Raw genomic sequence first — 288,358 nt, 5'->3', positions numbered from 1 at the left:
TGAGGCTGTGTGGTATACTTGCAAGCATTCAATAAACAAAAAAGTTGCAGGTAGTCATTACAGCTTGACTATTTGGATTAGTTAATGAGGTGCACTGTCATTACCAAATAACAAGGTGGGGCCCTGGGCCAGAGCCCACTTTAAAAGAATGTGTCCGGGTTCCAAAGTGAGGTACAGGGGGTGCTCTGGCATTGAGATGCACCAGCAGATCGATAAGAGGGTTGGAAACGGATGAACCAACAAACTAAGGCCAAGGTGCTGGCACGGATCTTAAAGCCCAAGCACTGAAAACGTGTACTATGTAAATCATAGAACATCACGCAAAATATAACAAAGCCTCATAGAAATTCCAAATAGTCTATTAAATCAAACATAGTAGGTTTTTCTCCAGCTGGTATTCTGAACTTACATCTTTTAAAGTGCTTTCATATGCAATAATGAAGCACACCAACTTTTGGTGAAATAAAATATTTGCCTAAAATCAATTTAAGCACGGACGCTGCACATTATCCGGGTGTTCTGGTTTCATTTTGTACAAATCAGTCCGTAAATAGCTATCTATTTGTCTTTCTTTATTAATGCTTTGTTTTCACATCTTTTTGCATTTTTCTGTAATTTCTATGTAGCCCAAAATTCACCCAAAGATGTTGGAGCAATTGTTACATAACACAAGGCCACATTAATTGTTTGTTTTATTATGTGTTGTTTAAGTGATTTACCCCGAATTACGGGATGTTGAGCCGACACCGGGGCTCGAACCTAGTTCTCCAGTTCCAAAGTCAACAGTTCTGGCCATAATGCCACATCCTGGGTAGAGGGAGGGAGGTTGGCCGAAGCCACAGCAAAGCTTGGCTCGTTGTGGGCTTGAGGTTCCAACATGACCTTGACAGAGCAAGGGTCAGGTTTCAGGCTTGAGCCTGTCTCAAGCTTTCAGTGGTTCGCTCACCTCTAAAGAGGGCAGGGCCGGACTGGCTACCGGGCAGTTAGGAAGGGAAACATCCTTTACAACGCAACTTTTACCACACAGTGCCTTTACGACGCAACTTTTACAACGCAAACCATTACAACGCATTGCGCTGGGGGGCGCTCTAGGATAGGGAATACGTTTAATTTACTATCCAACACCTTCCCTAGTGTCCACGGGGACTGGAGTTGGAATAGTAAGTTAAACTATTCACTATCCAGCACCCCAAAGCGCTATGCGTTGTAAAGGTTTGCGTTGTAAAAACCGCATTGTAAAGGCATGCGATGTAAAAGCATGCGTTGTAATGTCATACATCCGTTAGGAATGCTGCTGAGCTGGGGGCTGATTTCGTTAATGGGGACCTGCGTGAGCTAAACGAAATTTGTTTTGCTTTCCATATTTCGAAGCTCACGCAGGTCTCCATGGACGAAATAGGCCCCAAAGTGGTAAAATCAGGCAGCAGCTCGGTAGCATTCCTAACTGCCCGGTAGCCAGTCCGGCCCTGAAAGAGGGTCATAGTTTCAGGATAGCACGGAGAGCTCCACTACTGAGATTCATTGGTAGCACTATGTGAGGGTCTTACTCAGAGTACAAAGAGGGTGCTTTAGAGCAGCGGTGCAATACAAGAGCTGAATGAGTTTCTATGCATTGCATAACTGAGGGCTCTAGGACTGAAGTGCACTGATAGAGTTGTATGAGAGCTCACTGCGGTGGAAGCAATTGAGATGCTTCTGTGATGACTGAGTTACATCAGCGTAACTTGGCTTCTTTAAGGTTCACAGATTCCCTTTGGGTTAATCACTCATGCTGAGAGAGGGGCTCACAGGAGATGACTTATTTTTTAAGGAGCTGACTCACCAGGCACATAAATAGTTCCAATTAACTAGAGAAGCTGTGAGACATGCAGAAAAGGGTTTTAGCACAGATTGGCTTGTAGGGAGGGTGGAGAGGCTACAAAGGTGACTTCATCGCCTACAAAAACTGCATGACATCAATGGGTGGGGAGTCAGGAGTGTGAATCAGAATATGCTCATAATTTTGTTGTGCAATCAACATAAGGTTTAATGCAATTTCTGACTCCTAGAGATACTTAACTACCTCTTCCCAGAAAAGTCAGAATCATATTTTCGTTTCTTAACATTTACACCTTGCCCTGATGATCTTTGATAGATGCCCTGCAGTGAATGAACAAAGCAAGCAGGGCCTGACAGTCTCCTGTGAGGTTTGTGGTATATTTTCCCCAGAAAATCTGGGAAATATAGTGTCAAATAGCATTTTATACCGCACATTATTCACAGACAATAAGGCATAGTCTCTGACAAGACACTCATAGAATATCCCAAAACCTAAGCATGACCCTCTCAATGAGTAAGTAATAGTGGGCTGAAGTAATGTATGTAACCCTGCACATTCAATGCAAACTAAATGTGTGATAACATGGGAGATTTTAATTGTACCTATGAACCCCTGGATTGCGAGGATATGAATTTTAGTGTAGAGGAGAATGAACAGTGGGTGATCCCTCCATTGAATCTTCCTCCAATAAAAAAGTGAACTAGCGCAGCACTAAAACTAAAAGTACTTTGCCTGGAACACGGGTTGAGAGCAGCCAACGGTTGCACGAAATCAGATAAAATTGGGATGCCGACATATATTAGTGGGCAACGTACCAGTCGTATAGACTATTTTTTTATTAATTATAAGGAGTTTTGGCCCAACCTGTTAGACATGATGGTCTACGATCGACTAGAAAGCGACCATAACCCTTTGCTACTCTCTCTGCGGCATCTGAATCCAAACTATGCAGAAGGGCCGTCATTATGTGTAGATTTCGTAGAAGGACAACTGTCAAATGACACAAGACGCCTTAAATGGGTTAAGGTGGCCTTCAATGTAGAGAAGGTGAATCAAATGAGTAAATTGGTAGCTAATGCTATAGGTATTCTCCAGGCTGATGCTGCGTATGAGGCACATCTAGATAGAGTCGGCCAGGCACATGAGCACCTTTTTAATGAACGTAAAGTTTTGTTATTATTAAAAATAAAAAAGTGCCTAAACCCCCATGTCACAAAGCTGCAGTTTGGTACAATTCCTCCTGTCGTACGGCCTATAGAACCCTTGCGGCAGCAATTAGGACTAAAGAACGGGACACTATAAGAGAGAAGAGGTCGGCATACAAGGCAATGCAATCCCAGGCCAAAAGGGAATGGGACGAAGACTACTGGGCTGAACTACTTAATGCATGCTTGGGGAGAGATATGACTGCTTTTTGGCATCTGGTGAAGTGGGGGAGCGGGGACCCTAGTAAAGTTCCCATGAACTATGTGGAGTCAGACCAGTGGGTCCATCATTATAAAGGCCAGTTCTCTTGTGATTCAGACGTCCAAGATATTTTTGTAATGCCGTCATCTATCCCAGTTCTATGCATAACTAAGAAAGAAGTGGAAAATGCCCTTCTTCAGGTCCCCAAAGGTAGGGATCACAGGCTTGATTGCATCCCCGCAGACCTATTCTTCCAAGATCTGGATTCCTGGGCATCGTATATTCAGCTCCTAATGAACGCAATCGCTAAGGGTGCAGTGATGCCCCGTACCTAGGCAGGTGCAGTTATCCTTTCTATTTTTAAACAAGCATTTACAATGCAACGATCTCGCCTTTGCCAAAGTTAGAAATATTGGCAATGTAAATGACAAAATGTTTATGTGTTGGTTTTGAAAACAGATAAATAAATGGCATTGTCATTTACAATGTCAATAGCTTAATCTCTCGCAAACGCGAGACCGATTGCATTTGCACCCACAGAGAGCCCCACACACACACACACAGAGAGCCCCACACACACAGAGCCCCCCACACACACACACAGAGCCCCCCCCCACACACACACACAGAGCTCCACACACATACACAGAGAGCCACACACACACACAGAGCCCCACACACACAGAGAGCCCCCCCACACACACACAGACAGAGAGCCCCCCACACACACACAGAGAGCCCCACACACACCCACACAGAGAGCCACACACACACAGAGCCCCCCCACACACACACACAGAGCCCCCCACACACACACAATGCCCCCCCACACACACACAGAGCCACACACACAATGAGGAACTGGGGGGACAGAAAAGCTAGCACAACGAGGGAACGGGGGGGTCAGAAAAGCTAGCACAACGAGGCAACTGGGGGGTGGGTGGGCAGAAAAGCGAGCACAACGAGGAACAGGGGGTTGGGGGCAGAAAAGCGAGCTCAACGAGGCAACAGGGGGTGGGGAGGCAGAAAACCAAGCACGAGGCAACAGGGGGGTGGGGGGTGGCGTTGTGCATGGGGGGCTCAGCGGCAGCTCCGGAGCTTCCCTGCAGAAAATGGCGCCCGCCCAGGCGCCGAGCTGTTGGTGGTGGAGGAACACGGAGCGACAAAACAGTCACTAGCTCTATATTAGCGTTCCTGTTCGTACCAGAAGCCGAAATCTAATACACGAATGAGTAACAGTCTGATTGGGAACATAGGCAGCCACAAAAAGGGGAAACAACAAACATTCTCAACCTGCACAGTATGAATAGAATACCACGTGCACATAATAGCTTCCCAACTTAAGAAAGGGGCTTCAAACACATGCCTATCAGCCGACTAAGCTTCTTTTTCCCTATACTCCAACTGCACACCTCACTCCCACGACGCGTCAGCCCCAACTCGCCAAATGATCCCACGTTATTTGCATAGAGCCCATCCTTACGGCAACAAGCCCATCCTAAACTTCTTTCAAAGCACCCCCAGTACCTCTCCCGTCACTCCGACCCTAGCTTCCCAGCCACAGACCACCCCACTATCTCCACTCTCCTCAGCTTAAACCAAGCGACCCCAAACAACCAGCCTCAGCACCCAGAGCGCTTCTTCAACTATCTTGGCCTAACCCATACCTTCCTTATCCACCATGCCGCCCCCACCGTGCCTCGGTCTCTGGGGGGCGGGACTGCCTTCCTCCAGCTTCGGTCTGTGCGGGCGGCCTCGGGCAGGCGTGCTGCTGCCTCTGGTACCGGTGGGAAGTCCGCGCCGGGTGTACCTGCTACTGCAACACTCGTGTCTGGATGTGGAAGTACCGAGCCTCCCCAGTGCCCGAAAGCTGGATGTCCTACGGAAAACACGGACCTGTGTGCCCGGATGTCAGGTGTCTCCCGGGTGGCAGCACTCTATCCCTCTCCAGTTCTCTATTGTCCACAGCCCGCTCCCGCGCGTCGGTTAGTGCAGCTTCGCGCCAACCTAGAGCAATAGTGACCCACTGACCAATCGAAAACCAGGCAGTCACCCAACTTCACTCGGTCTAAGAGGGGTTGGGGTTAGCAGTGGCATGCGTAACCTGGATTCGGAGTATTCCCCGTTCCCAAAGCTTAACGTAGGTCCATGTCCGGAAGGAGACAGACCCGGAGCTTGGGGGTCTAGGAGATGACCTGGCCGTCTTGCAGCTGCCCCAGCAACACAGGTACTTCCTTGCAAGTTGATACAGTTAAGAATTCAATTACTTTGAATGCACTGTTTGCTACCTCATGTATTGTTTGCTCACAATTGTCACTTTTACCTCATGTAACAGCTCCGGAAACACCACCACGTTTCTCCGGGGCCCAGCAGAAATGCCTCGGAGAAACGCAGCGTCATTTTGAGATAGAGGGGCGTGTTTTCGTTCTCTCCTCTTCCCATTGGCTGGAATGTTAAATTCCAGCCAATGGGAAGAGGAGAGAAAGTAAACAGAAAGAAACGAAAAAACACACCCCCAATCCCAAAAAGACGGAGCTTGAACGGAGTGGCGTCCCTCTCCTCCAATGGCTGGCCAGCATTTACGAGACCAGCCAATGGAGAAGAGGGGCGGGTTTAAGCCCCCAACACTGTAAACATTAAATCTCGGCTACACGAACACTGCTGCGCAGTGGAACGATAGGCCGAGACCTACAAAGGGGATCGCTCAATACCGGGAAATTATAGGCCGATAAGCCTGATTGACTGCATTCAAAAGGTATCGGCAAGAGTGGTGCTTGGTAGAATGCAAGCCTGGATGGATGAATGCCATATCCTCTCTGACCTTCAGGCAGGTTTCCGGCAATGTGCTAGTACAGTGGACCAGGTCTTAAGGTTTATCCTTATTTACTGGCGCACTGTAACCCTGGTGAGAGGCACTATATATGCAGCCTTCGTGGACCTCAAGTCAGCTTTTGACTTGGGCCCACGACCCAAGATGTGGGACATTCCTTTAAAGTTGGGTATGCCGTTGGACATCCTGGCTTTCGTTGTCAAATTACATACGGACAACTATGCTCAAGTTAGATGGGATACGGCGGGTAGCATCACAGAAAAGTTCCCGGTTGAGAAGGGTGTGAGACGGGGTGCGTTTTAGCACCAACCCTCTTCTCAATATATATTAACGGGGTAGTGAATACTTTGAGGACTTCCCCACGGATGCCCCGACCCTAGCTGAGACAAAGATACCACTACTAATGTTGGCCGATGACACTCTTATTCTTTCTAAAACGAGACAGGGCCTCCAACGTGCCCTCTCAAGATTTGAGGAGTTCTGTGTGGACCATGATCTTGCTGTCAATGTTGACAAAACAAAGTACATGGTCCTACAAAACACCAACAAAGTCATCGGTGAAGTTAGAATGGTGGAAGGGGCCTTGGAACAAACGGCGACTTTTTCCTACTTGGGGGTAACTATAGACAGAAAACAAAGCTGGAAGCCACAAATAGACTGCCATCTGTTGTATGTATGCCCCAGTTCCACGGTAACTACTGCTCGGAAAAGATACCTCGCTCCCATTTATCGATCTTGCAGAATTACTCGAGTGAGTGAATTAATGGATCTGTGTAAACAGCCTCCAAATGAATTTGTTTGTTATCATTTTTATAAATTTTTCAAAACTTTTTTAAAATTATATTGATTGATATGTGAAGTAATGTTTATTTTCCTTTTGAATGTTGTAAATGTATATTTGTGGTCCTCTGATGAGTACCTCTACAAATAAAAACTTTTGACTTTTTTGACTGCCTTACCCTTAGACATGCTCAACTTTCAGGTGCCCTGCTCAAGGAGCATAGATGTTCTTATACTAAACCCATAGCTCCTGTGCTACAGATCTATAAAATTAAAATGGGTGCCTCAATCCTGTACGGGGTTGAGTTGTGGGGATATGCCAACTTGGATTCTCTAGTGGTGGGTCAGAACAAATGTGATCCCTAACTGGCCTTCCACAATCCACCCCATTGGCACCTCTTTTCTTGGACTTGGGATGCCTTTCAATTAGGGTGTGGCACATTATAGGTCAGTAACATATTGGAGGAGAGTTTGGGTGACTCCAGAGCTGGCACATTATGCCCTGACTCTGTTAGAAGTCAGGGATTTAGATGTAAACAGAAAAATTGTGTGGTTTAGCAATGTCAAAAATATTCTCTGTGAGTTGGGGATGAGCCAGTTGTCGACTTCCCCTGCCGGAAGTATATTTCCAAGTAAAACGGAGCTAAAGGCAGCTTATTGGAATATGATTAATATGAGGCGGTTGCAGTTTCTTCTAGCCTCACTCTGTCTAAAGTTTTTCTTGATATTAAACATGAACCCAAATATGAGAAGTATTGGGATTTAATTACATCACCAAGGGATAGGAAATTATTCCACCAGTTTAGGGTGGGAACATTACCTACTAATGCTTTCACCTTCAAGTGGTGTAATTCAAATACAAATACCAGTAATTGCCCCTTCTGTCCGGATAGGATTGAAACACTGGGACATATCTTTTTTGTTTGCCCAGCATATAGTAAACCTAGGCGACGCTGGTTGAAACCCATATGTTCTAGCCTGGGCACTAGGTCCAGTAGTGAGGCATTCAGAATCCTCAAAACAAAAGCGGAAGGTCCTACTGTGATCGCTACAGCAAAGTTCCTGGGCTGGGTGTGGGTGATCCGTTGGACTGAAAGGAGGCATAGGTAAATGTCTTTGTCTTGTTCGATACCCCTGTTTTTTTTCAAATGGCACTATGCACTTTATTGTATAGTTTGATGCTCCCCTTTTAAGATCGAATATTGAATGTTAGCCTAGGCCGCCTATCATGGGTGTGTTTTAGAGTCCTTTTAATTTATTTATTGTTTTAAGAAGAATATTTTTTAATTATGCTAATTAATAAGTTTCTTGTTATAGAAACATGATGTATTGTTCTTGGCCTCCAACTTTATTTTGTTATAACTTTTGTGATTTTTATAAATCGAAATAAAGTAAACCGTGATAAAATGGCCCTTTTTAAAAAAAATATATGATTAAGGAAATGTTGAGAATGCACTCGTTATTATAGAGACAATCCACGGTATTGTAGACACACTTGTTCTGTATTCGCATGGGCAAACCTGTTCAAAATACCTTGAGAGTTGTCTTTAATTAGACGATTGAAACACGTTTCGATGTTTCACTTCAACTCTCCATCAGGGCCATAGCTCCATGCTATTATTTTCCAAGATAGATAAGGCACTTAAGATTTACCAAAAATAAGAAACTGGAAAAATGAAATATATATACACCATAACATACAATTCAGCATATATCCATGGAACAGAATATGTAACTTATGGGTGCATTATTTGCACAGTTAAAAAATGATAGTGTTATATATTGGTTACATTCACCAATGGCAAACGATCTTAATCTCTCTAGTCAATAGACCATTCTTACATCTGTTCAAAGTACAATTAAATAGTTTCATTATTAGATTTGGTACTGTATACACAAACAATATATAATGTATTAGTGATTCTATTTCTAAACACTTTTGCACATCTTCATAACGCATACTTATATACTGTGTGGTATTCACATTAAGTTGACCCTAGTTAATGTAGACCTCAATTTAAAATGTCTCACGTTAAATGTGCTTCTCTTTGCCTGCCCTGTATTTTCCCTCTTTCTCGTTTCAGGAGTCAAGCTGTACCAGCCAATGTTAATTTAAATGTATTTTCTTGTTTAATTGTGGAGTGAATGTTCATCTGTGACGTTCCTAATTGGGTGAAATAATGAGCCCCGCTCCAGCAAGAGGCCTGAGTGAATTATTTCATCCAGCTGCAGATATCCAGCTGTAGGTCATGCAGCATAGAATCCATTGTGTGGTAGCTGGAAAAAAAAGATTGAAACCTTTATCACTGCAACATGTTTGATCCTGATTAGTTCTTTTCATGTGAATCATAGGTAGTTGAGTCTCTCGTAGAAAACAATGTTTAACTATGCATTGCAACGTTAGTTAGTAAGGTTAGCGGCCCTTTCCACTCCCCTTATAGGAGATGTTTCCATTATCTTGCCTGAGAGAGTTAGACTCCTTTTGAGTCACTGTTGAAAATAGCAATGTGTATGTACATAAGCGGCGTTCATTTGTGTTCACTGTACCTCTTGTCGTAAGCAGAATGGATATTGCAAAACCCTGACTGTGTTATCCTGCCGGCATAGACCCATACACACATATATACAGCAGCCATTTTAGGTACCATAGTCTCTCTGTTTTCGATCGATCATCAGCCCCTTCCCTGACCCTGCAAGCATCCCCCATGCTCTCTGACCGCCCCCGCTCTCACATGCACAAGTCATTAGCCCTCCCCTCCCGCATGACTCTGTCTCTAGGAATCACACCCCACCTGACCAACACCTCCTTTCCGTCCATGAATACCCCTCTTCTGATAAACCCTTTTCTCTACGCTCGATTTTCCACACTGACCCTTCCTTTCATAAATATCTCTCCTTTGATGACCTCTTCCTCTGAACCTAATTGTCCACATGGACCGCTGGTCATCCCTTAGCCTGAGGATACAGTTTATTGCCCACTACTGTATGCACTCGTCTCTCTTGAAAGAGGCCACTATTGATCATGACCGCCCCACCCCCTGAGATTCGATCAGGCACACACATTCCAATGGAATCAGCAGAACACTCAGCTGCGTGACAGCCCCCTCCTATTGCATGGAGGATAAGGGCCCCTACTGTAGCCACGTGTTGGAATATCCTCATACTTCACAATGTCTTGATTGTAATAAAGGATGCCTGTGTGCCACAAACCTGTGTATAAAAGGCGAAGCCTCAGAGAAACTTGTTAGAGCACCTCCCGAAGACACTATGCGAGTGTCCCAAATGACAGGCTCTCCTCATGAGAAATAAACCTTTTTCCTTGTCTTCCTGCTTCCAGTGCCCGTCTCTTCATTTGGTAATTATTTATGATGGGAACTAAGAGGCGCCTTGCGCCAGCAGCCTGGGCATCCGGTGCGTTATGGGCTGACTTTTCCACAATTGGCGCCCAACGTGAGGCCCATCAGCGACATAAGGTCCGGTAAGAGAGGTCCAGACGATGGGGTGAACATCTAAATGATTGGAGTATACCTGCCTTGAGAGGGCCCTCGTCCGGCTGCCGATTGAATGAACTTCACCGATTCCGAACGGACCTCTCTCAAGTGACCTATTGTCCTGACTGGAATCCCACAGGAATGCTGCGGTAAAAACATGGAGAAAGAGAACGATCGGGCGCTGGAAAAAGGAAGGCGAAGAACTGTCCACATGGTCCGGTCCGGGTAAGGTCGTGACACACGACAAATTGCAAAATTGATTGATTGATTGTTTGAAAATACTAGTATTACTCCCTTTATTGTCTCTGAGAGATTCTCTATTTGCAAACAAGCACAGAGTCGCCATACTCTGTTTAGTCTTTGCAGATAGTGAAGGATAGGTAACGCAGGCTTTTGCCCCCAATTGTAACCCGTCGTGCCTATTTCGTTCCTCATTGATTGATTGTTTGTCCGAACATTGACTGTTTGGAAATTGGTTCTTTTCTTGGAGGTATTCCCTGTTTGCAAATAACGTAGGAAAATCTTTGCAAGTAGTGAAGGGTAGGTAATGCGGACCTTTGTCCCCCGTTGTAATCTGTCATGCCTATCTACTCCCCACTGATTGATACGCCAGTTTCACCCGGACCATTTACTAGAGGTAGGTCATCTGGCCCGACCAGAGAGCGCCCCTAGTGAAAAGGACATATACAATAATAACGAAGTGATCACTGTAACCTGTTAACAGAAACTTTAGCATGAAACAACCTGGAAAGAAAGGAATAGGAAAACGAAATCAGTAGGCCACTGATGAACTTTTTTATTAAATAACGAACAAGGAAACGATAACAATACTTAATGATAAACCCTATTATTGTCCTAGAAACAAGAAACGTTAGAAATAAGCCCGTAATAAGAAACCTGAAAACAGTAGGAGAAACCAAGCATGACATTGCAACGGCCACAAGGCAACGAGGCTTCATCGCCCCTCACTGCCCCAAACATGTCTGTCCCACCGCCTGCCACGCCCAATAACGGCAACCTGAGAAAGATACAAAGCAACAGACATCCGCCCCCATTCTGGAAACTTCCAAAGTGCAACAGGTTTACGGCTACGCCCAGTAACACATGTAGGGCGGGTCCTGCTGCCAACCGTCGGCCAGAGATCATCACATGGAGGGCCTGAAGAGAGGTCGAGGCCGACGGGATCCGGCCGCAGCGGCTGCTACGACAACCCTGGAGAGTTGCAGGGGGGGAATATCCATGTCCTCGACCCTCCCCTCTCTCTCCCAGTCTGGACCAACATCCATGGAGGGCCTGGGAGTGGAGAGGCCACTACACGAAAGGCCCAGGAGAGGCGCCACGCGCCAAGGTCTGTCCCAAGGATGGACTAAGGGACCCGTTCCTGGGGCCGTGGCAAGGAGCGTCCGGCCACCATCAACCAGAGGCCCGGCCCAAAAACGGACGGGACGTTTCTTTTTTCTTCCATAATGGCAGCGACAACACTGGGGGGGATGTCTTGCACATGCCTCCGACCCCCCCCCTCGTCCTCATCGCCTGGTCCGACCATAACAAATGTCAAGCGAGACGCCGTGGGGTGCAATGGGAGGGAGAGACGGTGCGAACAAGCCTCTCCCGCCTCCCCAGGTGGAGGCTCCCCAGCTGCACCCTAAGCGCTCCACGCGCCCGGAAAAAGGGTTCATCCACTGTGGCGATGCTGCAACGCCTCGCCCGGCAGGGTGGAGCCCGTCCGCTCATTTGACCCCGCGATCGCCGGTAGCTGCCGAACTCTCAAAATGGCGGTCTACTTTACAAGAGCGGGCCCAGCATGAAGGAATGGCCCGGTCACTTGTTGACTCCACCATCATAGTTCTCCACGACCTTGAAGATTCTAGAGGAGCCGCGGGAGTCCCCGACCCCCGCAGATACCCCCGATGGGGAATGACTGCCATGATTGCCCACGGAACGATGGAAATGTAGCCGCGGGACGTTGGCGCTCCCATGCTGGCGCCAGCCTCAGTTTGAATGACTAGAATCCTGCAGACTACAGTTCGGATCAGTTCCGGCGAAAGCACAGTATGACCCGGTAGGAACATTGTTGCCTCCTTCCCCTTTTTGACTGATGGTTCGGACCACCGATCCTTTCTTTTGCCCTTTAACGGAACTTTTGGACTGCCAAAAGAAGCTCTGGGCCAACCACGAGTTAGTAGACATTTAGACTATGCCTGGTTCTGCCTGACTGCACCCAAAATGGCGCCGATGCAAATGAAACTTTCAACTCCTTGTTGTACCCCGATTGTTCAGCCCTGGTGTCATGAGATATGTATGAAGGTTTTTTTAACCACATGAATTGATATATGATGTGTACTGATTATATGTTTGGACAATTAATTGATTCAGGATGTGTACTGTCAGTTCGGGAAATGAATTGATATGGGATGGGTACTGGTTATATGTTCGGACAATGAATTGATATTGGATGGGTACTGATTATGTGTTCAGACAGTAAATTGACATCAGATGGGTACTGATTGAACATTCGGACAATGAATTGTTGTTAAGTTTGACGCATCATGATTATTGAAAGTTCGAAGCCCAACACTTATGACACTCGCTCACACTGAAGTCTCGACATGATTTTATTGCGCTTTTCGCACTTTTTATTATGAAATAAACGACCACCGACTCCACTAAAGTTTTTTACTAATAAAGTATCCCCACATCCACAGTTCCAGCCTGCTCCGTGGCCGGCCCACGGGGTTGTAGGCCCATATTTATGCACCGACATTCTTATTAAAGATTTTGGGAAAAAGCAAACGTAGTTGTCACGTGAGAATTGGTAATTTTCGAATAAATGACCACTGTTTAAAGGATTAAAAAGTATAGTACGTAGAAATATTGCAAAAATGAAGGGTCCAAGTTTTCGTTGTGTGCGTTTTTTCCTTTTTGTACAGCCAAAAAGCAACCGCTAAAGATCCTGGTGTTTAGCCTATACTTTATATGCTACCTGTATAAGAAGAGTCACACTAACGGTCCACCTAGGCTTGAACGCCCAGTTGGCAGGGACTGCATCCCGTGGAGATAGGCCGAGTATGCAGTAAGTAAAAGCCTTTCTGGGTTTATGCACGCTAATGTGTCTATCAATGTAGCCCCTGCCCCCTTCTTTTTCCCTCTCTCTGCAGGTCACATCGGAATATCGATCAATGTATGAAAACGGTGATCTAGCGGACGAAGAGACGGGAAAAAGGGTTTGATTATGGTACCTAACCGCAACAAGCAAACCATGACTATTTTCTCTCTCTGAACTTAGCGCCTGGGAGGGCAGCCTGAAGGGGAAACCACAAAATATAACTTCGCTTGGCACCCCGAATAGTACAACTAAAATGACGTGCGCTAATGAATAAGCATCCTACAATTAATTAAATAGGGAAAGTTTAAGGAATATTTTGAGGTGAGGTACATTTAAAATCTACTGCATCCTTCTTCGTACCCTCCTAGACATGTAACTCCAAGCTGCCCCATTGTTCTCCAACTGACACCAACCGTTGTCTCAGCCTGGAAACACATTTGCTAAAAATGACTCGAAAAAACCACCGTGAGCATTAGCCCGACCAGGTTAGTTCATGACCAATTGCCAAAGGCGTAAGTGTGTACAATCAAAGCCACCAGTAAGGGCAGCCGACGGTTAAAAGAGAAGAAAAAGGTGAAAAGAGCTTAGGATGCTAAGAATGCACAGCATACAGAAAGGGATAATTTTGGCCAATAACTGTTTTATGTTTTGTCTGGGATTTTTGTACATAATACATGTACTGTCTTCCCCGTCTGAGTTTGTGTATACGTGATGCATGGATCTACGTCACCCCTCTGTCTGTATTTCCGTAGTACTTAATCCCTGTTGTTCTGTGTGCACTGAATGGCCCATTATTGTACACGTCTCTCTCTCTCTCTCGCTCCATGCCATGCGTGTACGGAATGGACCATTTAGAGTGCGACCTCTCTCTCTCTCTCTCTCTCTCTCTCTCTCTCTCTCTCTCTCCCTCTCTCTCTCTCTCTCTCACTCTCTAAAGTTCCCCCTGTTCCCTCTTTCCTTGTATGGTAACATTGTGCCCCTCCCGGCACAACACCTAATTGGGTTTCCTCGAACACAAAGGTGTTTGGAAAAATTGACAGGAACTAAAACGACTGTGACTTGCCATATTACTGCCTCTCCTTTCTGCAAGACAATAGAACCCGAGTTGGTCATGAAAGAAAGGACGGGTCAGACGACTAACGTCCCCTAATCTGGCCTTTATAGGGGGACTATAACGTCAATGGCCTTCTGTTTCTCAGTTCGCTAAAAATGCAATTCCCAATGCACAGGTTACTTCGCTCCTCTGCACTTAAGTGTGGATGTCCAGAGTACCCCCACTTCTCCCGATCGACCCCAGCTCCCTGCCCAAAGCGTCCCCGTTTCCCCCGATTAACCCCAGCTTCATGTCATCTACCCTCGAAAGCGAAATTGATGACCTTGATTAACGTTCACTCCCCAAGAAGAGCATGTTTTACGTGCAACCCCTCCCCCTTCTTCATGACGATAACGCCCCGCTGACCAGAGTTAGCCGACCCCGAAGGGAAATGTAAGACTGTCGATACTTGGGTTAAAAGGAAAGGCGAGTCTCTACATAAGGACTCGACTTTGAGTTTGACATAATACACCATGTATAAAAGTCCAATTTCTCTCACCATACGTCGCAAATGAACACCAAACAGGGTTATGAATTCCATAGCAATGCACTCCTACAGACTCCATAAGTGACGACTTCTGACTGTGACCGATGAACTTATCCCCCACCTACATAGGATTGGGGACGTAATTGAGATGTATAAATGTCTTCTCCTACCAGTTTTCTAAAAACTTGTTTTTGTACTCATTTAAAGATACAATCACCGGAGGAGAGGAGTTGGACGTGACGCACAGCCTGGCCACAGATCATGAAGCACATGTGACCGCAACCAAAGGTGGAGCCGCAGAGCAACGAGACGCGGGACGAGGCACAACTTTCAAACTCGGCAGATGAAGGAATGAAGGGCTGCCTTGAAGCCCTCGACTTGCTGACCCACTCGTGCCTGAAGTCCCCGTCCCCTTTTGAGTCCGACTGATGGGCCTGCCTGCTCGTTGTCCTTTGCTCCCTTGGTCCCTTGGTGTGTTCAAAGATCTGGCCCCACTCCGCCCTCTCTTCCCTCGATTATTCAACAAACTCTTTCATATAAGTTTTTGACTATAGAATTAGGGTTTGCCACGGAAAAAGAAAGACACGCAGGTGCCCAGCATGAGGCACCCCTAAGAAAATGAGTTAGGAAACAGGACTGTGATCTAACAGCAGAGGACTGATCGCACCCTGCAACGCGTAAGGATGATTCCGAGCTGGACTTATAGCTCCACCGCCGGTGCTCAAAAGCGCCAACGAAAAGAAAACGGATTACCAGAGTCTACCAGTGGTGGCTCGTCGTTGAAAAAGACATTTTCACTAAGACCCCCCCCCTTCCTGAACTTTCTACCCACCCCTTGACTAGTTGCTTACATCGAATTGCATTCCTCCCTCATTTTTATTGCTTTCAAAAATGTTTCATCGGTCACTCAAGTCCAAAAGTCTCATATAGCACTTTTTACTGTATGTTGATGTCATCAGAGAAAAAGTCTGAACTTGATTCTGTAATGTTTCGGAAACCTCTTTTCTTGACTCCGACTAAATATTATGCCGATCTCTAGGCTTGTATGAAGAACCCAACAAATGTAAATTAACATGTAGTGCATTCTGCCTATCGCATCGACTATGTAGAAATTGAACTTGCTTATGTAAAAAAGCGGCGACTGTTGAAAATAGCAATGTGTATGTACATAAGCGGCGTTCATTTGTGTTCACTGTACCTCTTGTCGTAAGCAGAATGGATATTGCAAAACCCTGACTGTGTTATCCTGCCAGCATAGACCCATACACACATATATACAGCAGCCATTTTAGGTACCATATTCTCTCTGTTTTCGATCGATCATCAGCCCCTTCCCTGACCCTGCAAGCATCCCCCATGCTCTCTGACCGCCCCCGCTCTCACATGCACAAGTCATGAGCCCTCCCCACCCGCATGACTCTGTCTCTAGGAATCACACCCCACCTGACCAACACCTCCTTTCCGTCCATGAATACCCCTCTTCTGATAAACCCTTTTCTCTACGCTCGATTTTCCACACTGACCCTTCCTTTCATAAATATCTCTCCTTTGATGACCTCTTCCTCTGAACCTAATTGTCCACATGGACCGCTGGTCATCCCTTAGCCTGAGGATACAGTTTATTGCCCACTACTGTATGCACTCGCCTCTCTTGAAAGAGGCCACTATTGATCATGACCGCCCCACCCCCTGAGATTCGATCAGGCACACACATTCCAATGGAATCAGCAGAACACTCAGCTGCGTGACAGCCCCCTCCTATTGCATGGAGGATAAGGACCCCTACTGTAGCCACGTGTTGGAATATCCTCATACTTCACAATGTCTTGATTGTAATAAAGGATGCCTGTGTGCCACAAACCTGTGTATAAAAGGCGAAGCCTCAGAGAAACTTGTTAGAGCACCTCCCGAAGACACTATGCGAGTGTCCCAAATGACAGGCTCTCCTCATGAGAAATAAACCTTTTTCCTTGTCTTCCTGCTTCCAGTGCCCGTCTCTTCATTTGGTAATTATTTATGATGGGAACTAAGAGGCGCCTTGCGCCAGCAGCCTGGGCATCCGGTGCGTTATGGGCTGACTTTTCCACATCACCAGATTTTGCTTTTAGAGGCGTCTCATGCTGCCACCTTCTGCCTGACTTTACCCCAATTTACCCGACTTATCTAGTTCAGCAAATTATAGAACTTCTCTTCATAAAGAAATGGTGCCTGCTTTGATTTATTATTGACCTCTTTAAACAGTCTATCTTTGTAGTTGTGATTTTAAATTGCTTTAAACTATATTGACTAAAGCAATATTGTATTGATTACTGATTTACCACTAATTTGAATGATTTCAGTTTATAAATTGCTAATATGTTAAAAAAACCTTCATGGTTTGCAAATCTGCCACTCACTGTCATTTTTTAGGAGAAAAATGTGCTTCACATTATTTAAATGTCATTGATTTGTGTCATCCCTCGGTTCAGTACTGAAGGTCAATCCACTTGAGTGCAGCTGGTACTTGAATTAGCATTAGAAATCTGCACGGTGAAAATCAGCTGCATCAATGAGAAACAAGAAAATTAGAAAGTGGGAAACATAAAATACCCAGTGTGGTAATTATATATCATATACAATCAGACCCCTCAGGAAATTGCGACATGGATTCGTAAATTTTGTGGCACAAAATTGGAAATTCTACAGCACACAGGGGTGTGTTTTGCAGCATTTTTGCACAGCTTTATTTTGATCACATTTATTTGGTTTTCATATTTCCCAGTCCAAAAAGATGCAAGCTGTTCCATTAGAATAATGCACATTCAATGAAGCATTAGTAAAGTAACTTGGAAGGATTTAGCTATCTGTCCCTTCAATAAAGGTTGATCTGTAGCTACTCTTATTTGGTTACCAAGGGGCACATGCATCAAAGGATTTTGTGATCGCAAATGGTGCGAATCGCAAAAATCGGCCGTTTGCGATCGCAAAATCTGCTTTTGGAATGCATGATGGGTGAAGCCCCTCGCAATTTGAGAATTCGCAAATATTTGCGAATTCTCAAATTGCAATTGCATTTAAGGAATCGCATTTTGCGATTCCTTAAATGCAATGCATGAAACTTTAAAAAATTGCGATTTCGCAATTAGGGGGAACAAATTACCATGAGGTTGAACCTCATGGTAATTTGCGAAAACTTTGAAAAATGCACTTTTGTGCATTTTTCAAAGTTTCATGTTGTGCACACACATGCCCTTATGGCATGTGTGTGCACAACATATGTGCACAGATTGATTTCAGGGGTGCAACAGGGTGTCATTTGGACACCCCTGCACCCTTGAAATCGCATTCTGAATTTGCGATTCGCTAATTGCTAATCGCATATTGAGAATGTCTTCCCATTCATTCCTATGGGCCTCTAGGCCCAAAGGAATGAATGGGGAGGTATTCCTTAATTGCTACTCGCAATTTGCGAGTCGCAATTAAGGAATATTAAGAAATCGCAATTTTTTCAGCGATTTCTTGATGCATTGCATTTTATGAATCCTTAATTGCGATTCGTTATTTTTCGCAATTAAGGAATCGCATAAAGCAATATTGATGCATGCGCCTGCAAGGCTTGGCACCAAGGAATCCATGTTTCCCATTGCTACGGATTCGATATTGAAGTTCCTGGTATTTATTCCATCTGCATAAATCTAAGAAACACCCTGCGGCAGGGTGTCATCTGCACATTTGCCACATTCGGGCGCTATCAAACAGGTATTCACAACACTGGGCAAAGGAGAGCCCCAGAAAGCTTCTCCCTCAGAAAAGTGACCGGGAAGGAAGTCAGGTAGATGAAATGGACTGCCAGTGCTAGCTGAAGTGATTTGCAAAAACAACAAGATCATGGATGGAATGCTTGAATTATTCTCAGCGACTGGCAATCGCTCAGGCCGCATACCAGTACATCCTTTTTCACCCAGCCATATGCAGCTCAGTCTTGATACCACTGGCTGAGATTAATTTAATCATTCCATCCTTCACCTTGTTGTTTTTGCATTTGCTGCCTTATGTGCCCTGGGTATGCCCAGACCTGGGTCCCAGGCTCACTGTGCCACTGAAACCAAGTCATACCTTGCTTAAGAGCCCTAACTAGCGTGCACTTGGTTCTGGGTTACATGGGTTCCGCTTCAGGGAGGACTTGGCCTGGCAGTTCGGGCTGGACTGTTCACACGAGGAACAGGGTCAGGGCTGATTTGCATATCGCTAGGTCCAAACTGATGTGGCATGGTGGGCAATAAATTATGGAAGGAGATACGGCCCGACCGATTGCGAGTGGCTAAAATTAATTCAACCATTCCATACATCACATTTTTATTTTTGCATTGGCTGAAGTGGTTCAGTGCATGAGGCAAACTCCCAAAGTAAAAGCAATGGGGCCAAAGTCTTCGATCAGCTGGGGAGGACAATGGATACAGGAATGCTGACAGCCAGGAGAGACATGCCAAGATGGAATTACAGGCCATGCAGATGCAGCACCAAAGATATCTAAGGGAGAGGAGAGAAACTGCATTAGGCAAAAGCCATCCTAAACAATATCATGAAAGGATCCAGCCACGAGGGAGAGATGGTGCTATAATTGTAATTGGGGCTCTAGTCTTTAGCTTTGTTTATGTTAACATAGTGTGTACTCATATCTGTTCAACATATTATGTATATATTTTTACTCAATGACCTGCTGGAAGCACCTTCAGTGCATGTTAGACCTGGCACCCTTGGCGTGGTTTCCCCTGTCTTTTGCCTCTACCTCCTATATTTTGTATGTTATGCTGGGCTTCATTTTTGCTGGTTTATCTACTTTGAGCACTTCACCACTGCTGATCAGTATTAAAGTGCAACTGCTCCCTGTGTAAGTTGTAATGCTTCTTTGTTCTCCATGATTGGTATTTTTGTTTTAGTGGTAAATCCCTGGTAAAGTGCACTATTTGTGCCCAGGGCCTGTAAATCAATATTACTAGTGGCCCTGCAATACTAGTTGTTCTACCCACATGAGTAACCCCGTAAACTTGTCTCAGGTTGCCATTGCAGTGTCTGTGAGTGCAGTTTTAAACTGCCATGTCAACCTGGCAAGTGCACATACTTGCCAGGCCCTAACCCTCCCTTTTACTATATGTAAGGCACCCCTAAGGTAGGCACAAGGTACCCCCATGGACAAGGTGCAGTGTATGTGAAAGGTAGAGCATGTACTGGTGTGTTTTGCATGACCTGATATAGTTCTAATTTCGTTTCTTCATTATGTCAAGAATAGGCCGTCATTGGAGCTGCCTTGTAACATTTTACAACTGTAACCTTCAATTGGCAACAGCCAAAGATTGGAGTTTGATCTCTTTGAGCTCAGAATTTAAAAACACACATTTTAGTAAAGGTGTTTTTAAATTGTGTGTTTAAAATGCCACTTTTGGAAAGTTGGCATTTTTTTCTTTTACCATCACATGCCTCTGCCTGTATGTGGAGTCAACGTCTGGTTTAGACTGACAGGGACAGGTTTGTGCATTTACTCTAGCCAGTCACACACAGGGAGCTGAGGAGTGCCTTACATAACCCGCTGGCCCATTACCAGGCTGATGGGGCTTCCTGAGCTAGAGTGGTGGGAGGAGGTGTCACTGACACCTGAAAAGGGATGTGCCTGGCCTCCCACAATGCTGGATCCACCGCTATGGAGTGTGTATGGAGCCAATACCAGGCAGACAAGAACTTGTGCACTACAAAGACAATCCTTTGAAGAATTCTTGCTTCTAAGGTACCAAAAGGGGTATAAGTATTGGACCTAAAACCCCAGACTTTTAGAATGCTTCTAGATCAAGAGGAGACTCTGCCAAGGAGAAGAGCTGACGAGCTGTAAGGAGGAGTACTGCCCCTTTGATGTGTGTTGCTTTGTAGGGGTAGCCTGCATTTGCAGCTTCTGCTTTGGAGGGGAAAAGGACTAGACTTTACTGTGCATCCTGCTTGTAAAGTTTCTCCAAGGGATTGTGTGTGCTTGCCTCTTGTTAAGAAGTCCCAAGGCCATGAAAGAATCCCTGAACTCCATTACTGGAGATTCTGACCTGCCAAGTGATGCCAATTCCAGTTCTAGGCCATTGGAGGTTGTTCCTGATACACAAATCTGCAAAAGAGTTACAAATTGACGCTTTGCCCTTCCAGCGCCTGTTTTTCTTACTTAGCACCACTGTGCAGGAGAAGTTTCCGCGCACTTCTGCCGAGTGGCAGTAAAAAACGCTGCAGACCATGTCTCCGAAATCAGTGACTACCACATTGACTCCGACACAGTACCTGCTGTCCGGCTGAAAGAATCGACTCATCATTAGACCTCGGCAGCAGAAATCAACGCAGCGCCTGTTTGCCTCCGCCACTTCAATCTTCAGCACATCCGTATTTCCACACATCCCACCTGCACGCCAAGTTTTCCAGTTCATCACTCGCAGGCCAAAACCATTTTGGATTTCGAGGTATCGCTTCTCCTCATTGAATGGTTTGGATGCAACACTTCTCATGCATGCAGCTGAGAAGCCCCCAGGGGCTCAGAAATTGATCAGTTTGCTGTTTTTTAAAGCTTCCCTCCTCTGTGGCTAGTTTTCTTTGTGGGTTTTGACTCATCTAAGATACTTTGTATAAAATCACCGCATCTATAGAGTTCTATTAATAGAATTTCTTGAAACCTTTTAAAAGTCATATTTTGAGTTCTGTGTGTTGGGGTCTTGTAATTTTGCTCTTATTTGGTTTAGATAAATATAGTTTATCATTCTAAACTGGTGTAGTGTCCATTTGTAGTGTTTTCACTTTGTTATTGTGTATGTTATGTACGAATACTTTACAAATTGCCTCTGAGATAGGCCTTACTGCTCTTGCCAAGCTACCAACGGGGTGAGCAAGGGTTATCTTAGCTGTGTGATCCCCTTACCCTGACTAGAAGGAAGGGTCCCTAATTGGGCTGGGTGTATACAATTGCCAACTAGAGACCCCCATTTCTAACATTGGTGGCCAGCGGTGAGGATAGGACTTGTGATTGTACTTTGATATACAGTGATGGGTGTACACTACTACTAAGTGCAGCCCCCTGCGCAACCACATACTGCCTTTTGATTTTTCCTGTTTTTGTGATAACCCTTGAAGTATCCACATATATCTCAGCATGGTGAGCCAGCAAGTGAGGTTTCAGATTTGGTGTTTGAGATTGAGGAGTTGAAATCCTACACTGTGCCTCATCTTAAGCAGTTCTGCAAAGATGTTGGATGCCCAATTAGAAGCTCCGATAGGAAGGTGCTGAGGGCCTGGTGGACAGGCCAGAGACCAAGATAGAGAGCTTGAGATGCTCAGGTTGGAGTTTCAAAAGATTAAGAGGGTGAAGTCCCTTGCTCTGGAGGAAAAGAGATTGCTTTTAGCTCATGAGTTGAGTATGAGGAAGCTGGACATCAAGGCCAAGCAGGAGGAGCCCAGTTCAAATGGTGGTAGTGTGTAGCCAGTGCAGTCTGGGTAGAATGTACATATTCCTAAGGATTTGGTAAAAGATTACAGGAGGGAGGATGGCATACATGCTTGGTTCTTGGCATGTGATGCAGCACTCCACATGAATCAGGTCCCGGATACACAGGGGGGAGGGAGGGGGGTGTCTGTGGAAGTACTTTGAGATAGAGGGGGTGGACACTTTGACAGCACAGAATCTCACCTACTCTGTCATGAAGGATGCCTTGATCACCTGTTATGGTCTCACCCCAGAGCAGTGTGAAAAGTTTACATCTTTTAAGAAAACTGATCCTCATACTTGGTTGAAATGTGTTGATCATTTTTGCAGAGCCCTGAATGGTTGGATAAAGGGCAGACAGGTAACTGACTATCAGCGGTTGTATAGTTTGATTGCATGGGAGCACTTGTATAATCTTTGGTTTCCAGAGCTGTGTAAGCATCTGAATGACAGCAAGCAGACTGACCCTAGAACGTTTGCTCAGGAGACTGACCACTGGATGAGTACCAGGGTCCACAAGGGATATGTAGAGACTCCTTCAAGGGTGGGCAGGGTCTCAAGCAGAAGAGTGGGGGAAAAAGGGTAAACAGAGGGAGTTCTCTGAAGGGCCCCAATCTAATTCCTAGAATAAAGATTCCCATCCCCCAGGTGAGAAGAAGCCCTGGATCTCTACAGGGAAGCCTGTAGAGAGGGGTACCCACAAGTGTTATACGTGTGGTCAGGATGTTCACATGAGGACACCGGCACCCACTGGTGAAAAGTCATGAGGGTTGGCCAGTGTAGGGTAGGGAGGAGTTGATTTCAGGTGAAGGGTGAGAGTCAGCTGAGATTACCCTTGTCTCACAAGGGGACAGTGAGATGGCCCAGAGGACCCTTGTGCCTGAAAACACTAAGAAATACAAGCTGTAGGAGTCAATCAATGGACAGAGGGTAGAGGCTCTGAGAGTCACAGGTGCCTATGTGACTTCGGCATGGTGTCACCTGGTGCCATGAAGAGTAGGCAGTTCCCAATGTGCACCACCAAATACTTGCAGTGGACAACTCTGAGCGTAAGTACAAGGTGGCACAGGTTCCCTTTGAGTGGGAGGATCTCAGGTTCCTTGAGAGTGGCGGTGAGCCTATCATGCCTGTTGATTGTCTGCTAGGAAATGACCTGGAGGATTCCCCTCAGGATGAGGTAGAAAGCTGGTCTCACTTGGACATGGTGGGCATGCGTGACCACTCTGTCTATGGCAGCCAGTAGGGGGTGATCAGAAGGACCTACAGCATGAAAGAGTGGCCCAGGTCCCTGCCAGAAAGAGGTGGGGCAGGAGGCAGGGAGCAGGGTATGCACGAAACCAGCCCCAGAAGTTCCCATGGTCAGAGATGATGCCTACCCTGGGGAGGGGGATGCCACAGAACTTACATGGCAAGGGGTCAAACTGGGAGACTTGCCTGAGCTGGCCCATTAGCAGCAAGTAGGGGGACCCACCAGAGAGGAATTCTGCAGGGAGCATCAGGAATGCCCTTCTCTTGTGGGTCTGCGGCAGATGGCTGCAGACCAGGCAGCTGGCAAGTAGTCTGGTTCACACTGGATTTACTGGGAGAATGGTCTCCTGTATGGTAAGCCTCAGGTTGCTGAGCCTGTGGCAGCCCGTGTGCTGCTGGTATCCCAGTGCTTAAGAGCCTTTCTATGGGGGCTGGCTTAGGACATGCCTTTGGCAGGAAAATTGGAGTAGAACAAGACCGTTGAAAGCCTTGTCACCAACTTCTTTTGGCCCCAAATGCACAAGAGTTCTGATACTCATTGTAGGACTTGCCAGACCTACCAGGCAAGGGGCAAGAGTAGAGGGAGATGTAAGGCTCTCCTACAGCCTTTCCCTTTCGGGAGCACCCCTTTTGAGAGGGTGGGAATCAACACTGTGGGGCCTCTGGACACCAAGACAGCCATGGGCAACAGGTTTATCCTGGTCTTTGAAGACCATGCCACCCTGTACCTGATGCTTTTGCTCTCAGGACAGTGACAGCACATGTGGTAAGCCAGGCACTGATGGGGAATTTCTCCTGCATGGTTTTCCACAAGGAAGTAGTATCCGTGCGGGGAACCAATTTTATGTCCAAGTACATGACTGGGAAGTATGTGGAGTGAACTACAAATTTACCACAACTTACCACCACCAAGGTAATGGGTTGCTTGAAAGGTTCAACCAAACCCTGAAGGGCAGGATTGAAAGTCTGACAGACTCCCTGAGGTGTAAGTCGGATGTCCTCTTGCCATGTCTTCTCTTCGCTTACAGGGAGATCCGCAGAAGGGGGTTAGTTTAGCCCATTTGAGCTGCTGTATGGGCTCCCTGTGAGGGGACCTCTTAGTCTGGTGAAGAAATACTGGGAGAGAGCTCCTAGTAGGCCCCTCAGGATTTATTTAGCTACATTCTGGCCTTCAGAAACCAGACTGTGAGCTACAGGAACATGATCCCCCTCGCAGCCATCGCACGCCAACACAACCTCAACATCATCTCCTACGCCGACGACACCCAGCTGATCCTCTCCCTCACCAACGACCCCACCGCCGCCAGAGCCAACCTACACGAAGGGATGACAGACGTAGCCAAGTGGATGATGAACAGTCGCCTGAAACTGAACTCGGACAAGATGGAAGTCCTCATCCTGGGATCTTCACCCTCCGCCTGGGACGACTCCTGGTGGCCCCCCGCCCTGGGCAGCGCACCCAAACCAACAGACCACGCACGCAACCTGGGCTTCATCCTGGACTCCTCCCTCTCCATGACCAGACAAATCAACGCCGTCTCCTCGTCATGCTTCAACATCCTGCGCATGCTACGTAAGATCTTCCGGTGGATCCCCACCGAGACCAGGAAGGCGTTCACCCAGGCCCTAGTCACCAGCCGTCTGGACTACGGCAACTCCCTCTACGCCGGTACCACTGCCAAACTCCAGAAGAGACTCCAGCGGATCCAGAACGCCTCAGTACGACTCATCCTGGACATCCCCCGTCGCAGCCACATCTCCGGACACCTGAGAGACCTGCACTGGCTCCCGGTCAACAAGAGAATCACCTTCCGTCTCCTCACCCACGCACACAAAGCCCTACACAACCAAGGCCCCGGATACCTCAACAGCCGCCTCAACTTCTACGCTCCCACACGCCAGCTTCGATCGACCGGCCACGCCCTCGCCGCCGTCCCCCGCGTCCGAAGAGCCACCAGAGGGGGAAGGTCTTTCTCCTACCTGGCCGCCAAGACTTGGAACTCCCTCCCGACCCACCTCCGCCTGACCCAGGACCACCTCGCCTTCAGGAAGCAGCTCAAGACCTGGCTGTTCGAGCAGTAGCGGACCCCCCCCCCCTCCCCTAGCACCTTGAGACCCTCCGGGTGAGTAGTGCGCTATATAAATGCTGTGATTGATTGATTGATTGAGGAAACTCGCTCAGGCGAACCGAGAAGCCAGCCAGGAAGATATGAAATGGTGGTATGACTAGAATGCCATTCTGGTTGAGTTTCAGCCTGGCCGGAAAGTGCGGGGCATGGCCCCTGTGGAGCTGCTCCTCTCCAGGACAAGTGGACTGGGTCTTTTGAGATAGGGGAATGCAAGAGTGATGTCACCTATCTGTGAACTTGCAGGCTCCAAGGAACCCTTTGGGGGTCCTACAAGGGATCTGCCTCAAACCTCACTTTGAGAGAGGTCTGAAGTGATTATGCTCCTGGCTACAGATGATGGAATGTAGGAGGAGAGCAAGGGCCAGATGTAGCTAATCCCAGATTACCGATTCTTAAATACCGAATCATACCGATTCTGTATTTAAGAACAGGCAAATGGGATGTAGGTAATTTTTCTTTAAAAATTACAGAATCGGTAAGTTTCGGTAATTACCGAATCGGTATTTACCGATTCAGTAATTTGCCATTCATTCCTATGGGCCTGGAGGCCCATAGGAATGAATGTCAATTACCGAATCGTTAAATACCGATTCGGTAATTGGGGGAAACATTGAAGGGTGGCAGGGTGTCACTTTGACACCATGTTGCACCCCTCAATTGTGTATGGGTGCACATGTTGCAGACATACTTGCCCTAAGGGCATGTATGTCTGCAACATGACACTGTTGGAAAAGCAAAAAAAATGCTTTTTCAAAGGTTTTCATTATTTACCACCAACTTCTAGTTGGTGGTAAATAACGAATCCTAAAACGGGAAAAGCACTCATTTGAGTGCTCCCTACATTTCAGATTCAGTAATTTACCGAATTCTTAAATACCGATTCGGTAAATTACTGAATCTGAAATGTAGCCACCTACATTTGAAAAGCCTAATTCCGGTCGGTAACGGACGCAATTCGGTAATTTCAGAAGTTACCGACCGGAATTAGGCTTCCTACATCTGGCCCCAAGTCTCTTCCAGACCTCTTGTCTGCCAGGGAGTAATATGGGTCTGTGGAGGATGTGAACCTTCTCCCCAACACTGACCCAAGAACATCAGAGTGACTGTTGACAGTTACTGGGACAGTTTGCTGTCTGTTTTCCTTGACCCCAGGCGTCACCCACTGGTGTACCCACGATGTTGGTCCTGGGGATAGTCCAGCTGTATAGCACAACATTTACCTGTTGACTGACAAGGTCAAAGCCAGCATCAAGGAAGAGGTTTTCAAGTTGCTAGGGTTAGGGGTGATAGAGCCCTCTAACAGTCCTTGGCTCAACCCAGTGGTAGTGGTCCCAAAGTCTGTTGCACCCAGTGCCACAGTTGACCTACAGTTCTTTGTGGACTACCAGGGGCTCAATGCCCTCATTAAGACGGATGCGCACCCCATCCCCAGAGCTGATGAGCTCATAGATCGGCTAGGAGCTGCCAGGTACCTCAGTACATTTGACTTAACATCTGGGTACTGGCAGATTACCTTGACCAAAGAGAGGTCAGAGTTCTCAATGCCAGAGGGGCAATTCCAGTTCTGTGTGATGCCCTTTGGGTTGAAGAACGCCCCTGCCATCTTTCAGAGGTTGGTCAACCAGGTTTTGGCTGGGCTGGAGGATTTCAGCACCGCCTGCCTGGATGACATTGCAGTGTTCAGCTCCAGTTGGAAGGATCATTTTTTTTGTTTGCTTGATATAGCGCGAACTAGACCTGAAGGTATCAGAGCACTTTACATGATCACCAGTTGCATTACAGACAGACACATTGTATTTTGTTAGGCACGGAGAGATTAAGTGATTTGCTCATAATCACAGGATGTTGAGCGTCCCTGCTGAGACTCGAACCCGGTTCCCTAGCTTCGAGGTCGACGCCCCAGTCATTAGGTCACATCCTCTCCCCAAGCTTGCATCATCTCTGTGAAGTGTTGAAGGCTCTGTAAAGGGCAGGTCTCACTATCAAGGCCAGTAAGTGCCAGATAGGGCAGGGAACTGTGGAGTACTTGGGGCAGCAGATAGGAAGCAGCCAGGTGGTGCCCCTATAACCCAAGATTGACACCATTTTGGCTTGGAAGCCCCCCAAGACCCAGACTAAGGTGAGAGCCTTTTTAGGTCTCACCAGTTACTACAGCAGATTTGTCAAGGGTATGGCACCATTGTTGCTCCCTTTATTGAGCTGGCTTCTAGGAAACAGCCCAAAGTGATCTGAACTGAGGCTTGACAGACCGTTTTTGATGCCCTGAAGGCTGCCATGTGCATGGCACCCCTGCTTAAGGCGCCCAACATCTCCATGGAATTTGTTGTGCGGAAAGACACTGCGGAGCATGGTGTGGGAGTAGTCCTAGCACAGCTAAATGAAGTGGGCCTAGACCAACCTGTAGCATGAGGTTCCTCCCCATGGAACAGAGCTGGAGTACAATTGAGAGAGAAGCTTTTGCTGTGGTCCGTGCACTAACGAAGCTAAGACCCTACTTGTTGGGGACTCACTTCCAGGTTCAGACATATCACAAGACCCTCAGGTGGTTAATGCAGATGAGGGGTGAGATCCCAAAGCTGTTGAGGTGGGTCATCCCCCTACAGGGAATGAACTTTAAGGTGGAACATCGCACTGGTACAGAACACACCAATGCTGATGTCTGTCAAGATTCTTCTACCTTAGTGTTGAGAACTCCTTGTAGGATGGGTAGTTCTCCCTACTTTGAACTGGAGGGGACATGTGTTAGACCTGGCATCCTTGGCATGTTTTTGTCTGTCTTTTTGCCTCCACCTTCTGTATTTTTATGTCAGGCTGAGCTTTGTGTTTGCTGGTTTATGTACTCTGGGCACTTCACCACTGCTGATCAGTGCTAAAGTGCAAGTGCTCCCTGTGTAAATTGTAATTCTGATTGGTTCTCCGTGTTTGGCATATTTTATTTACTACTAAGTCCCTAGTAAAGTTCACTATGTGCACCCCGGGCCTGTAAATTAAATTCTACTTGTGAGCCTGCAGCACTGGTTGTATCACCCACATGAGTAGCCCTGTAAACTTGTCTCAGGTCTGCCATTCCAGTGTCTGTGAATGCAGTTTTAAACTGCCATGTCGACCTGGAAAATGCACCTACTTGTCTGGCCCTAACCTTCCCTTTTACTACAAGTAAGACACCCTTACGGTAGAACCATGGTACCCCCATGGGCAGGGTGCAGTGTATGTGAATGGTAGGAGATGTATTGGTGTGTTTTGCTTGACCTGATAGTAAAATACTGCCAATTGTTTTTAACTATTGCAAGGACTAGCTCTCCAATAGGCTATCATTGGCGCTGTCTATTAACATTTTACAAGTGTCATTTTATATTGGGGATAGATGTAGATCTGGAGTTTGGGCTGCCTGAGCTCAGAAATTAAAAACACACCTTTTAGTAAAGGTGTTTTTTAAATTGTGTGTTAGAAAATGCCACTTTTAGAATTTATATATCTTAGGGCGCTTTTACGCGCCCCAAGCGCCACATTGCGATATGGGAAACTTCCCCCTTTAATCAATATCTTTCAATTGTATCCAATATCATCTTAAGACACCAATCGTACTCAATGTTTTAGACACTTTTCAATGTTCATTAAAACACTGTGGAGACAGCATTTCACCTACCTTCTTTATCTTAGCATCTTCAAATATTTACTTAGTGCCCATCGAGGCTTTTTCACAGAAACACGGTAATCAAAGGTGAAGCAAAACAGAGTAGGCTCGTCACGTAATGTACCCAATGCATTTCAAGCCTCAAAGGCTCTTCTTCAGGGGTTTCTGTAAAAAATAAAAACAACTCAGCTAGTTGTTCCCTGCTGGCCTCCGCTCCTCCAACTTAATCCTAAGTAACTCACCATGAACCCAAAACTGCTACTAACTACTTAACCCCACTATTGCCGTAATGTCCTTAATGTTAAACCCAGCTAATCAAGCAGCAAACACTCCCCTTATCCCCCTCCCCTCTCCAACCCTTCATGCCCTCTCTCACTGAACTGCCTAAAACAAACAAGTGAATAAAACTGGTGTCACATTCCTAATCTTCTCAATTCAAAACCCCCTTTTTTTACAAATAAACAATAACTCTATTGTAACTCCAAACCAAACCCACATTTCCATGCCCTCTCACTCGAAATTATGATAAAATACCTTGCTGAAGCCGCAGCCGGCGACCTAACCTCCTCATTCATCTTCCCCATTGCCTCGGAAAATCATCTGTTTCTGCTGTCACTCAATCCGTTAGTTTTTAACAACCTCCTCACCGGCTCACACCCAATCCTTTCAAAAATGTTAACCCCGTGACCTACTCTCATCAGCTGCTCAAGTTACTCTAACACTGCTCTCAAACTACTAATCCCACAATGCCCCCTCCCCAGCTATTTTCCCAGAAGTAATACGTGAACCTAAATCAGAATGTAAACCCCCCCATCCCTACCCCACCCTTTTATCTCCTGTAAAATATAAACCCCAACATCTAAGTAACGCCGGAAATAATATGTGATAGTTCCTCATTTAAATAAATAAGTCTGTTTCTACGCAGTTACATCTGCAAAAAGCAATCATAACACAGAAATCAATCAACAGTTAACAGTACATAAACAAAGACCAACTGTCCATAAATATGCTGAAATTGTTTTCTTGTCAGCTGTTCAATGAATCTACTCCAGTCTTTCGCTGTCCCAACAGTGTGTCAACACTCCTTGTTTTGAATTTCTCTCACTTTAACTCATTTTTGGGGTACAAACTGCTTTTGGGACGATAAAATTGCAAAGCAAGAAAAATGCGTAGAGAATGCACTCCTTCACTTGTACAGATTTATTCTTCAGGTCTTATGTCGACCTTTATTGCGTGCGAAACAGTTGCTGTGCACTGCCCCAGCGCACAGCTTATATAACCAATATATCTTAGGGCCCTTTTACACGCCCCAACTGCCGCACTGCAATATGGGAAACTTCCCCCTTTAATCAATATCTTCCAATTTTATCCAATATCATCTTAAGACACCAATTGTACTCAATGTTTTAGACACTTTTCAATGTTCATTAAAACACTGTGGAGACAGCATCCTTTCACCTTCCTTTTTTATTTTAGCATCTTCAAATGTTTACTGAGTGCCCATCGTGGCTTTTTCACAGAAACATGGTAATCAAAGGTGAAGCAAAACAGAGGAGGCTCGTCACGTAATGTACCTAATGCATTTCAAGCCTAAAGTGCTCTTCATCAGGAGTTTCTGTAAAAAATAAAAACAACTTAGCTTTTAGAATGTAGGCATTTTCTTGTTTTACCATCCTGTACCTCTGCCTGCCTGTGGAATCAACATCTGGTTTAGACTTACAGGGGCCAGTTTGTGCATTCACTCTAGACAGTCAACCAAAGGGAGTTGAGGTGTGCCCTGCATATCATGATGATGGTCTCAAGGTGCTGAGCAGGGGTGGGGGTGCAGCTACTGCGCTAACAGCCAGGTCTTCGAGAAGTCTCCTGAAGGTCAGAAGGTCAGAAGGTCCTGGGTCTGTTGCAGCTGTGTGGGGAGGGTGTTCCATGTCTTGGCCGTGAGGTAGGAGAAAGATCTGCCACCGTTGGAGGTCCTGTGGATGCGTGGGATGGCATCGAGGGCGAGGTCGGTGGAGCACAGTTGGCAGTACGGGGTGTCGAAGGTGAGACACTTGTTGAGGTATGCTGGTCCGGTGTTGTGTAGTGCTTTGTGGGCGTGGGTGAGGAGTTTGAAGGTGATCCTCTTCTTGACTGGGAGCCAATGCAGGTCCTTCAGTTGGGCAGTGATGTGGTTGTGGCGGGGTAGGTCAAGGATGAGGCGTGCGGAAGCGTTCTCTATGCCATGGAGTCTCTTCTGGAGTTTGGCCATGGTTACTGTGTAGGGTCGTTGTCGTAGTCCAGCCTGCTGCTGGCGAGGGCCTGTGTGACCGTCCTTCTGGTTTCAGTGAGGATCCATCTGTAGATCTTGTGGAGCATGCAAAGGGTGTTGAAGCAGGAGGAGGAGAAGGCATTGACTTTCTGGGTCATTGTGAGCGATGAGTCCAGGATGACCCCCAGGTTGTGTGCGTGGTCGGTGGGTGTGGGTACCTCTCCCAGGGCGGCTTGCCACCAAGAGTCGTCCCAGGCTGAGGGGGTGGATCCGAGGATGAGGACTTCTGTCTTGTCCGAGTTAAGTTTCGGGCGGCTGGTCTGCATCCAGCTGGCGACAGTCTTCATTCCTTCGTGGAGGTTGGATTTAGCGGTGGCAGGGTTTTTGGTGAGTGAGAGGATCAGTTGAGTGTCGTCGGTGTAGGAGACGATGTTGAGGTTGTGCGATCGGACGATGTTGGCGAGCGGTGCCATGTAGATGTTAAAGAGGGTAGGGCTGAGGGATGATCCTTGGGGCACGCCGCAGATTATCTTGGTGGCTTCGGAACGGAAGGGCAAGAGGCGGACCCTCTGGGTTCTCTCGGTGAGGAAGGAGGTGATCCAGTCCAGGGTTTTGTCGTGTATTCCTGCGTTGTGTAGGCATGTGCGTAGGGTGTGGTGGCAGACGGTGTCGAAGGCGGCTGAGATTCCAGGAGGATGAGGGCCTGCCTAATTCAAAGAACAGAAGGGTTATAAGTATTGGACCTAAAATCCGAGACTTTAGAACAGTTTTGGATCAAGCAGAGACTCTACCAAGAAGAAGAGCTGAAGAGCTGAGAGGAGGAGTACTGCTCCTTTGCTGTGTGTTGCTTTGTTGGGTTGGCCTACAGTTGCTGCTTCTGCTTTGGAGAGGAAAGGGACTTGATTTTGCTGTGTATTCTGCTTATGAAGTTTCTCCAAATGCTTGTTTGTGCTTGCCACCTGTTAAGATGTCTCAGGGTCATCAAAGACTTCACCTGCAGCATCCCTGAACTCCATTGCTGGGAGTTCTGACCTGCGAAGTGGTGCCAAATCCAGTTCTGGGCCCTTGGAGGTTGTTCCATCTACAGAAATCAGCAGAAGACTTAAAAATCGATGCATAGTCCTTCCATCACCTGTTTTTCCAAAACAGCACCGCCGTGCAGGAGAATTTTCCACGCACTGCTACTGTGTGGCCGAAGAAATTGACGCAGCGCCTGCCCGCGGCTGAAGAAACCACGAAGCTCGAGATCAGTACACCATGTCTCCAAAGCCTGAGACCACCGCATTGACTCAGACGCAGGCACAGCTGTGCAGCTGAAACAAGTCAATGCATCGTTGGACCACGGCTAAAGAAATTGACACAGCGCCTGTTGGCTGCTGCTGCATCGACCTCTAGGGTGTTCGTATTTCCACGCATCGCACATGTACGCCAAGTTTTTCACCACATCACCTGCTGACCAGAACTTTCTTGGATTTCAACGCATCGAATCCCCTTATAGTCCAGATTCAATGCAACACTTCTCCTGGGTGCAGCCAAACTGATGCATTGCCTCCCCAGGGACTCAGGAATCGATGCATTGCTGTGTTTTCAACTCTTTTCTAACCACAACTAGGTCTCGTGGGATTATGTTGGTAGCCTTTTTAGGGGCTTTGTAGGGATTTCTGCATTATGAGTTTAACCACGTTTGATACAACACTACGAAGGCATGAGCAGCAGTGATAAGGTCAAGCCCTCAGCTTCCCGAACTGTCTTAAGTAACTACACTATGGAGGGTTAACCTGTCTTTCTAAAATCCCATTAAGTACAAGGCTAGTTGCATGGCCCTTAGGAAATCTCACCAGAGTTTGGGATCTACTCCCAGGCGAATCAGTGTGATCAGCACATCTCTAGGATTTTTTTGTTGGATCCCCACCCACAGGTCCTACCTGTGGCCTACATCATCTTCGGACCTACACCCATCATCTAATGTGAGTGGGCGGGCTCAACGTGTTTGTAAACAGAGCGCTTAAACATACAGCACATGGATTGAAAGTGAATTAAAATTGCCTGTCGGATCCTAATTTGTATTTACTCAAAAGGTCCTTTGTCAAGGTTAAAAGCAGTAGGATGTCACAAGGGTATGAAGACCTCATGAGAGGAACTGTAAGTCCTTTGAACACGTCACTAGTGGGTTTGTCATTCTTGGCGTTGTTTCCTCCTGGGTAGGGCTAGAGGAACTGGGGGTGGAAATAAGGACTGGCATCACACCGGAGTCAATGGGACCGAGAACACCTGCAGACAGCAACTAATCAGTCAATATCTGAGAGAGTTTGTAAGGGTTCAGCACGATTACTACTAGCAACTGGAACAATAACAGTGTGCTGGGTAATCTGACTAGGCATCAGCAGATAGTGGTTTGTATGTTCAATTAAAAGTGAAGAGTAAAAGATGCCTAGTTGACGGCCATGTATATCAGATTGATGTTGTGGGAAGTGGGCCAGACGGGACAACAGAAAATGAACATGGTCTCAATCTTTAAAGTTCAACACTACACAGTCCCCTCCTAAGCTTTTCTTAGTCTGACCCACCCATCTCACCCTTCGTGACATGATAATATTACTTACTAAATCAAGCCAACACCCTGCCCTTTATTTGCACCAGTGAGCTGCCTTATGAATGACACTTTGGATGTCTTAATGAATGTTTGCTTTCAATGGAAGGACTCCTCTAAAATAATCACGTAGGTCTGCATTCCAGTGGAAGGTGCAGGTTGGCCAATTAAGCCAATGTTATAGGATCTTGCTGGGCTTGTAGTCGGGGCACAGTTGTTACTGGGGGAGATACATGATCCACATTGCGCAGATGAGACATGGATGAAGAGATTCTCAAAGGTTGTTTTTCCATAGTAGAGGTTTGCCCTATGGGCTGATTGCCATTTGTGCAATGGGCAGATTTAGGGTATGCATTAACAGCACAGCTGATTTTACTAGCACTGTCTGAAATCTGATTAAGAGACCCAATCAGAGAATCAATCTGGTCCATCTGACCTTTAAATTGACCTACCAACACATGCTTAAAAATCTCCAGTAGATCCTTCACTCCTGCTACAAGAGGCTATCAAGATGCTTAAATGGTAGTGGGCACTTTGAATAAAGGTGCTAGGATCTCAGTAGTAGTCATAGTTTAACAGGGCTGGTCAGAAGTTTAGAATGTCCCATCTCTATCTAGATGAGGGCTAGGTAAGATAGGAAAAGCTATGGGCTGTGGCTGATAGTTTTCCCCCTCTACCGCTGTCTTTTGGGGGCGGTGTATTATTATCTTTTGTGGTATTAGCGCTCGGGTCCATGTCCTGAAAGGCTTGTCGTATTTGTATCATCAGGCAAAATACAGGGATTTTTAAGTTGCCCTGGTACTGCTTCTGTGCTATCACAGTTTTTTTTAGCTTTACTTGTATTAATATCCAGATTAACGATGCAGTCTGTAGGGGTTACCGTAGCTTGTAATTAAATCCTGGGTGAAGGGGTGGGTAATTAACTTCTGTACCGCCTGAATGCGATTTTCAACCATGTTAAGCTCAGAGGAGATTGCTCCCATTGCTGTTGTGAGATAGACCCAGAGGCCCGCACCCTTTATTAAGCGATAGGCTTTTCTTTCTCATTAGGCAGAATAAAGTGGGCACTTTCTTTTGCCGTGCTGCTTCAAACGACACAGTAGGCGAAGCAAAAATAGCTAAAACAAGTGAAGGATACACACAACTTGCAGTTCCTGAAAGTCCAGCTCCTGCTCCTAAGATCTACAGTGGAGATAAAAAAGCTTGCTGCAATCAAAAAAGCAGAGCCAAGAGCCGTGGCCCAGACCAGCCTCGTCCAGATGCAGACATGTCTGTCCTTGGCCCGGGCGTGGCCCGCACAGTGGGGAAAGTGTGTGGCCTTTAAGCTCCAGGAGGGGCGCTGGAAATGTGGGCTTGTGGCTCCTGACGCGAAGAGCGCTGGGGCCCATAGGCCTGGGTCAGAGTAAGGAGTCCCGTATAGCAGGGGAAGTGTGTGGCATTTAAGTGCAGGAAGGCATGCTGGAAATGTGGGATTGCGGCTCCTGCCACAAAGAGCAATAGGAGCCATAGTCCAGGCCCAGAGTAAGGCATCCTTACCTCCACTCACACTGAGCACATGAGGTAAGCAAACCCTCCCCTCCTTAGGAGAGTTTCTTTCCCCCTTAATCATCCATACATCCATATATTTATCCATCTTTTCACAGATCCACCCATCAATATATCCACATATCTATCTATCCATACTTTTATCCAGCCATCTATTCACTTGTTCCATCTTTCCATCACTCATTCTTCCACTCATTAACCATATTGATCCTTCTATTCTTTCATATATCCTCACCCATCCATCTATCAATCTTTTACTTCCTTACTTCATTTCATCCTTCCTTTTGTCTCCCATCCTTTCTTTCCTTCTTCTATTTCACCATCTTTCAATTTGCCCCTCTGTATTTTCCCCTATTTTCCTAATGTCATTATTTTTATTTCTGTCATTCCTTTGCTTTGCATGTCTGCACACCTCTCATACCCCTCGTCATTTATTGTTTGACATGGCCCTCTCTGCAGGGTCATCCCCAAAAATGTCGCCTTAACCCTCCTGTTTCTTGAACCTGTTATTGCTGTCCTATAGGACTTTGCACACTTTATCATTGCTAACCAGTGCTAACATGCTTGTGCACGCTCTTTTAAACATGGTACATTTTCCTTACCCCAATTGTCACATTTAATTTACTTGTAAGTCTCTACTAGAGTGATAGCACAGATAACCAAGGCTGATAAATTAAATGCTACCAGTGGGTCTGCAGCACTGATTCTGCCACCTACTAAGGTAGCCTTTTAAAACATGTCCAAGACCAGCCATTGCAGCCTGTGTGTTCAGTATTAAACTGCCATTTCAAACTCACAAAAAAACCTTTTGCAAGGCTTACAGATCCCTTTTTAATACATATGTCACCCAGCATAGACCCTAAAAAGCCCGTAGACCTAGGTGCTTTTTTTTTTTAAGTTGGACATATGCTTTTACGTTTTCCATGTCCTGAAAGTAAAAAACTCTCGAAATTTGTTTTTAACTACTGTAAAGCCTACTTCTCCCATAGGATAACATTGGGTTACCTTATTACACTTAATAAGTGAGAACTTTTGTATGGAACAGGTCGGAATATCATGTTTGGTGTCTGTGGATTTGTAATTTAAAACTCTCTTTAATGGTAAATGTTAGAAATTGAGGTTTCTGGTTACACGCTGTCCAAGCAGGATCCTTAATCTTATACAGGGTAAGCCAGATACACACCCTAAATTAACATGTGCTCTATCCTAGCTTGGCACAGAGCAGTCAGGCCTACATTAAGAGGCAATGAATAAAGTATTTGTGCAATACTTAAATTACAGTAACACAGTAAAAACACCATAAAAATACCCCACACCAGATTAGAAAACACACGGTCACTCGTAGTATTACACCCTGTACACGCATGGGAGTGCGGCACAGAACGCGCAGAGACCGAGGAGGAGGAGCCTACCCTGCCTGAGTTTGCTGCGGCTCCACACTGCTCTGCCCCGTGGAGAGTCTGTTTTCAACCGGAGCTAATTGGAGCCACGAACTCTGTCCTGGGGGGGAGTTAAGCTGAGTTGCACTGGTGTGGCTGGTGTGCGGGGTGGCGTGGTGCAGCTGTTTTCTGCCTTTTACCATGCCTGCCGTTTACCGCGGCATCCCGCTCCCCGCCCCCCTGCTCCTCCGCTCTCCCAACCCTTGACCTCCCGGTTTCTGGCTCCCACCTTCACTTTGCCGTCTGCCTGCCATTTTGGCGACAAGTGGAGGTGAAGTGGTGATTGAGTGTAGGGGTTGAGCTGAGTGGCGGCTCCCCAGCACTCCCGGCAGCGCTCACACTCCTCCCCAGAGGCAAACACAGGGGTACCAGGGCAGGCCCCCCAGGGCAAGGAGACCTTAGGGGTGGACACTCCAAGAAGGAGTGGAGCGGAGTGAGATGGAGAGGAGCGGAGGTCAGTGGTGACTAGAGGGGCTAGAAGGTTCTGAGGTGTGAGAGGTGAGAGTTGCTGGTGTTGGGGCACTGGGCTGTTCCGCTCTGCCCCCGCTCCCGCTCCGTCGCCACTACTTTCCCGCTTTCTGACTCCTGCCCCTCTGTCATCTGCCACCTGCCTCCTTCTTCTCTGCCCTTTCGTGTCTACCACATCCACCACATCCACAACGTCCACCAGGAGGAAACGTGCCACTGTAAGCAGTGAAAGTGACACTGACAGGAACAAAAAATTAGAAAATGCAAACAAAAAAGTCTCTACTCTTCAACTCCGAATTTTTTGGCCAAGGACCAAGGTCCGGGCATGAACGGAATAGAACGGTACAAAATTTAGACAAACTTAGATGATCCAGCCATTAGGGCCAACATAAGCCACAATACTAGGTAGAATATCAGCTTCGAGTCGACCACCAGAACCACCAGACCCGCCAGGATCATCTGTATTGCTAAATTTAGGGAGGGTCAGGGGAGGTCATCTGGACCCACTTGACATTGACCCACTTGACTTTCTAGGGACCCCAGACATTGGATTATGGACCTTAGAGCCTGGAGTACGGTGCGTAGAACAACCATGCGGACAAGGAATGCGGGTTTGACTCAGCTCTAGGTCAATTACCACCTTCATAAATCTGCGAGACGCCAAAAAGCTCAAATGTTGTATCCCCCTGGCAAAGACAGTGCAAGACACGGTCCGACCTAACAGGATGGGCAACAATTGGGAGAGGAGCAATCAAACTCTACTTCACCGTTAAGCATAGAGACCAGGAATACAAATATGAACATAACCCAAAACCTGAATGAGTACAATGCAATTGACAACAGCAACAGTATCAGTAACAGTCCTAAAGGCAACAATGACATTAGAAACTACTTCCAACAATTGACTAAACCAGGCAACTCTAGCAACTGTGGAAAAACAGCTGACACATCCTGCTACGTAACCAGCACCGAAATCAACAAAATCATTGCTAATACATCAGCATGTGCTGGAAAATATGACATTTTGAATCAAAGCTCTTTATTGACTACACCACTTTCACCAGAAATTCTCATAGTTAAGGGAAATAGCATACAAACAAAAGAAAATTCAATCGATCACAGCTTGCTTCGCCCCAACAATTCAGGAATCAGCACATCTGCGCCTACAAATTTAGACAGTGGTCCCACAGAAGTTCTCCACACCTCCACCCCAGAGGAAAGTGAGACAGGCAAGGAAGTTCCTCCTTTAACACGATACACCACGGACATTATGGATAATTGCATACCTCTGAAACCCCAGTTGGACCCCTTGGCATTTCCTTTTATGCCCATTGAGTCCAGGGCAGAGGACTTTCTATTAAAAGAGAGTTCTGACCCAGACCTAGACCACAGCCTACTAAGCGCAAATGAACCCTGGCCATCCGACTTGCCAAAAACGGAAATGGAAACTGGTTCGGTGCCACTTGCACTGATTAATGAAGCTTTGGTTTCTATGGCAAATGCAGCCATAATGCACGCTGACAAATTAGACACTTAAATAAACTGCAATCAGTTGCTAGCCTGATCTCTGGAGTGGACTTGAAATTGGAACATTTAAACTAGCTGATACGCAGAGCCCAGGCAAACACATATGGAAAGGTAAAACAAAATGACTGCGGGTGCTCCACAATACTGCAGACCTTGAAAAAACTCCCAGAAATAATGAGCACTTTAGTTACAGACCTTAAGTGTGAGGTCAACAGGTGGGCGAGAAATACATCACGCCTCCCCCACCACAATCCAACTCAGAGTCCAAATACGAAGACTACACAAAAAGACAAAAATACGATAAAAGCCACGTACGTCCCATCAGGACTAATGGGAGACCAAACTAACAAAACAAGAACAAGAGATCCGCAGTCCACACTGGACCCACTGCAATGGCCACAGGATAATCAGGATAGTTTAGAAAAAATGCAGGAAACCTTCAGGAAAGATAGTAACAACCTCAAATGTCTACCGAGTATTAATACCTTTATTGTAGGATAGAAGGAAACCTCCTCAGCAGAAGAAATAGACGGAATCCATGAATAAAGTAAGCTGAGTTTTATTTGCAAGTTCACTCCAGCAAGTTGCCAGTTAGAATACGCCCCAACTGCCAGTCATATCATTTATACGAAGCATACACCTTCAAAGGACAACACACACACACGAGACACAGATCCACATGGACACAGCACGCGAACAACAACACGCAACATTCACACATTTAAATCACAACAGCACGCGTATTGTTTGTGGATGACGCGCGTGCATTCACGCGCGTCATTCCAAACAATAACATTATACCACACACCTCCCTCCTTTTCTTTTTTTTTTTTTTTAAGTAAGAACAAAATCTCTGAACCGTACAGGAGCCCTGCAATTTCTTGAACCTCTCAACAATTCTTGTGTGTTAGAATCACAACTGACAGAGACAGCAGCCGAATCAGATGACCTTGAACTGTCTGCGGTTACATCCAAAAACACATTAAATGAGTCATCCTCATCCAAAAACACATTAGGTGAATCGTCTTCAGAAAGGTGCTTGCTATTATTAAACTTTGAAACTCTACTAAAATGCCAAACACTTAAATCCAGTACTCTTACAGCATTCTTGAATACTTCAATTACCTCAACAGGATCAGACCACTTTGCTAACCCTTTATGTACATAACCTCCCTTTTTTAATCTCACAAAATCTCCCACTTGAATAGACAAACAACTTTTTGTCTCCACTTTCGACAAATCCTTCTTCATTTTCTCCTTATAAGCATCAACTTTTTTGCGCATTTCTCCACAATCAACCTCTGCAAAATCAATGCGACCACAATCCTTGTTCTTTAACCACCAAGGAACCAGATTAGTACTGGGTTTACGCCCTCTCAGTAACTCAAAAGGAGATAACAAGGTAACAGCATTAGGAGCAGTTCTGTTAGATAACAGCATTGACTGTAACGCTTTATTCCAGCATAAACCACCTTTGACAGCCAGTTGAATAGCCTCCTTGACTACTCTGTTGAATCTTTCTATCTGACCATTGGCTTCTGGATGGAATACCGCTATTCTTCTGTGAAAAATACCACACCTATTAAAATATTTCTCCATTTGCTTACTAATAAACTGTGGACCGTTGTCTGTTATCACCTCTTGAGGAATACCCTCTCTACAGAAAATTTCATCCACAAACTGTATAATAGCATCACTAGTAACCTCCCTAACCATCTTTATTTCTGGCCATTTTGAAAAGTAATTTATCAACACTATGCCAAATGAATGCTGTGGGGGCAATACACCAAATGGTCCAGTAATGTCGATACCAAGTTTGTTCCAGGGTGATGCAGGTAAATCAACAGGTTGTGGTACACTGGGTAAAGCTTTAGCTGTTTTATCACTCCTAGCACACAATCCACACAATTTCACCTGTTGCTCCACAAAATAATCAATACCAGGCCTCCAGAAGTTGTTTTTCAAACTCCTTCTAGTAACAGATATACCAAAATGCCCTATATGAGCTAAATCCAAAAACTTCTTCCTGAGACCAAAAGGTGGGATAAATTTATCACCTCTTAATAAAATGCCATTTTCTATCGCCAGTTCATCTTTAATTTTATGGTAACTCATTAAACCACCAGTAAAATCTCTTCCTTCAGTCCAGCCCTTCAATACATATTCCATTACTTCTTTAAGTTCTGAATCTTTGTTCATTTCTTCATTCCATGTCTCTTCTTCTACTACCGAATTTTCTCCAAATACTAAATTGACATCACTGAAAACATGTGCTACTTCACATTCATCTTTATCAACCACATCAGATTGACTGCACGCCAATGGAAGCCTTGACATGCAATCAGCATGAACATTGGACTTCCCAGGGATGTATTCTAAAGAATACTGAAAATTCTGTAACCTAGATGAAAGTCTAGCTAATCTAGACGAAAGTGTACGTCCTCCACCCGGTGACGATATATGCACCAAGGGTTTGTGGTCTGATTTAATAACAAATTTTGTCCCCGATAAAAAGGGTCGAAAATGTTCCGCTCCCCAAACACATGCCAAAAGTTCTCTTTCAATTACAGAATAATGTCGCTCTGACTCCCTCAACGTCCTTGAAGCATAAGCCACAATCCATTCTTTACCCCATTCCTCTTGAATCAACACAGCACCCAATCCACAATTGCTTGCATCAACCGTCACAATACATTTCTTGCCAATCACAAATGGTTTGAGACAAGGTGCTCTAATGATCATTGACTTTACAGCATTGAATGTTGCTGTCATAGAGTCAGTCCACTCGAATTTGGCATTTTTCTTCAAAAGCATTCTGAAAGGTTCAATTACACTTGCATAGTTCTGGATACATTTTGCATAAAATTCCACAAGTCCCAAAAAGGCAACCAACTGTTCCTTGTTTTGGGGAACAGGCGCCTTGCTAATGTTTTCCAAATGTGAAGTTTTAGATCTAATGCCATTCCCACTAATGCAATGTCCAAGATATTCCACTTCTTCTTTTCTGAATTTACACTTGGAAGCACGAAGTGTTAGACCTTTCTCTGATAGAGCATTTAACACTTTAAATAAGTGTTTGTCATGTTCAATTCTATCTTTTCCAAAAACTAAAATATCATCTTGGAATGCAATTGCTCCAGTTAAACCGATTAAAGTCTCTTTCATCAACCTTTGAAATACAGCAGCCGCACTTGCTAGCCCAAAAGGCATCCTGCAAAATCTGTATAAGCCTTCAGGTGTAATAAATGCAGTTAAGTCTCTTGAGTCTTCATGAAGAACCACTTGATGATACGCACTTGCTAAGTCTAAACAAGAAAATACTTTGGCATTATCTAAAGTGGAAACCATTTCATGCAGATTAGGTAAAGGATGTGAATCTACACAAATAGCATTGTTCAAACTGCGTAAATCTATGCACACACGAAGATCTCCCCCTGATTTGATCGAAATCACAATGGGTGAAACCCAAGGAGATGATTCGATGGGTTCTATTATTTCCTTCTCACACATATCATTGAGAATTTCTTTTAATTTTTTCCTATAAGAAAGAGGAACATTCCTAACTTTATGGCGGACAGGTAAGGCATTGGCATGTACTTTTATCCGATGTTCAAATCCCTTATATCTTCCTAAATCATCGCAGAATAATTTTGGAAATTTTCCTTTAATTTCAGAAATCAAAACATCTTCTCCGCTTTTACTTGGCACAGAATTGCTTGGTTCAGAATCAATGGAGTAAACAGGAGGATCAGCGTTAGGATCAAGTTTCATTCCAAGTTGTTCTTGGTGTGGCCAACCCAACAATGAATCACCAGATTTTGTAATATACACTTTTCCATATGTAGAGCGAGTTTTAAATTTAAGTTCAGCTATGAAGTAACCAATGAGTTGCAATCTATGGCCTGTATATCCGCTTGGTGTAATATCAGGTTGTATTAGATTAGCATTAGGCCAATTAGACTTAAATAAAATGTCAGGAAGAATAGTGTACCATGAGCAGGAGTCTACAAATACTTTAGTGGATATCCCATCAATGATGATATCACATGAAGGAAATGTTTTTACTTTAGGTTCTTTAGATATGCACATTATAGTATTAACATCAAATTCACAATCACTTGAACCTTCATGCTCCTGGTCTTGTACTAAACTGACTTTCCTTGGTGCAGATCTACAGACCTTTGAAAAATGCCCCTTTTTTTCACATCTTGAGCATATTTTATCTAGGGCAGGGCATAATTTTGAGTTCCCTAAATGGTAACCACTACCACATCTGAAACAATACATATTGTATACCCTTGGGTCTGATCTTTGCCACATATTCATCCTTTGATCAGATCTTTGCCAAGTATTTGTTCTCTGATCAGGTTTTTGCCATCTATTTCTATTTTCACGTCTGTACTGGTTATCATTCCTTGAATTGAGAGTTTTCCTATATTTTTCTGAGTCCTTAAATTTGTCATTTTCTTTATTAAGGATTAAGACATCTGGTTTATTGTTGTTTTGTGATCGAATTTCATCTACAAATTTTTCAGAATGCTCTATTGACTTGGCAATCTCAATTGCAGCATTCAAAGTCATGTCAGAAGTTGTCCATAACCTTTGATGTATTTTTTTGTTGTTGGTACACATGAGAATTTGATCTCTTAGTACTTGATCATAATTAATATGTTCAAAGTCACATGTAACCGCTAATGCCCTTAATGCAGAAACAAAGTTATCAATAGATTCATCTGTTTGTTGTTTTCTTGAGTAAAACTTAAATCTCTCCATGACCATGTTAATTTTTTTCCATATCTAATAGCAAGTTGTTTAGTTGCAATCTGATATACATTCAAATTAGAGGTATCATTTAAAGGAGGTAAACTTTTGAATTCTTTAAGCGCGATTTCTCCAAGACAATGCTTTAATAAAGCTAATTTTCTTTCAGCTCCACAATCTTCTTCTTCTAGAACCTCAACATATGCTAAAAACATTGGTTCCCAAATATCCCATTCAATTGGAGGATCACCTTTAATGGCTAAAAATGATGGAGGAGGTTGAATCCCCGTCATAGTTGTATAGAAAAGTTAAATAAACAGGTTAATTTAAGTAATTAAATGTAAATAGATAAGTAATTTGCAGTCTCCCTTAAACGTTTGTGACTCACAACAGTGTGTGCGAATCACAGAAGTCACTTACTGTTTATTGTATTGTGGTATTGAAGATAATTCTTTATTTTTATTTTTTTCCTCTTGTAAATATGCTCAGTAGATGTTATTCACGATCTACAAGCCAACTGAAAAAAAAAAATTTAAACAGAAATCCAATGTTACCGATCAACATCCAATGAAAACGAGCGTTGAAAATCTGAAAAATAGAAAGAGCTAAAGCAAAAATCGTCGAAGAAAATGACCAATGAAAACGGATTGAAATTAAAAAAATAATTCTTTCCAAAATCTGTTCGTTGCACGCATAGAAACGTGTTCCCGATCATCGCCAGTATTGTAGGATAGAAGGAAACCTCCTCAGCAGAAGAAATAGACGGAATCCATGAATAAAGTAAGCTGAGTTTTATTTGCAAGTTCACTCCAGCAAGTTGCCAGTTAGAATACGCCCCAACCGCCAGTCATGTCATTTATATGAAGCATACACCTTCAAAGGACAACACACACACACGAGACACAGATCCACATGGACACAGCACGCGAACAACAACACGCAACATTCACACATTTAAATCACAACAGCACGCGTATTGTTTGTGGATGACGCGCGTGCATTCACGCGCGTCATTCCAAACAATAACATTATACCACAACCTTGGCTTTGAAACTAAACTTGCAGCCCAAACTACAATCTTGCCTCACTACTGATAATGGTTCTGGAAAATCAGATGATCTAACATAACCATCTTTAGAACTTCAACCTTTATCCAGGAAAAACAAGTACAAATTTAAAGAGTTAAACAAAACAAAAAATGACAAAAGCTATTCTAAAGGGACCATTAAGCATTGGCTTCTGCAGGAAAAACAGGAAAATAAATATCATAGCAAGGAGAATCAGAATAGCGGTGGCCCCACACAAAAAAAAGAATTAGTGCTGATCAAAACAGAGGCACACAAATCTATGGTACAATTATTACTGAAATACCTGCTCAGAGCCTTCTAGGTAATTCAAGTGGGAATTCGATTAAAATTCTGACTATAAAACCCCCTTCGCTCAGTGACCACTTGACCAACACACATGAGCCACAAATCCAAGAGCCATGCCAAGACAACACAAATGAACTTGCTGCCGCACAGCCAATAGCCCATAATGAGCCTCAATTTGTAAACACACTCAATGACCAACGGGAGAGGAAAATCGCCCAAGTAAGTCTTAATGAGTGTCCGTCCGCCCCGGATCGCATTTTCACCCTCAGGAGGGATTCGCAAATCTGCATCTCAAGTACAAATTGGACCGGGGGGGACCTGCTCTCCGTGAAAATCCAACTTGGAATTTTACAGAGCCCTTGGAAACTACCAAGGTTTTTTCCAACTTTTTTAAACCCCCCAGGCCCATGCCACAGACCGAGAAAATCCGAAAGTTTTTTTTTATCCCGAATACTCTTCGCAGGGGAACTGGGATTTCCTCAACAGAGGGAACCTTCTAAAGCTCTGCGAAAAAATTCCGGGTTTGGAAAACATCAAAACAACTGATATTGAGACGGTGGCCTTTTCCGGTCCAGGGCCAAGCTAATTAAACGAAACAACTGAGATAACTTTCTCCAACTTGATCATGGCGGACGTTTTTGAGAGGATGCAAAATGCAACTGGACAACTGGGGCATAAAAGTCAAGCTCCCACCTATCACTAAATATCCAGAGACTCTGAAAAATAAAGTGCCATGCGTTCAACAGGGAGAACAAGATCTGAACGGTCAGAAATGGATGAACAGTAAACACCCAACTTTACTACCTACCAGATCGATTCTACATGGCTCTATAGGTGGCATACAAGCAATACATCAATTTAAATCACCAAACATGTAGAAGGAAGCAATCACTCCTGCTCAACTAAGGGGAACAGTACAAAAGTTTGGTCCTGGTTTCCACTGGCTTTAAACTCTAGTTCCTAATGTTAGACTCTTATTGGGCAATCAATCGATACCATCAAAGACCACCCATGCCCCAAACATCAGCCATGTTCAGCACAGTATCCCCACTGAGAATAATCAAATGATCAACATAATGACCCGGAACGTTGCAGTGATACATAAAGTCTTGCAAAGTCCAGCAGCAATTACATTTCTTGCAGGAGCAGACATAATCTGCGCCCATAAAACAAGGGCTATTTCTTCAACACCAATAGGTTACTATACTGAATATTTCAAACCCGCAATAAAAGCCAACATTTTCGGGAGACCGTCAAGGGGCATTTCAATATACGTCAAGCATGCACTGAAAGTACATTTTTCACTAATAAAGAATCCATCAGACATGTTTCTGGCTGCCATTTTGAAAGGCTTGAACTCGACAGACAGCCCAATACCAATACTCTTAATCAATGTCTATTTTAACCAACATGGGCAGGGTTTGAAAGACAAACTTAATTGGTTATTAAACAAGATCGAAACTCTGTTATTACAGTATGCAGGCATGGGTTCCATCATTCTTGGTGATATGAATATGCATGACTTAGGGCTAAACGCACCTGAAAATAACTCCAATGGGAGCACCGGAAAATTCAACGCCCTGATGTGGGCATACAACCCGGTAACGACACACTCTCTAACTACAAAAGTCAACTCAACAGCATTGATAGCACCCACTTATAACAATCAGACTACAATAGATTACATTCTACTAAGTGAGAGTCTACAAAAACATATGTTAAATTATGCAATCCAACCCCGGAACGAAAGTGACCATGCCACTCTAACCTTACAGTAATCCATTACTGCGAACATTCATTATTCTCTTCACTATATTGGAACTACAAAGGGGCAAGAGTTATATAGACTCATTAGAAGAATCAAATGGGGGCCGCTACCAAGTGATAAGTTTGCCTCATGGAAATTAACATGGAAAGGCTGGCAGACAGGCCTTAATGACAAGGGCCGTATAGAGGAATGGGGCTCACTTGCCTACGATTTAGCAGTTCTGCTTCAGAGGAGCAACATACATAGAACCTATGTTAACTCTTCATATACATTGGTACATCAACCAGCAATTAAGAAATGCTCCAAACAACTCAATTCCAAATGCAGGGCCTATCGAGCAACTAGATCTGAGTCTGCAAAAAGGAACTAAAACTAGCGGCCAAGAGCCACTCAACACTGATCTGGCAGGTAAAACGCGAACTTACAGAGGCAAAATGGCTGAAGATATTCAAATCCCAGGAATTCTGGCAATATTTAAATAAGGTAATCCATGGGACCTCTAACATAGAGAACCCACTTGACGCAAGACTTGGACAGCCCATGTAAAAACCCTCTATACTGATGACTCGAAGACAAAACCAACAGAAAGAACAACAACTCTTCGGGAACAATCATGCAAAGTGATAACCGAACCTATGGATCTTTTGGCCATTCACACACGCTCAGAAAAACAGGCAATACGAATCATTTTGGAAAAAATACGCCATAATGGAGCTCCTGGACCTAATGGCCTGCCCGGCTCCCTCTTCAGGGAGGACATCGACTTCTGGGCTGAGAATTTGGCACAGTTGTATGCCGAGTGTAGGCTTTTGGAGGATGTACAAGATTCCTGGAGGGGATCACTACTACATCCAATTTACAAAAAAGGGTCAAGCACGGATCCTACGAACTACCGTATGATCGCCTCATTAGACATTGAAGGCAAGGCTTATGCAAGTACTCTTCTGATGGAACTAGCAGACTGGGTCAGCAAATAAGATCTTCTCCCTTTCTACCAGACCGGATTCCGATCAGGAGGTTCCACCTTAGATAACATCTTTACCCTATCATACTTAGTGCACCACACAATGGCTCACGGCAATCAGCCGCTTTTTGCTTGTTTCATTGACTACACAGCAGTATTCGATGGGGTGAATCGCAACATCCTATGGAAGAAATTGGCCTGTTGGAACATCTGCCCAAAACTGTTACAAGCCATTAGATCGATGTATTCGCAAACTTGGGTAAGAGTTAAACTCTCGTGTGAATCTGCTACAGCAAAAATCATCACAGATCACAGGTTAAAGCAGGGTTGTGTCCTTGCCCCGTTGCTCTTTAATGTATACACAGCAGATTTGGGTAGCGCTCTGCATGGAGCCACTTTAGCGACTCCTAGGATTGGGAGAATCAAGATCCAGCTAATACAATATGCTGACGAACTGGTCCTTTTGGACCACACCAAAGTCGGCCTTCAAAAAGCTTTAACAGCACTCTCAGAGTATAACGCTAAAAACAAGCTGGTTGCAAATCCAATGAAATCCAAGATAGTGAGCTTTGGACGCCACCCAAAAAAGAAATTGATGAAATGGAGTATGGGCCCACTAATGCTGAACAGTACACATTCGTACAACTATCTCGGAGTCTCATTTAGTGAAACTGGCCGTTCACAGGCCCACCGCCATAAGCTCCAGCAGAAAGGAAAAATGGTTACCTACGCCATCTGCAAACTCCAGGCCATTTTAGAAAATCCAACAACAATATCCATTCAACGAGTCCTGAGGGCAAAATTATTACCTTCCCTCAATTATGCGATACAGGCGTTTCCAGGCAAATTTGCGCATGACCTTGAAAAGATCCACTGTGCAGCTTACAAAAAGTTATTTTGTCTTCCAGCATGCACTAGGAATACTTTTATTCACCTGGAATTCAACCTTACTCGACAATCTTTGGAAGAACTGGTGACTCTTGCAAAATACTTTTATCTAACAACTGTGGCTCCAGAGAATTCAATGAAGACTGTTATAAACAACATTTTTCAACAACCTGGCAACCCGTGGTCAACTGGCCTTGCCTCAGCCAAAGGTCTTTTGAAACTAGCCATAGAGAATTGGGATCCCAATATAATTAGGTATACCACCATTAAAACATCAATAAAAAAGCAAGTATATTGGACATCGAAGCTCTGACAGCTAGAGACTTTCACGAGACCCAAAGCTCCCCTCATACATCATATGGCCTTAAACCACATCTTACACAGCCAGTGGGGAGGCAAGCCTTACACAGGATTCTTGCAGCCAGACTACATTCTCTCCCTCTAAAATATTTGATTCCTTCAGTGAAAGTAAGACCAGCCATTACGGAGTGCTGTCTCTGCTATTACAAGCGTGAATCGCTGGCTCTCATCTTGCTATGCTGTCCTGCCTTGTTGCCAGTCTGCCAAATCCATCTAAAGCCCATTCCCCTCTAAATTGGCACACAGACACAAATGAGGCCCTTCAACAGTTATATTTGCTGGACACAGATAAGCATTTGGCCAATTTTGCTAAGTTCATCTATCACGCCCGCACAGCTCTTATGGACAGGTCAAACTTGACTCCGCGTGGGAACTATCTGGATGAGGGTCCTATGCAGTCCGGCTCCCACTGAAAGTTTGCTTTGGCGCATCTAAAGGACTAACACTAGTCGCATTTTATAAAACAAAAACACCAAATGGTGGTTTTAGGAATAAGACGTGTATATATATATATATTATTCCATTTTATTTACCCTTTTTATATTTAATCGTCTTTTTGTATTGTTTTTTATTAATCACACAAATAAAGAATCATTGTCATTGTCAGATTAGAATAACAGAGAGTATTTAACTGAATAAAACAAGACCAAAACAACAAACATCCAATCAGTAGAAGTTGAGATATGAGTTTTTAGAGATTAAATCCAAAAACAGTGCTTAGAAGTCAATAGTGCCAGAAGGTTACTTGAGGTAACGCTAGACCAGGGTAAATCTAAAGTTCAGGCCAACCACAATGGAGGGCAGGCCGGCTACAGGGCCCGCTAAAAAGTGTATTTTTATGGAGAAAGAGTCGAAGTCGAAGATTTGATACATAAGTTCCGATTCACTCAATTGGGTCGATGCGTCGAAGTCGAGTCGAGTCTTGCAGTAGGTGTCTAAGGATCGGTACTGTGTCAAAGTAGAGCCTGACAGAGATATCTTGCGATCGGGGCAGCTTCGTCGTCAAACCTTGCAGTCAAGACCTGCGTCATTGTTGATTCAGCCCTGCGTTGGTGTTGGAGGGCACTGAGTCGGTTCTGATGAGCGCAAAGGAGTCACTGCGTAGATTTTTGTAGAGAACAGCAGCAGGACCCACTTCCGAGGCCCAGGACTTAAGGGGGCACCCCAGGCAAGGGTAGGACACACAGTTGGCAGAGTCCAGCAGAACCAGCAGAGTTGCAAGAAGTCTTTTGGGACCCTGAGACTTTAGAGAACAGGAGGCAAGCCAACAAGTCCTTGGAGAAGCTTGGGTTAAAAAATGTAGAGAACAGGTCTAGTCCTTCTGATTTCCCTGCAAGAAGCAGCAGTCAGCAGGCCAACCCAACAGGTATCAAGTGGCAGTCCCTTCTACAGCACAGCAATCAGCAGGCTGCAGGCCAACAAAGCAATGCAGGTAGCAAATTGGTTACATCCTACAGCACAGCAGCTCTTCTTCCAGGCAGAATGTTCTTGATATACTTAACATGAATGTTCTTGATTCCAGCGAAATACTGATTTGGTGGTGTCAGGGGTCCAATACTTATACTCAAATGTGCCTTAGAAATGGGAGAGACATCAAAGAGGCCTTTGAAGATCGCAAGATCCCTGCCTTTTTTTACTGGCTCCAGGACCATTACTGGACGGTATGCAGCTCTTTTGGTGGGGACAAGCAAAGCCCTATTTAAATGCATGTGGAAGCTCCTCCCTCCCAATCTACCTCAGGAAAGCCCATCAGCCTGGTGATGGGCCATCAGGATGCAACTCACTTTGTGTAACTATCTAGAGGGAATGCAAAAAGACCAGCTACCACCCAACCCATACATGTATTCAAAGACAGGCAGAGGCACAGAATGGTAAAAGTAAGAAAATGGCAACTTTATAAAAGTAAACACAAGGAGATGATGGACAGAGTGCTGAAACTTTTCAGACACTCACCCCCAATCACAGATCTGGGTTGAATCCATTATTGTTCTTTAGCTCACTTCGCCACCCCAGTTCAAAGCCATTAATATGCAAATCAGTCTCGGCCCTGTTCCTTATGGGAACAGTTCAGCCCGAACTGCCAAGACAGGTCTTCCCTGGAACGGAAACAAGCATTCTGGGACCGGTTTCAGGGTAACACTTACTAAAAGTGAAATTTTCAGACTTACAATTTAATATTTGACTTCACCATAAGTTGCAATTTTGAATTGTGAGACCAGAGATACCAAACTCCAAATCTCCATCTTTTCCCAATTGGAAATTACACGTAAAAGATGTTTTAAGGCAATCCCAGTGTTAATCTGTGAAAGATAGACCTTGCAGTAGTGAAAAACAAAATTAGCTGTTTTTCATAACCAGGACATGTAGAACTCAAAAGTACATGTCTTACCTTTTGAATACTCTACACCCTACCCATAGGGCCTACCTTAGGGGTGACTTATAGGTAAGAAAAGGGAAGGTTTGGGTGACTTATATGTAATAATGGGGAAGCTTTGGTCTGGCAAGTAGGTTAACTTTCCAGGTCAAAATGGCAGTTTAAACTGCTCCCGCAGGCTCTGCACAAGCATCTGAGCTATGTTTTAAAAGGCTGCTGAGTGGGTGGCACAATCCTTGCTGCAGGCCCACTAGTAGCATTTCATTCACATGCTCTGGGCACATATAGTTCACTCTACTAGGGACTTATAAGTAAATTAAATATGCCAATTGTGGAGAAGCCAAAGTTATAATGTTTTCTGTACAGAGCATATGCATTTTAGGACTGGTTAATAGTGGTAAAGTGGCCAGAATCCTAAAGTAAACAAAAACAAAGCCAGCAAAACAAGAGGTCAGAAGGCAAAAAAGTCTGGGAAAACTATGCCAAGGATACCAGGTCTATGAATAAAGTCAGGTGTTAAGCTACAATTCTGAAAATTCCATTTTAGACAGTTAGCATTTTCTACTAAACATTTGGTGCCTGCAGACTTTTCCTGAGTCAATCAATCAATCAATCAATAATCCTCTATTCGGTATTTAAAAAACACCATAAAAGTTCATATTTACACAATTAAAATGGACAATAAAAAATACAGTTCATAAACATCACATGCCCACTGCAGAATAAAATTTAGAAAATGATTAACAAGAAATTCAATCAGCACAACCCTCTTGTATTCCTGAGCCTTAAAGCAACCTTAATGAAATTCATAACACAAAACAACGTAAGGGGATCATTGGCCCTTTGCAAGAATAATAGGGCAACCTTAGCTTGTCGAAACTTGGCCTGTTTTAAAATACCTACTAAAAATCTACGCCTAGGTAATGCATAAAATGGACATAATAATACAAAATGAAGGGTGTCCTGCGGAGACCGATTGTCGCAGCCGCAGGCACCCTTCTGCTCAACGGTTAGAGTAAAACCTGGTGGGTCAGCCAGTAGGTGGTGTAAAAGGTTGAGCCTAAAGCGAGTGATTAAAAATCTATCCTGTGCATTAGGCATAAGAGCGAGATAAGGTTCCATGCCCTCCCCTGTTTTGACCAGACTATGCGCGCAGACTGTGGGTTTACCTCCTTCCAGTACTGCCCTGCATGAGGCTACCTGCTCCAAGAATATTCTCTTAACTCGGGATTTGTCTTGAGGGACAATTTCCGCTGGGTTTGTGAAGAGATCCTCACAGCCAATTCCTTCAAGGGATGTTTTTACATACATTAACCATGGGATTCTCATTCCCTTGTCCCTACCCAGACAGTCTCTAATGATTTGCCTGCTCAGGTCAACCTCAGCATTTGTCCAGATCTTTATCCAGGCCATAAGGGGTCTAACCTTAACCAGATCCTCAATATAGGGCCTGCCCAGTTCCTCATGGGCGATCAGGGCCGAGGTACTGTTTGGGGTTTTGAGCACCTTCCTCAAATATTTATTCTCCTCCAACTGTAGTGGCAGTGTATTTACAAAACCCCAAACTTCTGACCCATAAGTCACTTTTGAGCAACATACTGAACTGTACAGATTCATAATTTGCTCTGGTGACCATCTCCCCAGCCTACGCCCATAGTTCATTATGGCACCGGTCGAGGCCACTAATGTAGTACATCGCTCTACAATTAATGTTTTAAAATTTAAAAATCCATCAAATAACAGGCCAAGGTAGGTGAAGGTTTGAACCTGTCCTATTTTGTGTGCACCTATCTTGTAGGAAAACTTCTTGCATGGTTTGGTACCAGCCAACATGACAAAGGACTTAGAAAGGTTGGCCGATATATCTAGGGTGTCATAAAACGAACAAACCCGTCTATCAGACACTGGAGTCCCTTGGGGGTGCGAGCTAGTAGTACCGCATCCGCGTACAACAGCACCGGGACGGATCGAGTTCCTACTCTTGGGGAATCCACCTTTAGTTTACTTAACGCCTGGTCTAGGTTATTTATATATAGAGAGAACAAAAAGGGGGCCAGGATACATCCCTGTCTAACCCCACTATTGCAGGGGAAAGATTCTGTAGTGCCCCCTTAAAAATTAAACTGCACATTGGCCGAAGTGTGCCAGTGCAATGCTCTCCAAATATTTACCAAACCCTGGTCCACTCCTAGCCTAGTCATCAGGGTCCACAATTTCTCTCTGTTTACGTGGTCAAAGGCTGCGGTAAGTTCCATAAACCCTAGGTATACCACTTCGTTGCTGGCTATAGTGTACTTGGCCACCAACAGATAGAGGTTCAGACACTGATCCGTCGTAGATCTCCCTGATCTAAATCCATTCTGGACGTCAGTGATATTTCGGTTATCCTCAGCCCAGTCTGTGAGGCGCATTAGGACCACTCTACCCAGAATTTTAGCTGTCACATCCATCAATGAGATAGGTCGGTAACACTGAGGGTTGTCCCTGTTCCCCTTTTTAAAAATCTGAACTATTGTTGCTGACGACCATGAACGTGGTAGGCCAGTTGCAACAGCCGCGTTTATCATCCTTGTGAGGATAGGGGCCCATAACTCCACATTGCTTAAGAAAATGTCAGTTGGGATGCCATCTGGGCCCGGTGCTTTGTTTCGTGATAGACCCTGGATGGCCACTGCAATTTCCTCCAGAGAAAATTCTACAGAGGAAACCCACTGACCACACCCCCCCCTATATTAAAGTTATTCTCCTCTGAGTGGATGTACAGGCCTTTGAAATGGTCATACCACTGTTCGGGCAAGATTGTTGTGCCAATTTCTGGGGTGTTGTTGTCCTGAAAACACGGTTTATTTATTGTTTTCCAGAACGCGGTCATATCTCTTCTCTCTGCTGCATCCCTTAAGTCTTCCCAGGCCTGGAGTTGGAGAGAGGTCTTCCTGGTTTTAATCGCCTTTTTGTAAGCACTCCTACACTGCGCAATTCTAACCTTGTCGTGGGGAAGGCTTTTGAGACTGATTTTTTAATCCCTCTGCGCTCGGGAGCAGTCTTCATCGAACCATCTCGGGCAGTGTTTACCCTCCCAGGAGTGGTAGGCTTAAGTAGGCTGTCTATCAGGTGGACCACTGCCTCAAATGCCCTCACCACCGACTGCACCTCCACCGAAAGGTCTAAACAATCCCCGATAGGTTCTTTCCCAGTTTCAATTAGAGATTTATAAAAGGCCTCCCCATCAACTTTAGCCCAACTCAGACATCTTCCCTGGTCCATTACCTTCTCAGTACTGCCTGCCATCTCCCCCTCCTGTCTTTTCTGGGGGTCAAGTTCCTTATCACGAGGACTAGGGGGTTGTGGTCGCTGAATGTGTTCCATTCAATCTCTGCCCCTATTATCCAGTCCTTGAATAAACTAGATACCACGATGTAGTCTATATACGAGCTACATCCTCTACCTTTAAAGGTTGGGGTGACAGCGCCATCCCTTCCAGTAGAGACCAGGTCAATAGTATGTTCTAGGGTGTGGCTTTTTAATACATTGCCTAATTCAGAGCCCTCATTTGTATGCTCGAAATGCGGGCCTTCCTCAGTCGGGCAGCTAGACCACTCTTCATTGGGGGGTAATAAGTTGGGGCATAGATGGCAATTGAAATCGCCAGCTAATACTACAAACGGGGCCACCACCCCCTTCCTCCTGGCTGTCTCAACACTTAGCTTGTTATCTACTTCCTGTATTATTGAATCTTTCCCCTTATTTACGGCAGGGTTATACAGATTGATCAGTATCACATTCAACCCGTTTCTAGCGAACCCAATAGCCTGCATATTGTTAGAGGTCCAGTTTAAATTAGTCCACACTCCCTCCATATGTAAATCAACAAATATGGCAAGTCCGCCCATGGCTCTCCCTGACCCTGATTTCTGAGCGGGCACAGAGAAACGCTTATACCCCTCTAGATAAAAGGGACTGAAATCTACTGCTCAAGTCTCCTGCAAACAAATTATCTGGAACCTTGTAATGTACTGCCTCCATTCTTGGTTATCAAACTTCGCTGACAAACCAGCTATGTTCCAAGATACTAATTTGAGCCCCCCTTGCATGTAACTTTCTGTGGGCTGAGGTGTAATGGGGGTGTTGTCAATTGGTCTCTCACAATATAAATCATCAGTAGGTCTTACGAACCCTAGTTGGGTCATTGGTCTGTGACACGACAAAGAGGATTGATCTACTTCCAAAACATCCTCACTCCCTAATATCGTGGGCAGAGACCCATACGGGAGTCCTGAAGTAATAATGTGGTCAGAAGGGCTCCTGTTAGAATTCTTGGTTATTGGGGCCACTTCTACCATTATTAGTAAATTCCGGGGTTCATTCTTGTGAGACGACTGGGAGCCCCAACCCGATCGTCTACAACACTGGTGGACTCAGTCAGAGCAAGGTAGGGGATTAGGGGTACAGTCTGTTGCTTGATGGAGAAACCTCCCTCTTCCCCTAAAAGCTTCTTAGAGTGAACTCTATTGAGCATTAGTCAATCCAATTCCTCTAGTGACATCAAGGGGTGAAAGCTGTTCCTTAGACTCAATACACCCGGGTTACCTAGGGAGGCACCGGGCATTAAGTGGCATGGTCCCATCCCATCGTCGAGGCTATCCCTTCTTCCTGTATATGCAGGGACTTGTTTATAACTCAGGGATCCCCTCCAATAGAAGTAACCCAAGGGCAGGAGTCTTATAGTGCTTGAATGGGTTACCGGTCCCCCTCCTAGGATGTGATTGACTAATCTACAGTCTCTAAAATTAACCACCACACAGTTACCGATAATGTCCTTTTTCCTGTACCCCACCCAGCTCACTCTCCACACATGCAAGATTTCCCCTTGTTCATTCCCTGGCAGCGGCCTGTTCTTATTTAGCCAGAACATAGTCTTGTTCCTTAGTACTTCTTAAGATTCAGTGTTTTCAGGCTTCAATTCTGGCACCCCTGCAAGTATAACCCCATATGGGGCAGCCTCAGGGGGTAAATTTATACTGGGTGGTTGGTTACTGGTCACCTTAGGCGGGGACCCTCTTGAGTGACCCAAAAGTGAAGGTTCCGGGGAGGTTCGCTTGTGGCTTTGAACTTGTACGGTGGTAGTTGACGGGGCAGTGGGTGCCTTTCCTATACTCGGAGTGCTTCTAGTAGGGGCACCGCTAGTGAGAACTTGTGCAGTGGTAGTTGACGGGACAGTAGTTACTTTCCCTGTGCTCGGGGTGCTTCTATTAGGAGAACCACTAGTACTTGGCTGTTGACTGATTATGGGCATTGTTGAATCCATAGCGGAAATAGCTTGCCCAACGGAGGGTCTACCGGGCTTATTCCCTACAGTAGTCTCAAGGGCTATATGATTAGCTATAGTAGTAGGAGGCAGGGTATCACCCTGAGCCCCCCCTGGTTTTCACTAGTGTTACTATTTTATCCAATCTGCTCGTGATTAGTTTCATTTGGGTGTTAACCACTTGCTCAAGGTGGGACTGTAAATGTATAATAAGTTGGGACACCCAAATAGGGGGTACTTGTAATTGCGTAACACACCCAACCTCCTCCCCTGCCACATTTGTTATTTCATTCAGAGCATGGGTCGTTTTACACTTCTTAGGCCTAGGTGTTCTAAGGCCAACCCTCTTTTTCTTACTGGTGGGTGCCTTTCTCCCAGCTTTAGAATTCGCAGAATCAGCGTTATTCACCCTCTGGGCACATGGAATTGCCAAAAGTGGCGAGACTAATGAGCTATGTGGGGAATTGACCGTGATATCGTTTTCAGATTCTTGGGTCGTTGCAATCAGGTCCATTTCTGGGGTTAATGATAGGCGTCTTTCGGTTCGCTCTATTTCGCTGGATACCACCCCAATCGCCCTTTGCAACATTCGGTCAATTGCAGTGGGCTGTGCAGTTGTGGGTGGGAATGCTCTCTTTTGTTTGGTCGCCGAGCTGGGATTAGATGGAATATTATGACATCTTTTGGCTGATCTTGTTTGCACAGTGCTGGCCATTATGTTACCAGGCTAACACTTGGCTACAGATTTAGGTATCAAGTTCACAAGTACTGCCGTGAGGCGACTCCGGGTCCCCAAAATCGTTCTGTGACTTAGCTAAAATCAACCCTAGTAACCAAAGTCTCAGGCCTCCTGGCTCCCCCCCACTTTTGCACTTATTACAGAGGCTATATAATGGCAGCTCCACCAAGTCACTCACGGTCACTCACAGTCCAGGGCACCAACTCTTGTCTCAGCGCTCAGAGGGTCAGCACCAACAGGGTTCAACACTCCCTCGAAGATCCGTGCATGAAAGAGGGGGGCCCAGCCCAGCCTCTGCCAGCCCCTGACGGCCAAAGACGGCCCGCCCTTTGCCCGGGCTTTGCCCGGCGATGCCCGCGTGCGTCCTGCGATGCGGGAGTGCAGCCTCTCTTTTCTCCTGCACCGGGCGCGGAAGTGGGCGTGGGTGTGGTCCGCATCCGCCTGCAAGGAGACCTGGGAGCTGTAGTCTCCCCCCTCGGCGGCCACACGGATGGTACAGGTGGCGGAGTCAGGGGAGACCAACAGCAGGTAGCCCCAGCAGCAGGTCCGTAGCGATGCGGCGTAAGAATGCCCCCAACAGGTTGTGTGTCTGAGCTTCCCGCTCAGCCGAATCGCAGCCTCTCTTTTCTCCTGCACTGGGCACGGAAGTGGGCGTGGTTGTGGTCGGCGTCCGCCCGCAAGGAGACCTGGGAGCTGTAGTCTCCCCCCTCGGCGGCCGCACGGATGGTACAGGTGGCGGCGGCGGGGGAGACCAACAGCAGGTAGCCCCAACAGCAGGTCGGTAGCGATGCAGCGTAAGAATGCCCCCAACAGGTTGTGTGTCTGAGCTTTCCTGAGTCATATGACTAGTTGAAGTTGGCAGTTGGCCTTTGTTCATTTCGCCAGGCAGCATCACAATAGAGGGTCTCGATGCTGGCAGAAAGTACCATCCTGGCTTAATGGGGCGGTAGAGCTGTCACCTATCACACTTGCACTTCAAAGGCACTGGCCCTGATCACACACAAAGGACTTCACACTAGCCTCCAGACAGACTGAGAATGGGACAGGGAGGCAGGAAATTCCAGACACCTTTTCAGGGGGAAACTCCCTTTATTCCAGGCTGAGTAGGTCCATGGGTCAGCCGATTGACCTCCTCTTTGAGGTACAGTGACATAACAAGCTCCAGAGGCCTCCCTGCAACTGCCCAGCTGACATGCTGCACTTGACCTGCCTGGACCTGCAACTCGACCTGCCTGGGCCCAGCTGGCCTCTGCTGAAGTGTGTTCTTGATCTCCAAAAGGTGAATCCTCAGGTCCTGGGCCCTTGGCTGGTATCAGTGAGTGCTCATCCTGGCCTAACTGAATGTGCCACCAAATCCAGTGCAAAGCTCGGCAAAGCCCTGCAGAGCCTTGCTGCACAGCTGCAAGCCTAATCGGAACCGTAACTGATCAACGCGAAGCCCCGCACAGTCTGATCGTACAGCTGACAGCCTATTAGAATCTACACCGAGAGAGGCAAAGGCCTGCAAAGCCTTGCCACATAGCTGCCAGCTTCATCAGAACCGACGCAGCATGTCGAAACTCGACACAGGACATAGCATTGCAGCCCTCGCAGCTCCTCATCAGAACTGACACTGGACGATGAGCGATCACGGAAACCAACACCACACAGACCATGCATCAAGGACATAAGGTATAACCTTCAGCAGGCCAAACTTGGTCCTGTGCCTGGCCTGCACTTATAACAGTGTGACCAGTTACCCTCAGTTGGCGCTTTGCTCCTTTTTGCACTACCCTGATCTAAATTGTTAAAATTGCAAAGCTCCAGTTCTACTGTTTGGATTTTTTTCATTTTGGTGTGCAATATATTATTTAATTGTATTATATTGTTCTAACTTGGTGTGGTATTTGTCTTCTGTTGTGTTATCCAAATTAAATTTTTCTAAAAAATCAAGACGTCATTATCTGACCCAAAAACAAATTGAGGCTTTGCATAAAATTGCTCGGAATCCAAACATCATTTGCTTAAAGGCAGATAAAGGAGGTGCAATAGTTGTAATGAACACCTCACATTATGAGAGAGAAGTTGAACTACATATAGCGGATACAAGCGTGTACCTACCTTTGGATGGTAATCCAATAGAGCAATTTTCAAAACATCTTGAAACAATTATCATGAAAGCATACGACAATGGAGTCATTAATGAGAAAACTAAGAAATTTCTTATCACACGTCATCCAAAGAGTCCGATGATTCATATGTTACCTAAAATACACAAAGACCTCAAGAATCCGCCATTTCGGCCAATTGTGTCAACTATAGGAAGTATTCATCAACCAATAGGACAACTATTGGATAAACATCTACAACCTAGCGTGATGAGGATGAAGACATTTCTGAAGGACACGACCCACTTCTTGGAGACATTAGAGAAAATTCAAATAACCAGCGACGAACAGATTATTCTTTGTAGTATGGATGTTAAATCCTTATACACTTCAATACCCCACCACAAGGGAATAGAAGCAATAGAACATGCACTATTGAATACAGACCTAGACCTGGATTTCAAAGTCTTTCTAATGGAACTGTTACATTTCACTCTCTTTAACAGTTATTTCAAATGGAAGAATCATATTACTTACAACAAACAGGTACCGCAATGGGAAACTCGGCAGCTCCTGTGTATGCGAACCTTTACATGGAACGTTTTGAAGAACAATATATCCTAACTCAGGAACCATGGGTAACACAGGCTAAACTTATACTGAGATACATAGATGACATGTTTATAATATGGACTGGATCAGAGGATACACTTGTAAAAGCCATTGCAGAACTGAATACAAGAGATGAAAGAATCCAGTTCACATCTGAAATTGATGATAAGAGGATCACTTTCTAGGATGTAGTAATACATAGAATGGGCGCTTCATTCAGCACAGACATTTACCGGAAATCTACAGACCGAAATAACTTGCTTCACCATAACAGTTTTCATCAAGAATCCTTAAAGAAGCATCTCCCATATTCTCAGATGATACGTGTGAACAGAATAGTTTCATCACCAGAACAAGCAGAAATCAGAATAAGTGAAATGGAAAATAGATTTAAAGAAAGAGGTTATCCACCAGAGGTTTTAAAAGATGCCCGAACACGTTGTGCATTGAAAAGCAGAAGTGAATTATTAATGAAAACCGTGAAGAAGGATAACACAAGAGTAGTGGTGGTGTCTAAATATTCCACTAAAAGTAAAACGTTCAAAAACATCTTCAAGAGACATTGGATGATACTATCATAAGAAACGGAATTCAACAACCTATTCAGTGAAAAGCCGCTGTTTGCCTATCAAAGAGCTAAGAATTTGGAAAGCTTGCTGAAACCTAAGGAACATAATCCTATAGAAACATTCCATGGAACATTACCTTGTTTTAATTGCAGCCATTGCAATAGTATTATCAAAGGAAATTTTATAACACATCCAAGTAAAGGATATAAAATCAAGTTACGTGTATCAGCTACATGTGACACCATGAATGTCATTTATTTACTGAAAAGTCCCTGCGGTCAAGGCTACGTAGGGATAACTGAGAGAAAAATAAAAACAAGATTGAATGAACACAAATCTAACATTCGAAATAAACTGATGAAATCGACGGTTGCAGCACATTTCAATGAGGCATCCCATAACATAAGCCAATTAAGATACACCATCCTAGAAGTTGTAGCAAAAAGAGAAGGTTTAGACAACAACAAGAATTTGTTACAACGTGAAAATTTCTGGATTTACAAACTGGAAACATTGAAGCCAGTGGGAATGAATGACCGGACGGAATACAGCTGTTACCTATAGAGACTTTAAATATCTGTATGACATTTGACATTGCATGCTAATACTCTTTTTTTTTCACCCTGATCGTGTCTACACCGACCATATTATGTATACCACCGTAGTTTTCCATACACATATCCTTTATACACACTTTGGAGTGATTCATATACTTTGTTTTGGACTACTTAGGATCATATCTCAACAAGGTTTTTATATTATTTTTTCTTTTCATCACACACAGACACTTATTATCATCCATCTTTCGCATCTCAGTTGAATTACAGGTGTATCAATATAGGCTGTTAAATATTTATATGTTTTAGGGATATCATATCATAACCAAGGGAGATTACCTGTTCCAACATGGCCGCCGCAACTCGTTGTGTATCGTAATCACTTCGTTTTAAACTTGAACACTCCCGATATTTGTTAACATAATTTAGATAGTTGAATTTTTCCCTTGACACACATGTTTGTATGTTAACAACCCCAAGTCATCGATATTTGTAGATACTTCACTGTTACCCCACTAAAAGATGGCCGCTGGTAAACGGTTTGAGCCACCCAGTCCTTCTTTGAGGTTTAGTCATACTTTCATGTCAAAACCAGACGAGTCAACGCGGCTTTGCACGCTGCCGGTACCTTTTGGAATAACGGAGTACTTTAGAGAGGACCGAAGTTTTCTTGCATGTAAGTTATATTGTTTTTTCGTGACACGCGGGAGGGATAGACTGCTTTTAACTACCGTCTTTACGTGCACCGAGCGGGTGATGGAGATCATGTGTTCAATCTTACTATTGGCCAGGATACACAGTATCTTCCCTCCAGGATCTACTTGGTTTAATCTATTTCTGTGATCTCTTTTCTATTGTATTGTTTTATTCTCACCACGGACTTTGAATGAAATAGACACATGGGGACTCTATATCCCTCGTGCTCTCTACCTTCTACACCTTTATTTTGGTACTATCCGAACACCTTGATTTATTGGTTGTAGACACATAGATTTAACAAATTCATGATGATTATTACTTTGCTTTAACTATTGATTATATATATTTTCCTATGTACCCTCATGTATGATTCATTTATTTTGATTGTAGAATCCATGGCCCTGATGAAGGCTAGATTATAGCCGAAATGCATTGGATATGATAATGTTTTTGGATACATGGCTGGATGCCCATAACTTTACTTTGAAGAAGCAATATATAAACACATAAACTAAGAAGTTACATTGAAAAAAATTGATGAATAATAAAAAGTTTTGGAAACTTTGAACAAATTGAACTTTATTGTTTTTGAACTTTACAACCCCATGTGGGATTGAGAGCTGTGACTAGGGGAAGTCACCCATTTCACCATCCCATTGTACCCAGTGCCAACCCCCGCCTAAAGTGCTTACGTGGCAGATTCTCTATGCTCCTGATGAAGGATGTGAGCACAGATAAATGCTCCAATTACTGCATAATGCTACATTGACACAGGGTGTGGTTCAATGAAGTTGGAACAAAATTAAGAGGAGTATGAGAATAATCGACTCCTTTTCTGCCGAAAGACAAAATACCTCATTTAGGGCTTGACAAAGTGGGAGCTCAACCAACAATCAAAAGTACTTATGCCCCGCCAGTAGTTGTTCTCGTGACTCATTTAAAAATGGGTAACCCCTGACTGAATACCTCCACAGAGGGTGATCAATCATTGGCAACAAAGCATCCACCACAGAGCCGAAGCCATTACTACATTGAGAAGCCCATCCTATTTAAGACAGTAGTATAAATGTATATTTTACCTCCCCAGGCATGCTGTGTAATACATGGTAGAGTGCCCAATGTGTTGGGAAAAATCTGTCAGCATGTCAGGGTAATTAACTTTTTCCTTCTCAGAAACAAACCCCTATTTGGATCTTTGTTTCTGTGGAAGAAACAACATGCCTTGCAGCTTGCAACAGCATTGTAGCCCCCATTGCTAAGGGATGAACTTTGGAAAAGAGATCAATGCCAGGTAAGTTGGGGTCTCTAAATATAACAGGTGGTCCTTTGCTGGTGGGACAAAGTACGTGAGGGCCTCTATTGACCTGCCAGCTGGACAGCCACATGCTATGTTCATAATTTAATACAAAGCCTTCAAGAGCAGTCATCCTTTAGTAAGACTCATACTGCAGAATGGTACCCCCAACAACCCAGACAACAATGTTAATGAGGCATCATGGGTCGAGTATTTCAAACCCCAGTATGCAGAGAATAGGGACACAATGGCCATAGAACCTATCCCAGTGGTATTTTGCAAGGGAGATTTATTCTCAAATAAAGAAGCTGAACTTGTAATTTCAACACTGCAAGGGGGGAAAGCTCCGGGGTTAGATGGAATTCCCTCAGATATATTTAAACACGATAAGGTTCGGTGGGCAAGGTATGTGACCGTGCTGGGAAATGCCCTCGCTAAAGGGGCTAAAATCCCAGATATATGGAAGGGGGCAATAATAATACCGATCTTTAAGAAAGGCGATCGGTCACTCCCGGCAAATTATAGACCGATAAGTTTGCTGGCCACTATCCAAAAAGTGGTGGGGAAGATGGTGGTCGACAAACTTATGGCCTGGGTAGATGAGAATAATGCTCTATCCCCCTACCAGGCAGGATTTAGGCGGGCAACCAGCACGGTAGATCAAATATTTCGCTTCACCATGCTACGGTGGGGGACTGTACTCCTTGGCGAAGGCAGCCTTTATGTAGCATTTGTAGATTTGAGGGCTGCCTTCGACCTGGTGCCTAGGAGTAAGCTGTGGGTTGTTCTGAGTAAGATAGGGGTCCCACTTGAGTTGCTTACATTAATAATGCGTCTCCACGAAAGCAATTTTCCTAAAGTCCAGTGGGGGAGGAACGGGGAATCTACCATTAATTTCCCAGTTGACCATGGCACCCCTGCTGTTCTCCTTGTTCATTAACGGTATAGCGGATAGGATGTTGGATGCAAGGGTAGACGCACCTTCGCTAGCGGGCATCAGGGTTCCGATCCTGATGTTCGCTGACGACACCCTGATTGTGTCCAAAACCCCGGCAGGACTCCAGCGAGCCTTGAACATATTTGATATGTTCTGCAAAGAACAAGGTCTCAAAGTCAATGTAAGTAAAACAAAGCTGATGGTTTTCGGACAAAGGCGCCAATCCCAACCAAGGGTATCCCTGAACAACACCAAACTGGAGGTAGTAAATGTTTTTACATACCTAGGGGTGGAGATATCGAGTAAATTTGGTTGGTCGAGACATATTGAGAAGGCGGTACTGAAACACCAGCAGATTTCAGGAGCACTCCGGGTAGAACAAGTAAAATCCAAAACTAGGCCTATAAAACCGGTCCTCATGGTCTACGATGCAAAAGCCTTGGGTGCAGCCCTTTATGGGGCTGAAGTTTGGGGCTTTGAGAGACTTAATACCCTCCAAAGATCCGAGAACAGGTTTCTGAGAGGAATAACAAGTCTCCCCCAAAGCACCCCACTAATACCACTTGGTCTGGATCTAGGAAGGAGATTGGTTAGCGATCGTGCCCGACTAAGGCCTATCCTCTACTGGAGACGGCTATGGACGACCCCAGAAATTAGACACTATGCTGAGGGTTTTTTAGCCCTAGTTAAATCAGATGTCTTCCACAAAATTACATGGCTGAAGATGCTCAGGGATGTCCTCGCTGAGCTCGGTCTCTCCAAGCTCTGGGAAAATCCCCTCGGGGAAGTATTCCCTAGTAAAAATATTATAAAGGCCATATATTGGGATTACATAGAACAGAAGCTCTGGAGGAGCGTAAACTCAGAATCTATGGGGGGTAGATTTATGGAAATTAAAATGAGACCTGCCCTAGAACAGTATTGGGACACTATAACTGTTCCGTTAGATAGGAAATTATTTTTCCAGTTAAGGGCAGGTTCCCTCCCCCTGAGGTCATTGACGTCTAGTTGGAGAACTAGTAGTAGTTCGTGTTGCCCGACATGTGGTGCCACCAACAAAAGTATTGCACATTTCTTATTTTTGTGTGAGGCCTACGTAAACCCGAGAAAATCCTGGTTGGCACCTGTTTGTAGAAATCTTGGTGTACTAAGTGGTGTTGAGGGGTTGAGAATTATTTGTACCTCCACCGAAATGTCCATTGTAGTAGGAACAGCAAAATACCTGGGGTGGGCTTGGTCCATAAGGCGGAGGGCTTTATCTCCCAACATGCATTGAGTTTTATCACTTTTTGAGAAAGCTTGCATTAACTATTATTGTTAAGTATTTTATGTGTGTGAATTATGAATTTTAATTGAAATATGCTGCTAAATGTATGCTAAGAGTTTTGACTGTATAATTTGGGCATGGTCCACATGGCGGAGGGTTTTATCTTTCAACATGCATTGAGTCTTAGCACTTTTGGAGAAAGCTTGCACTAATTATTATTGCTAAATATTTTATGTGTGTGAATTATGAATTTTAATTGTAATATGCTGTTAAATGTATGTTAAGAGTTTTGAATGTATAAACTTACATGTGTGTGCTTTTATGAGTGTATAACTCGAATAAAGCTTTTTCAATCAATCAATCGAGCTACGCAAACAAATGATGGACTGGAATGCTGAATGAATCATACATTCGCCCACAGTCAAGAGATCTGGGTTAAATCCATTGTTCTTGTGCTCACCATGCCACCCCAGTTTAGACCGAGCCAAATGCAAATCAGTCTTGAACCTGTGCCTCATGGGAACAGTCCAGAACGAACTGCCAAGCCAGGTCCTCCCTGGACCCGAAACAAGCAGCCTGGGACCGGTTTCAGGATATGTCACCCTTCATCAGCCAGGCTAGCTTGAATCCAGTGGCACAGTGAGCAAGGGACGCACGTCTGGGCATACCCATCCCACTTAGAGCGAAAAGTGCTACGCAAACAAATGATGAACTGGCCTGGCAGTCGGGCTGGACGGTTCCCATTGGGCGCAGGGTCAAGATTGATTTGCATATGGCTGGGTCCAAACTGGAATGGCATGGTGAGCAAAAAAATGATGGATTTAGGCCCAGATCTTTGTACTGGGGTGAATGTATGACATTGTTCTGCATTCTGTCCATCAATTGTTTTTTTTGCATTCATACTGGAGATTTGCAAGATAGTGAGGCACAAGAATGCCATCGAGGGTCAGGGTCTACAAGAAAATATGTTGCTCTCCATTTATAGTTGGCTGAGACAGAAACCAGCGATGAATGTTCACAAAATAAGTTGCCTAATTCTGTGCCAGCTAATACCAATACGTGGAGTCAATACACTTCATAGTCCAGTCCTACTTTAAATATGAAAGCAAACTGTACAATTTCCTACAAAAAAGAGAAGACGTTTGTGAGAAAAAAAGGTGTTTTGGGGTGGAATTCCAAAAAGATGTCCTGAGGCAGAAATTTTTGATTCAGCCTAAAAATATGTACTGTTTTTCATCAAGCATTTTTGCCCGCAAATTGAACCATTACCCTGTAAAAATGAACCTGCCTTCAGAAATGGTGGGTGCACAAATCTGGCTAGAATCAACTAGAGCCCTAATAATGGCACAAACAAGCAGTGTTGTGTGTGCTCTGGCTTGTTCGTGTTTTAGAGAAGATTTAATCCAGATCCCTGGAATGACTGCATTCCTGTCGGTTTCTCTTCTGCTGCTCAAAGCCAATTTAAAGGCAGAATATATCTAATTTGAAGGATTGCAGGCAAGTCCACATCCCCTGCTATTTCTCACTCTCATTCACTCCACTCAATGCATAAGCACGCAGTGATACCAGGAGTGCCTTCTAGCACTCATTATGCAGGACAACAACAATAAAAAATACTAACGGGTTTTTCTCACTTTTTACACTTATTTGTTCACTAACACTAGGATTTTTAGGTCTTGACTAGACAACACATGCACACAGTATCTTTGCGTGGAGCATGGACCAATCACAGATTGGTTCATTTTATTTAGAGAGCGTCTGCCGCTGCCTGTTATTCAGGTGCTGTTACTTCTTTCCAGTCTCACCCAGCACTTTTCCATATTCCTGCCCCTATCCCTCCACCCAACTTCTCCAGCACACACTGGCTTAAACATTAGCACGTACTGGCCGTATGCCTCGTTTCTCCAACCGTTACCCTATTGAAAGAAACATACCTCAATGGCCCGTTTGACTTAACCCATTTACCGCGGGGGCAGTTCCGCTGCGGTGCGGCAGCTTTGAAGAGTGGGCGGGGCCGCGTTGGCTAACGGATGTGCGCAGCACTACGGAGGTAGTGCTCGCGACGGCCGTTGGCCGACAGAAGCACGCAACGGGTTAAATGCAACATATTATCCTATTTTAAAAACAATGTACTTTCATGGCTATTTACAATTCACATATTTTGAAAGCATAAACATATTTATATTCCTCTCTTCTTATTTGTAATAGCCAGGATACCTTTATTTAAACCCACGCCTTCTTTCATTTACTTAAAACACGCAAGCATTTTTAGGTTTTGCCTGCACAGTGCTTGTGCTGTGCTTGTGAAATCTTAAAAGGAGCTTATGTTCCACCTCCGTAAGATCCAGTCCTTTGAAGAGCGAAGTAAGACAGGAAGTCAAGTCTATTACTGCCACAGAGGATCTCATCCATACACCAACAGCGTCCTTAGGCAACTGCCCTCACTGCTTTGTATCCTAACATTCCTATCTCTGTCATGATGCATTCATCATTCCAGAGCCTACATTCTGTTGCTGCCAATGTGACCATATTGTCAACAACTCAGATACCACACACCTTCCTCCTATAAAATAAACACTAAAATCTATGTACAAGAAAATTACTATCATCACAATGACACAGATACATGTTCAAAAGATATAGACAAGTGCATTCCTATAACATAAACATTCTTTTAACATAAGGTCCTTACTAAGGCGGTAAACATGTGATGAGAAGAGTCCTTCATAAGTTATTAGACATAGTCTCTCAGAGCACACTTCTTGTGTTTAACTCCACATATCCTCAAAAACTCTTCCATCTCGCGTGAGGCTAGCTGAACACCATTGTCAGTCAATATTAGTTCTGGGTTATCTTCCCTTGAGAAAAGACTCTTTAAGAATGCAATTACATGCTTTGTCTCAACCCCCATCCTCAAACAGATTTCAGGCCAAAGTGAAAATAAATCCACGACCACCATCACGTATAATTGCTGCCCCTCTCCATGAATGGGACCAACAATGTCGAGGGCAATCTCTTTCCATGGTCCCGAAAGACGAGTCCTGACCACCATGTGTTGAACCCTCGTCATCTTAGATTTTTGACTCAGAGAGCACACCAATAAATCTTGCACAAGCCTCTCCATCTGCATATCCATCCCCGGCCACCAATTTAGTCTTGGACATGCCCAAATGTGAGATCTGTGCTAAGTCAATTAACTTCCCACAAAGACACCCGCCTTACGGGAGCTGGCCGCAGCGGGCATCTTTCGGTTGGGCGACTTATACAAGGGGGGACAATTTAAAACACGACAAGAGGCACATAATGGCACAGATCATAGCTTTATGTTTAACTTCACATACATCCGGGTTCGTCAAGCTGTCCGTGCGGCATATCCAGAATACCCTGCTGAGCTCACCACTCTATGAGCATTGCAGGTACTGCTGAAGGGAGAGGGTCGCAAAGGGCTAATCACAAAACTTTATAATACCTCTTTACGTGAACGGGATCAGGAGGAACATCCCTTACGCTGGCAAGCTGCGTTGGGCATTCCTATTGTGCCGGAAGTCTGGACGGCGTGCTGCCAACTCACAGGTCGCCTCACAGCCAACTGCAATCTTAGAATTATTCATTTCAAATTCCTGCATCAGGTATATTACTCCCCCTTACAGCTACACAAATATGGTCTGAGAGAGACTTCTAACTGTGTACGATGTGGAGCAGCGGATGCAGATTTTCTCCATGTAGCATGGATGTGTAGGGGTGTGTTTGCTTTTTGGACTACAGTGGTGACCATTCTCACTGATATTGTGTTGGAGCCTGTGTGCTGCACTCCTGAGCTATGTTTGTTGGGTTACGTCAAATGCCTTAAGCCTGGTATCAGGCGCATTGTTGCAGTTTCCACCCTCTTCGCCAAAAGGGCGGTAGCGCAATGCTGGGGAGCCATGACAACATCGACTATAAAAAAATGGCTCCGCGGCTTGATTTACTGGAGGGATCAGCTGCAGGTATACGAGGGGGAGCTGCCGGAGTCATCCCGCCCCAAAGATTTCTGGGTCCCCCTCACGGCATATTTGGTGTCCTATCCTGACCTACTGTAAATGCTATGCTCAGCAACTCCTAATTTTTTTTCTTCTATAGCATGAAGGCCTTGTGTAGGTGTTTGCCTGTCGCCAGGAAGTTTGTAGATTCTAAAAAAAATACCCTGGAATTGATATGTACTCATTCCCGGCCCGTGTTGGTGGACTATATGTGAGAACTTTCCTCATAATTGTCCTGCTTTTACCTTATGTTAGAGGGTGCATTGCTATGTCTGGAATGTGCTTCAATTATGATGTTGTTCTGCCTGGGAAGGAGGGAGATGAGGTTTGCGGGGTTTATATGACCTTCTCGCTTTTCATCATTCTGTATTATTAATTGTTCATCCCACTTTGAAATCAATAAATAAACTTTTTTTTTAAACTTACCACGAAGAATGGTGGGAGGAACTAGGCGAGTACCCCGAAATAATATATTACCACATGTGTTCTATTGCTCTTTCACTCCCCAAAACACTCTGCACCCATCAGAACCTTGTCTTTTGGTATGCCAACCATTCCTCACAAGGGACAACACTTCACAAAGCAAAAAATCTGCACTCAATTCTTCTCGCCACTATTCTTCCGAAATTGCCTCATTATCCACCACACACACAAATTCAAATTCCTTGTCGAATTGATCACCTCTAACTTGTTCATCACACTCACCTGGAACCAACCTGAATGAAGTGTCAGCAATGTGATTCTCCACACCTGGTATATATTTAATCTCAAAATCATACTCTTGCTGCGCAATTACCCATTTTGTTATTCTCCTAGACACCAAATCAACACCCATCTCCATAAATATCTCACATAGAGTCTTGTGATTACTTCTAACAATGAACTTCACACCCCACAGAAACTTCTTGAATTCCATAATAGACCAAAAAATGCAAGGGCTTCACGCTCTATTACAAAAGATCTGGCTTCTGCCTCTTTTAATCCCCGGGACGCAAACATTTTGGTGTTCAAGTCTTCTCTACCTTCCTGCTGCAGGACTGCACCTACCCCTTTAAGACTGGCATCCAGGGTGATTATGTTTTTTTTCTGGGATCAAAGGTCCTTAATTTGGGTGCAGTATTAAGCTTGTGTTTCAATTCTATTAATTCTTTTTCACAAGCTTCACTCCAACAAAATTCTACACCCTTCCTTAACAACAATCTCTTGTTGACACTGAGCTCCGCAAAATTGGCAACAAATGTATTATAATGCTCAATTTCATCAGCTCCTCACGTGAAGAGGGTGAAGTCATGTTAGAAATGGTATTAACTAAGTCTGCCTTGGGCATTACTCCATCTGCAGTTATGGTATGCCCTAGATAATCAATGGTGGCAGTCGCGAAGTGACATTTTTCTGGTTTGATGGTTAAATTTCAACGATTAAATTTTCTCAGGACATTTTTTAGACGAACATTGTGTTCCTCCACGTTCTTGCCAAATATGAGAATGTCGTCCTGGTACACACAGACACCCTCAACCCCTTCAAGCACCCTTTCCATGGCACGCTGGAAAACGGATGCCGCTGACACAAACCAAGGGGCATTATGACATATCTAAAAGTTCCAAAGGAAGTTATGAAAGCAGTATAGTCTCTAGAAGACTTCTTCAACTCCACCTGATGGTAAGCTGGGGTGAGATAATAGTGTTAAAACACCTTGCTCCTCCAAGTAACACTAACAATTCAGAGATATTGGGGAAGAGACACCTATCCACTATAACACCATTTTTGTTAAGATGTCTGAAATCTACACAAAGCCGCAAATGTCCATTGGACTTACGTGCAGCAACTACCGGAGTGAGCCATTCCATTTCTTTGAAGTTTTTCAATCTCCTTCTTCATTTTCTCTCTAGTGTTAGTGGGACATTCCTCACTTTGCAGCATACAGGTTGAGCCCCAGCCCTGAGGCAAATTTCAAGTTGAATACCCTTCAGACAATGTAGATCTTCTCGAAACACACTCGGAAACTCTTTCCTCATGGTGAGTACTAAGTTACTACTGGATAATGCACTATCATCAACTAGGTTTACTCTCTCCTTTAATACTATGGAAGATTTACCACTGGGATCCAACATAACACGCAAATCACCTTGGTGTAGCCAGCTTATAATGCTATCACCTTTCTCTGAGAGATACATTTTTCCTGACACATAGTGATCCTTATATTCTATAAGCCCGACAAAATAACCTTTTAGACGTATAGGCTCTCCACCATATGCACAGGGGTTTAAATTATGTTTCAGCAAGGATACCTTCTTCAATATTTCATTCATGAAAAACGTCTTTGAAAGAATCGTAATCTTAGCTCCTGAATAAAAAAAAAGGACTTTTGTTGTTCCTCCCTCCATGTAGATGGTGTCAACAGGGCTCAATTAAGATGCACTCTTTTCACTAGCAAGCTGTAACACAATTTGACCACATTCAAAATCTTCACCCTCATGTTCAAAGTCTATATTTACACTTTTGACCTTCACGGTAGAATTTTTAGATCTGCAGGTGACAACAAAGTGCGCTTTTTAAAGCAGGGCACCCCTTGTCATTGGCCAGATGACCCATTCTGTTACACCTAAAGCATTTACGTGGAGTTGGTTAATGCTTTGCACCACTCTCTTCATTTTTAATAATGGTTTTCTTATGTTTCTCCCTCACAACTTTTACACTCAATTCTTTTTCTTTCTTAATAGTTGCTACGCACTTCATCGAGTGTTCTATCCTCTTGGCAACATATACTACTTCATCTAAGGTAGGATCATCTCTCATCCATAATTCATCTCTCACGTATTCCAATTCACAATCCACCATTAATTGATCTTGATATGTTCATCAGGAAGTTCAGCAAATCAGCACTGTTAGAACCTGGATCCCTGGTTGGCTGAGGCAGGTACCTTAGGCCAAGTAGGGACCCTCGCTTCCACATCAGGGAAAGGAAGGAGATCTTCTCAGATAACCCCTACTCACCCCCTTGGTAGCGTGGCATGAGCAGCCAGGCTTATCTTCAAGGCAAATGTGTAAAGTATTTGCAACCACGCTCCCAGTGACCAATGGTGACACCACAAAAGGACTCCACACGAGTTTCATATAAAAACATGTATAAGTTTATATAAAATTATATACGATGAAACCACACGATAAAAATCCAACATATGAGTATTTGTAATATACCTCCTGGCCAGTTATTAGATCAGCCAGCTCTTGTAAGTTCTGCCTGTATTAATGAGCAATTCTAGGTGATCCTATGCAGTCCTAATGCCAGGCTTTGCAGTTCGTAATGCAAGAAACAGGCACTTTGCAATGTACCAATAATGCAGTTCGTGATGCAAGCTAATGCAATGCGTAACACAACCGTCAGGAAGTTCGTTATGCAGAAACAATGCAATGCGTAATGCAACAATCAGGTGGTTCCTTCTGCAAACTAATGCCGTGCGTAACACAACAATCAGGCAGTTCAATCTACATAAATAATGCATTGCACAATGCAACAATCAGGTGGTTCGTTCTTCAAACTAATGCAATGCATAATGCAACAATCAGGTAGTTCGTTCTGCAGAAATAAAGGAAATGTGTAGTACAAAAATCAAGTAGTTTCTAATGCAGAACTAATGCAATGCATAATACAACAACCAGGTAGTTCGTAATGCAGACTTAATGCAATGCGCAATACAACAATCAGGTAGTTCGTAATGCAGAATTAATGCAATGCCTAATACACTCCAGCACTGGTCACGGTGCTTCAGACGGTCTCTCCGCCCCTTGTACTGACTCGCGGTCAGTTCCCGTCACCATATGCCCCCAACACAGATCTGATGTAAACCACAGTGCAGCTCCATGCTCTGGTCCCGGTACTGCCACTCGCTGGGACTCACTTGGACTCCTGGTGCCCCCGATCACAGGGAAATTCTTCCGAGGGTCTCAGGCTGCAAAAAGCACATGCACACAGCGTCTCTGAGACACACTTGAACTTCTGGTGCCCACGATCACAGGGCAATTCTTCCGAGGGTGTCAGGCTGCAAAAAGCACACGCACAGAGCGTCGCTGAGACACACTTAAACTTCTGGTGCCCACGATCACAGGACAATACTCACGAAGGTTTTATGCTGCACGAAGCACACACACACACACACAGCGTAGCTGAGACTCACTTGGACACCAGGTGCACACAATCACAGGACAATCCTCACTAAGGGCTCAGGCTGCAAAAAGCACACGCAGACAGCTTCGCTGAGACTCGCTTGGACTACAGGTGCCCACGATCACAGGGCATGGCTTACGAAGGTCTCAGGCTGCAAAAAGCACACACAGTGTCTCTGAGACACTTCTGGAAACTTCTGTGTTCCTGAGTTTCCACAACTGGGAGCCAGCTCACCTTGGGCCCTTGGGGTTAAGTTACTTCAGGACACAGCACACAGCAAAGTCCCTGTACCCTATTCCTTGGGTAAAACAGCAAACTGCAGACCAGCCCCAGAACACACAGCAAGGGTCAATCCTTTGCTTTAGTCTCTTCAGTTGTTTCTTTCTTGGCAGAGGTTCCTCTTGACCACGAAGCAGTGTTTAATCCTTTTCAGTCTTGATCATTACAATTCCAACGTTCAGGGGTTTCAGCTTTCATAGTTATCCCCCTAAATGTCTTTGAAGTCTTTGTGTTCAGGGGGGCACTGACCCCTGTCCAAACCAGTTTTGGGTGCCTCCCTGCCAGTGACACCTTCTTCCTTTGATAGTACAGGTCTGGATCCTTAATCACTCAGCAGGGGATGGAGCCATTGTTTTATGGCTGCAGCCCGGGCCTCTTCACCTCTAGGGGCTACTCCACCCCCCCCTACACTCCAGATGCAGGTCAGCCTGTTGCTGTCTCACCTCCTCCCCTGGGTCAAGACATTCCCCAGATCCTATCACTTTCAGATCCAGACAGTCAATCCACAACCAGACAGAGACACACAGAAATGTTAGAGCACAAAAACCCAGCCGCTTTTAAAAGAGTGGTTTCTAAACGCACAATGTAAAAACCACCTTCACAAAAAGATGTATTATTGAATTGTGAGTTCAGGAATACTAAACTTCACCTCTCCATCTTAAGCCTTTCGGAAGATAGGCTGGAAACATAGTACACAGCCTCCCCCATTCTGTACTATGGGCAAGATAGCCTTTCAACAGTGAAAAACAAAACAGAGATTATTTCGCTGTCAGGACATGGTACACACCTCAGTACATGTCCTACCTTTCACATGCACTGCACCCTGCCCAGGGGGATACCTTGGACCTACCATAGGGGTGTCTGATGTGCATAGAAAGGGAAGTGTAAGGCCTGGCAAGTGGATGCACTTGTCAGGACAACAAGGCAGTTTAACAAACTGCGCGCAGGCACTGCAGTGGCAGGCCTGAGTTCTCTTTGTAAGTCTACTTATGTGGGTGGCACAATTAGTGCTGCAGGCCCACTAGTAGCATTTGCATTACCAGCCCAGGCCCACATAGTGCACTTTACTAGGGACTTTACTACTAATAAGGCAAATGGTGCACAGTCAAAATATTGATTCCTAATTATCGACCTACATTAATATCGAGTTGAAAATATCGAAGGTGAAGAATATCGAGGTCAAGAACATCGTTGGACAGAATATCGACCCTAAGGTAAGTAAAATCGATTTTTTTTATATCGATGTAAGTAATATCGAAGTTAGTAATATCGATATCAAGTATATCTATGTTACTAATTTCGATGTTACTAATATCGATATTTGTTTGTTGTTATGTATTTTTTTAATGTATTTTATATGTATGTGTTATATTTTTTTTAAAGTATTTTATTTTTTTTAAATTATATGTGTACTATTTTTTGTATATTAAAAATGCTATTTTTAATGTAATTTTATGTTTTAGTACTGGAGCGGGCTGTGGGTTTATAGGGGAATAGGGTGGGGAGGAATTTAATTATAGTAAATTAATTATTAATTTTCAGTAATTGTAAATTAATTTTAATTCATTTTTGCGTTTAAGTTCTGTAGCGGGTTGTGGGTTTATAGGGGAATTGGGTGGGAAGTAATTTAATTTTAATGAAGTAATTATTTATTTTTTATTGGTATTGATATTTTTTATTTCTAATTAATTATTAATTGGTAATTAATTATTTTAATTTCTAAATAATTGTTTTGATTGGTAATTAAGGTTTGTAATTGGTAATTACTTTTTGTAATTGGCAATTAATTTTTTTATTGGTAATTAAGGTTTGTAATTGGTAATTACATTTTTTAATTGGCAATTAATTTTTGTAATTGGTAATTAATTTTTTACAATTGGTAATTGATATTTTTAATTGTTAATTACGTTTTATTAATTGGAAATTTATTTTATTAATTGCTAATTCATTTTTCATAAAACATGTTTTTTATTTAAAAATACATTTATTGTTTACCAGTTTTCAATTTTTAATAAATTTTTAATTGTCAATATGTTTTGTGTTTTGAAAAATAGTTTAGTGTTCAATATTTATTATTTGGTCATTTATATTTATTAATTAATATTTATTGGTATTTATTGTTAATTTATTGTTAATTAATCATTTAAGTGTAATTATGTTTTTAGTAATTATTAATGGGTATTTGCAAGTGATGTACAGTTATTTAAAAATTCGATTTTTATTATTTTATTTACAACAATTATTTATAAGTATGTTATATTTAACTTCTACACTATCCAATGCTTTCCCTACTGTTGCACTCTCTGGAGTGGGAATAGTAATTTTTACCCCTACGCTATCCAATGTTTTCCCTACTGTTGCACTCTCTGGAGTTGGAATAGTAATTTTTACCCCTACGCTATCCAACGCTTTCCCTACTGTTGCACTCTCTGGAGTTGGAATAGTAATTTTTACCCCTACGCTATCCAACGCTTTTCCTACTGTTGCACTTTTTGGAGTTGGAATAGTAATTTTTACCCCTACGCTATCCAACGCTTTCCCTACTGTTGCACTTTTTGGAGTTGGAATAGAAATTTTTACCCCTACGCTATCCAATGTTTTCCCTACTGTTGCACTCTCTGGAGTTGGAATAGTAATTTTTACCTCTACGCTATACGACGGTTTCTCTACTGTTGCGCTCTCTGGAGTGGGAATGGGAATTTTAAGTTCTATGCTATCCAACATTTTTATTACTGTATTTTTTTTACTTATGGATTTTGAATAGTATTTTTATTTATTTAGCTATTTAGTTTTTTTGTATAAATTTAGATAATGTAGTATATAATAAATTTTAAAAATATATTTATTTTTTTGTATTTATTAAACGTAATTCTTTACTTTTTATTTATGTTTTTCTTTGATGTTTGTAAATGTATTTGTAGTTCATAATATTTTTTATTAATTTATAAATTATTAAAATAATTATTACAACTTAGGGGCCCATTATGATGTCGGGCGGATTGCCCCCGCCAGGCTGGTGGTAGCCACCGCCAGCCTGGCGGGGGCAATCCGCCCGACATCCGCATTTGTTTTCCCCCCGCCATATTAGTATGGCGGGGGGACCTCGGCGGACGGAAAGACCGTCCGGCGCTTTTCCGCCCCGGTCACCTTGCAGCCGGGGCGGTGTCTATCAGACACCGCCAGCCATATTATGATGGGCAATTGTGAATGCCTTTCTGTGGTGGCAAAGCCCAGGTATTAAGATTATTGTGTGGGTTACAGTTAGAAAGCAAGGCAGAGCAACGCCGCCTATTATCCTTCCAGGGTATACAGTCCTGGGTAATAATATGGTTTATAATGGTAATACTTGTTACCTTCAGTACTGGAAAACTACTAGGCCCAAACAGCAATCACACTGTAAGAATCACTTAGTTATCAGTCTGGGGAGAGCTCTTTGAAGTGGCTGTCAAGGTACACAATGACCCGTTATAAAAGTACTATAAGTACAATAAATGAATAAAAGGTGGAGATTTACCTGGGAGGAGAAGCCAAATGACGGAATTTGACTTAGAGACCTGAAAAGGAATTTACTATCATTGAGGGGTTGTCTCCAAAGTTCTCATAGATACACCCCTTTTTTCACAAAGCATAAACAAACTCATAAAAAAGTGGGTTACCAGTGAGATCACCACTGCTCACCGTCAAACCCAACTGCATTTCAATTTCAGTGCAGTTCTCAGCCTTTGCATAGGGTGACCAGGCGGCCTAGATTTGCTGGGACAGTCCCGAGTTTTCACCAGCTGACCAGGCAGATTTCGTCAATTTTGGCATGTATCCCAGTTTTTAGAGGGGGTCGACTGAAACCAGTGAGAAGCACTTTTTGGGCATTCTAAAGCAGTGCTATTAAGCAGCTGTTATAAGTAAGCAATTTAATGAACAGGAAGGATACTGGTTTTAGAATTTATATTTTATTTATTTTCGTAGTGCCTCTTCTGTGTTTTTATGTTAATAACAGCTGTTATTCTGCGCTGCTCAGTTGATGTAAAATTGTAGACCTTCTTCTATTTTTGCAAAATGTCCATGGTTTTAGGTTGTCAAGACCTGGTCACCCTACTTTTATGGGTTATAGTTGGCTCTGCTCCACAGGGCGGGAAAAGGAAAACCATTACATGCCTAAGAATACAGCCTCTTGTATTAGGAGGAGAAGGCCGCAGCAGGGCCTGTAATTATGGCTCAGGCCATTGAATGACTCAGTGCAAGCAGGTCTGTTCTGAGCCAGGATGCATCAGGTGTGCCTGCTACTGTGCTCACGCCCGACGCAGGGTGGCACTCCAAATCTGTTGTGACATACCGAGGCCTGCACGGATGCTCCTTTTATGGTGACTTTTGCGTGAACTCTAAATTAATCATTTCTGCTCACTGAAGCAATATAACCGTCTGGTACCCATGAGGCGGGGTCACCTGTGCAGTGTGTGACTGTACCACTTTCCTCTCTACGAGTAATTAGGAAGGTGTGCAATTTCCCTTCTCAAATGCCAACTTTTGATTGGTCCAGGTACCTAATAACTGAAATCAGATACTGAAGAAGTTTAATTGACAAGATGTGTCTTTCTTTATTCGGGTGCAAACGCATCCATAAAAGATACAGTCAAACATTCAAACAATAAAATGAAAATACTCCACATAATATCTAAAATAAACCATTGCCTGCAGCTAAAACTTAAACATTTTAAAACAGTACAAATTGATACTCACACCCTCGTGCTAGAAAACTTTACCAATGCAAGCCACACAAGTCCAGTCAACTCTAGAAAGCCTAGATCTGTAAACGGCCCTCAAAAAACTTGTCACTGCAGAGAGTGTAAAGGGGTTAGGAAACAACTGTAAGTGCAAGAGTGCTACTTTGGCCTGCCTAATCTTCAGACTTTTTAACAAGGGCTGGAGGAAGCGTCTTCTGGACAGGGAATTTTTTTTTACACAATAGTACAAAATGTAATGTGTCCTGAGGAGATCGAAAATCGCAGCCACAGGGACCTCTTTGGTTTGACATAAAAGAAGAAACTAGCCGGAGATGCTAAAAAATTATGAAGCTGATTGAATCTAAATTGTGTAATTAAAAATCTATCATGAGCACTAGTTAGGGCCAAAAGGTATGGGTCGATACCCGGGACCGATTTTAACATTACATAAGACCTCACTGAGGGTTTAATAAGCTCATTGTTTTCACGATTCGCAGTAAAAAATGTGTGGGTAGGTCTTTTATGATTTTAACATCCCCGAAACTTAAAGTGTGATGTGCAAGGAAAATGTCTGGCCATCCTATGGCCTAAAAAGACTCCTTTATGTATTGTATCTAAAGGATTTTATTGCAATGATCCAATACCAGACAATCCAATAGCATCATGCAGTTTAAACCCTTATGTTCACATGTCCATATATTTATCCAGCACACTAAAGGTTTGATTTCCCCTTGGTCCGCCAGATAACCAACCCCTAGCTCTTTATGCACAGACCAGGCTTGCGTGCCTTGGAGGATTCGGCGCAGAAACTTATTTTCCGCCAGCTGCAACCTGTGTGATGGCACATACCCCCAAATTTCACTGCTGTATAAACTCTAGAAATGCCTTTAGACTTATACAGTTTTAAGATGACCTCCAGGTCCCATGAACCCTATCTACTTGCAAATCTAGTGATGGCTCTGAGGGATTATTGAGGTCACTCATCTTCCCATCTAAGAGGGCTTCCCACTGTAATTTGTAATCAAATAGCACACTCAGATAGGGACAAGCCGGGACCTTACCAAGAGTATGATTTCCAGCTGTAAAACCTTTTGTCCGGAGCTCCTGGTAGGCAGCCACTAAAACATAGGACTTGGTAAAATTAACAGATACGTTGCCACAAAATCATCTATTAAAACCTGGAGGCCCCGGCCCGTACGGGCCAATGAGACTGCGTCCTCAGCAAAAAGTAGTCCGGGCAAAGCTATCCTAGCTACTCTAGGGGAGTCTGACTGGAGTGCCAAAAGGGCAGCCTCAAGGCCATTAATATAAACCGAGAATAAAAAAGGAGCTAAAATACAGCCTTGGCTCACTCCCTGTGTACAATTAAAATGATTAGAGAGTTCTCCCTTATGGAAAATCTCACTGCCGCCGTCATGTAGGCATGGAGGGATATAAGTAAATGGACAATCCAAGGATCCACTCCCAAAGAAGTTAATATGTCCCACAACTTAGATTGGTTTACCCGGTCAAAAGCGGACGTAAGATCCATAAAAGCTAAGTACAGAACAGAGTTGTGCCACTGTGTATTTAGATATCAGAAGATAAAGGTTGAGACATTGGTCCGTAGTTGACAAACCTTCCAGGGAGCTGTGTTGGACATCTGATAAAACTTGGTTATCTGTGGCCCACGAAGACAATCTGGATAAGAATACCCTACCCAAGACCTTGACTACGGCAGAGGGAGATTGGATGATAAGATTGAGGGTTATCCTTATCTCCTTTTTAAAAAATTGGCACTATAATGGCAGTGGACCAGGAGGGTAACATCCCCTTGGAGGCTGCCGCATTTAAGACTTGAGTCAATATAGGAGCCCAAACCTCTGTGTTATCACTGAGAAGGTCTGGGGGTATGCTGCCAGGGCCCGGGGCCTTGTTTAGTGCCAACAACTCAATACTTGAAGCTACCTCCCCTAGAGAAAAGAAAATGGGGGAAACCGCCAGGCAGGAAGGTATGTCGACGCATCGGTCACCCTGGCAGCCTACATTGTAAACTTTTGCATAATAGGACACCCACTGATCTGGCATGATGTGATGGCACACAGACGGTTTGAATAGGTCTGCAAAGCATGGGCTATTAATGATTTTCCAAAATAAGGATGAATTCCTCCATTCGCCCGCTTTGGTTAAGTCCTCCCAAGCCTGCTATTAAAGTTGGAGCCTGCACTCTTTCAGCGTCTCTTTATGAAGGCCTCAGCACAAGGACACTCTATCTTTCTCCCGGGGCACCTGTTTCAAGGCTGCTTTTAGCCTCCTTAAAGCATGCGAAAACTTGTGATCAAACCATGAGGGGGAAGCCGGGGCACGACCGCTGTCTGTGTAGTTAAAAGGCCAGAAACTAACTGAGTGATGGAAGAGAAGGAGCTTAAAATTTCCTCGCTCGGTGAATGATGATCCAGGCATGCGCCCATCTCTTCCTGACACATAGAAAAAAGGTTATGGTTAAAGGCCTATACATCTATACTCGCCCATCAAAGGTGCCTACCCGGATTAGTGGGGGTTAAAGATACCTGGAGCTTTCAGGGGCCTATGGGAGGGGTAGCCCAGCACTATCAGCACAAGTGTCAGTGGACTGTGGTCGCTAAAAGCATTGTGCTCTGTATTGAATGAACCGGGGATCACTCCCAACTGTGCTGTCACGAATATAAAGTCTATGATAGATGCTGCCTTCCTTCCTTTATAGGTCGGGTGCAATTGAGGGGTAGGCCCGGAATGCCTCTGGTCTAGGGTGTGTACCAGGTTATGAGTAAGTAAGAGGTTGTTTAACACCTTCCCTTTCATGGTGTGTTCCATGTGGAGGTCATCCAAAAGTGGACAAGGCTGGGCAATTGACTGATTCTTCACAAAGAATGGGCACAAATGACAGTTGAAATTTCCCACTAAAATGAAGTTCATGGGCCCACAACCCTCCTCCTTTATTGAGTCTAGGGCACAATTTAAGGCATTGAGGTTGGAAGACCCGCCCTTCCACCTCTTGGCATCATACAAGTTGATAATAGCAAGTGTAAGTGCTGTCCCCATGGGCAATTCCATACCATGGAATACCTGAGAGCCCCACTTTAAAATATTAAAATCTTTGCATAATTCTAGGTCCACAAATATAATGTGGCCCCCACTAGCTCGTCCCCTGATTCAGTCTGATGCTGGGCAAAAGATAGTCTTGTGCCTGTCCATAAAATAAATATTCTTAGTCTCCCAGGTTTCCTGTAAGGAATATGATTTTGTATGACCTAACATACAGTAGCCATCTGTCATCGGTGAACTTTGAAGACAGACCTGCCACGTTCCAGGAGATAAGACTAAATTCTCTATCAGGAGTGTGGTTGGTGTTACCAGGTGGGGGTAGTAAAGAAAGAGGTGCTTGAAGGCTCACCTGGGGAATTTGGTTAATCACAGGAAGCGTGTGAGGGAGGGAAGCTGATCAAATCACATTTGGGCTCGATATTAGTGGAGGGCTAGATTCCTGAACACTCTGACTCAAAGGGCCTTGTTTTTGGAGTGAACAGACAAGTGTCTCCTCAACCTCCTGAAGTCAATCCAACTCATTCAGATCTGAAAGGGGGGTACAAGAGTTTGAAAGCAACAACGGCTGCCCCATGCCTCCTCCGTTAAGCCTGGCCCTTGTGAGAGGTCCCTCCTCTGAGGTGCCCAGTGGAGGTCTATAGAAAAAGCCCAGCTGGAGTAGTTTAATGCATGGGGTTGGGGAAAATAATTTAGTTGGTCCAGAGAGGATTTTCCGTGCTATCTCTGGGTATCGTACCGAGATAATGATGCAGTCTCCCTCAAAGGTTTTCCTTGATGGGCCTATCCACGCCACTCTCTGCGCCATCAAGTTATCATTATGATCCCTGACAGAACTCCCAGAGTGCAGGGCCAACTAAAGGGAAGTTTTATTGATCAGTTGGACCTTAGATTCCTCTTTGTGAGCCGGTAGACCAGGCCTCCCTGACAGGACCACAGAGTAGGGGGCACATGCTGGGGGAAGGTCGATCAATGGGAGCTAGAAATCTTTGGGTATTTGCACCCCTAGGTGAGGGACGTCTGCCAGACCTAGGACCTGGTTAGACCGAGCAACATGGGGTGCGCTGTCTCCCACAGTGCAAGATCAACCAGCCCCTAACACTGTATGCTGGACCATAATTCCCCTGGGCTTTAGGGAAGCATTTGTGTGCAGGGTACCACTGCTACTCAAGGGATTAGCGAGGGGCGTGGTATCAGCTAATAAGGGACACTCTGGCAGTTGATAAGGTGGATGTTTAGCCACTGAAGTCAAAAGAATATACATTTTGTTAGCCAAATTCCTGAAAACAGCTTATTCAATCTATTCAGGAGCGGAGAAAAGAGGTCTGTAAGAGTCATCTTGAAATTATGTAGAGCTTGCACCAGGTGGGTAAGCAATTCCTCCGCAATAAGCCCGGTTGCAGCATTCACCTGTCCCTGGCTTGTGGTCACAGGAGCTTCCGTGGTCCCCTTGGCCTTCCGTTTCCGTTTAGGGACAGGCCAACTCGCCGCGTCAGAGGGCGGGGGGGAGGCTCGAGGCTGAAGGCTCAGTAGGAGTGATTCAACTAGTGCCAAATTTGAAGACAACAGAGATGGAGCTTGGGGGCGGCATTAACCTGGGCCTTGGGGATCGATGGTAAGGTAGGTGGAAAACTTAGTCCGAAACATCCTATGTCTACTGAAAGCCGCCTCTCCCCCCAATCTATCTCCTTGTTAATAGCTTTCACAGCCTTTGCCAGAAATGTGTCATTGGTAGGGCACGTTTGAACTGTAAGAGTCACTGGCTGAGCCTTCCTTTTTCCCATTACGCTGAGTCAAACAGGGCCCAATGGCAAAAAGGACCAATTATCCAATTGACCAAGAGGGGATATAATGGGTATGACAATACTCTGCTCAAGTTTGCTCAAATTCCTCACGGATGCCCAGGATAACTAAGCAAGTGGAAAGGGTACTCACAAGTGTTCCTGTTTCCTGGCGTCTTGAAGCAGCCCCTCCGGCAGCAGAGTGAAGGCGGCAACAGCCGCAGGGACTGCTGGGGCTTGATGTCCTGGCTACCCCCTCCTTCAGCAACAGGTAACAGCCCTGTAGGTTGTCAGCGCTCCCTGCACTGTGGCTCACACCGCAAACCACTGCTCCAATTCCTCCGATCAGCAGGGGGCCCGCTGTTGTATTTCTCCATGCACATATAATTACATTGTCTCAGTATCAGTGGGGCCGGGCATGGACTTACTTCTCCCGGTGGCCTGGCCTCCTCGTCTCCTTTCCCATCTGCAGCTGCCCTCCAGTGGCGTCACGAAACTTGAGGGGGGCCCCCCAGCAAAGGACATGAATGGGCCCCCCCATTCTACATGCCACTCAAGATCTCTCAGGCCAGCCACCTGCCATACTGCAAGGGCTATTGCTACTCCACTGGTACCAATAGAGCCGTTATCAGTAACCATGGATGGTGGAGTTAATAGGTGGGCTTAGTTTGCTTGCAGTCTATTTAGGTGGTGGTCTATCCACGACAGGGTCCCTGCCATCAGTACGCTGGGGAAGTTTGCCCTATTTTAGGTGGGTTTCCTGAGTCAGACTCCTGTCATGGCATACAACATCGGGCCCACTCATCATTTAGTTTTGCCAAAAGTGCATCCACTGCTCTTTCTCTTTCACACCTCCTTTCTCCCTCTTGCTTTCTGTCTCTTCCTTTCTATTATTTCTGAGCATCCTATCTTTTTTCATTCTCATACCTGCCATTTTCTTTCTATTCTCTATCACTTTTATCTCCAACTTTTTCTCTCCCATCCCATCAAAATCATTCCACTATGCTTTTCCTATCTCCTGTGCAGTATTTCTCCCCCTTTCTCTGCTCTGTTTATGCTATCTGCTTAGTATTCCCTTCATCCATTTTCTCGCCCTCTCCATTCTCTATCTCTCTTTTCTTCTTTTATACCCCAGATGACCTTGTCCCTATAGCACCTTGTGATTTCTTTCCTTCATGCTTTCTCGCTGGGTCCCTTGTTTAGCATTTCCAGTGCATTCTAATGCTCTTCATCAATCCTGTACAGACCTTGTTGCCCTTCTTCTTTCTCATATTCTCCCAGAACCCCTAGCCTCAAAAGTTGTATTTGTTTACTCCAGAGTCTTCACTGGTGTCTCTATTGAGGCCAGATGGTGCCTGTTTCCCAGTACTATTTGTCCTGGCTCCTGTAGTGCCCTCCACCACAGCTGATTAATGTATTGGGTGACGACACAGAAAAAACAGACACTGCACCTTGCCATTAAATTGTCCAACTATCTTTTGTGGCAAATCAGTGCTGCTTGATTACATTGTTTGAATCTCTCTCTCTCTCTCTCTCTCTCTCTCTCTCTCTCTCTCTCTCTCTCTCTCTCTCTTTCGCTCTCTCTCCAGCTACATACACACACATACAAAAAGGCCACTGATGGAGGAGAGAATTATGCTGGAGTGGGGGACACATTCTTACCTCTAACCCACCACAAGCACTTTTTGTTTTGGACATTGTATAATAGCCTTGTTCAAACCCCTTCACTTCCCTTATCACTCATACAGCATTCTCGTTGTATTCTGTACAGTGACATAGCAATGTTGTTGTGGACACTTATGCAAACAAGAAAAAGATCCCCCACCAGGTCCATACCTCAAACCCAGAGACATCCACATTGACACAGCTCCCAAACCCCCCCAGGCATATTCCATCATAGGAAAAGGTAATATATTGCATGAGGTGCATCTATTAGGTCAGCACATTGGCTTAAATGGGATGTACACTTTTCTTGTGGCCAGAGTTAGTTTATCAACATTTTCCATCACCTGTGACATTGTAACATTAGTAAACCTGGTCTTGCAATCTCTCCCTGGTGCCTTTTAATTTTGCTAACTCATTGGTGTTTAAACTCTGATAATAAATTGTAGAGACCAGGAAGGCTAAGGTTTTTAACACATGCAACTGTCTGTTACCATTCTTGGACAGATGTATTTAAACAGTACATTGTTGTGTTTCCTGGATGCTAACCACTCACTCTTCCTGCTTTTTCAACTTCCACCCCACTCACTCACAAAACAATTTACTGATAAGCACCACTATCAATCAAGGACAAAATCACCCCATAAAATAAGCTATGTTCCAACCCCACACCACCTTCCCAATAACTCACTTTAAAATACTCTGCAGAGGTCTGATCCATTTAATGTTTGACAACAGCCCTTGAAACAGACTTCCTGTAGAGCATCAAAAGTCATCCAACCTGCTACTGTTCAGGGAACAACTCTAGGATTTCCTGCCGACACCCAACCTACCAACTCAAGACTCAGAAGTTTCCCCAACTCCTGCCTTGTCCATCATCAGCCCAAAAGTAAGACCTACCTCTTTCTTCAACCTACGGTCCTGCAGAAACAATCCAAGGTGTCTTCCCCAAATTTCTCTAAATCGATAAAGACAAAGACAATCAGTCACAAACATAACCTTTCACACTGTGCAGCTTTCTCTTCCAGGGTGTCTGAGAGACTGGCAGACAGACACATGTTCACTGTAGAGTGCGTCCCAGTACTTCTCTTGTCAATTGACAGAGACCATGCATTTGATCAAGTGCACAGGCCTTTTTCTGTGTATATACTAGATAAGTTGGGTCTGGGTACACAGTTCAAAACATGGGAATTGTGCAACTATTCTTGCCCCACAGCTCGGAAGCTGAGCTGGACTTTCACTTCATCATAAAGAAATGGACTGACATCCTCCACAAAGTGCACACCTCCTTATTCTGTGCCTCAGGAACAGAAGCAATGCTTAAGGTGACACACTATTGGTACTACACCCCAGCCAGAAGGTGAAATGGAAACTCAACAGTCCTAATGACTGTTAATGCAACTTCGGTCGCCAGAACACACTGACTCGTGTCCTCTAGTTTTGTCCCAAACTCAAACGCTACTGGTAGGCCGTCTGAAAGATATCAATGAAATGTTTGCAACAGATATACTCTGTCTTTCTAGCTATGTCCTACTGAGCATCACCAATGCCCAAACACACCCTCTACACTCTAACAAAGGGAAAGCAATAATAATGGGTTTTGGCTTTGTGTGGGGCTAAACATGTCATCAAAACCAAATGGGGCACAGATACATTGTCGTCTCACTTTGACTGGCAGTATAAACTGTGGGACCTCACAGGGATGGACAAGCTTACTGCTTCCCTGCAGAACAAGTTGCTACACTTTGACAAAATGAGGGGGCCATGCATCCAATATCTAGCACAGGACTTTTGGGAACTTACTAGTCCTCTTTACTTATGAGTACACCAGCTTACAGGATGAGGGGGCGCACCTGATCAGCAAGACAAAGACTGACCACAGTGGGTATGATGCACTAAAATACCCAGCCTGCTGACACTGAATGCGTTGCAAAAGAGCTAATTCTGGCAAGAGCGGCTATGCTCTCCCACTGTTCTACCTCATCAGCCTTTGGATTTAGGTAAGAGTATCTGTTCCTAAAAAGATCTGAACCATAAAAGATCAATGGGTCGGAAACATATTTACATTTTAACATTATTAATATAATATTCCATCAACACAAGTAAAATTCAAAGTGGTGTACTAACTCGCAGCTGCTGTCACCTCCGTCTTTCAGAACTAGGTGCCTGCTGTTTTTGAGAACTACACCACAAGCTTTGATATTAGGGAGCAGTGGATAGAGCTGAACATGTAGAACACCTCATTTAAGAGAGCGTTGGCATCCTGTCATGGCGGTAGCCCCACAGTGTCATGGATAGCGTGTGCTTCAGCCAAGGCGACAATAACTACCGGTGTCTGCGTGCACCCAGAGCGACCCATAGGGGATGCCTGTCTGAAACAGTACTCCATTTATTATTCCACTAGCAGCCCGTCCCGACGTTGTCCGGGAGCAATCAGGCTTCTGGGCCCCCGCCCGCCCCGACGTTGTTTCAGGCTTCAGGGCACCCGCCCGCCCCGACGTTGTCCGTGGGTCCCCCGGAGCGCACACGCCACTTTCAAGGCCCCCAATGAGCCGCACACGGGCCGCTTCACCTACCTCAGCCGCCGCTCCTCCCCGCCTGTCCGCCGCTCCTCACCGCCTGTCCGCTGCTCCTCACCGCTCCTCCCCGCCTGTCCGCCGCTCCTCCCCGCTCTCATGTCCGCCGCACCTCCTCGCGCTCCTGTACGCCGCTCCTCCCCGCGCTCCTGATGTCAGCACGCACGTCGCGGCCGGCGCTACTTCCAACTGACTACTTTTTTTAATTGTAAATATTTTAAAGAACGTATATTTTATTTTTTTATATAGCCTATGTCCATCTGCAGACCCTGACAATTACAACGATGTATCGGGTGTTTGGATTGGTGCTGTGGTTCCTGAGTTTACCCGCCTCAAAGGTTCAAAGTTCTCTCTTTATAATAGTAGTATAGATATAGATATATATATTTATTTGAAAGACACAGGAGATTTCCTAACTCATATTAACAACATGCCATGGAATCCTGATTTACTGTTATTAACTCTTGACATTGAATCGCTTTATACAAGCATACAACATGATTGTGGAATGTTGGGGGTGGAACATTTTTTGAACACTCGTCCAATAGAATATGCTTTACACAACAAAATGCTTGTATCTTTAATCAGATGGTGCCTTGACAATAACTATTTTTCATTTGGAAAGAATTTATTCAGACAAAAGCAGGGCGTGGCCATGGGGGCCTGTTTTTCCCCGAGCTATGCGTGCTTGCACGTAGGCTTCTGGGAAAGACAGGTCCTCAGGGGGGAGCACAGTATACTTTACAATCAAAGAGTCGTTTCCTGGCTTAGATTTATTGATGATGTTTTCGTTATATGGAGGGGTGACATAGAAAGTGCTAATACATTTGTGGAAAAATTGAATAATAATGTGTTTAATTTGCACTTCACTTCACACTGCAGTACTACCACTATACAATTTCTGGATGTACAGGTACAGGTAGAAGGTAACAAACTAGTCACCACCGCATATAGGAAACCTACAGCAGGAAACGCGATACTTCATGCCTCCAGCGCGCACCCACGACATTTAATTGCAAGTATCCCCTATGGAGAAATCTTGCGTCTCAAGCATATATGCAGTACTGATAATGAATTTGAAAGATGAAAAATGAATGCATAGAACGCATGAGACTCAGAGGCTATACAGAAAACATCTTGTCTAAAGCAATCGAGAAAGCCAATGCGAGACCCAGAAGCACTTTACTACCGATTGACACTGAACCTGAAAGTTCAATTGTTGAAAAAAGAGAGGCACCGAGATTAATTGTGACTTACAGCAGGCAGGAACGTAAAGTTCGTTCAATCCTAAATAGGAATTGGCCCATTGTCTTGACAGATAGTGTATTGAAATGTGAATTGCCTGATAGGCCCAATGTGACGTTTAGAAAGGCGAAAAACATGGCCGCACTTCTCGCGAACAATACGGTGATTGGGGCTCCAGTCGGGAGTGCTTGGCTCCCAGTTAAAAATGGATTTTTTAAATGTACCACATGTAGAGCCTGCAAGTTTGGTGTTAATACCGCCAAATATAACACCCCCTTTAAAATCGAAGAACAGGTGATTAGAGGCAAATATGACTGCCGCACTGATTATGCAGTCTATGTCCTCACATGTACCTGTGGGCTTAGGTACGTTGGGAGCACCAAGAACCAGGTGCATGTGAGGATATTACAACACATTAGAGCCATCATAAATAGCGATCCAGCCTACCCAGTGGCCAGACATTTCAAGAACATACATAACAAGGATGTGAAATGTCTCTCTTACTTTGTCATTGACACAGTACCAGAACAAAAAAGAGGAGGAGACAGAGACAAACTTCTAAGACAAATGGAGACCAAATATATCCTTAACTTAAACAGTAAGTCTCCACATGGTCTTAATGACAGAGAGGACATGCATACGTTCCTGTAGTAACTCCTTTATTTTAGAACCTGATCCATTGTTGACTTGCTCAATATTAGTGTAAACTGTTAAATGAGACTTGAAAAGATTGAATAGGAGCCTCCTATTCTTAATGCTGATATTAACATTCATTCAATTTGTTTATTTTAATCACTACACATTTTTCCTAGTTTTTTATCACTTGGATTCACTAGCACTTTACACAGGGACCGGATTTCTCATAGAATTACTATACTAGTGGGCCAACATTCGGGACCGAATGTTGCCCAAATAACTTTGCACTAGTATTTACATATTTTTATAATCGACATGTCACAGAGATACAAACTCATTCATGAGGTTCTCTTCAGCTGAGTGTTACACAAGAAGTGTTTTTTTGGCATTCATGCTTAAAATTGACTTACACTGATTTGCACTGAAAACCTTGCAATTGGTTGCACACTTATGCATATATTTGCACATGTTATTTAATAGAATATATATTTTTGTATCATATTTATATATTTGATAGTAATAGGTCTTAAATTACAATGAAATTTTTAACATATTATTGTTATTGAATTGTAATGTGTATATATTAATTATGCTTATTTATTGCCAGAATTTGCACTTCGTTATTAGTATATATTTTTTATGCATTTATGCCTCAAATATTCAAAATAAGCACTTGCTGAATTTAAGAATACATTAAATTTCTGACATTGTCGTTACTTAGGTATGAAATAAGAAGATACGCGAAATATGTTTTGATCCCTGTGATTCATGCACTCATTGCACTTTTAAGTATGTCTTCACTTTTTATTACATCACGTGCTAATAATCACCAATGAAACTAGTATTTAATGTGAGGTGTAAAACTTTGTCGACATGTGATCAAGGGCATCCTGTGCCCGAAACGCGTCATGCCGAAATAAGACCTTTGGAGGATAATAAACCTACCTTCTAAATACTATCTACTGCGTGGTGGTCCGTGTATCTGTGGTGGTGGCGATATACCGGTGAAACAGAGACTGGAAATATATATATATATATATATATATATATATATATATATATATATATATATATATATATATGTATGTATATATATATATATATATATATATATATATATATATATATATATATATGTATATATATATATATTCCACTCCTTCCTGCTTCTCCAGGCACGGCACGCAAAACACAAAGACCACCACACAGCTCACCCAGTACAACAGGTCAGTTTATTATCGCCTTAGTTCTCCCTCTGGCCTGACGCGTTTCGGGTATGGACTACCCTTGATCACATATATATATATATATATATATATATATATATAAAGTCTAAACAGGAAGCCCCAAATTAAAGCAAAGCCACACGAAGTTCAGATCAGCACGTTTATTTGCATCCATTTCACTGCTCGCTCCTTGACAGCTTTCGGAGCAATCTTTGAACATGTAAAGCCTGACGCGTTTCAGGAAATAATCCTTTCTTCAGAGGCATTGTTCACGAAGGGCTGGAAGAGCAGTTTTTGGCCGCGTCTGCTCATATAATCACTGGCACCTGCCACAGTGGGCGTGGCTAAATTGCAAAGCCTTCTGTGCCTTGTAGTACGCTGGCCCTCTTCCCACAGTGGGGCCACTCAACAGTCCTTGCAATTTCAACCAAGTATTCACCAAGTGGAGTAAAGTAAAGCGCTGTAAGCCCTCAGATTGCACTTTGCAGCAGTGAATTCGTGCTCAAGGCAGCACCACCTGCATTGGAGCTGCTCTTGTCTTGGTTCCGTCTTTGCAAGCCCCTTCTCAGAGCCTGCACGAACCCTTCGTAAGGTGGGCCTCGCTTCTCGACTGGGCAAACAGCCGATATCCATATAGTCTAAACAGGAAGCCCCAAATTAAAGCAAAGCCACACGAAGTTCAGATCAGCACGTTTATTTGCATCCATTTCACTGCTCGCTCCTTGACAGCTTTCAGAGCAATCTGCGGCCGGAGCTACTTCCAAGGGACTACTTTTTTGTTAATCGTAAATATTTTAAAGAACGTATATTTTATTTTTTTATATATAGCCTATGTCCATCTGCAGACCCTGACAATTACAACGATGTATCGGGTGTTTGGATTGGTGCTGTGGTTTCTGAGTTTAGCCGCCTCAAAGGTTCAAAGTTCTCTCTTTATAATAGTAGTATAGATTATGACTGCCTGGGAGACACCCCCTTTTTAAAACTCTATTTTGTTTCCTTCCATTCCTCTCCAACCGTACACCACTAGGATTGAAGGGATTAAACAGAGTCTCTGATGTTAACATATCAATGCATTGAATATAACAGGAGGCTCCTGGTTTTACACAGAGTAGAAAGAAGCCTTCAAGCTGCCTATTTGCACATGCATGTGACTGGGACCCAGGAGGATGAACGCAGACACTGGAATGTAGAAAAACATCTGCCGTCATCCCTAGTTTAAACAGGTTCATCCGTGGCCCTGGGAGTTGTACTTAAAAGCAAAGAATGCGGAAGACATATGTACACGTGAACACGGGGCTCTGAGACTTGTACACATAGAACTGTTAAATAGGTCACATTCACCCCAAGACTACACATGCAGTTGTTAGCCTGCATGTTTAACACAAAGCTGGTACGGGGAAAGGGGCAACTATCCCTTGTTTGTACACATGCTTGTGGATATACAGATGTCAGCAGGAAAAGGACCTTTGGGGCCTATCTCAGCCTTCTCCCCACTCTCCTCCTCACATTTACCTGCATTAACAGGACGTGTTTTAGAGTGTGACATATGGGTGGTGTATCTCTTGTTCCCTGAAGCGATAGTAGGAAGCTATGGTCATAACAGCTATAAAGTGACCCCATTACAAAAGACCCCTTCAGGCATCCCTTTGGGCGTTGGGTCTTTAGGTCTGCACTCAGCTGAAAGCCTGTCCTGGCGGCCTGTGTCAAGCTTTACTGGTCCATCTTGGCATCTCCAATAACTCATGTTTGGCACCCAGCATCCACTGTGTACTCTGGGGGGCATAGGTTGTGCCCTCTCACCCTCTCCTCCCTTGGCCCTGCTATACTAGGTGCTCAGCTGTCAGCATATCACTGACTTTCAGCCTGCCCTGATTTTTAAACAGTGCCATGCATGCTGGATGAAAAGTCTGACTCTGAAACTTTAACCGGGTTTCCTAGACCCAAAGAAGCAGCACAGCTCTGCTTGTTAGGTCAAGCTTAGAACGCTTTCCACACGCTCTCTACTGTGCCAGTCAGAAATGCTGGCCCCCTTTTGGTGGACTGCTTTCCAAAGTCCCACCCCAGGCTGCTTGGTTGATGCCCAGGCGATTTTATTAAGAGAAAAATGTTGTTGGCCATGATAGTACTTTCATGGTTCCTCCTGTTACAGCGTGTAATACTCCCTCCTCTTATCTGCATTGCATCTTGCTAAAGCCCCACCTCCCCTGCTCCTCACGTTGCTTGTGCGATGGAATTCCGTCACCATAGTTTTGAAAAGGGTAATACGTTGCGCTATGTTTATGGCAGATTAATCAAAGATAAATACCAAAGCTATCTATTTAAAAACAAAGAGTGCTAGATATCATAAGGACAGTTTAAGATTTTTTATGTAGCTTGACACAATCCCACTCCAAATAATTCCAGGACACTTAATACCACCTAATTACTATCCACATAATTCCGCAGCACCCATGCCACATAATTCCAATACACAAATTCACTCCACACCACACAATTCCAAGCCACACAATTACACAACTAACTAATTCAATCCAACCCACATGATTCAACAACAAACCACATGCATACACTCTGTAACAAATAAGTAAAAAACATTGCCATTTACAATGCCAATAGCTCCAACACAAACAAATGCGAGGACTATTGCCTTTCCAGTGCCTGCTTACCTTCCAATGCGTCCCAGCAGAGTTCTATTCCTGGAGCTGCAAACCTTCTCCTGGCCAGAGATGTCTTAAGGCATGGCAAAGTGGGCTCTGGCCCAGGGACCTGGCCTTTCAGGGGGCCCCATCATAGAGCGAGCTCGTTTCTGTAGAGTCTTGTCCTGGTGACCTTGAGTAACGCTTAGACAGTTTGTTTAACGTGGGTGATGTGTGAAAGTCTATTACAGACATTTTCAGAGAAATTTTGTGTTTATGTGTCATGCAAAATCCACAAAAAAAGGTTCTTTTAGATCAAAAGGACCTGAAATATGAGAAACGGGAGGGTGACACAGAAGTTATTTGCAGTAACATTAGTGAGTTGCTGCTGTGTTACAATATTGAAAACACAAGTTACTATCCCTTAATATTAGATGTAAACACATTTAGAATGTGCAACAGTGTGCTTGTGCACTGTCAGTGACCTGGCCTAAGGGTGCATGAAAAAGCTGAAATAGGAACATAAATTCAAAGCTGTTCCAAACAGGAGCCTCCAAAATAATTTGGCCCAGGGCCCCCGAAATCTTTTAAATGTCCCTGCTACTGGCCCTGTCAGCTCTGTGCTGCCTCTTCTCAGAGGAGCAGTGCTCTGTGGGGAATGTTCTTTCTGGGGCCCAACCCCCATCCTTTTTCCCGCCTGGCTTCTGGCTCTGACTGAAGAGAAACAATGTAACTTATTACTTTGTTTCTCTTCAGTCAGCGCAAGGAGCTCAAAGCAGGCTGCAGACTGCACCTGCTTTAGAGGGAGAGGGTTTGCTTTAGCGCAAGCCTCTCTCTCACAGCTCTCACCCCCTTTTTTACTTTAGAGTGTGGGCCCCCCGCACCGCGGTGGCTGTAGGGATGTTTGTTACGCCCCTGCTGCCCTCGTACCCCTGACCGCCCGGTGATCTCAGTGCGCGGTCAAGGCACCTCCGTGCTGTCGCTCGTTACTTCAGCTCTCCACCGCTGTATCTCCCACAACACCGAGCCGGCCTCGTCTCCAGGCCTCCGCTGCAGGAGACAGGCATTCCGGCAACCAGCGCTACACCACTCAGTCCGTCAGCATCGGCCTCGGCTCAACGACCTCTGACATTGTGGGGACTCCACCGCTCAAAGAATGACCCTGTTGGGCGGTGATCCAGCGGGCTATAGAAAATATATCATAAACAACGCTACCCAACTTCATAACCTATAAACAAAATTCTATACTAAATATGGACCCATTTATGAACCTGATATATTTTGGGCCTACTGAATCAGGTGGTCAGAATAAACTATATACACTTTATCTATAAACTATATACATATTTATACATTTGCAGAAAGAATATTATCATTAGAATAAAACCCAACCATTTAAACGACCACCATAGGCGACGTGATCTAGCTAATAGTAACCTACACTTCTGAATAATCAAGACCAGCTTGTTTGTCAAAAGTAAGATTTTATTTACTAAATTATGGTATATAAGTTGAAGGTTTTATAAATGAATTTTATTAGCAATAAAGCAAGCATGATTGTAAAGAATTAAGAGAAAACACAATTTAAGCAAATGAATCAAAAATCAAAGTGAATATTTAAAGTTTAGCATTTCTAAAACCTAAGTCCCTAAATAAGCTAAATAGATAGAAATTAAAGTAAAGTTCTTTGAGGATTCTTACGTGCTCCACGCAAAGTCCAGCAGCACTTCGCCCTCATCGGAAAGTCAGAAAGCAGCAGCCAGCCCAACCCTAAGGGCATGACTTTTTATACCTTTCTACGCTAACTAAACTAGCAAAGGAAAGTTTTCAGAAATCCTCGACGTCCCATTGGCTGAGAGTGACAAGTGACATGTCACCCAATTCTCAAAAAGTTCCATTAAATCATGTCTCTTAAGGACCATTGTCTCTTCCACGTGAAGCCTGAAGCTTCCTGAGATTGCAACAAATGTATTAAGTCATTCTCGCAGCGTCCATAGACTTTCAATACAACTTCCGCGGATGCCAAGTTAAGGACTGACAAAATGTTCACTTTCGACCTTGGCCATGTCCGACAGAATGATGTCAGCTCATCAGTTTTTGCTTTGTGAATGCAGCTTCAATAAACGCTTTAATTCAGAATGGGCGTCTCGTGACTTTCTGCAGAATTATATGTCAGCTCTTTTTCTGCGGTTCAAATGACTAGGCCCAAAAGCAGGCAACTTATGATTTCTAATATAAAACAAACACAAGAAAAGTATTAATGTAAGAAATAATGTAGATTCTGTATCCACCCCATGTTTTACTAATTAATTAACCCACCCGATTAATCAAATGTTACCTAGCCATTGCAAACAAATAAAGCAGCGTTTATATCTACCAGTCTCCGTTTTTTCATGAGACCCATATGCACCTAGAATAGTAGAAATGACATCACACAGACAAGGAAAAGCAAAACAAGCACATGCTTCTTTTAAGTTTGCAGCAGTTAGTAATGACAAAAACGAAAACAATAAATTATTTTATTATTTTGCACGAACAAAAAGATGCAACAATTATGCACGTTTATGAGCACACATGTTAGTCCCCCCACGTGTAAAGTTTAATCTAAGTTGTATTAGTACAACATATCACAACTCATTAATATTATTATTCATGTTATGGAAATATGACTTTGCGAGTTTAAACAAAATTTTGTTTTCTATCTCGCTCCATCAACTCCCTCATCTGGTGATTAACAAATCACCACACCAGCACTCAAAATTTTGGTAAATTAAATTTATAAGAAATCGATTCAAATTCATTTGTATTAGTAAACCTAAAAGTCTGTTTCTGCATAATCTTTGCAATTATTATAACGCTCTCTATGTAACTCCTGTAATTCGATCTCCCTTTCTTCTTCTTTTCTGAGTTTATAGATTCTTTTCTTTTCTTTCAACTGTTTCTTTCTTTTATGTAACAAACAACCTAATTTGGTCAAAATAAAAATGAATACTATTACAATCAAAGGTGCCAGAATCTTGCCAAGAATTGAACTTCCGATATTATGAAACCAGTTTTTAATTGCTTGAAACCTTTTTGAAAGTTTTCCTGTAAAATCTTCTTCTTCTAAAGGAATTATCTCTGAATGCATTTGTGTAATATTCTTAATATACATTTCAATATTTTTACTTTCATCAGGTATATATGTACAGCAATGTTGAACATGTAAAATGCCACAGACTCCTCCCTCCTTTGCTAGGAGTATGTCTAAGGCAAGACGGTCTTGAATTACCATAGATCTTATTGCAATAACTTCAACATTCACTAATTGAAATCCATCAGCAGTGTCAGTTGATAATCTATCAACTATAGTGGACAATTTTCTGATTCTCCCTGCATTTAGGGTTATACCAACAAAAGGAATTACAGCTTGAAAAATATCTCCCAGAACTTCAGTAAAAGTTTCTCTTTTAGCTCTATTTACATAATTATGAATTTTAAACAATCCTTCTGAATCTCTGTCAACATGAAACACTTTAGGAAAAACAATTCCCACATAACAAGTTCCATACCAATGGTCTGGAAGGTTGTAGTAGGTCTTGTCACCACAAACAAAATAAATCCCAGGAAAGATAGGATCTTTTCCACCTTTAAATCCCCAACCTCCCATAATCTGATAAGTATCTTCACAGTTACTTGCACCTACAAAATAATTATCAAAAAGTGTGTTATCTCTTCTAATGCAAAGTTTTCCACTAACAGGTTTGTCTATGTGAATTGCAATATTTTCAAGCATTTTACCATTTAACTTCTCATCCTCTTTCTGCCAGAAAGCAGTTTTAGTCTGCTTGACTAATTCATTCCTTTTATAAATTGCTCTTCTCTCTTCAACCATATTCAAAAATTTCTTTCCTTCAGCACTTAATTTACATGTTAGATTATTCTTGTAAGCATATTCATATGTGAGTTCGTTAGTAACAAGGAAATATTCTCTCATTTGTTTTGCTTTCTTATGCTTATTTAAAGCATTATCAATCTTAACATTAGCAAAAATTTCATCATAATTTGAATAGTAATATTCTAAACGTCCAGTTTGATAAAATAAACTAGTTAATACACTACATGTTACAGCATAAGTGAGAGGAAGCATATTATATGTTACTCCCTCAGAAACAGAAGCAGGTAACTTAATACAGACATAACAGTCTTTTGCATCCATTACCTTGACATATTCACTCAAAAGCTTTGTGAATGTATTACTTGAAAAATCACCTATTGATTTATCTTGATGAATGTTAGGCTGATGATCAATAACTTTTGCAGATGCACTATGTTTAGTTTGGCTAACCAGAGCTTTGCTTGTTAAATTAACTTTGTGTAATTCTCTATTCATTTCTAAAGGGATAATCACAGCTAGAACCAACCAGAGCAGAACTAGAATGAGCAGACACACCAGAGTCATCTTACAGCATCTTTTAAAAACAGAACATTTTGAAGTGTTCTCCTTAACATAAGGCATTTTTGGTTAATTTTAGCCTCAGAAATAAAAATAAATTTTAAAATTTCTAAATTTATATTTACACCCCCCTTTTAAAATATATTTTTCTTTCTCTTAAAACCCTAAACAAGATTTCTTCGACCTTATGTCATACATAAGTTTCTTTCAACTAAAAACAGTTTTTCTTCGACTTTGTGTCAACTAACAAGATTTCTTCAGCCTTTTGCCAATTTAATATTTCTGTACTTCAATCATTGTCACTAATTTCTTGGATTTCGTTTTCTTCTTCACTACTATCATATATGTCAATAACAGGTGGAATTACTAAGTAAGTCCACTCAGGAGACTTGTATTTTTGATTTGGTCTTATTATCCTCTTCCCTTTTCTTGATATCACTTCAATTTTTCTTCCAACTCCAACTTCTTTTCCAGGACTCTTTTGACTACTGATTTCTTCAACTTGTTCTATTGGCTTTTTGATCAATCTGACTCTCAATCTTCCACCAGGCCAGTAGTCTGCTTTTCTCACGTACTTCTTCTTTGGTTCAGAATTATTTGATTCTGACTTCCAAGTCCTTTTCTTTCTCTTTTCACTTTCACCTTCCACGTCACTTTCTTCAGTTTCGTAGTCTGAAATTTCAATTGACTCAGGAACTTCTCTATTCGGCAATTTCACTCCTTCAGGAACTTCACTTTGTCTTCCATCACTGGTACTCGGTAATTCGTTCTCTTCCTCTTCTTCAATTACTTCTAACTTCCCAGATTTTTGATATTTGTTCCTTACTTCAGAGCTTGTTCTCTGCCTTTCGATACTCTCCTGGTCTGAAACTTCCTTTTGTTCAGCTTCTCTGTCTTCAATGGAGACAACCGAATCCTCAGTTATCTTTCCTTTTAACAGATTCTCTTCACCTTCAGAATCTATTTCAATGATTTCTAAGTCTTTTCTTGTCAGATTTCCATTCACAGGCACAGTTTCCAGATGTCGACTTTCTTGTCGATCTTCAGAATCTGGAATTACTTCACCTTCTGTTCTGTCTTCTGCCTCAGAATCAGAATCATCTGTGGTGTCACTTTCAACATCAGAACTCTCAGGAGTTGGTACTGGAATAGTATGACTAGGATGTATCCAACGTTTTAATCCTCTGCACTTTACAGCATTAGTAGTGATCAAGATTATCTGCCTAGGTTTCTGCCATCTAGGAGCTAGACAATTCCTCCTCCGATGTACTTTTGTTCTGACCCAATCGCCAGGTCTCAGATCATGTGTCAAAACCTTTTCATTTGATTGAGCTTCAGTTCCCACCTGATTAGACACAGAAGTTACCATATCAGATAACCTTTTACAGTAATCCAAAATTGCACTGTCATTTATGCTCAACAGTTTACCTACAGGTACAAAAGCTTGCCTCATAACTCTTCCCATTAAAATTTCATGAGGACTCAAACCTGTCTTTTTATCTGGTGTACTTCTTATTGACATCAAAACAAGTGGAAGTGCATCAGTCCACTTTATGCCTGTTTCAAGACACATTTTTCCAATTCTGTTTTTAATTGTCCCATTTATTTGTTCAACTACACCTGATGCCTCTGGTCTGTATGCACAGTGTATTTTCTGCTCAATGCTCAAAGCTTCGCAAATTAATTTCATCAGTTTGTTATCAAAATGGCTTCCTCCATCACTCTCAATAGTGACTGGAAAACCGTACCTTGGGATAATTTCTCTTAGCATTAGTTTTGCTACTGTAATTGAATCACAATGTCGTGTAGGGAAAGCCTCTACCCATCTTGAGAATAAGCAAACAATTACAAGTACATATTTCAAACAATTGTGTAAGGGCATTTCAATGAAATCCATTTGTAACCTGGTAAAGGGACCACCTTCTCGACCAATTATTCCTGTCCCCACCACTGATTTTCTGTTTGGATTCATTTGTTGGCATGACAAACACCTTTGACAAAAAGATTCAGCAATAGTTCTAAACTTGGTATTGAACCATGTTTCTCTGAAAAGTCTGACCATAGAATCTCTTCCTAGATGTGCTGGACCATGATATAATCTGGCCATATCAGCGATCAAACAATTTGGTAAAACTACTCTGCCATCTTTGTAAACCCACACTCCATCTTCTTCACGTGGTCTACAATCTGATCTAAACCACAAGTCTTTTTCATCATCTTCTGCTTCGTTTTGTAAATCTCTAATCTCATGCCATGTCTCTACAACAGTTGTTAGCATTAATGAATTTGAATCAGTTTCTTTACTCCTCTCCCGATTGTATGAATAATTTTTCCTTGCGCAGTACTTTGCTGTTTCATCTGCGAAGGCATTTCCCTTGGAAATATAATCAGTTCCTCTAGTGTGCGCTGCACATTTGACAATGGCGATTTCTTTTGGCAATTGTATTGCTTCAATTAATCTCCTAATGAAAACTGCATTTTTAATTGGAGATCCTGTTGATGTCATGTATCCTCTCTGTGACCAGAGTTGTCCATAATCATGCACAACTCCGTACCCATACTGACTATCAGTAATGATGGTAACTCTTATATCCTTTGATATTTCACATGCACGAATTAAAGCAATCAATTCAGCCACTTGTGCTGAACGAACTCCTTCAAGACATGATGCTTCTTCAACGTCTACAACTGTACAAACTGAGTATGAAGCTTTCAAGACACCTCCTTCGGATCTTAAACATGACCCATCTACAAAGTAGACAAAATCCGATTCAGACAAAGGTCTGTCTTTGATGTCTTTTCTTGGTTTAGTGCAGAATTCCATGACATCTAAACATTCATGTTCTGTCTCAATGTCATCAACAATTTCAGAATCAGGCAGTAATGTAGAAGGATTCATATTCAAACATCTTGAAATCGAAACATTATCTGCTCCCAATATGATTTTCTCATATTTTGTCAATCTGCTACTTGTTAGATGTTGAGTCTTACCTCTTGTCAATAATATTTCAACTGAATGAGGTACAAAAACTTTCACAGGAAATCCCATAATGATTCCTTCACTTTGTTCAAGGCTGATACTTGTAGCTGCAACTGCTTTTAAACAACCTGTTAATGCTTTTGCAATTGGATCAAGAACTGCAGAGAAGTATGCAATAGGTTTCTTTAAATTTCCATGTTTCTGAATTAACACAGATAATGCACATCCTTCTCTTTCACTGCAATACAGTTCAAAATCTTTCTCATAATTTGGCATGCCTAAAGCAGGAGCTTGGCATAAGCTCTTTTTCAGGTTCTCAAAAGATTCCATCTCAGCATCATTTAGAATAATTGGATCTTTTACATCTGATTTGGTCAGTCTTTGTAGTGGTTTTGCAATTACTGAAAATCCACTTATCCATTGTCGACAGTAACCTACCATTCCCAAGAACATTCTGACCTGTCTTTGTGTTCTTGGTGGTAACATTGCTTGAATCATTTTTATTCTCTCTATTGTTACTTGTCTTTTTCCCTTTGCAATTCTGTGACCAAGATATTTTACTTCTTGTTTGCAAAACTGTAGTTTTGCTGGGGACACTTTATGTCCTTCTTCTGCAAGGCGATTTAACAGAATTATTGTGTCTGTTACACAATTTTCTCTTGTCTTTGCAGCTATCAGCAAATCATCAATATACTGCACTAGCGTAGACCTACCTGGTAAATCTAGGTCTTCTAATGATCTTTTTAACAATTCATTAAAGATTGAAGGACTTTCTGTATAGCCCTGAGGGATTCTTGTCCATCCAAGGGTCTTACCTTGGAATCTGAAAGCAAATATTTCATAACTGTCTGGATGTAAGGGAACAGTAAAGAATGCATTGCAAAGGTCTATGACTGTATACCATTCAGCATCATGTGGAATCTGAAATAGAATTACTGCTGGATTTGGAACCACAGGACAACATGGAACGACAATTTGATTAACCTTTCTCAAATCCTGTACGATTCTAAATGTTCCATTAGACTTTTTAACTCCCATAATTGGTGAATTACAAGAGCTACTCTTCATTTCCTTTAATACACCTTGCTTGATTAATTTTTCAATTATAGGTGTAATACCTTCAATTGTTTCTGTTTTCATTTTATACTGTGGAGTGTTTGGAAATTCTATTCCCTGTTTCAATGTAATCTTTACTGGATCTACATTTTTCATCAGACCCATTTCATTTCCAGTAAAATCCCATATTTCAGATTTCACTGTTCCTTTGAGTTCTTCAGGTAGATCTTTTTCTTCAAATGCAGGAAACAATTTTGTTTCTTCTGCTTCTATCATCATCATCGTCATTCTGTATAAACCATCTTCCTCCATTGTTTGTAACTCAACTCCATCAGGAGAACAATATATTCTACAATTCATTTTACATAGGATGTCTCTGCCTAATAGATTTACTGGACTACTATTACAAACCACAAATCTGTGTTTATCTTTGTAGTTTCCAATTTCAACTGGTACTGGATCAGTTAAGTCTGTTTTAATTTGTTGATTACTTACTCCGACAACTTGGATGGTATCCCCAGAGAGAGAACAATATATTCTACAATTCATTTTACATAGGATGTCTCTGCCTAATAGATTTACTGGACTACTATTACAAACCACAAATCTGTGTTTATCTTTGTAGTTTCCAATTTCAACTGGTACTGGATCAGTTAAGTCTGTTTTAATTTGTTGATTACTTACTCCGACAACTTGGATGGTATCCCCAGAGAGAGGTAGGTTTTCAATTTCCACTGATCTAACAGTAGAACGGGTAGCACCAGTGTCCACTAGAAAAGTGATGTCTACATCATTAACTTTCCCGTTTACATAAGGACCAGACTGGTCAACCTCGAGAGTGGCTCCAACAACACACTCTTCCTCCTCTCTCGGGCACCGTCAGCAATAATCATCAGAATCGCTGTCTTGACTTTCTGTTAATAAGAATTGTTGTGAAGCATTTTGCATTTGAACCCTTTGCTGCTTTTGCTGTTTCTGTGGTTTTATTACCTGTTCACTTCCCTGAAATCCCACGTTTGGATTATATTTTTGAACTCCCCCACAATTCGGAAAAGGTGGTTGTGGTAATTGGTCTTGACGATTATTCACCTGTTGTTGTTGCTGTTGCTGTAACTGTCGCTGAATATTAAATTCGTTTAACCCCTGTTGCATCTGTAGCTGTCGCTGCAGGTCAACACCATTCTGCATCTGTGGATTCAATAAGGGATTCTTTAAGTTTTTAGGAGGATGAGGACACTCGTCCCTCCAATGTCCAATTTCGCCACAATTAAAACAAGGTAATCTTTGCTTTAACTCCTCAATCTTTGGGCTAAATTTCTTTGGGAAATTATTACTTTTAAACTTTCCTTGTATCTGGTTTGTATTTCCAGTTTGAACAAAATTAGTGTTCTTATTACCCATGCTGGCAATCTGTTGCTCAGCCACCTTTACCTGAGCCCACATGGCTTTCTCCTTCAGCTTCTTCTGTTTTACTTCTATTTCATCACTGCAATACTTTGCTTTTCTTAGAATATCATCTACAGATAGTGATTGCCATCCGACAATACTAGTTCTGATCATTTCTCCAATTTCAGGTTTTAATCCATAAACAAATCTATAGACAAAATGACTCATGTCTTTTTCATCTAATTTTTCATAACCACTGTATTGTTTAAAGATTAACAGTAGTCTTTCATAAAAAGAATGAACTGATTCTTTTGTTTCCTGCTCTGTTCTTTCTATTTTAACCCAATCAACTTCTTTGGGTGGAATTTTGTTTTTCATCCAAACAATTACTTTTTCATAGAAATCCATTACAATTGGATTTGGGGCACCTGTTTCTTTAATTCGCTCAGGTTCTGCTTTTGGCCAACTAATCGATATTTTGCATTCTGTCCAAAGATCAGATGGAACAACAATGTCAAAAAATCCATCTAAATCAATCCACAGAACTTTTGACACTTTGATAAATCTATCAACTTGTCTGTACCACTCAACTGGTTTTTCCCTCAATTTTGGAAAATCATTTGTAAATAACAGAATGTCTTGTCTCGACCACGGGATATGAACATATCCTCCACCTGCAACTTCTCTCATTGGAAATTGTTTTGACAATTTATCCAATCTTTCATCTTCCTTCTTTTTCGTCCATTTTACTCTCCATTTATTCAGTTCTCCTAGCTTTTTGATATAGACAATCAAATCTTTAATATGAACTATTCTTCCCATTGAGTTCAAACTCTCAATGTCACTTTCTGAAAAGTCTAATCTGTAATGTTTTGCAAAATTCTTTTGTTTACTCACATCGATTTCAAGTTCTGCTGCTAGATCCTCTAGTTGATCATATTTGTTTTTCGTTTTCCACTGAATGCTTTTGCAAATGAACAGTAGTTCATCATCTCGATAGTAATTTAAACTATCTGGACCAATTGTTCCAATTATTAATTCTTCGATATTCGCTTTTAATTTGGCCACATCAAGTTTTGGTGTGGTTACCCTGACTTCAGGACTCCCTATATCTGATACAGCACCCATTGGTGTTTTTGGAGATAAATCCTCATTAAAGGTTAAATCAGGCATTCTCGATTTAGAAGTGTTTATTTCAGATAAATCTGAATAAAATCTTTCAGCAGCCTTTTGAATTTCTGTATTTAAAGGAATAGTTAATCCAGTTTTGTTTGTTTCTCTTTGCTCAAATACGGGTTGAACAGGACCAATCGTTACTGGAACTGTGACAGCTTCCATGCCTTTTGTCATTCTTTTTATTAATTCTTCCTTTGATCTTATATATTCATTATAATCAACATCTTCAACATTTCTTGTCTCTCTTGTATAATCTTTTGGAGGTTCCCTTGCTCTTGGAGTCATTGTAAAATGTCTACCTTCATTTCGAACATTCTCAAATTCTGATCTTCTAGGAGTTTCAGTGATTTCACAATTATTTGGATAAAGTTTAGGAGCTTCACTAATTGGAGGTGCACTCGGTGAAGTTTCAGTAGAAACCACCGGAGTAGACCATGATCTAGGAGGTCTCAAAGGCTGATTAGGCTGATTCTTTCTAGCAGTTGTATATATTTCTTCCATAACTGCATCCTCAGATTCACTTTCCATAGATTTCCCTGTAGGAGTACCCATTACCATTTCATGAATTAAATACAATCCTTCACTCATATTTCCCTGTCTCCACATTCGCAATCTATCTTCATGAGTTTCTCTTTTCCAAGATGGATTTTTAGAAGGTCTTTTAATTCCACTAGCTTCTCTTTGTAACTGACACATCTCATCTTCCCACTCAACTAAAGCTTCAAATTGAGTTGGTCTCGGTTTAGGAACAAGAGCATTCATTTTCTCTCGTAAATTTCTTAAGACTCTTACATTAAATGAACCATCATCAGGCCAAGTTAAAACGCCGTCGTTTTTAGTATAACGTTTCCAATTATCGAACCATAAGACAGTATGATATCCGTATTCACCTTCCATATACGCTGCAGGTGTTTTATACTTATGAAGTAGTTTACCACCTCGCGTTTCGATTTTCTTGTCAGGTGAAAATAAATTCTTGAATTTCTGAAATAATGTTGACTTTTTCTCAACATGTTTAAAATGATAACTCATTTTTAAGAGTTAAATCTAATTCACAAAATCGTTCGTAAAATATTTCCGAGATGTTCCGTAAAACAACCAATCCGTGCGCGAAACACACCAACAAGCCAATGACAGTTGAACTACGTCACTTTTCTGCTCAACCAATAATTTTGGAGTTTTTCCGAACGACCAATCAGCTCACAGGCCGTCAGAGACTCAAGAGCCAATCAGAATACAGTTTGTGACGTAGGTCACCCAATCCCAGCGCGGCTCTGTGACGTACACAGCAGCTGCGGTTTCTCGTTTCTCACTCCTGGCGCTTACCCCTCCTTCACAAAATCTTTTCACAGCGCCATTTTAAGAACACTTTTCAGTGTAAATTAATTCTTAACGATGACTATAAAGACAACATCTGTTCGTTTCACTATTTAGGATAGTTTACATACATTCAAGTATCCACACTTCGGAATAGACGGCGCTATTCACACTAAGGATAATATTCAATTGTCAGTAGAGTAACCTTACCCCACCCTTCTAACACGTATAATTATGAACTCGCTTTGCTCTGAACCCACCGCGAAGTGAAAGTTCTAAGGGTTCCACTTGAACATAAAATACAATTCAAACTCGCACTTTCACACGGAAAATTCCCTAATTTCAAACACACATGAAATCCGTACAGGACTCTCACCTGTTTATAGAAATCATGCACCGTTAGCAAAATAACGACGTTATCCGTACAGGGCTCTCACCTGTTTATAGATATGAAACATGTACCCGTACAGGACTCTAACCTGTTTATAGATAATCATGTACCGACGCTAATTTACCCTTCACTCAAGCTCGAATATAACTAATACTCTCATCACAGTGAGTTTTATGGAAGGCGCTTTGTCCCTATTCTCATGCTGCTTTGATTTCTTAGAAAACCCTCACTATACAAGATTCAGACCTAGCCCTATAACTGTGCTGCTCGGCGACAACACTATGGTACACGGCGATACCTCTTGTGATATTCGGCGATATCACTACAAACAGAACAGATGGCTTGCGTGACTAATTTCTCGCCACACAATCTATACCGGTATAGCTTACAGATAGGCACGAAAAACGAACTTAACATGTGTTAAAACATCGATCCTATTTCCATACCATAACGCAACCCTTAGCAACCAACATATTACCTTGGTTACCTCTTAGCAACCATCAATTTCTGCTACCAGAGAATTGATCCAGCGGGCTATAGAAAATATATCATAAACAACGCTACCCAACTTCATAACCTATAAACAAAATTCTATACTAAATATGGACCCATTTATGAACCTGATATATTTTGGGCCTACTGAATCAGGTGGTCAGAATAAACTATATACACTTTATCTATAAACTATATACATATTTATACATTTGCAGAAAGAATATTATCATTAGAATAAAACCCAACCATTTAAACGACCACCATAGGCGACGTGATCTAGCTAATAGTAACCTACACTTCTGAATAATCAAGACCAGCTTGTTTGTCAAAAGTAAGATTTTATTTACTAAATTATGGTATATAAGTTGAAGGTTTTATAAATGAATTTTATTAGCAATAAAGCAAGCATGATTGTAAAGAATTAAGAGAAAACACAATTTAAGCAAATGAATCAAAAATCAAAGTGAATATTTAAAGTTTAGCATTTCTAAAACCTAAGTCCCTAAATAAGCTAAATAGATAGAAATTAAAGTAAAGTTCTTTGAGGATTCTTACGTGCTCCACGCAAAGTCCAGCAGCACTTCGCCCTCATCGGAAAGTCAGAAAGCAGCAGCCAGCCCAACCCTAAGGGCATGACTTTTTATACCTTTCTACGCTAACTAAACTAGCAAAGGAAAGTTTTCAGAAATCCTCGACGTCCCATTGGCTGAGAGTGACAAGTGACATGTCACCCAATTCTCAAAAAGTTCCATTAAATCATGTCTCTTAAGGACCATTGTCTCTTCCACGTGAAGCCTGAAGCTTCCTGAGATTGCAACAAATGTATTAAGTCATTCTCGCAGCGTCCATAGACTTTCAATACAACTTCCGCGGATGCCAAGTTAAGGACTGACAAAATGTTCACTTTCGACCTTGGCCATGTCCGACAGAATGATGTCAGCTCATCAGTTTTTGCTTTGTGAATGCAGCTTCAATAAACGCTTTAATTCAGAATGGGCGTCTCGTGACTTTCTGCAGAATTATATGTCAGCTCTTTTTCTGCGGTTCAAATGACTAGGCCCAAAAGCAGGCAACTTATGATTTCTAATATAAAACAAACACAAGAAAAGTATTAATGTAAGAAATAATGTAGATTCTGTATCCACCCCAAGTTTTACTAATTAATTAACCCACCCGATTAATCAAATGTTACCTAGCCATTGCAAACAAATAAAGCAGCGTTTATATCTACCAGTCTCCGTTTTTTCATGAGACCCATATGCACCTAGAATAGTAGAAATGACATCACACAGACAAGGAAAAGCAAAACAAGCACATGCTTCTTTTAAGTTTGCAGCAGTTAGTAATGACAAAAACGAAAACAATAAATTATTTTATTATTTTGCACGAACAAAAAGATGCAACAATTATGCACGTTTATGAGCACACATGTTAGTCCCCCCACGTGTAAAGTTTAATCTAAGTTGTATTAGTACAACATATCACAACTCATTAATATTATTATTCATGTTATGGAAATATGACTTTGCGAGTTTAAACAAAATTTTGTTTTCTATCTCGCTCCATCAGCGGCAGCTTGGATGTGTCGCCTCGGGCTCCCGCCTCAGCTGGCTGTGCTTCGCCATGACACTCCGGCAGCTGCTGCAGCAGCTCATCAGAACTTTAATTGTATGGAAAAAACACCCTGTGTCCTCTGAAGACCACCATCACATTTTCCACTGCTTAGCACCCAGGTTCTGGGATAGTTTTGGTGGAGAGGCGAGTGGGCACACAGTCATTACTCTAACAGCGTGTTTGCAACTGCTATTAAGTGCAAACTTTCATTGCTGTTGAACATATTTCACGTCCTTATTGTTCTTTCTTAGTGCACTAACCGTAATTGTCACAAAAATCTACAGAAATTACACATAGTTCACAAAGTCTCCCTGTCCAGTCAATGGCGAGGAAGAAGGTAGGTAATGTATGTACTTGAGTGCAAAACTCTCGTGAGTGGCTGAAGTAGACCTGCTAGGGAAAAAGACGCTGCATCCAGTTTCAGTATTCTTGTGAGACAATGCTCATAAAATATTCCAATTTACGGTTAGGAAACATGCACCATTTTAAATTCACTTGAGATTAGTTTCATTTCAAAATATGTTCACTAACATGTCCTGGCTTCCTGAATCCTCCCCCCCCCCCAACACACACACACAGGTTAAGTGTGCGCATAAGTGTGAAGAATGGGCCACATTGTTTTTAGAAACCCCGAGAAGGATACACCTAAATCGGTTTACACCCCATTTGTAAGGGATTTCACTTTCTCTTCCCAGATACTGGCACTGGGTTGCCCACGTGGAAACCTTGCTTTATAAATTACACGAACCCCAACATTACACACTCACACTTACTTCTCTTTCATGTGTAAATCTCATTATATTTCATTATTATCATGTACATGTTTCTTATCATAGTACTAACCCATTTCACTAATCTCCCCACTATAAAATAACACCATAAACAGCACAATATATTTCCTCTCATAACTCTTGGACAGACTTTTAGTAACCTATATTGTGCAACTATCCACCACGCTACAACTTACAACAAAAAACACCTTATTATATATCAAATAGGCAAAACCTAATGCATTTACAAATCCTTGTTTGTATAGCACGTGCCCCTGCCCATGTTTCCAGGATATCGATGCCACATTCCCATCATGGACACATTAACTTCAAATCATTCCTCCAGTCAGACCTCCTCAATTTTCACAAACATGTTTACATCGAGGGGTGCACCCAAGGGCTGGTGTGCACAATAAGGAATCTGAAATGTAATTAGGAAGGGGGAATATGAGTGCATGCCAGAAATTGGGGAAGTAAAGTCAATGTAAATATTAAAACCAGAAGAGGGCCATGTGATTTTAAACGACTAGTCTTTTGCGTCAGGTAATTATGGGCATATATAAAAGAGTAGAAGCATATGATATCCGAAACCAAATTAAATTTGTTTGAAACTCACTGTAGGAAAGGCAGTGTTGATCATCACTGGACTGGCAGTGGATGCCATATGAGGCAAGTGAATCACTGCAAGTAATTGAGGAAAAACGTACAGCTACAACCTGTAGAGACAGAGTGAATTAGTCTATTTGAACAGGTAATTGTAGGTGTTCATTCAAAATAAATAAATACATTACGTTCAAGGTCCATAAAACCCCAAAAACCCACAGAAATGATAAGTATGGCATGAGTCACTATCAGTCACTGCATATATAATACGGATTATATATACAGCCACTGATAGTGATTCACACCATGCTTATTATCCTGTTACACCTCCAAACCATTTCTGTGGGTTTTGTGTATCTTGATCGCAATTTATTTATTTAATTTTGAATGTACACCTATAATTACCTGTTCAAATAGACACATTTACTTTGTCTCTACAGTTCGCAGCTGTATGTTTTTACTCAATTACTTGCATTGATTCACTCTGCTCACATGGCATACACGGCCAGTCCAGTGATGATCGACACTGCCTCTCCTACAGTTAGTCCCAAAGTAATTAATTTGGTTTCAGATATCATGTGGTTCTTCTCATATATATATATTCACTGATAAAACCATAGGTTTCACACATGTTATAGTTAGCTGGACATTTCACTCATACAAAACCATTGAAATTCCCCCGTTATAGTTAGTTCAGCTAACTATAACTTGCGCGCCCGCAATACACTGCTGATGACGTCACATATTACATCACTCATGACATGGTCAGTGACATCACTCATGACATCACTGATGACATCTCAAATGACATCACTGATGACATCATCCAGTGAATGTGTGTTTTTCGGAAAATTTAATATTTTTATATATCTACATCTCAAGGTCGATGGAAGAATAAATGGGTATATAAGTGTCTACATTGATGTTTGTTTTTGTAAAATTGATTGTATAACGGACTGATTAAGTGTATCTTAGTGAATACATGGGTTAGTGAGTAATGTTTAAATATGTAAATATCTGTATAAGTCTCTCTCTAAGTCTCTCTCTTTGTGTTTAAGGGACTGCATGGGTTAGTGAGTAGCTACATGACTGTCTATATGGGTTATTACTTGCTTTCGAGTATCAGTATGAGTGTCTGAATGTCTGTATGGTTCGGTGGGGGATATTACTTAGCGCATAGATGCATGAATGAGTGACTCACTGTTTGTATGTGTTTTGAAGACAGCATGTGTGCAGGACTGTATGGGTGAATGAGTTTGTGTATGGGTGTATTAGTGAGTGAATAACTGTCTCAATAGTGTCTTTATGAGTAAGTACATATGTTTTAAACTAGTATATGTGAGTATTGATGTATATAAGTGAGTATATATGAGAGTGAGAGATTGGAAGAGTTCCTGTATAAATATTTGTTTCTATAAGGGGTTGTTTAAGAGAGTAAGTATGTGTGCGTTTCTGTAGAAGTAAGTGTAGTGGTGTATGTATAGCTGTATATGCAAGTAAATGGATGTTTGATAGTTTATTTGCATGTGTGAGTATGTGTGTGAGTAACTCTATGTATGAGTGTCGGTGTGTAACAGGATTTATAGGTGTATGAGTACATATGAGTGAGTACATGTATGAGTGACTGTATAGAACTGTTGGTGAATGAGTGGATGTGTATGTAGATGTTAGAATTACTGAATAGGTTGTTGTAGCTGGTATTGGTATCTCCATTTTTTTGAAAATTTTATTTTCTATTTTTGAATATGTGTATCAAAGGTTATATTAGGGTGAGAGGAGGTCTGCCACTCTTTCACAAGGATGATGTTATCAGTGATGTCATCAGTGATGTCATTTGAGATGTCATCAGTGATGTCATGAGTGATGTCACTGACCTTGTCATGAGTGATGTAATATGTGACGTCATCAGCAGTGCATTGCGGGCGCGTGAGTAATAGTTAGCTGAACTAGTGAAATGTCCAGCTAACTATAACATGAGGGAAACCTATAGTTTTTTCAGTGAATTTCTAAGGTTTTTTAAATGATAATTCCTAACAATAACGTGTGTGAAACCTATGTTTTTTTCAGTGAATTTCAAAGGTTTTGTAAATGATAATTTTAAAATGTATTAATTATTATATTTCTTTCTTTTTATAGTAATGTTCTACATTTTTATTATATTTTTTTATTTTTTTATTTTTAAGTTATATTTCATACTCTTAATGTAAAATAGTAACAAAACAAAATAATTTTTTTATTATTTTTTTTAATATATCAAAATTAAATTCTATATAATTCCTTTTTCATTGTTTTTGGTAATCGTACCATACGCGTACAGTTATCGCACCATACTTTGTACTGCTAATCGTACTCAGCACGTACCCTCGCATACGCTACGAATACGCTTTGATGTTACGCATCGCATCAACGCTTCCGTGTGACATCATGTACTGCGCCCCTGCGCGAAAGGCACAAAAGTTTTTAATTGTATAAAAACATATATTTATGTATTTAATGTATATACTAAGAGAAGACATTATCTGGGATAATTATGAAAATAGGTTTTTTTTACTTTCAATAAGCGTATATTACTTTTAAAGGCAATTACGCAAATCGCAGCGGGGCGTCGTATGTACTCGCATTGTAAGAGCACCGTAAGCACACCATAAGTGCACGCAAAGCCATGTGACTTTCAAAGAACAGATGTAATTGGTTCATAATACTTCGTATTCTAACTGTTGAAATACCCCACCCATTTTAATCATTCTTCTTTGACTTTCATTGAAGGAACACCTTTTTCTGAAGGAGCTGTGTTTTCATTGTTTTATCATGGCTGTCCAGCAAGAAGACACTTCACAACACTCTTCTGAGGAAGAATTTGTGGCAGAAGATCCACCCACAAAAAGAAAAGAGGCAGTGATATGGAATTTTTTTTATTTCTAGCAGGTGAAAAAAAGGTAAATGCTGCAAAAGTAACCTGCAAAATCTGCTCTGTTGTACTATCTAGAGGGAATCCGAACAAACATTATTCCTTCGGGACTGCAAGCATGGTGAGGCATGTCATGAAGCAACACCATGTAAATTTTCCTGTGCTGCATGCACCAGAGTCAGGGAGGACATTCACCAGCAGAACCAAGTACTTCAACAGGATCTGCAAGTCCACATCCAGACATCCGGCCGGATTTCGACGATTTAATAATTCAATGTAAGTTTTGTAAACAACTATTATGCTACGGCGAACAGTCGATTGATTTAATTTGCAGGAGGAAACAGCAGCACCAGTGCTGTCGGCGTTAATTTTTTTTTCATTTGTTCCTGTTAAAAGATTTTTTGTTTGCAGTTCCTTTTTTTCCTAACAAAAAAAACTGTTAAAAAAACACGAACAAACTACAAAACAACAAAACAAAAAAAAGTTATTTTCAGAACTACCTACTCTGGTTAAAACAAGCATTTACAATGCAATGGTTTCGCCTTTGGAAAAGTTAGAGCTATTGGCATTGTAAATGACAAAATTTGTATTTATGTGTTGGTTTTGAAAACAGATAAATAAATGGCATTGTCATTTACATTGCCATTAGCTTAATCTCTGCAGTCACTCTGCAGTCCCTAGCACTCCCTAGCACTCCCTAGTCACTCTGTACTCCCTAGCACTCCCTAGCCCTCCCTAGCCACTCTGCACTCCCTAGCACTCTGCACTCCCTAGAACTCTGCACTCCCTAGCACTCCCTAGTCACTCTGCACTCCCTAGCACTCCCTAGTTACTCTGCACTCCCTAGTCACTCTGCACTCCCTCGTACTCCCTCACACTCCCTTGCACTCTGCACTCCCTTGCACTCTGCACTCCCTAGCAGTCCCTAGTCACTCTGCACTCCCTAGCAGTCCCTAGTCACTCTGCACTCCCTAGCACTCCCTAGTCACTCTGCACTCCCTAGCACTCCCTAGCATTCTGCAGTCACTCTGCACTCCCTAGCACTCCCTAGCACTCTGCAGTCACTCTTCACTCCCTAGCACTCCCTAGCACTCTGCAGTCACTCTGCACTCCCTAGCACTCCCTAGCACTCCCTAGCAGTTGGGTACAGGTGCTTTCAGTCGGCTATGGTGAGGTGTCTGTCAGATTTCACTTGAGATTTTTGCATGCATACACAGACAAAAACACAAATTCTCATCTCAGTTTTGAAAGCCCTAAAACGATTTGGTTATTTTACAAAATATTATTTCCCCTTACTTAGTCCCCCTACCGACCCGCATCCATCTCTCTTTCCACTGCCCCTAATGCCCCTCTTTGAGTCCTGCCATCATGTAATATATTTTAACATTATATGCCAGCGTGATTATGGGGAAATCTGAAGCTCACCCACTCCCCCTAATCTTACTAATCAAGCAATACCTCTGTCAATGAAGGCTAACACGTGGTTCACACAAAAATAACCAAGCGGGAATTACTACTCTGAGGCAGAGCTAAAGTGCGTTCTATATACATTTTAGTGAATTTGTAACCAAAGGTCTGTAAAATAAAGAGATGTGTCTTTGACCAGACCAAAAACATGATACTCATGGCACCTTGTTGTTTTGTCCACTAGAAGATAAAGAGATTTTAAAAATGCCAATAAGGAGGGGGATTGCTTGTGTGGTAATGGAGCATAGATTGAGATGCAAAGTCGTACTAGCGGCCACTCTTTCCTCTAGCAGAGGCAGCAAGCGGTTCAGGTGGTGCATACTACAATATGGGACGTTGCTTTAGGTTGTGCAGCAGGTGAAGAGGGTGAGGCACGGGTCCCAGAGGTTCTCACCTAACTCTACCCTTTTGCATATTTCACCGGTCAGACATTTCCTTCCTTGCATAAAGGCCTCTTACTAGGTGCCGAGACGTGTCCCTATCGGGCTCTTAATTTTTGAGGCCTGCGGAATACAAGATGTAGAGCAGGGATTTAAGTGTGATGAAAAACTGGGGAGTATCTCAAAGGGGCGTGGCCTATGGAATTAAAGGCACGGCTTAAACACCCCTAAACTAAAAATCTGTGCTTAGCATAATGTGCCGCTGGATTGATATTTTGCTGTTTCGGTCATTGCATCCAGATATCAAGATACAACAAGTAACATTACACATAACAAACCAGGACTATTGGCGTTGCCACTGATTGTTAGCTTTATAAAACAAGCATCAACTATGGCTTCGTTGTAAACAGTACTGAGAACGCTTCCCTTCTGAAATGATGAGGCAGTGAAAGAACTAAAACAAGTCTCTTTGAAGTGACCTCAAAGGCAATGAAGGGTGGCACTGCTGCAGAGTTAATATTATTTTCACCCTCAGGGTGAGGGCAAAAATTAAGAGCCCGATAGGGACCCGTCTCGGCACCTGCTCTTTAAAACTGCCGTGCTGAGCCCCGGCAGGACCCGGCACACATAAAGCCCTGGTGTAGAGTAAATCCACAGCTTTGGTGTGGCGTCAATCGCTGAAAGACCACAGCACACCGTGTCTTTAATGCCGTGGCAATCCCCATATGGCCCCTTCATGGGCAGAGGACGACAGAAAACCACGAATGAGGGGGACGCAATGCGGGAGAAACTGGGGCTAGTACTCGCGAGGCGGGGCTCTCCAGCCAGACAAAAGGTATGATAGGGTTAAGTTAAACACAAGGACAGACGAGCCGTAGATGGGAATAGTCCTATTGCAAACAATACTCTTCACGCACATTTTCCCTCCTAACGAAACGCAGCTCTCTTTACTATGTTGGCGCGTGACAGCACCCATTACCACATGCACACACATGAACCCGATCTCGTCTCTCTTCACAGTCCCCCGAGATCCGCTGCCCCCGTCCGCCGTTACAGGCCTATGAACAAAAGAAAAATCAAACACATACCGCAAAGAGTGCAGCGGGAACGAAGAATAGAAGCCGGAAATTAGGGATTTCACTTCGGCGAGGGTGACTGAGGAACGAAACGCAGCTCTCTTTACTATGCTGGCACGTGACAGCACCCGTTACCACATGCACACACATGAACCCGAGCTCGTCTCTCTTCACAGTCCTCTGAGCTCCGCTGCCCCCGTCCGCCGTTTTCAGGCCTTTGAACAACAACAAAAACAAGCATTTACAATGTCGGAGACACGGACAGCGGGAGGGGGATGGGAACGGGCACACATGGACAGCGGGAGGGGGGGCGGGAACGGGCACACATGGACAGCGGGAGGGGGGCGGGGGAAGACAGGACAGCAAGCACTCACCAAGGACGACTTCTTCCGGTGGCGGTCGGCGGAATGACCAAAAAAAAACCTCCCCAAAAATAAAAAAAACACGCCCACAGCCGCATGAAGTGGGCAAAATGCGAAAAACTGTCAGGAACACCCACGAATCTGGTCCGGCCATGACGGACAGATCTCTGTTCCAATGGCTAGCCTCCATTTATGGAGCTAGCCAATGGAACAGAGAGGCGGCACAAACATCTGTAACTCATAAGATTTCGCTTGCGCGAAAGTCTGCTGCGCAGCTTTCAGCGAGGCGAAACCTAAAAAGAGCTAATCTTGTATGCTAGTGTGTGAAAGTTTAGATGTATGTATGTGTAGTGCATAATTGACTGAAAGAATACAATACTAGTGTATGGTGAATGTGAAAGTGCAGAACTATAAGGAAGTGCTACAGCTTAAATCTATAGGGTGTTTACTTATAGTATACTGTAGTACATCTGAAGCACTTGAATGTAACATATGTGCATAAATATGTTACAAGTCTATGCTACCCTTTGCACTGCTAGTGAAACTGCCTGGGTGAATTTGTAAGTGTTTGTTAGGGGCAGATTTACAACCCCCTTGTGCCTCTTTTGGTGGTGCAAAAGATGCGCCATGGTGTGTGGTATTTAGAATGTGACGTATCTGGGAGGTGCGTCACATAGTAAATCCTTATACCAGAAGGAGACATTCCTACATGGGGGTGGGGGGGGGGGTGTTCCGGCGCAGGAACACCTCCTAAAAGTGGCTGAGTGAAATCTACAAGATTTTTCCAATGAGACCAGTTTCGTTGGTGCACTATGTGTGATTAGGTCCTAGCAGCAACCAGCCATTTTGCCGCTTTTTGTATTTGTAATTCTAACGCTAGTTGGGATTCTTAACGCCTTTTCTGTGACCAACAGCAGAGTCTGTTTTCAGTTTGAATGCCCACAACCAAAATCAGAATAAAAAACTACAATTATTCTTGACATGACGTCATGCGGTAGTTCTGTCTTATTGGCTGAACAAGCGCTTCACAAAATTGAGTTTTATGCATATCCCCTGGGAAGCAAACTGTATTTAGGCCGAGTGACTCCCAGTCGGTCCTGAGTTTAGGCGGACCATGTGATACCGCCCTGGGAAATGCTATAAACAATAATCCGGAATTCCTTCCGCGTTGTAGAGAAGAACTACAAACATCAATGACGTGATGTCATTTTGTAGTTCTAGACCGGCCCGTTCTCGCGAGAGGACGCGCTCAGGGCCTCAGTCCGAATGTAAACACCGCGCGGGACAGATGTGATATCTTGTCCTGGAATCAAGGGCGGGCTTTAGTAATGAGGTACGCGGCAATTATATTATTATAACATTTATATGGAGTGATATACGAGGAGGTAGCGATTTGGCCAGCCCCTCCCTCACTGGTTCTGATTGGTCGAGTGTCCCCCGGCCAACCGGTGAAGAAGTCAGAGTGTTCTGGGGACGGTGCCTCCCCCTGACTCAGTCACGGCCCGGGACACCGACGGACAGGTATGACTACCTGTCTTAGCAGCTAGACGTCATGGGCATGCCATCTTGTTTAGCGTTATGCTAGATATTTATAACTATGTGAACCTTGTTCACTTCAGCCTGTAGCTTGCAGGGAGGTGGAGGGTAGGTGTGTTGTTAACCTATCGATGGGGCCAATTGACTCTACATACAGAATACCTTGGATTACGTAGACATATACACTACCAGAGTAGCTGCATGTCTGGTTGCCCGGTTTGTGTAGCTGACGTAGTCGGTTTTTGTTGTTGTAGAGCGGGGTCTCACATATCCTGAGCCAGGTCCAGGAAGAGGTGAGGTCCACTCCCCGGACACACTGGGTGAGTAAATAAGCTTGTATATACATTGTAGTTAAAGAATTTAGTATGCTGTATACAGACCAGGGTAATAGATTGTGTTTTTCCTGTACGTTTGTCCTCTCTAAATAGTACATATTCAACCAGGTGCCGAAAAGAGGATTTGAAACAGCTGAAGGAAAATTGTATCCTTTGCTGGTCTTTTCACTTGTGTGTTTTTTTCATATATTTTTTCACATCTTATTCACGACTGATGCAGTAGTATTGGTATAGAACAGAGACCCTGACGAAAGCCGAAGGACTAATCCCTGAGTGGCTGAAACATGTTGGTCTCCTCGCAGCTATTTGGTTGTACTGCGATGACGATATTTCACTGTTCTTGTTTTTAGCAAGGAAGGGGCAAACAATTATTAAAGTTTTTTGGGTTGAGCTCCCTATCCTTTTTTAAATCACCACTGATTATATTTTTACACTGCACTTCCCACCACATCAACAACATGTGGTAGTACCAAGTGATTGTGGGTCGCTACCCCCTATCTGGTTTTCGGGGTATGCCGGTCTCAATGATCTAGAGACACAATACCCGATTAGGACTACCAAATGATAATATTGATCATCACAAGACCGTTGATGGGAATCCTACACCAGGGGGGACTCACGTTACTGGTTCTTCACATCTGGTGATCTGGTTTGTTAGCACATTGCATTCATACCTCTGTACTAATGACAAGGTTTTGAAGAGTAGAGGACTACGGCTGAATCCTCAATTTAGACCCCTAAGTTTGTTGTTGTTTGGTGCAAAAGATGCGCCATGGTGTGTGGTATTTAGAATGTGACGTATCTGGGAGGTGCGTCACATAGTAAATCCTTATACCAGAAGGAGACATTCCTACATGGGGGTGGGGGGGGGGGGTGTTCCGGCGCAGGAACACCTCCTAAAAGTGGCTGAGTGAAATCTACAAGATTTCACTTTGTCACTTTTGGACTCATGCTGTGTCAAAACCCTGCACTAGCTTGAAGCAGATGTAAGGATTGACACATCATTGTGAGCATAGGGCCCCCAGAGCATTGCTGGAGATGCGTTTCACTTGAAACATAACTCAAACAATGCACCACCTTTACAGCACATATACATCACATATCTGTACCGTTTTTGTCCCATGGTGCACCGCATTGTAAATATGGCGCATCCATGGTGGTGGTGTCACGGTGCACAATAACTGGCATATTCCTGGGGATATGGCAGTTATTGTATATGTGCCCATTAGTGTTTTAATGTAGTGAATGGATTACTACATACCGATGAATGAGTCACTACAAAACTAAAACAGCAGTGACAGAGTGTTTGGTGGAAGTGTAAGGATACAAACTTTGGAATTGAAGGTATAAAAGACAAGTTTGCAAGTACATAGAAGACTGCATGCATAGTCTCCAGGGGTTGAAGCAGCCTATGGCCTAAGGCCTATTTTAATGCATGAGTACCTAGGTAGTGAGTGGATGATTACAGTTCTGCAAGGAGAGTGCCTGATTGAATTTAGAACAGCCTCAGTTTTACCACAGTATATAGATAAACTCATACTGCTGAATGGCTCACTACAATATTGAAACAGTAGTGTGAGAGTGTTTGGTAAAAGTGTAAAGATGCAGACTGGGGAATTGAAGGTATAAAAGACAAGTTTGCCGGTGCATAGAACACTGCATGCACAGTCTATAGGTGTTTGAAGCAGTTCATGCCTTAGGGACACTTTCCACCATGAGTACTTGGGTACTGGCTGAATGATTACAATTCTGCAAGGAGAGTGTGTGGCTGAATGTATAGCAGCTTTACTTTTACAACAGTGTATAGATAAGCATATACTGCTGTATGGTTCACTAAAATACTGAAACAGTAGTGTAAGAGTGTTTGGTGAAAGTGTAACGATACACACTGGGTAATTGCAGATATAAAAGGCAAGTTTGCTGCTGTATTCAACAGTGAATGCATAGTCTATAATGATTTGAAGCGGGGGATGGGGGCGTTCCGGCGCAGAAACTCCTCCTAAAAGTGGCTGAGTGAAATAAACAAGATTTCACTTTGTCACTTTTGAACTTATGCTGCGTCAAAACCCTGCACTTGCTCGAAACAGGTGAAAGGATTGACTCAGCATTGTGAGCATAGAGCCCCCGAGCATTGCTAGAGATGCGTTGCACTTGCAACGCAACTTAAGCAATGCGCCGCCTTCACGGCACAGATACATCACATATCTGTACCGTTTTTGCCCCATAGTGCACCACATTCTAAATACGGCACATCCATAGTGATGATGTCACAGTGCACAATAACTGGCATATCCCTGGGGATATGGCAGTTATTGTACATCTACCCATTAGTGTTTTAATATAGTGAATGGATTACTACACACTGATCAATGAGTCACTACAAAACTATAACAGGAGTGACAGAGTGTTTGCTGGAAGTGTAAGGATAGAGACTGGGGAATTGAACATATAAAAGGCAAGTTTGCAGGTGCATAGAAGACTGCAAGCATAGTCTATAAGAGTTTAAAACAGTCCATGGCCTAAGGCCTACTTTGCTCCCTGACTACTTGGATACTGACTGGATGATTACAGTTGTCCAAGGAGAGTGTCGAGCTGAATGTATAACTGCTTCACTTTTAAAACAGTGTATAGATAAACACATACTACTGTATGGCTCACTACAATACTAAAATAGCAGTAGCAGAATGTTTGGAGGAAGTGTAAAGATACAGACTGGGCAATTGAAAGTTTAAAAGCCAAGTTTGCAGGTGCATAGAAAAGGGCATTTATTATTTATTAATCTTCCCAACGCCCCAAGCGCCAGCACACCTTACCGAGGGTAGGTTTACGATTTACAAATGCTAGAATTTTTTTAATTAAGAAGCATAATAATAACAAATATTAATCTTTTTTTTCTTCTAATGATAACGATATTTTTTTATGTCTTCTATTTAGATGTTTTTAATCATGAAAATGCAAAGAACACAGTTTACCGAGTAACACGTTTTAAACTCTGCAACATATGTAGATAATAATGCCTTATACGCATTACGATCGAAATCGACACCTTTACAGCTTCACAGTTTGTAACTTTTCCGACCACATGCAGAAGAAAAACTGTTAAAACGTGAGCACGTGTAAACTGCAAAACGTGCCATCTAAATAGGCGGACCCACAGCTTCCTTCCGTAGACGACTAAACAACCAAAAACTATATAAACTACACCTACTGTGCATTTAGTTTCGTTTTTGCAAGTTATTTCAATTAGTCGCCAATCTATGTTGCAGGGTCCGTTTTCTAGCATCGGATTCTCTTTTTGCGTCAACAAACATATTCCGGAGTTGTAAGTTGTTTCAATATGGCATAGGCATAGTACTTGGTTATAATTTGTGGCTATTTGTCAATATTTAAACATTTATATCTAGAAAAAAAATGTATTGCATGTTTTTCGCTTTTTCTCTGTAACATCAGCAGCTTGTTTTTAGAAACAGATAGATTATAACAAACATTGCTCCTTTTCTGGCTCCTTTCACCTTATATATAGTGACTTTTTATATTATAATATTGACACTGTACTTAGCTTGAGAGGTGTTGGTGACCCGTCAACGCAAACCCTAAACATTTACAATCAACGTCACCATCTTCCACTTGCTATTGTATTTTCCCCTAGAGATCACATACTGTTATTATGTATATTATAACATTAACAGTCTTGGTGATCTTAGTGGAGTTCGCGATCCGTCGTCAGAAAGAGTAACTATAAGTAAGCAACGATACCGGCTTGCGGTTTTCAGTCTATTTCCCCCTTGTGATCATCTGCTGTGAGAATATATACATATTATTATTCTCACCGTCATGATCTCAGAGGAGTTTATGACCCGTCACCTCGAAGATCAAACTTTTTCACCTCCCAGAGAAAAGAAGTTCAGTATATAATTACAGCTCGAAAGTATTTTATTATGGATGTTCTGTTAAATACATAACTTTATTTTCCTTTTAATTTTACTGTAACAATGGTATCAATTGTTATATTATAATAGATTGTCCTATTGCTACAGAAGAGGAATGGGAGATTTTTCAGCGCCATCTATAATATAACTTTCAAATATTAAAAAGTACTTGATCAGATATTTTTTCAAGAAACATATTTTACAAAACAGCAGAACAAAAAAATATAGCTATCATGCATACTTTGTTACTTTAAATATTTAATAAACCCTACATTTCTGAATGTTATTTTCTAATTTCTATTCTTATTTGCGGTTCCTATTCACCTTCTCCCTAAAGCATATCTAGTCCTTTATACTACAAGAGTACCATCCTATATATTCTTTAGTGAGTATGTGATTTATTAGCGGAACAGTCTGCAACCTCTAAGCACTAAGACAGCACGTTCCTGAATTGTACAGAATACAAATTTGAAAAATAATAATGCATGCATTTCTATGTAATATGAAATCATTTGTATGTAACTGTTTTTTACTTGGTCTCTTGATCTGAGATATTGTAGTGCGGGAGTGTTTGTTGTAGCACTTCTATTCTACTTTATCTAAAAGTAACTGCTGCCCTCTTACATCATCAAGAATGTGGGGCAACACTTTTACAAACTGTAGCACAAAAAAGAAGTATATAGCCATGCTTAACTGATATTTTATGAAATTCCATTTTTAATTGTCACCCCTTTCATATATACAGCGACAGTTTCTGAAGAAAGTTTATTTGTATTTGCTTAATAAAAACTGTTTCAAACCTAGACTGATTTTTTTGCTGCGCAACCACACCTCCCCATCAGTAAAGTAAACACCACATTATAATTAAATAGTACTCCTAAGAAGTATGTCACCTACAAACTTGATTAAAAAAACAGCGCAAGACACGTGATTTATACACCACACAGCAATTATATAAATGGCCCTTGAAACATATTAAAAAAATTGTTTCCCTCATAATCCCTCTCCACCACCTTATGGGCACTGTACAGAGTTAATAGTGTTCCTAACCTGCCCTCTACTACTTTCTTTCCCCATACTCCTTTGGAAAATGCATCACAATATCACTGACAACAGTGAACCGTTCCCACCCAATAAGGAGCAAACATGTGCTCGGAACACTTTAGCCAATAAAATGTCCATGTTGTTCCACAGACGAGCAAGGAATGACTGCCAAACCTTCTACTTTTAATACTTCACAGCCAATGAACATTAAGCTTCGTAAAGTCCCGCTTGGAGCACGTTACCCTAATACTCCCCGAACAGGAAGGAATCCCTAACAAAACGTTTCCACTAACTTCTTGTACGACTAGCGGTTCCTATGAAAAAAAAAAATGTAAATCTCCAGCACAGTAGCTATTTCAATTAGCAACATATTGTGCTGAACTTCTAACCTCGGTGCTCACGCAAGTGATCCATGAACTGTTACTATGGTAACAGGCAGAAAGGTACTGGCTGTACAAAAAAATGTTATATTTACCCTGGATCCTCTACAAGACAAAAAGGAAAGCAAAATACCACATTTACAACCCCTTTGCACAGTTTTCTTTAATAAAAAGAGGCCCGGGGGGGGGGGGAGGAGGCCCCCGGAGGCTAATTAACAATAAAGCGGGCTTCGCGTTTTTTTTCTTTTTCGCCCAAAACGCGTACCCCGCGATTTAAAAAAAAATAATAATAATTCCGCGTGACGTCATGTACGGCACCCCATACACGTACGGCGTGAAAGTTTCTAATTGTTCAAAAACATATATTTATGTATTTAATATACATATTAAGGGAATACATTATCTGGGATAATCATGGAAATAGTTTTTTAAAACTTTAAATAAGCGTGTATTACTTTTAAAAGCAATTACGGAAATCGCGGCCGTACGTCGTAAGAGCAAAGATGGTTTGAAGAGTCATACATTTTATAAAACAATATAGTACTGCACGCTAAAGGAGTAAAGTCAGCACAAATATTGACCCCTCTCCCAACATTTAAAAGCCCCTGAGGGAGGTGGTAAATGAATCGAGACTGAATACGTTAGTACAGCCTACTGTGCTTACGCTACCAGGAAAACACAACTACAGTACATGGCCCAGATTTCCATTGTAGTGATTTCTTAGTTCCAGGTCTAGTTGTCAGATCGGCACACACACTCCCTCATGGCTCGTATACAACCACACCACACCCATCCAGCGCATTTGTCACTACACACGTGTTCCTATGTATAAAAAAGACGAAAAGCACGTGTTGTACGCCATTTTAGAGTTGTTCCCAATGTACCGAACAAGGGGCCCACTACTACATGCATGGCCTCTTTGGTCACTGAGTTAGTGGTGCCCGAAGCACTGAGCTGGTGAAGAATCTGCGATGATGATGATGGGAGCACGAGTTTGTCGTTAGCCATAGAGATATCAAGACTCAGCACCATATATGAGACTTCTTTGTTGGAGATCGGGACTACATCATGCAGAAGGTGTCTTTTCCATGAAAAGGTGAGCAGTGAGACTTGAGTTACCATCGGAGGGAGTCAGGGTTGTAGCAGACTAGATACAAAAATGCGATTTGGTATTTTAGACAAACGCACTCCTAAATAGTGTATTAATTTACATGTATACATTTTTTTCCCAATAGCAGGAATGTTTTTATAATCGCTGAAATGTCCGGAATATTACCAATACAAACAGTTTGTAGAAATGTGAGAAGGAACGTGTATAAAAGCGCGATGTTATCTAACTCCAAATTAATATAGTACCAATTACCAATCATAACATCTTTCTTTTATTATCTTTTAGATGTAGAGCTTCAGGATGCATTATGTCCGGCACGTGGTGAAAAACACCGGTGACAAAAAGGTGAGCAGCGAGTATTGTTTTCAATCATTCTCTTATTTCCTCTCTCGTTTCATAAAAATTACACACAATGTTAACTTCCTTTTTATCTTACAGGTTGTGTTTTACAAATTGACGACTCCAGACTCTGCGAGTCAATGGGGTGCAACAGTCTAGGTACACAATATTAAGAACTCACATTAAAATATATTACAAAAGTATAGCAGCGGATGAGGCACACGACCCGGCCGAAGAAAGCGGCAAATTTAATACCTGAAATGAGGAGAGGTTTGCTTGGCGAACTTGAAGAAAAACAAAGAAGCGTGGGCTTGGAAACGAGGCTGCGCATGCGTGCAGAGTACAACTGGTGCCGAAAAAAAAAAAAAGAAAAGTTTTACATACTATCATAGAAATATAGCTATTTTTTTGACCAGTAAAGTTGGTTCTGAAAAGAACTGTTTTTATGAGCCCCAAAGCCCCCACGGTCCCAGCCGGCTCCCCGCGTCCTTCGGGAGCCGGCATTGCTTTTTGCCGCCCCGGGCACTGCAGAAGGCGGGACTGTAGGCACCCCGGGACACTGCAGAAGCCGGTCCTGAAAGGTAGTGGTCCCCAGGGCCATCAAAGGCTCCAGGAAGGGGGCTGCGCGGCCCCGCTCCCAACATTCAAAAGCCCCGAGGGGTGGTAGTCCCCGGGGCTGGGTGGTCTGTCCCCCCTATTTTCTATATTAGAGCCCCGGGGAGGTGGCGGTCCCCGGGGCGTGTGTGGGGGGCTTGAAACCCCCCCACACAGTGTTTTTAAATAAAATGAGGCCCCGGGGACTGGTGGTCCCCGGGGCTCTGGGGGGACCATGAGCCCCCGCATACAAATAGTTAAAGCCCCGGGGATGGCGATCCCCAGGGCAGAGGGACCCCTCTGGGCCCCTCATTATGACAAAAAAATTGCCCCCGATATTTGACCCCCCCGGGGGCTAATTAACAATAAAGCGGTCTTTTTTTCCCAAAACGCGTACCATACGTGCGATTTTTTTATTGTTTTTATTTGGGGCCTAACGATCCATGTGGGACCACCTGAGCAGGCCTAGAGGGTCAGGATGTTTCTACCCTGCCCCCTTTCCTTATTTTTCAACTTTGTTTTACTGTTTTCTTGTGACTCGGTTCTACCGAGGCACAAGCTGGCTGCCAACACTTCCTGGTTTGGAGTGTTGACAGACAGTTGACATCCAATCAACATGCAGCTCGTGCTCGTAATTGTACGGATTTCCGTACGCGTACAGTACTTTGTCTCTAGATATCACCATGATTTTACTTTTGATTTTCTCAGGAACTACTGAACGGATTTACACCATTTAACAAAAAGCACAATCTGCGAACCAAACTCTACCTCTCTGCCAAATTTGGTGTAATTCCGTTCAGCCGTTCGGGCTGTAGTCCTAGCTAAAAGTCCCTCTGGAAAATTGCATGGGCAAAACACGTTTTGGGACCCCCCTTTTTTCTTGGCCCCCACTTGACGAATCACCCCCAAACTTTCAGGGAAGGAGTGGAGCGGAGCAGGCCATTTTCTTTGAGAAATTCGCGAAGATTCGTCCACCGGCGCCAACGTTATTTCAAATAGAATGTTGTGGATTTCCTATGGAAACTAGGTCCTAACTATAACTACCTACTGGTAATATATATATATATATATATATATATATATATATATATATATATATATATATATATATATATATATATATATATATATATATATATATATATATATATATATACCCACAATTAATTTACTTTGATGCTTCCATTTCATGCCTCTATTTTTGAAGACACTTGTAGTTTACAACACAAGTAGTTTAAAACTATGTACAGTTGTAACACGCGTGGGTTGGGCTCATTCACAAGCATTACCAATTTACCATGCCTTCTCCCCTGAATAAATTACCCGGGTAAACTAATGGGAGTCAGAAGGAATGCTGACTCCTGCCTGGTTTTCTAACCCACGTGTGACACAGTACTAATGCAAGGTGATACAAAGTTTGTGGTGTTACACTTTTTGTTTTGGTTTACATTTTCATTTTTAGTAGAAATGTTTCCCTAACATGTATTCTATTCCAACAAAGACCCTGTGGTTTGCACTCATTTTGATGCAATTTTAAATGTATTTAATATGTTTAAGTCTCGCCATTGGCTTTGCATTTAGTAACTTACATTTGCTTGTTTTCTATTTGCTGGCTTTATTTGTTTTAGGCAGTCAAGCATACCTTTCTCCCTCCTATGGCGCATAGCTTGTTTATTACCTCACTGACTGGCTCCTTGCACTCTTCCACAAGTGCTCGCTTTCTTGGAACTTTTTTTTTCTTTTTGCATGGCACTCCACAAGACTACATGTGTTTTTAGTTGTCTCACTTGTATTCTAGTTCATAGCAGTAAACGTGCTGTATTTGTTTGAAAAGGTTTCCTGCCTCCCATCTTTCTGTTTGACTGTTTCTACTTATCAGCTGTTCTTCCTGTGAGGAAGGACAATGGATGCCTTTGTCGTTTAGTCTTCTGATGAGGCTGGAGTGTGATTCAATAATGAATGCAGCTGAGAGGTCAAGCAGTATAAGGGCAGGGTTTTCTCCATGGTCCAGTATGGTACGGAGCTCATCTGAGGCAATGATGAGTGATGACTCAGTGCTATGGTTGTTATGAAAACCGAACAGAGTAGGTTACGGAGTTCAAGGTGGTTGATGAGTTGTTGGTTGATTGCCTTCTCTATCCCTTTGGCTGGGTATGGGAGGCGGGAGATAGGATGGAAGTTGCTGTGGACAGCCGAACATTTTTTTGAGTAGGGCGCTTGAACATGGGGGAAATAGACACAGGAAGAAGGAAGAAAACATAGGAGAGCAGGTAAGGAGCAGGGGAGGCAGGAGGGGAAATAAGCGTTGAAGGGGGCTGTGGTGCCTGAGGGGACAAGCGGGGTAAGAGAGGAGGAGAAAAGTGGCACAAGAGGAGATGGAGGCAGAAAAGAGAAAGGTGCACAAGGTGTTAGGAGGCCCAAAGAGAGGTACAAGTGTGAAAAACCAAGAAAAATAGAGCATGCCTCTGGGAAATCGTGCAGATAATGCGCAAGTTTGGAAAAACAAGAAAAGGAGAGCCCAAGTGTAGACAAGCATTTGCAAAAAAATAGGTCTCGCATTTACGCAAGTTTAAGCTATTGGCATTGTAATTGTCCATTGTTTTTATTTAAATTTTAAAAACCAAAACATAAATAAAAGGCATTGCCGTTTACAATGCCAACAGCTCAAACTTGCGTAAATGCGAGACCTATTGCATTGCAAATGCTTGTTTCAAGTTGGGTGAGCTGCGTGTCTCATTGCGCGCAGCAGCCATTATTTAGCATGTAAATAAAAAAAATTAAAAACGGCGACCCCTTCTGCTTTCTTAACATATTTCCAACATTAGGCAATGGGAACCGATTTTGTGGCTACGGACTGCCTCCTTGACATCTGTCCAATCCGGCAAAAATGTCCGTTCTGTGCTGAAAGACGCTGTTCAGATCTTCTGCAAGAGTGTGCAGGCATTGTCGTGTACTTTTGTACAGCAAAAAAAAAAGTCAGTATAAACTGACTTTTCTGTGGGTATTAACACAAAACGAATACAAAAATGGGGAAAATCCTAATGTGTCAATACCATCACCTTTTCAACATCTGAATATCACAACTGCACAACACAAGTTTTAATCCTGACTGGGTTAAGTCAGCCTTTCATCCTTTTGAGGTCGGTGATCCTTTCATGGCGGCAAACAAACAGCATAGGATAAACTGGAAGAGACACAATATTGTGACTGCCGGGAATGGATAGGGGGCGTCAACAAATACAGGAGATCACATTATTGCCAAAATACAGTGTCTCGGGGTGAGACACGCAGCGCATGGAGTCGGACGGGTTGGTCTGTGGTTCCAGCGCTGGGCCCTATTTTCCCTGCTCCGGTGCGGCTATTGATGACAGGTCATCGTCGCAGAAAGCAACCAGCAACTGTAGGCCCTGTGGAGTATTGGGAGCACGGAATTAACGACCAAAGAGGTGACCACATTACAAGATGAAGGCGTCCATCGGATTGTAGAGGTCCAGCTGTGGTAAATGCCCCCAGAATGGCCAAATTTGGGCGGCGGTGCATTTGCCTTCGGTGGGGTGCGGGGCACACTGTGCCAGGGGCTGCGACCTTTGGTGCCTACCTAAAATTAATTTGGCCATGTGTAACGTAACTCATGCTTATTTAAAGCACTCTAATATCTTCTGGTCGGATTAGCGCTATTATAAATCCACACAAAAAAAAGTCTGTATAAACAGACTTTTCTGTTGGCATTTACACGAAAACAAATTTTTAAAAATGGGGAAAAATCATAAGGTGTCAATACCATCACCTTTTCAACATCTGAATATCACAACTGCACACCTCGAGTTTTAATCCCGACTGGGTTAAGTCAGCCTTTCATCCTTCTGAGGTATGTGAGCTTTTCATGGCAGCAATCAAACAGCATAGGATTAACTGGAGGAGGCACAATATTGTGACTGCCGGGAATGGATAGAGGGGCGTCAACAAATACAGGAGATCACATTATTGCCAAAATAGAGGGTCTCAGGACGAGACAAACAGCGCATGGAGTCGGACGTGTGGGTCCTTTGCTCCGGCGCTGGGCCATATTTTCCCTGCTCCGGGGCGGATATTGATGACAGGTCATCCTCATGGAAAGCTGCCAGTGACTGTAGGCCCTGTGGAGTAATGGGAGCACGGATTTAAAGACCAAAGATTGCAAGATGAAGGCGCCCATCAGATTGTAGAGGTCCAGCTGTGGTGATTGCTTACAGAAAGGCCAAATTTGGGCAGCGGTGCATTTGCCTTCAGTGGGGGGTGGGGCACTCTGTGCCAGGGGCTGCCCCTTTGGTGCCTACAAAAAATGAATGTGTCCATGTGTAGCATAACTCGTGCTTATGTAAAGCACTCTAATACCTTCTGGTTGGGTTTGCGCTATATAAATCTACAAAAAAACAAAACAAACAAGAATAGCGGCGGTATAAAAAAACAAATGGAGGAGAGATTGGTACACGAAGCACGGTTGAGGGGGCAGTGACCTGCACGACAAAGACAGCTGGAATGCAAACGCACGGTACGTTGTGTTTAAATAGTAACATGATCCATGACGACACGAGGAATGCAGCTGCCACTCTGCGCGTCCCCAAGAGCAAAACGCCGTGGTAGTGACACATGGAAAGGAGGTGGGACATGCACCCGCCTTTGGCCATTTGCATGCTTTCATTATTGAAAGACAGACGCAAAGGCCAATCCAATATGTGGGAGGAGTCAACCCCACCCAGAGAAGTTTGGAGTGCTTACAATAAGCCTCCCATAGAGCAGCGCATGCGCGCTGCACTTGGCTCGACCTAAAAAACGATAGAAGAGGGCAGTGTGCAAAAACAAGAAAAATAGAGCAAGTGTGGAAAAGCGATAGAAGACTGCACAAGGGGAGAATAGATCGTGAGAAAGAGGGTGGGGGCCAGAAAAAGGTGAGTGAAAGGGAGAGACGAGGCTGCAGGAGGAGCAAGGTGGGGCCTTGTCAATTGTTTTGTTTAGCTCTGTTTTACAGCTGCGCGGCTGCTGTGCAGCATGACTACATTTTTCTTTTTTTAAGTGTTATGACTCAGCCAGCGCTGACTGTGTCATAGTGCTTTTTTTCTTTACATTCACTCATGTTGCACAACATGGTTAAAACACATTGTCAAAGCCAAAAGCTCCCACTTAGGTTCTGATTTACAAAGGCAACCTCACAGTTTGAGATAAGTTTACTATTTTTTGTTATTCACAAACTAGGAGTTAATAGAATGTTTACGACTTCAGAGACTCCGCAATCAGGACTGCAAAAAAAATTGTAAACTTACACAAAAGTGTACGTTTACCTTTGTGAATCAGTCCCATAGGAATCAAGAATATTGTCTCACAGCCATATCAGAGTAGAGCTCTATTTGCCAGAAGCGCTGGACCTAAAACAAGCATTGGTAAAGCTAATATGTCTCACATAGGCGAGCTAAATTGGCTTTCCCAATTTTTTTTAACATGTTGCACAGCAGTGCTAGCCGTTGTGCGACATTGCTTAAAGTATAAAAAAGCACTGTGACGCAGCCTCCACAGGCCACGTCATGGCAGGTTTTTTTTAAGCTAAGCTTCACAACAGCCCAAGCTGCTGTGCAACATGTTAAAATAAAGTGGAGGGAGCAACACAAGGGAGGCGAGGGGGAGGGAACAGCAATAATGGATGGGGTAAGGGGATAGAAAGCAAAACAAGGAAGGTGAAGAGTGGAGGGATGAAGCACCAGACAGGGGCATGCTTCACCTGAGGGCACCTCTAGTAGACCCTGTAAGCCGTTGGTACCCCCAATGGCCTGCGTGGCCCAACCACATTTCAACGACTGAGCAGCTTTCCTCACCCCATAATGCACTAGTTTGTGCACGAAAGCTCAATTCTGTAGATAGGTGAGACCACCCTGTCTCAGATCTACATTCCCAATACTAGGTCTGGTGTTGTTTTGCATCTTTTTGGTTACTAACTGTTTTGCATAAATGCACTCATGCATAGCTGTGAACTTAAAACGACCTGAATAAACACATTAAATCTGTTAAGTGAGAAAAATCTCCTTACACAATCATGTCTGGAAGCAAGTGAAGTATGTCTTGTTTTTGACGCCCAGAGAAGTGCCAGGAAAGTAGGCCCTTTAGTTGGAGAGCCTGCCAACTCCTCTGCATAAAGATGCTTTTGGCCTTGATGTGCTGTGAGGGGTGCCAGTTCAATAAACAAGTTTAGGAGGACATCCTGTCTGCTTCTGTAACTGGATCTTTCCCCGTGTTCGCTCATCTTGATTAGACTGAGGAGCAAACGATCCAGATGGCAAGTGAAACCACGCCATCCACATGGCGATAAGCCCTACTAAGTAGAATTATCACTGCACTGCAATTCGGGTCATGTTCAGACGATATTGACAACATCCAACATTACAATGTATGAGCTTCTCCGAGTGCAACGAGAACAAACGAAGCACTGCAATGCCAGCGATGCCACAAATGCCAAGGGTGCCACTGATGCTTGTATCACCATTTATCAGTGGCCAAACAAGAGGGATCTCCGGCACATCAGCGCCTTGTTTGTTTGCTATTGCGATTACGTTGTCACTGGGTAGATTTCACCATGAGCATTTTGATGTGCCTTTCTCGCTTCCAGTTGCTCACTAACGTGCAATCACACAGAGCAATGAGCCATGTCTCACCTGCTGCAGTGGACGGTAGGTTTTTTGGGTGATGTGATCTCAGAGGGGCTTATTTACATGCTCCTTGCGCTGCCGGGCGTCACTTTTAACATGGGAAAAAGCCACTCTGTGGCTTATTTACAAGCCCCTTGCGCCACCCCGAAGTCACTTTTCCCCATGTTAAAAGTGATGCACCAGCTGCGCAAGGGGCTTATAAATAAGCCCCAGAATCCTTAAGTTTAAGAATAAGGGGGCTGATTTACAAAGCACTTGCGCCCTTGGTGTGTCGATTTTTAACATGGAGAAAACACCACTCTGTGGCTTATTTAAAAGCCCCTTGTGCCACCCGTACGTGACTTTTACCCATGTTAAAAGTGACGCACCTGTGGCGCAAGGAGCTTATAAATAAGTCCCACAATCTTAAAGATTATAGAAGAGGGACTAATTTAAACAAAGTCCCTTGCTCCGTTGTTGTGTCACTTTTTTTTACGCATCAGTGGAGCAGTGTCCTGGCCCATATTTACAAAGCCACCCTGCGTGGCTTTTCAAGACCGTATACATACGGCCCCTTTTCACGCATCACTTTGTGTGAAAGGGACATGCCATGGGTTTTGCTGTGGGTGTTCCCTCACAACACCTATGGATTCTGCTGCATTCCCAGATTTACAACATTTTGTAAACATGGGAATGCGTCAGAATTCTACGCTTCCCCAGGGGAGGCGTAAGGAGGCCCCCCATTCCGCAGCACCCATAGAAAGAGGAAAACACCATCAATTATTGTTTTTGTGCACAAAGATGTCCCTTCCTGCACACTAACAATCATCCTCGCAATGCAGGCACCCTTACACCATCATGGTGCAAGGGTGCCGGCATTAGCGCATGGCAGCCAATTCTCTGCCAACGCAGGGAAAGCCCAGGGATGTGTCATATTGTTGTAAATATGACACATCCATGTGCTTTTAAAATGACGCAGCTTGGTGCAGCAAAATGGCTTGTGGCGCTGCGCTGCATCATTTTGTTGTCAATGAGACCTGAGGTACATATTTGGAGTGCTTTGCAACAGGCCATGATGGAATGACAAAACAACACACCAATGTCTTTTTAACATGTTGCACCGCAGCTTGAGCTTTTGTGCAACATTACATAATAAAACAAGCATTTGCAATGCAATAGGTCTCGCATTAGGAAAGTTTGAGCTATTGGTCTTGTAAATGACTATTTTTTTATTAATGTGTTGTTTTTGAAAATAGCTAAATTAATAGCTTTGTCATTTACAATGCCAATAGTTATAACTTTTGCAAATATGACACCTATAGCATTTGTAATGCAACATGTTTTGTATTTACGTGACTTGGATGTATTGATATTACAAATAACAATGGCTTTTAATTTTTTTTAATAATTAATACTAAAATAAAAGTGATTGTAATTTATAAATGGCAATAGCTTAAACTTTTGTAAATAACTTTTGTGAAGATTATGTTCAGTGTATTTTATTGACGAAAATCCAAGAACAGAAGTGAAATATTAACATCTTTTTGTGACATTTGTAATAAAGCTTGAAACATTGAGAGAACATATTTGAACCAGTGTCCTAGGTTGGTCGTGTTCCAATTAAGGGAGGACCTGGCCTGGCAGCTCGGGCTAATCAGTTCCTAGTGGAGCACGGTCAAGACAAATTTACATATGGCAGGGTCCAAAACAAAGTGGTGCAATGGGCAAAAAAACATGGACTGGTATTCGGCCCGAGTGATTGGCAGTGGCGGAGATTAAATTTAAGCATTCCATCCATAACCTTGTTGTTGTACTTGACTTTATTTTTAAGAATAGAGAAAATCAAGTTAATGGTGCGAGCAGAATAAACAGAGTCTATAATATGTAAATTAAGTTCAACACACTTGAGACACGCAAGATCATGCACAGCACGTCTGCTTACATTACACTATATGCAGGGCCAGTGGAATCATGCAGTTCACTTTATTTTCTGCATCATAATGGATTTGCCGCATTTACCACATAATCCAATATAATCAGCATAATTTGCAGATGTTAACCAAAACATGTTTCCGATTCAAAAAGATCAAAAGCGACTAAAATTGCTACTGCGCGTGATGCAGCACAGTGGCAGGCCACCTTCAGTTTCTGATGGCTGAATTTAGGCGTTCAGTGTGAGGCGTAACCTTTGCTCATACAGTGGTAACGTGTAAAAAAGGAAACGACAAAAGAGAAGTAATACTGCTTCAAAAGGTACAGAAAATAATGGTAACGGCTTTGAAGAGCGCACAGCACAAAGTCCAGGTATAAGTAATATAACAACAAATCAAATGGTGCTCAGGAAGAGGTGGGGGACTGGTTACCACAGTCTCCAAGACAAACCAATGGTCCAAACAATCACTGTGATCCTCCGAGCACTCAATCAAATATCAAAAGAGTCTTTATATAGTTTTCACTATATTTTTAATGTCCAGTCTTCTTCCAATTCAAATCCAATTTTCATCAAATGATAATTCGCAGCCAACGCACGTTTCGTCAAGTCCGTTTAGGACTAATGACTTCCTCAGGGCTGCAACCCAAATACACACAATCAGTCTTAATTTTACACTAAATAGAAGTAACAGAGCAGAATAATATATACATTTTCCAACATAAAATCGCTATAAATCATTTTAAATAGCTTCTCCAACCTTAACTTAGGTCCAATCGATGATTACAAGTATTAACCCACTAGTTACATAAAGAAGAGTCTAATATACCAAAAACGTGTTTGCCAGTCATTCAAATGTAAACCATTTACATTTCAAAGCATCATAAGCTGTGATTACACATGAGTCATATGAAAACATATATAGGGTAAAAGGTGATGGTCCCTGATAACACCCTTAGCTTTTCGGTTCTCCAATATGTCATAACCAATCACTTATCTAGAACTCACCTATTTCCATATAGGTATCTACATTCTATTCGTCCATGTGTAGTATACTTGATTGTTGTCAGGTATTGTCCTAATCATGAAGATTATCTCAACACCTATAAGTAAAGTTAACAAATGGTGCTGTCACGTACTAAATACACAATATTTGCCGGATCAAGTAGTAGCCAATACAGGTCTAATCTGAGCAGTTTAGTAATTAATGGACCGATAATCGCACTCACCCGGTCGTAATGAATTTATTATATCTTGAACTCCAACATCTATCGATCATTCCTTAGTCTTCAATTCCAAGTAAATTGTAATCCAAAAATCTGCGGATTGGCCAATTAAATCCCTAAAGTAAATTAACATCGCTATCAATGCTTTTTGTTCGCCATATGACGGTTTAAGCAGAATATCAACACACAGCTGTATGTATCAGCTCCGTATATCTCACCTTATACTTCTATATCTGTGCGTCCCCTTACTGTTAAGTCTTCTAGTCACTCCTATATTCTTTAGTAGCCTGCACACGTGTTCGTGTCTAGTAAAAACAAGAGGGTACACTCATAAGTTCCAAATCTACTCTAGTCAGTAACTACAAAGTTAACTCAATCAGCGTGCTCACCGTCCGTAAGTCCGAAGTATTCCGACTTTGGCGTTCAGCACGGGTGCCATCTTGGAGTGGCAATTTATAGTAACTCCAGCGAGCGCCATCTTGTAGTGTCCAACTTTGGCGTCTAGCACGGGGGCCATCTTAGAGTGGCAACATATAGTAATTTGTGCGAGCGCCATCATTTAATATATTTATTTTAATGTGAACCCAATAAAGTCACAGTCCCGTCATGATTATATCGGTACAATTGAGGACTGTGATTATAGAGTCATATTATCGTTATCCGTTGATACCATGTTACCGTCTTTTAATACTCAACTATCACCCTAGTGTGCATCCAGTTATTGCACACACTGTTACATCGTTATTTATCGGTCCATATTTCTGTGTTTTCCGTTGTTATTCATAATTCCCAAATAACGGGCTAATTGTAAACAGTGTTATAGCTTTTATAAATACTTTAAATAAAACGTTGTCTCAATGTATATAGGTTGTTATGATGTCTATTCCTTGTTAACACTCTCATAAACCTGCAAGCTTCAGGGGTCCTCTGGTATACCACCACCTTCTCCCTGTAATCATCATTGATTATTGTCTATCAAATTTAAGTGTTCATAGCATAAAACAATTTCGAAAGGTAGTAGGTTCAAAATTCATAATCCAATCAGTTACTAACCTCAGTAAACCAATACATCAGTATGTACTAACTTCACTAGTCACTATACTTTCTCATTATATAGGGTTTTCAGTGTTGGGAGACATTAGTATATACAAAATAAGGAACAAATGGCACCAACCATATAGCTTATAGTTCTTACTATACTGTTATCCCTACACTCTCAGTTTCCCAAATAGAACTCATACTCATGGTCAACATTAAGGCCACACTCAACCGCTTTAAGTCTAATCAACCAGAGTACCTCGCGCTTCCTCAAAGCTAACAATCTGTTACCCCCTCGCGGGTCTGGTTTGATGTGGTCGATTCCATGATAGCAAAAAACATGTTGGTCCTTATTCTCAAAGTTCTGAACTAAGTGTGACGCAATTGGGTATCGTGTATCTCCAGCTCTGGAAAGGTATTAGCACGCACGCGCGCTATGCTGCAGTAATTTGCGTGTAAGCGCAGCTTCGTTTTTAAAATTACCGCATTTAGTATTTTATTTCCTAAATTGCTTTTTTCCCTGCTTTTAACTCCTCTACGCTGTGCCCACACACTTGCATGTTAATTGTGCCCCCCACCGCGTTTTGAGCGGACCTGTTACCTTACATCTCTTGTGTCTGGCGCCCGGTCGCCATCTTGGGGGAGGCAAGGGTCGAGTGTGCCATTGGTTCAGCGCTCCAGCGCTGTTAATGACCACAGGTGAGCCCTACTTAAAGCTCGCTCGTGTCGCGCAGCGGTGACGCGTAGCGGTGGCGCCTGACTCGCGCCTGAGTCAAGCCAGAGTCCTGCCCGTCTGCGCCCGTCCGCGACAGGACGTGCTGGACGTGGCTGGCTCTGGCTCTCGTCTATTCAACTATTACTCCGCCGGGGTCCATCATGCGGGCGTACACACGGGACTGCCTGTTGGCCATTGGGCAGGTAAGTTGCTGTTGTACCCTTCCACCGGTACACCCATTGCGTGGCCCATACCATTGCCCTTGTAATGGGTGGGCTCTTGACTCTCCGCGTTCTCTCCCAGGGATTCTGCCTTCGGAGACCTGCCGTACTGCCGATATCCCTACTGCCCTGAAGATTTTGAACTTGAATGTGAGGTCGGTGTTGAAACACTACCAGAACATCTATGACCTCATTGAGGAGGAAGTTCCAGATATATTTGCCATGACTGAAACATGGCTACAGGATGCTGACACCGCTATCATTAATCTAGCTTGCCCACCCGGCTATTCGATGTACACCTTGAATAGGCGGGGTAGGGGTGGCGGTGTAGCCTTAGTGGTAAAATCTATCTATCCCTGTGTCTGGACTGCCCTAAGCATCTCTGGGTGTGAAAGTGCCCTGTTCAAGGTCTCCGTCAGCCCTGAGTTTACCCTGTCCGGTATGGTCGTTTATCGGCCACCCGGCAGTGATGTGGTGTTTAGGAATGCTTTCCCTGATATAGTTGGCCCTCTGGCTGCAGACTGTGCCAACTTTTCTATCATGGGAGATTTAAATCTGCATTTCGACACCCTCTCTGGCTTGACGGTACGTTCCATCTCCTCTGACTTGGAGGCCTTTCAACTCCCTCAGATGGTTTCCCAGCCTACCCATTCAGGGGGGCATATCTTGGATCCCTTGTTCACTAATCTGCCGGGGATTCAAATTACTTCTGTTTCACCGGTGGAGTGGACAGACCACTTCTTGGTATCCATCCTATGCCCTGTCTTTGCCACCCCTTCCATCTCTTCGGCTAGACGGGTTCAGAAGAGGGCTTGGAAAAAGCTTCGGTTAGAAGACTTTCATCGTCTTCTATTAGAGGAGCCGCTCGGCCCTTTGACGGATGTAGAAAAGGGGTATGACCTCTTCTGTTCTTGGATCACCAGGGCCTTGGACTCTCTGATACCTATTGTATCAACTAAAATCAATTCTCGAGAGTCGAGCCCCTGGTACGATGGCGCCCTTCGGGCTTTAAAGGGTGCCTGTAGACGGGCTGAGAGGGCTTGGAGGAAGACCTATGGGGCTGACCTAAAAGCCGCATACTCCAGGTCCGTTAAGCTATACCATCGAGCTATTTGCCGAGCCCGTGCGGCCTTCTATGCCGCTGAATTCCGGAACAGTTCTAATCCGTCGAAAGCCATCTTTAAGGCCGTTAAAGATCTTACGACGAAGCGGATCACCTCTACGACCGAAAGCTCTCTTTCCCACTGTGAATCCCTCGCATCCTACTTTTTAGGGAAGGTGCAAGCCATTTATCGGACATTTTCTGGTACAGGGCACAGTGAGGAAAGTATCAATGGGGCTCACCATCAGACTACTCTGCTTGTTTTCCCCCCCCTCACCTCGGACGGCTTTGACAAACTTGCATTGCAAGTTAAATCCGGATCCCCATCCGATCCGGTAAGGCCTGCTCTTTTTCGGGATCAGGCTTTTATGGGGCGTTCAGTTATATGCTCCCTTGTCAATCTGTCCTTGGAAACGGGAGTAGTTCCAGCTAAGTGGAAACAAGCTGTGGTGTCCCCAATTATTAAAAAGCCCACTCTGGACCCATCTAAGCCTGAAAGTTACCGCCCCATTTCGCTGCTACCCTGGCCAGCCAAGATTACTGAGGCCCACGTCAATCTGGCCCTGTCTGAGCATTTGGCACGAACCAATGCCCTCGATCCCACACAAAACGGATTCCGTGCTGGGCACAGTACGGAAACCGCGTTACTTGTGATGGTGGAACATCTCCGGGCAAGGTTGGATGCTGGTCAAACGGCGGCGCTTATTTTGTTAGACCTTAGCGCCGCCTTTGACACGGTGGACCACAGCATCCTCCTGCACCGGCTCGAGGAGACTGGTATTGGCGGTCAGGTGTTGCAATGGTTCCGCTCCTTTTTAGACGACCGCTCCTTCTGTGTTGCCATTCCTCCCTTCAAGTCCAACTACCAACCGCTGGCCATGGGGGTTCCGCAAGGGTCCTCGCTGAGTCCCACGTTGTTCAATCTCTACGTGAGACCGCTGGCTGATGTCGCTAGGCAGTGGGGCCTAACCTTGGTCTCATATGCCGACGACACACAGCTGGCGGTTACTCTCAGCGGGGACGCGGAAATTGCGGCCCCCAGGTTTCAGTCTGGACTGAAGGCGGTGGCTAGTTGGCTGACAGGCAATTGCCTTCAGCTTAATGCCACAAAGACGGAGGTGATGGTCGTCGGTAAGGGAGTGGAGCTGTGGGGCGACCAATGGTGGCCTTCAGAGCTGGGACCTACTCCGACCCCGGTGTCGGAGGTGAAAAATCTCGGGGTATGGTTGGATGCCGGCCTCTCCTTTGTAGGGCACACACAAAAGACTGCGGCCTGTTGTTTTGGACTTCTAAGGGGCTTGAGACCAGTACTCAAGTTCTTTGATGCCCCAACCAGGCAACTGGTGATCCAGGCTACTGTCATCTCTCGCCTGGATTATGCCAGTTCTCTCCTGGCTGGGGCTAACCAGGCCGAACTAACCCGTTTGCAACGGGTTCAGAATGCCGCGGCGAGAGCGATTGTTGGCCTGCCCAGATTTAGTTCTGTGGCAGGTGTCCTTCGCTCTTTACATTGGCTTCCGGTTAGGAAGCGCATTCTCTTTAAGATCTTGTGTCTTGCTTTTAAGATTCTGAGAGGTATCGGCCCGGAAATTTTGTCGAGCTGCCTTTCCTTTTATGTCCCCACCCGCAGTCTCCGTTCCCAGGGTTTGGCCCTTGCAGTGGTCCCCAGATTCAGGCTCAGCCGTATGGGAGGCCGTTCTTTCAGGGTCGTGGCTGCATCAGCATGGAACTCCCTCCCTGTTGAAATTCGTTTGATGGAGGACCTTTTGACTTTTCGGAGGGCGATAAAAACTTTCCTGTTTTAGTGGCTCTGTCTTTATTCTCTGTTGTGTTGTGTTTTGCCTTGTCCTTGCGCCGGGACGCTCCTTGGCTGGAGTATCTGTGCGCACAATAAATCACCTTAACATAACATAACATAACATTTTTTAAGGCCCTAAAGTGTTCAGCGATTCTATCTCTGAGCCTCCTCTTGGTACTCCCCACATAGATTTTGCCACACTTGCATGAAATCACATATACCACATAGGCTGTGTCACAATTTATAAACATGCCAATTGTATATTTACCAGAATTGTTATATTCAAAACACAGCACCTTCTTCATTGCCCATCTACATGATATACATCTTCCACATTTGTAGAAACCTTTGAAGCTATTCAACCAATCTGCTTTATTCTGTTTGATCGGGTAGCTAGGACTCAACATGTTCTTCAGAGTTGTTCCTCTCCTAAATGTCACACTGGGTCTGTCGTAAATAAACGGTTTTAGATCGTCATCTATGCACAGTAGGTGCCAATGTTTGTTCAGAATAGTAAATAGTTTCGAGCTGTCCATTCCATAATTGGTTATTAGTCTAACCTTCTGATCTACTGTTCTACCTTCTTTACTCCCTCTTATTAGTGTAGTTTCTCTTTTCACTTTCTTTACTCTTGATACAGCTTTGGTAACTACATTCTGTCTGTAGCCTCGATTGAGAAATCTAGATGACATATCTACTACATTCTGTTCAAACTCTATATCTGATGAGCAATTGCGTCGAGCTCTGATTAGTTCCCCATAGGGTATGGCTTTTTTCTGATAATTGGGGTGACAGCTCTCAGCATGCAAGATTGAATTGCAACTCGTAGGTTTACGATACATCCGACTTTGTATCTTAGCCCCCTCCACATACAACTCCACATCCAAGAAAGTGATCCTCTGCATATCATAGGTAGTAGTAAATTTCAGATTATATGTATTTTCATTCAGATAGTCAAAGAAACCTTTAAGTTTCTCCACTGTGCCAGTCCATATCATCAAGCAGTCGTCGATGAATCGACCCCAGTAGTGTATATATGGGGTCCATTCAATTCCCTCAGGGCCCCAGATTCGCTCCGCCTCGAACCAACCCATAAACAGGTTGGCGAAAGACGGAGCAAATCTAGAACCCATCGCCGTCCCCAGGCGTTGTCTGTACCACTGGCCATCAAATAAAAAAACATTGTTCTCCAATACCAATTGAGTCATCCGTAATAGCATTTGAGTATGGTCAAACATTTCTGCTGGTCTCGCACTAAGAAAATGGTCCAAAGCACGTATACCCATATCGTGATCAATGATGGTATAAAGGGATACCACATCCAGTGTAACTAGTAACATGCCTTCCTCCCATACAATGTCTTCAAGTAAATTCAGTATATGCTTAGTGTCTTCAATAAAAGACGGCAAATTATACACATATTGTCTCAAGAAACAATCAATAAACTCAGATAATCGCTCCGTTGGGCCACCAATGCCGGAGACAATAGGCCGCCCTGGCGGTTTGTCCCGGCATTTGTGGACTTTTGGCAGAGTGTATAGGCACGGTGATCTAGGTGTACTTAACATAAGGTAGAGGTATTCGTCGTGGTCAAGTAATGTTTGCTCATACCATTGTTTAATTTCACCATTGATTCTAACAATTAGGTCTGGAATAGGATTAGTAGTCAATTTCTCATAATACAGAATTTCATTGAGTTGGGAGTGGATCTCATTATTATAATCAGTAGTATTTAACACAACTATGTTTCCACCCTTGTCCGCAGTACGTATTGTTATTGCTTTGTTGTTGATAAGCTCATGTAAAGCCTCTCTCTCCCCAAATGTAAGATTATCACGAGATACTCTAGTATCACCTATTCTTGACATATCAATTGCCTTATCTATATCTTTGCAAACCATCTTAAAAAATGTGTCAATGGTATTCCCTGGTATAAGTTGTGGAGTCCATTTTGACTTCACTTTCAATCCACTCCCTTCCCTCTGAAATCTTGATATCTCGAGATCATCAATAAGTGTCTGCATGGTTACTGGATCATCTTCCCTCTCAGTAAGTGATAAAAGAAGCTGAGTATCTTTCAATTCTTGTATCGTGATCTCACTAAGAACTTTATTAGATGACTGTTTGTCTTTCACTGGTACATTTGCAAAATGTTTCTTGATTTTAAGGTTTCTTACAAATTTAAAAAGATCTATTTTAATCATACACCAATCTAAATTCGTTGCTGGACAAAAACCTAAACCTTTTTTTAGGACAGTTACCATATCATCAGACAATTAACAAGAGGATAAGTTGATCACTTCTATGTCACATGCAATGGACTCATCATTAGTTATCATTGTTTCCACGATCTCAGGCTCCTGATTCTTGCCCCTGGATCTCCTGCCCCCCCTACTGCCTCTCCTTGTCTTTTTGCTAGTGTATCTCGATTTCTCATCTCTAAGTCCCGATTTCCCTTCCTTAATCTTTGAACCTCCCCAAAAAAAATTTGTATTCTCAGTAGTCGGGACTGACTCTGGAGCATCTCCATTCTCACTACTGGATATCACTGAAGATGCATCAGTATCGCTTATTACAGGGGTGCTACCACTCGTTACGTTAGAGGAATCTTTCTTGACCAGATAGTCAAATCTCTTTGCAAAGGTATATACTCGTCCTGTATTATAATCTCTCTCGTCCCTCTTAAGTTTGTGTGCTTTCCTTTGCTTAATCTCCATCTGTAAGTTGTTTAGTTTCTCATCCAGAACTAAATAGTTCTTTACGGTAGGTTCAGGCAAATTCATCTCTTTTATCTCTTCTTCAATTTTACTAATCTCAACAAGTAATTTTGCTATCTTCCTTTCTGCGTTATCAATAAGAATCTGTATAAGATTACGTGAGCTATTATTTAGTTCCTTTTCCCATATATCATATAGATCTGGTTCCAAATCCTCATAAGTCGGTATTGTATGTGATCTTAAACCCCGTGGAATCCTATTCAATGTTAAGTATTGTTTTAAAGTAGCAGCATCCCACCATTTACTTAGCTCAGTACGTTTCAATAATTCCAGTTTCACGAATTTGGCTCTAAGACCTTCTTTCTTAGTACCTGCCGGAGGTCCAACAGCTTTCCTGACGGTACCTCCTGCAGCCAAATTCCCAAATAGCGTCTCTGCCTCCTTATCTCTATTCATTGTATAACCTCAGCGGCAGCTCTCACACCACAATATACAGAAAATAATGGTAACGGCTTTGAAGAGCACACAGCACAAAGTCCAGGTATAAGTAATATAACAACAAATCAAATGGTGCTCAGGAAGAGGTGGGGGACTGGTTACCACAGTCTCCAAGACAAACCAATGGTCCAAACAATCACTGTGATCCTCCGAGCACTCAATCAAATATCAAAAGAGTCTTTATATAGTTTTCACTATATTTTTAATGTCCAGTCTTCTTCCAATTCAAATCCAATTTTCATCAAATGATAATTCGCAGCCAACGCACGTTTCGTCAAGTCCGTTTAGGACTAATGACTTCCTCAGGGCTGCAACCCAAATACACACAATCAGTCTTAATTTTACACTAAATAGAAGTAACAGAGCAGAATAATATATACATTTTCCAACATAAAATCGCTATAAATCATTTTAAATAGCTTCTCCAACCTTAACTTAGGTCCAATCGATGATTACAAGTATTAACCCACTAGTTACATAAAGAAGAGTCTAATATACCAAAAACGTGTTTGCCAGTCATTCAAATGTAAACCATTTACATTTCAAAGCATCATAAGCTTTGATTACACATGAGTCATATGAAAACATATATAGGGTAAAAGGTGATGGTCCCTGATAACACCCTTAGCTTTTCGGTTCTCCAATATGTCATAACCAATCACTTATCTAGAACTCACCTATTTCCAGATAGGTATCTACATTCTATTCGTCCATGTGTAGTATACTTGATTGTTGTCAGGTATTGTCCTAATCATGAAGATTATCTCAACACCTATAAGTAAAGTTAACAAATGGTGCTGTCACGTACTAAATACACAATATTTGCCGGATCAAGTAGTAGCCAATACAGGTCTAATCTGAGCAGTTTAGTAATTAATGGACCGATAATCGCACTCACCCGGTCGTAATGAATTTATTATATCTTGAACTCCAACATCTATCGATCATTCCTTAGTCTTCAATTCCAAGTAAATTGTGATCCAAAAATCTGCGGATTGGCCAATTAAATCCCTAAAGTAAATTAACATCGCTATCAATGCTTTTTGTTCGCCATATGACGGTTTAAGCAGAATATCAACACACAGCTGTATGTATCAGCTCCGTATATCTCACCTTATACTTCTATATCTGTGTGTCCCCTTACTGTTAAGTCTTCTAGTCACTCCTATATTCTTTAGTAGCCTGCACACGTGTTCGTGTCTAGTAAAAACAAGAGGGTACACTCATAAGTTCCAAATCTACTCTAGTCAGTAACTACAAAGTTAACTCAATCAGCGTGCTCACCGTCCGTAAGTCCGAAGTATTCCGACTTTGGCGTTCAGCACGGGTGCCATCTTGGAGTGGCAATTTATAGTAACTCCAGCGAGCGCCATCTTGTAGTGTCCAACTTTGGCGTCTAGCACGGGGGCCATCTTAGAGTGGCAACATATAGTAATTCGTGCGAGCGCCATCGTTTAATATATTTATTTTAATGTGAACCCAATAAAGTCACAGTCCCGTCATGATTATATCGGTACAATTGAGGACTGTGATTATAGAGTCATATTATCGTTATCCGTTGATACCATGTTACCGTCTTTTAATACTCAACTATCACCCTAGTGTGCATCCAGTTATTGCACACACTGTTACATCGTTATTTATCGGTCCATATTTCTGTGTTTTCCGTTGTTATTCATAATTCCCAAATAACGGGCTAATTGTAAACAGTGTTATAGCTTGTATAAATACTTTAAATAAAACGTTGTCTCAATGTATATAGGTTGTTATGATGTCTATTCCTTGTTAACACTCTCATAAACCTGCAAGCTTCAGGGGTCCTCTGGTATACCACCACCTTCTCCCTGTAATCATCATTGATTATTGTCTATCAAATTTAAGTGTTCATAGCATAAAACAATTTCGAAAGGTAGTAGGTTCAAAATTCATAATCCAATCAGTTACTAACCTCAGTAAACCAATACATCAGTATGTACTAACTTCACTAGTCACTATACTTTCTCATTATATAGGGTTTTCAGTGTTGGGAGACATTAGTATATACAAAATAAGGAACAAATGGCACCAACCATATAGCTTATAGTTCTTACTTTACTGTTATCCCTACACTCTCAGTTTCCCAAATAGAACTCATACTCATGGTCAACATTAAGGCCACACTCAACCGCTTTAAGTCTAATCAACCAGAGTACCTCACGCTTCCTCAAAGCTAACAATCTGTTACCCCCTCGCGGGTCTGGTTTGATGTGGTCGATTCCATGATAGCAAAAAACATGTTGGTCCTTATTCTCAAAGTTCTGAACTAAGTGTGACGCAATTGGGTATCGTGTATCTCCATTTTTTAAGGCCCTAAAGTGTTCAGCGATTCTATCTCTGAGCCTCCTCTTGGTACTCCCCACATAGATTTTGCCACACTTGCATGAAATCACATATACCACATAGGCTGTGTCACAATTTATAAACATGCCAATTGTATATTTACCAGAATTGTTATATTCAAAACACAGCACCTTCTTCATTGCCCATCTACATGATATACATCTTCCACATTTGTAGAAACCTTTGAAGCTATTCAACCAATCTGCTTTATTCTGTTTGATCGGGTAGCTAGGACTCAACATGTTCTTCAGAGTTGTCCCTCTCCTAAATGTCACACTGGGTCTGTCGTAAATAAACGGTTTTAGATCGTCATCTATGCACAGTAGGTGCCAATGTTTGTTCAGAATAGTAAATAGTTTCGAGCTGTCCATTCCATAATTGGTTATTAGTCTAACCTTCTGATCTACTGTTCTACCTTCTTTACTCCCTCTTATTAGTGTAGTTTCTCTTTTCACTTTCTTTACTCTTGATACAGCTTTGGTAACTACATTCTGTCTGTAGCCTCGATTGAGAAATCTAGATGACATATCTACTACATTCTGTTCAAACTCTATATCTGATGAGCAATTGCGTCGAGCTCTGATTAGTTCCCCATAGGGTATGGCTTTTTTCTGATAATTGGGGTGACAGCTCTCAGCATGCAAGATTGAATTGCAACTCGTAGGTTTACGATACATCCGACTTTGTATCTTAGCCCCCTCCACATACAACTCCACATCCAAGAAAGTGATCCTCTGCATATCATAGGTAGTAGTAAATTTCAGATTATATGTATTTTCATTCAGATAGTCAAAGAAACCTTTAAGTTTCTCCACTGTGCCAGTCCATATCATCAAGCAGTCGTCGATGAATCGACCCCAGTAGTGTATATATGGGGTCCATTCAATTCCCTCAGGGCCCCAGATTCGCTCCGCCTCGAACCAACCCATAAACAGGTTGGCGAAAGACGGAGCAAATCTAGAACCCATCGCCGTCCCCAGGCGTTGTCTGTACCACTGGCCATCAAATAAAAAAACATTGTTCTCCAATACCAATTGAGTCATCCGTAATAGCATTTGAGTATGGTCAAACATTTCTGCTGGTCTCGCACTAAGAAAATGGTCCAAAGCACGTATACCCATATCGTGATCAATGATGGTATAAAGGGATACCACATCCAGTGTAACTAGTAACATGCCTTCCTCCCATACAATGTCTTCAAGTAAATTCAGTATATGCTTAGTGTCTTCAATAAAAGACGGCAAATTATACACATATTGTCTCAAGAAACAATCAATAAACTCAGATAATCGCTCCGTTGGGCCACCAATGCCGGAGACAATCCACTCCCAACTCAATGAAATTCTGTATTATGAGAAATTGACTACTAATCCTATTCCAGACCTAATTGTTAGAATCAATGGTGAAATTAAACAATGGTATGAGCAAACATTACTTAACCACGACGAATACCTCTACCTTATGTTAAGTACACCTAGATCACCGTGCCTATACACTCTCCCAAAAGTCCACAAATGCCGGGACAAACCGCCAGGGCGGCCTATTGTCTCCGGCATTGGTGGCCCAACGGAGCGATTATCTGAGTTTATTCATTGTTTCTTGAGACAATATGTGTATAATTTGCCGTCTTTTATTGAAGACACTAAGCATATACTGAATTTACTTGAAGACATTGTATGGGAGGAAGGCATGTTACTAGTTACACTGGATGTGGTATCCCTTTATACCATCATTGATCACGATATGGGTATACGTGCTTTGGACCATTTTCTTAGTGCGAGACCAGCAGAAATGTTTGACCATACTCAAATGCTATTACGGATGACTCAATTGGTATTGGAGAACAATGTTTTTTTATTTGATGGCCAGTGGTACAGACAACGCCTGGGGACGGCGATGGGTTCTAGATTTGCTCCGTCTTTCGCCAACCTGTTTATGGGTTGGTTCGAGGCGGAGCGAATCTGGGGCCCTGAGGGAATTGAATGGACCCCATATATACACTACTGGGGTCGATTCATCGACGACTGCTTGATGATATGGACTGGCACAGTGGAGAAACTTAAAGGTTTCTTTGACTATCTGAATGAAAATACATATAATCTGAAATTTACTACTACCTATGATATGCAGAGGATCACTTTCTTGGATGTAGAGTTGTATGTGGAGGGGGCTAAGATACAAAGTCGGATGTATCGTAAACCTACGAGTTGCAATTCAATCTTGCATGCTGAGAGCTGTCACCCCAATTATCAGAAAAAAGCCATACCCTATGGGGAACTAATCAGAGCTCGACGCAATTGCTCATCAGATATAGAGTTTGAACAGAATGTAGTAGATATGTCATCTAGATTTCTCAATCGAGGCTACAGACAGAATGTAGTTACCAAAGCTGTATCAAGAGTAAAGAAAGTGAAAAGAGAAACTACACTAATAAGAGGGAGTAAAGAAGGTAGAACAGTAGATCAGAAGGTTAGACTAATAACCAATTATGGAATGGACAGCTCGAAACTATTTACTATTCTGAACAAACATTGGCACCTACTGTGCATAGATGACGATCTAAAACCGTTTATTTACGACAGACCCAGCGTGACATTTAGGAGAGGAACAACTCTGAAGAACATGTTGAGTCCTAGCTACCCGATCAAACAGAATAAAGCAGATTGGTTGAATAGCTTCAAAGGTTTCTACAAATGTGGAAGATGTATATCATGTAGATGGGCAATGAAGAAGGTGCTGTGTTTTGAATATAACAATTCTGGTAAATATACAATTGGCATGTTTATAAATTGTGACACAGCCTATGTGGTATATGTGATTTCATGCAAGTGTGGCAAAATCTATGTGGGGAGTACCAAGAGGAGGCTCAGAGATAGAATCGCTGAACACTTTAGGGCCTTAAAAAATGGAGATACACGATACCCAATTGCGTCACACTTAGTTCAGAACTTTGAGAATAAGGACCAACATGTTTTTTGCTATCATGGAATCGACCACATCAAAGGGGGTAACCAACATGTTTTTTGCTATCATGGAATCGACCACATCAGAGGGGGTAACAGATTGTTAGCTTTGAGGAAGCGTGAGGTACTCTGGTTGATTAGACTTAAAGCGGTTGAGTGTGGCCTTAATGTTGACCATGAGTATGAGTTCTATTTGGGAAACTGAGAGTGTAGGGATAACAGTAAAGTAAGAACTATAAGCTATATGGTTGGTGCCATTTGTTCCTTATTTTGTATATACTAATGTCTCCCAACACTGAAAACCCTATATAATGAGAAAGTATAGTGACTAGTGAAGTTAGTACATACTGATGTATTGGTTTACTGAGGTTAGTAACTGATTGGATTATGAATTTTGAACCTACTACCTTTCGAAATTGTTTTATGCTATGAACACTTAAATTTGATAGACAATAATCAATGATGATTACAGGGAGAAGGTGGTGGTATACCAGAGGACCCCTGAAGCTTGCAGGTTTATGAGAGTGTTAACAAGGAATAGACATCATAACAACCTATATACATTGAGACAACGTTTTATTTAAAGTATTTATACAAGCTATAACACTGTTTACAATTAGCCCGTTATTTGGGAATTATGAATAACAACGGAAAACACAGAAATATGGACCGATAAATAACGATGTAACAGTGTGTGCAATAACTGGATGTACACTAGGGTGATAGTTGAGTATTAAAAGACGGTAACATGGTATCAACGGATAACGATAATATGACTCTATAATCACAGTCCTCAATTGTACCGATATAATCATGACGGGACTGTGACTTTATTGGGTTCACATTAAAATAAATATATTAAACGATGGCGCTCGCATGAATTACTATATGTTGCCACTCTAAGATGGCCCCCGTGCTTGACGCCAAAGTTGGACACTACAAGATGACGCTCGCTGGAGTTACTATAAATTGCCACTCCAAGATGGCACCCGTGCTGAACGCCAAAGTCGGAATACTTCGGACTTACGGACGGTGAGCACGCTGATTGAGTTAACTTTGTAGTTACTGACTAGAGTAGATTTGGAACTTATGAGTGTACCCTCTTGTTTTTACTAGACACGAACACGTGTGCAGGCTACTAAAGAATATAGGAGTGACTAGAAGACTTAACAGTAAGGGGACGCACAGATATAGAAGTATAAGGTGAGATATACGGAGCTGATACATACAGCTGTGTGTTGATATTCTGCTTAAACCGTCATATGGCGAACAAAAAGCATTGATAGCGATGTTAATTTACTTTAGGGATTTAATTGGCCAATCCGCAGATTTTTGGATCACAATTTACTTGGAATTGAAGACTAAGGAATGATCGATAGATGTTGGAGTTCAAGATATAATAAATTCATTACGACCGGGTGAGTGCGATTATCGGTCCATTAATTACTAAACTGCTCAGATTAGACCTGTATTGGCTACTACTTGATCCGGCAAATATTGTGTATTTAGTACGTGACAGCACCATTTGTTAACTTTACTTATAGGTGTTGAGATAATCTTCATGATTAGGACAATACCTGACAACAATCAAGTATACTACACATGGACGAATAGAATGTAGATACCTATCTGGAAATAGGTGAGTTCTAGATAAGTGATTGGTTATGACATATTGGAGAACCGAAAAGCTAAGGGTGTTATCAGGGACCATCACCTTTTACCCTATATATGTTTTCATATGACTCATGTGTAATCACAGCTTATGATGCTTTGAAATGTAAATGGTTTACATTTGAATGACTGGCAAACACGTTTTTGGTATATTAGACTCTTCTTTATGTAACTAGTGGGTTAATACTTGTAATCATCGATTGGACCTAAGGTAAGGTTGGAGAAGCTATTTAAAATGATTTATAGCGATTTTATGTTGGAAAATGTATATATTATTCTGCTCTGTTACTTCTATTTAGTGTAAAATTAAGACTGATTGTGTGTATTTGGGTTGCAGCCCTGAGGAAGTCATTAGTCCTAAACGGACTTGACGAAACGTGCGTTGGCTGCGAATTATCATTTGATGAAAATTGGATTTGAATTGGAAGAAGACTGGACATTAAAAATATAGTGAAAACTATATAAAGACTCTTTTGATATTTGATTGAGTGCTCGGAGGATCACAGTGATTGCTTCAAAAGGTATCGCGTTATTCGCATGTTCCTGACGCATACATTAGGAACTCCTGCTGCATTATTTGATCCGCCCTTGCCGCATACTTCCAAAGACCCTGGCTGTGTACACAGTGCTCGCAGGGCTGTGCAGTGCACAGCTTCTAGTACAGAAAAGGTGTGGCAGGGCTTGCTTCCCGGGTGGAATTACGGATGGACGGCCCCCTCCAGCAGCCCTAAAATAGCAGTCAGTCCTTACACTACCAGGATCCTGCGACATTCCTGGAATTCCAGAGCAGAGGTGGTGGAGGGGGGTAGAACGGCACAGACTTGCAACTGGAAATCCGAGGAGGTCGGACATTTACAACCCCATAATTGAAACACTTCCTCCTCTACTTGCCACCCAAAACAATCCCCCACTGACCTGTGTGGCCGTGGACGTCCTGCCCCCCTCGCCCACTCTCAGATCGAGGTAAAGTCACATCCGGAGGTACATTTATCATAGCGTTGTAGCGTGGGGCAAGGTTGGCGCGGCACTAAAGTTAGATTTATCATGCCACCTCTTTGGGCGGCCCGCGCTTACCTGCCGTCTCGGGGCGGCAACGCCCCCCTCCCTCCTCCTACAATGCGGCCGTCGCGGGACGGCAACCGGCGGAACATCGCCACTGCCAGCACCCAACTCTTCAATGAGACCACATATGTGCCAATGGACTCAATGACCCACAGACACAACAAACTGAGCCACATATGTGCCCATGGACACAACAAACTGAGTGGCATCTGTGCCCACAAACATAACTAACTGAATCACATCTGTTCTCACGAAAACACCAGAAGAGACAAACTGAGTCACAGGGGTTCCCATTGACACAACAAACGGAGCGCATGTAAAGTCTAAAGTAACTTACGCAATGTTATCTTGTTCTTTCATGCAGCTATGGAGGAGGTCAGATGTCAACATCATAGCCTTCTAAATGAGCACACCTCTACAGATTTAGAAGGATTTATTAACATTACATATGGCAGGACCTCCACCTTCAATACCCCGCCTGGAACTGACCTACTGCGCTGCTTGAAACAACAAGCAAACTCACCGCCGCAGCCCGGCTTCAACAGGAAGCCAGGCAACCTTTGTTGGGACGGGGGCGGGGCCGGACACGCGACCGGAGCTTCCCAGGAGGCAGGCTGCAGTGGCTGGCGCAAGGCTCCGGTGCAGAGAGAGGAGAGCCCTGCGTGCAGCCGGCGTCCGCCCGGGAAGCCAAGGAGCGGAGTGCCGGTGTCCCTGTGCCCGTTGACGTCGGAGGGAGCAGTATTAAGTAAATAGTCATTTGGTTCTCAAATGATATTCAGGAGTTTATCAAAGTACAATGAAAATACATTCTAGGAAAAATAAAAGCCCTCTTAGATGCATGTCCCCCCAAACACATAACACGGTGGGGCAGAACGATTTTTTTATAACAATGATCACTCCTGTTATTAATTTCTTATACAGCATGGTCCCAATCGGGCTTTCCCTCAGCTTTTTATGATGGTAAACAAAATTACCTCCGAGTTCCTTATGGCCGCTGTCCACGCAGTACTGGAAATAGAAAAAAGAAATCACCGCCGCAGCCCTGCTCCGTGAAAACCGGAAGTCACTTTTGGCCGAGACGGGGGCGGGGCCTGCAATCCGGCAGGAAGTCCCGCCCGCCGCCGCCGAGGAAGAATGAAGCCGGCCGACTGATGGCCTCTCTGCAGCCCGGGGCTCCCATGAGTTGAGGAGAGTCCCGGGGCTGCCAACAGCAAAACAGCCAGAGTGTTGCAGGGCTCCCAGGTGCTGGAGGGAGCCCGGAAGTGAAGTCCTGCCCCCTGGTGCCGCGACGAGACGAGACTGCCGCAGAGAGGAGCCTGATCCCCAGCAACAGCCCGGTGAGTGCCCGACCAGTGCTGCGCCGAAAGAGCCCGGTGAGTGGGAGGGGGGGTGTACGCGCGTGTGTCTGAGTGTGTTCGAATGTGTCTGCGTGTGTGTATGCAGTGTGTGTGTGCCTGTGTATGCGTGTGTATGTGCGCATGCGTGAGTGTGGAGTGTGTTTGCGCACGGGAATGAGGCACGAGAGGGGCACAGCGCCGTGCGCGCTCACGTGGTCAAATCTGAGCAAATCTGCGCTTGTGCACCCTCTCGTGTCCACATTCCCAAATACGGGTAACATTAGTTGTCTTGCTGACAGCATTCAATGCTTTCGCATTGAATGCTAGGTCAGCTCGACCTAAAAAAGAGCTGTGACATAACTTGCAAAGACCGCGTCATAGTGTCTTTTTTTTTTTTTTTTTTTTTTAGAAATGTTGCACAGCAGCCTGCGCTCCTGTGCAATATGATTAAAAGAAGGCGGTCACACATTAACAGACAGGAGGAGGGGTTTAGAAATGAGGGAGGTGCAAGGAGGAGGAAGGGAACAGTAGACAGGCGAAGAGTGAGTGGGAGGGGGGAAGAAGAAATGGTTCCTCAATCACATTGGGAGCAAATTGAATTTAAATGAGCCTGTGCTTGGTACCTGCTTCACAGAAAGGAATGGAAGTGATGATCGGCCTCCTCTGGCCAATTAGGAGGCTGAAAAGAATAGTGACACAAAAGTGAACACATCGTAAGCAGTGAGCGGGCTGCAAGCCCTTTAATGTGATTAATAGTGTCTCGCAAATGAAACTGCATGAAACACATGTGCTGTCGCAGGCTCAAAATAATAAAGACTGTGTGATAAATTGAATCTCTTTAGCCAACCACAATCTGAATAAAATGGGAAACTGTCTCCATGAATGACAAGATGGCCACTCTTGACACAAGTCGCAGGTAGGTTGTCAAACTGTTGATTTTACTGCTAACCGTTCAGAATAGGTCCCTGTGCTAGAATCATTCTGATTGACTGCAGGCAGTAACCAGAGCCGGACTGGAAACAGCAACCAGCCCTGGCAGTTTGCTGCTCGACCGGCTCTGGGAGCGGGTAGGGGGTGGGGGGTGGTAGCCACGAAGCACCGCGCCAACTTTTCTTACAGGGGGCCGATAATGCACCACTGCTGCAAACCCCCCCCATGTAAGAAAAGCAGCTCCAGTTGCCACAAAACTGACCCCACCCCTCTGACCCACTGGGGAAATGCCCCGTGCCTGCTACGGCCAGTCCGGCCCGGGCAGTAACTCACAATCTATCTAATTAATCTTCACCTCACTGGACTGAATGTTGGGGGCCAACAAGGCAGTGGCAGATTTCTGTGCTAGGACACCCCGATATTGACAATCTCAGAGATGGACATAGCTGGCCCAAATCCATGAACCCCCTAATCAGGCCATACATTGAAAACATATCCTAAGAGCTCTGTATTAGACTCTGCTCTGAAACGAATGCTGTGTGGCTGTGCTCTTCAGCATGGTGTTAGCATGTTTCAGACCCTAGGCCCGTGTACTCACATGTACTTCCAAAGAGCCTTTGGTTTTGGGAATAGCTTGCAAGTTTCTTCTGCTGCAGTGTTCAAATTGCCATTAAATCAGATGGCAACTTCTCAGCTTCCACAGTCCCTTATTTCAGAATGGCATTACACAAAAGACTTGGAATTTGATCCTGGTTCCACTGACAGTCTGAGCAAGGCTTTCAGGCCAATTTGCCATCGTCACACATTGTCAGAATAAAACAGTCTTAGCAAAGAAAGCTCAAAGCATCTAATGACAGATGTGCTTCAGGGGTTTTGTAAAGTAAAAAAACGTAAAAGTAGGGGTCTGAAATGTTTCATAGAATCCCGCCACCAGCCCTGCTTATTGCTGGGGTTGAGGCTGCATAGTTTTAATTTCACCCTATGGCTCTGTCTTCCACCACCTACAACTTAATGTCTCCTTTTCTCACTTTTGCAGGCTCTTTTTCATTCTTCTTCATCCCTTTGTCACTGTTTTCCTCCTTATTTTTCCCTTTTCCATCTTTTGCTCACTTGACTTGAGTAAAAGCATAAAGATGAAAAACAAGTGTTGATCCCTAAAAATGAATGCTAGCACTCACCATTTGCAACCAGAGGTACAAATTAAGCATTTCTGTCCTTCAGCTTTTTCCCAAGTCTGGGATTAACAGCTCTTCAAAGCAATATCTCCATAAAACTACCTGAGCCTTTGCTACAAGTGATAGGAAACACCTTCAAGAATAGTTGCCTTATATGCACCATTTGGTTTAAAATTCTAGGGCCAGATTTACTAAGAATCAACTTACAAAAATGTTTGCAAATTGCACACTGACTTTTTTGAGGCTCAATTTTGATTTTGTGAACTATGTGCTATTCGGTTGGTTTGCAAAATCACCATTTGAAGTGGGTCGCAATTCAACCTACCTCATTACTATTCATGAGCCAGGTCACATGTTGCTACATACTCTGAATGGATGCCATCACAGAGATGGTGATCTGCAGTCTCTGCAGGCCACCATGCCTGTAATTGCATTTAAATTAAGTATTATTAAAGCAGCCAAGTTCCTTAAAAGAAAGGGAATTGCATTAAAAATGACAATTTAAAAAAGTTTGTTTATGATTTGGCGGTGTTCCCCTGTATCACGGCTCACTGGCAAACAAACTATATTTTTTTACATTCACAAAGGGTAGAGGTTCCATCGGGCCCCTTCCACTCTGCGACTAGGTTACCATCTCCTTTGATTAGTCGGTAACCTATCAATGGTTTGCGGCTTAAATTGCGGTCACAAACCTGTGATACATAGCATTCCGAATTGCAATTTGGAAGGGATTTCCTAAAGATGCCCCTGCCAAACTTCAATAAGATATACATGCCTAAAACCATTTTGCGATTCGGTAAGCACTTACTTAATTTCAAAATGGGTTTAGAACATACTAAAAAGGCATTTAGCGGTCGCAAAGGGTATCAGACCTCTAGTTTATTACCAGGGTGAAGCATGCCCAATCTTTCATGGTATAGGCGCTCCACCCCTTCCTGTGATATGCTGAGGTCATTCGATAGTGCCACTCTAGGTGCTTGGCAGTGCAGTTTCCTATATTTTTAGGTTTCGCCTACACAGTGCTTGGGATGAGCTTGCAAAGTCTTATATTATATATTTTTTTTAATTCTTAAAAGGGACTTAGAACCTTCCCCCTTACTTACCATTGGTTGATTCCAACATCGTTCTAATTTACTTGTCTCTCATTGGACAGCATGTCATTGTCTTTCCCTTCCTGCCCTGCGTTGCCATCCATGCCGTCATGTGGAGCCTGGACCAAGTACAGCTTCCGGTCATTGGCCACTGGCTACTGGTCAGTGTCCTTCCACTGGCTTCTCACTCTGTAGTTACTTTTTATATTTTATTTACTAATGAGCCATCAATAGAAGTACATCTGCAGATCATCTCTCTCATCTTGCAGCTTCTTACCGGCTCACACCTCGCTGCTTCCTTCCTCGCTCTCATTCGCTGTCCCTCTCCAGTTGTACAGATACTTTTTATTTACATCGAATTCCGCATTCCAGTTTGTGGCTTGCCCGTCCCTCCCACCACCTCACTCCCGTCGCTGCATACCCCTTCTCTGCTTGCTCGTCTGTACTTATATTTTTGTTAGTATCGCATTCCGCATTCCAGTTTGTGTCTTGCTCGTCCCTCCCACCATCTTACTGGAGTCGCTGCATGCCCCTTCTCTGTTTGCTAGTCCATACATTTATTTATTCCTTTTTTGGGGGGTTGCATTCCAGTTTGTGGTTTGCCCGTACTTCCCATCACATCACTCCATCAATGCCTGCCAGCCAAGCCCCTTAAGCATTTCTATTTCTCTACACTGTAAGGCAGTTTCCTTCATATCTGATATCATTGACTGTTTATTGTCCAAATCAGGCTTGTGCCCTTCTGTTGACAGCACTTTGTCCCACTAGTGACCTAACTGGCATCCATACAATCCCTGTTTCTCCTCTTGATGAAACAGCAGGCTTTCGCTTATAACCCATTGGGTAGCCTAAGCTGATTTCCATGCTAATTTGAGGGCTCTCTTGAAGACTAATAGTGGCAAGTCCTAAAACATTGTCTGCTCCTCTTGCTTTGAAAATAGGAATTAGTTTAATGGAAGAAAGCACAAACTACAATACCCAGAAGGCATTGTGGCGACATAAAAGCTCAGATTGCACTCTCACCAGATTGGATTAACTTCCCTTTTTTACTATGCATATACTTTTGCTTATTCAGCACCTTAAAGAGATCAAAATTTGTTGTGGAGTTCTTCACAGAACCTCATTAGAAATAGTGACACGTGTTGCCACGCAGTGGAAGGCCCTTTGCAAAGCTTCACTGGTCACCTTTCTGTTGCCTTTTGCTATATTTAGGAATTGAACTGGTACTAATGAAGTGCAACCATTTGTCCAAACAGCGTTACCAAGTTTAAAAATGACAAAATAAATAATGAAGTAATACTATTACAAAATGTGCCACATTTTGCCGCTCCATTTGCCTTTTTTCGCCCCATATTTTGCCTTTTCTCGGCGCACATGTTACTCAACCCTGCTGCATAATTTGGCCTTCTCCTGACGCATAATTCCAGTAGCCCTAACAATACCTTAGGTCCTAAGTGAGCTTAGGCAGAACCTATTGGCTTTGCCAATGCTTGTTTTATTGTGTTTTCCATGTCACTCTTTTTTGGTCGATTTATTTAATACATGCATTTCCTGGTTTACAAAGTAATGCAAACACGTCTATCTCGCCGACTCTGCTATGCCGTCCTTGCCTTCTTCTGAGTATCTACCTCTCTGTTTGTTTATATACACAAAAGCGCTTGAGAGACCAAGCCCGATGAAAATCAAACATACCGAAACAGCTGGCATTGTGCAATCCTGGAGTTACCTCACCGCAGCGCCTTCGGGCTCCCGAAGTGCCCGGAGCCCTTGTCTAGCCCTGGCATGCTTCCCCTGGAGGCGATATTTCGGGTACATAAGACTGACAGTCACTTGTCTGGACGGAAAATCACCTGTGTCAGTCGTTCTCTGGGCGGGGCGCATTCCAGGCCAAGCATGCACAGCCTTCAGCCAAAGGGAGGCGGTTCCCGCGCGGCGCAGCTCTATCAAGCCCCACAGAGAGTCCGAAGGCGCGCGGGGATGGAGCTGTGGTGGATAGCGGTTCTGGCGCTCGCGTCAGGTGGCTACTGTGCGTCACTTGGGAATAGGCGCGAGGAGAGTTCCATCGTGGAAGCTGTGAACACCTACAACGGGGACCGAAACACGAGCTCTGTCTCCGGGTTGCTGGATGTTGGTACCAAGGGCAATCAGGCACGTGAGAATTTTTATTTTTTGTGTTTGGTTGTGACACTGACTCTTATCGGACTTTTTTGCAAGCGCCTCACTCTTTTCTCCTTCGTCGCTCCTTGTTACCTGCCCTCTTTCTTTCTTTCTCTCTCCTCTTCTCTCTCCTTTTTTTGTGTGCATATTTTATATAGCGCGAACTCAACCCTAAGGTATTGGAGCACTTTACATGAGCATCGTATTTACATTACACATTCAGGCACGGGGAGATTAACAGCCTGATTCATCAAGGTACCGTTTTGCGAGTCTCTAATAGAGATTCATAAGGAATCGCTATTAGAGACTCGCAAAACGGTATTCATGTAGGAATCGCAAAATAAAATGCGATTCCTACACATTCCTTATTTGCGATTAGCAAATTGCTAATCGCAAATAAGGAAAAACTCCCCATTCATTCCTATGGGCCAAAAGGCCCATAGGAATGAATGGGGAGTATTCCTTATTTGCGATTAGCAATTTGCTAATCGCAAATAAGATAGCGATTTGAAGGGTGCCAGGGGTGTCCAAAGGACACCCTGTAGCACCCCTTAAATGCACATTTGAACAGGTGTTGCGCACACACATGTCCAAAGGACATGTGTGTGTGTAACATGCAAAAGAAAAAAATGCACTAAAGAGCTTTTTACACTATTTTCGCAATTTACCACCAAGTCAGACTTGGTGGTAAATTGCGACCAAATATTGCTATTTCGCAATTTCTAATTGGTTGATGAATTGCATTTAAGGAATCTCTATTAGAGATTCCTTAAATCCAATTCCTCGCAAATATGCGATTTCTGTAATAGCGATTTTTGCATTTGGGATGATGAATCCCAAATGCAAAAATCGCACTCGCAAAGGGCCAGATTCTCAGAATCTGGCCCTTTGCGAGCGCAAATCAGCTTGATGAATCAGGCTGTAAGTGATTTGCCCAGAATCACAGGATGTGGACGCGACCTCAAGGCTCGAACCCTGGTTTCCAGGCTTCCTTTTATCTTTCCCCTCTGCTTCTGCGAAGTTGGGGCGTAACGCGGGCCCCTGTAGCCCTTGCAAAGGGGGCCGTCCATTCAGCCCAAGCAGTATCTGTGAACATCAAGTCTTAGGGGCCCCTTGCCATATTCTGCAGTGGAGCACCATCAATTTGTTTTACACCGTTGAGTGTACCCAGACCTAAGCAGTTTCTCGTGTGCACTATAAGTGTGCCTGAGATGAAGAGATTTAAACTGTATTCAAGTGAGAGCTTTGTACAGCACACATCCTGAACCGAATTATTTTCAGATGCTCTCAAATTTCGACAATGAAGGAAAACGAGGCGCAATGGCGTAAATGGTTTGCACCAATTGCACAATTATGTCAAATGTGTAAGTAGGGGCCCATGTTTCGGGGTTGCTAAATTTGCATTTCAGCCACTAGACAGATACAGCCTTCTGTCTGAAGTTTAACACCAAAGAACTGTGCCGTTAGTTTAAATATCTTCCAATGACTCTGATAATGCACTGTCTTCAATGAAGTCAACCTACAAAATGCATGTTATATTATAAAACATCGTGGATTTACATACAACGCACTATTCCGAGAAAAACTAGTAGCTATAGAATCAAAATATGCAAAATTGCAAATGAGAATTAATATTTGAGGAACATATATATATATAACGAAATCCGAAAAAACATGTGGATTAAAAAAGGCGCGTGTTCACTATGGTACGAAATGAAGCCAGAGCACGCTATCTTTTTGATAATAAGACTAGTTCCCACTAATTTAACATATACAATTTTTCAGGACTAGACCAGCAGGTGTAGGTTGTGAATATCGAAGGAGTTTTCGGGACAGAATATAGGAAGGTAGGCTTGTATGCATTTTCTATCCTCCATATAGATGTGGAATTACTAATAATACATCCCTGCCTTCCTCTGTGCTCTTCCATCTTCGATGTTTTGTCCCTCGATATTCTGGTGACGGCATTCTGCTGCAGTCGATATCCTGTCCAGCTTCCCAAGAAAGGTAAATTAATACCAAAAAAGAGACCATAGAATGTTCAGATTAGATTTCAGTGGGAAAAGTTCAAGAACAAAACACCCATTCACTTATGAACTAAGCCCTTTTATAGCCCTCGTGGCAAGATGAAGCTGTAACGAGGAACTAAAGGCTGAAGGGCTTGGAGTGCTGTGCGTGGCTCTGTTGTGGTTCACCAAATCCCTGATGCTGCAAGGATTGGACGAGAGCCGGGTGTTTGACCAGAGCCAGGCTCGAGTTGTGCTTTGCACATCCACCAATACTGCTCTCTCATCCTCCCCAATCAGCCCTTTTTGCTCATGTGACTCGTCGTATGTTCCTCTTTCTCTGTCTCTTCTGCTTCTTTTTTTCTGACCCGTTCTTCCTCGCTGTTTCTTCTTCACCTCTCCTTGTCGTCCTCTCATCCTTTCATGTCATCTGCACTCTTTGAATCCCATATTTTCTCTCTCCAATTTCCTCATGTCCGTTTCTTTCATCTTTGCAGAAAATTCTTTTTCATCGCCACGTCACTTGTTTTGCCTTCTTATTACACTTTTATCCCTATGAAAAGGCAACCGATGTTCCTGTCTTACTTCCTTTTGTCTTCTCAGCCATGCGCTAACGGGATGCTGCCAATTGATTCTGAATCTGTACTGGCATTAGGAAGAGAGAGTCAATGAAAGGAGACTATATGGGGCATATTAGCAACAAATAGCGATAATTATCGCTAAATGCGCCTTGCGCTTTTTTTTATCGCTGCCTATCGGCGGATATTATCGCAGAGATAACGTGCTATTAGCAACGTTTATCTCTAAAGCGATAAAATATCCGGCGATAGTGGCTCAATGCGTGAATATCGCAGGAAATCCAGCGATATTCAGGCATTATCGCTAATGGGGACTTAACCTGAATATCCACCTCCCATTGGATATACAGGTTAAGATTTTTTGTATCGCTTCGCCTGCCTAATAGGCGATAAGTTGGGTACGCCCACTTTACATGTCATTAGCGATAAATATCGCTGACATGCAAAGCGGGCCCCAAACCTGTAGCTATCGCCTACAAGCTGTCGCTAACTGCTGTTAGCGACAGCTTGCTAATAGGGCGATAAAAATATCACCGCTTTAGCGGGGAAAAGTCCAGCTAAAGCGGCGATATCGCCCTTGCTAATATGCCCCAATATGTTCTTCAGACATAGTAAGGGAAGATGAAAGAAAGTATACACCTTTTATTTTTGTAGGGCAAGAAAGGTTATGGAATGGTCCACTATGTGATGTAGGTTTCTGCAGCCTTTTTCTGCTGTTGGTAGTTTCAGTTGCAGTTGCTGCAGCAAGAGGCAGGTTGTTTATTGGATTAGACTTCTTACACATTTTTTATCTTGTATTTCTCCAACTAGCTTGGATAGAACAATTAACTCCTCGGATCAAAATTCAGGGGCTTTATTAAAGTTGTTTGTCTGTATGCCTTGTGTATCTTAGGTGCGACAAGGCTAAGGAGCAAATAATTCACTTTGATCATGGTTTCAAATTTTTGCCTTTTTGAATGTAGCGCTTTGCTAATATATCTCACTAACATGCCATTTGGTAGTATATATAGTATTATTCGTTGAAAGACAAGAAGATGAATGATCACACACTTTGAAGGCAAGTTTGTTCATGGGTTTGAGATGGTTGAAGGTAATTTATTCAATTCATTCTGATTTGATAATTAGTACAAATTAGAAAGGAATGTGGCTAGGATTGTCCCCAATCTACAGTGAATGAGTACTATGGTGTCATCAAAAACCCTTTCAGACGGCCACAGGGCATGCAGGAGCTACTGGGCCCAACCATGGTGGTTGAGTCCTTTTACCCCTGATATCCGGAGGCCCAACCTACCATGGAATCTGAGCAACTGGGAAAAATAAACATTCAAGACTTGACTCTCAGTGGTAGCGCAGGTCAAGCGGTCCAAGTCTTCTCGGAGGAAGATAGATACAGGGGAGGTGAACAAAGGCTCACAACTCAAAATATGTTAAATTCGAGCAATAAATGATTGTCCAATCAAAATACTTTCTTTTATGACAAAAGGAGATTTATATACGAACATAAAGTGAAATCGGGCATACACAAAATACACACAGCCTCCTGAGGTCAGGGTTCTAGTGTTCAATAGGCTGATCCTTCAGTCCCACTTCCTTCTCACTAGCGGTAGTGATTATTCCCCATTCACAATAGGTGACACTGAGGTTAGGCCTCACTAGAAGTCTGAGTCTCAGGAGTCCCACTCTGACTCTGATAAAACTCATAAGTGTTAGAGCACTGAAGCTCTATGTAGCAGAATAACTTTCCCCGGGGCCTTCCATCCCTGCAACCAGTTTTACCCCCTCCTGCTAGGTTGGCATGACCGGAGGCTACTAGGGGAGTGGCAGCCGCTGCTGTTGGTGAGTAGTATTTCGGCTCTACAGGGCATTGGATGGGCGTCCACAGCGCTTCCTCCTGTGAGACAGTATTTTCCTCTGGTCCTTCCCACAGGTATGAGGTTGGCTGTTCCGGTTCCAATCCTCAGTAGAGTCCCTGGCCTGCACGGGTCACCACAGCAGCTTCTCCTCATTAGGATAGCTTGAACCAGGCGAAGGTCCCTGTACATTCCAGTGGCCTCACTTGGCATACTGGGTCACTGAATTTCCTCCCCAGGCAGGCTACAGCCCAATTAATTTGGCAGTAATATTCACTGTGACTCCTCCTGGCATACGGGGCAGCCAACTTCAGTCCGCACAGGGCTACGGAACGATCAGCACAGCAGTGATGCTGACCACGGCTAACTTCACTACGGCCCCCACTGGTGTACGGGGTCACCAACTTGAACCTCCACAGGGGCAATGAACCGATCAGTGCAGCAGCCATCTCCTCACACCTCTTTACAGTGATACACTTGCCAGGACCTCCCACTAGGCTTCACTCCTTCTAGCGCTCTCCTCTTCGTCACAAGGCACACTGGTCTTGGCAAGCAGGCAGGCACTGCTGCTCCAGGCTCCAAGGGCAGCTCGTCTTGGATATCCCTGGTGATGTCTCTTCAGCCAGCGGGGAGACTAGCAGGCATTAGTCCCTAGCCTTAGTCACAGGCAGAAGTCTTGCAGAGCTCATCCTCACACAGCCCGACTGGCAGCTGACAATTCTGGGGGCTTCAAGCTCCCCTTCTTATTGTCCCTTTCAAGATGCCAAATTGTTGCAGGGATTCTGCCCAAAAACAGAACTATGCGCAGGATTATAGGACCTTGGTGTATAGGGACTGAATCATCCTACCACCTTTGGTACCCATTAGCCCAGGACCAACTAGCTATTGTGTCTCGTTTGCTCTCCTACTCACTCACAGAGAAACAAATGATTAGACACCCCAGAACACAACACTCCCAGCTTTCTCAGGAATCATGGTAACAAGACACACCCTTTTGCCCGCTCTCTTGTACTTTTCCACAATAAGTTCTGACAGCGACAAAAAACCATTACAAATATTTATCATAACTAACGTGCCCTAACATGCAGTATACGTGCCATAACAAGCAGAAAACATGCATTGTCAGCATAGCAGCTAGTCCATATATCATGATGGGAGATGTCATTATGAAAAGACAATAGAGCCTAACCTCCCTCCTCTTGCTAAGAAGCAGTATTATTATATATTAGAAGATCTCTGGACTTTGTAATCAGACCCCATACCTTAGCCTAAAGAGTGTAGATCTACATCATAGGTGCTGTTTCGCTCTTCTCCCTGGACAGGTCCCTCTTTAAGTGTGTGCTTCCTATTTGTGTATCCCCCTAAGACCAAAATACGTTGTCCCAAATAACAGCTGCATCAGTATGTTTTGTCTAAGTGCTAAGGCCTAATCAGAAAAAAATAACAAGGAGCATTGTTGTTCAACCTTGCTCACAATGTTCAGACATAATCCCAGGAACCTGCATAAAGTGAACATAACAATGAGTTCTCATGTGAAAGCAGCCTTAGAAGGTGTTACAAAAACAAATGCGTTTAGTAAAGTGGGCAAAGCAGCAGGCAAGCTGCAACGTGCTCATGCCAACTTACAGAAAACAACAATGTACGCATGAGCCATGTGACAAAGGTGCAGAGACAGAATATCGGGTAAAAAATATCGAATTGAACAAATATTGTAGCAAAAATATAGTGGGTCAGGAATATCGACAGACAAATTCTCATGGTCAAGAATATCGATGTTAGGTAAGTAATATTGATGAAAAAAATATTGAAGTGTTTAATATCGTTTGCAAAAATGCAGTTGTTAAAAATATTGTTTTTTTATTAATGTTATGTATTTTAGTATATATTCTATATGTGTGTGATGTTTGTATTTTTGTATAAGAATTGTTTGTATTTTTATTATATGTGTTAAAATCTTAGCAGTTATTAATTTGTTTTCTATTTGAATTTTGCATTTTTAGTTAAATAATGGGTTGTGGGTGTATAGGGGAATAAGGTGGGAAGTAATTTAATTATATAAAATGTAGGAATTATTTTTAGTAGTTATTATTTTTTTTAATTGAAATTTGCATTAATAGTTCCGCATCGGGTTGTGGGTTTATAGGGGAATAGGGTGGGAAGTAATTTAATTATATAACATGTATAGAATAATTTGTATTTATTCATATTTCTTTAATTGTGATGTTATAGTGTTAAATGAGTAAATTAGTTTATTATTAATTATTTAATAATTAGTTGTTAATTAATTTTCCCTAATTCATTAGTAATGAATGATGAAAATTGTGTAAATAATTTTAGGTGTGTGTTATGGTGTTTATAGGTGGAAAGGGTGGGAGGTCATTTATTTTTTATTGATGAATTACTAAATAGTTGTTAATTAATTTAAATTAATTAATTAGTAATTAATTAGGCTAATTGTGTAATTCATTTCAGGTGTGTGTTGTGGTGTTTATAGGTGTAAATGGTGGGAAGGGTGGGAAGTAATTTATTTTTCATTGATGAATTATTAATTACCTGTTAATTAATTTAAATTAATTAATTAGTAATTAATTATGGTAATTGTGTAACTAGTTTTGGGTTTGTGTTGTGGATATTATAGTGTTAAAGAATTTGTACTCGATGACTGTTTATTATCTTTTTTTATTTTTTTATTTCATTATTAATTATGTTAAATATGGAAATACATTTAAATACAAATGTTGATGTCTTTTTTTATTGGTGTGGTGTTATAGGATAGGAAATAAAAGAAATATCTTTATGTTTTAAATAATTTGTTTTGTTATTTTTTTTAATTTATTTTATATAATATTTGTACCTTTTTGTTATATGTAAGTAACATTATATTATGTGTTCTTTTTATGTGTTTAATACATTTCAATCGTATATTTTTAATCGTATATTTTTAAAATATTGTTTATTTATTTTTAAGATTATTTAATTGTTTTCAATTGTTTAAATGTTATTAGTAATTTTTCATTCTCTGCTATTCAACACTTTCCCTACTGTTGCACTCACTGGGTTGGGAATAGTAATTTTTGTTTCTCTGCTATTCAGCATTTTCCCTACTGTTGAACTCACTGGAGTGGGAATTGTAATTTTTACCTCTCCGCTATCCAGAACTTTCCCTACTGTTGCACTCATTGGAGTGGGAATAATCATTTTTACCTCTCCGCTATCCAGCACTTTCCCTACGAATGCACTCCCTGGAGTTGGAATAGTACATTTAAATCTTTTGCTATCCAACATTTTCCCTACTGTTGTATTTATTGTATTGCAAAATGTACGTTTTAATTTTGTTTTAATAGTTTCATGTTTTAATTAATTATGGAATTTTTTTATTTTAAATTATTGACATATGTATATATTTTCTTTTTATATAATTTAAAAGTTTAAAAATTAAAGATAATAGTTAATACATTATTTTAAAGTAAATATATGTAAATGTATAAATTACTATGTTTGCATGTTTATATTTTTTAAATTACATTTTTTTTAATATTTAGTTAAAATGTATATTAAATTGAATTAATTTTGTTAAAGATAATATTTATATTTAATATATGTAATATATAATATTTTATTTCTATGTTTTATCGATATTATGTACATCTATATTTTTAGCTTTGATATTTTTGATTAAATATTTTTGTACTTACCTGTTTAAGTATAGGGAGTTTATATTTTTCCATTCTATATATTTTTTTCGATATTTTTTACGTTGATGTTTTTAGCATTGATATTCTATCAGTGAACTGTGACAAAATGTGATTTAGAGTCTGAGTCTTTGGAGTTTGTGTTGGGGGTCTGCTTCTTTTTGAAGTGCTCCCTCCATTGTCCTGCCCTTTCTCCAGAAAGCAGTCTGCCACAGCTGTAGTGACTCCAAATCATATAGCCCCACAACACAGGCCATGAGAGTGGCTACAGGTTTGCGTCTGGATGTCAGCCACAGCGATATCTGTATAAAAAGGTTACCTTAGGCACGATAAACCTACTTTTCTCTTATCATCCCCATCTTCTTTCTCAGATGTGCCAGGCACCTTTACAATGGCCTTTCTCTGAATAAAAAAGCTCCAGTTGAAGTTTATTGAAGAGCGCAGCATTTTTTCCTCTAATGCCTGTTCCACACAGCTTACAGAAATATATCACTCTGCAAATCCGTCTGGAGGGGCTTCCTCTATTTACTTGTGGTTCTACAGTCTGTCCTGAATCTGCCAAAATGGAACCCAGAGTCTTCCGTGTATTGTACTTTGCACAGGTACACATACACTGAGCACATGCATACAACACACATGTGCTGCCCAGCGCTACTTACTAACTTGATGTAGGCCAAGGGTGAGTTAAGCACACAGCAGTTGAGTTTTACATAAGTGAGCCTGTAGGCCTCAATTGAGTGACACAGGTAAAAAAACCTGTTCACTTCCACTGATCACTATGCAATCTGCTGTCAACAGCACACTCATGTTGCTTAACTCCTGGCAAAGGCAGTAGCCTTTCATCAGTGTGACGGTAGCACTTTGGGTGCCCCTCCTGTTCCAACAAGACTGCATTCGATGAGACATGCCTATGTCATTGACACAAAAGCATGATCTGAATTTTGCCCAAAACAACAAAATTAGAACCCGGTATCCAGACCCCATTGCACCTGGGTCACTCAGGGTAGGGGTACACGTCTGTCACCATGCGGGGGACTTTTTGGTCACAGCATATGAACAGTACATGTTCAAGTAAAATGAAGAAATTATATTGTACCAAAAAAGGTCATAAGGAGTGCCACTTAGAGCATTAGCCAGCAGATCATCTTCAGCAGTAAGAATCAGCTTCAGGAGCAGCATCACGCACCATTCTCCATTCTCTTCCCCCTCCTCACTAGTCCACTCCCATCACACCAATCCATGTTCACTGGGCCAATATTCCATTCTTGTGCTTTTCTCCTTTAAATCATTGACATTAATTCAGTTAATTGAACTAATTCAATAGAAGCAAATCAAGATCAATGCAGTTTAACATAACATGTGTATTTGTAACGTGCATGTTCACCCCAACGAGGTCTCTTGGCGCTGAATAACAGATGTTTATTGTTACCCAACTCAATGGTCCTCCTTTTATCGACCTCATACGGGTGAAACGCTGAGTGGACCCACCAGGATTTGAACCTGTGGCCCTTGCAGTGGATGCACTAGTCCACTGAGCCCACAGACCCGGTTTATGCCCCTGTTAGTCTAATAAAAGCCCAGGACTGGAAAACTAATGTCCTGATGACATGGAGTGAGGTGGCAACTCTGCTGAAACCATAAACAGTAAGGCAACTTCTCACAGTTCCCACTGCAATGCATCACATTTGTCCAGAGTGCATTTTTGCCTTGTTGCCGATTCATGCTGTGGTCTCCATGCACAGACTACAAATAGGAGTTTTTATTTTTGTGTGTATTGTGAGTACTGTTTGACGTAAATTGAGCATGAGAGGACAAACAAAATGTTCAAAAGTTCAGCACAAAATACAGAAGGGTGTGAGAGGGATGATGACAGAATTGTTTTTCTTTAGAACATATTTAGAGCTTGGCTCATGGTACTTAAGAATGAAACAATACTTTAAAGAAGCCTTTGGTTTGCCGTAGCATTTATTGTATAACTTAAACTATCCTCAGACAAAGAAGCAGTATAATAAGCATTCTCAACTACAGGAAATAAAAAGCTCTTCTTTTTTTTTGTTAATTGTTTTTATTGCTGCTTTCATCCATACAAAATTAAATTAACCAGTTCCACATGAGAAACCATGTCCTTACAGATACACCAAGTTGTACTGTTGCATTCATTTGATAAAGCATAGCTTTCCAGAACGCCCACCTCATACCCACCAGCAGTAGTGCCTGCAGACCCCCCCCCCCAGTGTGCAGCCATGTCCAATCAGGGCTGCCTGTCACCGGATGGGTCCATCATTATCAAGATCAGATTTTCCAAGTGATCAGATTATACACCACACAATCATTCCTAAACGTGATCTTAATATGTTGCTCATCTGCATTCGCCCATTCTAATAAGGGGGTCTGCCAGATTTTTGTATCCAGCGTCCTAATAGCCAGACATTGTATAGTAATCCTTACCCTCGCTAGGATCAGATCCAGTGCAAGCATTCAAACTAGACTGCATTTCAAAATGTTTCTAATGTGGTTGTACTCCCAGCAGACACAGTTGAGTTTAAATAGCTTTATTGAAGCAATTAGAAACATGGTACAACCTTATAACAATAGTTATATAAAAATAGCAAGGAAACCATCAAACAAAATAAACATATTAGAGGGATGAGCACCTTGAAACTATAAATGATAGACAAATAAGTCCAAAAATTAAGCAATAATGAAAAATTGTACTGAAGAACCAAATAGCTTATAACATTTTTTGAGATGAAAGAGAAAGAGAAAAAGTAAAAACAAGGGAAAGAGAAGAACAAAGAAAGAAGAAAGAAAGTGGAGTAGTATCCCAGTCTACTGTCGTAATTTAAAGTTACTTCAATACATTTATGCAATATAGAGTTTCATGGAAGCAGGGTGAGAACCAAACAAGGATTTATATGAAGTACCTAAGGAAAATAACTAAATAAATAAATAAATAAATAAGATTCTTATGGTGGCTGATAAACAAAGGAGCAGTCCTTGTTCTGAAGAGCAGATGTGGATAAGTAGTTGGTGAGTGGGGACCAAAAAGCTTCCTTCCGGATAAGGTGCTGAGACGTGTTAACAGATGCTATATCCAGTCTGTGATGATAACAGAGAAGGTTCCACCAAGCAGAAAAAGAGACCTTAGGGGCATCTTTCCAATTAGTAGTAATTACCTGAAAGGCAATGGCTATTAGCAGGTCCACAAACTTGCCGATTCTACAAGAACCAAACCAATTAACAGAATTACTCCCCAGAAATATGGAGTAAACATCAAAGGAGAATTTAATGGAACAAATACGGCAGATGGACTCACACACTTTAATCCAAAAGCGTGAGATGCTAGGACATATAAAAAAGGAGTACATTGATGAGCCAGGGTTCTGTTGACATGACCAGCAGTTTGGGGGTAGGTCTAAACTACATTTAGAGAGAGACCCAGCAGACACAATTGGATCGAGCCTTTCCCACCAATGTGTTTCACTTGCAGCGTGTCCTCCCAGTACCTGCCAGACGCGGGCAGGTCCATGTCATGTGCAAAAAGCCCATGGCCTGTAGTCCGCATCCTCTGCACACAGCCAGGTTAGTGGGATAAATTGCAGACAATTTGCACGAGTTGGTGCAGGTTGTTAAAGTGTACCAGTTTAAATCAGGCGTTGGGTGATACTGTCTGTATTTGTTCACAAGCCGCTTCCATTCAGACCTACTCAGGTCATCCAGGCTGTCCTTACTCCATCATTTCATTGCCCTGTCAATCGTGCACCTCGTATCTGCCACCAAGGCTACACATAAGTGAGTTATCAAACAACTACATTCTGCTAAATCCAGAATCTATCTCATAGTTTGATGTTTCAGGGGTTTGTCTGAAAAATATGTCCAGATGTCCCGGCCCATGTGTTCTATTTGAGAATTTTGCAGGAACTGCTCCGGCTCAAAGATAGACAGCACTTGTGCCTGTGCAAAAGAAACAAATCAATTATTGAGATACAACTCTCCTACCCATTCACAGTCGCCCTCCCGCCACCTCAAACCACAGAAGCATGTCATCTGCAAAAGGGGCCTCCAGAATATTGTATTAAGCATCCTGTGCAACAGTAGGCCAATGAATGGACAAGGTAAAGTGCATTTTTTGGACCCTTGTTCCCATCATAAATGTACCTTACTATACTTAGACATACTTTTGGGCGTTTCCCACTTAGTTTGTGTGCTGTGCATTACAGCACACATGCAGAGTTCGAACTGTTTGGAGAAAGAGTCCAGCCAACAAGTGTTAGTAGATAAGGCTTTGCGTAAAAAACAGTAGGTGATTGCACAGGAACACCTGTTTACCACCCATGGGGCGCCCACCTGATGTAAAGTAAGGCAACACAGCCTTACTTTGAGGCAATTTCCAGTGTAAAACAAGGTTTGTGCAGTAACCTAAATAACAAATTAACATGTTTCACCAGTTTGCGACACTTGTTGGCACTTACTGGTGCAAAGTGTTGATAAATCTACCCCAAAATGTTTTATCTCTCTCTCTCTATCTAAACAGTTATAAACCGCGTTTTCCTATGAATTCCATTATTTTGAGCAAAACTGATTTTTATTCATCTATACCGCTCCTTGCATCTTGTTATTTAACCTTTCCTTTTTGTATTATACCTACGTTTTAAAATAGGGAAAATGTGTACACTTTTGGACGTGAGCCATTAGCCAAACCTGCGTGTATGAATGTGTGTAACTGGAACGTCATGCGACAGATGCCATGAGAGCAGGTCTTGAGGGTGACAAAAAAAGGCTTTGGGGGTGGTAATACTACACCTGGCTGAGTGCTGCTTTAGTTTGTAGTTTGTAAAGGCTCAGACATTTTTAACACAATGAAGACATATTTGCCTTGGTGCAAACGTGTAATTTGGTGAATAAATGTGAAGGTGATGCAAACACCACATAAAAAGGGTGACATTAAACAGAACTTAAGAGGAAGCAGAATTCAAAGAAAGCATGCCACGTAATAAAACCCACAGTGTGTGAACCCCCTTCGGGGGCGGGGGTTGGTCTTGTGGTCAATTTACAGGAAGAGCTGCATGAAATTTAGTTAGTTATGAGAAGAGTGGAGTGTGGCAGGAAGGGGGAATGACATTGCAAAGCTTAAGTACAATGTGGTAATAGGTGTACAGCGCTTCGGCAGGGAATACACCACCTTTAGGAGCTTTAGTAGCCATCACAAAGCTCACAGAGAGGGAAGTAGCTCCGCTTCAGCTCCTCTTGGTACTTCCTATTTAGTCCTGGCCCGCACGGCTGAGTTTGCCTGCTTGATGTATATATGTGGGAGCCATTTTATGGGCGGTCATCAGTTTTAGTAGTTAATACAATTAAATTAGACTATATCTCAGCTCATCCCAGTTCCAAGCTGTACATCTTCAATTCATAGGAGCCAAAATGTGCACCTACAGACTTCAATCTTGGAGTAGAATTTAGATGCGTGTTCACAGCAGTCGAGTCTTTTTTACAGCACGTCAAAGCATCGAACATCATGATACAAAATAATAAGTATAGACCATAATACCACAGTTTGTTTGTTTCTAGGTGCTGCAAATAGCAGATCTCGGTAAGACTGAATTTTATCACTTGCAGTTAATCGCCCTTGGAAGGATAAATTGCCGAGTTGGCCTTGCCAGGATTGAAGCTTCAGGTCAGTCACATGTACTGCCTGAACTGTAGCATACAGCGCCTCATACCCATGACAAGGCCCCAACGTAGCCTGTCAACATCTGTAGTCTTTAACAGCCAAAACATCTGAAGTGACATATCTCCACATATTTGTGATACCTCATCTTTCAGTGACCGAAAGTGTGTGTTGATTTTTATCCCTGAAACAGAATTCAAACAAAACTACTGCTTCCCATGTTTAAGCTTCCAACAAGGGACGGGGGAATTGAGCTGTTTAGGCGACTTTTTTTTTTACTCATCTCAACATCAGACTGTCATCTGCACGGCATTCCGGTAACGCTGGCTTGAGTTGTTTGTGTAAAGGAAAGTGTGTGATTGCCCACTATTTTGAAAGAAATGTTGTAAGAAATGATTCCCCAAAATTGACATGAGCAAAGCGTTGAAGCAACATTGCTTTGAGTTGTGCGACCCCCCTGATAATCTATGACAAGGGGGTAGAACTAGGAAAGAGCAGCCAGTTATCACTGAGATTCCATGCAAAGCTAGACCAGCTAAAGTCACATAATGCAGCAAAACGTCTTTATATGGAATACTAGCGCCGAATGAAAACAGACAGAATGGGCAAAAGTTAAATTGTGTGATATGAGAAATACGTAATACGTGAAGAATTGTATACATTAAACACTTTATCTTTGTGGGGTTGTCTGTACATAGGAACTTGTTCTAAACAGTAGTGCCGCTACTTAATGGCGGTGGGGGTGCGGGGGCCTGGGGAGGGAGGTGGTGGGGGTAAATGAATTAAAAAAACACTTACCTGCAGGCAGGCCGCCGCCTCTCGGTCCTCTTCGGCTCTTTGGTCAACTATAAGTTAGAGGACCTCAACTCATACAAATCTATATTCTCCTCCTATAAATATGCTATTACAGAAAGGAAGGCAGAATACTACGAGGGCAGAATCCAGCTTGCTACTAATAAGCAAAAAGAAACTTTTAAAATCTTGAAAGAACTCAGCCACAATACGGAGGCAAAGTCATCAGCTACTCCTATTGACTGTGATGCTTTCCAGGCTTTCTTCCTTCAAACAGTTGATGACATCCTCTTAGAAATAGAAAATGCCCCACTTAGTCGTGGCTCCCCCCTTCAATCTATAGCCCCCCCCTCCTCCTGAATTTCGTCTTGCCAAATTGCCTCTCTTGGATGCTCAATCCCTATTCTCCCTTGTAAGCCGGGTGAAATCAGGCTCACCAGCAGACCCGTGCCCACCAAGAATTTTCCAACTGGCTTTGCCGAGTTTAGAAGGCTCCATTCTCAAATTATTGAACACCTCCTTGGAAACAGGTTTGCTCCCTCCTACGCTGAAAGAGGCCAGAGTTACTCCCTTACTTAAAAAGTCAGGCGCGGATACTTCCATCCTTAAAAACTACAGGCCTATCTCCCAACTCCCGTACCTAGCCAAAGTACTTGAACAACATGTCCTCAAGATATTGTCCAACTATCTTGGATGAACATAGATTGTTACATCCTAGACAAGCTGGCTTTAGAGCTCACCATAGTACGGAACTGGTGATGATATCTGTCTTGGATGAGCTGAGAGTAATGGCTGACAAGAAAGTGTTGAGTGCCCTGATTTTATTAGATCTATCAGCGGCATTCGATACGGTCAGCCATAAAATCCTCCTGTCCCGCCTGGCTAATGTGGGTGTAGAGGGACCTGCCTATCAATGGCTTAAATCCTTCCTGACTAACCGGACGCAGAGGGTACAGTTAGGTGATCAGGTATCGATCACCAGTTCCCTGACATGCGGTGTCCCGCAGGGTTCGGCGTTGTCGCCCCTGCTTTTTAATTTATATCTTCAACCGCTGGTGGAGAGTTTGGCTCAATTGGACTGCCAGGTCTTGAATTATGCAGACGACACCCAGCTACTTGTACGGATTAACAACTCTAGAGCCAATCAGGACCACGTACAAGAGGTGCTGCGCTTTACAGCGAGCTGGATGACTGGCAATTCACTTAAAATAAATCCAGACAAGACGGAAATCTTGGCTGTTCCATACATCAACAGCCCCTGGTGTGACCTGTTTTGGCCACGGGAATTAGGAGTCATCCCATCCCCAGTCACAGTTGTTAAAAGTCTGGGCATTTAAATCGACGCCGACCTCTCCATGAGTAATCAAGTGTCGGCAGTGGTTGGTACCTGTACAGGGATACTGAGGTGCTTGCGTAAACTTGTCCCTCTTCTCACTACTGCCTCCCTCCAGGTCATTGTTTCTGCCACAATATTGTCCAGGTTGGACTACGGGAATGCCCTTTACATCGGCCTCCCCTGGAAATTAATAAGAAGACTACAGGTTGTGCAGAACGATGCGGCGCGCCTTATTTTCTAGCTACCTAGACGGGCTCAGGCCTCCCCATTGCTTTCCAAATTACACTGGCTGCCTATTAGGCAGCGTGCATCCTTCAAGGGCCTCTGCATTGCCCACAAGGCCATCTATGGTCAGGCCCCAGCATACATCGGGGACCGCCTGATGAGTTATACTCCTGCGCGGACTCTTCTCTCCTCTGCAGCCTGCCATTTGGTCTTCCCCCGGTTTCACTTGGCCCGCAAAGGTGGGATAGCCTTTTCCACCTTGATTCCACAGCTATGGAACAATCTTCCCGGAAATCTGCGCATATAACCTGCTCTTCTTTTGTTCAGGAAAAAACTTAAGACCATCTTGTTTTTGGAGGCATTGACCACAAAATAAAGCCTACCCACACCGGCTCACACGCTCACACTGTCTGTTGTAATTTTCTTCTCTAGAAGCGCGAAGAGACCTGATGGTGAACCAGCGCTATATAAGAACCAATTAACATTAACATTAACTCCAGGAGCAGGAAGCAGGAGCCAGGAAGCCAGCAGGCTCCCAGACTCCCCAAGCCAATCACGACAATGCGTTACAGCAGCGTTGTGATTGGTCTGAAGCGCTGTGATTTGGTGCTCAGAGAGGGGCTGGGAGACTGTGTATGTTCTCTACTCAGGCTGTGCAATACAGCTGGTGGAGAACATGCAAAGTGTGCATGACTGGCCGGCCCAATATGCTATTATAAACTGTCATGCACACTTAACCTCATCACTGCGGCGCGAATTCCGCCACAGTGCTGACCATTCCTATCGCAGGCGTGGTCATGACGGCTCCCGGCCGTCATCAGCACCCGCCCACCGTGACTCATGGCGGCCTGAAGCCGTCATCAGCATCGATGAGGTTAAGAGAGTGTCCACCACTCCTCCCCTATTCCTGTGACAGCCAGCCCTGCCCAACCCTAACGAGCTAAGTCACGACGGAAACATTTAAATGATAATAAAATTGCATTATTGTCATTCAATTTTTCCTTTTTCAACATTTCACAGAGCAATTGGGGGAAGATCCTCCGCCTTAGCATAGGAGTAGCACCTGGTACTGAAAGGTGTACATAGAGCAGAAACTCATGGAAAACAGTGTTCACTTGCGTTTGACCTGTGGTGCGATGCCAAATTTTGTTCAGCATTGCTCAAGCAAGGCATTTTTTTGCCAAGCCTGCCCGACAACATTATTTCTGCATGAAACTTCTTCAGTTAGATATGGCTTAAGAGGGGAAACTACCGAAAGTTTCAGTATCAATGTTGGGATCAGGCAGGGATGCATCCTGGCTCCAGTTTTATTTAATATCTTCATCAATGATGTCACCAGCCATCTGATGGCCCTAAATCTTAATGTGCCGGTTCACTGGGGCCATATAATGGCAATTGTGTTTTTTGCTGACGATGCAGTGCTCTTGTCACACACAGAACTAGCTGTGGATAAGTTCCTGAATGAATTCAAAAGCTACGGCGAAACAAAGAAGCTACAGATTAACACTGCATAAAAAAAACTTGATTATGAAGGGCAGTCCTAAATTGAGGAGCTCCTTCACAATTTATGGAATGCCTTTGGATCGCACTGAATAATATGATTACCTCAGAGTGAGGTATAACTCCAAGTTGTCTTGGTCAGCCCACCTACTAAAATGCGAGGTGACACTGAGTCAATATGCAGCAGTGTCGTTAGCTTTCCTAAAAGCCGGGGAAACAGATTGATTGGCCCCACCCTTGAGGCTTATCATGCACAAACCTTTGCAGCAGGGCTTTATGGAGAAGAGTTGTGGGGCAATAAAAAGGCAAAGGAGCTGGTAAAACCAGAGAATCGTTTTTTATGCCGCTTAGTTCTCCTTGGCCCAGGGACCACGATGTGCACTTTGAGGCTCAAGGTGGGGCTAAATCTATTGAGCAGTATGCAGCACTACATCCCTTCCAATACTTTGTTAGAATATGGACAAAAACCTGAGTTGAGACCTTATGTGGATGTTATGCAAGAAGTCTGACTGCAGCATTTTATTATATTATTGATTTAAACTTGTTTTGGATGATTTTTTATACTGGCTTTTTGATCTTTTTTCACTCCAGCCAGCTGCCACTAATGCTTTTATTAGGAGTATCAGCTTTCAAGCCGGTCGGTGACTAAGCACTAGCACTTTATTAATGGTTGTTTATCATGAGCAGTCTTTTGACAGAGGAGATTGCTTTTACTGTTCCTAGAAATAATTTTAACCTTTAACTTATTTAGGTGTGTTATCAAATGTTTAATGTTGTAGTTTTTGTATTGTATATTGTATGGCCTGTCTATGACAGGCTAACACAACAAAGTATTCTGTATTCTGCACAGTGGCGGGCAGTGACAGTGACAGTCAACGCTGGACGGCACAGAGGGGGCCAAGACACAAACCCAGTGAGGTTCAAAAAGAGAATTAAACCAATATCAATTTAAAATGTACTTACTTGTGTTTCGCTCTCCTTTATGTTCTCTTCTTTCTTCTGGTGTCAGCCTGACAGCATTTCATTGCTGCAGATGAGCAATATGAGAGCAGTCCAGGGATTGGCTGGAGTAGGCTGCCTCGACGCTCCAGCAGGAACAGCGTGCCTGTGCCTGCTCTCTATTGAGAGGTTTACACTGTGTATGCCAGGCTGGCCATCGCAACACAGCCGGCCAAAGTAACTTGTGCAGTTTAAACTGGTGAAGTGAGCACCACTCCCCTGCTGCCTGTCAGCAGCAATGCCCACCCCAAACACTGCTCAGGCTAGTAGCTGTGAAAAATAAAACAATAATTGATTTTATTGCCATTTTATTTGTAACCTTTGCTGCAATGGCAGCAGGAGGACGACTCTCCTCTGCCCTAATTTGGGGGGGCGGTGCTCCGTTAATTCGGCATTAGGCATTGTACATATGGGCCTGCTTATTTTTTCTCTTTCATGACACGTGATGCACAGTGTTCTTTTGCATGAATTCTGGCCCATCTTGGCACAAATCCTCCTCTGCTGTGGACATGATCCTCTCTCAACCCCTAGCGTGGTTGTTAAACATGTTTTAGTTGGACCATTTCAGACTGATTATGGCAAGCCATCTCACTGCAGCTCAGGATCCTTCACAATGGGCAAAGAAGCAAAAAGCTGGCACTACCTGCAGTGGTGCCAGTTCCGGAGAATGGTTATGTATCCAGAAATTGATGTTCTCTGCCTAGCATGAGAAGTGAATGTAACATACATACTAAACCGCTAACCCCTGAATACATGTGTGTTATTATATTTATATAGCATGTACACTTCAAATGAAGGTTATACATATTTCGAGTACACACTAACACATACACACATTCGCAACTGCATTTCATTACATTTCTTACAAATTTAGATACTGGAAAGTTAAGTGATTTTCCAAAATCTCACAAATTCCCAGATCTAGACCTCAGGTCCAGAGGTCCCAATGTCAGCAGCTAAACGACCAGCCCAAATCTCCTCCCTTCAACCCACGTACTGAAAAGAGTTTACTGAGCTCCACATTGGTATTTACTTTTCCAGGAGTTTTTAGATTGTGCAACCAATACTGTTTGTATAATGACAAGGATGTATCATGATTGCAGGTGGCATACGTTGAGTTTCACACGCACATAAAACTAAGAGCCCCGGGACACTCCAGTTGAAATGTGATGCATTTCATAAGGATCCCATAGTCTATGTATTTAGTACTTCCATGAAGGAATCCAAAAATGGGAATTTTAGTTAGAGATCCTATATGTTGAAATAAAAGCTGTACACATTGTAGCAACGTTCTTTGTATTTAGCAATGCCCCGAGTGTGTAGACTAACCTGCAAACGGAATATGACATATACCACTCTGACCGCTTTAGAATCGATCTTCAGTAGAAAGACCCACGATTTAACAAACTCCTACTCAACATCACACATGTATAGGGTGAAAGTGAGGGGGCCAAGGGGCCTCCCTGGCACTTTCCACTGGTACGCTCCACACTCTTGATCGATTTCAACCCAAGGCCCGTTAGCACTGGCACCCAGGAGTCTTGAGGAAAGATCACCAAGCAATCTATCGGATATCTGGGCACCCATAATATATAATTAATCCCACAAGATGGACCTATCTACTTTATTAAAAGCTGCAGAGTGAGCAGAATGCACAGTGAGCACCAACATACCCTTCACCATATCCTACTGCAGTATATCACCTCTAAGCGCAAGGAGTGCTTTCACTTCTCAGGATCTGTACAGTTCATGGCTTACTCTCTTCTAGGAAGCACTCAGTTACCCATCTGGCTAGGTTAGCACTATACAAATACCTTATATATTAATACATTTAAAAATGTAAACAGAACAGAATTCACCTCTTTAAGGGTTCATTATTAGTTTGGTGGAGCAGTATATAATATGATGGGGGTGGGGTAGTTACCATTAATCCTGATTACAAGTGTTACCAGGTGCAGTAACACATTAGGAAAAACACATGCTCCTGCAAATCTTTTCCTGCTGCTGAAAGACGGGGGGAGGGGGGAGGGATGTGTAGAACCAGGAACCACTTAGAACTTCTGACCAGAAAATCCATATCCTGCATCTTATAACCCATTTCATGCCTGGAAACTTGTGATACCTGTCAGTTGGGGGGAAGCTAGACTGACTGGACACATTTATTTCGGTCCAGATCCCTCCCTCCAATTGCAATGTTTTGAATAAGCAGGCTCTTAGTAGTTTTGCTATGGCACCAGATTGAAACCTGAACAAAGGAGATTAACCAAATGTCTTTTGTAGTTACCATGCTTAACTCTGCAACGGAGTGTGAAAGTTGTAGGATGTTAGTATGATTAAGGGAGTGGGTCATGTTTTCCACAGAAAAGATGAAGGGGCATATGTACAAGCCCCTATCGCCACCACAACGTCACCGATAGTGAAGTTGTGGTGGCGATAGCGGCTGAGCCTTATGTACAAGGCCTTATGTACTTAACGTGGCTTAAAGCTGCCTTGTAAATAAGGCCCCTTTTCATGATGTGGTTAGCTTGAAAGGGGTGGGCAGTGGGTGTTGCAGTGGGAGTTCCACCGCAACACCCATTCATTTTGACGAGCCCCCTATGTACATGGGTGTCATACATACGAGGCAGGGCCAAAATTAAGACCAGGTAAAAACTGGTCTTAAGATGGCGAAACAAGGAGAAATACATTATTTCTACTCATTTGTGCATTTTCCATGTGTGCCGGCTTGTGCAGCACACATGGAAAAAGCAAAATTCCATTGTTTGTTTATGTACCGAAAGGTGTCCATTCCTGTACATAAACAAACTTTTTAAAAAAAATCCATTTTGTCACTTTCATGTGTGCTGCATGAAGTAGCACGCATGAAAGTGACAGAATAGCATTTCTAGGGTTGTTTATGTGCAGAAAGGGACACCTTCCCACACATAAACAATCCTCCCCTGCACACAGACACCCCTGCACTCTGGTGCAAGGGTGCTTACGTTGGCACTAAGTTGCTAAACTTAGCGCCATCGCAGGGGGAAACGCAAGGCTGCACCACAGTCTTGTAAATATGGTGCTGCCTTGCCTTCCAGAAGTGGAGGAGAGAGGCGTTAAGCCAGGAAGGCTAACACATCTCTCCTCCATTTCCTTGTACATATCCCCAAAATGCACATACAATGCCAAACGAGTGGCACACGCCTCTGAATCAATGCATTACATCTCTTCAGCTTACACCACTTTGGTAAAGCACTCAAATTGCAGTCAACGTTTCAACTCGTCACACCCAATTTCTTCGCCCCTTCATGCTAAAGACCGTAGCTTACCGACTATGGATACCTCCCCCGTCCCTCACTAAGGGGAATATTAGCAAGAACCTTGTTAAAATTATCGCTGTTTTACAACCATAGTGGGCTTGCTAATATGCGTTATAGAATTCCAATAGAAGCGCAGGTTATGCGCTTTCCATGTGTGCTGCACAAGGCAGCATACATGGAAAAAGCAAAACTGAGGAGAAATAATGCATTTCTCCTTGTTTCACCATCTTAAGACCAGTTTTTACCTGGTCTTAATTTTGGGCCTGCCTCCTATGTACGACACCTTTGTACATAGGGGGCTTGTCAAAATGAATGGGTGTTGCAGTGGAACTCCCACTGCAACACCCACTGCCCATCCCTTTCAAGCTAACCACATCGTGAAAGGGGGCCTTATTGACAAGGCAGCTTTAAGCCACGCTAAGTGGCCTAACGCTGCCTTGTACATAAGGCTCAGCCGCTATCGCCACCACAACTTCACTATCGGTGACGTTGTGGTGGCGATAGGGGCTTGTACATATGCCCCTTCATCGTTTCTGTGGAAAATGTGACCCACTCCCTTAATCATACTAACATCCTACAAGTTTCACACTCCGTTGCACAGTTAAGCGTGGTGACTACAAAAGACATTTGGTTAATCTCCTTTGTTCAGGTTGCAATCTGGTGCCATAGCAAAGCTACTAAGGGCCTCGTTATTAGAAAAATTGCAATTGGAGGGAGGGATCTGGACCAAAATAAATGTGTCCAGTCAGTATAGCTTCCCCCAACTGCCAGGTATCACAAGTTTCCAGCCATGAAATGGGTTATAATATGCAGTACATGGATTTTCTGGTCAGAAATTCTAAGTGGTTCCTGGTTCTACACATAACCCCCCCACCCCCCGTCTTCCAGCAGCAGGAAAAGATTTGCAGGAACATGTGTTTTTCCTACTGTCTTACTGCACCTGGTATACTTGTAATCAGGATTATCGGTATCTACCCCGCCCCCATCATTTTATATACTGCTCCACCAAACTAATAATGATACCTTAAAGAGGTGAATTCTGTTCTGTTTACAGTTTTTAAATGTATTAATATATAAGGTATTTGTATAGTGCTAACCTAGCCAGATGGGTCACTGAGTGCTTCCTAGAAAAGAGTAAGCCATGAACTGTACAGATCCTGAGAAGTGAAAGCACTCCTCCTTGCGCTTAGAGGTGATATACTGCAGTAAGGTATGGTGAAGGGTATGTTGGTGCTCACTGTGCATTCTGCTCACTCTGCAGCGTTTAATAAGGTAGATAGGTCCATCTTGTGGGATTAATTATATATTATGTGTGCCCAGATATCCGATAGATTGCTTGGTGATCTTTCCTCAAGACTCCTGGGTGCCAGTGCTAACGGGCCTTGGGTTGAAATCGATCAAGAGTGTGGAGCGTACCAGTGGAAAGTGCCAGGGATGCGCCTTGGCCCCCTCACTTTCACCCTATACATGTGTTATGTTGAGTAGGAGTTTGTTAAATCGTTGGTTTCTCTACTGAAGATCGATTCTAAAGCGGTCAGAGTGGTATATGTCATATTCCGTTTGCAGGTTAGTCTACACACTCGGGGCATTGCTAAATACAAAGAACGTTGCTACAATGTGTACAGTTTTTTTTCAACATATAGGATCTCTGACAAAAATTCCCATTTTTGGATTCCTTCATCGAGGTACTAAATGCATAGACTATGGGATCCTTATGAAAGGCATCACATTTCAACTGGAGTGACCCTGGAGTCTTAGTTTTTTGTGCGTGTGAAACTCAACGTATGCCACCTGCAATCAGGATACAACCTTGTCATTATACAAACAGTATTGGGTGCACAATCTAAAAACTCCTGGAAAAGTAAATACCAATGTGGAGCTCAGTAAACTCTTTTCAGTACGTGGGTTGAAGGGAGGAGATTTGGGCTGATCGTTTAGCTGCTGACATTGGGACCTCTGGACCTGAGGTCTAGATCTGGGAATTTGTGAGATTTTGGAAAATCACTTAACTTCCCAGTGTCTACATTTGTAAGAAATGTAATGAAATGCAGTTGTGAACGTGTTAGTGTGTACTTGAAATATGTTTAACCATCATTTAAAGTGTACATGCTATGTAAATATAATTAAGCACATGTATTCAGGGGTTAGCTGTTTAGTATGTACGTTACATTCACTTCTCATGCTAGGCAGAGAAAATCAATTTCTGGATACATAACCATACTCCGGAACTGGCACCACTGCAGGTAGTGCCAGCTTTTTGCTTCTTTGCTCATTGTGAAGGATCCTGAGCTGCAGTGAGATGGCTTGCCATAATCACTCTGAAATGGTCCAACTAAAACATGTTTAACAACCATGCTATGGGTTGAGAGAGGATCATGTCCACAGCAGAGGAGGATTTGTGCCAAGATGTGCCAGAATTCATGCAAAAGAACACTGCGCATCACGGTGTCATGAAAGAGAAAAAAATAAGCAGGCCCATATGTACAATGCCTAATGCAGAATTAGCGGCGGCCCCCCCAATTAGGGCGGAGGAAAATCGTCCTCCTGCTGCCATTGCAGCAAAGGTGACATATAAAATGGCAATAAAATCAATTATTGTTTTATTTTTCACAGCTCCTAGCCTGAGCAGTGTTTGGGGTGGGCATTGCTGTTGACTGGCAGCAGGGGAGTGGTGCTCACTTCACCAGTTTACGCTGCACAAGTTACTTTGGCCGGCTGTGTTGCGATGGCCAGCCTGGCATACAAAGTGTAAACCTCTCAATAGAGAGCAGGCACAGGCATGCTGTGCCTGCTGGAACGTCGAGGCAGCCTGCTCCAGCCAATCCCCGGACTGCTCTCATATTGCTCATCTACAGCATGAGAGCAGCATCGGGATTTGCAGAAGGGGGTTGTCTGAGGCTCCATGAAATGCTGTCAGGCTGACACCAGAAGAAAGAAGAGAACATAAAGGAGAGCGAAACACAAGTAAGTACATTTTAAATTGATATTGATTTTAATTCTCTTTTTGGACCCCACTGGGTTTGTGTCTCGGTCCCCACTATGCCCTCCAGCGTTGTCTGTCACTGCCCGCCACTGTGCAGAATACTTTGTTGTGTTAGCCTGTCATAGACAGGCCATACAATATACAATACAAAAACTACAACATTAAACATTTTATAACACACCTCAATAAGTTACAGGTTAAAATTATTTCTAGGAACAGTAAAAGCAATCTCCTCTGTCAAAAGACTGCTCATGATAAACAACCATTAATAAAGTGCTAGTGCTTAGTCATCGACCGCTCGAAAGCTGATACTCCTAATAACAGCATTAGTGGCAGCTGGCTGGAGTGAGAAAAGGCCTAAAAGCCAGTATAAAAAAATCATCCAAAACAAGTTTAAATCACTAATATAATAAAATGCTTCTCGAGAGGACCACATATCCTATCATAGATAAATATCAGCAACTATATTGCAGACTAAAGATTATAGAGTTAAAAAATGTATAGTTAAAATCTTCAGTAAAGGTCCTGGAATAACAAAGACTAGTGCAAAGTTCTAACTACTCTCCAATCCACATATATATATGAGGAGACCTGGTTAAGAATATGTTCAGAATCTGTACGCATACATAAAGTTAAGGCGTCCTTGCAGTGTCTTATTGCATGAGAAATAAAAAGCAGGTGGAAAAAATCTCTTCTAGCTTTCAGGGTAAAAGTACAAACCAACATAAAATGTATCACAGACTCTATTCCCCCAAAGTTGCATCCACAAATAGATGAGCTACTTTCAACCTTTTTCCAGGAGCTAGTTTACTGCTTCACCAGCAGAGTGCCTAGTCTATAATTAACATGCAAGGATCTTTTAAGGGGTGGATAAAGCATGTCCAGAAATGGTTAAAAAGTGAGGATAGGCTTGAAAATCCGAAGATGGTCTATCTTCTTCCCTGACTGATTGAAGGAAATATAATGCCAGAACCTTTCCTTTATGACCTTTCCACTATCCATAGTCATCCTCTCTGGTTCAAACTAGCAATTGGCACACCCTATGGCTCGCAAAGTGACCAGATGATTTAATAAGGGTAGTTTCACTTGCTCAGCTTGCAGTCAGACTTCTTGCATAACATCCACATAAGGTCTCAACTCAGGTTTTTGTCCATATTCTAACAAAGTATTGGAAGGGATGTAGCGCTGCATACTGCTCAATAGATTTGGCACCCACCTTGAGCCTCAAAGTGCCCATCGGGGTCCCTGGGCCAAGGAGAAGTAAATGGCATAAAAAGCAATTGTCTGGTCTTACCAGCTCCTTCGCCTTTTTATTGCCCCACAACTCTTCTCCATAAAGCCCTGCTTCAAGGGTTTGTGCATGATAAGCCTCAAGGGTGGGGCCAATCAATCTGTTTCCCCGGCTTTTAGCAAAGCTAACGACACTGCCTCATATTGACTCAGTGTCACCTCGCCTTTTAGTAGGTGGGCTGACCAAGTCAACTTGGAGTTAAACCTCACTCTGAGGTAATCATATTATTCAGTGCGATCCGAAGGCATTCCATAAATTGTGAAGGAGCTCCTCAATTTAGGACTGCCCTTCATAATTAAGTTTTTTGTGCAGTGTAAATCTGTAGCTTCTTTGTGTCGCCGTAGCTTTTGAATTCCTTCAGGAACTTATCCACAGCTAGTTCTGTGTGTAACAGAAGCACTGCATCGTAAGCAAAAAGCAAAATTGCCATTATATGGCCCCAGTGAACCGGCACATTAAGATTTAGGGCCATCAGATGGCTGGCGACATCATTGATGAAGATATTAAATAAAACTGGAGCCCGGATGCATCCCTGCCTGACCCCAACATTGATACTGAAACTTTTGGTAGTTTCCCCTCTTAAGCCATATCTAACTGAAGAAGTTTCATGCATAAATAATGTCGTCGGGCAGGCTTGGCCAAAAAATGCCTTGCTTGAGCAATGCTGAACAAAATTTGGCATCGCACCACAGGTCAAACGCAAGTGAACACTGTTTTCCATGAGTTTCTGCTCTATGTACACCTTTCAGTACCAGGTGCTACTCCTATGCTAAGGCGGAGGATCTTCCCCCAATTGCTCTGTGAAATGTTGAAAAAGGAAAAATTGAATGACAATAATGCAATGTCGTTATCATTTTATTTTTTCCGTCGTGGCTTAGCTTGTTAGGGTCGGGCAGGGCTGGCTGTCACAGGAATAGGGGAGGAGTGGTTGACACTCTCTTAAGTGTGCATGACAGTTTATATGAGCATATTGGGCCGGCCAGTCATGCACACTTTGCATGTTCTCCACCAGCTGTATTGCACTGCCTGAGTAAAGAACATACACAGTCTCCCAGCCCCTCTCTTAGCACCAAATCACAGCGCTCAGACCAATCACAACGCTGCTGTAACGCATTGTCGTTATTGACTAGGGGAGTCTGGGAGCCTGTGTGCTTCCTGGCTCCTGCTTCCTGCTTCCGGAGACGATGGAAGAGCTTCTAAGCCTGTCAGATCAGATGGATCTGCCTGTTGGATAAACACTTGCCTCCTTTTGGGCTGGTTGCTTGTATCAACCATGAGCAAAGATTCTCTTCTGCAGCACGGTTACAGACAGCAGCACACTCCAAAGAACAGGAGCTCAAGGATTCTTTTTTTTTTTTTGCATTGAAGCTAAGTAGAATTAAATAACCCTGGAATTGCACAGTGGCTTGAAGAGGGAGCACTTCCTTGTTTTTTGTTCTAATACGGAGTACATTGGGAATGTGAAGGGAGGGTGATTTCCTGGAAACCTCTTTGCTGTCAGGAAATACTTAGTCGAGCCTTGTATTTTTCCCCACGTTGTCAGTTAGCAACAACCTAATAAAATGTGCACATACTGAAGATATCAGCATCTACGCCAAACACAGTATAGGGTGTGGACGAACCCATGACTGGGAATATTAATCAGGGACAATCAGCTGCAACTGTGCCCATGGATGTGAACAAACGGGGTGCAATGCTCTTTTTATACTGCCCTTGGGGAACCCTATTTTAACAGTTAACAAGGCTATGTATTCTTTAGCAAATACGTTATCTCCCTTTACCTATTAAGACTGAGTGCTTTGAAGCACCCCTCATTCTAGCACTGAGTGTTCTATAAACCAACATGGACAACCCTTTGGGGGCCTCGCTCCCCTTAGCTGAACAGTTCCGTTCAGAATGTGAATGAACAAATTAAAAACAAAATCTCCTCTCATAAAACTCTTGAAATAAATAAATAAATATATATATGGCACACCACAATAATGTTGCTTTGTATACATTGATAGTGGCCATTGATGTCGTTCCTATAGTTCCTATAATCTTTGCATATAGTAAAGATTAATGTGACTCACAGAAGTGATTTTTTTAACATATATAAGTTCATCAGTTTATTGCACTTCATGATACTATTATATTATTTACATGAGAATTGTTTCCATTGGTCTGGCTCATATTTTGGCTCTTAGGGAAGACAGACAACTGGCTTAGTTATCCCTATGAATTTACTGGCTTGCCTGCCTCTAAGAGGTAAGCTGACGGTCAGGAAGTATGTGCATATGACCCCCACTGGGGAACACATTCTTCAGTGGCACATTCCAGCAGTAATTAATAAATAAATAAAGTGATCCAAAGTTTTTCTTCTGAACTTTCCACCAACTTTGCCGATTGTTAGGGTTGCTGAATACCAAGCTGGCTAGTTTTGATTCCACTGCATGCCTCTTTTATCCCACCACCCTACAATCCCTAGGTCCAATTCCTAATGGGCAAATTTGGCTGTAAATGCACTTTTACTACTAAACCTGGCTTCATTTATGCCTGTCAAGAATTTACAAAAGGATTCCAGACAGGAATAAATGGTTGTACACATGTGTAATTCTCACCCACAAGTACAAAAAGTACACAGTAGTGAACCCCACATATAGAGTTGGAAGTTGAAGGAACAATGCATGGATCGCATTGTAGCTTCGCCAACACCCACAAATGTGTGAGACTGTGGACATTCACAAATTCGTTTTCAACTCTGGCCCTCCCTGCAAATGACTGGAGTTTTACTCCAGCTAAAGGGTGGTGTAAGTCCACTTACTGGGTAGAAATTGAAATTGGTCACCTCCAATCCTGTGGACGATGTAGGAGAACAAGACTTCACATTGTCCCAGTGGATAATATATGCTACGTACAATTATACATTTGAGAAATGGGATTCCAGGGACCATGTCACGACATTCCCAGGAGAAGGTCTGGCAACATGTTACTTGAGAAGCTTTCCAGGTGTACTGTTGGGAATGTTTGTGAATTCACAAACATTTTAAATCTTCACCCTTTTGACCGCAGTGGTAGATGGCTACATCATATCATAAACCTTGGTTAGAACCGGGAAAAATAATAGATCCTTTCAAGTACAATGTATAGTCCTTAGATATTAAAAAACCCACCAAGCACACATCCTTCTATGTGCAGGTAAGTTATGAAGGGCTGAGCTGTATATAACATCAGTATTATACAGTAATGTCAATTTATATATAATCCTCCTAGACCTCATTATCACTTGTACCATATGACTCAGCAGTGGGGTAGCTGACCATAGTTCGAAGAGGTGCAAAATAACTCCCTTATACTGCCTAACCCACTTACATTCACATAGAACAGAACCCCTATGGGCCATGTCTATGATCCAGTGCTCTAGCAGTCCAAAGCAATAAACCCCCCCATCACCAGAGAACAGACATGGAACAACTTTGGGATATTTCCCCACCACAAGCACAGAGATAAATCTTCATAGAGAAGATTTAGTAGAAGTAACGCACAAAGACGTTGAGAATGATAGATGAGCATTCATGAATATACCACTAAAATATCATTTCTTATTATTATAGCTTCTGTTGATGTTGCAAAGGAAATCACAGAATTCCTGAGGAAGGCGATTGGCCGAAACGCGTCGGAAAGGAGTATATTCTGTGTTTGACAATTAATGTGCCTAAACCGTGTAGATATTTTATGTATTAGGCAAAGTTGCATGTTATATGTAAATATGTGTGTACAAATAATGACTGAAACAGGCATATAAGAAGTAAAAAAAAGAAAATACGAGTGTTTGTTTATAAAAAAAAGTGTATATATCAAATCTACACTAAAAAAAGAGTTATAAAATAGAAATAAAAATATTTAACACTCAAAGATATCTGGTGGAGCAGTTCTTATCTTGTCTCTACGTCTGAGTTACTCTGTTAAATAATCACACGTAACCCGGTGTGTACAGTTCTCTCCTTACAAAAATTTAGTATACCTTGCTAGGGTTTATCCTTTATTGCAGGGGCCCCAACTTTACAAAAGAAACTTAGGAGATCTGCCACATAGGCTGACCAATGGAGAGATACAATATATTCCACCACTGTAGGTCCCAGCTAGCTGTGACCGCTTCTTGACATCTTACAATGACAATCACATAGTGGACGGTAGTAAAAACGTCCATCCCATCAGAACTCCCAACCATCTCTCCCTCCAATCTATACCTCTCTGCACCCTATATTTAAACTAAAATTTCACCATGGACTACCCAGTGCAGTAACCAGCTTAGTTGAAGTGCCCATAAAAAATAAGGTGCCTGCTGAGCTGTTCCACAGTTGCCAGTTTGCTGAAAACCATAAACTGTGCGCCTATCTCTCACATTTCTTTATGGATCACACTGCTAAGCACAGCCTCTCACAAGACAACAACTGCACCTTAAAGGTCAACACGCACAACATGGAAACAATACCCACATAGATACTAAATAAAGGCAATGCTCTTTCAGCCGTACACCCCACATATCATAACATGCTACCCATTTAGACAAGCACCTCACCACCCAACACAGGGGTAGTAAGCGCTATATAAATTTTACAACACAATACAATGCAGTACTAGGGTGCACACTTGCTCTTTTCTTGTGAATTCAGTCCCTTGTCTCTTTATCTGACTTCCGTGGGATCTTTTTCATCCCGGGTTTCTCAGTTTGTCACTCTTTTCCTATCTTTTTCATCCTCCTTCTGTCTCCTTTTTCTGCCTTACACTTGCTCTGGGACAAAGTTTGATGACGAAAAATAGTCCTGGTCTGCAAACACGAATGCCGGTGCCCCCTCCGTTCAATCAGAAGCTCAAATTAAGCAATGCAATTGAAGCAGTGTGCTGTGGGGTTTGCATTGTTCACCGTGCAAATTTAAGTACAAGCTGCACTCAAGTGGATGGACCTTTATCCCGAATTGTGGCTAAACATCAAAAAATCAATAATACATTTAAAGCTGTGAAGCACATTTGGCCCTATGAAAATGACAGAGTAGTAGAACTGCACAATATGAAGGTTTATTAACAAAATAACAAACTCAATCATTCAAATTAGTCATAAATCAACAATTACCTTATCAAAGCATTGTGCGGAGGGGCCCGGCATACTGGCGGGCGCATCCTTGGCCTTTATCATTGCGGGCGGTGCTGCTGGCTGCAGCACAGTCCGCAATGATAAAGTTGCATGCACCACATTTCCCTGCACCACGTGGCAGGCACCACGCGGTGCCTGCCACTTGGTGAATGGAAATGCAGCAGGGGGTACCATGGGTACCCCCCAGTGCAGCGACAACCCCCCCCCACACACACACACAAGCGGAGCCCGCTCCGGGCCCTCAAAGCCAATCCCGCCAGCCTTTCCACAGCGGTATCGCCAATGAAGTTGTGGTGGTGATAGCGGCTGAGCCTTATGTACAAGGCAGCATTATGCCACGTAACGTGGCTTAAAGCTGCCTTGTATGATGCAAAACAAAAAAATTGTGTCACCGTGTCACCACACTCCTTGGAATAGCGCAGGCCTGGGGCAGGGATACATCCCTGCGGTCCTGGCACCCTTTTGCCTAGAATACACATTACATAACACATCTGTGAAAATCATCTTGGCAGGCTTTGAGAAGCGGAAGAGTCCTTTGCATTTATTGTTTAAAGGAACAGGGCCCTCCCTGTTTGTTGACACAGCCATTTCTGCCACTTTTAAACTTGTGTGACTGTCATCTGTGTTTGTTGGTAATTTTGAGCAGTGGGCACTTTGTCATACCTGGATTAGAACAGATCACTGTAATCTTTCCATGTTCTACTTACCCGGCATTAAATGTTTTGCCAAGTGCAGACTGCATATTTATGAAAGAAGACCTAATCACCCTTACAAATCAGCAGAACTGGTTTCCAAGCCTATTGGCACTGCTACAATACATTTCACTCAGCCTGGTACCTGGTTCGTGCCCCAGCACTGTGTGTTTTAAAAGGCTTGCTGTAAACAGTAAGATTAGTGGAGCCAGTCGCATTCTTCACGATGTATTCAAAGATTATGATCTGTTGTCATACTCTGCACTAAACATGGTCAGATTGTGGCCCAGATTTACTAAAGTTTTGCGCAGACACGTATGAAATACAAACCGACGCAAACAAATCTTTTGATCAACTTCTGCCCAGAAAGGGTGTTTTGCATCGATAGTCCCACGAATGAAGTACTAAACACTATTGAGTTACGCAGCATAAAAGTCACATTAATGCGCGGAAAGTGGCATAATGGAGTGGGAGCAGCGCGAACACCCCTAAGATCAGGGCCAGACTGGGAACCTAAAGCAGCCCTGGCAATTTTGTCGGACCGGCCCCAACCCCAAAGGTGGGTGAAGGCAGCCTGAAGACCTGCTGCTCATCAAAACCGGCCACCAGCACTGCTGCTTTTGTTACTGGGAGCTGATATTGCAGCACCACTGCAAGGCCGGCCCCCAGTAACAACACTGGCTCCCACTGCTCCAAAACCGGCCTCCACCTTCCAGCCTCCTGGGCAAACGCCTGATGCCCGCTACAGCCAGTCCAGCCCTGTGTAAGATTCAGCACCAACCCCTAGCTACAAACTCAAAGTAGCCTGACCAAGTAGTGCAAGCTCTGAGCAAAAGTAGGGGTCGGCGTTATGTGATTTTTCAACATGTAATAAGTGGACTTATTATGGAGTTTACCCGTGGTCAGTCTTCTGCATGAAGATAATTGCACTCAAAGGTATGCCATAAGTGCAGGTGTCATGCAATAGCCTTTGCACTTTGACACGTTTAGTGTCACACAAGTTCATCATTACTTCCGTTTCCGAGGTTATAGACATGTGACGCATTGTAAACATAACACCACTTGTTTGTTTGCTCAGCACAACCCAGCTGATTCTGAGTCAGAGTTTTATTGCATGGTTCAGAGTGAAGTGCCCCTAATACATCCCATCTGCTCTCTTCTGCTGGAACTGGCCTTAACATATATGCCAACATTTTACATGTGGAAAGGGGGAGATTTTGGGAAAAAAATCGCGGGAATGTATTTTCCCCGTTGACATGCATTGAATCAGAGGCACTACCAGGTCAGCAGACAGGTAAAATAAATCAATTTTTGCTTCAAAAACCGGGAGTCTCCTGTCTGAATCGGGTCTGTTGGAATATATGCCTTAACGGTGTCCTCATTTCAGTGCTAAAAGTACTTTCCTGTGGCAAGCACTTTGTAACGCATAGTTTTTCATGTGCAAGTGCTTCTTGGTCTAAGAGCAAAACATAATGTGTATAATGGAGCCGGCATTATTATGGGTAAACACAGGTCTTTATGGCCTTCCCAGTGTTTAATTTGTAAAAGAATGAGTGCTGATGGCCAAATCTCTTCTAGAGCCTGCGGCGGTGCTATTACGTGTCAGTGTGCCGAATACCAAGGCTGCATAGTCTGGAATCCACCTCCTTCCTATTAAATCGCCTATGAGATACTCCCTGCCCCTTTCTCTCACTCTTGCAGGCCCCTTCTTCTCCTTTTCTGGTGGTTTTCCTGTCTTTCGCTTCCTTCTTCTTTCCCTTTTGGTTTTCCCTTTCTTGTTTTCAGTAACTGTCCGATGAGGAAAAATAAGTGCTGGTCCCCCAAAAAGAGTGCCAGTGTCCCACAGCAGCAACCATCAGCTCACAGTAACCACTGGCCTTTTCAAGTTTCAATATATATTTGTATTGGAATGAAGTACAATAATGCAAAGAAAAAAACACAGTACTGGACAGTCTGCACAAGACTTGCGTTCAGTGATACCTTCAAGCAAGGGAGGAGCCAGAAAAAAAAATACCGTATTCCTACTTTAAACTGCATGGCTGCCAAAGAGAGAGAGTGAAGCGTGAGATTCTGACCCTTTCAAGGAAGGTCTTCAAAAGACGGTCCCTGAAGGAAAGTTTCCTTCCTTTGTTCTTACTTTCCATTTTTCTTTCCTTCTTTCCATTTGTCCTCAATGTTCTTTCTCTCCTGATTTCTTTTTTCCTTCCATCTTTCTTTGCAGTTTTATGTTCTCCCTTCTCTCATGCTCTCACATTTTGTCTATGACTTTCATTTCTCCTTCTAATCAGGTTTGGTTCTCTTAGCCACCACCTCACTACAGTGTCCTGGTACCTTTTTTGCTTTCTATGTTAAATATTAGCTTCTGCCTTCTGATCTGGCAGTCACAGTTCAAAGTGAACAAGAGCCATAAAACAGTGGTGGCTGGTGACATTTGAAAGCTGGGAGGGGTAAAAGTTCAGGAATATTTCCTGGTGGCGAGCAAGAGCAGCAAGCAAGCCTGACCATCATAAGGGAGGGGAGGTTTGAGAAACATTTGAAAAGAGTGGGCAAATGGTGCATTTTCAAGCATATTTGGCGAAGCAAGAAGGTTAATAAAGCAATTGTGAAAGTGTAGATATGACATCAATGAAGAGATTTCATATTATAATGGAATATGTAGATGCTGATTCAGTATTATCTTCTAGCTTATTCAGTCTATGAGCACCATGGCCAATCCGATTAGAATGGGCTAAATAAACTAATAGGAGCAATGTCTGACCTGCTGACCATGGACGTATTCGTGGACCGCGCTCCAAGGAACCCGGGGTTCCCTGATACGGGTGCTGCGTTGGGGATAAAGTTTTTCCCCTGATGCCCTATTGGGATTTGTGATGTTCTGTATTGAAGGACTTTTGGATAGACCACAACGCTACTTTTTTCTTGATCTAAGGGACCAATATATGGCCTAAGGACTGATTTTTGCTGTGGAGGTTTAAGTTTTGGAGATTTTGAATCGCAATTCACTTAGTTTTTCGCACTGAAGAAGTCCCTCTTTAGACTAAATGCGTTGGCTGCCAAATGTAATGAAAGATTTGCAATAAAAGAAAATGGAAAATGATTGAAGATCGTGACTGCTTTGGACTATTGATTTGACAATACACAAATTATCGCTTGGTGCACCTTATTGTGCTTATGTATTTATGCAACGTCTGACCTGGGTCTTCTTGATGGCCTTTGTATTAATCATGCTAAATTAAATAGTGTGCTTTGAATTAAAAAATAGCATTTATGTTGTAAAATTGTGCTCTAATGAGGCAGTGTAGAAGGCTTTTTTGAGAATTTTAGAGTAGTCCAGGGGCTCAACCTGGTAATGCTCAGCACACCTAAACCACTTTTTAGAGGGAAAGTGATTTTATACATTTCAATTTAGTGTAAATCCATTTAACATCTGTCAATTGTGATATCTGAAGATTAAGAGTTGTATCTTCACGTGTATAGTGCAGCTGGTCATCACCACTAGTGCCTGCATAAGCCCTGGTAAAGGCCTCAGAGTGGGGTTCTACCAACCAATAACAGGAGACTGAAAAGGTTCTGGAAAAACAATTGAATGGTGACTTGTGTTTTATGTCAGGAACGTTTTAGAATGTGAGAAACTATGTAATGCCCTAAGGTGTTGTGGCAGACAGTGGTGTGCACACACACAACTTTTTTCTGTAATTAAGTGCTCCTAAAGCCGGGATAATAGCCCCCTAACCCCCTTTACAATGTGAATGTCTTCAGCCATTTACATCTCCTGTTGAAGAGGAGCTATCAAAGAAAGAAACACAAAAGTGCCAGTGGGGAGCAGGGAGACTGTGCTCACAATAAAAATGTTTACAATCCCCATAAAATGGAGGTTGAGACAGGCAGATGAGGCGCTGCACCATCGGCGCATATGGAGTGAAACAAACTGCAGGCAAGACATACAGTGCACACTGACACCCCACATACACTGCAGAATGACCTTCTAAAAACACCACAAGTCACATGCTACACCATAAATCGCACCACAGGTTGTGGAATGATTCCCAACTCAGACGCTTTGAACAGGCACACAAATATGTTGAGAACCTGTTGAGTGCCCCATCCCACACACAGTGCAGAACCAGGACTGATTTGCCTTCCACCATCACAGCCACCACAGGTTGTGCACAACAGAAGCCAACAGACTGCAGGGCCGACGCTAGGCATGGGCAGTGTGGGCAGCTGCCCAGGGCCCCGCAGTTAGCCCTCTACCTTGGGACCCCACACCAATGCGGCACAGAAAGGCCACGGCATGAAAGGTACTACCTCGCAAGTGTGGCACCTTAGGGCGCCCCCTCCCCTGGCCTAGGCTATGGTGTAGCAAGGCGAACCCAAGGGGAGGGGGCCCCCAGTCCCAGTTGCACGAAGACACATTCCTCAGGCTTGTCCTGCAATTAGGCCTCCACCCCCACCCACGCAGAAGCACAGCGGGGTGGATATTGCCCTGTTGTTTGGAAGTATTAACCCTCTCTGGAGAGAAAGCAACCCTTACACCTTCAACCCTTTATGAGCTGTTAAGAGGTTCTTGTAGGTGGCTGAGAGGGAGGGGCTGCAGCTTTCGGAGCAGGGGCATCTATGGAGATGCAAACAGCCCTGAATGTGAGAGGGGCCTCGTGCATTCCCTTTCTGCCCAGGGGCCCCAAAAATCCTAGAACCTGCCCTGCCAAAACTGTATATATGTGTGTCCCCACCAACAGTGAACATGATGTCTTTAAAAGCAGAAGCATTGTGATACACATCACCCCCTGCTTTTCACACTTGATTACAAACACACTGCCTGGCTTTTATTTAAAGAACTTCCAAGCTTACATCAAACAGACTAAGGGTAAATAAGGTGATTTTTGCTATATTTGTCAGCCATGGCCAGTATTTTACAGCACAATGTATTGCAGCTAAAATTAACATCTACCATGAAATGTGATTGTTTTATAGAATTTTACACTGCAATAAATGACAGCCTTTAAGTAAACTGTAAGTACCGCAAGTTAACCTCCCATTTCCAATGAAACATGTTCAGCAATGAGCTCTGGCAGACCTAATAATATCAACAGTTGTGCAGAAGTTGGTATAGGGTGGGTCAGGCCACGGTTTGCTAATACCCCGACCATCCCTTAGAAAGCCTGGGTTAGCAGCATTTGTAGGGCTTTCCTCTAGGTGAGGTTAAAACATGCCATTCGCTAAGAAGCTTCCCAGGGGACTACATCGCGAGGTCTGAATAGCGAGGTTAGTGTGCCTTAAAATGCTTAAATCAATTGTAAGGCAATTACTTGATTTCACTGTGCCTTCTATCTCTTTATCGTCAAATTTGAGAGCACCTGAAATACATCCGTTTAGGATGTGCTTTGTCCAGACCAGTTCTTACATATGCTGAAATAGTTTCATGTTCCATTCATTATAACAACGTAGGCCACTTGAACGTGTTACCTTGTCTTCTGGTTCACTAACGCCGTTGGTGTCAGCGATGGGGGGTGGGGAGGGGGCTCTCATAATAAATGCCACTCAATGGAATGGCTCAGTATAATGAACTACAGTGAAACGCCTCCGTATTTTGAAGAAATACACTTTTTAGCACATTAATTTATTGCACGATTGACAGGTATTGCCAGATAAATTCATGGTTTGGCTCGCGTTCTGGGTTTGTAGAATTGCAGTCCATCCCCTCAGTTCGTTCCTCAAATCATAAAGGGGATGTATTTACTATTTATTATTGTTAAAATTAAAGTCCTATTTGGGCACGTAAATTCCTGAGTACTTTTCTTAGATAGTGCTGTAAGAAAGTTGACTTAAGTTTTACTTCCTTCAATGGGGTTGGGGTCCACCTTGTACCCTGTCAGACCATAATATATATTTGAGTCAACAGACTCAGTATGTACTCCCCCGTCTCTATATATGTGTACATTAGCCCTTCCGTAGGCTATAAATTGTCATTGTCAGTATAAAAAATGGCATCGGCATATTGAAGCAGAGCTGCTTTCTGACCTCCAGTTTTTCATGGAACGTTTCTAGGACCCTGTAGCTGGGCTCCCATGTCTTAAGTATAGAGATGCAACAAAAGAAGCTCAACCCTAAGCTCGCAGTTAGTTGGAATTTGTTTAGTGACTGGCACCCTTCCTCACCTTGACGCCAACTGAGCACTGAGGTAGTCCGATGTTGTAGTTGACTAACTTTCAAAAGTTTCTCGATTAATTTTTCCACAGGTTGCTTGGTCCACCCTTTATAATGCGGCAGACTAATCTAAATGGATACATAACGTGATATTTTCTGGCTTCTAACTGCTCTCTGATTCTAGTAGATTATCTAAGGGTTCATTGTCTTTTTGGATCTTGCCTTTTAGGAAGGAAACGCCGTGGCTCGTTTTAACTGTAGATCTAGTTCATCTAGTAAAATCTTCACACACTTTTTGGTTTTCTTTTCTATTAGGGCAATTATGCAATGGACCTTCGGGTTATTTACACTGCCTGGTTTAACCCTGGCCTGAACTTCAGATCCTCTTCAAGACTCTAGGATAAAGTGTAGCTCGAAATATGCAGTGAACAAAATCGTCATCGGCCACATCCAGAAATTCGTATTTTATTGAAAGGTGTAACTGTGAACGCCATTTGGCATTGGAGCTCGGAATGGATGCTTTTCAAACTGAGATTTTTTTGAGAGAGAGCTCGATATTATAAGTGTTTGCCTACATTGAATACCAGGATATTGCTTTGGAGAAACTATATAAAGAGCCAACAAAAGAACCCTAGTCCTTCGCTTGAATTATGTTTTTCTGATGCATATCTATTTTCCCATCTAAATTGTTAACTAAGGGCCAGATGTATGAAACAACCATTTGTGATTCTCAAATTGCGAAAAAATGCGGTTCGCAATTAGAGAATCGTAAAGTGGGATGTACTAGGGAACGTTGGGAAAAAGTAGCATGCTGTAATGATTCGCTAATTGCGACCCCCACTCGCAATTTGCAATTCCCTATTTAGTCGCAAAATGCGAATGAGGCAGTTGCAAATAGCAATTGGGGGTCGCAAATAGCGATTAGGAGTCTCAAATAATGACCGCGGTCGCAAATTGCGACTTTACAAAGAAATAAAAAACAAAAAATGCTTCCTGGGTCATAGCAAGGACCCCAACCGCAGGAAGTGCTGGCCAGAAGAAGCCTGGATAGCAGATGCAATGTGGAGGACAGAAGTGTAGCACAACACCAGTGAGCAGAGAAGTGCTAGTAGCATTTGAATAGTGCGCAGGTATGCCCAGCCACCAGCCACAGAAGGGGAAACCCGCAAGGAAGTGCAAACTGAAGTTCTCAGAAACAGAACCAGAGATACTGACAGAGAAGTGCTGCAACTACCGTGTCTGAAACACAGAAATGCAAGATCTGGAAGGATATTCTGCTAAAAATGTATGCTGTTGGTGCTGCTCAGCGCTCGGCTGAAAAAAAAACACAAGAGGTGGTACGACCTCCGGTCTTGTGCCAAAGAACGTGTGGCCAACTGCCTGAGTTAGTCCCCTGGCAACAGGAGGTGGTTCATCAACTGTACCCCCCTCCACAACACTGGAGGCAATAGTGGAGACAACCCTGGAGCGAGAGGCAGTTGTGCGTTTTGACAGTCTTGACAAGTCTGTAGATTCATCATAACAAGGTAAGTTTACCTCTGTGTCAATGTATGCTAGATGCATGTGAGCTTAGTACTGAGACCTGCATAAAAGCATAGCATCGTTACACAGCAACAGTAGCCCTCATGGTGCATCATGGGACTTGTAGTCTAAAACTTCCAACGTACACTCAGTGTCAGACATGTATTCGAAAAGGTATGTACATCTCAAATGGCATCCCCATACAACAAAATGAATAGTATGTCCTTTCCTATAATAGATGCACTTGATGAAGAAATGGATTCTCCAACTGGTGAGGTAGAAGAACAGGTCCCAATAGATGAGGAAGGAGCAGCATTTGGGGATAGTGTATTCACAACATCTCATGCCCACTCCAGTGGTTGGTCAATCTCGCCACAGACACCTCCATGTGATAAAGAGGAGACTGTCTAGCTGACCAACATCATTCAGCCACGAGTTTTCAGCCCCCAACAAGAGCATACTGCAGTGCATGCCCATAGGCGCCGTGGCAGACCTCATGTGCATGCACCCTCTGCCTCCCAACCTAGTGCAGGTCAGGAGTCAATGGTTGGTCATATTGAGGCATCCATGCTGCATATTCAGCTTCTGCAGCACAAATAAATAAAAGAGGTGAACCATAAATTACATAACATATAGTATGCTATGTCCCTGGGATTCAATACAGTGGTCACTAAATTGGACAGGCTGACTGATGTAATTGAAAATGTATGCACGCATTTGGCAGAGGACAGTAGCAACAGGAGGCGCAGAGAGAGGGGCAGTAATGTGCGCATGGCTGCCTTAACCCCTTGGGTGGGGGTGTTGAATGCCTGCCTGATAGTGAGGTTAGGACAAGTCTCAGCAGCCTCTCTGCCACTGAAGTCCATGTGCTGCGATGTAGTTCTACCCATACTCCTGCACCTACACATGATGTAGCTACACATAGTGGACATACCCTGAAGATAAATTAAGGATTATTGATCCTGGAAGTTCATGTTTTTGTTTAATGTCAGGTTGGTGATGTAACCAACCAACATGTTTTGGGATATTACATACATTGATGTGATAAATTGTTAATTTTCACACATTTTCTGAAACCTTACAATAAACTTTTGTTTACATGCAGCATTCCAACTTTTGTGCTCGCACTTTCAATCATAATGTTGATATGACCTTGACTGATCTTGCAAAGTAATGTGTCGTAATGTGGCCCCTGCGCCGCCTCCACTCTGCTGCTCTATTCTCCTCTGTTGGCAGTTGGATTGGTGGGACAGGTTGTTCATCCTTTGACTCCGAATCAGGCACAGCAATTCGTAGGCCTTTGCAACAGGCAATGTTGTGTAGGATGGCACAGGTTGCAGGCAATCTATGGCGCATATTGCAGGGCACCACCACTTGTATGCAGGCAATGAAACCTGGATTTCAGTAGGTCAAATGTGCATACTATCACTGTTCTGGTGTGCCAATGCGCTATGCTGTACCTCCTTTCATTTGGTTGGATGCTGAGAGGTAGGGTATGAAGATCCATGAGCGTAGGGAGTATCTACTGTCACCTGAAAGATGTGAAATTGTGTAAGCCAACAAACTTATTGTGTGCCTTGCGCAACTACATTCATGTTTTGTACATGTATTTTCAAAACCTAATATATATCCATCATCAAACTCCCCAGTTTCAAGTTATCTGTAAATACCGCTGTGCCTAAACATGTAGGAATCATGGTTGCTGCCAAGGAATTTTGGCACAATATCTGTGATTATGTTTTGGGCATTGCAAACAACCTGTATGTTAAGGGAATGTATATTTTTACGGTTTCTAGATCTATATTTACTATGGGATGGTGGACATATGGCTACAAGTGTCCCATCTATACACCCTACGACATTGGGGAAACTGTATATCCTGTAGAAATCCATTTTGGTGCTTTGTATTTCCTGCACATTCCTGGGCAGGTATATGTAGCTTTGGATGTAGATGAGCATGACATCTAGGAAGCTTCTAAAGAAACGCGAAAACGCACTTTGAGACACCCCTCCTGCAAGACCTATCACATCCTGGTAACTTCCACCGGCTAATAAGTGTAATGAGCACAACACCTGCACATGGGCAGGGATTGAATAGCTGTGCTGCATACTGCTTTTTTAAATGTGGTCTTTACACCTCAATAATGTCGATGATGACTGTGCTACTTAACCTGTAGAGTCATATATTTCCTCCTCTGTTTAATTGAACAGGGTCAGCCTGGTGTGAAAAATCCTATCCTGTCCCCTCCTCCTTCTCTGCTGCATGGCCAGAATTCCCCTCCTCCTCACTATTTGGTGGAGGGCAGCCATTTAGGAAAGGTCTAATGCTTTCTGGCCCTGTTTTTATAGTTTGCACCAATTTACTACCTAGTTTGAATTGGTGGTAAACTGCATGTGCAAACAGCAGAAATAGCTAATATTTGCTGTTTGTTACTACCTTATACATGCATTTAGTGATTCGGTATAAGTGATTCACAATTACCAACTCGCTAAATAGGGTCACGAAAATACTGAATCACTATTTTGTCACATTTCTATTCGCAATTAGAGAATATATTTCGTACATGCCGTAATGCACATTTTTGATTTGCAAAGCCATTTGCGACCGATTTGGGACTCGCAAATCGGTCATGCAACTGGCCCCAAATCCCCTGATTGGTTTATATCATAGATACATGCTCACAAGGCTACATCAGATAGGACCTATATTAGGCATCCCAGATACACTTTTACCTTTTCTTTTCTCTTTATCTTTTCTTTTCAAGGTATCTTCAACTCCCTAAATGCTGTAATGAAGTGAGATGGTAGGGGAGCATCTGTTGAGTTTTAATGCAGTTTTCTTTACCTAAAGTTTCTTTTCTCTAAGTTCATTCACAAACCAACTTATTCATTCTACACATCCCGAGTTGTATTAGTTGTTCTACTATATTTTGCTCATATGTAGCCTACTCTCCAAGTAATATCTGTGGCTGGCCCTAGCCTACAATTTATTGGCCTGATTCACAAAGGTAAACTTACACTATTGTGTACGTTTACCATGGTTTGCTATTCACAAAGGTGTTTTACTAGTAGTATCTGTATGACTGTGGAGTCTCTCCACATAGAAAGATAGGACTGTCCTGTCATATCAAAAAAATGCTGGACTTAACAGGTGTGATAAATAGGACCTAGTCCAAATTTTTGGGGGATAGCATGAAGGTTTTTGTGTTACTGCAAATATAAAACCTTTTCCCCTAATACATTGTTGCAGGTTTAGCCTGCCAAAATTTATTGAAGGTATTTAATGCATCCAGTAATTATCGGGTGTGTTAAAGACTACCTAAATAAAAATTCCAATCTGTGACAAACAGGTTTGCGCAGCGGTCAGAAAATACTGACTGACTCATAATATTGGATTTTGTCTTTTCTCTATCTCTGTTAACATCTTCATCAGTCCCTTTATGAAGAACCATCTTTGACTGTAGTAGTAGTAGTAATTGTTTAGTTTTATATGGCAGAAAGCCATAAACATAGATAAAATGTAGTACATACAATGCACATACAATAAATATGCAAAACTCAATTACCATTTCGAGCTTCAAAATATATCTTTAATTGGGTAAATATCAATAGATGTTATGTTATGTTATGTTAATAGTATTTTTAAATCGCGGCAGTTACCCGCGGGTGTCCTGGCGCTAATCATTTATCCTGAAGGCAAGAGCTCGGAGGACATAAGGTCTATTCAGCAAAAAGCCAGGGGCCTCATTTATGAGGCTGTGTGTCACTTTCACGCTGCCGGTGCGTCACTTTTTGTGACGCACCAGCAGCGTAAAAAATGTGCCTTGTTGCACCATATTTACAAAGTGACGCATCTAGGTAGATGCATCACTTTGTAAACCCCTGCGCTACATTATACCTACGCCAGGTATAATGTATGCAGGGGGGGCGTTCTGACGCAAGACAGGGTCATAGAAGTGACGCAGTGAAATCTATAAGATTTCAGTGCGCCACTTATAGGACACAAATGCGTCAATTTCTTATGCCTGCCACACAGCAGGCGTAAGACTGACGCAGGCCCTTTCACATGGGGCTTGCCCCATGTGAAAGGACACATTGCTGGAGTTGCGTCACTTTTGTGACACACTCCAACAATGCGTCACTTTTGCGCCATACAGATACGTCAAAAAGAGTGACTTATCTGTAACTCCTTGCGCCATGATGCGTCATACTGTAAATACGACACATCATTGGTCTCGCAAGGAGGGCGCAGTGAAAAGTGACGCATCGCTGTTTTCACGCAACGATGCGTCACTTTTCATAAATGAGGCCCCAGGTCTTTAAGCCCTTCTTAAAGGCTAGAAGATCCAAGGTATTTCTTAGGTGGAACTGAAGGGCATTCCAGGCCTTCGCCGCACCCACGGCAAAGCTTCTGCCACCCCACAGAGCTTTTTTTGTGTGAGGCACTGAGAATAAATTGGCCCCCCATGAGCGAAGTGTCCTCTTCGGCGTGTACCACTGGAACCGTTGTTTTAAAAAGTCTGGGCCTGTACCTTGAAGGGCTTTGAAAAACACACAGAGAGATTTAAAACGCACTCGACTTCTTACAGGGAGCCAGTGCAGTTTCTTTAATTCCTTGGAGATTGGAGAGAACTTGGGTGTGCTCATGAGGAGTCTAGCAGCTTCATTTTGTAGCAGCTGGAGTTTGTTCATAAATGTCTGCTGACATTTAAGTACAGGCCATTGCAATAATCCAGCCGGACAATATCAGTGCTGTGACCACTGTTTGTCGGCTACCAGAGGGTAGGAATGGCAGTACTTTCCTGACCGTTCTGAGCACATAGGCTGTTGTTTATGCCACTGCATTTACTTGCTTCCCAACGGTGAGTAGCTCATCAACTATTGACAATAGCATTTGCAGAATTTAAAAGGCAGCTCAGCAATTATAAAAACATTTAAATCAATTAACAATGGTTAAAGACATCTAACTTTTGGAAATTTCAATAAATTGCAAAACAAAACAAAAATACATCACTCTCTTTAAAGTATGATTGTTCCAGAGACACAAGTGAAATTCACTAAAGATGCTCGATCTTTAGGAAATGCTAATAATGTATGCAGAACTCCAACTATAGACCTGGATAAAATATTCTGTTCATATATGTTTGGAACGCTACCAAGATTAAACTATGCTACTAACAGTTACAACATGTGATCTAACAGATGATTTTAATAATTCAATTACTTCTCTTTCCTGTAATCTATGTAAAAAGAACAATTTCTTAACATTAAACTTTGCCACTTTCCAAATATTACGTGGGAAGTTATAGAGTTCCAGGGGACCAATTCCAGAAGATTTTAGACATACTTTAGCCATGGGAATCTGTCTGTAGTTTCTAAACATTAGCAACCCGAATATTGGGGCATATTACCAACAACTAACGATAATTTTTGTCTCTAACTTGTTTAGAGACAAAAATTATCGCCGCACATCGGCGATTTTTATCGCAGATAAGCCTTGCTATTAGCAAGGTTTATCGCAAATGCGATAAAAAACGGCCGCAATGCATGAATATCGCTAAAAAGTCAGCGATATTCATGCATTATCGAGCAAATGCTCTTAGCCATGTTATCCACCTCCCATTGGATAACATGGTGAAGAACTGCTCAGGGCAGGTGTTAGCTTTTGGAGATATTCGCGCTTAGCGCGAATATCTCCAAAAGTTGGTAATAGGAGATAGCGATGTTAGTGACTGTTTCCAGTCGCTAACATCTTGGCTCGCCCACTTTGCATGTCATTAGTGATAAATATCACTGACATGCAAAGTGGGGCCCAAGATGGTCGCTATCTCCTATTAGCTGTCACTAACTGGTGTTAGCGACAGCTTGGTAATAGGGAGATAATTTTATCCCCGCTTTCTTGGCTTTTAAAGCCAAAAAAGCGGAGATAAACCCCCTTGATAATATGCCCCATTGTTTCCATTAATTTAGCTGTGTTGTTGGTAAAGTAGTCCCAGGTCCTCATGGCAAATAAAATGAGATTTGGAGTCTGTCCAAAAGCAGTTTCTATTATTTGGAGCACGTTCACATCTAATGGTCCCCAAAGACCAGCCCCACAAGGGCAAATCAAAACGCTTGCTTAAATGTATTGTTTTAATTCCGTTAACGGGTTTATTTTCAATGTAGTTGCAAAAGTTCAAGCCAATGCCCATTGCTTTAATAACATGGCATCTTCTAATAAATATTTGGTCAGACCTTGTTAATGAACTATCAACATATATAACTAAGTATATTAAAGTGGGTGCTTTATTCATGACATTACCCTTAATAGAAAATGCTACCATCAGAGTAGTTTTTAACCAGAGTAAGAATAAACTATTTTGAAAGGTTAGTGTTAAGATCAAGGCTATCCATAAAGTGACTATTTATTGAAGAACAACTAAAATCATCACAGTATAAATGTACTAAAATTGCAGTATTTAGATAAAACATATAAACGATCTTAAAAATGTAGCATTCATCTGTAGACATAGAATATTGGTGTCTTCTTTACGATTCAGAGAAAAATGTAAATTAGGGTAAACCTTGTGGCTTCTAATGTTTTCTGTTTTATTATTCCCCGTCATGGCATATAGGATCAGCAGATTCTAATGCATGGATGGCAAGGTCCAAAAAGTGAACTAGACAGCAGGGAAGTTTAATGTCCCTTCCTTCAATACATTCTGATAATGCATGTTAACTGGTCCTTTACCATAAGCACTTAAAAGACAGACCCAACAAAATGTTTCAAGCCTTGATCAGTTGGGCACAAATGCAAATTCTTTTGACTCCATATCATTTATATAACATTCTATTAGCCTTTTTTAATATTTGCCCATTTGTGACATAAGGGCTGCATCATCTGCATATAGATGGATAGGAAGTGTTTTACTGTTTAGCATTTAAGCATCCTTATCTGGAAGAATGAGGAAGATCCCTAAGCAATTTGCAGAAAGTGTATATAGCAAGGAGGCTAATACAAAGTCTTGGTGAATCCCTCTTCTAAGGCTAAAACTGTTGGACAGATACTCACTTTTGCGTACAGATTTTTGTGCAAGCTCATTAAACAATCAACAACTGAGTCATCCACTCCAATGGTTTTCAATATTGGCCAACGTTTGGAATCATTAACTCTATCAAACACAGAGGTAAGATCTAGAGACACCCGATGTAACAAGCTTCCAAAAACATTCAGATATTTATATGACAACAGGTGTAGATTAATGCATTGTTTCAGCGTGCCCACTCCCTTTCAGAACCCAAACTGACAATCAGTTATGATCCTATTGGCAATGACCCATACTTGAACTCTATGCATCAACATCCTAGCCACAACTTTGACCATAGAGTTGATAAGTGAAATAGGAAGATTACATCTAGGATTGCTTCTGTATCTCGTTTTAAAAAATTGAACTATGAACAAAGTGGTCCAGGAAGAGAGAATATTAGAAAATTAGACATAGTCTACATTTCTTAGAGGCAGAGCCCACAAATGAAAACTTGATTTAAAAAGATCAAGTGGAATGTTGTCAGTGTCAGGTTGTCAGCAGCACAAGAAACAAACAACGCCACTAACCTTTTCGCAGTGGCCAGCGGGGACGATGGCTAGTTGAGAATTCTCCTGAATGCAACCCCCAACAGAGTAAGAGAACACTGCTGTGGGTGGTAGCACCCCGGGGAATAGGGAAAGGGATAAAATAACAAACTGTGCTGCAGATTCGCTCGTATCTCCCTGGTCTGTTCTAGGAGTCAGAACGGCACCCTTCTAGGCTTTGGCACTACAGTGTGAAAAGAAAACAAACAGGTATGAGAAGCACCATGAATCAATACACACATACGCACTTAAATGTTAAACTGTGCACACACTCACCAGGAGCCCTGCAGCTACCTCCTTGGTATCATATGTAGAAATGTTGTTCCACTTGAATTCACCAAACACAAATATAGACAAGGATACAACCCGGTCTGTAAGTTTCAATGTACCTAAAATCAAAACGTAACGAGGGAGCAAACCTCAATGTCAGGAATGAAGTGAAGACTGTCCTACTGTTTGAAAGTCACAGCAAGAATGCTCCACAGTCCATACCCCACGAGTGCTGTTATTAGCACATCACGAGCGAACCAAATGAGTCTGCCCCTGCAATCCGACACTGCGGAATTGCTGAGCAGCTAGCCGGGAGCGAGAATAGATGATTATCCAGCACGCAGTCACGGTTCCTTGACCACAGGACTGTGCTGAACAGTGTACGCTGTAAGAAATCCCAGCGTAATGTTTTGAAAGTTAAATAAAAAACAAGGTCGTGGTAGAGAAGAAGCGCTCTGGTACACAGTTGCGGTTCCTTGACCGCAGTACTGAGCAGAGCGAAAAGGCGCTGTGCGAATATCACAGCGTATGCTAATGCAAAGGAAAACAAAGTCACGGTAGGGAGGGAAGCGCTCCAGCGCTCCTCCCTATAATACCTGATTTCTTCCCCGCTATGAAAAGGTGGACCAAGGAGATGGGATTCGGAACAGCTCCCCATCAGGCGCAGATCAAGAAAACCTCATGAACTTGCGAAACACGGCATTTCTTCTTTGTAGAATCCGGCGGGTAAACACCATCTGCCTACTTCAATGGCTCCGGAACAAGATTGTCAAGCACTTACCTCAGGAAGAGGAGGTGCTTAAATATGGGCCGTGCTTTCAGCCACGTTGCTTTCTGTAATGCCCCACTGCCTGCTGGGAGATGGAGTGCCGTGGGCTCCTGCTCCATTTACGCCCGGGTCATCGCATACAAAGAAAGGGTTTCAAATGTGTGTGAGCCTGTTTTGCGGTCTCCCTATGCGTGAACGCTACAGTCAGGACCAGGGACAAGGACTATTTTCCAAGGCAAATGCAACTTCACCATAACTGAAGACAACAGCAGATACCACAACCAGGTGCCCTTCAGAATCAGGAAGTACATCAGAATGACTATTACAGTGATCGCTAACGTTTATATTCTCTGTACATAAAATGATGGTTTTATCTTTGTTAAGAGAGTACTCAGAATATCCTCCAAACCTATGCGTAATAGCCTCGATTTCAGTGATTGCTTCAGAAGGGTCAGATGTTAATACAGCCACATCATCCGCATATGCGAGTATTTTAGTATCAAAAATCCCAGTGGTGATTGGTTTAATCAAGGGGGTCTGCATGAGTTTCACAATCAGAGGATTGATATATAATGAAAACAATAATGGTGAGCATGGGCAGCCTTGCCTTGTGCCTCTTGCTATCTTAACTATCCCAGATTCAATGCCCATGACTTGAATCTTAGCTGTTGATGTTTGGTACATAGCTTTAATAGCCTTAATAAATATAGGGCCGCAGTTATTTTGCCCCATTATGCTCCAAAGAAATTCCCATGACACCCTGTCAAAGGCTTTCTCGGCATCGAGAAGGATCATCGACATCCGACCCCCGGTCCCAGCCATGACATCAAAGAGTGAAATCACTCTACGAGTATGATCGGTGGTACATCTGCCGGGGATAAAGCCATGTTGCCAGGGGGAGACCAGATGTTCGATGATCCCTCCCAGCCGGTTAGCCAAGATCTTTGCGTACAACTTGGAGTCAGAGTTTATCAGGGAAATTGGACGATAAGACGATGGAAGGTCCGTTGGTTTACCTTTTTTTAGGAAAAATAATTATATTTGTCTCTTTCCATGAATTCGGCGTAAGGCCACTCCACTGTATACCAATAAAGAGATCGTGTAAGAGAGGAGCGATTATTTTACCCAAGATCTTATATAGTTCTAAGGGGATTCTATCTGGGCCAGCTGCCTTTCCTGAGGCAAGATCAGAGAGGGCACTCTGCACTTCTGCTAGGGTTATCTCTTTTTCAAGTTCTTCCCTCCTTGTACTATCTAAAGTCTTGTCCCATCCTGTATCGGCTAGAAATTCCCTAAGAAATAGTCCTGTTTCAGCACTGCTAATCGATTTATCTTCATGATGTAATTTCTGATAATATATTTGAAAAACTTCATTTTATGTACAGAGAATATAAACTTTAGCGATCCCAGAAAGGCAGAAACGGCAGTATATCTTGGAGTTTCTATAAGTACAAAAATTGACGATATATGCAAAATAAACTATGAACCTCTGCTAACTACAATTAAACAAGATTTAATGCGGGTTAATAGTATACACTTGTCAATAATTGGCAGAGCAAACTATCTTAAAATGAACATACTTCCCAAAATACTATATCTGTTTCGGGCTATACCTCTACTTATTGATGATAAACTATTAAAAAAAATTCGCATCTCAATTGGCTAAATTCATGTGGCAGTATGGTAAAATCAGGAGGTCAATTAAATATTTATCATTACCACAGGAAAGGGGTGGTCTAGCCACTCCAAACATCATGCTCTATCTATGGGCCGCCCTCCTTCAACAAATGTCTCCTCTCCTTAACACCACTAACCAACTGGAGAACCTAGGAGAAACAAGAATACCGTCAATATATGAGCTATCAATTGGGGTGAAAGCCCGGGGGCTTTTGTTTATACAACTGGAGCCTAGTTATTTAAAAAAAAAACGAAATTTAAAGTGATCAACAATGTAGGTAAAATATGGGCGAGAATAGCGAAATATATGGAAATCCCTAAATTTACCAGGTATACGCCCCTGTGGCGGTCCTCACTTCTACCTAAACAAGTTAATGATGGTGTTGCAAGAAAGTGGGAAAATCTAGGAATCATTAAAACTGGGACTTTCTCGCTGGGGAATCTAGTACCAGGTTCCTGAATCTTCAAAGAAATTTGAAAGTATCTAGTTGTGATTATCTTAAATATATTCAATTGAACACAATATTGAGCCTGAAAAGACCTGAGATTGTGTTGGATAAGATCCCCCTCCTAGAAACATTAAAGAATTTTACGTCTAAAATCCGAACCTTCTATAGCATACTTCTTGGGAAGCCACAAGATGATCTTGAACATACTGAAGCCACATGGGCTGATAAACTGGATAACTCCGATGTGGATATAGATAAGAGCCTGCTATTATCATCTCGGCTGCTCCTTAGCTCTAATCTTAGGGCTCAGATTCATAAGACTATCTTTAATCTCTATTACACCCCTGCTAAACTCTATGCCTGGGGTAAAAGGGTAAATGATGAGTGTCCAAGATGTGGAAGAGGTCCGGCCACATTAATTCATATGTTTTATGAATGTAATAAATTAACACCTTTCAAAAGAATGGTGTCTGAATTCTGAGAGGAAGTGTTTGGACATAGATTTGCGGAATCTTCCACGCTATATATTTTAGGGCATGACAACTCTCTAGATTTAAGTGCAGAAGTGGAATCCTGCATATTCATAGGAACAGCAGTATATAGAATTATACTTGCAGCAAGATGGAAAGAATCTGACCCACCTACCTTTCAAATGTGGTTAGCCCATTTTCTAGGTGTCTATAACCAGGAAAAAGCTATATATGCTACTAGAGGTAGGCGGGCTAGAAGCCGAGGGGCTAGGATCTGGTCCCCTATAGATAGATGGAATGAGTCCATTAGGAATGCTTGAAGTATAACATTTTTTCTCCAATTAATTCTTTCAGTAGGCTTATAATGAGAATATGCGAGGTCTGATTTGTCTATGTTATTTTATGTAACTTATTGATGAACTTAAAAGCTGTATCTGCTTCGCTTTTGTGTTTTTGTTTTATGTAATATTGGAGTTGCTTAAATAAATAAAAAAATAAAAAATAAAAAAGAATGACTATTACAGTAATGAGAATTACAATTCTGTAAACAACTCTCAAATGCAATGTGTGAAAAAGTTTTGCATCACCTGTGTTCCAGGGGAAATAATGCCTATTATCCACCTTCTAGAAACCTGTAGTTATGTTATGTTATGTTACATACATTTGTATTGCGCACAGCTGCCCCAGCTAAGGGGCGTCCTGGTGCATGGCAGGTAATATGCAACAACTACAGGGAACACAAAAGATAAAGAGACGAAGAGCTGGATTATTAAAACAGAAAAGTTTTTAAAGCTTTACGAAAAGCTAAAAGATCATCTAGTAACCGCAGCTCTACAGGAAGAGAGTTCCAAAGCTCGGCTGCTCTGACCCGGAAGGATCGGCCACCAACCCGACACAACCTGTATCGAGGGATCACAGTAAGTGCTTGGCCCAACGATCTCAAGGACCGGGTAGGCACATACCAGGACAGAAGGTCCGCAAGAATTTGAGGACCCCCTCCCCTCAAAATCTTGAACGCCAAACACAGCACTTTAAACTGGATTCTTGCCCTGATAGGCAGCCAATGCAGTGATCTCAATGTGCCGGAGACGGAACTAGATCGGGGTAAGCCAACAATGGCTCTCGCCGCAGCGTTCTGAACGCGTTGGAGGCGGGTAACCTCAGCCAGATTGGACCCTACCAGGAGAGAGCTTGCATAGTCCAGGCGAGATAACACAGTAGCCTGGACTATCAGCTGCCTGGTACGATGGTCAAAGAACTTCAGGATGGGACGCAGCGACCGTAGGATGCCAAAGCAACAGGCCGCGGTTTTCTTCGAATGGCCCACAAAACTGAGAGCAGGATCCATCCATACTCCCAAGTTCTTAAATTCAGTGACCGGAAGGGGGGCCGGCCCCAGTTCAGCAGGCCACCACCTGTCCCCCCATAGTTCCGCCCTCCTACCGACGATCATGATCTCCGTTTTCTTAGCGTTGAGCTGGAGACAGTTGTTCTTCATCCAGCTCGCCACCGCCCTAAGTCCACTCTGAAACCTGGGGGCATCCCGATCCGCATCCCCGCTGATCGTAACCGCTAGCTGAGTGTCGTCGGCATATGAGACCATAGTCATGTCCCATTGCTTGACGACCTCAGCCAGCGGTCTCACGTATAGGTTGAACAACGTGGGACTCAGCGAGGAGCCTTGCGGCACCCCCTGTTTCAAAGGATGGAATTGGGACTGGAACGGTGGCACGGCAACGCTAAAGAAACGATCGTCAAGGAAGGACCGGAACCACTGGAGGGCAGGGCCGCCCAGCCCAATCTCCTCCAGGCGATGCAACAGTATGGGATGAGAGACAGTATCAAAAGCGGCGCTCAGATCTAATAAAACGAGCGCCGTTGTCTGCCCCGCGTCCATCACCGTGCGAAGATGTTCAGCCATGGAGAGAAGGGCGGTCTCCGTGCTGTGACCAGCACGGAACCCGTTCTGGGTGGGATCCAAGATATTAGCATGGATGAGGTGGGCCGAGAGAACTTTGTTGACATGGGCCTCCAACACTTTGGTCGGCCAAGGGAGCAGGGAGATAGGCCGATAGTTTTCAGGTTTCTCTGGGTCCAGAGAAGGTTTCTTTAAGATGGGAGAAACCACCGCCCGCTTCCTGCTAGCGGGTACCGTGCCGGACTCCAGCGAGATGTTAATCAAGGAGTGTACCACGGCCCGTCCCACGAACGACTGATCTCTAAAAAGAGTCGAACTGAGCGGATCAGCGGGGGACCCCGATTTAACCTGCTGCGCCAGGAGGTCAAACCCTTCAGATGTCAACGGGGGCAGCACGTGCAAAACGGTATCTCCATAGATGTTAATCGGAGACTCAACTGGAGGCCCTGTAGAGGGGAACGTCTTATAGATGTTTTGGACCTTTTCCAGAAAAAACAAAGCAAGGGCCTCACAGTGAGTGGTGGAGCCAGTCGTCGGGGCACAGGCTCGTTTTGCTATAAGATCCTTCATCAGTTTGAAGATGGTTTTAGAGGGGTTGGAGCTGTTGCCAACTTCAGCAGTATAATAGGCTGCCCGAGCTCGGCAGACAGCCCGATGGTAAATTTTGACGGAAGCGAGATAGATAGCTTTTTTCCCAATATCGTACGCCTTCCGCCAAGCCCTCTCTGCTCGCCTACAACTACCCTTGAGAGTACGTAAGGCGCCATCGTACCATGGACTTGAGTCCCTAGAGCTGATCTTACAAGCGGTGATTGGAATAAGGGCGTCAAGCGCCTTGGTGATCCAAGCGCAGAACCCATCGTATCCTGTGTCAACAGTTACAAAAGGTTCTAATGGCTCCGTGGCGAGGACACGATGTAAGTCCTCCAGCCGTAATTTACTCCAATGCCGCCTCGCGACCAACTTTGCAGGGGGAATAGTAATCCTTCCCGGCAAGGGGGTACAGATGGCAACCAAAGAGTGGTCTGTCCAGCCAAGGGGTGAAACGGCGGTAACAGAAGCATCTGCCAAGTTGGTGAAAAAAGGATCTAAAATGTGGCCACCAGTATGAGTAGGCTGCCGAACCAATTGCACCAGCTGAAGGGCCTCCAAGTCCGCAAGAATACCGCTTACCGTAGGGATGTTAGGTTTATCGAAGTGTAAGTTGAGGTCACCCAAGATAGAAAAGTTGGAACAACCTACCACCAAGGAGCTGACCACATCGGGGAAGGCAGCTCTAAACGCCACTTCGCTACCAGGGGGACGATAAACCACCATCCCCGAGAGTGAAAAATGTGGGGTGACTAGAATCTTAAACACCGCACTTTCACACCCCGCAATGGTCAAACCCGACCAGCTGCAAGTAAAGCTGGATCGAATAGCAAGAGCAATACCCCCTCCCCTAGTAGATCGATTAAGGGTAAAGACAGAAAAGTCAGAGGGGAATGCCAGATTGATAATAGCCGCATCGTCATCCTTCAGCCACGTCTCAGTGATGGCCACGATGTCCGGGGCCTCTTCCTGTAACAGGTCAAACACGGCCTGATGATGCAACACCAGAGACCTGGCATTAAGACTGAAGATGCGAAGGGCATGCTCAGGGCGATTGCTACAAAGAGCAGCCACAGGGTTTGCATGTAAAATTGAGGTAGGAAGATCCAAAGTCCACCTGCAGCAAGCGCAATGGTAGGGGCCAGCTAAAGGATGTATAAGAGGAAGACTACAACTTACAGTCAGGCGTCCTATGTCCCGCAGAGTATCACTGGAGTACACCAACATGGCAGGGAAAGCCAGCCCCCTCTCCAAACCAGCAGGGTCTGTCCTGAGCCCTGCGCGTCCTTAGCGCGGACGGGCGCAGACGGGCAGGACTCTGGCACGACTCAGGCACAGCGAAGGCGTCCTAACTGCGCAAAATGGCGCCGGAATATGTGTAATGCAATATAATGTAAATATCACTTGTAGAGCACAGTGCTACCTAAAATGATGTCCTGGCACTAAGGTAAAGAGGAAGCATTATAGAGAGGCATTACAGAAGATTAATGCGTAACCAGCCAGGTTTTCAAACCTGTAGAAAATGGTAATAGTTGTTGCAGCTCTCACATGGAGAGAGGTAAGAAATTCCAAAGTTCTGTTGCTAAAACTGAAAAGGCCAGGCCGCCCATTCAGTTGCGATGGACTCTGGGTGTTCTAACCTAATGGACACTAGTCGACCCCAGCTCATGAACTGGGAGATAGTGATGAAACTTCTTTTAGAGATACAGAGGACTACAAGCATAACAAGCTTGATGTACCATGGAGAGTGATTTAAAAGTCACAAATTTAGAAATTGGTAGCCAATACAATTTATTCAATGCCGTACATGGTGAGGAGAGAGGAGTCCATTGTAGTGTCAACCTCGCCGAAGCATTTTGAACTAACTGAAGTTGTTCGAATGAGCCCAAAGCAGATCCGAGATATAAAGAGTCGCAGTAATCCAAGCAACTTAAAATCATCCCTTGCACCACTAATGGAAGGGACTGGACTGGAAAAGGTAAGAATTTTTGACAAAAGCAAATGGCAGAGATATGATTAAAATGGTTGTCCAATGACAGGTTAGTATCCAGATGAAAGCCTAGATTCTGCACCACTACCTCAGGCTTGGTTTTAAACCCAGAGATGACGGCGTAAATTAATCAGGGGAGGATGATGGCACAGTCCAATAATATCTCTGTCTTTTCCACATTAAATTTAAGTGAAGTGTCTGCCAGCCAGGAGGATGCTGCCAGCATACATTCATTGAAAGCCCCCAGAGGGTCAGTGTCAGCATTCTCAAATACAATCAAAATCTGTGTGTGGGCAGCATAGTTTATAAAATTGAACCCAAAGAGGGCAGTAGCTGAGATAGTGGATACTTATAATTAATAAAAAGTGATGGGCTTAATGAAAAGTCCCATGGGACTCCCTGTTGTAAGGCATTAAACTGAGACTAATGAGTGGAGGGAGATGAACTTCTTGGCATCTAGAGCCTCTATAAGACTCAAACCATTTCAGAGCTGAACCCTGAATTCCAGCTTCTGACAGTCTCACAAGCAATTGCTTGTGAGGCACAACATCGAGAGCTGCAGATACGTCTTACAGCACCAAGGCTGCCGAATGACCCTGATCTTCCAGCATTTAAGGGTGGTCAAATACAGAGACCAAAGCAGTTTCAAATCACATGCGATGGATCAAAACCCAATTGAGCCTCTTCAGAAAGCGTATTGGATTCCAGAAAGCCAGTCAAATGATCTTAATCATTTTCTAGTGTCATCCATTCTTGATGCCTAACAACGCATATAATGCTTTCTACTGTAAGCACGATTTTCTAGCACTGATTGATTTTTTATAAAGTAATCTGTAATATTTAATCAATAAATAATCTCTGGTAACCTAGCTCATAGCAGACGTCAACCTGTGATGAGACTGGATGCTGTTGCTATCAAACCTTATCTTAAACCGTCAAAGAGATTAATTACATGAAGGGTCATTTAGAACATTGTTTGCAGTCAAAACCACGAAGTCCTAAGCAGTTCCAATGGCATTCAAATCGGTACCACATTTACACATATCAAAATCTCATAATAAGCCTATAGAGACCACACTTTTTCAAAATCATGCCATGACTCACAGTTTTCCGGGGCTTACCATTCTTCATGGGGATTTCCTCAGAAGGTCTCATATTATGACTATAATATATAGCATGAGGAAGATTGCCGCTCAACATCCTGTGATTCTGGGCAAATCACGTCACCTTCCTGTGCCTAACAAAAATGAATGTGTCCTCATATAACACAACTGGTGCTCATGTAAAGCGCTCTGATTCCCGATTTCGGGTCAAGTTTGCACTATATAAAAATTCGGGGGGAAAAAAGAGTTAAAATTATTGTGAATGGGTTATGATCACTATAGTCTAAGGGACTGCATTAAAGCTTTTAATGTAAATGAATAACGTATCAGAGGCAAACTCATAGGCAATAGTGCTAGATGTAGGAAGCCAGAACCCTAATACAAGAAGCTATGAACATTGCTAAGATTCCACTTCAGTGGAAATTCATATCCTTTTAAGATCTGTGGGTTCATTGCCTATCGCAGGGAGATATTCAACAACTCATTTGAGTCAGTATCATCCAAAACTGTAGATAATTGTGCTAAACAATTAGCATTGACATTCAAATCCCCAAACAAAAGAGTATTAGTTGGCACACTGTGCAAATTATTATCAATAGCACAGGGGCTTATTTAGAGTATGGCGGACAGGATGCGCTATCAGAAATGTGTTGGACTTCTTATTCGCCATATTAGAAGTGCATTATAGCCTAATACACTAGTAAAATACTGGACAGGACTCTGCAACCCTTTGATGGAGAATTCCATCCGCCAAACTCTAAAAAAGGGCCATAGTCCATCACCGTAGACAGATAGATTATATTGGCGGTATTAGCAACATGAAAGTGTTGTTGTAAAAATGGAATATGACGGAACTAAGCTTCCATATAATCAATTTACCACTTGGATGCTGGGTGACTCTCAAGTAATTTCTTGTATAACACAATAAACACCATGAGCGATCCAGATAAGTAGTGCCTTTTTAGCCCTGAGTGAGGAACAGGATGAACTAGGTAAAATATATAGAATTATAGATGGGTAAACAGTAAATAGTCTGAATAATAACAAATAGACAACAAGAACAACCCTGGAGTTCTCTGGCTTGTTATTTAAGAGTCTGAGGTGTAAAACATGTTATTCACCTTTTTATCCGTGTATAATTTTATGGTGTGTATGTCCTCAAAATCACCTGCACCTGCTTTTAACTGCTACACAGGAACAGATGAGCAATGGAACCTCCATACATAAGTGGCCTCTCCTGCCTGTCTGAAATGTAAAAACAAATAACTGGCCCCTCAAATCACCTAACACACCACACTCTTCTCACCACCTTCCCTCCCTTCTTTCTGTCAGAGCACAGAGCGAGCACAGCACTGACAGGTTCTTAGAGAGGCCTGCCAGACCTTCCTGGACTGCCTTTCTGACATGGCAACAGTGGATAACAACTTTTGTTACCACTGTTACTACATCCTAGCAGTAAATAACCATATTTAGAACCTGGTCTTTATGCTAGTGGCTCTCGGTGAGTGGCAAACATGATAAACACTATACACCTATCGTTATGAGGGGCAGAGGTGGGCCAGGTTCCGTGCAAACTGATAACATGATGATGAGAAATGCACATTAACCATTCATAATCCACTAGTTTTACACGATGACCAGTCACCGTCCATGGTAAAACATTTTTACCACTATTAACTATAGAAGGTCGCATGTGGCCATTGTGTGTACGTTCAGCATGCCAACTCACTTGAAGTGTAAACCACATCCTTGCACTGTTGTCAATCTACACCTTTCCTGAAGTGTGCAACCTCTGTGAAGCCACTTACAGCCTGATTCATCAACGGGCCGTTTTGCGTGGCCCTAATAGCGAATCATAGCGACTCGCTATTGAGGACACGCAAAACGGTATTCATGTAGGAATTGCTAAATAAATAGCGATTCCTACATGTTCTCTATTTGCGAGTATCAATTTGCTACTCGCAAAAAAAGGAAATAACTCCCCATTCATTCCTATGGGCCAAAAGGCCCATAGGAATGAATGGGGAGTATCCCTTATTTGCGAGTAGCAATTTGCTACTCGCAAATCAGATAGCGATTTTAAGGGTGCCAGGGGTGTCCAAAGGACACCCTGTAGCACCCCTAAAATGCACATTTGAACAGGTGTTGCGCACACACATGTCCAAAGGACATGTGTGTGTGTAACATGCAAAAGAAAAAAACGCACTAAAGTGCTTTTTACACTATTTACGCAATTTACCACCAAGTCAGACCTGGTGGTAAATTGAGACCAAATATTGCGATTTCGCTATTTCTATTTGGTTGATGAATTGCATTTAAGGAATCTCTATTAGAGATTCCTCAAATCCAATTCCTCGCAAATATGCGATTTCGCTAATAGTGATTTTTGCATTTGGGATGATGAATACCAAATGCAAAAATCGCACTCGCAAAGGGCCAGATTCTCAGAATCTGGCCCTTTGCGAGCGCAAATCAGCTTGATGAATCAGGCTGTTAGTCTCTGTTTGTGGATCAGTACCGGAACCACCCTGTCAAAACATCACAATCTGTTAAAAGTAATTCACACCAAACTTAATAAAAATCAGTGGCTGATTGTTTAAAAAAGGTGTTTAAAAAGTTACAATGAAACATTAGGGAAGGGAAGGCACTGCCCAGAGGATACTATGCCCCAAAGAATAATGATCGCAAACAGTTTTCCACCCGAATATCAAGGAAAATATATCATGGGGCCAAAATATCGAGGCCTAAATATCGGTGCACAAATATCATGACGGGATGTTTATACAGCAAAGTATAGGTTAACTTTACATAACTTCACATTTATGAACCTGGATGATATATCTTTACATATATAAAGCTTCAAGGCCCATAAATGTGGAGTTAAGAATAGTAAATTATACGTACCTATATGCACTTACCTTCACAATATTTTGATTCTCGATATTAAGGCCCCGATATTTAGGCCACATATAAAATTTTCATATATATCTTGACATACTATTCTCACCACGACGCTCCCATATTACCACACACTCAATCATTTGTCCATCCTTTTAACTTTAACAGGTAAAGGGAAGGGACATTGTGAGACAATGTGTAGAACTGGTCAAGTAAGTTGGGGGCATATGTATCAAAAAAGACTTTTGCGATTCTTGAATTGCGATTTTTAGAGAATCACAATTAGAGAATCGCAAAATGCAATGTATGTAGGATTCCCTAAATATTTTGCGAATCCTACATATTCCTTATTTGCGAATCGTAACTTGAGATTTGCAAATAAGGAATACCTTCCCATTCATTCCTATGGGCTAGGAGGCCTGTAGGAATGAATGGGAAGACATTCTCAATTTGAGATTACCAATTAGAGAATCGCAAATTGAGAATGCAATTGCAAGGTTTCAAGGGTGCCAAAAGGACACCCTGTTGCACCCCTGAAATATGTATGTGTGCAAATGTGTGCCACATGGCACTTTGAAAAATGCACAAAAGTACATTTTTCAAAGAAATCGCAAATTACCACCAACTTGAAGTTGGTGGTAATTTGCGATTCCTTAAGGCCTAATCACAATTTTTCTGTGCTTCCTACATTGCATTTAAGGAATCGCAATTTGCGATTTATTAAATGCAGTCTCAAAATAGAGAATCTTTTTGCGATTCTCTAATTTGCAATGCCTTTTTGGGATGATACATCCCAAAAGACCTTTTCCCGTTCGCAAAAGGGCCGATTTTGAGAATTGGCTCGTTTGCGAACGGGAAAGGGGCTTGATACATATGCACCCTGGTTGCAAACTGAGCGTCGAGAGACCCGCACTTCAAATCTGTATACATAATTTGGCCGATTTGCATGACCTTGGGCAAATCACTTAGGCGCAGACTAGCAAACATTTCAAGCAATGCAGGGCAGTAAGTGAAGTTGCTCTGCTACGTTGCATGAAAGAGAAAAAGCAGAACATGCAATGGTCGTTTCCCTTCTGATCTGTTAAAATGCCCCACGTTTGCAAGGTCCAATATGACAAGTAATCTGGATTTTATATTTGTTTCACTAAGCATCTGGCAATATATGTTGGATTTTGTGGTGTCTATTAGGGGTGAGAGCGATCACTACCCACTAGAATTATTGGTTGATGGCACTTTGTTCAATGCAATACCTTCCTATGTAACAGCTGAGGTTTCTAACCAAAATTCATGTGATGAGCACCATGTCAGTAATAATAGGCGTGCGCTGAAATGGTGCCAAGTTCTTGATCACGAAAACACACTGGCAAATGTATACTCAACCTTTGACTCAATCTTTGGGTCTTTAGATGGTCAAATGTTCTTGCCCGAATGTTATGATAGTTTCATCGAACTCCACCATGTATTTTTTGAAAAATTAAAAATATGTCTGACAAAAATGCCGAAAAAAAACCACCAAAATGTGAGAATGGGGTGCCATGGGAAACTATGGTATGACAAGTTTTGTAGAGCAGCCAAAAGGGATTTATTGGTGGCAATAAAAAATAAATCGAAGGAGGATGTGAGAGTGGCTAGGGAATTTTATAAATCAACCCAAAATAGCACGAGAAGAAGATGGGAGGAGTCAATTTGGGCAGAGATGCTGACTGCAGCTAAGGCAAAAGATAATGTGGGGTTCTGGAGGTTGGTGGCCAATGGGTCCCACGCAGGTAGAGTTGTGAAGGATGTTTTTCTTGATGAGTTGACCTGGGTAAACCACTTCACATCTCTCTATAAACAATATGACAATGGGACTGATGTTACAACCTGGTCTTCGCCACAAATTGAGTGTATGAACTTCACAATTAGTGAGACAGAAAGAGCCATTGCTGATTTAAAAAGTAGCAAAGCCCCTGGCCCCGACAAAATTCCAGGTGATTTGTATAAACATGAGGTGGAAGTTTGGGCCCCCTATATAAATCACTTGTTCAATGCCCTGTCTAGCAACTGTCATTTTCCAGACAGCTGGCGCGCTGCGGAGGTTGTTCTTATATTCAAAAAGGGCAGTAGGTCGGTTCCTTCGAACTATAGACCAATTAGTTTGATGGATATTTTGCAAAAACTTTACTCCAAACACTTATTGTTTCGAATGAATGATTGGATCGAGGAAAATGCCATACTTACCAAATTACAAGCTGGGTTTAGGGGCAAGATCAGCACCATAGACCAGGTGTTTAGATTCTGTTGTTTATATTGGAAGTATGTGCTTATCAGGAAGGGTCGTTTGTATGTCGCCTTCGTGGATTTGAGGGCGGCTTTCGACCTTGTTCCTCGTAATTTGCTCTGGAGAACACTCAGTGAAGCTGGTCTTCCTGGATGCCTCCTGGCTCAAATAATCCATCTACATGATAGGAACCATGCAAATATTAGGTGGGGACCATCAGGAGAATTGACACGCGACATTCCCATAGAGCGTGGAGTACGCCAGGGATGCGTCCTGGCACCCACTTTGTTTTCGCTCTTTGTAAATGACATTCCTGATTATCTGAACAGTAGTCCCAATGATTCACCAAAACTTAGTGGGGAGTTGGTGCCGGCACTACTTTTTGCGGACGACACCATCTTGGTATCACAAACCAAGAAGGGTCTGCAAACTCTTTTGAACTCCTTCAGCATATATTGCATTAAGAAGGGCCTAGAGATAAATATTAATAAAACTAAATGTATGGCTCTAAACCCACCCAAGCCTGACAGGGGGACCTTAAGTTTGGATGGTCAAATTTTGGAAATAGTGGACAACTTTTCCTATTTGGGTGTAGTGTTAGATTCGAATCTAACATGGAAAAACCAAATAGAAAAAAGTAAGATGTCATATGCCCACAACGTCAGACCAATTATCAGTAAACTAAAAAATTGCTCAAGTAAAAGTATTACTCCTGCACTTGAGCTATTCAAATTCAAAACACAGTCTGCTGCCCTTTATGGGGCAGAGATATGGGGAGCTTGGTCGAAAGAAAGCTTTTATGGGCCTGATAATAGATTCATGAGATCAATCGTAAGGGTCCCTAAAAGCACCCCATTGATTCCACTTCAAATGGATTTGAACTTTAAAAGAACTGATAACTATGCTACTTTAAGGCCATTAATGTTCTGGGTACGTCTATGGTCAACCCCTGAATTAATTGACTATAGGAAAGGACTCCAGGAGATATTGGGTCTTGATTCCCTGCATTCCATTGTATGGCTTAGGCATGTAAAAAAATGGTTCTTTATCCTGGGCCTATCACAGTTTTGGGAATGCCCGGAAGGGTTACCGTCTAATGCAAAACTCATGGTAAAACACATATTCTGGTCCTTCATCACAACCCGTCTAGTAAGCGGTAACAGTACCGGATCCCTTACCCAAAACTTCTTAAAGTTCAAGGAAGAGCCTTTTTTCGAAACTTTTTTGGACGAGATCGAGCCACCGCTCGCTAAGTCACTATTTTTGAAGTTTAGGTATGGGAACCTTATGACAAGCTGTAATGTTGAACGCTGGACTAGGAAAAATGGGGATGGTGTTGACCCCACATTAGGGAAGTGTGTAATGTGCCCAGGCATGCACATGGAAGACGAGAGACATATCCTTTTTTTCTGCTCAGCGTATGACAAAGCAAGGAAAAAATGGATCAAAGCCTTGTGCAATACTCTAGGAATAAGAACATGCTCTCAGGCGTATAGGATTGCAAAGACTAATACCCTACAAATTGTTGTATTCAGCATTAGCAAATTTCTCCTGTCAGTTTACTATGCAAGAAGGAGGGCTGGTCAACCATTATGAGCAGATAAATTATGTAAATATCTCTGTTAACTAATATGGTGTATGATGTTGCACTTTGAGGAAAAATGTAATTGGTGACACTTTTTTACTATGTATTTTATTGGAAATGGTACTAGCATTTTACAATACGATATTTTTTATTCTCTTTTTAACCTGTATATGCAATTTACTTGCTGTGTGCTAGGCCGTTGTTTTATATGTATCTTTTATGGCTGAAAAAGTCGAAATAAAGATTTAATTGAATTGAAAAAAAGCAGAACTGCGATATATTTCAAAGAAGAAGCTCATTTCTGCTCTCTCCTAGCGCTGCCACACTTTGAGCTACCTAGCACCAACACAGGTTCCCTTGCACCAGAGTGCCTGCATTATGGTCAAGATAGTTTTTGTGCAGGAAGAGGTGCCTCCTGCACAAAAAAACTATCCCTGTGGGCTTTTTTCTAACGAGGAGAAATAAAATATATCTCCTTGTTAGGGCAGCCTCACGGAGGTGCAGGATTTTTCCTCCCTATCTCCCTTCTCATTGATGATGACAAATGTGAGCATCTAGTCTCCAGGCTCTACCACATGTGCTTGGACTTGGTGCCCACCGTGGACGTTAGGCTGCGCCAGGCGTGGAGAGCGGACCTGCAGCTCCCACTGCCAGATGATATTTGGTATTATTGCTGTCTCCAGACCAAGTTGGTCTCCCCCAATCACAAACACAAACTGTTGCATTTTAAGTTTCTTCATTGTGCCTACATGACTCCCAAACTTATAGCCAGGGCAGACCCATCCCACTCCTCCACATGCCCCAAGTGAAGCACCGATGATGCAGACGTTTTTCACTTAGCATGGACATGACCACATGTCCACCATTTCTGGTTTGAGTTTTTACACAGCTTTCCCAAATGTTAGAGCTGGCACTGGTTCCAGCACCACTCTTGGTGTTCCTGGGTTATGTTCACAACATCTCCAAGGGCTCCCGGCGCTTCTCCGCTCTGGCACTGCTGCTGGCGAAGCAGGGAACAGCCACCACCCTACAGCGAATAACTCACTGAAGAGCCTCACGTTTTGCACCATGACAAGTGTGCCATATGCCCTGATGCCGCCCCCTACATCTCGTCCTCAGGATGTTTGGCAACCCCTTCATGCTTTCCTACAATGTCTGGACACACCCTCACAAGATTGACCCACCTGGATCTGCAGCTTCCCTGCCAAACATGTAATGATTAGATTGCCATAAATTGCCCTCTCACTGCAACACACTGTTCAATCTCCACCGGTATCACAACTTCCTTGCACAGAAGTACCTGTCAGGGCTGTTTAATAGCCACCGTTCACTGCCATTACTCTGGACTTAGGGCGTGCTTTATCTTTTAAATGTAAATATTAAATGCTTGTATGTTTTGTTCTTTCTCATGATACTAGAATCATATGCCATACATGTGGTGTTGTTGTTTGTTTGTATCTGAAAAAGATAAAGTACTTAAAAAGAATGCAAGAACAGTTATTAAGATGTAACCTGCACCAAACGCAAGAGCATGTGATTCTTTCTCGAATTCCTGTTGAATTTAGAAGCAACATTTTATTATGGTCCCTTAAGAATTATTTTAGATGAGTTTTAGAATGAGCAATGCCCGAAACCTACACGTTTCCAGAATTAGGGACAATTTCAGGAATTTACTTGAGGGGACAAATAACCGAATGCTGAGCCCCAGCAGCCAGGGGACAAAGCCAGACATACTCAGACTCAGACACACCCATACGCACTGGGACCCCGGCATTGAAACAGCATGTGATAACATGGATGGCTCCAACAGCCCTGTTGGGCCTAAGCAAGTGCTGAGTTTCTGCTGGTGGTCGCAGGTAGTGAGCACCTATACACATTTTTGGGTTCCAGGACTTATTTTTCATCATCAGACTGTGACCCAAAGCATGGGAGAGAAAATCAAATGCTGAAAGAAAATGACATATAGGAAAACCGTGATAAAGGGTGAGAAGAACCCACAAGAGTGAGATAAATAAACAGGAAAAGTAAGAAGGTAGAGGAAGAAGAAGACATGAGGAAGAATCAAGACTGGGCAGCCTTGGTATTTGGCAGCACCGCGGCCGGCTCCTAAGAAAAAACTTCGGGTCCCTGCACTTAATGTTTTTTTTTTCCTTTTTAGGTCTCGGCTAGACAGCGCATATGAGCTGTCTCTTCGAGACATCTTGTAATCTATATCTGAGGGGAAACTTCGCCTATTACTTGGGAATGTATCACGCTTGCCATTAGCTAACTTTTGTTTCTTTTTTGGTAGCGGGCTTGTTATTGGCTCTTCACCCGATGCATAACTTCCGGTTACTCCGGAAGCAGCATAGCCTAACCACAGTCTCTTTACGCTTACACAGCGTATTTAAAATAGTGTGCATTAACATGCGTGTGCTACCATCTCGTTTTGTTTACCGGTGACTGTAGCGTTCTAGTTGTCTACACCACGTGATGGCTGGTGCATGCTGGGCGCGCCGGCGGCCACGTCTGCCCTGGGAGTACAGCAGTGCAGGTGTGACCCCGGCACTCTCCCGCCGTGATAAAACATCTAGAAGACACATACAGCCCAACGGAAACCAGTACTACTTCCACCGACCGAGAAGCCCGCACCCAGGCTTCCTGTATTCACCTCCTGGTGTGCTAAGTATTTCGACACGGGGTAAATTCAGTTGTTCGGACAAGCACCAAGCGCATTATTCCTGGACCTGCTAAAAACGAAGAATTCCGAGGCCCGATAATGTCTTCACGCAGTATCTCGTGAGAAAGGCGGCATTTGTCAATGTACAGTAAGTATTTCTACTGCTTCCTATTAGATGTTCCGTCGATTCACACAGACAAGAACCCCGCCACCTGCACCAAGGCACACGCAGGCACAGTCAACAGTCACAAAGCCTGTGCAGTTTGGCGCAGATACCCCGCCCGTGAATCTCAGCTGCCCCCCTCCACCACCAGTCTGGGGAAACCCATCCAGTCCAGCGCTCTGGACGCGAGTTGCACTGCCTCGTGCAAGGGCCAGCTGGAGACTGGGGCTAATTGGGCACGCGTTTTAAGGGGCAGCCTACATAGAGAAGTGCAGCAAAGCCAGCAGACATGTCTCTCAGAATCATATCCCGCTAACTCTCAGTCACTCTGTTCCACACGGGTGCTCGTCCCCCTGCTTGCTCACTGAAAGGGGTCAGATGTTTTTAAACGTGCGGACTTGGCTCACTGTGTTGGGATGCCTTGTTTATGGGGTATTCTTGAAAGCAAAATACGATGCACGTGACTGTGACCCTAGGAATCGTCTTCGGGGTCTGCTCGAGCTATCACCCTCGGTTTATGGAGTGCTGCAGCACCAGACCTGCTTGCACAAGGTCACACCTGTTAGTCATCAGAGGAAAGGCAGACAAAATCTCACAGACAACGTAAAAAACATGTGTGAATGGAATCCTGCCTTACTTCCCATTCAAACGTGTGACATGCTCGAAACGGGCGCTGCACCTACAAGCCAAAAATTACATAACATGCCAACTATTCCATCCCCAGCTTCGACTATTGGATTGACAGCGGTGAGCGTGATTTGTACCAAGAGATGGTGTGCAAGGGATGCAGCCTTGCCAGGTTTCCCTAAGTATCTGCCAATCATATCAAATATAACTCATTAGGTGTCAGCCCCACGTCTTGGTTCACGTCTCACTCTGGTGTCAGCCCTTGATAGCCGCTTTCTTTTGAAACATTAACTTTTGGTGCAATATGACGACATGTGACCATTTGTGTTACACCACTGATGTAAACATGCCGAGTGTGACCTATGAGTCAGAATAGGGCGACACCGACTGTAACTTCCCCACTACCGACAAGGACAGACACAGTCATCTATTTAGTCACCATTGTGTTACCCTTTAGAACCCCACAACCCGGCCTACAGTATTATGGTTTACACTTTACTACCCCAAGTCCCATGACCCCATACAGAATCCTGCTGCTCACAGATGGGTATCATTAAATTAAAATGCCCCAAAACAATGTCCTGCCTTAATGCATGTTGGCTTTATCCACTGGGCATCTTTTACATGTTGATGTCTTATCAGCCTCAGTGAAGTGCAGAGTTTATGGGCCTTCTGTTACTCATAAGCCAGCGTTTAGTGCCTTGCAGTTTATTGAGCCAGAATGTACTGGTGATGGCTTTCTTTCGAACAGCTGATCCCACACCCACGAGTCATTTACTGCTCTTAAAGATATGCAATTGGGATTTACAGTTGTGTCACGTGGTATATACACACTTTGGCCCATCCTTCAAGGTCTCTCGGGTGCATAACAGATGCTGGATGGTTAACCCTGGAGAAAGACAGAGCTTTTAAAAGCAGTGGGCAAACAGCACACCGCCCTGGCCTTTAACACAAAGGGCTGAAATGGCGGGACAAGGAGAACTACTCGTTGCCATTATTTTACACTTACTTTCTTAAAATCAGACGAGGCATACCAAACCTCCCCCGTCTCAAGGAAATCTGCTCGATGGGCTAGAAATTGCCCGGATCCTGATATACACCATAAATGTAGTAGGCTAGGATAACCCTATGAATATCAGTGGCAACTTTATGGTACGTATTAATAACACTGACAGTGTTATATCTCGCAGCACAAACCAGACTGTGTATTGCCGGTCACGCACAGATCTCAGCAGGGGCAGGTGGACATCCATGGATATTTTCGAGGCACCCAATTTGTGGGATTCTCAATAACTTCAATATTATTCAGACCATTAAAACAGGGGAAACATCCTTTACAACGCAACTTTTACCACGCAGTGCCTTTACGATGCAACTTTTACAACGCAAACCATTACAACGCATTGCGCTGGGGGGCGCTCTAGGATAGGGAATACGTTTAATTTACTGTCCTTCACCTTCCCTAGTGTCCACGGGGACTGGAGTTGGAATAGTAAATTAAACTATTCACTATCCAGCACCCCAAAGCGCTATGCGTTGTAAAGGTATGCGATGTAAAAACCGCATTGTAAAGGCATGCGATGTAAAAGTATGCGTTGTAACGTCATACATCCTTAAAACAGCCTTCAATGCGTCTGCACACCCACATTACCTGTATGTGCACAGGGTTGCTGGAAACACCAGTCTTATTGGATGCTTGGCCTCTTTATTTACTCTGGAGAGTAGTATAGTTACAGGCTAGGAGGGTGAAACAAATACCAAAAGAGGTCTTCAAGCTTTGGAGTACACTGCCAGGTGGATAGGGCACTGTAAAGAGCAACCGAGGACAGACTTTCCACTTTCACTCACCTTTTCAAGGTTATTTTGAACAAGGATGGAGGTGCTGAAAGCCAACTTTAAAGTGCTGTTGGACTATATGGGATGGGAAGAAGACATCCCTGATCAAGACGGAGCGTCAACTTCGGGTGAATAGAATACGGGGCCTGATTCGCAAAGATTTTTCACTGTGAACTGTTGTTGTGATGATATAAAAATTTGACAGACAGCGTCACCACATGGTGAACTGTCACTAGAGCTGACACTGTCAATTAGGCACCAGGGCCGTGCACCGGAAACCACCAGCTCAAATTAAGCACTGGTACAAGGTAGCTCTTAAAAACGGCCAGTGAAATCCAAAGACTGGGTGAATGGCCTAGAGTATCTGTTATCTGAAGTTGTTATACCTAGACCAGTGAAGAGTAACAGAATCTGTATCTTCCTACAAACGTGCTGTCACAGCACTGCTCACCGTGAAGGTGCTTTTTATAAAAATCCAGACAATGCATAAGACACGATCCCACACCTTCCTTCGTCCCAAAGTTGAACAGAGTGATAGAAAACGTGTACAATACCCCCAGTATGTCTGGAGAGAGGAGCAACTAGAGAAATACAACTGTATTCCCCACAGAGGCATTCAACTAACTTGCACCAGTGACACATTGAAACCTTTACCACCATCTGTCTGTTGGACAATGTTACAATTGACGTAAGAAGCACCCGTTAGAAGTACTCCCTTCATTCGATCTGCCCTCACCTCCTAGTAGCACTGGTACAGTTTATGTCAATCCTGGTGTTGTCCAGGCCTGTTTAAATGTAATTTTTAGCCCCATTACCGTTTTAGGTCTGGCCTTTGAAGTAGCATTAGTTGTTTTGCCAGACTACTGTTTTTTGCTATTTATTTTTAAATCAAACTATAGTGTAGTTCCTATTATCCCAATAGGCTCTGCGCATTGGAATAATACCTTCAATAGTATAGACCTAGGACGGAGGTTAACTAGGTCTTCTACTGACGATATTAGACTTAAAGTTTTGGGTTTGCCAGCTAGCTCAGAGTTCACTAGAAACTTTCTCGAATAGGCAAGGAGGAGTTGAACCTCCCTGGATAGACAAGAAGGGATTTAGTTTCTGACAACCATAGAACATGACAACTTTGCTCTCCCCTAATCAAGAGTGTATCTCTAGAGTCGTGTGAAAACAAAAGACAACTTATTTTACTCAGTCAGTTCAGTGCATTCTTAGTTTCACCAGATTGTAGAGAAAAGGAAGAGACGGGCGTGTTCAATAAAAGATGTTATTTATTGATCAGTCTCTTTTCTCGTACAAGAGAAATGAATCGATATTATTGCAATACTTATGGTTAAGTAAAGTGCATACAATAAAAGCAGAAGTATAAAATAATACTGTAAAAACATTTATATGGTTTCTAAGCCATATGGTGGTTTAAAATGGATAAAATAGATACATACATATATACATTTGACTAATCGTACTCAACTGGTGCTTCTAACTACGCCTACCCCAGTGTACCTGACCTAAGCCTAATACGTGGGCGGGAGTAGATAAGTAGCAGTTTTAGTTAAGTTTGTTTTGCCAAGTGACTGACTCAAGAATTCTCTGCAAGGGGTTATTCAGTTCTGTACCTGAGATCTAGAATGGTTGAGGGCTGGTATCTCTCGTCTTTGGTCTCGATATTCCAGGCTGCCTGCAAGGGCTGCTTGGAAGCGCCGGATCTGGATTTCTCGGCAGGAGAAAGCAGCGTCTCGTTCTCAGCGCGTCAGGAAGGCGGGGCAGCGCCAGCGGGGTCCGCTCTGTGCTGGGCTCCTCGGCAAGTCTCGCTGCTCCGATCTCGTCACCACCGCGTGTGTTTGCTTAAGGCAATGTCGGTAATATTTATACCTGTAAGGTGCCGAGATTGACGTAAGGATGGACATAGATACGTCAATAAGGATGTCATACGAACTGGTCGTTAGCACATTCTTTACTGAAGTTCTCGGTGAATTCAAAACAATGGCCGCAGGGATTTTCCCAGGTTGTCATAGGTTTGATTTGTTTTGAGAACTCCGTATGCCTTATCAGGGGCTGGAGGAATATTGCTTGCCTAATTAGATGGCAAGCGTTATGACCTAATCAGATAACGCGTTCCTGTGCCGTGGTGTGGCTTAATCAGATAACGGTTTTTGCATCATGGGATGGCTGCTAGTTAATTGTTAACCAGAACAGGGTCAGGAATAGGGGGATCGATACAGAACCTATAGGAATACATCACACCCACTCCACGCTAACTATGTCCATGTTTACAAATCTAGGCATAGTAAATATACAGTGACGTATGTGTATACCGTACCACCCCAAAATATATCCATATGCATTTTGAAATTATGAAATTATGTAATATACGAGAAAAATATAATCATATGCACTATATGCACATAAGCAGTAGAGGAATGCTAATTAATCACGCATATGTATACATCATTATTCATAAGAAATGAAAATAACACATGAAATGGCTCTTAATACAGAAGAAAAAATGCGAGACCATTTCATCACAAAATAAAATATCCATGAACATGCCAGAAGACAGCTAATGACTCTAAAGTTCCTAAAATAGAAAATGTGTTCTCTAAGAATAGTTTCTACTTTAAGCAGAAGATAAGTGTCCCGAAAAACTATAAAAATATTTTGGGGATTGTGAAAAAATCTGCTGTCCGTAGACTGGAGAAAAAATTGTTCATGTTACTTTATCATTAAAGTTGAAGGCCAAATTCAGGGTGATAGGAATGCCGTGTGCTAGCTTGCTCAAAAGTCATTATTTCTGCTCTGGTGAGAACATCATATCATTTAGACTGTCGAAAAAGTTGTCAACAGCTTCCTGTGAAAGTTCCACTAACTCGGAAAAAGTGGTCACCATGCATTCATGAGCATGATTGCCTCCATTGATGTTTTGATCAGCATAGCTGACAGAAGGTCGTACCTGATCGATGCTGCTTTCATCTTGAACCTCACTACCCCTCAATCGTAGTGGTGAAGTTTCCACGAATGCCGTCATCAGGATTGGTAGCCGCTGGGGACAGCACAATGCATGAGCCGTGACCGGACCCAACAAAGTTTCTGCATCCATTGGCGCATCCGATTGTAGCGTCAGACAGGTGTCCAACACGCATTCTTCTCCGCATAGCAAGCACCTTAATACAGGTAAAACACATCTTTGCCACATTGGTCGAAATGAAAGAAACCAAGTCATGGTCAGGTCTCTAAGCCGGGATAGTCCAAGGATCTTAGATATCCGGTCCCGGTATCCAATGGCTAGGATTGTTTCTTCCCTTGTCGCAGGTGTTTTGTCTGTGACTCGATCTGCCATAGCGAAATAACAGGATCAAAAATAGGATTCCTGCCACTAGTCCCAAAAAGGAGAGGAAGTCCACCAAAGATGGAATGGACAAAGTCCGGAAAAATACCCAGAATGGCTTTAAATGGTGTTAAAGCCCCCGAAAACACTGTCTTAAATACATTTGAGACTCCGCTGGTATCAGAAATATTTAAGATTTCGTTCAGGATTTCTGCGAAATGTATGGGGGAAGTAGTTGATAACAATGAATGAATCTCTGCCGTTGTCCTTGCAACTTGGAGATCATACGTTTCTTTTGATGACGTGAGCCTGGTCGGCGTCTGAAGGAGCACTGTTTTCATTCTGCTTAAAGTATCAATTCGAACAGAAGCAATTTTCAAGTTCGGCCATAACCTTGCCTCCCTGTCTGGCATTGCGCTGGGGAGCAATACTTGTTCACAGCACATGACCTTTGCAGTCGTAGTTACGAGATAAGGTACTCCGGGCACCCAACTACAACATCTGCGGTCTACAATTACAATGTAACTCCCGTTCGATAGTCTCCTAAAGAATGGTTCTATTTGTGCTGCAGGTGTGCCTAGCTGGTGGCATGAAAGGTTATTTGAGGACCCTTCACAGGCTCCGTGTAAACTAATTCCATTACACAGAAGTGTACCGCTTAGTGACATCGCACAATTATTGCCACTAAGAAACACTTTCTGGCCTTTATTACTGACACATGCATGTGAATAGGGCAAGTTCCATGTTGACTTAATGTACCCTTTACCCAATTTTTCGTACATGCCAGCCTGTATATATTTTTGGCAGTATTGAAACCTGAAAGTAGATATTGGAATATTAATTATCCCATGTATTATCCATTCACTGACAGGTCGTTCTGACATTGTCACTGGTAATCTCTCGAGTTTCTCAATGCTCAGGATTGTATAATCAGCACCCTTCTGTGCCATACTGATTTGTTTATCAGTAAGGTTAAAGATATTGAATAGTGACGTTGTGTTGATTAAACGCCAAGGCACATAGCCTGAACGCAGATTTTGTAACGTCCAGCCAAGCTGTACAATAGAACGCAATTGGGACTGACCGTGTTGTAACAACAGTAAGTCTTGCGATATTATATCGATTGCTGAAGACACAATGCTGTCCAAAGAGTATATTCTGGAGGATAGAGTCATTAACCCATTGTCCACTACAGAAAGTGATTTTTCCAAATTAATACGGTCAATTTCCCGTATTCTCTCTGATGTTTCAATTTGAGTTATTTTCCAGGCTTCGTTATAAGCTGCATATACAGAGGCTGCTATGAAGCGTTTTTGACGCTGTTTGCGCGGTCCCATAATGAAATCGCGCAAGTCAGCACCATCAGTAAGTAAAGTTAGGTGTTGCTTAATTTCTGTCAGTGTGGATGTTTGTAGCCATTGAAGGCAGAGCTTGCCCACACTGTACGTGGTAATTATCCCTGGGTGTTGTCTTTGGGAATATCTAGGGTCTGGCCTGGTCAATGTGAACCCCTGTATTTTGTTCAGGAATCTGTCTTGACAGTTATTAGTCTCTGTGGGCCAGATCAACCACTGTTTCCAATCAGGACGTGTTCTGTTTTGGCTTAATATATGGTTTACGTCTATCTCCTCATCTATAGCGCTATTACTGTTCATTGTTGGCTTTGGAATAGACGGTTTGTTTAAGTCTTTGATTTTGGCTAGGCCAAGACAGGTAGTTTGTTGAACAGTGTCATTCAAAAATATAATTTGTTCTGGGATCATGCAGGCTCTAAACAATGATTCTATACCTTGTACTTGCCATTCTTTTGTACCCCAAACACTTTTTACTTCAACATTTTTGTCCCAATAATCAAAACCAAATGTACTCATTTGCTCAAAAAATGAGTCTGAATATATCAATTTAGTGTTTGTAAGCATGGTCTTCGTACCTGTCTTATTTGACAATTTGAAATAAAATGTTTCTGCATTACTTGTGTTGAACCCTGAAAAATATGAATATTTGTCATAAAAAGTTCTTGAGCTACCTTTTGGAGGGGTTGCACAGTGTTCCCATTGATTATAATTTAAAACATTTCTAGGTTGTGCAGATTTATGCAGATAATGGTTACCAAAGTGATTATAGCAGAACATCTTATCATAATTAGACGAACCCTGCAAATAATCATGTTTTGTAAATTTAGCAGACATTACTAGGTCAGACATCATATCATTAATACTTTCAAAGTCCCAATCATCGGCAAATGAGCTTGGTTTTACAAAGTCACTCAATGAGATCTTGATTTGATGTGGATACTTCAGGATTTCAACCGGCCCATAGATTTCATAATCAGTTTTGTCCCATGCTACCCCACCGGGTATAGGATTGGCTGTGAAGTTGACTGAAGTAAGTTCTCTTTTCTCGACGTGTGAAGACGTGTGTGGTTTGAGGACCAAGTTGATTTTCTGGCTTGCTGTGTCCATTTTAGCATATTTTCCCTCAATGAAATGTCCCAAACATAGTACCATGATGAGCCAAAGTATGAGGATAAGTGCACCTAAGACCACCCAGAATTCAATCCATGGAGAAATCAGATAGGTTTCTTTCAGTTCTTTAAAAAGTTCCTTATCTTTATCTTTAAAGGTTTTTGTTGATGTCTGTTTCTTTGATTCACTCAGATCTTCAGATGAATCATCGAAGTTGATGAAGTAGCCGGATGCCGTTCTGTCTATTGTTCCAATTGCTTCAGGATTACTGTTTGCTTTATTAGTGTGTTTTGTTGCAGCAGCATAGTCATTTGTTACTTCATTGTAGATTGGTGTGTCTCTGCTAAATGTTTTTATTTGGGTTTTCAGAGGTTTAAGTTCCATAGCATTGTTGCATAGTCCTTGTCGTTGTTCTGTAGGCATTTCAAATGTGAGTAGCCTCTTAGATTGAACCTCTGTGTTTGTAGCAAACCTTGGTGTTCTACTACTTATCGGGAGTCCACTTGGCCTACTGTTTGTTATCGGCCACATGATTGTGGATTTACCAGGTCGATTGATACAACTCTGTTCTCCTTTTTACCAGCAAGGGGCGGTAGTACTACTGATCTTGTCCCGTTGACAGACAAGACAGGAACTGCTTTTCTGTAAGAAGGCCCAAATTCCTTCTTTAGCGCGATCTTTTCTCTGACTAGATCCCCGACTTTTGGAATCCAGACAGGCCTTGCTGGGACAGGTGGTTTTTCTTCAGTGGTCGTTGGCTGTTGTTTCAACTTTATGTTGCTCAGGTCTTTCCTTGTTTCATTTAAGTCCTGTAAAATAGCCAAACGATCTTTGATATCAAAGCTTTTTTCTTTAACGACTGAAGTCTGACTGTCAAGATCTAAGACCATCATTCTAGTCCCAAACAATAATTCGTACGGACTGAATCCCCTCAGAGAATTTCTTGGCAGGTTGTTTAGACTACGTTGGACACTTATTAGATGTTTGACCCACCCAGCTCCCGAACCTAATACCTTCGCTGTTATAGATTGCTTTATGTCACGGTTTTTTCTTTCTACAATTCCGTTTCCCTCAGGATGAAATGGACAAGAATACCGCAATGCAATGCCCATGCTGGTCATGGCCTCCTTATAAGCTCTAGAGCTAAAAGCAGGGCCCTGGTCAGAATGCAGCATGCCAATTGCGTATGTGCCGATAAAGACTCGCAAATCTTTTATAACAGTTCTGGCGTCAGCCGATCGCTGGGGCCACATCCATATGAATCTCGTGCATGAATCCACTGCAACCAAGATATATTTATAGTTACCATCCCTTTGTAAGGGACCACAGTGGTCCAGGTAAACACAGGCTAATGGTTTATCCGAGATTAGGAGGGGCGTCTGCGCTGGTCGTCTCACTGTTGATACTTTCATTTTTTGACATATTTCACATTCTAGAACATAGTTCCGTGTTTGTCTTCTCATTTGTGGCCACCAGTATCTCTGTTTTAATAACGATACTGTGGCTGAGACGCCAGCATGTACAGAAGCAAGCCCTTCGTGTGCCGCTATGATGAGTCCTAACCTATGTTCCATGTTTGGAATTGCCCTATCCCCCACTCCAGGGATTCGAGCAAACGGAACATTGTTTGCATCAGTTATGTATGAGTACTTCACTGGAAAGCCTTTCGGGAGTGTTTCTATCGAATCTTTTTCTGTAGCGCTGACAGCTTGTAATATATCGCTGTCTATTTTTGTTTTTGACCGTGTGATGGCAGCTACGGAAGCCGTTTGCACAGCTGCCTTCGCGGCTTCATCAGCCAATGAATTCCCTGCAACGTGAACGCCATCACGTTGATGACTCAGTGTATGTATCACGTGAGTCTTTGGTAGTTCTTTTTGTAAAAGAACTACTTGTTCCCAGAGCATTTTATGCTTGATTGTGCCTCCTTTTGCATCCTTAAAACCATTCTGAAGCCAGATCTGCAAGTATTCATTGTAAGACTGAACGCAATAATACGAATCGCACACTATGAGTGCGGGGAATTCTCGATCGGTATTTTCAAGCGCCATCTTGAATGCCAGTAGTTCAGCTCGCTGAGCTGTACAATCTCCTAGAGATTGTGTTTTAGTGACCGCTGGTTTAAATTTCCCTTCGTGCCAGCGACCTTTAACAATCGCGCACGCAGCACTGTAAGCTTGTTTACCCCCCACTGCGGGTTGTGCTGATCCGTCTGTATATATTATACAGCCGTAATGTTCTAGAGGCAGAATTTCGGTCGGCGGAGGACATTCGAATTCATATTGGAGAAATTCTTGTGTTTTTAAGGTGGGATCAAATTCGTATACCACGTCTGTTGCAGCAAGAGAATTAGCCCACTGTATCCACCTTGGATGGAGTGCTTTAGCATTTGGGATGCTTGCCTTTGTTACCGCCTCCAGGGCTGGTATCGGTGTCACGATGATTATTCGTTTACCTTGTGCTAGGGCCCGTTCCTTTGCTACAGCAGTCTGTACCGCGGTCAGAATTTTTTCCGTTGGACTAAATTTCATTTCGGCTTTTGTGTACAAGTGTGATTTATATGCAATTGGTACCTTTTCTCCCTCATTAGAGGTCAGGTATGTGAATCCGCATCTTCCTGGGATGACTCGAATCACAAGATTGCGTGTGTTGTCACGTGTTTCTAATTTTGTTTTAATTAACATGTCTGTTTGTAACGATCTCAAAATTTCTGTGTGTATTTGAGTCCAATTGATTCTTTTAAAATCTGGTTTTATTAGATCATAAAGGGGTTTTACCCTTTCTGCGTAATTTGCAATGTATGTTCTTCCGAAATTTAGGAAGCCTAGAATTGATTGTAGGTTTTTTAGTGTTCTAGGTGCTTGGAGTACCGCACATTTCTCTAGGAAATTGTCAGCCAGGCTTTTGCCTTCACTTGATAATTCATATCCTAAAAACAGGACTGTTAGATGGGCAATTCTAGACTTTTTAAAGTTGAATTTGTAACCCTCTGATGCGAACCCAAGTATTATGGTGTTCACTCTCTTCAAGTGAGTATCCAAGTCATCATCTGTTAGGTAAATGTCGTCGACATAGGATAATGCCTCGTCATCATATGTTTGTAGTAATTCTGTTACTCTCGCTGAGAATAATCCTGGGCTGTTCTTGTGCCCCTGGGGTAAAAGGCAGAAACTTTTTTGCGAGCCATTTACCGAGAACGCAGTCAAATATCTGCTCTCTGGTGCTATATTTTGACAAAAGAATCCATTAGAGATGTCTAATGTTGTTTTGTATTTTTTGCGCACTATGTTATTCATTAGTGCAGCACTATGCGAGTTTTGCACTGCAAAAGTTTTGCAACATGAGTTAAGGTGTCTGTAATCCAAAACTAGACGATATGAGTTGTCTGGTTTGGAGACAGGAAACAAAGGGTTGTTCATTTGTGAGGTGCAAGTTTCAATCACCCCCTGGTATTCAAGTTGATCTAGGATCTCTTTTACCTGTTTTTTAGCTTCTTGCTTAATTGGGTACTGCCTTTGTGCAGTAGGTTGTGATTTTAACTGGATTTTATGAGGAGGAGAGTCCTTATCCCATCCTACATGATTTTTATATAAAGCAGGAGCTAGAGCTACTGCCCACTTTCTTGCAAGTGTATATTTTTTCTGAATTGGAATGTGATTTGAGAAGGCAGGCATAATTATTTCTTCGCCATGAGGGCACTCCCTGACAAACTCGGGTGGCCAGTCTCGTTCAGCTAGAAGGATGTCATAGCCCTGTGAGAGATTATCCCAAAATAGACCCCTTATTTTTCTAGTCTTATCCCCCTCTATACGTAATGTTATTTCATATATTTTGTGAGGTTTGCTAACTCTGGTATCGGCAGTTTCCACCTGAATGTATTCATTCGTGTCCACTGTCTCCAGATGATTCATAAGGACTTTGCGAGCTATGCTCACTTCTGCTGCGCTGTCTAGCATTGTCTGAGCCCATTCTCAGTTTTTCAGTTGTGTCCTCAGTATTCTCGGCATTATTGATTACTTTAATGCTGGCTACCTTCTTTTTTGGAAATTGTAATTTTTTATTTGGATGAGCAGGTTCCTTGTCTTTGGACTTGACTTGCTCTTCCCTGTGTTCTGATCGTCCTCTTCTTTCCGATTTCTGCGAGGAAGTCTGAAAAGATTGAGAGGGACGTGTATCATTATCTTGATATCTATCAGGTTTCTTTATATTATCCCTATTTCTAAGGTTGTATTTTTTCACAGAGGGCTCCCTGTGGGGAGACTTGCGTCCTTGGTCAGGAGATCTTTCTCTCCTTCGAGGAGACCTTCCTCTGGTCTGGAATCTTTTTTCTTTAGGATAGGATTGTTTATTTCCTTCCCAGCTCTTTTTTTGTGTTGTTAAATTATTTTTAATAAATATTTTCTCAGGACTTTCAATCAGTTGTGGTTTCACCGGTATTCCACCCAGACTATCTCTTCCTAGTTCTTCATAGGATTTTTCTATGATTCTGGCAATTTCAGCTGGTTGGTCTGCTATATCTGTTTCTTTTAACCTTTGGCGGATCGCCACGTTTGCAGCTTCTCCCTTTATGTTGGCTAATAATATAGCCGAGACCTGCTTGAAGTCTTTCAGTAATTTCATACCAAGAGTTAAAGCGGGTTCTGGACCATATTCATCTTGAATTTGTTTTAGCACATCTGGTATTACTGACATGGATGGTACACCATGTGTTTTTGTGTAAATGGAAGCAAAGACTGTACCCCAAGTGTCACAGTCCTCCACGTGTGGTGCGATTCCCATTGGAAGACAGATGGTCAGAATCCTGTGTTTCTCAAGAGGAGTGGTGTCTGGAAACACCGCCTCTATTTGAGTGATTTTTTGTGCTAGCCAGAAAGGTATTTGTTCCCGTTTTGCAGGTACTTTACCTAGACAGGACTGTATGTTCTGTGGTGTAATTTTATTTGTGTTCCCCTGATGAGGGGTCAGCTGTGGAATTTTGATTGCCGGTTGGATTGTTGAAGTCCGCATTACATATTGGACTAATTGTCTATGTACTTTTATTAATTGTTTTAGTTGTACTAAAAGAGCTGCTGCAGACATCCCGTCGATGTCTGGATGTGGTGTGTATCCGGCTAGGACCGGCCACGTTGCTCCTGGTCTACCTAGTGGACCGAGTCTGGTGATGTGATTATTATGTTTTAGGGCGCCATTAAACAAGAGCAGGTGCTCTTGGAATTTAAGTGGTACTTCCACCTCCTCGAAAGGAATGTACTCTTCAGGAGGTTCCTCTGTTTTGTAATAGAGGAAGACCTTTGTTACAGCATTAGCTGCTGGAAAGTTTATCCATGAATAGAATACCTCTGTCTGCCGATATTCGTGTGCCTCAATTACGAATATGACTGTGCCACCTCTAGGTGTCAGTCCATTTTCTATAAGTTTTAAAGTTACAGATTTCCTTTTGTTGACCGGGATGAGTATTATATCCGGGTCTGCTACTTGCATAGTATTATCAGCTGCTTCTAGTTCAGCTGCTATTCTAGCTGTCTCTCTTTCTTCTTCACTGTCTACCATTTTACCGACAGGAAGGTTATTCCGTTTGTTTGCAGATCAGGTTTCTTATGGAAACAAAGATTAGATGCACAATATTTTGGAACAGTGTATCCTTCAACGTTGACTAAACCAAGAACCATACATAGGAGTCTCCTCCTGCGAGGTTTGGCGGATATGACCTTTCACCCACTCCAGACGTCTTTGGAGTATTATGGGAAAAAAAGGGTTCTGTGTGAAAAAGCACGACTGAGTTACTCTAATGTCTTGCGTTAGTTTTATCGCCTTTCCAAACGTTTGGGCGCCATGTAGTGTAGTTCCTATTATCCCAATAGGCTCTGCGCATTGGAATAATACCTTCAATAGTATAGACCTAGGACGGAGGTTAACTAGGTCTTCTACTGACGATATTAGACTTAAAGTTTTGAGTTTGCCAGCTAGCTCAGAGTTCACTAGAAACTTTCTCGAATAGGCAAGGAGGAGTTGAACCTCCCTGGATAGACAAGAAGGGATTTAGTTTCTGACAACCATAGAACATGACAACTTTGCTCTCCCTTAATCAAGAGTGTATCTCTAGAGTCGTGTGAAAACAAAAGACAACTTATTTTACTCAGTCAGTTCAGTGCATTCTTAGTTTCACCAGATTGTAGAGAAAAGGAAGAGACGGGCGTGTTCAATAAAAGATGTTATTTATTGATCAGTCTCTTTTCTCGTACAAGAGAAATGAATCGATATTATTGCAATACTTATGGTTAAGTAAAGTGCATACAATAAAAGCAGAAGTATAAAATAATACTGTAAAAACATTTATATGGTTTCTAAGCCATATGGTGGTTTAAAATGGATAAAATAGATACATACATATATACATTTGACTAATCGTACTCAACTGGTGCTTCTAACTACGCCTACCCCAGTGTACCTGACCTAAGCCTAATACGTGGGCGGGAGTAGATAAGTAGCAGTTTTAGTTAAGTTTGTTTTGCCAAGTGACTGACTCAAGAATTCTCTGCAAGGGGTTATTCAGTTCTGTACCTGAGATCTAGAATGGTTGAGGGCTGGTATCTCTCGTCTTTGGTCTCGATATTCCAGGCTGCCTGCAAGGGCTGCTTGGAAGCGCCGGAGCTGGATTTCTCGGCAGGAGAAAGCAGCGTCTCGTTCTCAGCGCGTCAGGAAGGCGGGGCAGCGCCAGCGGGGTCCGCTCTGTGCTGGGCTCCTCGGCAAGTCTCGCTGCTCCGATCTCGTCACCACCGCGTGTGTTTGCTTAAGGCAATGTCGGTAATATTTATACCTGTAAGGTGCCGAGATTGACGTAAGGATGGACATAGATACGTCAATAAGGATGTCATACGAACTGGTCGTTAGCACATTCTTTACTGAAGTTCTCGGTGAAATCAAAACAATGGCCGCAGGGATTTTCCCAGGTTGTCATAGGTTTGATTTGTTTTGAGAACTCCGTATGCCTTATCAGGGGCTGGAGGAATATTGCTTGCCTAATTAGATGGCAAGCGTTATGACCTAATCAGATAACGCGTTCCTGTGCCGTGGTGTGGCTTAATCAGATAACGGTTTTTGCATCATGGGATGGCTGCTAGTTAATTGTTAACAAGAACAGGGTCAGGAATAGGGGGATCGATACAGAACCTATAGGAATACATCACAAAACATAATACACATACATTTTGCCTCCACCCATTGGACCACACAGCTTGGGACAATGCATCAGCTCACTTTTTCCATTGGCTCCCTTCACTTTGAGTGATTGCACAAATACTGTGTACGTCGTGCACATCCGCATAAACATAGTTCCTTTATCTTCGGTAATTTAATTTCTGCCTTCTTTTTGAAGACATTGTTATAAAGTTTTTAAGTAATATTGTAATGTAGGGGCTGTCTGTAATTTAAGTGTTTAGTCAGGTGGTGATTTACTGTTGTCTAGTTCACAATTAATAAAGTGCAATCAAACTGCTTGTTATTTAAAAACATCACTTGTGTCATTGTCCACTGTAAACTGTGGCTGTTCATTGGTCAATAAGCTTAGTAGTCCCTCTTTAGTACCACCTTGTCTCATTTTGTAACCTCCCATGGCGACACCCCATGTTACATGTGTTGGTACTCGGTAGGCTTTAATTACAGCCTGCGAGCACTAATTTCTCAAATAGCTTTTTGGATACACTCTCTCCTAATGCTTTTTAAAAAAAATTAATAACACAGGCGCCGAACGCATTTGCCATGCAATAGGTGTCGCATTTGCTAGAGCTTAAGCTATTACCATTGTAAATGACAGTCTTTTATGTATCTGTTTTAAAAACAACACATAAATAAAAGGCATTGTCATTTACAATGCCAGTAGCACAAACTCTCGTAAATGCGAGACCTATTGCATTGCAAATGCTTGTTTTAACTAAGCACTTACCAGCCTGTCACTGCTGAGATGGAACAATGGGTGCAAACCAACCCAAGGTTAGGCATCCCCACCAGCAAATGCCCTAATACCAGTTCAGGACAGGAGACAGGTTATCTCGGACGGTGGCACAGATTCACTAGCAACAGGCAGCATAGAGTCAGCCCTGGTAGGGCAGAATGAGTGATGCGTGTCATCACATCGAAGACACCACAGAGGCAGGTTAAGTAAGATCTTTTGCCTCACCACATAACAGTGCTTCTTGCCTTGACCAAAGTCCATCGGTGGCCTCTACCACAAACAAACCAAACTAGAATTTAAGACATAGCATAGAAGCACGCGTTAGAGAAACCACACCATCCTGCCTCCATTACAGAAACCACACCATCCTCCCTCCATTCCACACAATGCCAACTCTTCTCAATCGCCTTTGTAGAGAAATCAGACTCCTCACAAGTCTCTCCAAGTCTGAATCTCTCCCACCAACTCATCTTATGTTATGCTCTGACACATCTACAAGAAGGAATGCCAGTGATTCGCAGTCACTATAACCAATTTATTTATTTATTTATTTATTTATTCAAAGTTTTATATAGCTCGAACAAGATCCTTACAGATATCAGAGCGCTTCACAGAGACAGGGGTAGGGGCAGCAGGAATGAACAGAGATAATGGGAGCAATATAATAGTCACTAACATAGTAGGATAATAATAACATACAGAAAACATATCAATATACAATCAGGTAAACAAGTAATATAAGACGGTACAAGTCATTGATCCCACTACAGAAGGGTTCAGGTAAACCTTGGATGTGTGGATGGCTTATACCAATTTCTTAGGATAGAGAGAACACTGGGTGGGGGCATCGGGAGCCAATCAGATGCTGAGTTGCTCAAGTCACCTTCATTCATTCCAGCCATTCATGAAGCATCTTACAAATGTGTATCCAATTCACTTATACTTCATCTCAACTGCAGATAACATCAGACTCCTGACTCTTGCATAAAAGCACATTGATAATCTACATTTGTAACCACCATGTGTTTCTTACAGAATTTGCACAAAACCCACAGTTTTAACTGATAGTAACCTTTGATAGTGTGATGTCATAACCCTGCCCGCAAAGGAAAAGGCAGTAACATCTAACGCCTTGGCATCTCATAACATAATCGCTAGATAAAATAATAATGGAAAGAACTACCACTTCTCCCTAATCAGCCATCTGAATGACTGGCCTCTGACAGCAAGTGGCCGTTCTGACAAATTGGTCCAGTACGCAAGAAATTATGCTGGGGCGGGTTTGGGGGTTTCATAGCATGTTGCCACTTCACATAGGGCATAAAGAGTCCTTGCAACAGCCTTGGATAGCAGGTTTCTTAAAAAATTATTTTTGCAATTTCTTGTGGTGTTGTACCACAATATCGCAGTCACAATATCAACTTACGAATATATAGTGGGGCTTTTTTACAAGCCCCATGCACCACTTTTGCGTCTTTTTCACCAAGGGAAAAATGACGTACGGGTGGTGCAAGGGGCTTGTAAGTAAGCCCCAGTGACTATAGTATCAGCTCCCCAAATATCATCACGGTGGAGTGACTAATAGTAAGTATATACTTTGCGAATATTTGAATAGTCAATGTTATGGTCAGAGTGTATCTGTCGTAAGATATTTCAACATTGAAATTGTGGCATACTACCATTTTGGTAATTTGTGGGGATGGTGGCCCAGGTCCCTTTTGAAAACATGACATTGGATGCACCTTTGACCAGTTACCCGAAAGCTATGTACATTTATGCTACACATATGACCACCCAGCGGTACGATCAACACAAAGTAAAATGTTGTCCTTCTTCTCTCTCTTGCAGACTGAGAAAAACTGCTCAACGTTGATCTCCGGGGACACTGCCAACAGCACTGTGATCCACTGTAACCCTACTAAGGTCAGTGCACTGTTTATAGTGCCGATATAGGCAACCCTCCCCACGCAATATGAACATAGCATGCACTGTATTAAAAAAATCACACAAAAACAGGTTTGTTAGAAAACAGTTTGCAGCAGGTTTATTTCATCCAAGGAGTATGCCAACGTGATGGGTTAACTTACCACTAACTTTTGTTTCTAGCTCACCCAGATCAAAAGATACCAAAAGTGCGGTGACACAGTGGAAGACCCTTCCACTAAGGTTGCGTGGTCACCTTTCTTTTGATTATTTCTGCGTTTTGGTGTCAGTGTGGTACTAATGAGGTAAAACCTTTGTCCACATAGTGTTAAGATATGTAAAACTTCCAAGAGGCAATATGTTATTAATACATTAGTATGCCTCAGGCATGTATTGCACTTGGTTTGCTTTTCAGAGGGACTAGTATCTCAAAAGAAGCACCCAAATAATATATAGGCCAGTCCCACTGTAGATAACGTTAAAAGTATATAGTCGCTGGTCAGGCAACATGTGCGCACATGACAGCAAGAAGGGCCTGCCGTCCCAGTAAGCTGATTTCTTCCTTCTTATTAGCCTTATTAGGTCGTGAGAAAGCGTAGGAGTGTCATGTCAAATGTCACTTCACGTCACTTCCCCCAGAGATGGAGGGGGTGAGGGCAAACACCTGTTCACCAACTCTGTGAAGATGTAAAAGAAGTATAATACTAGTACTAGATGAGGGAGAAAAGTGACATACCAGTGCGTGTTTTAGGGTTGAGCCTGCGATAACATTTGCTAGCGCATGCGTATCGATTGTGAGACACTGTTGTTAACAAAAATGGTCTTGAAGCCTGCCTGTTGCTTACAATTTATTGACAGGCACGGCATTCTTCTTTACATTCTCTTAACTAGTCACTGCAGGCCTAGCATCATTTCTGTTCCTTTGTGTGGAGCAGGGAACAAGCACTGATTCAGTGCCCGTCCTCTGCTCCCGACATGCGATTGTGGTATTGGTTTTTTTTTTTACTTCTAGTGTCCCGCTAACAGAAGCCAAGTGACTGGCAAAAACATGCCCAGCAGGACAAACCAAATTGCAAAGTTTTATTTTCTATGGTTAACTTTCTTTTATTTTTCCAATTCTTCTTTTCTCACTTCGCACTCATGTTTTGTTTTGTTTTTACTCATGGGCGCTGTTCTCAAAATATGATGAATTTCTTGTACTTTATATTGCAAAGCAACATTGTTTCTTTCTTCTGTGTAATTTTCAAAATTATGCAGTGCAGGACACTCCAATATACCCCGCTCTAATCCAATCCACCTCACTCCAATCCACCCCACATCACTCCAATCCACCCCACATCACTCCAAACCAATCCACTCACTCCAATCCACCCCACTCAATCCAATCCATCTGAAACCAATCCAGTCTACCGCACTCACCCCAATCCACTTCAATCCTCCCAACCCACCTGTAGGAAGGTAGGATCCTTCTAACATTGTTATCTACACTTTTTGTTTGGCGTCAGTGTGGTTTTGACCTAATCTGCTGAGATCCTGCTAATCAGGACCCCACCAACTATGCTTTTTCCCCTAAAGTGATGCTGGTAAGTACTTTTGTACCTCCACAATTGGGAACTGGTGTACTCTTGTAAGTCCTTAGTATATGGTACTAAGGTACCCAGGGCAAAGGTACACCAGGAGTCTCCCATGGGCTGCAGCGTGTATTATGTCACCTATGCGAGTCCACTGAAACTGTGACTACAGGCCTGCTATTGCAGCCCGTGTGAGTTTGTGTTTGCACCTCTCTCAACAGAGATAAGTTTCCCTATATCTGAGGTCACTGCACTTTAAACCTATAAGTCATCCCTATGGCAGTCTCCTCCGTCCTGAGGGCAGGGTGCTTCGTTATAAGTGTGAGAGTATCCCGACATGAGCAGAACACCCCCTACAAACTCCAGAGTCGATTCTCCAGGCTTTGTAAATGCAGTCAGTTATTTTAATACATATGGTGGGCATCAGTCATTACGAGGTGTCTTATTATATAGTGGTTGCACCGATCCCAGTTATGTTTGGTATCAAACATCTTGGAGTCATACCCCAACACCGATTCCAGTGTTGGAAGTATGATCCCATCTACTGGGGGCTCCATAGGGTACCCCTGTACTCTGGGTAACAGTCTTTCAGGGTCTGCTGACGACCAAAGACACAATTCTGCCCTCCTGCTGCTGAGCCAAGCTCGAGCTGGGAAAGTACAACAATAGTTTTCCTGTCACAGGGAGGTGTGACCACCTCCCAGACAGGACCTAGTGTATTGGGCTGGGGTGGGGGCGCTTGCCAGCGCCACAAGACTGCTTTGAAGGGCACATTTGGTGCCCTCCTTGCACACTCCAGTTTGAGCCAGTTCAGAGAGCCCTTGGATCCCGCTCTGGTGCAAAACTGGACAAAGGACATGGGAGTATCCCCCTCTGTCCAGCCTCTTCTCCGGGAGGGATCCCTGAGTTGTTCCAACCCTTTCCTTAGGGTACTTAAGGGCTTACCTGTGGGTGGGTCCTCAGATTCTTCATGGGACAAAACTCAAACTTGAAACTACGTCACTTTTTCATCCGTCTTGACACTTGGACTTCATTGGACTTTGACTGGAACTGAGACTGCACCAAGTAAGACTCCTGCTTCTCATGGTCTCCCTGTTCCTCAAGTCTTCTTTGTCGTCTAAGTCTGTGCACGACCGTCTAGAATGCTTCCCGCAACAGCCAAGCACATGCACGGAGAGCACACACGCGAGCAGGGCAAGGACGCAACCTACCAAGCACTACAGTGAGGCCAGCATGAGTTTAGAAAAGTGCAAATAACAATGTAAAAGCAAAATAGCATGCAAAATTGAAGAAAACAAAAGTTACACTCACATCGCTTTCACCGTACGTTGTGTTCTGACACCCGTCTAGGGAGAGGAAAAAAACAGGCATGGGAGTGGGTGCGAGGGGTTTATATAAGAAAAAGTAAAAACTGACTAGAGTTTAAAAGGCCTGTCCGGAGGCGGGATTGCCTTATAGTATGCGCACAACGTGACATTCACCCATCACCATTTCCGCCATTTTTCTACCTCGCTATGCCCAATAACGCTGAGATATATAGAAATGGGGGGGGTTTACCTAGACCTCTATTAAGAATTACACAATGAATGTTAACTTGGGATAAACCAAAATTTATTAGTCTATCCTGACATTGAATTCTGTCAGTTTCTTTCAATTTGATTTTTTGATTATTTTGTACAGACAAACCAAAGAACGTCATCAACTTCATGTATTGCCATATAGTGACACATTGCACACATTGGAAAACAAATCATAAATATTTACAGTGGAATAAACACATTAGTGAACAAATAACAATAACAGTGTGCTCACAGTTTTGATAAAACATGGAATTGTTACTCAGTATTACAATCTCAATGATGGATATCAAACCATCAAATTGGAGAAAAAATCTTTAGAGAATGTATCAACCCAGTACAAAGTCAATCCGCTTATATACAAATCAGGGAAATGTAAACTACTCAGTGTACATAGATCGCTGGCATTTAATGTCGTTGAAAAAGAAAAATGCCGACTCGTTTCGAGTCCCGTTGTATAACTCAAAGGACTCTCATCAGGGCAGTGTGAGTCTGGTCCATGAGAACTATTTACAAAACAAAAAGAACAAGGGGGATTTTTAGCTGTAGGGTCCTCAATCCATTACTTATTTACAATGATTGCATCATAGTGCAGCATACCTGGTATTTTCATATCCCAAGGCTGCACTTGTTGTGAACTGTGGTCTCTGCCGTGGGTGCTAGCTGAAATAGAGTGGGGCATTTTTTTTAGAAAATTGTACTGCTAGATGCTACTTGATGGAGCGGGGTGGGGAGGGGAATGAAACGCATTGTTTTACCTTTTGCGGTTTCACTTGGGCGGCGTTACTGCCTTCGTGCCAAAAATACTCTCTTCGTGGGGATCACATTTCTGCAAAAATATATGGACATATGTTGTGGATCTTAAACATTTTAGTGTCAATTGTAAGTTTATAATCAGTGGCAAACTTACTTTAAGGACGACCCAACCGGAGCGGAATTAGCTACCGCTGCTTTATGTTAAATGAATTTAGTTCTGTAAAGACATAAAGGCGGTACGAGAGCGTGTGTAAATCACTTCGCTGTTGTCACTTGCACAAAGGTTGCCTGAATCTTTCTTAACTACATTCGAGCCTACCTTCGTTTTGCACTGTTGAAAACGTGTCTCTTTGGCACACAGACGCGGAATCAATCTGCTCGCGGGAGTCGCGTTCGTCTCTCTGAGTTTGAAACCAGGTCATGTGATGTTCATGTGACCTGTTGGGGCGTGTGGGGCCAGGAGAACTGAATAGTGTCTTATGGGAATGGTAGTTGTGCAAAACTTATGTATTTTATGTGATTCTCACGCTCTATTTATTTCGCTAAGGCAATTGAGCCCTTTATTTACACTATCGAATTTCATGATCAGATAAGCTTCTTTTTGAAGTAAGGCTGTTTCGACATTAGTGTGGTGTTTTGGGTCAATCCAAAACAATGTAGTCCATCTGAAATCATTTTCACTATGATTATTGTTCACGAAATGTTCCACCATTGGAGCAGACAATACTTTTTTCTTTATCCGTGAACGGTGTTGCGTGATCCTTGCATTGACAGCCTGAGTTGTCTTCCCAATATACACTCTATTGCACGTACACACCACAGCGTAGACCACGTTCCTAGTTCTACAATTTGTGAATACATCATGTTTCCATGTCACACCATCATGGGAAAAAACATTTCCTTCCAATGTCGCTGCACATGAGACACAATTGCCACATTTGTGATGCCCACAAATCGGTTTTAAATTCCACTGTGCTATAAGATCACTTTTCTGCTTTGGAATGGAGCTGTCAGCTTTTATCAGATGTTGTCCTATGCTTGTGTTTTCCGCATGGCGAAAATTGGTTTTTGAAGTGGAGGTTCCAACGTTTCGAGTAAATGCCAATTGTTAAGAATGATGCGCTTGAATTGGTTCGTGTGCTGACCGAAGGTCGACACGCAAACCAATTTGTCAAGCTCCTCTTTCTTTTTCACTTGTAGTAGAGTCTCCCTAGGGATGAATCTTGCTCTTTTTTTGGAGTGAGAAAGCAATTTTTTTGGATAACCCCTTTTCGCCATTTCTCCGCAGAATGACGAAGCATGCGTCTCAAAATCCGACGTATTTGTGCAATTACGCCTTATCCTTAGCAGTTGGCCGTAGGGCAAATTCTCTTTTAAGCATTGTGGATGTGAGCTTTTATAATGCAGAATAGTGTTTGTGTCTGTATCTTTTTTGTGAATTGTTGTAGAAAGCGTTCCATCGCCGATGCCTACTGTGACGTCTAGAAAAGTCATTTTTTGTTGGCTGGAGTTCAATGTGAATTTTATGTCGTTGTGCCGAGAGTTTAACCATGCATGGAACTGGTCTAACTCGGTCTGGCTCCCCTGCCACAGGAGCCAGACGTCGTCGATGTATCGTAACCATTGATTTATATTGTCAGAAAATGGGTTGTTATTGTATATGAATCGTTGTTCATACTGGTCCATGTAAAGCACTGCCAGCTCCGGCGCATAGGGACAACCCAGTGGGCCCAACCCCTTGTCTTTCTCAATAACTCTGAGAGTCAGAGCATGTTGTCCAGAGTGTAGCCTTTTATTCTCATCAAACCAGGTAATTCATCACAGATCAATAAGAGAAAACCATTCTATTTGGATATATACAATTATTCACAGCATCATGCTATAGCCGCATCAGCCTGTCAAAGGCATACAGTAAATAGGCACGACATTACTTCAACTTCAGTTTTGGTCGTACACTTTAGCGGCAACAACATGTCAATGGCAGTAAGAACATTAGGCACAACATTTCACCTGCACTTGAGCTTGGCCTTACAATGGACTTGACCGACTCATCCCGCCAAGCTCTCCACTCATCTGCGCACATTGCCGGCAGCAAACAGTTGTATTACTTCAAATCCAGGGCACCACATAACGCACCAGCCCGCTGGGGTGCCTGAACACAGGTAGCCTCCCCAAGGTTCTACTCAGTCCAAACGTTGCGGGTTAGGAAAGTAAAGTCCAGGACCACCGGCAGTCCTCCTTTTCTGCCTACCCTCTGCACAAATTGCACCAGCAGGCCCCAATGCGCCACAGCAAACAGTTGCATTACTTCAAATCCAGGGCACTGCATAATGCACTGGCCCATCGGGGTGCCTGAACACAGGCAGCCTCCCCAAGGTCCTACTCAGTCCATGCGTTGCGGGTTAGGAAAGTAAAGTCCAGGACCACCGGCAGGTCAGTCCTCCTTTTCCGCCTATCCTCTGCACACATGGATCCTACACCCTCCTGGGGTCCATCCAGTCGCTGAACTTCCCTTATTGTGCATCCCCCTTTGTTGTTAACTGTCAGTGCTCCACCACAGGGTGAGAAGCTACCCGGTGTATGCACCCTCCCCCCCTCTGCACTGACAGTGCTCCCTAATTGCCACCAGTATAATGTGGTTACAAGGCTTATGCGGAACTGGTCCCTTACATCTACTAGAGCACGTTGTGCCCATTTGTACCTGTTGCGGCACCCGCCAGGATTTCTATAATGAAATGGTTCAGCTCTACCAATGTTATTATTGCCTGAACAGGGACACCCTCAGCCCATACTATTTGCAGTATCACTCCTGACCACATGTGTGAACCAGGCCTCCTGCAATAGATGCTTTCCTAATGAGATTAGCTCCTTCCGACCATCTTCAATGACTAAGGGACACAATGGGGAACGGTGTTTGATTGTATAGCTTGTTTAAGCCAACCCAACGTAACCTGGAATGTTATAGACTTTAACCTAATGGCTGTAAGGAAAATTAGGCAAGGCCAACCATTTGAACCTTAACTTGGCCAAACCCTAGAACTTGGATTTTCCATTTTGCCTCCTACAGCCCCGCCAAGTTGCGCACCTGGTGCCAGCTGACCCTATGTACTACAATAAATAGTTGGATTACATAACTAACCTGGGTCCCGTATTGCACTTCGGCCCTGGGCGTACCTGCCCATAGGCATAATCCCGACCTTTGTGCTCCGCCCAAATTAATGGACATGCTGCTTTGCTCTGCCTCCAAATAATGCCTACCCTAACGTATGCGTACCGGGCTGTGCCCATTACTGGGGTGCTGTTGCCACCGCTGAAGTGCCAATGTGGGAGACAGAAACCCTAAATGCCACCTATTTTTCGCCAGTGTGGGTTTTATGTATGAAAGGAAGCCTGATTAGAAGACCTCATCTTCCCCCTTGTCCAGGCTTTGGCACCCCCAAAGTAGGACTCTGGCCCTAAATTTTCAAAGAATTACAGACCAATAGGAGAAACCATACTGTTGGGATATATAAAATTATTCACAGCATTATGCTTTAGCCACATCAATCAGTGAAAGGCATTAAGTAAATCAGGCACGACATTACCCATGAACTTCCGTTTTGGACGTACACTTTAGCAGCAACAATATGTTGAGGGCAGTAAAAAAATTAGGCAGCACCTTATACCTACATTTGAGCTTTGCCTTACCATGGAAGTTGACTGACCACTCAGCTGTGCACATTGTGCTGGCAGACCCCAAAGTGCTACAGCAAACCGTTGCATTACCTAAAATCCAGGGCACCGCATACCGCACCGGCCCACTCGGGTGCCTGAAATCGGGCAGCCTCCCCAAGGTTGTATTCAGTCCGTACGTTGCGGGATAGGGCAGTAGGATCCAGTACCACCAGCAGGTCAGTCCTCCCATTGCACCTACCTTGGCCATGGAATAAAGCCATCATAACGTAAATGGATTCCCGAAATACCACTCACCTGTGGATATGTCACTAGTAAATTGCAACCCTTTCTAGGGATTTGCTATTAAAAAGGAAAGAAAGTTGCAGAAAAATGTTTGTTGATTCCAGCCCTATAAATTTGCACTGGTTTGATGGATGTTTTTTTTAAAAAGATGGCTCGCCTTCCTAAGGCCCACTCCATATTAATTGTGTAGCCCCCATGAGTCCTCCAGAAGAACTGCTGCTATGCAACCGAACACTGCATATGAATGCTTGACAATTTAGTAAAGCCACTCAATTGTTGAAATATTAGCCAGTAATCCCTGTTGCCTGTGGAGTATGCCTGAAGTAACTCACCACCCGTTGCTGGGACGTGGTCACCACCATTGCTGAGATGTGCGTTTCACACGCATTTGTTGCCATGGGGCCGCTAGTTAATTGTGTTGCACACCATCAGTCCTCCAGGAACTGCGGACACTAATGACCCCTGACCCTTAAAAGAACAAAGATAAACTGCATATAAATATGTGGCCATTAATCAACGCCCCGAATAGGCAAAGCCCAATAAATCTCTACACATTATTGAGCTTAGCATTTAAAATGGATTTCCTTTCCAAGGCCCAAGATGAGTCCTTACTAAACTGCTGACAATTCCCCACATAACCTGTGTATTAATCTCCAAACAAAATGCCCCCTGTTATTGGGGTGAGCTTTTAAAATTGCATCTCTTCTCCAAGTCCCCATCCTTGCTAATTGTATTGTACACCATAAGTCCTCACGATAGACTGCAGACAGTTAAAGGAAAAGAGAAAATCTGTATATAAATATGTAGCAATTAAGTAAAGCTACCTCAATTTTGAGGGAATTCTTAGCAATTCCCCATATGGCCTACGGATTATAAAATCAATAGATTTTACACGCTATTGGGATGAGCTTGTAAAATGAAGCACCTTAATGATAGGGGGAAAGGCAGGCTCTGTAGGGCGCCGCCAGGACATCATTTTTGGTGATAATGCGCTGAAACAGCTGAGCCCACTGTAAAGTTATAGATAACAAACTTTTTCCTACCTCCACGGGATAAAGTGCTGTACCGGCATTCCACTGCCCCCCCCTGGAGTGATGATCTAGACATTGGCTACTCCTCCCACTGGAGGGTTTGACCCCTTGCCACCCTTTTGACGCACTAGCGCCCAGGCCAAACCGCACCAGAGCTGCTTTGGTGTGTCTTTGTGACGTTTGGTGATACTGTGGTAAAACTGAGGTTCTGACCGTTTGCTTGCGACCAAAGTGCTTTGTATCCTGTTAACTTATAAAACCCATAGTGCTTCGTATTCTGTTAACTTGTAAAAGAAGAGGGCATCAGCAACTGGGTTGATACACTATAAAACTGGGATCTCCGAGTGCCACTAACCCGTGGCTAACTGCAGGGGCGGCTGGTGACATTTGAAAGTGGTGTGGCGTAAATACTGTACTGTGGCGAGCGCGCGCAGCGAGCGAGGCCCAACCACCTATGAGGGATTCGGGGGTTCTCCCACGAGAACATTTTGAAAAAAGAGTGGGCAAATGGTGCATTCTCAAGCACATTTGAGAAAGAGGTATCTTGGCCAATACATCTCTGGGAGTAGCCAGACAAGTCTCTTTGCACTTGCACAGATACATCTCTCTACCTGCATCCGCATAGGCACAGTCACCCTGCACTCATAGACCCATTACTCACCCTTCCCTGACACATCACTAAGCCAGCACACTGGTGACCCTGCTCTCACACAGACATCACTCACCCAGGACTCACACAGGCACACTGCTCACCCTATACTCACACAGACATCACTCACCCTGGACTCACACAGGCACACTGCTGACCCTGCACTCACACAGACATCACTCACCCTTCAATGCACTGCACTCAATAGGTTTCATGTCTTTCAGCCTGTCTAGGCCCGACATTGCCTGGTGACAGACTCCAGTACATAACACCACATCAGCTGGGGCCTCTGAGCAGCTGGGGGTGCTCAGCACAGACCCAAGAAGGCAAGCAGCCCCCCACAGACTCTGGTGTTATTGTAGGCTGTTCGTCGCTGCAACAGCCTACACAGCAAAGGAAAGTGGGTTTAGATGCAGCAGCCAGAATAGAACCGTGGGTCAATGCGCCTGTTGCAGTGTGTAGCGTTTTTGGCTGTCAAGGGAGAATAACATTGAGAAAACTTACCTGACTGCCTCTGCTCCTGGTCCGCGTTGGCGCCTCATCTTCAAACAGGAACCGGAACAGGAATAGCAGCACTGAGTGGCAACCCCTAAGCCAATCTGCAGCGCCAGGGCACAGTTACTCCTCGCCCGCAGCACGCCCATTAGGAGACCGAGGGGCTCCTAATGGGCATGCGCTAACAAGTAAAAACAAAAGTGCGCATGAGTGGGCACAGTGCGAAAATTCGCCCTCCGTCCCCACTCATGCGCACTTGTGTTGTGCTGCTGCCTGCTGCCCCCATGTCTGACAATGCATGTCAGTTAACATGACGCCAGACCGCCCACCCCCTTCAGTCTCTGAAGGGGGTGGGCGGCCTGACGTCATGCTGACTGCCATGCATTGTCAGTTCTCCCTCGGCGTCGATCTTTGAACTTAAGTAAACTATTCAGTTTACTTAAGTTCAGAAACGTCGGAGCTGCGGGCGGCTGCGTGCAGGGGGGCCACGCCCCAACGCCCCAATGGATGCACCGCTCCTGGCTAACTGCACCATAAGTAATTGTAACTAACGCAAGTCCTGAATTTTATCTTGGAATAAGTGGCAGAAAGATACCTTAAAATTGCTTACGTGAACAGTCCAAACCAACTGCACCCCCTAGCCGGTTTATTTATTTTCTATAGCTAGGACTACTAACCTTGAGCTGTAGCCCTAGCGAAGTGGTGCAGATCCCCGCATTGACAATATCTGCATTGATTAATAGAAATCATTGTATCACTCTTTCGAATATGAATCACACCACCCGGTCAACCCTTGGACGAGAACAACAGCAACATATGAGCATATCTACAAAGAATTGTTGTGCCTCATGGCTGTAACCGAAAAGTTGGAAAAACATCAGGGCCGTACTGGCCATAGCGGGCACCGGGCAATCCCCCGGTGCGTCGCACGGGTGGGGGCCGTTTTTGTTACAGGGCCATTTTTGCGGCGTAGCTGCAAAATCGGCCCAGTAACAGAATCGGCCGAAAACCGGCTCCGGCAAAGAGCTCGGCGGCACCTCCAACCCCCCGAGTGGGTAGGGGGGGGCCAAGCACTTTGCCAGGGCCGGTTGTGGTTCCCAGTCCGGCCCTGAAAAACATTTAAACCACCATCCCAACCGGGAAGGGGTCACTACCAGATCACCGCCGCCCATCTATATTCCTGACACATAGCATGACTTGTATTTACGCCGTGCACTTCCTCCCCCCAAGGGGGGTATCTAGGGGTTGACCAACAGATGTTAATTTCCCCCATTGAAAGTAGCTTATTAGTCCTCCACCGCCAAGATGCAAAGTTAAAAGTACCCACCGGGAATTGAACCTGTGACCATGAGGTTGAACACCGGCCTCTGCAATGGATGAGTTATCACCCCAGACGGTCAACCGGCCCATGAGAACACCATAAAGATAACAACCAAGAAATGTTATACCTCAGTACTACGACCGAACAATTGGGAAAACGTTCCAACCACTATCCCAACTGGCACAGGATCACTACCAGGTAGCCACAACCCCTCCATAACTCTGACACCTAGCATGACACATATCTGCACTGTGCACTTTCACCCCCAAATGGGCATATTGGCGCAGGATAACGGAAGTTTAGTCCTCCAAATCAATGGTGTTTATTTGTGTACCTCCGCCAAGATGAAAGGCTAAGTGTGCCTCGCCGGGAGTTGAACTTGTGACCACGAGGACGAACATCTAAAATCATTAAGCTCCTAACTGTATGCAGAAAGTTATACCTAGCATAAATTAGAATCCACGTTCCCGGTTATATAAATTCCCCAAAATATTAACGTGTACACCAACTGGGTGAACCTGTTTGTTGCATGTATTTTAAACATGTTAACGCCTGTTTCTTCCAAATTGCATTTGTCCCAGATCATATATGTCTTCGGAGAATGAAGAACAAACTGTTGGTAAATAGCTGAGGGGTATATTATCAAGGGGTTTTATCTCCGCTTTTTTGGCTTTAAAAGCCAAGAAAGCGGAGATAAAATTATCTCCCTATTACCAAGCTGTCGCTAACACCAGTTAGCGACAGCTAATAGGAGATAGCGACCATCATGGGCCCCACTTTGCATGTCAGTGATATTTATCACTAATGATATGCAAAGTGGGCGTGCCAAGATGTTAGCGACTGGAAACAGTCGCTAACATCGCTATCTCCTATTACTAACTTTTGGAGATATTTGCGCTAAGGGCGAATATCTCCAAAAGCTAACACCTGCCCTGAGCAGTTCTTAGCCATGTTATCCAATGGGAGGTGGATAACATGGCTAAGAGCATATGCTCGATAATGCATGAATATCGCTGACTTTTCAGCGATATTCATGCATTGCGGGCGTTTTTTATCGCATTTGCGATAAACCTTGCTAATAGCAAGGTTTATCTGCGATAAAAATCGCCGATGTGCGGCGATAATTTTTGTCTCTAAACAAGTTAGAGACAAAAATTATCGCTAGTTGTTGATAATATACCCCTTGGTGAGCACACTGGAAACCACCCAAATCAGGAATGTAATAACTAATAAACGGCGCGCGACGCCCACACATCGCCCAAAGATAGTAATTAAAAAAATGTTTACAGAGTTGCACATAGTGCGAACTAGACCCAAGACGTCGGGTATCGGAGCGCTTTACATGAGCACAGTTTCGTTACCTGAGAACACCTTTTTTTTTTAGGCACAGGGAGATCTAAGTGATTTGCGCAAATTATTGGGCATCGGTGCCTAGACTCAAACCCCGTTCCCCTGCTTTGAAGTCAACTGCTCTAGCAATAAGGCTACATCCTCTCCCCCACATTTGAAAATAATTTACAGATAACAGCAGATACATAAAGGTTTATTTCCTGCAGTTATCGTGTAACTATAACCACATATTTGGACCCGATATGAAAATGTAGGTAAATAAAGTTCTTACTATGAAGAGCTCTAACACCTGGGGGGGCTTTAGAAATATAGGAACACTAAAATCTGTGCTCCAAGTGCAAACCGCCGCTGTCAATCATGGTTAGATCAGTAGAGTAGAGAGCATATTGCAAAAATACGAGAAACTTTCAGGTGGTACAAGCCATTCACAGGAGAACCGATCAGCCCACTGGACCCAGACTTGAACTCCGGGACTCGAGAGCAAGCCTGCCTCATCCGACAACGTTAAACCCAAAGCTCTAGTGAGCAAGAATAACTACACACGTCGGACCAGTGCACATTGAACAAAGTAGACACTTCAACATGGCCACTTTTTATCCCTGTTTGCGGCCAATAAATTTCAAACTCAGTACCCTTAAAACAAAGGGGCATATTAGCAAGGGCAATTTCGCTACTTTAGCCGAACCTTTTCCCGCTATAGCGACAATAATTCTATTACGATTCTATCAGCAAGCTGTCGCTAACAGCATTTAACGACAGCTTTCTGACTTAAGTGACCGGTTTGGGTGCCGATTTGTATGTCAGCGATATTTATCGCTAATGACATGCAAAGTAGGCGTTCCTGACCAACAGACCTGGTAAACAGCCGCTAACAGGCCTATCGCCTATTAGCAAGGAGGACCTGGCCCCGGGTTAGCAACGTGAAAAGTCGAGCTAACCGGGGTCATCGCCGGTTTTTTAACACCTGCTTTTTTCCTGACTTAATCATACCTAAACATGGGGGGTGGATTATGCTGATAACGACCACAGGGTCCTATCAGCAAGGTTTTCCCCCTTCCCCATGCAATATCACTGGTTTTGTCGCGATGTTGGCCCGTCCCTCCTGCTATCGCTGGAATATATATCGTCATAGCGATAATTGTTGCTAATACAGCGTGGCAATATATTCCAGCGATAGCTGGTGATAAGAAATTTCACGCTAAGCGCGCTCTGCGATATTTATCTCAGTTTGTTGCTAATATGGCCCAAAGATTTTGTTTGTAGATAGCCCAAACTTGACCCAACGGTATTGGAGCACTTTACATGAGGACCAATACTCCATCTGGGAACAGCTCAACAGAAATAGAAACCATTCGCACTCGGAAGGCGAAAGATCTGGACAAAGTTTTTTTTTTTATTTCAACAGTTTTTATTAGCAAATGTTCATATATACATACAGTATTCAGAAGTTAGACCTGCTGACTTGTCATTTCTCACTTTAATGGTGCCTGCACTTTCACTGTTTTTTACTGTCCCACAGCCTCTTTTTGTGAACTCGGAAAGACAGAAGCAATGGAGAGAAAACGTGGCTGAACAAAGGGAAGAAACGGACTTTGAAAATCCTTCTGGACTACGGAAAAATGTACTGGACAAACCAAAGCTAAATTTTCTTGAAGGAAGTAGCCGAGCTCAATGTCTCACTTGTGTTCTGTGCAATATCACTAACTCGTGTTAAAGAAACGTTGGGCCTCATTCATGAAAGCCTTGCGCCACCGGTGCGTCACTTTTTCCCATGTTAAAAGTGACGCACCGGCGGCGCAAGGCCTTCATAAATAAGGCCCTTTATTTTCAGCCGATATTCTCCACTTTTCTCATGATTGCGTTTTTGGGCGGGACAAGTTCTCATGAAAGATTTTTGCACTGAATTTTCTACACTTTGAAAGGCCGTGGAATTCACCACTGCCATAAGTTATATAATACCAATGACCATTCCTAGAGAGCGCACTGCCAGCTGAATGGGTACTTTGATCTCAAATACGAACCTGAATATTAACCTTTCGAAGACGGCTCACTATATTGAGCCTCTTAAATTATTTGAGAATAAGATACGTTTGCAAATGTCTTTTATGCCAATTTTGTGATATTATCCTAGAAATTTGCTACGAATTTTGCAAAAACATTTCTCCTACTATTGCCGTTTGATTCTGAAGGCACAGTGGACAGAAGAAAAGAGATTTGACTGACTATGTTGTGGGGAAAAATAGGTGTTACTTTTTAGTGTTTTAATACATTAAAGACTTTTCAAAATGCAATGCGTGTCTCTTCAAATTAACACATCTGCAGAGGTATGTCTGTCTATCTCTAATTATGGTATCTAATACATTTATACTACAATGGCATGAAAATGTACTTATTCTAGCTTCCCTTTTTCCTGGAGAAACGTGCTGGAAACCATTGATTGGACAGTCAAATTGTGAAGCGTTTGTTATTGGTTTATTTTTATTTTGTTATTTCACACATAGATAAAAAACAAATTGCAGCAACAATATAACCAAACACTTTGAGTACAAATCGCTTTAAGCAAGCGCATACACATAGCACAAGCCATTGTAAGGCCCAGTGCTTTTGTCCAATAGTTACCTTTTTCTTCCATTAGGAGTCTTGCTTGATCCTTCAGTACAATGTATTTATTTATCCAATTACTACTACTGGTCGTAGGGAGTTAACTGGTACATTAATTCACAGTAACACACAAAACACAAAGTATACAAAATTGAATGAAAATTAAGAACTGGTCAGTTCTGCAGGTAGAAAATTGACAGGAAAATATGTGGGAAGAAGGTGGCTTTGAGAGAGACATGGGGTGTCAAAAACGTTTCGAAGAGTAGGCCAGGCTAAGAAGTGATTTCCAGTGATGAGGATCTATAAAGGAGGTGCACATGATACGGGTAAGAGGGAGGATTGAACCAACATGATTTGGGAGGTGGAATGAAGAGGATATGAGGGACATAAAGTTGAACAAGGGCAGAGATAAGAAGAGGTGATAGACCATGTATTAATGTGAACATTAAAAAGGGAAAGCAATGCTAAAGATGGAAAGGACAAGACATCAGGATACTTAAACATGTTGAGGAGAGATATGAGAGGAAAAAGGGAGATTAAGAACCAGGTGAAACGAGGAACTAAAAAAAAGACATAAGAGGGAAATAGAAAAGGTAGAGAGACCCAGGGGTATGGAGAAACCGTTTCCAAGGCTTGAAAGAAATGGACAAGTACTTTGGTTATATTGGGAGTTAGAACTGAGCGTATCTTGAACATGTTAAATAACTAGAAACAGAGATACCCATAGATTGTGAAGGGATAATCATGGTTTTATTAACGACTACGAGGCAAAATGATATGCAGAATCTTCATAATGTTATCAGTTAGCAGTAGTGACATAATAGAAATATAGGGGAAGATCTACAACAACCTATCGCAGCGCGGTGCAACAAGTCATTTTGCTGCACCATGGTGCGTTAGTTTCGAAGCACAGCGATGCAACATATTTACAACAATAAGTTGCATCTCTGTGCCTCCCCCTGCGCTGGCGCACAATCTGCTGCCATGCACTGGCGCAGGCACCCGTGCACCATGCTGCAAGGATGCCTGCGTCATGGGGAGATTGTTTTTGTGCAGGCAGGGGCACCTTTCTACACAAAAACAATCAATTAAGGTGATATCCTCTTCTAATGTGTGCTGTAGAATGCAGCACACATTAGAAGAGGAAAATACCCACCCCACCACGTCCTATGCCTCCCTCTGCCCCACCAACCGACCCCCCCCACGCAGAGGCACACCGCAGTAGTTTCGCCCATGTCCTATCCCCGGCCGCGACCCTCATTTCTCCCTCTCCTTTCCCATACAGCACTTCCCAAAATTGGCCACCCGGTCCTGATGATGATCCTGACCTGATAGGATCGAAACGCCGTCGACCCAACATACAGCGCAACTCACAGCACATTTTCAACTTTGGTTCAAAAGCAACTATCTGCTCTCCATTCATTGATGACGAACCATTGCTTCTGTATATATTGTTCTTCACCATGTCACTTTACGTCCTTTGCTGTTTCTCCCACCTGTCACTCGCGCCGTCACTCTTTGTTTCACAAGCACCAAGTGCACAAAGCCCCCTTGGGTTGCCGCCACATCTTATGCCAACAGTGCTGTAACAACTATCCTGTATAAAGTGTGAATTCAATATATGATGCTACGTACACTTTTTCAAAAATGATATTGGGAGTCTCTCCTTCTTTCGCTACCTTGTAATGTCTTGTACATGCACATGTATTTGCCTCCCTCACTGAATCCGGTTGAAATATTGTTGCTAAAAACATGTAAATATCACTCAGCAGGCTGCGCCACCGGTGCGTCACGCAACGTGATGCACCGGCGGCGCATGGGGTTGGTAAATCTGCCCCATAGTAATTTAAAGGTATCAAATAGGCTTAAGCATGAGGGGGCAGATTTATGTTGGGAATGCGCCACGTTTGCGTCACGCAACTGCGGCGTAAACGTGGCGCATCCCTACGACCCATTTACAACGTGACGCATCTAGGCAGATGCGTCACATTGTAAAGCCCTGCGCCACTTGTGGGCGTTCCGGCGCAGGGTGGGCGTTCCGGGGCAGGTGCGCCTCGCAAAAGTGGCTGAGTGAAATCTATAAGATTTCACTCAGTCACTTTCAGGCCAATGCTGCGTCAAAACCCTGCGCCTGCTTGAAGCAGGCGTAGGTCTTGACGCAGCTTTGTAAAGATGGGGCACCCCCGAGCCTTGCTGGAGCTGCGTCGCGCTTGCGACGCAACTCCAGCAATGCGCCACCTTTACGGCACAGATGCGTCACGCATCTGTGCCGTTTTTGCCCCATGGTGCGCCGCATTGTAAATGCGGCGCACCATGGGTGGCGGAGCAGCGGCGCAAAATAACTGGCGCATCCCTGGGGATGCGCCAGTTATCATAAATCTGCCCCAATGTGCTTTGGAGTTATAGAGAAACAGTCAGGCACAGAAAGCCTCACTTCGTCTCGCAAATTCTTTTCAGTAGCACGTAACATCCAACTTGAGGGAGGCCGGGAAATACTGGTAGACCATAGAACAATTGGTCTTTCAGATGTGCAGATGATAATAGCATGAGGGAGAAAACCCTGTTGCTAATGTCAGGGTTCTAACTTCAAGCAAAAGATAGCAGCCAGCTTGTCGGAGAATTCTTTTAAGGGAAGCTCTGAATTAACATGCCAGCGAGTTAGGAAGACAAGGATCATTTTGGATTCCCAAGTAGCAGAGTGTTGCGGCAAAAAAAGGCAAGTCGGTTAGATGCCTCTCAACATCTTACAGCCAATGCATATTTTCCCATTGCTAAGCATTAAATGTTAATGGTTTGGTAGGAGAGGGCATTGCATGAAAACAATCCAATAAGTTGGAGGAAGCAAAGTGATCTACAATCCATTCCAGGCACCAGTCCAGCTGCATTATCCAGGCCAACCTGTAGGATCACCTGGTGCAGGGATCAAAAATAAACATCAAAGCTTCTGCAGAAAGGTCTAAGAATTGTCTTTGATTCCAAGACCAACCAAACCAGAAGAAGCAGGTAGCCCTGGAGAAGCAGTGAGGGGCAATTCCCTATGAGACCCTAAGGGACAGTGTGAAGATCAATCAGAGCTTGTGGAAAACCTTTTACACACTTGAGGGCTGGGCGAAATCCCTCTTAGGAGGGCCAACAAGAAGTAATTAAAATTACAAACAACAGTGAAAGTGTACCATGGTTTGTGAATTGAGTTGAATTGAGGGAAAAGAGACTCCACACTTTGAGAAAAGCATCTACTGCCCAGATTGCCAAATCTGAGTGCCAGATCATGAAGAATGGAAGTTGGTGATTCAGACAGGAGGTGAAAGGGTCTACTTCCAAGGAGCCCCAAAGGGGGAGGCGTGTCTGTAAGACAATGGGATCCACCATTTAATTGCTGGAGTCTCAAAGATTCCTTGAGTGCCTGTTGGCTGCAGAGTTGGGGAGGCCTGGGAGGAACTCCACATATAGAGTGAGGTAGTACAGAGGTTTTTGGCTAATGTCGCCAGGCTCTTTAACCCGGTTCCTCTGAGACTGTTGACGTGGATGGACGAGACATTTTCCATCGGGACAAGGATGTTACAATGACAGGGATTCCTGGTGAGACTCTTGATGGTAAACATCGCTACCAATAGTTCTAAACAGACGAGTTGGAGACAGGTTTCTTCACAGGACCAACAGCTTCCTATTATATAGCACTGGAGATTCACGCCCAAGCCCAGACTGCCAGCACCTGACTCAAGAAAGGCCTCTAAATGAGAATCATAGATGCTCTTTCATTCCACACCTCTATGTCGTTCAAATACCATCAAAGCTATTTCAAAGAGTTGTCATCCAGTAGAATTACATCCAAATATTTGAAGCTCCTCTTTAGATGAAGGGCTTTCCAATGTTGATGAGGGCATAGTGAAATGGTCCTGGGAAGATTGCCTGAATTGATGAGTAGATTATCCCTGTGGGGGGGTGGAGAGTCCTTGTGCTTTGTTTTCCTCAGATTCTTCAGTTGAAGAAAGAACTGGTTAACCATGGGTGTTAGGAGGAACGCCACAGGATGCCATGCCTTGGCCAAGGAAATGGCCAGAGCCTGGAGGATCTCAGCTGACCGCAGTGTGCCCTTGCCTGCTGCTGGTTTCACCAAAACACATCTCCTGTTAAAGAGACAGCAAATATTGCTCTGGGCTTTATGCAAGTTTGCACAAGTTAAGACATGCTTGAAGATTTTGTTTAAGAAATGTTCACTAGAGAGGAGGTCATTGGTGTAGTTCATTTGATTTGAGGGTGTGATATCCTATCTTACAGTCCATTTGCATATGGACGGATTTGCTACAGTCCTCAGCAATGATATCATTGGCATCACCCAAGGTCATGGTCGTAGGGAGCACTGTACCCAGCATCTCAGAGTCACGGGGGTCAGGGGAGAGAAAACACTCTTTTAATTTGATGAGGAGTTGAACTAAGAGGCCTAAAAGGTCTAATATATGACCTTGGCAGCACCTGAGTGCCCATAGCCTTCCTCGAGGTCTCTGCAGAATATCAACAAGGACAGCATGTTACAATTCACCTCAAGGGAAGAGATTGTTTGCCCAGGCGGTTGAGCCTTGACCCCTACTCTAAGAAGTGAGCAAGCGAGTACTTTGTAAACTCTGCCATATGGTGAACAGGTGATAATTCCTTGGATTTAGGATGCACCAGTGTGGCTAGGACAAAAATGGATTCATCATCCAAGTCCAAATAATGTGGAAGCTGAAAGAGCAAGGGGAGCTCCGACAAGGCTGCAACTCGGTAAGCCAAAAGCGGTTCTTACCTGGTCATCTGGAGTGAGGGATTGAATCCTCAGAATCATATTAATAGGCATGTGCATGGTATTGGAAAAGGCAGCAGGAACGTGGGGCTAAATGCAGCAAACCGGAGCGAGTACCAAGTTTCTCTAGCCGGCTAAGGAGAACCTTTGCTGGGGCAGGTCCTTGTGATTATGCATTTCTTTGCCAGAATTTAATGGTCTATAGACCTCCTGTCTCACCTTGGGGAACTTGTGAGCATAATTGAAAGCTCTGTTGGACACCTGGGTTATTTTTCCCCTGGTAGGAACCTGAGCTGGCCACGGAAGATACCCAGGAGGTGTTTAATTGCACAAACACAATCTGAAGGAAGTGCTTTAATTGGCCATTAGAATCGGCAACCATTTCTAGAACTTAGTCCCTGGAGAGAGGTGGGGATGGTGTGGCTGGTCATAGTTGTCCCATGCAGACATGAATGCAGCAAGGGAATGAGGTAACTCAATCAATATTGGTCAAATGGAGAGGGTGTCTAAAACAATTATGTGAGAGTTTGGCTAGAATATGGTGAAAGATAAAAACAAGTCCTAATTGCTAAAAGGTCACTGGAGAAAACACCCTATCTAAAGTGTGCACTGGTGGAGCTAGCTTATGACCCTCGCTATCCAGACACCTCAGTCTGCCCTCCATCTTTCTCGGTGTAAGGAGCTCCTGTAGTCTCTCTCGTTCCCTGGACAGGATTTGTCAGTTTCTCGTCTATTTGTTTCTTGGCAAATGTGTCAAGCAACCGTCACAGGTCAGATACAAAAGCAGAATTCAAGACATGGTGGCCATTGGTGGCTGCCCGGTAGCTGGAGCACCGACCAACAGAGTGGTTGGAGAGCCCTCACTCAATATGGCAGTCATGCAGTCATGTGTGGCATCAAATGGAAGCAACTGGCAAGAGTGGAGAAGGATGAATGAACAATTCAGTTATCACGTGAAGGACCGCAAGCAAGCGTGAGTGGTCTCAAACTGCTCACTTAATTCTTTGAATGCCAGCTTACCTGGCAGTGGTTAGAGGTGGGTGGAGGGAGGTGCCTGAAGGATGATCACAGGGCGCTCAGAGAGGATGCTGAGTCAAACTGAAAGAGGTACCGGAAGGACCATATCACAGTTAGCGGGACAAAAGTAGTCTGATGAAGCCAATTTGGAAGGGGTGAGGAAGTAACCTTCCTGAGTACATGTGGAGAAAAAGGAACTACTCCACATGGTCACAGCAATAGGGACTATGGTGAGGGAGGCTGTAGAGACAAACCAGTGCTCAATTTGGAAAAGAAAGAGTGCCACTGCCCAAAGCTCTGCTCAGAACCCGTGGTCAGTGCAATTAAATGTCAGCGTGCCCAATGCCAAGGCTGCGTAGTCTTGAATTTACCTCATGCTATTTAATCTAGTACCAGACACTCCCTGCCCCTCCATCACACATGTGGGTTCCTGCTTTCTCCCTTCATGGTGGGATTTCTGTCTTTCTCTTCCTCTTTCACTTTAAGTGTTTATTCTCTCTTATGCTCCTGTAAATGTTTGATGCAGAAAAAGTGCTGGTGGCCAAAAAAGAGTGACTGTGGTGCCACCGATAACCACTGGCTCAAAATAAGCACCCAGGCGAGTAAAGCTTAGGCCAAAAGGCAAGGTGGCTAGTAGACAAAGAAGAGGAGTATTTATCTGCAGCTAAGCAGCAATTCATAGATGACTTAAACTACCTGGTAGACCTATCTGTTACCTTGACATCACTATGCATCCAATATGTCGCTGCTCCTATGTGGTAAATTTAAAAGGTTTGCCATATAATGTTCCTTCCGGTCACGCTATAAAAAGGCAAGTAGGTGACACATTGGAGATGTGCAGGGGAAAGGAGAGCATAGCAAAGTAGCTGGTTGGGCCTGTGCAGTTCACACATCAATAGCTTTGTTTCCTTCCAATCACTGTGCAGAGGAGTAGCATTCATTGTTGCAGCAGGTGCATTGGCACCTGACCCCAGAGCCCTGGGGGGCCATTGAAACCTATGATGGCTGCATTTTACTACTCTAACAGCAGTCAAAGGGGCCATTTTCCTTGCCTGACCAGGGCCCATGGCATCCTTGCTACTCTACTGGCTGTGTTCTGTACATACATTCTACGTCTAGCGCTCACTAGTGTACAATAGAAATAGGAAACGCTGGGTTGTCATCCTTTACCTTCCTTACTTAATATGTGTGTTCATAAAAAATATGTACAAAAACAAAATTGTATCATGCTGTAATTTTCACACTCTAACGCTTCACCAATAGGCAGAAATCAGAAGTATTTACATAGTAAAGCCTGACTTGATGTTGTTTGCACTTTCTCCTTTCATCTGCCCCACAGCTTCTTTATCTGAGCTCGGGAATGCAGAAGCAATCGGGAGAAAAAAAGGCTAGAGAAAGGAGAGGAAGAAGAACCAAAAAGCCTTCTGGTGCACGGATTGATTCAACGGATACGTTGGCGAACAATTCTATTAGTGACACCGCCCACGTTGCATGTGTTTCTTGTGTTCTATGCAGTCTTACCAACTCCTGTGCAAGATAATGCTGTCCTCATGTTGGTTGCCTGCTTTTGTCGTAGTTGCGTTTTTAGAGAGAGTTTTTCCATGCACAATCCTGGCTTTAATGTTTTTACAGTTTGGTGAACTTTGTAGTTTTAATGAATTGTAATTGTAATTACAATTATATAGTGCTTACTACCCCTGCCGAAGAGTCAAAGCGTTTATCGGTGAATAGCGCGCTCCTCCGGAACCCAAAGAGGATTAGTGGTAAATTAGTATAGGTGAATATGAAATTAATTTGAGCTGAGGACATGTGGGTTTGTTATTTGGATTGAAAAAGGATAGTGGAGGGATAGAAGAGGGAAGGGTTTGCATTTATCAGCACTTGCTACCCTCTGATGAGGTGTTCAAGCACTTTTCGGTGGGTATCACCCTACTCCGGAACCCAAACAGGATTAGCAGAGAATTAGTATAGGGAATTATTACATTTATTTGCGCGATGAACATGAGAGTCTGTTAGTTGGAATGAAAAGGATAGCGGAGGGATAGAAGAAAGAAGGGTCTAGAAAGTGTTTTTTTCGGAGATCATAGCAGTAGGAGGCGGTTTGGGATGAGTAGTGGTGTTGTGGAGGGGGGAGAGTCAGAGGGAAGGGTTTAAAAAGGCTTGTTTGGGAGATTTGCATAGTAAAAGAGCTTTGAGATGATGCAAGGAGGGGCAGAGGAGGGAAGAGTCTAGAAAGGGTTATTTTGGGGATAATTGTAGTAGAATGGGATTTGTGTAGGATCAGAGAGTTGATGTAGCAGATATATTGGGAGAGGTATAGGGTGAAAAATAGGGTAGTGCATTGGAGAGAGTAGTAGAATGCAGTTTGGGATGAATCGGAGAGTGGTGGTAGACGATATCTTGAGAAAAGTATATGGTAAGATATTGGATAGTGCATAGGAGATGCTGAATTAAAAATAAAGTAATAAATGTAAAGGAACAGAAGTACATGGAAGGTATATATGGATAAGGAATGTAATATATGTAGATTTAAGTTGTATTTAATAAACTTAGACTTTCAAGTGTTGCTGTACTTCAAGCCAATGTATTATTATTATTATTATTATTATTATTAATACATATTTTTTGTAATTCAATAGTGAAGCAATTATAGATAAATAGTTATGATACAAATGTACTTATTTATGCAGTGACCTATGTACATGTTAAACACAGAATAATATAAGTTTGAGTATTATGTATACTTGTCAAGCAGAAGGAATATCTTTACATTTACAAACACAACTATTATACATGTTAATATAAAGGAATACACATATGTAGGTACACACAAATAGTCCAAATAAATGCTCACATACACAGGGGCACGCCACACATCTATGTTTTAGCATGGTGGTTACGTGGGGAAGAGCCAACTCTTGAGTATTCTTCTAAAGATAATGTAGTTATCTGTGGATCTTCGGTTTAGGGATGAAGAGTGTCATAGTTTGGCTGCTTAAACAGAGAAGGATGTGCCACATATGGTTCTTTTCTTTTACGGTGGGTGTTTGAGGTAATATGCCAATCTAGAGCTGATGTTCCTTTGTTGAATGTATTTGGTGATTTTATTCCTGATGAAGAGTGGTCCTGTTCCATGTATCGCTTTGTGGATGATACAAAGCAACTTGAATGTGGGTCGTCTGGCAACCAATAACCAATGCAGTGCCTTCAAGGCAGGGAAGATGTGGGTTTGTGGCTTTCCATGTAAGAGTAGTCTAGCGGCAGAGTTTTGAATCTGTTGTAGTCTTTTCATAGTTGTTAAAGATGATCGGTGATAGAGGCTATTGGCGTATCAAGTTTAGACAGAACAAGAGAGATAGTAGCCTTGACCTGGTGTAGAAATCCTAGGTGGGGGATGATTTGTCGCAGAGTTTTTATAGTAATGAATCTTCATCTTGCTAGTTTGTCCACTTGGGCATTCATTGATAGCTTGGAGTCCATGATAATTCCAGGGTTTCCTACTTCCTTGGATACTTTGGGCATTGTTCCCAGATCTTCAGGCCAGGTGGCGAGTGAATAATCATTTTTCCAATCGCCACATGTGAGTATTTTGATTTTGAAAGCATTCAATTTGAGATGGCTCCATGTCATCCACTGATCAATCATACAACAAATTTATAACCGATTAGCTGGGCCAATGGAGGTATGCGGAAATGGAGGATCAAATTATGTGGCAAGCATTTCTTAATCATGCAGCATCATAAGGCAACATTGTGGCAATATTCTTTCACTGTTTTGTTACTCTAGCACCCAATAAAGCTGTCTGTGTAAGTGTTGTACCTAATTAGTCACCTGAACACACGAGCAGCAATGAAAAGGTGACCAGTTAACCCTTGAAAGGGAACTGTCCATTATGTGTTCATGGGGTAGGCAGGTCAGCAACTAGTGTGTACTGCGTGCATGAGTGTGCTTATAATTACTGTACTACAAGCATATTTGTACATTTTCATCAGGAGTGAATACATAATTAAGTACGCATATTGTTGGTGAAGTTGCACTACAAGCAGCAGTGTGCACAGTATCTTGATGACTACGCACGTTCACCCCAGAAAGCACTGTCTATAATCCTTGTAATTATCAGACAGATTACCTAGTTGTGTATAGTGAGTAATGTGTCCACTTTTGTGTGCTCTACGTCTTTTTCTCTATTGATTGAGACTCACCCTGTCTCTGTGTATCAAGGTCAAAGCATGGCCCTACCCATTATATTTGTCAAATGATCGGTCTTATGATATATTGTGGCCCATTTTTATGGTCTCGCTTGACAGCGCAGCTGTCCCCAGACAATTATGTGAGCCTCACTAGAGATGGGCTTTGGCTCCACCTACACGTTGGGAACCAGGAGTACTGTTTTGATTAGCCAGAAGTTGTGTGCTTCCATTAAAAAGTGCTTGCCATCCACACTGCTGTGCTTATTTTGTTAATTTATCCAGTTACCAGAGGTTGAGCTTTCGAGGGCACACACATGTCGTAACGCTACAAAGTGTCTTAGGTAACTAGATAATTTATGGTGTTTTCCTCTGGCAGCAGCACATATGAGACGAGGGCAGTCATTAACTTACATAGATTTTTAGTTATGGGGCTAGACAGTGCATTCATAAGCCTGACCTAGTGGCATTGCCAATGCTTGTTAGGTCTAGATTTTTGTGGGTTACATGTAAAACAGATTATTGCTTCTAAAAAAATGACAGTTGGTTTGGGTCCTCCTGCTTTAACCATTGGTTTTTTGAATGCTTAATTTGTGAAAAAATAAATGCTGGGGCCGTAGTCAGGAGGCCACTGTAGCTTGCACCACCCACTGTCCCGTCAGCGCTGCCAATGAGAGTATCAACTCAACAACTATTACACTACATCAAGAGTGAAAATTCAGACTATTTCAGACCCCTAAAGTTATAAGAATGGCTTGGCAGCAGGTATTAATCATTTGTAAGGTACAGTGAATTGACAAACAACTGTTGTTGTGCTCGTCTCTAACTTAAATAAACAGCGCCACCATGTGGCAGACCATCATAAGCTGTGTTGACAATTAATTACCAGGGCTGAGTACTGGAAATCAGCGGCTCAAATTAAGCACTGGGATTTTTTCATTGGGCCTTTTTCATTCGTTGGCTTGAGGCTTTTTAAATTAGAGCTGGGCTCAGTCTAGTCGAAAATTTCTTTGTCACCTCCCGCTGTTGGATAATGGATGTATCTTTCTGCCTCCGAATAATTGCTTGCATTGCTTCCTCCCACTGATTTTCTTTTGGTTTCTGAGAACCTAGAATTCCCCAAACAACTCAAGTAGCCTCCTTTACACCACGTGTACATTCCCACTGGGTTGCTCTTGTACCACTCACCCTGTCTGCTCCTTGTTGCTTCCTTCCTCACCTTGCACTGGTATGTCTGCTCTTCATTGTTCCCTTCACACCCAGTAGCCTCCGCACCAGTCAGTTTAATAGCTCATTCTTACTGGTAGCCCCTCCCTCTAGGTTTTGTACTGAGTTGTGTTTTTCATTTCATATTCTTTATATTTATCTAAAACCACACACCTTGACTAATATGTGAAATAAATTGCTTAGTGCAAATTAAAATGGCTAAACATATGAAGGTGGGTCAATTCTTTACCAGAAAAATGGGTGGCCACGTCTGAATCAGCATTAACTTCTCCAGCTAGCAGTGCAGTGAGTGGCTGCAGAGTTGTGCTTTGTTGTGTCCAAGTGTTATCTCCCCCACCATCACTTCCCCTGCCATGGCTTCTGCTCCCATGATCCAAGCCCATCCTCTTCACTCCCATTGTTTCCTCCTCCCCATCCATTCTTTCGCGGCTATCCGTTTCGTCCCTCCTGCATCTTACTCGTATGTCTGTCTTTAGTGATGTTGCGTTTTCATGGCTAGGGCATGCAAACCAAACCTATTGGCTTTGCCAATTCTTGCTCTACTTCTGCAGATATGACGTAATGCAGAGTTCTAGGAGATGTGGAAGGCAGGGAGCTCATGTGGGTCCTAGGAAGAGCAAATTTTCAACCAGCATTGTTTTTTAGGTCGAGCCTAGTGTAAGACTGCGCACATGCGCAGTCTCGCTGGCGAGATTTAATGATTTAGGGTATGTTTCACTATCGGGCTTTAAGACCCGCCCCTCTTTCCCATTGGCCGGCGTCACCATTTATCCTAAACGGTGGCCAGCCATTGGGAAAGAGATCATGGTGACGTATTCTTTTCTTTTTTTCGTCCGTCCAACTTGGACGGACTGGCCTGCTTTCCTACTGCTGCAAAAGGTTTGTTATCTTTATGGAGGGCCAAACAGATGGCCCCATAAAGATAATAAACCTTTTGCAGCTGAAGGAAAGCAGGCCGAGGCCGTCCAAGTGGGACGACAGGACAAAAAGAAAAGTCTGTGGAGATCGTTTATTTTAATTACAAAGACGTCCACATCTCAGTGCACCCCAGCCCGCTTGTACTCGCCACTGTCACCGATGTTATTCAGAGTGGAAAGCAAGCACCTCTTCCCGGCTCTCCTTTGATACGCAGTGTGATTTTAAACAGCAGAGATTGTTTTAACGAGCCTTGCTCACGTCGCCTGGGGAGAAACATTGAAATTAAACCCAGACTCGCTCAGGAGGTACGGGGAATGTCCCCCTGTGACAAAATGAAAAGTAAACTGCGTCATAACCGTTCCAAACATAGGTGCTGGTGAGCGTAAACAGGCATCAGCACGCGATGCTCCGTCTGTAAAGTGAACCTTATTGCACAAACCGTTTCTAATCACTCCTTTAGGCATGGGTGCAGAGCACTTATACACTTAATTAAGATTTAAGCTGTTGACATGCACGGGGGACCCTTGCGTGGCTGACTCCAGTGGGTGTTTCTCCAATTAATCATTAGTGGCTCCCTCCGTGCTGGCCCACCTGCTGAGGGAAGGCGCGCCGACATCTTTCTCGGATCCTAATGACATATACATTTTACTGGTACTCCTGAGGCCGAGATGAATCCCATGTTGAATCTTTAGTTGTAGGAACGAAAGTGCTCTGTTGCGTATCCCGCTGAACATTACACACGGCGACACTTGTTTCCATACGCAAGTCTGTACTGAAAATTGTGCATCCCCTCATTTTAATGAGTCATTTAGTAACTCAATTCTAGTATCACTTGGTGGCTTCCCTATAGTGAGCCCTCGTTCTCACGAGGCCCAGGATTGCTACGTGCGTTGGATGTGACACAGATCTTCGCCCATCCAAAGCGGGTTCTGGTCACGATGAGGCAACATTTAAAGTTACTGAAGGTGAGCGGAAAGATGAGGTTAAAACAAGAAGTGTCAAAATGGCTGAGGGCTGCATAGAGCTCTAGTCAGGGACCAGGTGGTAGGTAGTAGGGAGCTGAAGAATGGTTAGAAACAACAGTTGTGCCCTGCTGACTGGGTCGGGCAGTAGTCTAGGTCAAGGTGTAGGTTGACTGGTGGAGAATGCAAATGGAGCTGTAGACTGAGTAGGAGAGCAGTAATTTGCTGCAAAGTGGTAGGAAGGAACGGACGCTGTAGTGAATCATGATAGGGAGCCTCAGACCTGGTCAGGGAAATGGGTAATTATGGATGTAGTAGGGAGACAGATTATGATTGTAATGATGTGGAGCTGTAGCCTGGGCATGAGCCATGGTCTGTCTCCAGGGCTTCATTTGAGCCAGGGATTGAAGGTAGGGCAGACAGGAACTCATTTTTGGGGGCTAGCATTTATTTTTCCTCACAAGACTTTCACCCAGAGCAAGAGAGAATAAACTCTAAGGGGGAAAGGAGGTAGTAAGATAAAGACAGAAAAAGAGGGTAAATGGAGAAAAGTGGGAAGGAAAGAAACAAGCAAGCGTGAGATAGAGGCAGAGAGAGTCTGGGAGTAGAATAATGAGTTTGGAGATGGCATCAAGACTATGTAGCCCTGGTCTTTGGCACAACTGAAATTCGTAGATCCGGACGTGGGCTTCTGAGGAAAACATTGGGAACCAACTTGTATTATTTTATAAATTAAGCACTGCTGGAGGCAGTTGGAAGCTAAAGACTGTAGGAAAGCTTTAAGGAGCTGTAGACGAGGGATTTTAGATTTGGTGGATGGATACAGTTGGGAGTTGTAGGTAGGGTAAGGAGAAGGCAGGAGCGTTAGCTACGACCGTACATTAGGCAGGTACAAAGTGGCTGGGGACAGTAGGGAGTGATAAACTGCTGCAGGAGTGCAGCTGTAGACTCGAGGTTGACATGAGGGTATCTAGAATAGATGGGGAGCTTTGGACATTATCATGGTAGAAGGGAGCTGTAGTCGGGTTAGGGCATCAAGGTGAGGTAAAGTGGGGTGAATTGGCTTGGGTGCAAGAGCTGTAGACCGGGTAGGGAAGTGGTTTTAAGCAGTAGACTGCGTGGGAGCTATACTCTGGATACTGAAGTGCCCGGGTTCTGCACACAGGCCGGGGGAAGTTGGGGGGTGTATGTAGATGGGTTATTTTTAGCCGAAGGTAGTTGATGGAGCACGTAGACATCACCCCACATGTTACGTCCTCGAAGCTGTTCCCTCGGTAAAGCTAAAGCTGTGTTAAGATTGTACGGCAAAGTGCGACCCGTGTCACTTCACGCAGAAGAACGAGATAGTGAAATTAAGGTGAGACCGAAAAGAACCGAGTCTGTTGACGGAATTTCAGCGCCACTGCCTTGGTCCCACTCATCCGCGTCAGCCCAGCCTGCCGCTGCCGCCAGAGAGCTGGCACCAGCACATCAAAGCCGGCAGGAGATGGGCCACTCAGAGCAGCAACCGTATTTCTCACTTTAATGAGAGCATAAAGCAGGGGAAAAAAACTGCGCCGCAGTCAGCACTCTCGCCTTGTGCTGCAGGAGCCCCCATTTCAGTCAGCAGTTTAGATTTTTTGCTCAGATTTATTATGTTGTCGACTAATAATCCCATAAAATATTCACGAGTTTATTGCCTGCGCCGAACCACCACAGCACAAGAAGGATGGTTCTCAGGTTCGCTGTAATCCACTCCTGACAGGAAGCAGGAAAGTTATTTAAACGAGGCCGAGGCCAGGTGAAGGGGGCGCAGAATCCCACCAGAAGGAGGAAATGCAACGCTGGTTAGGCAGGCTTCAGACGCAACGCGGTCTAGCCGTTTGTAGGCCCATGGAACCTGTGTTGGCAACTGTGGCCTGGCATTCTTTGGGCTGGTCATTCTTTGGGCCTGGCACCGGTTCCCACAGTGTGCCGTGCTAGCATTTGGTAAGCGTAGTTTGTGATCCTCCGCATTGCACTCAGGAGAACCTCCACTTGGTACCTTCCAAAGCTAATCTAAAAGACAGCTGTGCCTAAACCTACGCAGCAATACATTTGAAGATTTACTACTAACAAGACAATCACCTGGCATGAAATGGGTCGCGTTAGGATACTTGTGCCTTCACCACTTGTTGGCCATGGCAGCTAGTGAAAGCCAATGTAGGTGGCCTTGGCCCACTCTGCCATTTGACTTAAGCACTCAGTGCAATCCAAGCCTGTTTGATGAATTCATTAAATATAGGCAAACCACATGTCCCTGGAGGGTGCCTCTGAAAATACTGATGTGTCTAGCGAATTGCTTTACTGCATTTTTAGGGATTCGATCATATAATTGGCAAAAATCTTGATATTCTTGCAGTATTTAAAACAAGCATGTGCAATGCAATAGGTCTCGCATTTGTGCGAGTTTAAGCTATTGGCATTGTAAATGACAATGCCTTTTATTTATGTTTTAAAAACTAAAACAAAAATAAAAGGCATAGTTATTTGCAATGTCAGTAGCTCAAACCTGCGTAAATTCGAGACCTACTGCATTGCAAATGCTTGTCTTTACCCAGGAAATAGTTGCTGTGAGCAGTGGAAGACAGAATCAGGGATCAAGGACTTTATGACAGGAAGTAAGAGGTTGCAAATGAAGAGTTTGCTAATGACATTGGTTCATCATGGGGTCATCAGGAAATTAAAGAATATGCATTGCAGAGCTCGTTAGTCACCTAAACTGGAATCAATGTAACTGAAAGCCAGTCTTCCTTTTCTTTGATTATGACCAAGTTACTTATTTATATCATTGTATCACAAAGCTATTCTTAAAAGAATAAATAGGTGCTCATTGGTGAGCATACAGTGATCAGTGAAACAAGTGAAAAAGTGTACACATACAAGCACATTCAAATAGTGTGCCACAGTTACAATTTTTTTTATTAATGAATAAAGTGGCTACTCCTAAACCGATAGTTAGAATGTCGAAGTTTCGATCTTGTAGAAACATCTATAAGGTCTTCATCAGAACTGTAGACATGCAAGCATATTGTAGCTGGAAAGAGGAAAATAATAAATCGATCAGTAATTGAAGGACTACTGAGCAAATTAAAACGGGCAGACACAAAAAAAAAAACATTACTGGTATGAGATATTGCCCAATAGAGTATTTAGAATCTCAATGGTACATCTATTATTGGTGAAAATCACACAAAAATGGAAAATGGGTGTTTTTAGGGCCCACTTATGAAAGTGACAAACGAGAAGTTACACACATCTAGTTGTCATGGTCAGAAATGTAGTTTGTCAATATTAAAAAATGAGAATGAATTAATCAAAGGTAGGTACAACTGGATAATTCACCCTAAAATCAATCTTTACATTCTTGTCAACACAGTAGTTCTTCTACAGGTGATCTTCTGAAGAACTGTAATCTTCATTCTTAGGGAATACTTACTAATAAAAAGAACTTAGCACAGAAGCTGAAAATATGAAAAAACATCTTTATTAAATTTAATAAGTGAGGCCACGTCACACAGAAGCCGTAGCAACTGAATGAGGTAGTCTGAGGAATACAGAGAACTGAGGCCTTTTATATGCTCTCAGGGTTACAAACTTCAGCATACAAGTAAGGGGCAGTCCTAGCTTTTGCAAGCATGCAAAATACCTAACATTCCTTCTTACACAAGCCGGACAAACCCATAATAAAAGGACCACAACCCATATCATAAACAGACCATAAAAGAAGGAACAGAAAACAGATAAGGGGTGTGTGTGTGTGTGTGCATACCAAACTCTACAATGTCCTGTGCTTTGATCCTCAATCTTGATCAGCTAAAGGGCAGGAACTGGTTTAACAAGGTCAGCTTCAGGCAACAGGGTCAGTTCACTCAGGTCAAACAGGAGTCAGCACAAACTCAAGCTAAGGTCTACATGTCCTTAACCCCTTCGACGCTCATGACGAGCTGGGCTCGTCATGAGGTAGCCTCCTGCTACGCTCATGACGAGCCCAGCTCGTCATGAATAATGGGTTTTTGTAAAGAAGAGCACAGGAGGGGAATTTCGCTAGCGCTCATGTGGTTAAAAGACTTGTTTCAGCCACAATCATGGCCTATGTGAGGGCAACCACAAAATGGCTGCCATACACAAAATGGAACCCACGGGTTCAGAATTCACAGAACCTCACTTCTTGTAGGTTAAATGATAAAATTTGGGGATGTGGGTATTGGTGACCTTGAACCTGAACCTGCTCCTGTCTTGGCTTTGGTGAGCTTTGACTCTTTGTGAATAAATAAAATATTTTTATGTGAGAAGAGCTTTGAGTTGGTGTGAAGTTGCATACACGTGTGTAGTAGGTTGATTAAAGTTTTTTAATCAATTTCACAATTCCATTGGAATGTGAACAGTAAGTTGTGACACAGTTAGTTTGTCAATGTACTGTACATCCTCAAAGACAAGAATAAAGTTAGCGAGTAAGAAGAGTGGAAACTCAGTTGTAGATGGTTAATTTATTTTAATGTTGTATTCTTTAAATAGTTGAGTCTTCAACTCTTTCTTAAATTGGAGCAGTGTTGGGCAGTCATGATGGATACAGGGATGTTGTTCCAGATCCTGTGTGCATAGATTAAAAAGTCCCGCTGTTTTTTTCTTTTTAACACTTCTTAGTCTGCTGTTGTACTGGCTGTGGGTGTGCCGAGATCCTCCAGAGATGGCAAGCTTATCTGCATGATAAGTGGAGGTGCTGGTCTCTACAGCTTTGTAAATGATGCAGATTGATTTGAAGAAGGTGAGGGCCGGCAAGTGGAGCAAAGGAAGTTCCACCAGAATGGCATTGATGTGAAATTATTTCTTCAGGCCCTGGATGAGATGTGCTACAGTGTGTAGCATGTCTCTATGTCTAGGTATGGGGGACCTTACATAGAGCATTATCACCATCTACAAGCGAGAGAATGAGGGCTTGAACAGCACTTCTAAAGTCTCTTTCTTTATTGAGTGTGGTGTTGGTGTCCAGGGGGAATTCAAGGCATTTGGAATTCGGTGATAGTTGGTATTCAAAGCCATCAAGGTTCATGTTATTGAGCCAAGTTTAAAATGTATCTTGTTTATTGTTCTTGGCACTTAACAGCCATTCTGTCTTGGCTGGGTTGAGCTTCAGGTAGGCTGGACATCCATGTTTGGATGATGTGCAAGCAGTGTTTGAGGAATTGGATATCTGAGGCAGAGGAGACTTTCAAATAGAGTTGTGTACCATATGCATACTGGTTAATCTTGATGCTGATCTCTGTGAGTAGAGAAACAAGTGGCTGCATGTATTAGTTAAGTATGACAGGAGACAGTATGGAGCCCTGGGGGACTTCACAAGTGATTGAGATCTTTTGTGTTCTGGGGGTGCCCATGTGAACAAAATGGTGTTGGTTGGAAAGATAGAAAGCGAACCAAGGAAGGGCATTGCCAGTGAATCCCATTCAAGACTCCATGGTGCGTGTAAATGTAGGATGGCCAATTGTGCCGAAGGAAGCTGAGAGGTTGAGCAATATCAGGATGTACAGGTAATCTTTATTTGTGGTCAAGAGATCATCTTTTCTGATGTGTATGTCTGCTGACTTCGTACTGCTGCGTAATCTGAAGCCGGACTGGTAGTTGTGCAGAAGATGGTTAGCATTGATGAGTCTCGGATTGAGCATAAAGTGCATTTTCATTGTTCTTGCCGATGAATGCTAGGTGAGTGGGGGGTCTGTAGTTGGCAAGGTTATCAGGGTCTATTGTAGGTTTCTTTATAAGAGGTAGGATCTGGCCTGTCTTAAGGGCTTCTCAGACGATGCCTTGAGTGGGGGAGACATTGACAATGGTAAGAAGGGCTAACAAAGTACCCACCAAAGAGAGCTTTGATGAAGCATGGTGGTAAGACATCATCTTAAAAAGGAGTGGCTTCAATGCATTTGAGTATATCAGTGAGATTGGGCTTTGAAGGCTGACCATTTCGGGAATCTACACGAAGGGGTGAGTGTAAGAAGTGAAGCAAGCTTGGTGTTATCAATGTACTGTCGGATCATCTGTACTTTTTCACTGAAGAAGAGGGTGATGGCACTGCACTTTTCTGTGGCGTGTGGAACAGGTGTGTTTGCCACGGGGAGATGCAGCGCTTGATTATCTTGAACAATGTTCTGCTTCTGTTTGGTGGCTTCATCTATGGTGTTGGTATAGTACTTTGCTTTGGTTGATGTGATGAGCTGTCTGTCTGTTGAGCTGCAGGATTTCTGCATCAAGAGGTCCTCCGGAGTTATGCATTTCTTCAATGCATGCACCCCTTACTTAGATATAGGTTCCCTATATCTATTCTAAATCACTGCACATATGAACCTATCAGTCACCCCCTATGGCAGGCCTTATCAATCCTGAAGGCAGGGTGATGGGTTTTATGTGAGAGGGTGCTCCTGCATGATCAGAGCCCCTCTGCAGCCTTTGGAACCTATTTTCCAGCGTTGTTTGTGATGCAGCCAACCATATATATTTAAGTGCATTATAACCTTGCGGTAAATGCTAACTTAAAAATGGCTGCTTAGAAACATGTTTTTTTGGTGTCAAACACCTTGGAATCATACCGCCACACTAGTAACTGGAGTGGGAGGTATGAATCCTCCCTTGTAGATCCACTCCTGTGGGTCACCGGGCTACCCGCTACCAGCTTTCTCGACCTGGGCATCACAAATTGGATGCTGCCAGCCACAGACAGGCGTCTGCCCTCCTGCTGCTGAGCTCAAGCAGGGGAGGCTAGACAATAGGTTTCCTGTCACAGGGAGGTGTGACCACCTCCCAGACAGGATTTAATGTATTGGGGCTGGGTGGGTGTACTCGGAGAGTGCCTGACAGTCTGCACTGGGGGCACATTTGTTGTCCCTGTGCATAGTCATTTGCTCCTGCTCTGGCGTGAAACAGGACAAACGACATGGGTGTAACCACCCCTCTGTCCTGACCCTCCCATTGGTGGGTCCCCAGAGTTTGTCCCACCCCTTCCTTGGGTATAAAATAGGAACCCTGACTACAGGACTTTGGATTTTACCTGGACTAAACTCTGCTACAGAAACCAAGTACTTCGACAATCTAGACTTTGCTGGACGACTGAAGAATTTCCCTTGGAGTAAAGGAGCAGGTACCTAAACACATCTGATCGGTTTGCATCTCCTGAGCTCCTCAGGACTCCAAAGATTTCTGCAACACAGGAGGTGGGTTCCCGAGCATCCCTGAGGTTGGTCTGATCTCTCAGCAATTCTGAGGACAGTATCCCTCGTGGGGACTGTACAACCTGAACCCCCCTGCACTGTGTACTTTTGCAGCAGCATATGCTTTTTGCAACACATGAGATTGCGCTTTGAGCTATGTCTAGTCCTGACCCCGAGAAGTGTTTCCACTGAAGATCTATGGCCTACACTACACAAGTGTTCCGTGGGCTGGTATTTCGAGGTACATTCGCGATCCCTGATCCATTGACCTGTGGGTCCCTGTGAAGGTAACTTTGACTTTCTTTGCACTTTCCTGGTTTCTCCAGATGTGCCCTGACTCTCCATTGTTTGGAGAGTCCCCAGGACATTGCTGGTCCTCACTGTAGCTTATTTCCTCTGCCCGCATGGGTTGCAGTTGCCAAAGCTTGTTGGTGTTGGATCCAGACGCTGACCCCTCAGCACTCGACATCCCTTGTGGGACAGCTCACCTCTGGACTTTGGTCATCGTTCACGTCTCCTGGTCCCCGTGGCTGCAGAGTCAATTCTCCTATCTTCTCACCAGAAGCACCCAACATCGGTGGGCATTCGTCTACTGAGCCCCTGGTCACCCTGAAGTGACCCAGAGTCTGTCCCCTCTGCTTTCAGGTCTTTTCACCTCAGATCCAGGCTTGGATTCCACCGGACACTTTTAATCTTCCCAGCAGCAGCACTTTCTCGTATCACACCTTTGAAAACTATGAAGGTTTCCGACACCACTTGACCCCTATGCACCCGGCTCTGCTGGGCTAGGTAACACAGGTATCTCAGTACTCTCAAGGGTGCTGCCCTTAGAAACTCCTATGTTCCAAGGGGTCTGTTTAAAGTCCGCTCCAAAGTGTCCTTAATCTCTAAATTTACAACCGTGACTTTCCCATAGGACTGTACGGAGCTCGCGCCTGTTTTCTCACACTGCACCCGCCCTCTGTGGGTCCCCTGTGTCACTACTTTGGGTGGTTCCTTGGGGTCCAGCGATTCTATGTGCTCTAGGCACTGTGTCTAGTTAAGTAGTGGATCTTATATAACTTTCTTAGTATATGGTTCAGTCTCCCCCTGGAGCACCCTGTGTATTGTGCTATTTACTGTTGTTCTAGTGAAATATTTTGTGCTTTGTGCTCTAATCTCATAAAGAGGTTAGTAGAGAGTGATCAGTAATAAATACATATACTTTATATATCTCTTGTGTGGTTCTCCTTTCATTTGGTCATTCAGGAGGTTCTGATCTGGTAAAACAAGCTGCTTTACATTCCTTCGAGACTTAGCCTGAAGGCTGCTCTCCACATCTACCACCAGAATAGCTTTCTATAAAGGTTGCCTTTAACCTAATCATCAATAAGGGTTGTTTGGACTGGTACAAGGTGCCCACTTTAATTAGTGGTCAGCATATAATCATCTACATGAGACCTCACCTATAATGGGGGCCACCTTTGGTGAGGTCATCAGAAATGTTAAATACCTCTCCTCATCTTCAGTCCCTGTGAAAGAACATTACCTCTGACATTTTCCGCCCTGACTGGCCTGTAGGCCATCCTCTCTGCGGTCTATATTTTTTTCCCTGAGGAGTATCTGGAAGCAATCAAGCCAATCCCTAGGGTCCCGCGCATGCACAGAACAGCCTTGTGTGAGAGCGAGAGGTGTGTGGCGCAGCGGCCAGAGTGGTTGACTCTGGAGCCTGAGGCTCATGGTTCGAGCGACGGCGGCAGCTGAGCATCATGTGACTCTGGGCAATAGCTCACTTAATCGGACTGCTCACAGCACCTTGAAACCCTTAAGAGGTGATATGTTCGCGCTTTAAAAATATGATTTATTATTTGTTTTCCTACCCTGGAAGTAGAATAATTCAGTTTCCATAATTATCCTTACTGTTTGTGGAAAGCTCATAATGTCATAACCAGGCCTTCTGGATCCAAAAGACTATGTGGGACAGGCACCTACTCCAGTTACCGTGTCTATTCCTGATCAGTTCTTCAGCCTTAGATATGCAGAGGACTCTCATGAAGACTGCAGCTGTCAGTCAGCTGACCTTCCCAGGAAAAGACCCCATCAGCACAGTTCTCTAAAATCAAAATATCAAGGGGCAGATTTATGTTGCCTGACGCATCTCTGCAAATCAGCGGAGATGCGCAAGGAAAGATACGGCAGGCAAGTTTATCCTTGCGCCACCCATGGTGCGCCACATTTACAATGCGGCGCACCATGGCGCAGGAATAAACAGATGCGTGTCGCATCTAGGGGGTGAAGTTGGCGCAGTGCTGAAGTTGTGTTGCATGCGGCACGCAACTCCAGCACTTTTCCAACTTGCCCTATCTGTTAACGTGGTGCGTCAAGCCTTACGCCTGCTTCAAGCAGGCACAGGGTTTTGACGCATCAGCGTTAGTAAAGTGACTCAGTGAAATCTTGTAGATTTCACTGAGTCACTTTCCAGGGGCGTTCCTGCGACGGAACCCCCCCCCTTCGTGGAAACGCCCACATGAAACCTGACGCAGGTTTCATATGGCGCAGGGCTTCACAACGTGACGCATCTCTCAGATGCATCATGTTGTAAATGCCCCGCACCATGGCGCATCTTTTGCGCTGCCGCTGCGTCACAAAAGTGCCGCAACGGCGGCGTAAAAGAGGCGCAAGGGGCTTGTAAATCTGCCCTAAAATGTCTCGTGGCATGGCTAGCTCTCCAACATCAATGGGCAGACTGACCCTGACGCCCACCTCAGTCGTGTCATGAGCAGGAAGTGCCAAAAGTACTATGAGGCTTATTTACAAGCCCATTGCGCTGCAGGTACGTCACTTTTCCCTATATTAAAAATGATGCACAGGTGGCGCTTTTGAGACAGCCACCTCAGCGCCACTAGCCTCCCCAAAGTGGCGGGAACGACAAACAGGCATTGTATGAGACGCGAGTGAGACATGCCCTATCTCTTCACCCGCCAGCTCATGTTTTATTGGAAAATGTGTACATCATTGATTATATAATGCGCCTGTGTTAGTAGCTGCCAGTACATGCAAGATTACAAACACATAATTGCTTCATCCGTTGTCAAGCCTGTTTTGCTGGATTATGGTTTTCCTGAATGTGTGCCACTCGACTAACGTTCCAAAAACTGACTTGGCAGCAAATGGTACTGCCACACCGCACCCCTCGGGCCTTCAAAATATTAAGTAATTCTAAACCACAGCGAAAAAAAGTGTTCAAACTTCACTTCTATCCCCTAAAAGACTGTGGATTTGCAGTTCTGAAATACTTGCACATTAGCTCTCTCAGACCAATTGTTGGATATATAAAAGGCATGACCATGACGTTCTGACAAGACACAAACCTCTATATTCAATTTAAAATACTTCATAAACTAATTTGTAATTGTAGCTGTATTTATATAGCTCTTACTACCCCAGACAACGGACCACAGACACTCAACGTGGCGTAACACTGCCTAGTACATAAGGCACCCTTTCACGCTATGTTTAGCATGAAAGGGGCGTGCAGTGGGTATTGTGGTGGGCGTTCCACTGCAACATCCAATGTATTTGACGCTGCCCCCTATGTACAAGGGTGGCTTACATTGAAGGGAGTGCCAAAATTAAGACTAGGAAAACCCTGGTCTCAAGGTGGCGAAACGAGGAGAAATGCATTATTTCTCCTCTTTTTTTGCTTTGTCCATGTGTGCTGCCTCGTGCAGCACACATAGAAAAAGCAAAATGCTATAGTTTGTTTATGTACAGGAAGGTGTCCGTTTCTGTACATTAACAACCCGTTTTAATAATGCCATTTTGTAACTTACATGTGAGCTGCATGAAGCAGCACACATGAAAGTTACAAAATGGCATTTTAGGATTGTTTATGTGTAGGAAGGGACACCTTCCTACACATAACCAATCCTCCCCTGCACATAGACACCCTTGCACTCTGGTGCAAGGGTGCCTGTGTTGGTACTAAGTTGTGAAACTTAGCTCAATCGCAGGGGAAACGCAAGGCTGCACCACATTCTTGTAAATATGGTGCAGAGTTGCGTTTCCGAAGTGGCGGAGCATGCCGTTAAGCCCAGGAGGCTAACGACATGTTCCGCCACTTAGTCGTACATATGGCCCTCAGTTCTACATATAAGTTATTGGATTAATTACTGTGCACTCAAAACTCATGTATTAACACCAGTTCTAGAAATATAAAAAAAACAAGGAAGTTGAAGCACTCCATAAATATGTCAATCTCTTATTAAAGATGTAAGTTTGCATTTAGCACTACAAAGAGTTGACCAAGTAGGAAGGAGTGTTGTTTAAAAAAAAAATTTACAAAAACTCAGTGCTTAATTTGAGCCGGTGGCTGCCAGGGGCAGGCCAGAACTTATTTTTCCACATCAAACATTATCCAAGAGAGGATATAAGATACCAAGTGTGAAAACTAAGGAAGAAAAGTACAGAAAAATCACCAAGCGGGAGAGAGCAGGAATCTGCCAGAGTTAGATAAAGGGGCGAGGAGTGTCTGGTAGTGGACTGAAGAGGCGTTAGGTGAATTCAGGACTAGCATTGACATTTAAAAGTGCCAGCCACAAGCTTCGAAGCAGAGTTTGTGAACCGGCTCTCATTCTTATACAAAGTAACCAAATAAGCACTGCACAAAACAGTAAGAAGGAGCCCTGTGTTTATCAGCAACTGTTTCATTCAGAGTAACAAAATTAGGAACACTATAAAAAAGATTGGGAACCCTTGATCCTGAATCACAAAGATCTTGCATAAAGATACATTATTTGCATATGGTTGAACTTTTATTATTAAAGAGAGTATTGTGAGGAACAGACAATGAGCAGTGGCAACTACTAAGGCAGAATTAAATCCTAAATTAAAAGGTCCTCCTTGGGATGCATACAATGCAATGGTGTATACTTAATGGTTCAGAATTCCTGCACCTTAGGCTTAGGAGGTGGAGATCGCACAAAGTCAACATACGGCGGGATAAGTTAAATTAAATTAAAAAAATAAAACCACTTACCTTGCGCTTGCCTTATCACGAGCGAAAGGTAAGAGGTTTTATTTTTTTTACATTTAATATCCCGTCGTATGTCGACTTTCTAGACCCCTCCCCACCGCTCTTACCTGTGCCAGCCGACAGTAAAGCATATTTTGCCCCACAGTAAGGTCAGAGAAGAATGGATTGCAAAACATAGATGTTTATTACACATTATTAGGATTACAGTCTCAAATTAATAAGTAAATTCTATCACAACTCAATAATCACCCAGTTACAGCAAAGTTATAGATCGGCCAGGCAAGTCAAATAAACAACACAAAGTTCAGTTATTTAAAGGCAAAATCGGTTGCATGAAGATTCAGATCCCCTTAAGGGAAATACCCTATGCTACTCTAATGTGGTGGCTAATGTGGGGAGATTCATAAGAAGCCGGAGTCAGCAAGCATAGGATCTCAGATAGAACCAAAGAAGGCTCCAATCAGATAGAGACAACGCGAGCTTGCTCTTGAGATTAACTCAAATATTAACTTAAACATATGTTTTATTTGTTTACAAAGGTTTTAATTAATCATGCAATAAAGTAAATTACTTACTATCAAAAAAAACAAAAAAACTCTGAGAGCAGAAATATAAGGAGCATTGGGTCTCAAGGGAAGGAAAGAGGCATCCGCCTGCATAGGTGGACAGGGCCAAGTTCAGAACAAGATCAGACTAATAGCAGAGCACACAAATAGAACATCAGGTTCAGGAGATGCTACAGCTCCCACATTTTCCAGTAGCATAGACCCATCAAAATACAACATTCGTGCGGAGCTTGGCGTTGTCCTCCTTCTCCTGAACAGTACAATGCCTGATTCTTCCATCATCGCAGCCTTCTCAATATCTCAGAAAGTAGTATTCCCCTCTGTCTTCCTTCCCATGCTCTTGCTGAGAATCATCATCCAATTCCATTACGACCTTCAAACAGCAAACAGATTTTTTTTTCTAGAACTTGGTGAGTCACATGCCTGGAACATAAAAGAAGAATATGCACAGCAAGCAGAAATACAAAGTTAATTTTAAAATGGAGTTAGGTTCCTAGGTCTAGTCCTGTAAATGTTATGATGTACAATTCTTAACTACAGTTAATCCAAAACATATAATTCCATAATTTCACAAAATCTAAATATAATACCATGTGAATTCATGTGAGCACTCATGTAATTGATGGATTTGCGTATCACTGGTTAAAATATTACTAAGCACAAGTAATCATGGTGACACTGCGTTACCAAAAACTACTAGTAATGAATGCTCTGTGGACTTTTGTATGTTTGCAGTAGGTAAAAGTAGGTTGTGAGTGATACTACTACCCTGGTAGGGGCTAGCGGGGTGGTGTGAAGGGCCCAGGAATCAGGAAATGTAGTTCAAGGATTCAGAAACCAGCCTGAAAATATTAGAGGCTAATTTGATTCGCCTCTAAAATGTTTCTACTGGGCCCATTGCCTGCCTTGTTCTTGGAAAAGGGAGGTGGGCAATGGCTCCACTCACCCAAGGATGATGTGTGCTACAGTGTTCAGTAGGCCCAATCCACAGACTCTTGGCTGGAGCCAGCATTCAGAGAGGTGGAGTGAGGAGCTGTCTAGAACAGGGAGTGAGGAGCTGTCTAGAACAGGGAATGACACCTGTCCGCTACTATTGCCTTGGATTAAAATACTCTTGCTGAAGGTAAAAGCAAAGTTAATAGGGGGAGAGGACAAGGCAGCACAGAACAGAATAAAAGTTACCTAGTAGAGAATATATGAAACATTTTTGGGACAACTCGTAGGTCAGAGGAGTGCGGGGAAACCATTTAACAAATGACAACTACAAAATGTATGCCATGGTCATGCGTCATGCCCAGAAAGTTGACGCAGAAGTCTAGTCGAAGTTCATTGTCTCTTTTTTACCCTGGAATGTCATCCACTGCTAGTAACGAAAGTGGAAGTTGTCTGGGAGAAAGTTCTAGAAGGGCATGATGTGCCTTCTCATGTAACATAGAAAGAGCAAAGTTGCAACAATCTTACCGTATTGGGTTCACATGGAAGGGTGAGGACAAAGGGAAACATGGAGAGGTCTAATTCACTTTTGTGCAGTCAAGACAGCAACTAACTAAGCCTAGAGTGGAAGTGCCCTGCATAGAAGTAGTCTTTCATTGCTGTGTCATTGCTGAACGCTATAGGATGCACCATACCTTGATATTCATCTACTTTTCTTTCTTGGTTTAACATGATTTTTCTCAACCGTGCATGTAAAGTGTAAGGTTCTGACCTGGGTCTGAGCTGTGATCCTAGTAAGGCTCAACTTAATGGTGCTTGCCTACCTCTGGGAGCAGTCAGGAGCATGAGGGGGCTTGGTACATGAACCCCTTCCTGAACATTTATGGCTTCCTTTGGCCTAGCAGGATTAAGGGAAATGTGCTTCTTTAACAGAGTTTTTAGTTTCTGCTCAGGTTGCCAACCTAGTTTGCTCTTCCGCTTCTTTTTTTGTGCATGAGGTGTATACGGATGGTGGCAGGCAGAATCCCTGCCTTTAAAAATGGTGCATGGCTAACGTTTAAGTCACTAACTTCCATTCACACTCAATTTGAATAATTGTACTTATTTTTCGCCATTTCTGCTTTGCACATCTCACCATATGGAATACTGGGCCTTCCCTTTCTACTCCCGTTTTTGATGTGCACACACACACAGCACACTGCTGGCCCTCTGAACAAGTTGGTGCTGTGTCGATGCCTATATGTTATAGTCCCACTTCCGCCTAACTTTACCACCATTAACTGATCATCCAGATAAACCCCAACCTCATTCCCCTGCCTGTAGGGTAATAAAATAATGAAGCATACCATGAGACCAGATAATAAATTATAGCTGATAGATATTTGGAACTATAATTTGGACTCCCATCGCTCACACTTCTGCCTCCATCCGTCAAGGTCTCTGACAAGGAATGGTGGCAGAGTAGACAAACTCAACAAAATATTGGGTACATAGCTGCCCAAGATCACACAAGGTGTCTGAGGGGTAAAAAGATCTAATGGGGAAGCTCTACACAGGAGAACAAGAAAATCAATAATTCGGAAAAAACAGGCACTCAAGAGGCAATTCTGCCTCCGGAATAACTAACACCTAGGATGTGAAAGACATGCAAATAACAACGTTAACAATAAAGAGAATGTGGGGTAAAGCACTTGGAAGATCCGCAGAGTAAGACTGGAGCTCAGGAAGTTTCTCACCCACAATTGCTGTTACAGATACTGACTGCAAATACCCACACATAGTATATACACGCAAAGGCATGGTCTGGGTAGCTAATACCTTTGGTGATGTTATAAAAGTAAAACAAAGACAATACTGACAGTAGACAAGAAACACCACCTATCTTGTCTGTGGTGCTCACGAATCCTGGCATTCAAACAGAAATATGTAAGGCATTAATAGCAAGGGAGGGGAACTAAAATACATAGGCACTGTAGAAACAGATTTAGTGAGGAGACGAACCTAATAAAAAACAAGGGAAACCAAAGGACACACACGTCAGAAAGTAACAAACCACACAAGAAAACTGGAAGCTAAGACAGCAGGGAAAATGAAGTAATAAACTAGAAACTGGAACAAAGGTAAATGGAAAGAAAGAGGCTGGGGAAAAGGTAACCACAGAAAGAGAGAATGTTCATGGATCAAGGAAACACTAAAATATTGCTGGCTCAAAAATCAAGGTACAACAGCAGGCAGTGCTATGTCAAGGAACAAGGATGCGCTAAAATAGTGCTGGCTCAGGAATCCGGAATCAAGGTAGCAGGACTGCAGATAGTACAAGTTCAAGGAACAATGAATTAACTACAGCTCAAGAAACTCTGGAAACAAGGATTAATTAAAGTTGAAGAATTCAGGAAACAAGGGGTCAGTCAACAAGGAACACTGTTACAATGACAAACACTGGACTGAAAGAAAATGGGGCTTAAAAGAGCTCACTGTGACTACATGCCTCAGGTGTAAGTCAGATAGCATCTGCCAGCCACGTGTGTGCTGAATTCCTCCACCCATCCTTGGCCTGAGAGGAGGAGACAAAGCAGTTAGCAAGGAATTCTAGGTATTGGATTTTTTAGCAAGAGCAGACTGGCTTCCACAAAATTCTGCATTGATCTGGAATGAATGAAAATGTCAGATAGAGGCCAAAAGGCTGGAGGTTAGTATATGCATACAGTTGAAGGTTCCAAGACTTCTCTGAACACAGGAAACTCCCACAGGTAAGCCACCTCATGGCGGGCATGAGATCACTGAGAGTGAATCGCGACACCATCATACTTGCTAGGTGATGAGTCCCAAGAAACGACAAAAGCAACTTTCTGGTCACTCACTTAACACAAAACTTTGCAGCATAGGATAACAACACTTTGCCAACCATGAACACCTCCACTGTGTAGCCTGGTACCTGGGCAAAAACACGCCTTTGCATGCCACGAGGGGATAGGAAGTGGTATATAAATGTTACTATAGAAGACTTTGTGCACCTGATGCTTGTACATGCAGGTCGCTGGTGCTATCCTTTCAATAGTAAATGTCAGAAGGATGGGACCAAGGGCCCAGGGATCAGGATGGTTAGCCCTAGACACTACAACAACCTTCAAGTAGTAAGGGATAGTTTGATTTTATATAGTTGAGCAGAGATAGAGTAGCTTGTAAAGAAGGCTGCAGGTGAAATCCCCACAGTGGCAAGGGTCATCAAGATGAGACCAGGTGCCCAGTAATTTTCAAGGTTAGATTGAGGCACTGCACCAGTTTGAAGGAGTAGGCGAGTGTTTAATGTTTCCTAGTTGATCTTACAATGTTGATAAATGAAGGTTACAGGTGATACATTGGTAATGGTTAGGGTCAACAGGATGGACACAAGTATGAGTAATGATAGCCTGAGATGCAGTGACAATCTTGAAGAATTGAGGTGTACTGTCATTTTTCCTAGTTGGTTGGGCTCAATATACTAGAACTTCTAATTCTGATAAATGCAGGATGCAGCGAATATACCTGCAATGCTACATGGTCAGCAGCATGGGACAAAGAGCCTAGGAATCACAAAGACTAGCCAGAGATGTTCATTTATGTTAAGCCCTGCCAGCTTGCCAGCCTTAAAGTAGTAGGGGTAGTAGTCAGATTTTTCCTGGGCCACAATAAATGCAATACTCTTCAAGCCATGCTCTCCCCTTGGTGCGGCATGCTACCTGTCTGAAAATGTGCTTCTATGCT

The 288,358-nt window shown here is 43.2% G+C and overlaps 1 protein-coding gene across 1 annotated transcript; it reads left to right on the top strand.

Annotated features, from left to right (window-relative positions):
- The first annotated feature begins 157,850 nt into the window (after positions 1-157,850).
- On the top strand, positions 157,851-266,165 carry LOC144783764 (uncharacterized). The gene is made up of 4 exons (XM_078662456.1): positions 157,851-158,216; positions 242,408-242,482; positions 256,709-256,810; positions 264,927-266,165. The coding sequence occupies exons 1-4, from the start codon at positions 157,851-157,853 to the stop codon at positions 265,125-265,127; spliced, it is 744 nt and encodes a 247-aa protein (XP_078518582.1). The 3' UTR covers positions 265,128-266,165.
- Positions 266,166-288,358: the final 22,193 nt, after the last annotated feature.

The sequence above is a fragment of the Lissotriton helveticus genome, chromosome 10, assembly GCF_964261635.1.
Source record: "Lissotriton helveticus chromosome 10, aLisHel1.1, whole genome shotgun sequence".
In the NCBI taxonomy this organism is placed as follows: domain Eukaryota; kingdom Metazoa; phylum Chordata; class Amphibia; order Caudata; family Salamandridae; genus Lissotriton; species Lissotriton helveticus.
Note: the sequence above shows the minus strand (reverse complement) of the source record. Positions and strands in the feature narration are given on the sequence as shown.

Excerpts from the sequence above, each read along its gene's own strand:
- LOC144783764 (XM_078662456.1), top strand. The coding sequence starts at position 157,851 with ATGCTTCCCCTGGAGGCGATATTTCGGGTACATAAGACTGACAGTCAC. Across the intron at positions 158,217-242,407 it reads TTGGTACCAAGGGCAATCAG|ACTGAGAAAAACTGCTCAAC; the intron begins GCACGTGAGAAT and ends TCTCTCTTGCAG. Across the intron at positions 242,483-256,708 it reads TCCACTGTAACCCTACTAAG|CCTCTTTTTGTGAACTCGGA; the intron begins GTCAGTGCACTG and ends ACTGTCCCACAG.